The sequence below is a fragment of the Barbatula barbatula genome, assembly GCF_947034865.1.
Source record: "Barbatula barbatula genome assembly, chromosome: 20".
Lineage (NCBI taxonomy): Eukaryota > Metazoa > Chordata > Actinopteri > Cypriniformes > Nemacheilidae > Barbatula > Barbatula barbatula.
The window spans coordinates 11,139,064-11,427,421 of NC_136783.1; the positions used below are offsets into that span (position 1 = coordinate 11,139,064).

The 288,358-nt window shown below is 39.4% G+C and overlaps 11 protein-coding genes across 28 annotated transcripts in view; 4 read left to right on the top strand and 7 right to left on the bottom strand.

Moving 5' to 3' along the window:
* The first annotated feature begins 14,252 nt into the window (after positions 1-14,252).
* On the top strand, positions 14,253-126,301 carry tafa1b (TAFA chemokine like family member 1b). 3 transcript variants are annotated; one of them, XR_013788103.1, is made up of 6 exons: positions 14,253-14,883; positions 17,041-17,178; positions 107,839-107,979; positions 118,411-118,535; positions 120,727-120,809; positions 121,949-123,041. XR_013788103.1 is itself a non-coding variant. In XM_079483652.1 (5 exons), exons 2-5 carry the CDS (start codon positions 17,055-17,057, stop codon positions 124,795-124,797), a joined length of 408 nt encoding a protein of 135 aa, XP_079339778.1. In that variant the 5' UTR covers positions 14,318-14,883; positions 17,041-17,054; the 3' UTR covers positions 124,798-125,884. The 3 variants fall into 3 exon arrangements, 1 of the variants encoding a protein (XP_079339778.1); XR_013788104.1 differs by lacking the exon at positions 121,949-123,041 and adding an exon at positions 124,780-126,301 and having other exon boundaries at positions 14,283-14,883; XM_079483652.1 differs by lacking the exons at positions 120,727-120,809; positions 121,949-123,041 and adding an exon at positions 124,780-125,884 and having other exon boundaries at positions 14,318-14,883.
* A 22,737-nt stretch (positions 126,302-149,038) lies between these two features.
* Positions 149,039-186,812, bottom strand: tafa4b (TAFA chemokine like family member 4b). Of its 2 annotated transcripts, none has more exons than XM_079483359.1 (6): positions 176,476-176,642; positions 175,275-175,379; positions 175,028-175,142; positions 162,902-163,057; positions 152,694-152,818; positions 149,039-150,105 (listed from the first exon to the last, which is right to left on the bottom strand). In XM_079483359.1, the coding sequence occupies exons 3-6, from the start codon at positions 175,140-175,142 to the stop codon at positions 150,094-150,096; spliced, it is 408 nt and encodes a 135-aa protein (XP_079339485.1). In that variant the 5' UTR covers positions 175,275-175,379; positions 176,476-176,642; the 3' UTR covers positions 149,039-150,093. The 2 variants fall into 2 exon arrangements, with proteins under 2 accessions (XP_079339485.1, XP_079339484.1); XM_079483358.1 differs by lacking the exon at positions 176,476-176,642 and adding an exon at positions 186,486-186,812 and having other exon boundaries at positions 149,308-150,105.
* A 3,098-nt stretch (positions 186,813-189,910) lies between these two features.
* eogt (EGF domain-specific O-linked N-acetylglucosamine (GlcNAc) transferase) lies at positions 189,911-202,575 on the bottom strand. 3 transcript variants are annotated; one of them, XM_079483547.1, is made up of 16 exons: positions 202,401-202,575; positions 199,845-200,086; positions 199,560-199,660; positions 198,498-198,606; positions 198,142-198,236; positions 197,893-197,997; positions 197,258-197,364; positions 197,055-197,158; positions 196,410-196,502; positions 196,265-196,336; positions 195,371-195,457; positions 194,202-194,270; positions 193,955-194,016; positions 193,740-193,859; positions 191,825-191,927; positions 189,911-191,222 (listed from the first exon to the last, which is right to left on the bottom strand). In XM_079483547.1, the coding sequence occupies exons 2-16, from the start codon at positions 200,040-200,042 to the stop codon at positions 191,076-191,078; spliced, it is 1,572 nt and encodes a 523-aa protein (XP_079339673.1). In that variant the 5' UTR covers positions 200,043-200,086; positions 202,401-202,575; the 3' UTR covers positions 189,911-191,075. The 3 variants fall into 3 exon arrangements, with proteins under 3 accessions (XP_079339673.1, XP_079339674.1, XP_079339675.1); XM_079483548.1 differs by lacking the exon at positions 202,401-202,575 and adding an exon at positions 201,952-202,351; XM_079483549.1 differs by lacking the exon at positions 196,265-196,336 and having other exon boundaries at positions 202,401-202,534.
* Positions 202,576-202,627: 52 nt separating this feature from the next.
* tmf1 (TATA element modulatory factor 1) lies at positions 202,628-209,837 on the bottom strand. Of its 2 annotated transcripts, none has more exons than XM_079483520.1 (17): positions 208,955-209,837; positions 207,433-208,772; positions 207,239-207,342; positions 206,787-206,913; positions 206,554-206,659; positions 206,287-206,429; positions 205,990-206,156; positions 205,735-205,891; positions 205,469-205,561; positions 205,121-205,277; positions 204,808-205,000; positions 204,672-204,741; positions 204,442-204,534; positions 204,211-204,327; positions 203,837-203,983; positions 203,589-203,714; positions 202,628-203,447 (listed from the first exon to the last, which is right to left on the bottom strand). In XM_079483520.1, the coding sequence occupies exons 1-17, from the start codon at positions 209,088-209,090 to the stop codon at positions 203,304-203,306; spliced, it is 3,420 nt and encodes a 1,139-aa protein (XP_079339646.1). In that variant the 5' UTR covers positions 209,091-209,837; the 3' UTR covers positions 202,628-203,303. The 2 variants fall into 2 exon arrangements, with proteins under 2 accessions (XP_079339646.1, XP_079339645.1); XM_079483519.1 differs by having other exon boundaries at positions 203,837-203,986.
* A 3,271-nt stretch (positions 209,838-213,108) lies between these two features.
* On the bottom strand, positions 213,109-217,858 carry uba3 (ubiquitin-like modifier activating enzyme 3). 7 transcript variants are annotated; one of them, XM_079483287.1, is made up of 18 exons: positions 217,762-217,821; positions 217,551-217,630; positions 217,051-217,171; positions 216,884-216,964; positions 216,630-216,712; positions 216,450-216,530; positions 216,188-216,231; positions 216,012-216,076; positions 215,749-215,904; positions 215,542-215,644; positions 215,316-215,429; positions 214,983-215,036; positions 214,851-214,887; positions 214,677-214,758; positions 214,249-214,349; positions 213,939-214,002; positions 213,766-213,820; positions 213,109-213,679 (listed from the first exon to the last, which is right to left on the bottom strand). In XM_079483287.1, the coding sequence occupies exons 2-18, from the start codon at positions 217,580-217,582 to the stop codon at positions 213,591-213,593; spliced, it is 1,362 nt and encodes a 453-aa protein (XP_079339413.1). In that variant the 5' UTR covers positions 217,583-217,630; positions 217,762-217,821; the 3' UTR covers positions 213,109-213,590. The 7 variants fall into 7 exon arrangements, with proteins under 7 accessions (XP_079339413.1, XP_079339409.1, XP_079339411.1 ...); XM_079483283.1 differs by having other exon boundaries at positions 217,592-217,630; positions 217,762-217,818; XM_079483285.1 differs by having other exon boundaries at positions 217,542-217,630; positions 217,762-217,811.
* A 968-nt stretch (positions 217,859-218,826) lies between these two features.
* On the bottom strand, positions 218,827-223,664 carry cishb (cytokine inducible SH2-containing protein b). 2 transcript variants are annotated; one of them, XM_079483289.1, is made up of 3 exons: positions 223,137-223,664; positions 221,468-221,670; positions 218,827-220,161 (listed from the first exon to the last, which is right to left on the bottom strand). In XM_079483289.1, the coding sequence occupies exons 2-3, from the start codon at positions 221,565-221,567 to the stop codon at positions 219,680-219,682; spliced, it is 582 nt and encodes a 193-aa protein (XP_079339415.1). In that variant the 5' UTR covers positions 221,568-221,670; positions 223,137-223,664; the 3' UTR covers positions 218,827-219,679. The 2 variants fall into 2 exon arrangements, with proteins under 2 accessions (XP_079339415.1, XP_079339416.1); XM_079483290.1 differs by having other exon boundaries at positions 221,468-222,190; positions 222,238-223,586.
* Positions 223,665-233,390: 9,726 nt separating this feature from the next.
* twf2b (twinfilin actin-binding protein 2b) lies at positions 233,391-238,318 on the bottom strand (the record flags this gene model as incomplete). The annotated part of the gene is made up of 10 exons (XM_079483796.1): positions 233,391-233,814; positions 234,825-234,946; positions 235,081-235,231; positions 235,391-235,510; positions 235,976-236,017; positions 236,213-236,314; positions 236,485-236,580; positions 236,674-236,852; positions 237,187-237,264; positions 238,294-238,318. 10 exons carry the CDS (start codon positions 238,316-238,318, stop codon positions 233,650-233,652), a joined length of 1,080 nt encoding a protein of 359 aa, XP_079339922.1. The 3' UTR covers positions 233,391-233,649.
* Positions 238,319-244,332: 6,014 nt separating this feature from the next.
* rpusd4 (RNA pseudouridine synthase D4) lies at positions 244,333-247,254 on the top strand. Its single transcript, XM_079483134.1, has 7 exons — positions 244,333-244,678; positions 244,778-244,943; positions 245,025-245,229; positions 245,469-245,562; positions 245,836-245,986; positions 246,083-246,180; positions 246,406-247,254. The coding sequence occupies exons 1-7, from the start codon at positions 244,487-244,489 to the stop codon at positions 246,601-246,603; spliced, it is 1,104 nt and encodes a 367-aa protein (XP_079339260.1). The 5' UTR covers positions 244,333-244,486; the 3' UTR covers positions 246,604-247,254.
* On the bottom strand, positions 246,718-254,941 carry qrich1 (glutamine-rich 1). 5 transcript variants are annotated; one of them, XM_079483130.1, is made up of 13 exons: positions 254,653-254,941; positions 253,209-253,478; positions 253,041-253,121; positions 252,540-252,572; positions 251,864-252,001; positions 251,067-251,759; positions 250,563-250,716; positions 248,817-248,971; positions 248,589-248,703; positions 248,401-248,509; positions 248,162-248,313; positions 247,954-248,044; positions 246,718-247,794 (listed from the first exon to the last, which is right to left on the bottom strand). In XM_079483130.1, exons 2-13 carry the CDS (start codon positions 253,455-253,457, stop codon positions 247,605-247,607), a joined length of 2,160 nt encoding a protein of 719 aa, XP_079339256.1. In that variant the 5' UTR covers positions 253,458-253,478; positions 254,653-254,941; the 3' UTR covers positions 246,718-247,604. The 5 variants fall into 5 exon arrangements, with proteins under 5 accessions (XP_079339256.1, XP_079339255.1, XP_079339259.1 ...); XM_079483129.1 differs by having other exon boundaries at positions 253,041-253,124; positions 254,653-254,884; XM_079483133.1 differs by lacking the exon at positions 252,540-252,572 and having other exon boundaries at positions 254,759-254,936.
* A 22,156-nt stretch (positions 254,942-277,097) lies between these two features.
* Positions 277,098-282,072, top strand: LOC306909746 (uncharacterized protein). The gene is made up of 6 exons (XM_079483778.1): positions 277,098-277,419; positions 277,491-277,610; positions 277,682-277,800; positions 277,890-278,037; positions 278,107-278,225; positions 278,335-282,072. Exons 1-6 carry the CDS (start codon positions 277,200-277,202, stop codon positions 282,007-282,009), a joined length of 4,401 nt encoding a protein of 1,466 aa, XP_079339904.1. The 5' UTR covers positions 277,098-277,199; the 3' UTR covers positions 282,010-282,072.
* A 5,133-nt stretch (positions 282,073-287,205) lies between these two features.
* The window catches only part of LOC306909655 (uncharacterized protein), a 3,940-nt gene continuing 2,787 nt past the window's right edge, over positions 287,206-288,358 (top strand). Inside the window, exons 1-5 of the mRNA XM_079483612.1 lie at positions 287,206-287,527; positions 287,599-287,718; positions 287,790-287,908; positions 287,998-288,145; positions 288,214-288,332. Coding sequence (XP_079339738.1) covers positions 287,308-287,527; positions 287,599-287,718; positions 287,790-287,908; positions 287,998-288,145; positions 288,214-288,332 — 726 coding nt within the window. The 5' untranslated portion in view covers positions 287,206-287,307. The remainder of the gene's footprint in view (positions 287,528-287,598; positions 287,719-287,789; positions 287,909-287,997; positions 288,146-288,213; positions 288,333-288,358) is intronic.

A 288,358-nucleotide genomic window follows, 5' to 3' on the forward strand; every position in this document is an offset into this window, starting at 1 on the left:
TGAGACAAAATATTTAAAATAAATAAAAGCCAAACCAAAACTGGAATATATATCATGTTTTCATTGTGTTTTATTGTTTAAATTAACTTTATTTTTTATAGCTTAAATAAGTAATCTCAGTTATATCATTTTGCAACCAAACTCTACAGTATATACACTGTATATATAGCAATAAATAAATAAAGCACATAACAAAATAGGTAAAATACAAAATTAAATTAACATAATACTAACTTAACCAATAATAATAATAACATAAAAAATAATACAAAAACTGCAATGATGATAAATTAGGTGTATCACGTTTGAATTTTGTCTAAAGTCTTGGGGTCCCCCATTTTCCCCACTTCGTTATAAAATAAAATGACCGGGACCCCGTGCCAGACTGACATCTTACTTCATCATGTGCACTATAAAGCACTCTTTCATCAGTCAAGGTTTTCAGTTCCTACATGACAGGAGACCAAAAGGATTTCACCTCCGCGTTGTGTGTTCACGTGTACCTCACCAGTCTGTGAATCTGACAGGGTTGTTCGGGTTCACTTGAATTACACAAGATCCCTTGATTCGCCTTAGCTCTGTGAGCTCTCCAAGCATTCCCAGATCCATTGCCTCTGAACACATGTTGTGCATGGTTAAGTGCATGAGAGTTCTTAAAAGAATCCTTTAAGACTGAAAATTTGAGTCCTCACAGGATGTATTATCATAAAAGTTTACGCCAATGCTTCACAATATATATCTAATTGTATGGCAAATAGCAAATAATCATAAAGGCGTTTATAGTGGAGATAAAACATTTATAACTAACAGCACAGTGCTAAGTAAAATGTGTGGTGAATTCAAAATGCATTTCCAAATGGTCTGTTGGTTAATACCAACAATGTGTTATAAAAACATATTCATAGAGCGCCATGGGCTCCAGCTACGATCTATGCTAGACACATTAAATGTGCATTAAAGCGGGAAAAATATATTTTACCTAACACCTCATTTTTCCTGGAATGCAAAACCCCATATTAAACTCGCACAGGAAAAAAGTAAAATTAAAGAAAAATAGAAACACAAAGGTGGATGCAGCACAAGATGTTTTCTAAAGCTGCATTTAATCAGAACCCTGGTGAGTCGATAGTCGTGCGCTCGAACACGTCCCTGAAGAGCGCTATTTCAGGGACTTTGGAGGAGGACATCGGGTCGGAAAGCAAATGCAGGACCTTGGCTAGCTGGCCACATCTTTACATTTATTCTCTCTCTCAGACATCAGGGCAGGTTTTTATGCTTCCCCCAGTCACTCCATTACACAGACATTTGAACATTACATTACGACTGCAGTTTTCAGAAATGCTACCGGGCCTCAGTATTGACCGGGTTATGAACTGCACTTTAGACTTTTTAGGAAATCAGCTTTTAATGTCATACGTCTGGGTTTCCATTGTGTACCGTTGTCATTGAAATCTAGTTTCAAGTCTATTTGAAGTAGTTTGGACCATTTTAATTGAATTCTCCTCAAGGAAAATGTAGAAATCACATCAGGTCTCTGCTGATTTAGTAGTGTGGCATTTAAAAGGCCCTTTGTGCTGATTTAATTATGTTAAGGGGATGTTGTTATTTTCTTTGAAATATTGTCCTCATGATGTCTTCTACAGTAGGTTTGTTTGTAGATTGGTCAATGTGTTTTTGTTATATGTGACCCAGTCTGTGAATTTTTTTTTTGTGTCAAAATATTTTGTGATTTACATCTACATAATGTAAATGAACATTCTGTGAAAATATAACCTTGATATCTTTAATTCTGACTGAGTAATGTCAAAATTTGAAATCATAGTGAAATTAATGGTAGAAATCAAAACTTTAATGCCTGTTTTTCATAGACTGGGTCACATATGTAATAGAGCCATAAAAACCCAACTCTTGAATTAAAGGTTGACGTGGAAAAAATATATGCATTGTAGTTATTTAATCTGTTAACTGTCACAAATGTATGGAGAAATATATCTATATATATATATATATATGTGGTTTTGTATTAGAGACCTCTTGACTACCCCTAACTTTTTACAGATTAAGAATTTAGGAGCTTAAATGCTTTGTGTTATGATTTGGACAAACGTGTTAAATTCCCCCCAAGAAATCAAGTTATGAGATACTTTTAGCCTTAAGGTGTTTTGTGAATAGACGGATTTCACTCCGCCGCCATGATGAAATCAAAAGCGAGGCAGATGCTGGAAGAAATTTGGAAGGGTAGGTAGACTGCGATGGGTTGGACAACCAACCTGAAGAAATTAAAAGATTTATAATCTTAAATGTGAAAATATAAGCATAGAATGCATGTTTCACTTGACAACTTCAGCCATTCCATCAGATATATGTGACTGTTTAAGCTGTGCCATAAGCCGGTTTCACACACAGCTACTCTAATGTTGTTTTTAAACGCATCATTGTTTATTCATGTCACATACAACCCGATGGTTGTCCAAACCCTTGTAGTCTGACCTTCCGGTTTTCTTCCCACCTCTGCCTCGTTTTCCGGTTTCAACATGGCAGCGGATTGAAATTAGTCTATCTGGGTCAGAATTTATTTCTGTGAATGCAAAGGCATAGTACAATATTACAGCAAGACGCAGACTGTTGTATGTGTGTTTTCTCTTGGGTTCTTCTGCACTTAAAAGGGTGAATGAGAAAGTGAAGGCCATGCTGTGTTTTATTACATGAAAATCTGTTTCTGACTGAAGCCGACTGGTGTCCTCGAAATACACAAGCATATGATTTTTATGGCAAGCCCAAAAAAAGATAGATGCATAGGCTACTGTATTAAGCAAAGTAGGGCAAAGTAACTCCATGAATTTCACCCTAATTCTATTGGATCTATAATAGCATAACGCTCCTGTCAAATCAACAAGTGTCGATTAAAGATCAAGGCAATAATAGTAGTAGGTTTTTGTAACATTCACTGCTGAGTAAGTTGGCGGGAGGCTATCTTAAGACATTTTTCTGTTTTTACTGTTTACCTTCAGGTCAGATACACAGTGGCAGCTAAATGGCTTTATGTAATATCTGAATGTGAGAATGTGAGTGGCCTTGCCTCATCAGCTCTTCAATTGCAAAACAGTGAGATACTTTAATAGTGTCAAACCTATTAACACTTTGAATCCTACCCATCAATAGCTTACCTGTCTCTCGATATTAAACTGAGTAGTCAAAAATTTAGTATCTAAAAAATGACACATCACCTTTTAAAGTTTGAAAGACAGAGGCAAACTGATATAAAATTTATTAGGACAAAGATCTATGAGCGCCCTCGACCTCCGTGCACCGTGCAGCCATTTTGAAAGAAATAGTGAATTGCTTTTCCTGAATGGAAAAAGCCTTTAATAAAGGTCACAGTGAGGGCGTACTGAAGATATATAAGAGATAGAAGAAATGATTTGCATTAGAAATATGAGTTGCATTCTTACCCAAAGCTTTTACAAACACCTTAATGCCAATATTATTTACCTCAATCTAGCCCAGTGTGTTTCTGCTGTAAAATGCAAATGGGTTGCTTGATCAAACATATTTTCATGGAAGATGTTTGTTTTGCTATAGTTTATCTTTTTATAAAGGTTAATGTATTTCAGGAGACTTTAGCCTGCAGAAGACCTACCTTCCTCTCTGATAGACCTCATATACTTATCCACATTATTCTGATAAACTTGAAGCTATTTTTGATTGCTGATTTGTTGTTATTTATGAAATGTTTTGAAATGTCAGTCTGGGCACGCTCTTTCTAAGACCAGCCTAGTTAATGCTGGTGGGCTGCTGGTCTGCATACTGTAACCTTAAGAAACTGACAATGTTGGTCAATCAGTGTGTTTTTTCTGATGGAGATGTTTAACCAAATACATCTTGTTGCCCTCCAGATGATTGTGTTCAGCTAGTGAGCGTTGGTTTTTGGTCACTTTTTCTTGACGGTTGCCAGCTGTTGGAATGACCTGCATATCGCAACAAGAACAGATGAATCTTTAGCCATCTTCCAAAAATGTCATCAACACTTGACCCAGTAGTACTACCATTCTCGATTCTATTTTGGGCTGGTACGATATATATTAATCGTGATTAACTAATTGATAGTTAATAATAACTAAATATACCTGTCTAGGGCCATTCTGAAACCGCAAAGGCTTCGATTCTGAGTTTTATGCACTGCTCTTAGGTAAACCTTACGTGAACTATGGCTCTTTCATCAATAGGAAGTACTGCCTGATCTAAAATCTAAAATATGAGATTGAGTCATTAATAACGTACATTTGAAAAAGCAAAACTCGTCAAACATCATCATCTTGAATATACGTCATTATCATGAAAATACCTGAAAAGGTTTGAAGAACTTCGTTAGAATATAACCGTTGGCATTTCCTGAAACTACAGGTGCATTCCAAATAGGATATATCGCCCTATGAAGGGAAACAATCATGGCCGCCATATTGAAGGGTCGTTCCAAACCGAAGTGGCCACTTCAAAGGGGCCTTTGGAATGAAGGATTTCAAAGGGTACAACTGATGGACACTTAGCTCTCACGGGGCACGTGTGTAAATCGTTCTTCTTCTGAGTTTCTGTGCGAGAGAGCCCTCTGGCTTTCAGGCATTTAATCGTAATTCATTGGGAAACTGAGCATGAGAATTGCACGATATATCGTCCCCGCCCTAATTCTACTCTTTATACAGGATAAAACCCAATGTTGTGTAAACGAGCAGCCAAACCACATAAAAAGTTTGTTGTTTTAAACATCATCAAGTGAATCGACATTTCCAGTGTTATGGATGTGATATTTGGAATCAAAACTTGAAATATAAATTCTAAGGAAATTTAATTATTACCAATATATTGAATCGTCTGTTTATATTTTACTAAACCTCTGATGATAGAGCCCAGTCATAAGAATAATATCAGTCTTTATACATTTCTATTTTAAAAGGAAGTATAAATGCTTTATGGATATGACAAAAAACATGTAGGATTTCTCTGAATTAAAATGTGCAAACCCGAAGCAATAATACCCAACAAATAAATATGTGTCTGTTGAGAGTCATCAGGGGTCAGCGAGGGGTCATTGCTGCTTCTTCCATTTCTCCAAATGGGACGATTATGCAATCAATTGCTGGAAGCTTTTCAGAAATAGCTGAATCAGCTCAAAGGTATGTCTGTTTGTTTCATACACGTCATATTAAAATCCAATAATCACTTTTCCAATAATTGGTGCATGACTATCATATTAGCAAAGGTCATACAGTATCTTAGTAACATACACTCGCTTCCTGTTTTTGTGTACTTTAAAGACTCGAGTATGAGAGGACATCACCGAGGTCACAAGTAAGCTTCACTTGGAATAAGTGGATGTCTTTTTTCAGGGCTTTTAAATATTGAGGGGGAAGGTTGAGGCACTTTGATCAGCGGCGACGTAGTGCATGGCAATTAGGAGTGATGAATAGGTGAATCTCCGACATGAATCTCAGATCCTGAATAATTGATTTAAAGAAACATCAGATGTAAGAATCCAGAAGTCGGACCATCAGTGTCAGCCAGTGATGTATGGTGACTAGGCAAAGAGTCCATTTCCTTCAGATCCGCTGGGAGGCTGTGAGATGAACAGCCTGGAGAAAAATAGACGTAGAGTGGACATTGTCTAAGTTTGCTCTGCCATTGCTTTGGTTTGCTGCTTCTCTTTGGCATCACTTGGCAGAATGTTTAAATATGAAATGATTCTTATTTCAGTTAAAGAATAATGAACACATGCTCATTTGTAGCTTGCTAATCTTTATACGCAACACAAAAAGGGTGTAAGTCTGGTTTGTTTAGGAAATAAGGAATTCTTATCCCTTAAAAAGTCATTACAAACATGTATGCTTTTCTTGTGGAGTTTTGGGAGAAATTTGTATTCTATGTGTTCTATAAAAGGAAATAAATGATGACCGGGGCGGTCAACCCTACACAAACAAAAAGCTCCTTAAAAATGTTGTATGACTTGAACAAGAATACTGAAATGGGGAACAGACCAAGATTTAAGTCATTTGATCTTATTCACTGAATATCTTCTCCTCTGCTATAGCTTGACAGGCCATGGTTACCATTTACTTTCATCACTGAGAGAGTAGCATGAGCTTCTTCTTTTGTGTTCCCTGAAATAAAATCATCCAGGTTTTTATTGACTTGAGGGCAAGTAGCCTAAATGGTGTAAGAAGTTAAATATTTAGGCGAAGTATTTCTTAAAATCGTACCTCAGGGCTTGATATATTTCAATGTCTGAGTTCAAACAAGATTCAGGATTCAATTTGAACATTAATCTACGCAGATGCTAAATCTGGTATCTGTTGGATAACGTTAAAGGAACAGACACAAAAATACAGAATACATTCTGAAACATCAAACAAAGTCATTAAGGGTCGATGGAAATGTATACTTTGTTCTTTTTGGTGTTTGATGTGGCTGCATTGTTGGCTAACCATAGACAAATCACAATAGGTTTCTCTTTTATATCCCAGTTGTTTCTCCAAGACATCAATGAAAATTAGATAGAGATTTTCGCTTAGGTCCAATGCTTGTCGGAGTTTTCCTTTGTGAGAAATTTTATCTTACAGTTGTGTACACTCGTCTCTATAGATCTCATTCGATGGCTTAAACAATCCTGGTTCGACGATGGTCCAGAAGAACGTCCTGTTTCATTTCTTTAACGCTACACAAACATTTGAACAAATTACAACCATTATGATCCATTTAAAATGTTAAACATATATCGTTAAGATTTATTTATATATGTAAGATTTAAATATGTAAATAAAAATGTAAATATTACTTTTAATAAATAAATAAAAACTGAACCTGAATGTAGTTTTGGACCTGTGTTGATATCTCAAAGTGGTCTATAGTTTTGAATGCAATCTCAAGAAAGTTATTAAACAATAGAAACAAAACTTAATTTAGAAGTCAAACACTTCTCCTCCTAAAATCAAATCATCCGACCACAATGTTTTCAGTCACAGTCTCAGTTGTGTCTCTTTATTTATCATAAGGATTTGTAAGATAAACATTCCTTTCATTTAAGTTAATGCTTAAATAAAACAGCTGAGAACTCCATTAACCTCTCGCCTGTTTTGTTCTGGCTATTGTTGTCTCTATATTCAGGAAGAATCAGGGTTGCACAACCGAGGCTTTATAAACACAGCCATTCGCTGAATACAGGACAAACCTGGTACATCACAGCTATGTAGAAACAAGAAGAATCAAAAGCATTCTCTATCAGGCGACCTGTGTCGTGACACTCAGGCTAAAACAGGAGCATTAGTTACGCAATGCTTTGTCTTAGGACAACAATTTCCCATTCAGCTTTCACTTTGTTGCGGTTTGATTGACAGCCAACGTCTAGTGCCTTTCTGTATTATGACTGGACAGACAGCGGTCAGATCTCTTCATAATCACTTTATGAAGCGCTGCAGAAGGTCAGCTACTGTACAACATGCACAGTTCCATCACATATTCACTATAGACCCCAGATCAGACGCAATCTGAACTCCATTCACCAGTTACCTTGAACACAAAATAGTACTGCTCCAGAATTGGTCAGACACAAAGGACGCCCTGAAAAGAGCGACCGACGCTTCGAATGAGTGACCTTCAAAATGTCAATTAGAGGCTTTTTTGCACATTAGATATAGTTAAACTCTATTATAAATGTTGTTTTGTTGGATTACGTTTAGGATTCTGCTCATGTTAGGGCTATGACTTAGTGTTTAGTGTGCATTCAATCTGGCTTGCATCATTTCCCGGTCTTGTTTGCTGTTGTTCAACAAACGTGTTCACCATTTTCTCTTTTCTCTATTGTCGAGAAAATGCCAAAGTAGCACATGCTGTCAAGCCTTTCAGAAATGGAGAAACCATCACTTTTTTCATCAAATGGAAATGCTTGTTCTTGCAGCCTGTTTAAAGGATCTTAAGTTTTCTCTTTGAACCTTGGATCCCAGTGAACCAAATTAGTATCTTTTGTGTTTCATAATGAGGTTTAGACATACTATTTTAAAGGCTACACAATCCAAAATCTTTCAAAGATTCTTAGGAAGATTGAAATATACTGTATGTCTTTTACAGGTTGTTTTATAGGAAATAATTTGTATTTATTTTGGACATTCAGATATTTCGCTTACAATTGTTCACACCTATTCATAAATGTTCTGTATTATAACATTGAACAGTTTCCACACAAATGTACTGTAATGAAATACGTTGCATTGCAAGACAAGTCTGGCTACATGAGACTACCTTGCATGAATCTCCATTGTTGGCATGTACTGCACACTACCATATCTCATGCCTTCGATACGATACAAATCACAAATGTCTTCCTGTCGCACAGGGCTGAATATGAAGAGCTCTTAATGACCTAGACAGACTGTGTCTCATTGGCAACCTTGTAATTTATCTGTATATTGTGTTCCTTCACACCTGCTGAATGTAATAACACTCGTGTCATGACAAATCCTCCACCAATGGCTGATGACTAGAAGTGAATTCATTTACCTTATGCTTCTTTCCTTAGGCTGTAGGCCGTGTGAGTCACACACTTGTGGGCATTTATGAAAACCAAACACGACCAGATCTTTCTGATCAGTCGGTATACGTCTGCAAATTACTCTGACCCACGGTCTCAATTTAAATATCTACGCCCCGGGTCGAATCAGGTTTGATGTCTAAAAAAGCACAGATTTTGTATTTGTAAAGCTGTGATAAAATCAAGGCTATCACTTAAACAAAGAACTTTTGCTAAAAAACATGTAAAAATATCATTGTTGTTTTGAAAGTTTATATGAACTTGTTTTCTTTACAGTATTTGAGATCTAAAAAGATACTGAGCATCTTTTCTGTTATTTTGACCTGTTTCTCCAGTTTTCATTTTGTGCAAATAAATGCAGATTTGGTTTGAAATTCGGGAGAAATATTGTTAGTAGTTCACAGAATGAAACAAAAATTTTCATTTTACCTAAACACAAACCTATAAATACTTTTTAAAATCAGAAAAACTGACATTGACATGGTCTCTTATTTTTTCCCAAGGCACAGTTTGTCTGTATCACTTCATTATCTTTCTCCTTGCGAGAAGCTGGAAGAAATTTCCTCCGGAGGTCTCACAGGTCCTCACACTTTTGTGACAAAATATACGGTATCTGGCCTACTTCAAACATAGTGTGTGAGGGGCCGAAGAAAAAACTACAAAACATACACAAAACCTCCTCTCAGTATAGTCTCTAACCGGTAATAGATGGTTATTCCACGGGGATTGTGAGAAGCCACCAATCTGCTTTCACACACAAACACCTCTGAGACAAATAAGTCGTCTCAGTCTTTCTTATCCCACACGCTTCTTCAAACCAACCTCTTTGAAAAATGCACAAACACCCTGTTTTAAATCAGTTTCTGTGCCACGGCACCTAAGGGAGATTTTACACGGTGTCAATTAGAGTACACAGGCTTGCGTGTTGCTTCTGCTTTACCATGAGGGAATAATTAAAGACAAGCCTTCAACACGTTCAGTCCCTCAATAGGCAACGCTCCACATCACTCAAAGTCCTGAAGCTATCATAAATATTTACTCGAACTGAAGAAAAACAGCAACATTTCTTTCTCTCAAAATGCTGGAGGAGAACGCGGCGACAAGATTATTTGTGTATTACTTTAATTTATTTTCTTTAATTTGCATCTAATGAGCAAACTGAGAGATGCTGTAATTTCAAGACACTTTGTGAGGAGACGTCTGGTATTGTACTGTACGGTATGCACCGTGTTGAATTTATGAACTGTACTCAATGAACCAAGAACATAAGAGTTTATTTAATCAGGTCAATGCAATGTACAAAGATTTCTGTCGAGTTAATGAGTTTCGCAGGCAAATAGTGTCTTCTTTTTGAAAGAATCAGATGATATATTATTTAATAATTGTAAAAATATGTGCTTTATATTTTTGGTTTATCATGACCATTTTCTCCTTCTCTGACCCAGACCAGATACATTTGGACCCAGAAGCGGGGATGACAGTGTGATGTCAAACTTCCTGGAGTGACTACACTAGCTCCACTTAAAGTGAAATTTCATTGGTTAAAATGACTGTTTCACAGAACTGTACAGTTATAATTGAACATACATAAAAATAACTAGATGCATCTGTTTTTATGGGCCGCTACGTAGGACGTCCACCATAGTGGAACAGTGCGAGCCGGTCTGGGTTGCCTAGTTTCCTGTCAAACTGGGTTACTTTGCAACTGTTGCTCCGATTTGTTTTATCCATGGGTTAGAAGTGGAAGGATTTTGTCAATCTTAAAATGATTGTATTTATGAATGCTCATTTCTGTTATTTGGAGTAGGGATGTTTGTTTCACAGATCTGGCCACCCTGCCAAGCTGGTCTGTTAACACTCAAGAGCAAGCGGACTGTGTGCGGTTATGAAAACATATTTGTTGTTGTGTAAACTCAAACATTATATTTGCTACATTAACACATGACAAAAACGAAAGGTTATCACCTTTTTGGGCCATGGCTGCGCAATTGTGCCATTCTAGAAAAGTGTGTGCGACGCCAGTGGACCGTTTCAAGATGGCGGACACGTCTACGTACATGGAGCGCTTGAATGAGGCATCTTGTTATTTATATGTATGGACACGAATGTCACTATGTCATTATTATTTTTATTATGTGTTTTGTGTATAATTTTAATTGTTAAGATACATCACCTTAGACTTTGACATATCCAGCCTTCAGGGCAGAAGTTGGGTCTATCTCTTTCCCATGTCTGATGCTTGATAACTTGCATTTTAAAGAAAGGTCAATAAAGGACAGCTAACATCTCCTGTTAGAGAACAAGGGAACAGCATGTGTTGAACACTCTTTTTGGTGATCACACGCATTTTTCTTCTACTTTTGTTATTCATTTCCAGGCCCTTTTGGCCTTGAGGCACCTCCAAGCAAAGTGAGACTATTTCATACATGCTTCAGACACTGACATTACTGAGTTCGTGAATCATTGAGAGAATATCCCCTGGATTCTTTGGAGTCTTGAAAGACAAATCAACACCCTAGTAAGCCTCAACTTTCCAAGTCTGCATTATCAACTGGCTGTTCTGGTCTGGCTGTGATAACCTTGGTCAAATACTTCATCAAGAGATCTGGGAGAGTGTGTAGTGGTGGAGAAGAAATTGTAAAAATGTTTTATACAGGCTTGTGTGCAAACAAATGGCTCTTGGTGATTGGATTGCTTTGGTCCTTGGCATGGATGGTGGTGACAGATGCTTGGAAATATTAGGAGCCCAAGAGATGATGCTTAGAGAGTAAAGAGTGAAGGCTACAGTAGTGATAAAGTTACTGTCAAATCATCACATTGTCCCCAAACAAGCCCTACAATGTGCAAAATTGTTATAAGTAGTGAAAACTAAATCTCAGATGTCAAAACAATGAGATTGAGAACGGCGGTGTCGCCATAAACACGCATAATCGCCATGAGAAACAGCTAATTGGAAGATTTTTCTTTTAAGTCGTCCTTAGAGGCGCATAAAGATGTTTCCAGAAAGACTTTGTTTCAAGTTTTAGTGCTGCGCCATTGACGGAACACAAATGTGATTTTTGAGCGCCTAAAATAAACATTTGCCATATTCATAATGAAGTCGGCCAGCACAAAAAAAACATTTTTAAAAACACTGCTAGTCAAATGGTAATACGCTTATCTAAGCTTATTCAGATTTTTTTTACCTCAGTGCCTTAATTCTACCATCTCCCCTTCCATTGTGCCCTTGTGCTAATGCATTAGTTACAAATGATCCTCATGTTGTTGCACATTTTGTGCTACGAGTCCGTGCTATTAAGTCCTTCATCTTTAGCAGCTGTATTTTGCTGAGTCACAGCCATTACATTATGGCACTAGCGCTCTGATGAAAGCAGTGGTCAACATGACGGGCGTGATAAAATTCAAGGTCCGTACTTTAAGTTCACAGGGACTCGTAAACTCTTTTTCTGATATTACTCTTGGTTTTCTTTTTTCTCACGCTGGCCACGATGCGTCTAAACTAAATTGCTCCTATTATAATCCGTAGAGCTGTCTATACTGAAAGCACCCATTATGACATGAAGCAATACACCTTCTGTTGATAGACAACCTGGTTTTTATTTTGCTACTCTAGCTTTATGTATTATTAATATCTTATATATTTCATAGCAGTTAAAAGTTGTAGCTCGGCAATTGCATGAAAATGTCGGGCTTAAAGGGACAGTTCACTCATAAAATGAAAATTCTGATATTTCAGGTTTTTCTAAACCTGTATACATTTCCTTGTTCTGCTGAACGGAATGGAAGATATTTAAAAGAATTTCAATCTGAGGGTGAGTAAACCTTTTGTTTTTGTTTACTATTTGTTTGTGTGTTTTTTAAAGCATAGTTTCTCACAGTCAGGTAAGTAAAATTGTCATATCCGTAATGGCCCATATTCATCATAAATGGGCACATGAGAATTTAAATAAAATGACTATTTTATGGTCTATGAAGGACCATCCCTTCTCCATTTGTTGGGTATTTTTGCTTCTGGTTTGTACATTTATCACAAAAATCCTAAAAAGTATGTTGTCTCTCAAAAATGTGTCCTTTTTGTCTCATCCATCCTCCTCAAATTAAAAAACATGTGCATTGACTGATATTTTTCTGATGTCTGGACTCTACAAAATATAAACAGATACCAAAATACCATATCCATAAAGCTGGAATTGCACAGCTAACCAACTTTTTCAACAATTTAAAACCTACGTTTGTAGCACATACTTTATCATTTTTAATTTCATAATATAGCACTTGTAAAGTCAATTTTACAACAATGAAACAGTAAAATGAAATAAAATCCATGGCAAACAAATTTATTTTCATTGTGTTGTTTCTAAAGTGTAGCCTCGAGCACACAGCTGCTTACTCTGTGCTAGTGAACATTCTGAGATGATATACAGATTTGATGCTTTCAGAAGAGACAGCCCCAAGCCATTCTGGAACGTAGTATCCCGTGCATCATCGGTCAGTCACTTCTAGCGTACACGCGTGGTTGGATGAAAGCACCTTGTTAACAGCTACTCTCGCACAGGTTCCAATTACCTCAGCAGGTAACCAGTCACTTGGTCTCTTTAGAGCACCCATACTGTGGGAGTAATAAATATTTGCTTCTTTGTTACCATGTATTTTTCCCAGTTCCCCCACTGCTGATTCTAGTGTTGGGTACCTGCACTCCTGCCTGACGCGTGGGCGCCCCACAACAATAAGAGGACGAAAAACACCCTTTGGCTAGGCTCACTGTCTGTGCTCAGGCAGAACCGTGTTCAAACCATCAGAAATAAATCTGAGATTTAAGCATCAGTTGGGGAAGTGAACATCTTTACCTCTCCAGTCCTGATCTGCTCATCTACTTTAATACTCGCACGAGCATTTCCAGTCTTTAGATATTCAGATGACGGCAGTGCCCAGGTTCTCCGCTCCAGCTGCTTTGAGCAGCATTTGTCAGCCTTACTGTCACTTAAATGTCACGATCTAGTCAGTAGTGTCAAGAAAGGAGGAATTCATCTTGACACGCTGCCTCAGAAAGCGTCTGTAAAATTTGGTTTGCCCCGTATAGACAGCGGTTGCTCATGTTAATACAGTATACGTGCATGGTGTTAGAAACAAAGATCTTTCAAAATGTATGAATTCATAAATATCTGAATAAAATTATTGAAACCGTGAGCTCCAAAATGATGTCAAATCATAACAAACACCGAATTCCTACAACACCATCGAGCACGCATAAATGGGACAACTGTTTCTCTGTGCCAGCCGTGCCAGCTGCAACTTTTTTTCTGGCAACACTCAACAACCAGCAAGAGCCGAGCACGACACAGAGAGCCATTTAGATTGTACAAACAGGCAAAGAAACATAGCAGCAATCTTTGGATAATGAGATGATTACAAACGCAGCTGCGGATTCCCTTCTATTAAAAGCACACTGAGCAGATTTCCCTCTCTTTTTTCAAACCCTTCAAGATAATGTAGAATTGAGGAAGCATATTGCAAAATTAACTCTAGTCTTACTTCGCCTGCAGTCGCACACACACACAAGGCACAAGGATATATCAACACTATAGGTGCTGTTGTGTCCAGCTACAGTGGGCAGTCTTGCTTTAAGGCATGTGATGCCTCTCCTTTCCTCTCCCACTCGCGAGGCGTATTGTCATACACACAAACACGCCTGCACGCACATTGGCGCACGCACACCAGTCAGTGGGAAGAGGAGAGACTCGTACTGAGTGGCTTCTCAATGGGAGGAAAGAGAGGAGAGACGGAGAGAGCAAGCGCGTGTGAGAGAGAGAAAGAGAGAGAGAGAGAGAGTAAGTGAAAGCGTGCTACACAGAAGTGCCGTCGCGTGCGCTGGAGCCTCCATCTGTTTGCCAAAAGTGAAGAGGGAAATTAGCTTGTAATCTTTCAGAAGAAGCATTACCTTCAGAGAAGAGAGAGAGTGAGGGAGGCTGAGGAATAGGAGGAATGTTGCTTCTGTGCTGAATTACATGTGACATGTCAAGCTGCTCGTCTCTCCAATCCAAGCTAGTTTCTGACGTTTCACAGCTCCGAGGGGAGAATTTGGTGTTGGGTGCTTGACTGTGTTCAGAGGATTGCTGGAAGACTTACGACAAGCGGGAAACTAGGACTGGAGAAGGGCTCGTCGTCTTTTTAGTTTGATCCGAACAGGAACTTTGCTGGGGAGCTCTTTTCCGAGAGCATGGATGGATATGTGACAATGTTTGCCTGAGGATTGTTATAGGAACGGTTAACGCAAATTCCTTTGGCATTCTCCTGATCACATCGCACAGGTAAGACTAGGTGTGAGCATTTTATCACATTCAAATGAAAGGGAAAGCCAGTTTGACCAGATGTGACGGCGAGTGTCTCGGCACAGGTGTGCGCATTTTGGAGATGGCAAACTAATTCAAAGGTGACACATGCTTGCATTTGCAAAGATTCCGCATGTTACGATTTTGTACATATCTGTTTTGTTTGGGTTGATTATACAGATGCTCGCTTGCTGATCAATGATGTCGGGAGTTATCTGTAGGTTCAGTAAGGGGAGATTAGATATTGAATTTCCCGTCAATGCTTTCTTAGCTCAGTGGTGCTACTGTTACATCATAGGTGCAAATAAAACATTCAACATTTTACTTAAAATAATGTACAGTGTATTCTGTACAAATAACTAACAGTCTATCTATCGTACAGATGTTGAAACACATTAAAAGCATTATAAGACGATGGATTCTAAACCTACCTCACGTTTTAACTGAGCATATACTTGTTAACCCGCACAGTATTTATTATTATAACTGTTGTTAACAGTTTATCTTGTTATTAAATATCGCGGCTGCGTGCAGGGAACTGGGCATATTCTGTGGTGATGCGTGCAGGTGTGTCCGCGCGAGCGCGTGTGGAGCGCAATGGGACGGTCACGAGGACGCGGATCATAAAGTAAATATGTGTATGATTTATCGAGCAAGCGCGGATGATTTATTAAGTCAATGCAATAATTAGGCGATAGATCGCGCCATTAAGCAGCTGCTCTGTACAAACTCCCGGCATTTCAAACATCATCATCATGAAGGCGTGACAAGCGCGTTCAATATCTACATATGCCACAGTAAGCGTGGCATCAGTCATCAAAATGACCTCTTTAAATCCGACAGTGATTGTTTCCACGTGTCTTAAAACATCATCATTCTCTTCTGCGTATGACTCGCTTGAATGCGTAATATGTCTTTATACCTCACTGTGTTGAAGAGACAGTAAGTTTGCGCGACAGTAAGTTTCGCAGTCACAGAGAACAGTAGTCTGGTCCTCTGGGAACAGTTCACATTTCCACAAAACTGCAGATTAAGAAGGCTTTAGCGGGGGAATGGAGATTACAGTGTGCTGTTAATAATTATATGCTTAATTCTGAGCTCGATGAATATTCATTTGAAATTTCAATGTCATTTGAGGGTACGCTGAGTGATTCTCCTGTCAGCTTGAAGGGTGCAGGATAACTCCAATGTAACATCCATTACTTAAACACTGTTTGCCATTTAAAGTGATGGAGATGTTGGGAGTTTTGCCATTGAGGACGACGCTGCCGTCGAGTGGTTAATACTGTTACAGATTTCAGCTTTTTGCTTGTTTATGCAGATTTCAGCTTTTTGCAAGTTAAACTATTCATGTTCTGTGTTGTACCCCTTTTTTTCTCGTTTTTCCCCTGTAAAGCTGCTTTGGATCAATGCAAATTGTGAAAAGCGCTATATAAATAAAATTGAATTGTGATTTTAAATATGGAAAGTTGAGACAACTATGAACTAGAAGTTTGCATGTTTAATATGTAGCCTAAGTGAAAACAATTGCTTTGTTTATCTCAAGTCAAGTCAGATTTATTTATATAGCGCTTTTTACAATTTTCATTGTTACAAAGCAGCTGTACAGGAAAACATTGACTATAATCAAAACATATAAGGTTATGCAAGTCAAAACACAGACCAAATATCAGACATACTATAAATCCCTATATGCAGCGTTAATTAAATAAAACTATAAAATGCTTCAGATTAATGTATCTATTATCTATTATTAGAGGCATATTTTGCGTCATGCATGAAAGCATTTATGAGTTAGCTAGTTTAATTTGTGTTGCTGTTTCACAGTCATATACAGTACATACAGGTTATGCATTGGTTGTGAGGCATAAATCGTTAACTAATGCAAATAAGGCTTGTTCCCTGTGGATTCATTAGTTTGTTTTTAATAAGTGCTAGTGATCAGCCATAGACTGCCTGAAGTGGTTGACATCTCTAAAGCAATGATAAATCTTGTCATACTTTAATACTGCAGTGCAGTGCTATGTTTACATAAAAATAAACGTGCAAGAAAACATTATTGTAATAATTCTTGGTGATGGGTGTCAGATAGAATAAACATTTGCTTTTATCTTTTGTGTTGGTTTTGTTTTCTAGCCAGCGCTCCTGCCATGTCCTGGTTCCTCGGTCTGTGGATAAGTGTTAGCTGCCTACTGCTCTGCCACGCAACTTTGTACGAGACCATCCAACAGCATCATGTGACCCGGCCAGGCCGCAACGCCATACAGATTCTCGGTCAGTTTCTTGTTTACTTTGTGTCTGAGTATGGTTCTTTGTTCTCTTGGTTTGGAGTGTTTAATCTTGCTGTTTGGTTGATGGTGTTGTATAAAGCTCTTTATAAAACCCTGCTGGGTTTGTTGATCGACACCTCACACAACGTAAGGTCACATTTAAGTTGCTGAAGGTCATGTGGTTGTTTTTAGCTGCTCCAAATTTCATACAGTTCCGCGTCATCACAAGCGATGCTCAAAACTGCCTTTGAAACGCTTACAGAACTTTATGCTAGGTAAAGAGTCATAATATGCTTTATCCTCTTCTCCTGAAACCACGTGCCATTCTCTGTGGATGAATGCTTAGTTACGAGCCCCACCTTTAGTCATGTTGTTTCTGAAAAGAGATTTGTGTAAAAATCCCCCCTCTACCAGCCCAAAAACGCTTTGTTCTTGCTTTTCCACGAGTGACTTGTTAAGGGTTTTGGATCATGAGAATCCTTATCCAGACGGCAGCAACACAAGTCTGCCATTTGTGTGTGTGAGACAGGCTTGGGGCTAAACTCTCCTATCAGTATGCCGTGAATACGAACAGCTTTGATCACAGAAGCTCTGGTGGAAATGACAATTTACGTCTATCGCCCGTTCTATGGAAGTATTCAGCAATTAAGTACTGTTTCGCTGCAGGGGGCCAGAGGAAGAGAGACAGCAAGGTGGATTTCCCTTCAACACTAAGGATGCAAATGATAGCATTGTGGCATGCTTTCAAGTGATGCCGAAGCTAAGAAACTCGAAAGCGATTTAAAGTTGTGCAAGACAGATTACTGCCTGCTAAATATTTGCAGTGTTTTGTTTAAACTGTTCAAATGCCTTTATCTAGTGACTGACAGTAATATTATTGTACTGAGTACTGGTTCACTTAATAATAATAAAATTCACATGTTTACATCCATGCTGTTCCAACTCTGTCCTCTGTGAAGCATTAAAGGAGTTATTGTATAAGATGCTCTTTTTTGCATTGAATATGAATGGTGACCTCAGCTGTCAAGCTGGAATTTCAATATATGTTTTTTTTCCATGCTTTAATAATGCATTTACTGTATGATGCTGTTTGTGTGGAACAAATCTAATCTGTGATATAGGTTTGGATGCATAAATACTGTCTGGATTTTCAATTGAAGAAATGCATTTTATTATTTATAGCTGATCAGCAGTTAAAGGAAGTGAACTTATTTTTAATAAATGGGATGCAATATGGAGACAAGCTTCATATCTCACAAAGCACTTCAAACTCATTAATCCAATACAAGAGCGAGCAAGAAAAGTGCGAAGAACGTCAGAAAGACCCCACTGAATTTTTTACGTCGGGCTTCCAGGTTTTTATCTAGAGCATGGTGCCAAAAGATGTACAAGCAAGTGCTTGCCCCATAGTAAGTGTTTTGTGAATAATTTAAGTGGTCGGCTAACCAACAAAGAGTCAACACCCCGTTCACTGCATATGGAAAAGTTAGACACGTTGTGTGAGAAATCACATCTGTGGTTTTGGGAAGGTCAGAAGGTGTTTGGTAAGGGAGGTTTGTAGCTTTTAAACACACTTCCAAATACAGATGCATGCACACATGTATATTTCAGCTGTCGACACCTTTAACTCTTATTTAGATGAAGTGCTTGCTTAAACAGTAGTTTGGCAGATTTTCAGAAGTCCATGCAGAAGGTTAGAGACTTTTTCTTCTGGGAGATTTTTTTACATAATCACGAGTGTCTCTATGACCTATCTGTTGTTGTTGCGTTTTTTCCCCAATTTGGCTTTAGGGGCCACGATGTGGCAAATTTGGCTAATTCGTATGAATTTGTACGATCCCATTCATACATTTTACTGTAGTATGATTTGCTTTCGTGCAAGTGACATTAGGGTAAAGGGTGGGGTTAGAGGTGGGGCTTCAGTATTGTTTTTTTCTAGTAATCGTACGTTTTGTACGATTCACAACGCATGAATTCATACGAATCAGCCACCTTGTATTTTCTAACAAAAGCACCAAGATATGGTTTTATATAGCAAAGTGGTTCCCCTATGATTACGAGCCAAGAATCACTTTTAGTGCTATGTAACACCTTGAGATCAGGTTGAAATATATGGTCACCATTCACTTTTATTGTTTGTAAGAAAGACTCTCTTTTGGTAAACTTTGCCTTTAAGGCTTTGTGTATGGTTGTAATGGTTTGATAATTTTACACCTATTAGATGAACCAGACTTTTAATGGAGCCTTTAATACGATTCCTTTATAATGACGTAGGTGCAAAGGCATGGAGCAGGGTAATTAGATGTCACTGAGCTCACTGAGCCTTCCCATAATACCCTAGTTTTGTTGCTAACCGAGTCAACAAACTTTAGGAGCTGCTTGTATTGGCAGCATTGTTAATTGACTTTCCTAATGTCAGATCTGCAGGCAGCAATGGCTGCCCTTCAGTAACATCTAGCTGCGTGTGTACTTTAGAGAATGATGTCTAGATTAAACTGGTAGAGTAAAGTAAACTCGTATGATGAGGAGTTTTGATGAATGTGTCCTTATTGAAACGACAATAGCTTTTTAAATATTTTAGACCAAATATAAAGAGGATTTGAAGAGATTGAAGCTTCTGTGTCTTAGTATCTAAAGTCTGTTTTCACTTTCATACTGTATGTATTTATTTTTTCATATTCTTGTTTTATCTTTGAATTTTGATTACTTTGATTCTCTGTAACTAGTAAATGAAAAAAAACCCACATACTGTTTATCACTAATATCACATGAGGCCATCAATGTAATAATCACTTTTCGGAACCATTTTATGGAAACTATGATTAATCTTAAATTAAAATAGATTTTGTAATTCTGAAAGCATCCCCAGTTTGAGAAGGCCTTTTATTATAAATAGATTTCCCTTGCCTGGAGAGAGATCTAACATTTAAATTTTTTCTTCCTTGCCCCCTTTTTTCCACGGCGCTATTATCCAGCAATCAAAGCCTATTAAAACAAGTATCCGAGATTAAAAATGAGACTGGGTTAAGGAAAGCAGAGCATGATTCATTTTGAAAAGCTGTCATCATTTATTTAACTGTGAAACATCCCCTCCGATGATTTTTGAGGACAAACACTTTATATCAATGCCAAAAATGAGTCAAAACCCAGATATGAGAGGACAGCACGTATTGCTTTATGGTTTAGACGTAGGGGTTTCAGCTTAACCAGGAGCAATTGTATTTCCATAATCAAGGTGGAAGTTTAAGTGCCTGAGCCAAAATCTTTTGTAAACGGTGAGATGTGAACTGATGTCTTTGGCACTGAAAACATTTTCTAGGAAGGCAGTAATCTCTCTCCGTTCTCTGTAAATTACTAGTTATTATTTAAGACAAACTCAAGATGGAAATAATTCTATAAGTATTGTGCTGAACACTGGGTAATGCGTTGGGAGATCCTTCTCTTTTTATGATCAGGGAAGAATCTTGCTGTTGAGGAAACAGAAATTATTGAATTATTGTTTACCTTTAGGTGTGGTTAGTAATAAATTAAACTGATCAATTATTTTTTGCCAAACTGGTATAGTGGTAAGTGCATGTTCTCCTAAAACATTGTGTTGTGGTCCTAGTGCAGCTTTTAGTCCAGGTTGAGATCTATTTCTCTCCTTATTAATGTGCAAAAATAACCAAAATGTAAAGACGTAGTTTACTAACCCTCTTGTCATTTCGAACCTTTATGGCGGTACTCGTTGACTTCCATTGGTTTTGTGTCCGTGCATAAGTCAATGGGTACCGCCATTGTTCGATAACCACCCTTCTTCCAAACATCCTCTTTGTGTTCTGCAGAAGAAAGAAAGTCATACAGGTTTAAAGTGACAAGAGTGTGCATAAATGATCCCAGAATTTTCGGGGGTGAACTTTCCGGCTAAAGTGAAAAGTTTATCTGCTGATGCAATGAATCCATACCCTCTGTGGTCAGCTTTAGCAATACAGTTAGCTAGATCATTATACAGTTGTGGATGATGGATACAGAAGCTGTCAGGTCAGAGGTGTTCTCTGTACAAGTGTAATCCTCCGTGCATTTCAGGCATTTCACAATACTGCTGAAATCGGCTTACCTCCGATAACAGGAACTTGACTTGAATACTAAAATGAATTTGGTAGCTTTAGATTCCTCCTCCCATTTTTTGAGAAACGACCCAAAAACCCTTCCCCCGTCACAGCTGAGGCTTGTATTGAGTAACGAGTTGAGTCGCTCCACTGCTCCATCACCTGTTCAGGCACCGGCTCCAAGACGTCCGCATCCCATGAGCCCATGCGGGACGGGCCCCTGCTCCACTCTCAGTCAAGATTGATGGCGGTCCGATTCCGGGCAGCCAATTCTGGTCTCTCAAGAAATAATCCACTACATTGACAGATGAGCAGAATGTGACATGACACAATCCCAGGCTGCAGTGCTTCTCCCCCACCTCACTCCTTCTCGGCCTGGACCGATCTGGGTTTGGCCAGGTACACCGGCTGCAGGCATTCTGCTGAATTTTTCCCCGGTTTGCCAGAGCCGTAGCCCAGCAACAGAGAGAGAAACTTGCCTCATCTCTTTTCTCATTTATTTTCTATGCTTTCAAAAGCTCCCGGGAATGTGAATTACCAATATAAAAGAAGCAGGTCGGGTCGTGGTTGGGTTTTATTCACAGTTGTATGCTGGCGCAACAAATTGCAACGGCAGAATATAAGTCAGATTTGCTCCTGTTGTACTGGCATCACATTGTTAAACATCTGTTAACCACCCAAATGAAATTGAACCAGGTGCGGACGCATAAGTTATGCCGCTATCGTAGCACAGCATCATGTGTGTAATCTTTATTGGACCCTGTAGGTCTTGTGAAAGCTCTGTCTGGAAGTAAAACCTTGTCAAGGTCAGGAATCATGCAGACATCCGAGTCATAATGAAGAGACATTAACAGCCGATACTGGCATATTTCACTTCAATGCACATGCTTATCTTAACTTTTCTCTGTTTGTGCTCTAAGTGAAGCTTTGGTGTTAATGGTAAAAGGCGAGAAATTATATTCAAATAAATATTTGAAACATTTAATAACCCATGAGGTGGTGACTGCTCAGCCTTGAGATGAATATTTTAATTGAACATAATTGATCAAAGACAATAAATAAGCATGTCAAAAGAGGATTAAAATGCTCACTATAATGCTCAATAGATAAATATTGAGATTATTCTGTTAATTTGCATTTTATTGTAAATAATTTACCACCAGCTAAAATATTGTCTTTATAGCCACATTCGTTACAAAGTCTCAATCTGCCTTACAAATTTTTTATTTTTAATGTCATTCCTTGACCGAACACAACATAAACAAAATGAAAAATCACGTCTACTATAATATTGAAAACATAATATTTAGTAGTCTCAACACTTTACTGTAGTTACTGGGGAACATATTAAAAAAAAGAAATGCTTAGAATTTTAAATGACAAATTGAAAGGAAAAATAAGATTTTTGCACGTCTTGGTCATTAGTTAACCTTGCTAAATTGTTTGTAATAAATGTAAATTGTTTTGCTTTCATTGAAACAAGTTTTTTTCAAGTCAACATTTCACTAAATTTTCTGTTCTAAAAATATAATATGTAATAAAAAAGATATAATTTGGAGATGTACATGTAAATGAGTCATATATAATAATTTGTACTGTTTTATTTAGCTAAATCTCCATATCCATCATAAACATAGTTTTAACATAAAACTGCAGGTTACTTTACATCCTTAGTATCTTATGATGTCATCAATGATGTCACGAACTGACACTTCCCACTAAATCCGACCCAATAGCTCATTATTATAAGCAAACCGTTGTGAGTTTTAGTATAGAGACACTTTTAATCACTGGTTTTTACTTGCTTAATAGCATATTTGTCTCTTTTTATTTAAAAAAAGTTACAGGCTGTAGCTTTAAATTACGCATTTTCTTTAGTCAGATTAATAATGACAGACTGAACAAAGGCTTGCTTTGGAAAATAACAGAGTTGAAGTGTTTGTGTGTGGCTGTTTTATTGTGAATTAATCTGATTAATTTCACACCTACTTTTAATTGTGGCAAAATAATTAGAATGGGGAATTGATGATATAATGCCAAATTTAATTGAATGCAGTAATCTGATTTCTTAGCAAATTGGATGAAGGAGAGGCTGGAATGATCCACACTCAAACCGTCAGTTTTCGTCTGTTTCAAAATATACTCTGAATGATGTACACATTGTCTCGTTGTAACTAGTATGGTTGTCAAGGGTGGTATTAAACTGATTGTTTTGATAAAGTTGTTCATTCATTTGTTTCATGATGAAAGTATTTTTAAAAGAAAAAGTATTTTTTATTTAATAATCGGGCCGACAAAATTCAAGCTAATAGATTGTTTCTTTTCTCTTTACACCTTACGACTTACTGCTTTCCTTCCATCCTTCCATCCCTCCAGACTTCCTTCTGTGTCAGGGCTTCCCTTCAGACTTTCTGAAATCCGTCTCTCTTTCTCCCTGACGTCTTCCCCGATGCCCTTCCCCTTCCTCCTCCTCTTTCTCTGCTTCCTTTTTTTCTCTCAATTTCCTCATCTCTATCTGGCCTTCAGACGATTTGTCATGGATCAGATGAGACAATTTGTCATGGATTAGTGCTCTTAACTGTGTGTGTGATAGTAAAGTCAGTCAGTGGAAAAGCTGAAGAATCCCATTACAGTTCTTTTTATGGTAGTGTGTACTTGTGTGTGCACCTGCATTTACAGACGTGTTTGTCTGAACGATGGCCGAGGGGAAGCAGAACTGGCATGGTATACAGACCTTCACACAACTATTTCATACTATACAACTGCTGAATCAATCGGAACTGTACGGGCAGGGACGTTTTATCACTGTATCAGACACGAGAGACCATTGTTATGCTACATGGTTTGCATAGTTTTTGCGCCAGATTTTCCGAGCGGCTTTACTGAACCTCTGCATGGAGCATATGCTATGAGCGCATTGTTTGGATTTCTACTTCTAAATAATGGAAATATTCACAAATATAGATGACAAAAGATAGCGTGACGTGATATCCGTAATCTTTCTCCTGGTGAGCACATGCCGCTCAGCAACAGCGAGATACGGCGATTATTCATATTTACAAAGCAAAACTGTCATTCAGAAGGATGAAGCCCAGCGTGTGCATTTAAGGATTTCTTTACCAAGTGCAAGGAGACGGATCCGGATTAGAGACCTGTTCTCTTATCTCAGCCTCCGTCTGTACAGAAGGTGGGCATTGAGGCTCACTCCATCACCGCAGGCTTATTCAAACTATCTCGATATGTCTGCACATATCTTACAGGCGTCCAGCTCTTTCTCAGAAATGTACGAGCTTGCACACACACCCATATCATCATGGAAGAGCTTTGTCTGTGATTCGTGCCAGAGACTTGATAGCATTTGCATTTTAGCATTTAGATCTAATTACATGCGCTAATTACGGCTGAATCTGACTCACATCTTTGTTTGGCCCCGCGGTTGAATTCTTAGAAGCGCTTTCAGGAAAATAGAATGTTTGGAATGAGAAGTGGAGATATGGAACCGCAGTACAGTCTGACCACTTCCGTTAAAGTCAAGTGATCCCAAACACCGAATTAGAATACATGAGCCATGTGAAATGAATCTCAACCCACAAATCATAGCAGGTTAGAGTAAGACTGCTGAAAAGCTGCTATGAATTTAGATTTTAGTCTACCACTACAATCTACATTTTGTAATTTATATTTGAGTGCACAAGCATAAAGAACGTTCTGTTCAGAATTGTTCCAAATGTGGCGATCTGCTTCGCCACTGTATGTTCTCCCCTCTTTTATTTTGGAAATTCATAGGTGACCAGTGTCTCCACAATTGAAGTTGAATATGCATATTTTCATTGGCATATTGGTAACTGCATGATACTCTTAAGACACGTTTACACCCAGGAAGATAACCGTAGAGTTATTAATATTATTTTAAAATTTAAGGGAATAGCTGCAGTCTACAACACTAACTTTAAGAATAATGATAAAGAGAAACTAAATCATTATGATCACTTTCAGATTTTTTAATTCAAACATTGACAGTCAATCAAAATGCCAAATCCTCAAAGTTCATTTTGTATTTATCTTCTGTGTAGTTATTATTCTCAGTGAGAGCAGGTTTTAATAAGCAAACACTGTAAAAAATACATTTTTGACGAGACTAGCGAGTCACAAGTGAGGGCAACTGCGAGACGTATTCTTCCAGTGGAATCAGTAGTGGTCATACTGTGAAGCCTGTACTGATGGTAATCACGGACAGTGGCATTCGCCTCTAGTAGGGAAGAGCTGTCCGGAGCCGTAAAACTGGATAAACACTGCTCTCCTCGTTGAAGAGTGTGTTACGGAGGCTACATCCCACCACAAGGGGAGGTTACATGTGGAGACACTAACATGGTCACACCAGTGGGGAGAATAATATGTGAGAAAATGTGTCAGCCCGAATAGGTGGACAAAACCCAGGTGGGACAACCACCGGCGGGGAGGTCACAGATTCACCAATTTGGAAATCAGGAGTGAGGAATTCAACATACGGGACGACCCTGCAGGGGCGTCACTATGTATGGGGCAATAGCCCTAGTATCTGGGTCCACCTGAGCAGGGGTGACTCTACCAATACTGTACTCGGTTTCAACAGACCGCTCCGCCCGGTCTGTATACCAAAAATGCCAATGCTAGTAATGGATGGGATGCCTGCACTTCACCCTAAGGGGGGAAGTAGGGAAGCTATATAGCGCGATAGACTCTCCTGAATAGGGGACAAGGCGCTTTCGCAGATGTACGCCCAAGCCAGATGCCTGTCCTATACGCCATTGGCATTTAAGACACGGGCTGACACTGGTTCCACTCGGAGGTTGTTAAACCTTGCGAAGGTACTGGGCGTAGCCCAACCCGCAGCGCTACAATGTCTGACAGAGAGGCGCCCTGAACCTGGAAGGGATTGGTGGGAACCTTGGGCACGTAACAGGACGCTCAAGATAATGCGTGAGTTAGGAAGACATCACGGTTTGGAGGACGGGTTCGATTGCACCGTTCGCCAGAAGCGCGGCAACCTCCTCCCAAAGCACGGGGGCATTCTTTTCTCGCACCGAGGTGTAGAGGATGCCCGAAACTTGGGAGTGCGCCTGGTGAACTGGATCACATAACCGAGACGAATCGTCCTCTAACCAGCGTGACGGGCTGGTGCCCTGCCAAGCGCCCAAGAACCATGACAGTGGAACCAGAGGGACGATCTGCTTCACCGTGCCATGGGGGCTGGTTCGGTGGCTGACAGTGCGGTCCATGGGGAGGTTGATGGCTCTGTTGACTTACCTGCTTGTTGTCGCTGCCCGACGCAATGTCTGGTGGAGGTTGCGGCCGGCAGCTCGGTCCGTCCCAGACACCATTGAGTCGAGAGTGCTGTGGAGGAATGTGTGCACCGGGCCTTGAAAATCATCAGGCCGCGTCGCCTCTGAACCGGCATTGGGAAGGCCGGGTCGGGAAAAAAAATGTTATCTTCCCCGGGTTCCTCCCGTCAAGGCCGCTTAGAGGTCCTTTTAGCAGCCTGCCGACGGGGAACAGATGCCTTCCTCCGCGAGGGTCTGTGTCCCGGGTGAGCCATCCTCTGGGAGGGCCCTGAAACCACGAGTCCAGCCACAATGCCTTTCGGGGAGGGTGCGTGTAACAAACTCTTTAGGGTTTGCAGCTTGCTGCCGAATCGACCAGGGGAAGTCTGTTCAGAAGGGATAAGTCCGCTGCTCCACGTCGTCCACGTATTTCTTTGTTCTGTTAACACAAATAAATATATTTGTAAGAATGTTAGCAATTTTCAGTTCTGTGACATCATCCACTACCATAGCCATTTTATTTTTTGTTCTTTTGAACACAAAGTGAGATATTTTTAAGTATTTCGGAACATAAACAGTTCTGGGGCACCTTTGACAACCATTTCATTTTCCTATGGCAGTCAATGATGTCATAAAATTTAAAATTGCAAACATTCTTCCCAAAATCTTTCTCTGTGTTCAGCAGAACAAAGCAATTTATACAGGCATGAAATGAGGTGAGGGTGAGTAAATGATGAGATAATTTCCATTTTTGGGTGAACTAGCACTTTAAGGTCTGTTTAAGGTCGTGAGTGCAATTAGCGCTTTGTCTAAAAGTGTGAAATTCAAGACTTCTTTCACTGTTATTTTCATGCACCACACATGCAGACGATCACACACCTGATGCACATTCAAAATATCTAACCCCAACTCCAAACTTTAGTTAACTGTAAAGTCCATAGTAGAATGCGGTTGTCACACTCATAAATGAGTGAACTGTGCGTGTACAGAACAGGATTAAGCACTTAAAGGTGACAGCCAAATTTGCAACAGTTTGTACGTAGCTATAATGTTTTTAAATTCTACCAACATAGGCAACTCTCCACTGTTGGTCTTGAAACAGAGCAATAGAGTTTCTTTGGATGGATGCTGCCACGGATAGATTGGACCAGTTGATCTTCAATATCTAATTTGATCAGGAACTGTCAGAATTGATTATTTTAAATGTGACACCTAAGCTGTAAACAATCTGTACATCCCTCAGTATCACAAGATATGTGCTTCTCTTGTGTATCATGCACAAAATATACACCATAATTGTCAGTGATGGAGCGAACATTGACAGAGCAGCGTTGCAGGGTTACCATTTTCTTAGGTTTTATTCCTTCCTTTGTATTTTTGTTTTCTTTGCAGTGAACTCTATCCTTTAGGGGCATTAGTTTGACTAGAGAAACATTTATTGACTGGGGGTAGTTCAAAGTGGGATTCAGGTCCAGAACAATCCCCTCCATCTTGCCATGGGTCATGTTTTTTTCTCTGGAGCAAATTCTTTTTTTTCAACTGTATTGTTTTCCATTTTGAAAGAAAACCATGAGCCTGTCCAAATCTCGAAATCATTACTCATGTTCCAGCATTCAGCTTGGTTTAATATATATAAACACATTTCGCCAACGTATGCCTGGACTGGAGGAGAACATTCTACAAGCACTTGTGTAATCTTGTGTTTAAAAATGCAGTTGTTAAAGGAACGTTGGTGTTTCGTTTGTGTGACACGCTGTCTACATAAAAACATTAGATTTTTAGAATGTTTTAGTTGTCAGTACGTGCAGAAGTTCAAATGGATGACATTTATTTTTAGGTTTCTTTCTATACTGTATTTGTGTACAAACATTTACATTCACAGACAAAGCAAAACATTAAAGTGTCTGCTTGTTTTCAGGTTGCCTTTATTTGATTAAATAATGACAGATGCAAAAAAGGTGCTATTTTTGTCACACGCTAAAACAAATTGCAAACATAGCTGGCCAGCTGAAGCGTTTGTTATGCGTCTTCTAAGGACTTGCTTGATTGTGTTATGTCGTGTGCGGAAAAAACAAAGCGAGACTTGCTTACGGTCCTCTGCAAAATTACTTAGTCAACAAACACACACTTCACCCCGGGCCTTTCTGGTTATAATCTTCCATACAGCTTTTCTCATGGCTTTATTCCCATTGTTTTAGAGCCATGACTTACATGTATCACTGTCTATTTTTTTTGCTGCTGGATCAGAGAAACACAGCACTGAGATTTCTGTGGGTTTTCATGGCCAATTTAGCAAAGCTCACTGTGGGTATTTAAAAAAAGCATTATTTATTAGAGCTGGATTCAGACAGACACTGAGAGGCTTCTGTGCTCCTCTTTTCTTTTCTTTTCTTTTCTTTATTTCTCTTGGTACAATAGTGACCTTCTCTGGGAATCAGCGTGGCATGTTTCAGTTGAAGTGTGCCGCATGAATGTACCATTTTATCCAAAAACAACCAATGCAGATAAACTCATAATAGCTATCTGTAAACACAATTATTCATAAATTACTCATATAAAGCACAAACACCACAATTGCTATTACATATTTACTGCAAGCTACTACTTGCTTTTTGGTTTTGCTTTCCCATCAAAGTACATTTAAGGTGCTGTGTGTAATTTTTTGGACGATCTATTTAAAGAAATGCAATATAATATACATGACTATGTGTTCAGAGGTGTATAAATACCTTACCTAATGAAGCGTAATCTGTTTTTATTACCTTAGAATGAGCTATTTCTATTTACATACACCGCAGGTCCCCTTACATGGAATTTGCCATGTTGTTTCTACAAAACTGCTCTACAGAGCACAATTCGCAAATACCTTATCTCATTCGGCAAAGATGACAAAATCTTCTGTGTCAGCCACTTGATTTCATAGACTGGACATTTATGCATAAGTCTATTTCTTAACATTTCAAATAAAAGTCTTGTCTCTCACAAAATGTTCACTGTCCTCCCCTTTATTCTTTCAGTTTACCACCAGCTATATCCCAGAAGTCTGCAGGGCTCTGTGCTCTTGATGTTGGGGCACAAGCGGCATCTCGGTGTGTAATATCTCCTCTGCAGATAGAAAGAACCTGCAAAGCACTGATTACAGCACCAGCGAAAAACAGGCTCTGAAAATTTAAGGTGAAACTCTCGAATGGGTGCGTTACTGATATATGATATATATCATCCCCCTAACGCTTGTCATTTTCTTCGCATTGCTCGTCCGTTCTGGAGCAGGAATGAAGCAATTACGTTTTTCACTCTTCGCTGGTGAGGGCAAAACAAGATGGCATTTTGCGATCCCTCCAACTTTTGAATACATTTGAATTGTCACGCCACATCCAAAACCCACGAAGGCTGGAGAGGGTTCGGGGCCAGCCTTGACAGTCTGTTGTGATGTGTTTATGTGTGCGTGTGGGTTCTGCGCGGAGGTTGTGGAGAAGGCAGGGAGGAGTTCTCATTAAGGTGGTGTGTGTTTGTGTTGCGTGACAGGTCTTTGCCTCTTCCTGACATTGTGACACTTTCTGTGACATGGAGGAAGAGAGAGGATATAGAGAGAGAGAGAGAGAGAGAGAGAGTGTGAGGAGGAAATGAAAAAATGAAGAGAAACAGAGAGAGAGTGAAGGTAGCAGCTGTGGATGTTGGTAATGTGTCTTGAAGTGACGTTCTCTGAATTTTTTCACGCACAAAGGTGACATTTTCGCATCAAGCAACATACATAAAGATGGATGTCTGTGACTCATGTCTGTGCTTTAAAAACACCTGCAGGATTTAACTGAGTGTGCCATCTTGTGATGGTTCCCTCGAACATTTTGGATCGTTGAGTCCTCATAAAACGTTTTTATCCATGTCACACAATCAATGTAGATTATTGTGTTTTACAACAACAATGCAGTGTTCATATAAAAGTGATTTTCACGGTACATAAAATCAACTTTTTTCAAATAGAATCATAAAAATCTTTCTCAGTCCAACACCTCCCGTTTCAATTACATCCGCACCTTTGACAGGTTCTTCATTAGACTCAGAAATTCTCCTTTCGTCTTGATGCGTTGCTGAAGCACGAGAGATTTCTTAGATACAGATCTTCGCTCTCCACTGCACGCGTGCACGGATGTGAAGAATTACTGCTCTGCTGGAATTAGCCTGAGCACCACTTCAAGTCCGAATCAATGAAGGGGATTTAAATTACACTTAACAGATGAAAGCCCCTTCACCTGTGATAGACACTCTATCCAACCACCGCGTAATGAGCAAACGTGCTAAGAAGAGCCTCACTGGTCGTGTAAGAGCCAATTCCTCGGGTAACGTGCGCAGATTTTTCCTCTTGTCCCTATAGTCCGTCTGTAAAGGCACATAGATACGATTTATTTGGTTGATTGTTTTTAACATTAGACTTGCACGGAAGTGTACTTGCTGATAGAGCTGTTTTATTTGCATCGCACTGTCTGCATTGTTTTATCATCAGATTCACTAAAGGAATTATACAAAACAAGGCAGTGGCACAATCTTGTTGCTCAGTTACTCTTTATAATGACTGCATCCAGATGTTTAAATTGTAAAATTGAAAAAATACATTTTATTTGTTGCATACAGTTATATATGGTGCAGTATGCAGTGAAATTAAATCTGACCAACTCTACAGACTGTATAATAATAAAAAAAAGATGAAACTAAAATATGATGTAAATGATGTAAAAATTAAATATAGACGGTTTTAACGGCAAGATAAACAAAGATATGCATAATAAATGTAAATGCATTAATTTATGAAGTGGATACAAAAATATAAATACAAAAACTTAAAAATATATAAAATGTATTGACCACTTCATAGGACGTAAACAAAGCCGGTCCAATGCTGGTCCAGAAGAATTTCTTGTTTCAGCTTTTTAACACTATACAAATGTTTGAACAAAATTCAACTAACAGAACATTTACAGTATAACCGAATAAAAATGTTAAATTAATATCTTTAAGATTTAACTATATATTTAAGAGTTAAAAAATAAAATAAAGTGCTGCTGGAACCAGTGTGAACATCTTGCAAAGCGGTGTATCAAATCAAAAATGTGAAATGTAAAACTCAATTATTAAATATATATACACAAACTATACACAAAGAAAATATACACAAACAATCTCTTTTAAATTAGATTCTGCTTTCCATCTGCTTTCCGTGAGATAGAAAACCATAGTTGTCAGGCAAGTAGTTCAGAGCATTGGGAATGAGGTACAATCTATAATGAGCCTAATTTACATACTGAGGGGGCGTTTTTTAACTGAAAAGAATGACAGTGTCTTCATTTAAATACTCAAGACAAACACATTTAGCACCTGGTTCAACTAGATACAAATGGTTACACAGTAAAATATCTGGTGCAGCTGTTTAGTGATTTTTCCCCTATGTCAATGTGAGGACATAAATAGAGCCATTTTATGCATCATCCACCCTAGACACACGACGACATGCTCTGAGTATGTAGACCTTATCATGGTCATAATGGAAGTCGTTCTTTAAAGGCAAATGCATAAATCGGATCACGCGATGTAATGCGATACCACAGAGACAGACTCAGATTAATTGGTTTAAAAGCTGCTCTGACGCTCCCATCGCTTAATCCCGAAAAGGCCCAGATAAAACGATGCTCTGGTCCGTCTAGGATTACATCTTCTGTTCAATTTAGTTTTAGAGGAAACATAAGCTAGCATGAGTTGCAGTTTCGGGGTGAAACGCTAGCCGATATTTATTATTCAGGATTGAGCGCACCGTCCGAGAGACTAAGGAAAGAACGCGCAGGCGACACCGGCCAAGAGAAGATGCACAAGATCAATCCATGAGAAATGACTAGCATCTATCATTATTTGCAGATGCGGCTCTTGGGAGACGCACGGACTCATCATGGAGGGCCGTGCTGTTCAGGCATTTACATCATTGTGTGTGTAGGTGTGTAGACAGATGGTCTTTATTTGATCAGGGACGGTAGTAATGGCAGGGGAGATGGTCTAAACGAGTACCTGTCACCAGGACTCATGAGTTGGCCATCATCTCAGCATCCCCTGCATAAATATGTTAACATTGTTAAATGGGCCACGGTGTGCAGCTGCCCAGCTTAGGGTGGCACTGCCAGGCACGTTGGGCGCCAAACCATTGACGCTGTTTGGAGCGGGTGCGCGAGTGTGGTGATGTCAAAATCAAACACCTGAGAGTCTTTTAAAATGATTACATATGCAAATGATACGTCATATAGCTTGTTTGTCAAAGGTGGGTGATGAATCATCGGATAGTATTGAAAGAGTCAGTTCGTCTGTGCTTTCATGTTTGCGGAATGGCAAACATGTTTTCTCAAGCCCGGTTTTTGTCTTGTCCTCTTTTTCTCGGAATGTATAAATGTAGTTTAAACCAGTCGGAGCTTGCTGGTTTTAGCTGGTTTATGCTGGTCTGGCTAAGACCTGTTCTTAAGCAGTTTATTTGCAGCAGCATCACATTTGTTCCAAACGCATTTCTGTAATATGTAAACAAACACGCCAAACAATGGCAATGTATCAAAAGTATTTACATTATTATTGTACATTCAGGCTTTCATGTGATACGCCAGGGTTCGCATTCATGCCTTATCTAGTCACGCCCCCAAATCCATTGTGAAGGTTAGATTTTAAAGGCTAGAAAATTGGACTCTTATCGCCCTTTTTGGTTTTATGAGATGTTAGATTACACATCTTACCCTGAGCGATAGACAGAAACTAATCTGTAAGCTTTGTAAAAAATGCGGTCAGGCCAAAAAGATGACGGCTCTGTCGGTCTAAATCATGATATTAGTTCCTTAATGGCCCGATATAAAGCGGCGTATCAGAGCGCTGATTTCTGGCCCTGGTGACGGGCGGACAGGAGCGTGAACATTTCGAAACCATCATGAGACAGCTCACCCATGACACAATGAAGGAGACCTGTCAGTTCTAGAACCCTCTGCCATTTTTATCACTACGGATGAGTGTCATCTTTGCCCCATAACTGAGGCAATTTCAGGTAAACTGGAGGCTTAGTCGCGGACTGCATATTTATCAATATTGTGAAGACAAATAGGAAGCCGGAATTGCTGTCCATGGAGATACGCAATGGTTCTCCATTAATCGTATGGACTAAGGTTATCTTTTTGCTCCATATGTGTGATTTGTGTGTCTCTACACACGTGTGCGTGTCACAGAAAGCCATTGTCTTTTTGGCAGCGCTATTATACTCTATAAATAACTGTGTAATTAGCAATTGAATGGTAAAGAGAATTCATTTTCAATGCTTTTGAATCACACACTGACAAATTTGCCGTCATTATATGTCAGTGAATCCTAATTGACTGAATCCATTGACAATGGTGTGATATTTATAGGGCTGATCCGTGCGCATAACGCTTCGGCAAATTCTCTCTGGTTCCAAGGTCATGAACGATAACTTCAATCCAGCCAGGTGTGAGCACTAAAATGAAAGAACCATAAGATTGCACATGTGTTCAATAAAATAATGAGGCATAGAGAATCTTTCCATAGTGTTTGTTTGTATGAAGTGTATTTGTAATATGAAAGTGACAATGTACAGTCATTTGTCTACAGTCACGGCCCTTTTGAACATTTTGAAATATATTGTTATATATTTTTTATGTAATACAGTGTAACAAGAAAAAAAATCTTATTTCATTCATTTTCAAGAGTAAATATTTTGTGGTTTTCAGGGTCCGTCTTTGGTTTATGGAGTGTCCAACAACAGGTTTTGGTACATGAATGGTGTACATAATAATATGCAATTATTATTACTTTACCTCTTGACTGGCTCAAACGTGCAAGTAGCCCATTACACATAGTGACACAAACCTGACACGAAACCGAAATTAGAACGACAGATGACTCTGTTTTTCCCATGCCAATAACTTCGTTATTCGTCCACGTTCGGCTTTACAACTTGGCAGACTGCATACATTCACACACAGCAACATTACACACTGCATGAAATGTAAAGGACAATGTAATAGTTACTCTTTAAGCTTTATATAAATGTTAATGATTGCTTGTTAGACAGCTGTAATGTAACATACACAAAATATTGTTATATGGAGACATAAAACCAGCATTCGATTCGTTAAATATCACTTTGAGTTAGTTTTACAGTCATTATTAAAAAAGATGTCCCTGCAGAATGAAAATGATCAGAATTAAGAATTGCAAAAGATATTAAACATCATTGTTAAAGTGACAGTTCATCCAAAATGTTAATTCCTTCATTATTTATTCACGCTCATGTCCTTCCAAACCTGTGCGATTTTGTCTTCTGCAAAACACAGCGCTGTCGAAACGCTACAAGATATCGTACCAGATTAAATCACACTTGATAAACTCCATTGTCCATTTTACAAAACATTTCGATAAAAATAAATTGTGTTTGGTAGACTGAGTGAAATGATTTCATTTGTTCCGTTTTCCTTTCTCTCATTCTAACCCTCACTCCTGCCTGCTCGCGTTCTGTCTGAAAACTTGCATTGAGTTCTCACTTTCCACACAAGACCTCATGCGATGACAAACAGACACAGATGCATCATTCACCACAAAACAAAATAAGATCGGAAATGCTCAAAACAATGGCTCATTGAGACTCATCGCTGTCAAATGAGTGATTTCAAAAACCCTTTGTTAAACAGCACAATGCTTATTGTGTGTTTGTCAGCAGTCGTTGGCCAAACAAAACATTTCGATTCATTTTGCATTTGGCTCAGCCCTGCCAAACGAACTCTAATCACTGTCCAAACTGAGAAAAACGAAAAACTCCTGCACATACTGTTATTTGCTCTTAAAAAAGTAGAACCCTAGTCATGCTTCTGTTTATAGGCCTGAGAGAGGGCTCTGCCTCTCTCTGTATGATAATTGTGTCTTGCTGCTCTTGCAGCCAGTGCGAGCGTTTCTCAGCCAAGAGAATGTGTCAAGCATTGTATTTAGTCGCTCATTTGTGCCGGTCCTCTGGTCTAAATCCAATTTATCAGCCGTAATGGACTACAGAAATTGTCACTTTAAACAGCCGTCTGACGGCGGTCGGGCTAAAGCAGGGATGGTGCAGAATCATTCGCTTCTTAAAGAGTAGATGGGAAGATTCAGGGCATCTTGGAACACATGTTAGAAAGATTCATGGATCCAGTAGCAATACCATCATCTGCCACTTCGTTCGTCACTGTTTTCCTGTTGATACAGAAACATGTTTATTTTGGCAAAACCCCAAAAATTCATTGTTTGAGTGAAATGTTGCTTTAGAAACAACAAGCTTAACGTATAAGTCACATCAAAAAGATACACAGAGAGAGGAAGAGAAAGGCAAATAAGTTTCTACTTTTTAGAATGTGAGACATTTCCAGAGTCTAATTTATAAAAGATAAAGTAGAAAGGAACGGTTGGGCATTGCAGGCCAAAACCTTCCAACTGAATGTTGTAGTTTCTGCTGTATGACAGAAAGTGGCAAGTCTTTTAAAGGACCAGTCTATGAAATGTAGTGGCATCTAGGGTTAAGGTTACGAATTGCAACCCATGGCTCACTCCACCAATCACCCCTCCGTTTCAAAGCACTACTGTGGCTGACACAGAACTAAGATGTCATCACAGGTGTTCACAGACGACACAGATGTTTTCGCTTCTTTGCCAAAGGAGATGACGTATTTATGAAGCGCGCTCTATAGAGCATTTTGTCCCGTTAGGTCTGATGTAGAAACAACATGGTGAATTCCATATAAGGGGACCCGCGGTGTATGTAGATAGAAATGTATCATTCTAGTAATAAAAACACAACGCTTCATTATGTAAAGTCTTTATACACATCTGTAATGTATATTAAATTACATTTATGTCAATAGATCCTCCAAAAAGTTACAATAAATAATGACACAGTAGTATTAAACAGACCACCCTGAAGAGATTACTTGGAAATTTGTGTAGATTTATTAAAAATGTTGGTGTATCACGTGAGTATTTCCTCCTAGGAGGCATTTATTGTTTAATTGTAATAAGCACAGTATTCCAAGCAGACTGATAAAACCAGGGAACCCAGAATCACCAAAAATAAAGCCACATTTCCATTTACGGTTTTGAGAAAAGTCTTGGCATTTTTTGTGTACAATATGTTTCAGACGGTCCGTGGGCGTCACAAATAAAGCTGAGAATAGTGGCGCAGTGACCGCGAGGTTTCAGGCACAGTTTTACTGAGCAGTGTGCTGGAAAAAAGTAGACTGTTCCTTCTGTTTCACACTGCAACATTTTCTCTTCCAAATAACAGTTGAGCTGTTAAGCAGTGTGTGTGTGTGTGCGTGTGCGTGTGTGCGTGTGGGTGGTTTGTTTGCAGATGCGCACTGAGATGGTTATTGTCACATACTGAGGATACCTGCAGTCACGGAGGGCAATGCTGTGTCCGGGACAATTATGCGTGTGTGCATGTGTGTGTGTTATATGGAGGGATGCAGCTGTCAGTTGTCAGATTCTGTTGTGATGAAAAGGGAATGAAAGAGCAGCAGTTTCTCTTTCTCTCTCTCCCCGTCCTCACGATCTTCAGCGCCAAATGGATTTTTAAGGTTGACTTGCTCGCTTAGAAGACTTTTAATCTTTTCATTGTTGTTACGCTTAAGTCGAAAGTCTCAAATGAAAAAGAAGAGAGTCTTGAAAGTTCACTGAAAACATTCTGATGAAGAACTGCATGCGCTCACTCGCAGCACTCAAAGCATGTTTTGAATGTGCTACAGTTTTTAAAGGGACATGATGGACGTTTGCCCTCTGAATGTCCTTAATGTATTAGGTCTTGTTGGGCATTTCCAGTGTTCGTCTCTGGAATGCAGATGGCAGGTCAAGCCTTGTGAAGTCAGTCGATATATCTGCATAAGACAGGAAGAGATGTGCCACTGGAGTCAATGCTTTCAGCGGTAAAACACCTGCCAGTGTGTATGTGCATAAATGATGTTCACGAAAATGCGAGAATGTGAATAGAGAGTGTATATATTTTCTTAATGTGTTTGAAGTAGGGCTAAGTCAAGTAATGCATATTTATGATATATTTGTAATGAACGGTCCTATGGTGTGACAGCAAACATTTAGAAGAAAATAACAAGGACGATAAATCTCTCTTATGATGTTTTATAGATAATAATATATTATTAACAGTTTGTTTTCTAAATCTTTGCTATCACAGCATATTTATTAAATACATGAAGGAAAGTTGGCCCTCTCTTTCTCTCTCTCTTCCTTACTCTGTTTCTTTTGCTCTAGGGAATAATGTGCCATTATCTTTTAATCAGGTCCCGTGTCTCAGGACTCTGGATGATATGAAATGCATTCGGTGGATCAATGTTTTCAGACCTCACATCTTGTTTTAATCAGACTATCTTCTCTTCGCAGCCTCACCAGCAGACAGGGCAGTTTGAACCAAAGTGTTTTTCAGACGTATACACACATACACACACATCTGATGATAGATCTTGTTTTCAACTTGTGACTCTTTTGTGAATGAGACTTGCGGGCTCTTTGATATTGAAGTGTAATTCCACTGAGAGCCTGTTAACCGGGGGGTCGTGGGTAACAGGGGTAACCACACTTTTAAAAATAAAGGTACAATATTATGCCATAGAAGAACCATTTTTGGCTGAATGGGTTTTATAAAAAACCTTATTGTCTGGAGAACTTTTATGTTTCACCAAAGAAAAACGTTACTTCGTCTATAAAAAGGTAAGGGGTAAATGCGAAGGACCACCAAATAAGGTGAAACTTTTGTGAGGACCCCCTTGCTAAAATACATATCTGTATTTGTTGAAACCAGTAACTTGTATAGCACCTGTTGTTCGATTGCTCTTGTATATCACTTATGGCTCCCTGAATTCTTTGCAAGTCACTTTAGATAAAAGCGTCTGTTAAATGACTAAATGTAAATTTAAAGTATACGTGTACTGTAGCAATTTTCAATACAGCTGTGCAAAGACAAACCCCAGTGAGAAAAATAAATGAAACTGTAGCAAGAAAGATTAACACTTATAAATAAATATGAACACTTATAAATGAAGCAGTAATAATGTTCAGAAGAAAATGTTTCCATCGTCATTGTATTTCTCTGGGGACCCCAGTTTGAAACCCCCTATAAAAGGATGCAAAGACCACTTTAAAACTGCTTTTGTTATAGTATTCTTGAATAAATAAAGTATTTATATGATTCAAAAAGTTTAATGTTTAATATCTATTCTACAGTTTCCATTGTACGGTAGATTAAAATATTGTAAGTGCCATTATGAAACAAATATGTTTTATTGAACACCACATATTTCCCGCAAACTATTTCACTGTGTTCTGGAACAAAATATCCTCTGTGTAAGTGCATAAAGCACAATAAACAGATTAAAATGCTATGATAAATGTAGAAATGTGACCAGCATTCTGCCAGTCTAATAAACTCTTTCTCAACCTGCATCCTACTTAGTCAGTTTAAAAACTGTGCATAAGCCACAGCTCGCTGAAATAATTCAACCTATTCAACCAGCCTGTCATGTTTTGATGTCAATGATTCTTCCTTACAAAGGAATCCAGCAAAATAGAGAGCATTACGATGAGATTCCGTCCGATTGGATTGATCAAAGGAGTTCTAAGCTTGTTCTGAGTCCACAGTACAGATGAACTCTGGACAGAAAGGTCTGCCGATCCTTTACATTATTCATGATGAGGAGCGAGAGTACGCTGAGCCGCATCTCGAGGGGCTTCACCTCTGTTGCTCTTCTGGCCCACCGACACCTTGAAGTAAGTCTTTCTCCATAAGCCAACTGGATCCAAGCGTTCTTTTAATAGCAACAGAATCACTGCCTCTTGCGGGAATGCTGGCAGAACCTGGGAAGACCCCACTTTGCCCCCTCCAGGGCTTTAACACAACCTTGATCTTCGGTACAATGCCCATGTGAGATTCCCCTCCTTTCTCTGTGCCTTTGATTTGGTTCCAGGCTTTTAGCGGATGATTAGGAGACAGACACCATGGAAGGTTAAAGTGGCAGGAGCGGAAAACCTGAAGGTCTTGTTTAAATATCAGATTTATTACACATACATTATGGGTAAGCATGTATGTGTATAAATATGTTATTGTCCTGGAAGTGTGCCAGCGGGGGTTGGCACGCACCTCTGACACCGCACAGACATTTACAAACCTTCGTGAAGGAATGCATATGTGTATGTGAATGGATGTGTGTGCGCGTTCCCACATATGTTCCTTTCGCCGCGTGCGCATCTTGTTTATGGTATTTTCCCCAGCAATTGTTGTTGTAATAAGACTGATGAAATATTAATGTGGTCCTGGTTTAATGACTCATAAATTGCATTAAGATATTCCGCAATCTCTCGGTCTCATAACCGGCTCATGGACTTGTTAAATCACCTAATTTAAAGCTCGTAGAGGCGTTGAGATTGTGATGCTGAACGTAATATATTTTAGAACAGAACCCCAAGCTGATCGGCTGATATTTTCAGAGCTTTTCTCTCAACGCATTCATATATTTACAGAGAGAATTTTTTTATACTTGTATTAATAATTTACCCTCAAAAGAAAACAAATGTGTAATAGTGATCAGTACAAAACGCAATGTTAGGTTCCAAGCTACATGAATTGTGAAAGAGTATTTGTTTGAAGTTTTGTTTTAAATGCATAGCATGACATTGCAGAGGCTTGATTCAATGTTACGTTATTTGGATGCGCTAGCTATAATGCATTTAATTAGCTGCTAATGTTATGTGGACAAATAATGCATTTTCTCAGTGTGTGGGTGCTTACAGATAACATTCTTTTGTGAGTGATTTGGTTAAGCCAGTGTAATCTCTCTCATTAGCTCTGCTATGTTTGTGAAGCGTGCTGCTGTATCTGAGATGGGGATTGAACTGTCGCCTTCCCGAGACAATTTTAAATGTGGAGGGTAGGGTGATGCACAAACACGTACAAACACAGACATGCACACTTACAAAAAGCCTGACGTGATTCAGTCCTCAACCGAGGTGACATGTGAATCAATGAAACACCTTCGCTTCTCTTAGGTCCAATTTTTAACCAATTTTCTTCACAATGGTTAATACGAGCCTGTTCGTTTAGTCATTGCACTTACAAACAGTAAGTTTAGCCAGAACATGTTAATTAAGGGTGTACCAAAAATCACACATTTTTACATTTCATCTGGCCTGCTAGGGTCAAATTCGAATCCTAAAAAATAAGTTTGCAATTCTATTCGTCACAAAATATCACATTATTTTATTACAGTGAGCACATAAAAATGCTCTTAACATCCGTTAAAAGGCTTTCCTCCACATCATTAAAAGACATTTATGTAATCATGCCTCTATCACATACGTTTTTGACCGTTTGTTGTTTGACAAACTAAATTTGGACATCCAAAATTCTGTACTGTACTGTACTGTACTGTACTGTACTGTATGTTCGTTTGTGCAGACTTTTTTCGTTTTAAATTTACGCCTCAGCAAACATGACATTACAGTTCAAAAACACTCAAAGATTATATACTTTCAATGCGTTTGCTTCTTTTACGCTAAGGGTGCTAAAACACCTACTCACACATTAACACACACATTCATACTGTAGACTTACACATGCAGAGATGTCTTGAGTTTTGTCAGTGGGAACTTTTCTGTTCCTCAACCCACAAAATGACTACTGCTAATGAAACACATTTATTCTAAGATTTCACCTAATGGTGCCAAGTAAGGCCCGATTTATTGTTGCTATAGTGGACAAATGGAAAAATAAGCCATACCAAGAGAGTAAACTGAAAGCAAATGATGTTCAAATACTGACTGGTACATTAACACTCACATAGGTATCCGTACTCTTAGTTTATGGCCTCCACCATCATCCTTATTTAGGATGTTTTCCAAACCTGGATGTTTCACCTCAAACTGAATGTGATGAAAAATAAAGTCAGTATAAGTAGCATACCACAATGAAAGTCAAACATCCTGACATGCTTTAATACAAAGTACAACATTTTGGGAAAATATATTTTTATTTTAAAATGATAAAATTATTTTAATTCATTATTTCCCCATCATCACTTATTCATATGTATCCTTCACCGAGAGTCTGTGCAGCAAACAGTTCATGCTAATGAAGACTGTCACCCCTCATTTTCGCAGCTTTCATTTGAACAAAAGGTTAGCTGCCTGTAGTCCCTGGCACTTTAATAGACTTACATAAGCGTTGTTTCCCTTTTGCATCTCACTTTTTTATTTAGACATCTCACATCCCTCCCCTGTGCCACCTTTATGCACATATAGTCATCATGCCCACCTCCTGTCTCGTTCTCTATGTGTTGCACTGGGAATGCTGGTTTATGAGGAGAGACGCACTGCCGGGCCCCCGGGCTCCGACGCATCTGGAGCCTGCCATAAACAGTCCTGCTTCAGCAAAGAGACACATCAGGCACCCAGGCCTTTTCTGAAGCTCACATTCTCTCCGTGCTGTCTGCTGTGGATCTGTGAGCGAGCACACAAAAAAGTACTGTGGGTTTCTCTGCGTGCCGTTTCTGTCTCAATATAACTTCGAGGTCATGGAGTTTGAATATTTCCTCAGCTTCTACACTATATACTTCACTTATCGGAATATAGAGCGGTGGGATTGAAGTCCAGTTGGTTTCAGGGATAGCCCTTTCATTCAGAGTCAGAAGAAGCGTAAACAAGAGCATTTTGAGATAAAGAGAGGCAGCATGCTGAGTTCTGGTGGAGGTGTGTGAGGGAAGAATGAGAGTCCTAATGGGACATAGTGGGCAGTTTGATTGGCGACTCCGAGACACAGTGCTCCATCTCACTTATCCTCTGTTTGCTCAATTTCCTCAGTGGAAGACAACACACCTGGGGTCCCACGCTATCTTTCCCTCTTACCAAACCAATCGCTCTATCACATTATCAGTCTCTATCTGTCCAGCTGTATCTGTCCAGGAATATCTATTTGTCTGTCCACCATCCATCCGTCTATCTATTTATCTATGAATCTATGAATCTATGGATCCGTCCGTCCGTCTGTCTGTTTATTTATCTATGAATATATGCATCTTTGTATCTCTCTTTCTGTATGTCTGTCTGTGTGTCTGCAAGTCTGCCTGTCTGCCACCCATACATCTTTCTATTTATCTATGCATCTATGCATCTATGGATCTGACTGTCTGTCTGTCTGCCATCTATCTATCCATCGGTCTGTCTGTCTGTTTATTTATCTATGAATATAGGCATCTATGCATCTCTCTGTCTTTCTGTGTGTCTGCCTGTCTGCCATCCATACATCTGTCTATTTATCTATGTTTCTATGAATCTGTCTGCCATACATCTGTCTGTCTGCCTTTTTATCTCTGGATCTGTCTGTCTACAAGTCTGTATATCTGCCATCCGTTTATCTGTCTGTTTGTAAATCTTTCTGTCTGCCATCCGTCTATCTATCTGTCTATTTACTATGTATCTTTGGATCTGTCTGTCTGTCTGTCTGTCTGCAATCCGGCTGTCTGCATGTCTATTTATCGGTGTATCTATCTGTCGGCCATCCATCCATCTGTCTGTCTATTTATCCATGCATCTGAAGTAGGTATCTGTATCTATCTTTATGTCTGTTCCAGTTTTCGAGGTCTATAAATATTTAAAATGCATGCTAATGTTTGTTTTTATTGTTTGTAAATAAAGAAATGTTCTTATTAGGAATGTAGGAGAAATGTTGTCAATAGTTCACAGAATGGAAAGAAAATTTAAATAATTTTGGAGTGGTCTCTTAATTAAAAAAGTGTAAGTGTGGAAATATATATATTTTACTGCACGACCAACATCAGACTAAACAAAGCATCCACTTAACTAAATTGAGCTGGATTGATAAATCTGTCTGCTTTCTGAAGAGCTTTTACAGTTTTCGGTACACAGTAAACAAGTGAAATGGAACACAGAGTACTCTAGCACTTTAAATGTAACATCAGTCAGAGCATAGCAAGTCTGCTGTCTTTGAGCTGCCTCTTAAAGTTTGAAAAAAGACACTGTAAACCCATCCACCTCTTCAGAGATATCAGCGATAACGCTGTTTAATGAGTTATAGTTGTTTTAACAGGAATGATTGCGTACTGGTTTTATAAATAAACAGTGCTTGAAGTGAACCTTCAGTGCAGATTCGTTTTAGCCACGGTAAGAGAATCACACAATACAGTTGAAGATTAGACTCTGCTCTGAACGATGCGAAAATGATCCATTTGCACCCACCGGCAATTGGTTTGTTTCGACAGCAGCACATTTTGACTTAAGCGTTTGCATTGCCTTACGCCCAGTCGTCTCTGCCTCATGGCGGTGGGCTATTTCGGTGTGACGGGTGTGACATTGTTTTCACGCTCTCAGCCCAAACTGTGTGTGCGTTTGTTTCTGAGTAGCACGAGACTCTGCATATCCCAACGGCTTGGTCTTTCTGGTCAGCCAGGAAAGGAACCAGGGGAATCATTAGGTAAACCGAACCCTTAAACTTGAGCTTAAATCAATGAACAGCGCTGCCTGAGAGGAACAAGATGCACAGACTGCCTCAGGCCGGCGTGAGACTTCCTGGTCACGCCACTGCTGACACAACAGCTTGTTTTATTGCCATCAATCTTGAGAGATGCAAACAACTGCCAAACATACGCAGACTTTTAAGTATTACTTGTTAATAGGGATGTAACAGTATTATCGATATCGCGTTATCACCATAGAAAAATTGTCTCAATATTATCATGGTCACATGACTGTATGAAACAATAGGTCTTCTGGGCCAAACATAAAGAATGTTAGAAAAAATTTTTGAGGTCATTTGACCCATCTTATACTATAACTCATACCTAGGCGACAAATATGATTAGAGAATAAAGAAAAGAGGATGCTTATGCCACGTTTTCGTGTCATCTTTTATCATTTTAAACAATGCAATAAATACCGTACCGTGGACTTTATACCGAGATACTATTGTACTACAGTGAGATTTTGATATTGTTACATCCCTTCTCTTTAAATTCAGTCTTTCTCACCATCTTTCTTTTCTTCATACCTTGATAAAACAAGCACTAATATATTTTGCACTAATAGAGCTTTTACATTCTTTAGCCTCTTGGCTTTTACCGTAAGTGCAACATCAATGCTAACCATGTTCACCGTCCTCAGACAGAGCATGTTTTATCCTATTATGACACGCTATTGAAAGCATCCCTGATAAAGCTGCTCAGAAATGTGTTTAAAAAGGTAAGGTCGTAAGCTTACTAAAGCACATGTTCGAAACATAAAAAACATAAGATCATGCATGTTTAAAAATGTCGGTTGTCCTGAAAGACTTATTTGCATTGCACTGTGTGTGTTGGCATATCATCATATGGATTTATTGATTCTTCTAGAGGAGAAAAGCGCTACACCCTTTTGCGACCCCGTTGCGCTCATACATTAATTTAGGTTCACATTTTCTCTTATGCAGCTGTGGATTAGTGTTCACCATGAGTTATCACACCTCTTTTAAGTACTGTATGTAGAGTCATGTTTGTGTATCTGCTGTCTGTATATTAATGTGTGTGCGTGAGATTGGTCCCGTGGGAGAGATCATTACTGGTGTGAGGCTGGGGTTTGAGTAGCTCACTAAATCAGACATAAAAATCTACTTCTGGAACAGCTGTGCAGAGCATTGTTTACACAGCCCTCATTGTGGACGCATTAATCACAACGCTCGCATTACCCACACAACCACCAGCTGCGAGGTGTGTGCGCATTGTCACCGCGTGCTACGAAGGTTCGAGCAATGTCCGAGGAAAGTCACAGCAATGAGCTCACACTTTATAAATCACTGCTGTCAGTTTGATCCTCATTATCCATTCTCTCTCTCTCTCTCTCTCTCCTTCCTATCCATCTTTGGGTAAAAGGGTTTTGTCACAGACTGTATTTTGCATTTATAAACTTTGAGTGTGACAGTCGGTGGCACACTAGTGTCAGCAGACTCTTGACTTCACAGTCTTAACACTTGTCTGCAATTAGATGAAGCCGGTGAAACTTTACAGGCCAAAGATGTTCAGATAATATGTGTTCATTATCCCGTGCATATTCAACATCAGTGTGTGAGCTCAGTTTGGTACTATTTGTTGATATACTGTATATACTGTATATATCGGTTAAACACTGATTATTTTAAATTTTTACATTGTATATCACATGCTGCAACAGCCGTAATTGTATTGCTGAAAATTAAATTAGTTCATTGTAAAAACAACAGAAGTTAATAACAATAAATAAAGACATCCAAGCTTTGGAAGGACAGTGACAAAATGCTGATATTAAATAGATATCTTTTTGTAATATAATATTGAATTATAACATTAGAAATGTCAGCCAAAGCATGTTTTCCTCAGTTCTGATATTACGATCATGACCGTAATGACATGATCATGAAAACTTGACGGTAATTGAATAATGGAATAACACTTAAAGAGGCCAAGCATTAAATCAGCAAATGTACTCCAACAAAAATAGTAACGCTATTAAAAATTAACGTACTTGTAAATGTATTATAACTGTTACATTAGTTAATGCACCTTGAAATAACATGAACAATTGTATTGACATTAACCTACATTATACATGCTGGTAAACTAGATTGCTCATTGCTAGTTCATGACAGTTTATGTATTTACTAACAAATATAGCCTTATTGTAAAGCAGTGTTTTCTTTATAAATGTGTTCCTTTGTTGAAATCAGCACTTCATTTTGTGTTCTCAGAACTTTGGAGTCGAACATATTAAACCAACGGAATTTTTAATAAATTATAAGCAAAACTCTTGGAACAGTATCATCAACATCCTTGTTTTTAACATCCGCGTAGGCCACTTAAATTCATTGCAGGTGTATCATAAATCTTACCAGAAGAGCTTTAATGCATTATGATGGCTCGATCGCTCGAGCCAGAAATTGCATTAAGACTGCTTAAAAAGTTGACACACATACAAAACACTCGTGGAACTCTGCATGTGTACCTCCTCACGTGCAAATTTATCGGCAACGTTGCCTCTTGATTCCCACATGGCCATATCCTCTTTATCTGCAACCCAGCGAAAATTCATTTTCAGCACAGTGCAGTATAAATCCAGCAGAGGTTGGAGGTGGTGATTTTTCTCTCACGCTGACGTTTTAACAGGAGGGGGAAATGGTGGGAGCTCATTTGATAGCGATGCAATGATATAGCTGGCAGCCCTCAGTGGAGCAGAATGCTATAGTTTATAAGCGTGGATGTGGCTGTCGCTGGGACACGCCGCTGCTCGTAAACCAACTTTCCCATGATTAGACAGAGGTTGATGTTACCACAGGGGTAAAGGTCGGCCTCAGGAGAAGAGCAAGTTTAAGAATAGTCTCAGATGGCATGACGCACATTCTTGATCTGGCAAGCTTGAATCTGATTGGCTGATGTGCCTAAATGTTGTAATCACATAAATTTACTTAAAAAAGAGTGAGTTCATGACAAATATGCGTCTAAAACACGAAAGAATCATATTGAGTCGGTTAATTTCAGTGAATTGGAGAATCCTATTGAGACAACCAAATGATCTTTCACGATTGAAACTGATGTGAGTTCAGAAAATTGAGAAATTGAGTTATACAGGGCATATTTGTTTAAACCTAGAAACACATTTGTGTTTGCAATATAGAGGTTGATATGAAAAAAATAATTTTTAGAAAATCTTGCCACTAATATCAAGACCAGGTTGAGGAATTCTTCGGCTATGTCTCAAGTATCAGATAAAAACTGTAGAAAAAACAAATTTAGAAAGGGCAAGAGGCATTTAGGACTATGACAGCAGTCAAATTGAAATTTGTTTAGCTGTTATTTGTTAGGAAATTAGAAACACTGTTTCTCTGAGCTGAGCTGAAATAAAATCCATCACTTGGTTAAATCTTGTCCGAGCCAAATCAGTATAAACTACTGTGATATTTGTCCGATATTTATATCCGTGACAGGAAAATATCACTTTTGTTCACATGGATCGTTGAAAGAGAAAATTTGACCTGCTGTTATTGATTTGAGGAAAAATTCAAGACTTTGCAAAACTGATCAGATTTCATGATTTATTACAATCATTAAGATTTTATACAGAACATAGAGACGTAATGAAATGGTTACGACACTTTTACGAGCATTTTGCACACTTCTTTAGCTCTTGAATGTCATCATTCACATGATGAATGCTCTTTGATCCGACAGTATTAAAAGCTCATGTAACAGGACTGGCTCTCAAAAACTCTCTGAATATCAGTACGGGTTTCAATGTATTATTTACAACATCCATAATGGTATTTAAGGGAAAAAACTTTTATTCTAAGAGACACAGCCAAAAAAAGAACAAACAATGCTAGTTAGACCCATCAGGTCGGATATCCACACGTAACTCTCTGTTGTTCCCTCCGTCTCTCAGGCCTTCTCTGAAACGCACTAAAATGTCTAAAACACACTTGAAGAATACAAAGCATTGTCTACTGCTTGCTATTACATCACTTATTTATATAAAAAAAGAAAGTGAGGGAGAGTTGTCCGCCACAGAAGTGTTAAGAGGACTGGACGACTTCTGGGTACCATGGTTACAAGAAACGGCTGCTGTTGGCTGTAGCTCACCTTGCTCTTATGACAGTTTGTGTGACGGTAACTTTATCTGACATGGCAATGGATATTCATGTTCTGGTGCAGACACAGGGGCCCTTAAAGCAAGAATACGCAGTCAAACTGTTGTAGAGCTTCTCCTGTAGACGTGATGCAATGAACCACATATATACATGAATATGTCTCCTGTTTAAGTAAAAAAGCAGAAAGAATGGGTTTTCTGTGACCTTTCGATTTCACCTGCAGCCCCTAGTGCTCACATATGCTTTTTGCACAGAGCCATCACAAAGACACACATACATACGTGTTCCCTCTGGAGCTGCTCAACATGGCCTTTATTCCTGCTAAAAGCTGCTATGCCCGTATGCATGCGCTTGAATCTCAAAGAGTCTGCATAATAAAACCAGAACACATCAACTCTTACTGGGCAAACGGAGTGTTTATAAAGAACTAAATTGCTGTTCTCGCTAATGCTCTGAGCTTTGTCAATAGCAATAATAGTTGTAGTGTCATTTAAAAAGTTATTTTAACATGACTGACACAATGCTTTTTACAGCTTAAAATGGCAAAAAAGAAAGTGTGACCAACCACGGCTTATAGTTAGTAGCTTTTCGTTTTATTAAAGGGATAGTTCAACCAAAAATTTTAATTCTGTCATCATATAGGCTACCCACTCTCTTGTCATCCATAATGACTTGTGTTCTTCTTTAGAACACAAAAGAACATATTTTGAAGAACGTTGATAACCAAACAACATTGGCCCCATTGACATCCATTGAATGAACACAAAACCACTGAGACATTTCTCAAAATATCTTCTTTTGTGTTCCACAGACTACAGACATTAATAAATAATGATCATCATAAACAAATGATGTCATAACTTTTATTTTGGCATGACCTGTCCCTTTAAAGTTATTTGTAGTCTCTTGAAAAACATGATGAGTCATCCAAGATTTGGTTTATTATTTAGGAAGATTAAGAAATTTTATTTTGTCAACTTTTACACCAGCACAGAGATGGCCTTCAGTGGCCAGATAGGAATTCAAGAGATGCACATGGTCTTTACACAGCACGGGAACGGACTGTACAGGAAAGGATAGCTTTGGTGAACGTAAAAAACAAGCGAAACAGTGAGAGACAGTGAGAGATCTTTCAGCTCAATCTGTTCTCCCCATTGACTGATAGTGGATTCTGTTTGAGTGCTGTGTTGGAGTATTAAGTCATGTGCTCATTCCAAAGATCAGCGGTTTCTGTGATGAAAGCGCAGATAGAGAACTTGCCTCACAATTCCGACAACCTCTACACACACACACACACACACACACACACACACACATCAGAGACCTGCTTCCACGTTTCTTGGAGCAATGTCAATTCTTGTTTTAACATGCAAAACCGAGTGATCATTTGAACCTCCTGCTCTCTCTGGCAGCTATGTACCAATGACTGCTTTCAACACCAGACATCCTCTGATCTGATATTTTATCATTCTAGTGATGCCCTCTGTGCTTGAACCCACACCCTTACTAGAGAGAAAACATGACAAAGCAGGTAAACAAGGCTTCATCTTTGTGCCTCTTGCAGCACTAGAATTACTGCATTGATGCTCTTTATGCCGATCCTAGTCAGATCCCAAAATGTAATATTTGTATTATTTACTTAACAGATATATAGCACTACAGTCAGTTATTGTGCTAGAGTTCAGTTCATAAATGTGATACCCTTTTTTTAGATATCCCAACATGTGTTTTTCACAAGGGACGGCTGTGCTACGAGTGCCTGTGACATTGAAGCACGATTAGACGGGACAAGATTCTCTCTGAGGGAAATATGACCCCAACCGAGAAATAGGGGGTTATGGGGCCATTGCTTGGATGAACTAAACTCATCAGGAAAAAAGAGGAGGATGTGAAGGATGTGGGTCAAGGGCCAAAGAGTGCCAAGGGAATGGGTCAGTGGTTACAGTAAAAGACAATGTTCTTTATCGATCCACACACCACACACATATTTCCAAAATGCTTATAACATTCTCACTTTTTCAACAATAACTCCCGTTTCCTGTATGACGGACTGTGAAGGTGATTATTGACACATCAGTTAATATGCACTGACCGGGTGGCACGTTTTATTGTTAACTATTTATATATGAATTACAAAGAATTGACAGAGACCACTTGGAACTCACATCACTGCTGTCATTAAAATACCCTGATAGTGTTCAAGGTTAAGTTTGGTAAAACTAATGCAATGCATTGTGCATTATGGTGTTGTTTTAATAAACAGAGAGATGTCAGGTGGTTGAGATGTCTGGATTCAGTGTGATGTTCTTTTCACAGGGGTTATCACATTACTGGCAGCTTCGGAGGGGAATCGGATAACTATGGGAGCTGTTTTTACATCCCGTACTGTACACAAAATAAAAATGCTAGTCTATACTCTCACACTATTTTGTTACAGCGCTTGCAAGAGATCAATGTATCGACATTGCTCACACATTCTGGTTAGAGTTTTTTGACAACCATAAACCGAAGTATCAAACTTTTGCGAGTAGCTTTATCATCTTATACAAACTTCATTTAAACATTTGTAGATTATGTGTCCTGTGTCCAATTATTTACATTATCACATACTTATAATAAAGAATCCTCATCATCAATATGTCACCTTGAGCTGATGACCTTTATCCCAAACTGGTGAATGCCAGGTCTGTTCCTGCTGCTCCACAATCCATCCGTGGTCGTGTTTATCTGCAGCATAGATAGCAGTCGGTATTCCCAGACAGGGGGTTCACTGTTATTTCAGCACTGGCTGGAGGTGGACTAAATGCAGGATGGGTGAGCAGCAACACGCTGATCACAGGACGTTGTGTTAGTCGATGCAGTTCGGCCCTGACTGTGAACACGAGGATTCCCACTGGAAACCTGGGTAATATTGAAATCCCCCTGACTTGCTTGCGCGTACAATATTTTATATATTTTAGCAGGCTTCTGTTTTGTTAAGTGCTCAACGCTGGCGTGGACAGCATACGGTTCAGGTTTGTAATATTCACGGGATGGCAGCATATTACAGAATAAATCAAATTGTCCTCTTTTTTTCAAAGCATGAGCAATGAAAGCAAAAAGTTGAGGAGTTTTGTGTCTTTAGAGGTGTGTGTGTGCGTGCGTGTATCTGCATATGTGATTATGGGAGTTTCAAAGAGGGTTTGGAGAGACTAAAAATAGGATCTGCATGCTTCTGAGTTTCTTTTCATCAACACAGGTATATCTTCCTGGAATAACGTTTACCCATCATTCCAGTTGGCAGGAGGTTTGGTCTTCATCATTAGAGGTTTTTTTGTTGGACTGGATGCTCTTTACTGAGATGACAGAAGAGAGAGAGCCATACTGACGCAGAGAAAAAGAGAGATAGATTGAGGTCATAGGGTGGAATGAACTAGGTTGAGTCTTCATTTTAATCGTTTCCCTCCTACGCATAGCAACTGCGGATATTCACATTGACTTACTTCATAGTACAGTTAACATGTATGGATGGAGTGACTGATATGAGCTGATCCTCCAGATATTTTTTTACCATGTTAGGCAAATAAATATACTTAAGTATGTAATCATCTGAGTGGGTTAAATATGTCATAACTACAGCAAATGTCCCCGTGTATGACATAGTTATTCACATTATGAGAGATTTTTGGATGAGAAGAATGTCTCTTGTTATTTTCTGCAACCACGAGAAAGCATTAACATTTATTTATGCATATTTTTCTGCCAGAATTCTACCCAATAGAGACACCTACAGCCATGAGATGGTTGACACTAGTTTAATACTTTTAAAATTGAGCTAAAGAGAGAGAGAGAATGCGACTTATTATTCCAGTGACTAACCGCACCTGGGCTGTCACCGTCATTCCAAGTGACTTAAGAAAACACTCGCCTGATTCAGAGTCAAAACATTTGTCTTTTTTTCTCCCTTAATTGTCTTCTCTATACGCATGCAGGCACAGTCAGATTTCATTTCATTATCCATGTGAATGCAAACTAAAAAAACGTTTGTCCCAGTGTCACAAAACAGCCGATCACATTCAAGACTTGAATCAGTTGATAGCGGCCGAGCTCAAAGTAGTCATTGTGGGGATGATCAGTTTGCAGTTTTTACAGACATTTAACTGAAAAGCTGAAAGAGCAATTTCAGACCTCTTTAATGTATTTTGCCGTTGTTGTCAGATTTTATTTGTATTATTGCAACTGTCTTGACCAACCATATGTTGGAGAAAGACATGTCAGTCTTTCCCTACTCAATTCGATAAGAGCTGTTGTAAATAGCTACCGGGGACATCACAGATATGGCTGCTTACTGGACTGACTGGCCTTAAAGTGAATCTGGTCGCTAATTTCCATCAGGTCAGACTATGTTTGCAATAACTCACTGTGTTGCTCAAGGCACAGCAACATGAAACCTGGCACTAATAACTGCCTCCCATCATGATTATTTGTTGGATATTCCCTGCTGGTCGTTGACGTTGAAGCATCAGCTTAAGAGCAATTTCAGACCTCTTTAATGTATTTTGCCGTTGTTGTCAGATTTTATTTGTATTATTGCAACTGTCTTGACCAACCATATGTTGGAGAAAGACATGTCAGTCTTTCCCTACTCAATTCGATAAGAGCTGTTGTAAATAGCTACCGGGGACATCACAGATATGGCTGCTTACTGGACTGACTGGCCTTAAAGTGAATCTGGTCGCTAATTTCCATCAGGTCAGACTATGTTTGCAATAACTCACTGTGTTGCTCAAGGCACAGCAACATGAAACCTGGCACTAATAACTGCCTCCCATCATGATTATTTGTTGGATATTCCCTGCTGGTCGTTGACGTTGAAGCATCAGCTTATCTTACAGTTATTAACATTTATCAGACCTCTAATGTGTGAGTGCTGCCCAACATCATAGCTTTTCCATCTGACGGGTTAGTCTGTCTGTTATTTGTTTACTTTCTGTTTAGATGCATGCCAACTTTTTTGTTCTGGGTGCATGGAATGGGTACTATATTGAAAGTATGCAAACTCTGCATTATGATAGCTTGCATTATGTGTATTGTAAATACACAATAAAAATTAAATTCTCACAGTATTAGTAATGACATGCAATTTAAATCTGCAAGAAATCTGCAGTATGCTAGTTTTTTCTTTCTTTATGTTAATAGCGGTATTATGAATTCTAAAATGATGCCATGATTTGGGGACATTTGTGTAATTTGTCATTTGAAATAAAATCCATAAATACTGAAATGAGTGTAATTTAAAGAATACGCGAACTAATGTCATTATTTCATTTCTAATGTCATTTAATTTATGCATACTTTTTTGTCTTTCATTTTTGTATACCCAGTTTGTATACATAAAATGCATTGGAAAAGTGTTTTGGGCAGTCGTAATGTGACTTTCATATAACAAAAAGGGAAAAGTTTTAATTTGTTATTTTGAATAAAAATCCACCCCTGGGACATAAAAGTGCCTATAGTTTAAAAAACACCCTGCTATCTCCATTAACAAGAACATTTCCGTTTTCATTATGCAGATTGCTTTTTTCACAATAAAAACATTTTGCTCGCATTCTAAGACACATTGAAATTAACATAATCCATGTTAACGATTATACAAGCTTGCTTTTGAAATGATAGGATGAACAAGGATCCGAATAGAGCTTTCAGCTATTCCCATGCCTCACTTTTAATTTATGCCAGTGTTTAAACTATCTATTCCTAAACTATCTCTTTTTTAGCATAAAAAGAACTTTGCAACTGACAAGGTGACCGAGCTGTGGGTGTTTTGTTTTAGTTTTTTTACTGTGACAGGAGTAGATAAACATGTGTACTCCAGCGTAATTGTGTCTGCTTGACCATCACTTCCCTAGCTGTCCATCTTTTATGCACTGCTTTACATGCTCTCAGTTCACTTTCCTATTTATCAATTATGAGGACTACTTAAAAGGTCATATACATGTGCAGATAATGCAGACGATACATTTGATTTGTCAGCTCCCATAACATGAGGCAGGTTTGAGCTTTGTCAGCACGTGGATAGGAGACCTCCCACAGAAAACTGTAGCACTGAGTTTAAGTGAGCCTATCAGTGGGTGCTCACCTGTGTTATGTGTGGGTCCTTTTTCTCAAAAATGAATGATTGGTACACTACAGTATGCTGGTTAATCAAATATAGCATTTCAAAGTTGTGCAAACACACTTATTACTATTATTATTACTAAACAGCCAAAGCTGTGAAGTTTAAATTTAGAGGGGGGACCACTGGGTCTGAGGGTCCCATTTGGGACAGGGCCTATACAAACAAGCACGCAATACACTTTTTTTGTATAAGTTGGTTTGCGTCCCTGGAGTCTAGACCCGCAGTCTAGTCTGCATTCAGTCCAACTGGGGATCAGAGGTCTTCCAGAGCTCATGCATTTTCAACACTGGCACTCGGAAATGGATAATCATGCTAATTACGACTGGAACAAAAGAACTCTCGCTCTGATCTTCCACCGAAGACTGCTGACTGTCAGCCTTTTTAAAACCATAATTACCTCCACCAATTACAGGCACAAAAATAACAGATTCCATAATAAATTATTTAACTTTTTCTCGAATTTTTGCAACCTCAGGCATTCAGAATCTTTTGAACAGTTTTTTCACTTTCTGTGGTATTTTTGTAGCAGTGGGTAGAAATACTATTGGAAAATTACTGTTGTTAATGCACCTGTAATACCTACATTATACCTACATACTGTCACACTCCACTGTCTGCCCCCGTGTTATACACTGGACTACACTTCCTAAAATCCTTTGCAACCGTCTCACCTGATCCCCATTATTTGACATTATTAGTTATCCCCGTCATCTGTTTACCCCTCGATATCTGTGTTAAATAAGTTATCTTCTTTGTTTGATTGATTGTCCGGTATTGTGATTGTAAATACATGTTTTATGTATGTGGTGATGTGCTTCTGCCTGGTTTCCCTTGGAGTATATTAAAACCACTCTGGATTATCTGCGTTCCTCGAGACTTCCGTGCACATCCCCGTTACACATACAGACAACTGTGACCATATGCATAAGTGCCCAATATTCATCAACATCATCTTTGTTGTTTTTAACATTATTCATTCTATTTTAGTACATTTTAATTTTTATATATAGTTTAGATGTTCAAGTATTTTAATGCAGATGTTTCCTTTACACAGCAGCGGAAACAAAGAGGAGATCACTCCAAAATTATTTTCAGTTTTTCTGAACGTACTAAACTTCAGGTATGTGCTTAGGTAAAATGAAGATTTCGCTCAAATTCCAAATGAAATTATTGTTTTTATTTTCAGAAAATTGAACCAGGACAAATTGATCAAATTAACATAAAATATTCAATGTTTGCAGATCTAAAATACTGCAAAGAAAACAAGTTAATATTCATGTTTAAACAACACAATAGTAATTTGTTTACATGTATTTTAAGAGCAGTTCAAAAACATTATGGAATAAGCCTGATTTTCTTTACAACTGCTATGCGTCTTTGACTTTGTGTCATTCCTGACATGTGTTTCAGACACGGTCACAATACATGCAGAAATGCTGATTAAAGGCAAAACCTAAGTGGTCCCAAATGTTTTTCTGCAGCTGTATATTCATGAAAGTTATTATATTTGTGAATGTATGTATGAACTGTAAAATAGATTGTTGAATGTAACAATAAAGGGGTGTGATTTGGACAGACAGACGAAGACACGTATTGCAGATAGACATGGTTAGAAACTTTGTTTCATATCTGTTTTGTGCTTGTTTCTGTTAAAGTGAAGTGTTGGTTGAAAGACCAGCATGATTTTGAACAATTTCATTCAGAAATGGCCTCTAATTTCACTTTAACTGCCCAATTTAACCCAATGATCAAACAATTATGCCTTATTAAGGAAACTGTTCCGATTCACTGGAGTGAGAATGGACCTATTGCCTTCACACTTTTTCTACAATTCTCAGCATTATATGAAATGGACATTCTTCTTCTTATGTCAATAAGAGACACTAAATTAGAGCTAAAGAAAACAAGACAATTACAGTCGTACCTTTTTTCTGTTAGAGAGGGCTCACAGGATTGGGCCTCGGATTGATCTCCACTGATAGAAAGTGAATTGACTTTGAAAGTGCATTGTGTGGAACAGAATGAAAAATTAATATCACATCCAATTGAAATTCAGTCTAACTGAGGCCATTCAGATCTGAGAAAAACTTTCAACATAATTCTAGTTTTGCATGAGTGGATATGAAGATTAAAAAGGGAAGCACCATTCATTCAGAAAGGGCACCATGCAAAACATCAGCACACTTGACTATTTATGAAGTAGGTCATCTTGAATTCAATAAAGATTTCATTTCTAACTCTAACATTCATGTTAATTGTTTAGTCGCTCTTTATTTCTTTTCTTTGAGTCCTTTGATGCCAGCAAAATAACGTGTATTACATGAGACTCTATTGTAAGAAGAGCTTTTGGCTGAGAAAAAGAGAAATTCAAGTCAGTTTTAAAAAACGTCAAATAAACCATCAGACTCCCAACACATGAAATGTAATCCAGCGTCACAAGAGACGTGTGGGCTTTACATTTTTTTGTTGTTCGCCGTCAGTGGCCCCTGAAGATGTACACATATTTTATGTGTATTATTCGTTTCAATTCTGCGGCAGCAGCATGATTCCATTCGGGGCATTTATGATGGGATGAGAAGCCTTTCCTACCATACCATTTCTTAAGCTAATCCAATTCGCCATGGTCAGACAGAAGCACAAACTTACCACAACATTATCTATGGGGTCCAGAACTTCAATTATACTCTGTCGGTCAGGAAATGTGAAATTCTTTCATCTTGCCTGCTATTGCTTTACTTTATTGAGGACATGGATTATCCCCTGATAATTTCCAAAGAGTATTATGTATCCCAAATGTTTAACAGCCAACTTCAAGCTTTTCCGGAAGGACTTTTTTACACACTGCTGCCAAGGGGTGTAGAGTAAAAAGTATTGAGGCTGCTACAAAGACAGATTTTCTAAGAGCTAAAAGCTAAAAACGGCTGTGGTTCTCCCAGACTGTGCTTGGGGACTCAACTTACCAGTAATTATTTGTAAATTTCCCTTCTAATACTTTATTTATTTGATAACGTTACTTTACCCGGTCTTGGACATCATGTAGTGCGTGGCAGGTGATGACATGCGCCTGGTGTGATAATGTGTCTTTACGTATGGCCATGAAAACAAGAGCTATCCGTCTATAGCAGAAAATAAGACTAACACCGCTAAGCAGAAGAACAAGAAGGTGTATGTAACGAGTTTTAGTAAAAGGAGGGAAGGAGACAGGGTCGGCATGGTGAAAACACACATTTTATTCCCAAAGCAAAAGTAAATAATAGGTAAATGACAGCAATCCTGGCACGTCTCGGTCTGGGGTTGCCGTATAGCCTTCCCTCTCTCTCTCTCAGCCCGGCACCTCCTTAGCATCCATGTGTTTCGCCAGTTTCTCTCTCCTTCTGTGTCGCCTCCTGCTCGCTTTTACCGTCATCCCGCCAATCACTGGAACGAGACACAGGTGTTTACAATCTGCACTTGACCTACTTACATCCCGCCGGTCTCCTGTCTCGGTCACTTCCATCGCAGACCTCGCTAAACCACGCCCCCCTCGCCACAAAGTGTTTTGTAGTATTTTAATAATAATTGTAATATGTCTTATTTAGTTTTGCCAAATTATGCAAGTGAAGATTTACAAATTCAGTATTAGTACAGGGCTCCATACTGCGACTAAAACGGTCACATTTGCGACCAAAAATATAAATTTGCGAGTGATATTTTTGCAGAGATCGCCACTGGCGACATTTTTAAATAGTTTCCAACCTGTTAGTAGTTGGTTTGACGTTGGACATTGGATAGTCTGAATTTAGGGACCATCCCCAAAGTTACATAGGCTACACATTAATATACACATTTCTAACTTAAATTGCATTTAAAGGGAATTACTTACAGTCACAAAACCAACTGTACGGTGTTCATGTGAGCCTCAGCTATAATGCACACCACTGCAATATAACAACTAAATAATACACACAGCAGCCTTAACTGGTCGACTTTTTAGTTTATAATTGTATACTTTTAAATATGGTTTAAGTGTAACTACAACAATGTTTTCATTTACTTTTTCAAGTTAACTAATAGGTATAGTTTACTAGTTCAATACTTGAAGCACATTTTTTAAGTTGTTGAAAGTACACTTTGAAGTATACTCTCAGAAAACTGCGTGTTTAGTCGTTTTTAGACTGCAACTGAACTTGTTTTCTTGTATTGAACTTAACATCATTCCTGTAGTTTACTATTTCTGTGCAATAGGATTTTCAATCGAAAGAGTAAACACACCACAGTACAAGCCAAGTACTGTTACTTTTAGATTTTTGTGCCACAACAAAACATGCACTCGCCCAAATGCTCCCAAATATTTTGCACATGCGACTAAAATGATGCCAATTTTGAGCCCTGCACTGCATCATGCCAATAGCGTGAGGATAACATGTTCTCGCGAGACCAGTCGGATCTCGGCACACCCCTATCAGTAATTAACCTGACCTGGTTTGCTAAGCTTCAATTCAGCTAAAAAACACCATTTTCAAGGGGCCATATTGAGCGTTCCATTCCTCCCCATTTATTGTAATGGCAGTGGTGCATCTTGTTCATATCTATTATCTTTGATTTAAAAAGGTGATTTAATATTTGCCTAGTGGCTTAATATGCCGACAGTTAGCCTGTGTAGGCACTACCCAGAATTCGATTTGCATTTACTTTACTTCTGCTTGGTCCAAAAGTGTACACAGCTAGCTACATGTTCCTTGTTCTGCAGCCAAGCAAAATGAAAATCTTAAAATATAATGATCATTTCTCTGAAGTGGAGACAGTTCTCAAACTGTTATAAATGTTGCCATGTTATGTTAATAGTTGCCCACAGGAACTGAATCTCCTTTGGGCAAGTGATTCAAAGCCGAACTTTGGGTAGTCTAGAGACTCTCTGCAGACATGCACAAAACACGAACGCTTTGCCCAGTTTCAATGGACGAGCAGAGGCATACAAAGGTTAATGAGTGATAATCGGACTCTATTAATTAGTTCAGGATAATATCTTCAGTCTTGATAATGGAGTGAACGTTTGTGTGTGTGCATCCGTGTGCATACTGTTGGTGTGTGCAGGGTTGTAGCAAAAGATAATGAAGGTGTATTTCATTGCACAAGCAGACGCATCAGCACAGCCCGTTATAGCCGCTAATACCATCCCTAGCGTACACTTCAACACAGTTTTTAGTTTTTCTCCAAGCTGGCATTTTCGGGATAGATTTCACCGCGCACATTTAGTCTAAAAAGCCTCTTTCTGTCATACAAAGTCAGTTGATTGGTAGATGGGTGTTTTGATAAGATCAGTCAGAGCCTTGTGTGTGTTACAAGGTAAAAGCCTCTCTGCTGAAACAAACTTCCCAAAGACAGGCTTCAAAACAAACAGGCTTTCCCCTGGAGAAGAAGGAAATGAATGTTGTGCTAATGAATGTGTTATATAAGCCACAGCCGGACGGTGTGGTGCATCTTCACCTTTCGCTTATGAACAGACCAAATATGTGATATATTCCTCCACAGCAAGCAGTGTGTCTGCCCGGGGCATATCCATCAAGCGCAGATGGATAAACAACGTAGATCAAAGGTCAATGATTGTGCAAAGCGCATCACAGGAAACAATGGCCTCTGAATTATTGAGTGCTTCCTTTTAGAAGATTCTTATCCCCTGGCCCTAATGGACGCCACGCTAAAAGGCTGAATGAAAGAGACGTGAAAGCGTGAATTATTTCTGAGTTAAAGAAGGAAGGATCCCCCTGTCAACTTTCAAAACAGATTTTAGGAGCTTGAATTATGTGTGGATGTTTCCCATGAAGTCAGCGCCGCGTGCTCATACACATACGAGCAGAAACACACATCTGACAGGGGTCGATTTTTGGGAACCAGGAGACAGGGTTCACATATGTATCTGACAAAAAATAAATAAGACAGTATGTAAAGACCCTATGTAATGTAGAGATAATTTGATAAATTGTTGCTGTTACAGTTTTGATGTGTCGGAGTAAAGGGAACATCAACACATAGGTTATTTACGCTTTAAATATTTATGAACTGTAAACGGTGTGGTAAACTAACAAGGCTTGGATCATGAATAATAATGAGACGATTCCAGAGTCATGGATGTGATATTTTTAGTAAAAGCTTGAAATATAAATCGTTAGAGAGTGTGTTTACAACCAATATATCGAACCATCTGTTTATATTTTACTAAACCCCTGATGATAGAGTCCAGACATCAGAAAAATTGATATAAAAGATATAAAAAATATTCATGCGTTATGGTTTAAAGTTTTTGACAGACAACACACATTGTAGAAATTCTATGAATTCAAATGTGCAAACCAGAAGCAATAAAACCCCAAAAATTGAGATTTTTTATAGAAAATAAAATAGTCCTTTTATTTTAATTTTCATCTGCCCATTTATGAGGAATATGGACCGTCACTGATGTGACAATTGCATTATGTATGTGACAATTCACTTAATGAAACTATGCTAAGAAACTTTAAGAGGGACTTCACACCAAATATTGAAATAAAAAAATGTTTTCTTCATCTTAAGGTTGACATTGGCATGGAATTACCCAATTAGCTCACAGGGTTTGCCAATCCTAAACGTTTACATAACCACAGCACAACCTGATGAATATTTATGAGGTAAGCTTCTTCCACTTAGAGTCTTGTTTCTGTATCACTAAACTGCCCTTGACTCGCTGTTTCCACGACGAACAAAGACTCTTACGCCATCCACAAAACAGACAGGTGTGCCAATCAATCAACTCCCTCCCGCAGACTCCATTCACTCTCAGGCAGTCAACCCTCCCTGCGCCTTTCTTTCTGAATATGTTTTCCTTCAAACCTTCTCCTCTCGTCTCCGGTAAGGGTTTTTATAGACGTCCCACCATGTAGCCATTTGTGCATGTTGTTGTGTTGCTTATGTGTTGTTTCTACTCTGCCAGGTGGCAGTTAGTGGCCTGTCAGGGGTCCTTTAACTTACTATAGAGCAAAGAAACAGTAAACAAGACCTCCGGGAGGTAAATCAATACGCGTGTCACGTCAGTCACGGCTGAAAATAAAGTCGCCTTCAGTGGACCCATTTTTTTACGCTGAATTAAATACATTACAAAGAAATGCGGTGGAATCTGTCACACATTGAGTTTGTGAGTTGAAGTATGCGTGTAGTAATGTGTATTATTTTCTCCTTGTAAAGCCACCTTGACATGTCGTAGGCAATACAGAATGGGCCTTTTCCATTTTTGTAGCCCTTTGAAGACTGAAAAAGGTTATTTGCTATTCTCTGCAGGATAATATCTACTGTCTAAGTATCTGTTTGGGACAAAAATGTCAAGATGACATCAGAGACTGTAATCCTCTAAGGCAGAATATGCAGCTTGGATTACCAAAGAGGGAATCAGACCTATGCCTGAAACTTCTCATTACTGTCAGTATTGGGGCACAGAAGAGCACTGAGACCTCTTACCTTGCTCACTGGCCCTATACTGTCAGCTCCATGTCTTTTACCCATAATTCCCTATGCTCGTATCTGTGGTTAAAGTCGTCCTCTGACTCTTGGAGGGTTTGAGATGGTGGTTGAGATTCAGAAGCTACTCCATCAGTAAAAATAATTTATATGTAAAGTATCTTTTGTGTGTAAGAATTGGTATTATCCATTTATCCAAAGTGACAGTGTAGATTCTTCTTTCAAAACAGAAGAAATGGCAAGAAGTAATTGTAATGTTATTACATTGTAATAATTTGGATTCTTCACTGGCTCAAAAATGTGAATTTATTATATTTGTGAGCAAGATATTTGTGAACTTATGGTTTGTGCATGATAGCCATACAGCATTTGAAGCTATTAATTGAAGTGTTGAAGGCACATTAAAAGAACTGGAAGAGTGTAAATGTGTGGCTGTGTTCGGTGGTAGTTTAGGTAAAGTTGGTACATTTGTTCATAAAATAACAATAAACATGAACAGTATTTCCACATAATTTACTGTATTAAAGGAGCAATGTAGAGACTACAGAAATAGGTGTTGCAGTATATATAGATTTTCACAAATCCATATTCATCTGCTCTTAGACCTTGAAGACTCTTCTCAAAGCTCACTCATACTGAATCTTGAACTTTAAAGCATAACGCCTGAATACCAAAATCAGAGGTGCAGACTCTACCAATGTCAGACATATATGTTTGATCTCTTGGTCTCCATCTGGTCCAAGTCTGCAGATTTGAACAGAACAATAAAACACCATTGAAATGATTATGCAAATCATTTTACGTAAAACAACCATGGCTTAATAAGCTTAAATGTGTTTGATTGACAGGCTGGTTAGATTACGGCATCTGTGATTTAAAGGGATAGTTCACCCAAAAATGTCATCATTTACTCACCACCTTTTCTTTCAAACCTGTATGACTTTCTTTCTTCTGCAGAACACAAAAGAAGATATTTAGAAAAATGTTATTAACTGAACCATTAACTTCTATTGTACGGACACAAAACCAATGCAAGTCACTGGGTGCCACCGTGTTTCAGATTTTTCTAAACTATATCTTAAACGTACTTGCTGTACATGCTCAGCAGTGAATAAAACTACCTGGCTGCAGTGGTCCATAGAAAAGTGCTTATAATGTTGTGTTTCCGCTAGTTAAGGAAAACCACTAGAAAGAGCAATAAACCAAGCAAATAAAGTGCACACCAACTTTTGGATGCATTATTTACACATCGCTAAACTGTGAAATTGTGTTTCTTTTAAACATATCTCTACAACATTAGTGAGGAATTACACCGCCTATTGAGTCTGCAAGGCGCCAGTATTTCGCTTTTTATTAGCGGGGCTGTGATCCACTGAAGCCCAAATAATTAAGCCACCCATGTGGATAGGCGTCACATTAAATGTAGCGCTAGAGGAAGTTTTGTGTATAAATGCAAAAGTGCTCCGCCAGCGTCTTTGTAAAACTTCTAACACGCATTTTCTGCCCCGTGGAATAATTTTGACCTGACAAACGGACTAAAACAGCGCACATTTAGCTTGGGGCTGAACACTTACAAATTCACAGATGTGCTCATCAGCGCCCTATAGTCACATCTCCCATACAGCTTTCCACACACGTATGGGTTTAACACCAACACTTCAGCACACTTTTTACTTGGTGACTCTACATACTGTGAGAGAGAGAGAGAGAGAGAGTGAGAGAGAGAGAGAGAAAACTAAATCATTTCCAAAAAAATTTGGAAAATTTCCTTTGTCTCCTTCATAAATCTGAGTAGTGGTGGTACTCGTGTTATTGTGATTCGGACGCAATGGTACAATGAAAAAAAATTATCTCTGAGGTGGAATTTAAATCTGGTTTGGACAAAGCAATCGAACCATGTGTGAAAACAGCCGTAAAAAGGTGGGAGGTTCAGCATAAATTTGTAATCTGATATTGTGACCTTTAAATGAGCAAAATAATTGCAGGCGGTTTGATGGCACTTCATGAACACACTACTGCTCACCTCGCTGGAAAAACAGACGATGCGCTAGAGAGAGAGTAGGTATTTTTCTCATTTTCTCTAATCTCATATTTGCATTGCTGAGAGATCGGCGAGAAGACACGGTATCAACTTGGCCAGTGCTAATCTTACAGTAATGCCGCATGCAAGTGAACCACATTCAGTCAATTTTAATGTCATTAGTTCGAGCTACAGAGGATGAGCTTGTCAACGGGAGAGTAATTGCATCCTTGCGCTTCTACCCTGCTTGTTCTGAAGATGTGATTAGATTCCAGCATGCTATTAAACACTTTGGCTGAGGAAAATGCGTGCATATTGACTTGTGTACACATGTAGACGTTGTTTTACTGATCTTCATTCTGTGTCTGTGTCCGTCTCACATATCTAAATGGCCACATTCACTGCACCTAAATCCAGCTGTCCTTTTTTTCCAAGCTGAATCATGCAGGGTTCACACTGAGTTTGTTAGTTGCTTTGGTTATTACGGTCTTTGCTGATTCAGGAGTGACTCCTGTTTTCTGTACACATGGAACACTAAATCCAGTTGTCACTCCCATATCTTTGCTGTGTATACATGGCTCTCCAAATCGTGTTGGTCATCCTTACCTGTTTACTTCACTGTTTTTTTCTATTTTGTAATCGGTGTCCTTCCCATTTTGCAGATATGAAAGTCCGGTTTTAAAGCTGCAATTTGAAACTTTCAGGGTTGAAAACTGTCTCCATACCTCATGTATTACATGAGTGCTCGAGTCAGATTTCGTAGAAAATGTAACGTGCTGTTTTATGTTTAAACACATATTACGATAGCGAGGTAAAACGTACGAAATGTCACTATAAGCCGGAGGTTTTACATGTACTTGTTTACATAAGATGGAACAGCGCAACAATGCAATCAGACTGATCTCGGGCGTGTTGAGCTCTCTTTTAAAAGTCATTGATAGATAAGAGATACTATAGCTGAAAGAGGTCTATAAACAGAACCTCATGTTTCTGCTCTCGCTGACCAGACACATGCGATCTTTCCTTAGTACATTTTTCTCTCTCTCCATCAGCCCTGCTTGGCATTTCACCTTCAGTTTGAATTCTAGAGCAGGAAAAAATAAAGAGAATAGTCACATTCACTTAAAACAATACTGTGCCAGGCAGCACATATGCAGGTGGGCACCATTTTTGAGAGTGGGTTTTTTGTCATGTGCCAGAGCAATGTGGTAGAAGGTGTGAAAACATTCACTCTACACCTGCACTGTCCTTTTATTCACATTTATGTAATGCAGATCAGCAGTGTTTGACTTCTAAATTTACGCTCAAATTCCATCACCTCCAAAGTGACACCGTGTCAAACTGTGCTGGAGTGTTGAATTGTGGACTACTATAGACTATGAAGACATCTCTTTCCTGTTGATACAGTTGCTAGATGTAGTCAGAGAAAAAAATGAGACGAGGAAATCAACAAACATCCTTTTCAGTCTGACAAAATATGTTGTTGCCAAGCAAAAGGAAGATAAAGATGTTTGCTTTCCAGAGGGCCCGACAAGTTTGGTGCCTCTCTCTCTCCCTCTCAAAACTGAAGGACAGTGCAAATAATGGATATTAGCACAACTTTTTCTTTAAGCTCATCTCAACCCTATTCCATAATTTTCATTATAAGGGTTAAGATTAGAATGAGGGTGAGAGGAGTAAATCCTGGATTGGCGTCTAGCCTGAAGAGCTAAATGGATAAATAATGAAGGTGAGTGTATGGTTGAAGATAATGCGTGGGGGCCTCAGGCGGCCTGTAGGCCAGTGTCATGCTGAAGTGTGTAGTTCTCTAACCCCTCAGACTTTAGACTGCCATCTACTTCAGATCTGTACACACACCAGAAGTGTCTCATTTATAATGCAGTGTTGTTTAACAAGTAATGAGGGTTCCAAGGATAGTTTCAAGAGTGCACATTCTGCGGTAGACAAAACAAAAAAACACATTTTAAAAGTTGTGAATAATTACAGATTGAATATATGATTTTGTTTTGGAAAGTGTGTTTGTCATTGAGAAGGTCGGTTGAAAGTTTTGAACACGCTTCTCGGATGTTCAATATGTGAGTGTTTCAAACTTCATGATTTATATGTGCCTGAAACTTTTACTGTTTATACTGTGTCTTATAGAATCTCTATTTTTAGTGTTTGCGACACTTGCCCGTTCTTTTATTATACTTATCCTTCAATGTTATCATTGTGTTTCTTGTCTCTCGTACACATTGTTAGTGATGGGTGGTATCACTTGGTTTCTTTTCAACGCAATACCAAGCATTATCATGGCCAGTATTACTGTATATCGAGACCAACAAACATGAATAATTGTTGTGGCTCCTGGAAGACTTGAATCTGATTGGTTGATGTCAGCATTTTTTGTTCACATATTGTCATGTAGTGGCTGCTAAACTCTAAAACTGACTATTGTCACTGGCGACTGTCTACACTATTTCTTATCTCTTGTAGCACTATATGGCCCTTTTCTTCTCTCATATTAAAACAATTCTGCTTAAATCTTATTTTCATGTCATTTTATTCATTCAGCAAAAAGCTTCCATACCATAATCCCCTTTTATGATAAGACAATCATGGTCCAGATCACACGGTTTTATTTTGCAATTATGATAAATACTTTGACCCTTATCTTGTATTATATTGAGAAAAAAAGTAATTTTGAGCATTAGGATTGAAAATGAAATATATTTTGGTCTAGAACTTAAATATTCAGCCCTCAGTTTTGTTTACAATTTATCATTCTTTTAACATCCTTTATTTGAATGTCAAACACTACCACCACTAGAAAAAGTCATACAAATCTGTTTAAATAAATGTCACATTTGTTTTTTTTCATTATTTAGTCTGAAATATCTTGAGATGCAAGCACTTCACTCACTCGAATATGTGCTTGAATATGTGCTATGATGAACTTTCACTTTTCAGCCTTTCTGCTTATATTGTGATTTAAAAACTATTTCCAGTCCTACATTTTCTTCACTTTAAAGCCTTTCATATGCATACATTTTTATGCTGAATACATAATACATTTACTGGTTAAAAAAGAAACATTGAGGATCTAATAAAAGCATATTTTAAACCTCGAATCGCTATATTTTATTTCTCACGATAACTTTCTCCAAAAGCTTGTCCCTCTGTTTGGCCTTCCCAAGTAAGCTCTTTTTCAGTTTGTCACAGTCGCTGATTCTCTGGTAGTTCATGCAGACACTTCAGAGCAACATTGACTTGCGTGCTAGACCAGCGGTCACTGGACAGACTCCTTGTAAACTTGTAAGAAGGCATCTGTGCTCCACTTTTACTTTTCCGTTCCTCAGCGAGCATTGCACTTCTAATCCCTCTCCCCTGCTGACCGCACAGAATCTGAGTTTCCATCTCTCAGCGGAGCTCATTTTCATCCTGTCAGTCACAGATGCCACCTGCTTTTGCCACCTTTAGAAAATATGAATCATTCGTAAATTCGAGTAGACATTGTGTGAGCAACATGAATTGCGGCATAATGTCTCACAAGTAGAGCTATGGTTGTACAGTATTGAAATAGCAGATCCTAAATAAATAAGTGAATAAAATAAGTAAACAAAATAAACATTCAGGACCGCTCAGATGTTTAGAATCACTTGAGGAAAATGTTTGTCCTGACTTTAAAAAGCATTTGACCTGAAGGCATATGTCCAAATGTCTGCAATTAGTTTTGTACGCAGAAATAATACATTTATTATATAATAATTTTGCAAATCAAATTTTGTTTTTCATTGCAAAAACTAAAATTGGATTATAAAAATATTTTTTAAATGATTTTTTTAATAAATGCAAATTAGCCAATTAGAGCCCAGCATACAGTAGATGGGAACTTTTCAGAATAAGACATAAAATGAGTACATTTTTGATAATTCAAGTCAATAGGTGATTAAATAACAGAATGGATGCATTAATAGTATTAACATAAAAGATCACTTTGAATTATTTTAAATGTAGTGACAGCTCGAGACCTTGACGTGTTTATTTACTGTTAATAACAATGTATTGATTCTTGATGAATTCCAATGGTAGACGTGCCCTTTTAAAGGACACAATTTAACTTTACACAAACTCAGCCCACCACCTCCATCGTGCAGCTCATCAGCATTCTTGATGGAATTTGAAGAGCGTAAATGTCACTTGCTGATGGGGGAATTTTTTTCCTCTCAAAATTACAACAGCGTTCTCCCTGTTTAGGAGACAACATTCTGCGTGAGGCCCAAATCTGGACCAGCGGAAGAGATTAGGGTGCCAAATCACGTCTCAACCGCAGACATCCAGCCAGCCTGCACATTTATAATTGATCTGAAGGGTTTGATTCCGTCATAAAGGAACACTCGGGCTGTTGGAATTCATCTCGCGTTACTGAGGCTTGTCACATGGGGAACCAACCTTCAGACAAGAAGATTCTGTCATTGCATCATAGAGACTACAGTGCTGTTGTAGCCATCATCTGTCAATCTGAATCTCAAGGGCATATGTCTAACATTAACAGGTCATTCCTATTACTGATGAGGACTCTGGCTTTGTTCAAACTGGATGTAAATCTGAATAGTGTAACTGCTGTGTCTGTGATGCTGACCTGAATGATGAAATAGTGACACGAAATGCGACGTGAATCAGGTTATGTCAGTTTCTTAAAGGGATAGTTCACCCAAAAATTTAAAAAAAGTTTTCCTTTATTCACCCCAACCTGTATATGACTGTTTCTTCTGTGGGTCACGAAAGAAGATATTTTGTGAAATATCGCAATGGTTTTGTGACCATACAGTGGACGTCAATGGGGTCCCATTGTTGTTTGCTTACCAAGACTATTCAAAATCTCTTATTTTGTGGGTCATACAGGTGTTAAATGACATATGACTAAATAAATAACGTAATACTTTTTATTTTGGGAGAACTATCCCTTTAAAAGCTTCTGTGTTTTGAATCAAAACTAATACACTGAACTTCATGCTTGTCACTACCTAAATGCCTGCTGTCCTACCTTATTATATACTTCAAGTGATGTATGCAAAACTGAATGTTGTTTTTGTAATATGTCCTCTAGAATCAATCAAATACTGAATCGAATTTGTTTAATGTTTGATAAAATCCACAGATGTCAGACTATCATTTAAGAGTCTCTTTAATTGCATACTACTTCAAAGGGATTGTTTTCAATGATTCATCAGTGTCCTTAATAAAAGGTTATGAAAATCATTAGAGAGCGCCAGAGGGTACGTTACACTGTCCCTTTCAGGTGTTTCTAACAGACATAAGACATAAACACTGCGCCTGCTAAGATACAAATGGATGAATATTTCAATTTCCCCCTAAACGGCCGTGACCCATAGAGCTGAAGTCCATTGTTGTACAGGGCTGAAAAGCCACAGGAAGAGCACTTTATTAATAACCAAGATATCGACATGGACGGGATCTCAAGGTGCTGATGGAGAGTGGGTACAGTGTACTTTCAGCACTCCAAGTTTTTTTGCATAGAGAATGTTCGGCTTTTAACAAGCCAGATGGAGCCTGAGAAGCCACAGATTTAATGGACCTGCTTGTAGTGTATGCAGTGGAGGTCACACTCAAACAGCCAGAGGAATGAATGGACACCAGTGCATTCAGGAATTCCCACAGTTGCACATGTTCTTCAACACCCACTCGCATATACACAATGAATGAGTCTTGTATCATTTATAGCAGTCCTGTTCCTCCAACATCTTGAATACATACATTTATTTACACAGCTATTCACTCATACGACTTGTGCGGAGGGCTTTTTGATTGACATCCCAATATTTTTTTCGGTGCACTTCACCCCAGAGCTAACAAGTTCAACATATACAAATACAAAATCACAGAGCATCTTTTCTGTTGTTTTGACCTGTTTCTACAGTCTTCATTTTCTTTAAATAATGCAAACAGAAACAGTATTTTAATTTGTAATTTTGGAGAAATGTTGTTAGTAGTAATTTTACCTAAACACATACACTGAAAAAAATAGTTTTGCTGCTTGTCTAATTTACTTAACTTACTTCAAACAAAATCAACATTAAATCAAAACAACCTTTGGAAAATTTGGTGACAACATGAATTTTTCTATGGTTAGTCATATAACATGAAGGAGTTGTGTTGTGTTGACATACAATTGTTACTATTGGGCAGAGGACTTATATTTCCCAGCATGCTTTGCGTATGACTGCATTTTAAGAGTTATTGTCTTAAATAAGTGTTATGTTATGCAGTTTTTAGCAAAAAGAAACATGTGTTTAATGTCCATTTATCTTTAAGATTTTGAAGAGTTGAAAACGTTACCATTAGTTAGGTAGTGGGCTGTTACATTTTTTTTATTTGAATATCTGTTGAGTTCTCTTAACTCCATATATTCTTATTGAAGACAAATGAAAGTTTTGTCTGATTATTGTTAAAAATGTATAATATTTGAAATATTCTTGAATGCCTTTATTTAATAAACGAATCGATAAAATTGTGATTTTGAATTGGGTTAATGTAATATATACATTTTAGCATAGTTGAACTTGATCAAGCTAATGATTTAAAACAAAAACAAGACTCTAAATCTGATCCAACTAAACAACTATGCATTAACCTAATGTAAGTATCTAAAGTTTACTGAAATAGATAATGTTACTTAAATTGGAACCTGTTGACATAAAAAAGTTAATTTAATTGAACATGTTATTTTTTTGAGTGTATACCTATAAATAGTAAATTCAGATCTCTAGTTTCAACAGAACACTACTCATTGTACATTAAACATAAACTTTTAAAACATACCAAAATTATATGGTTGCTCTACTACATATCGAAGCTCATAATTAGGTGGGCATGAGCCAGAGTGCTATGCTGAAATAGGCTGGCAATTCCCCTACCCATTCTGACAGTTGTTTGGCACAGACTCAGAGGTGGATTAGTGGTCAGCCACGTCTGGCCCAGTAATTCCACCAGTCTCAGTGATTACCCAGCGGGGTCATCCTACAGTAAATGTGTGCATGAAACCCCATCTGTGTTCTCTGGGCAACACATGCCCCATAAGTTACTTACATCTGTCCGCTTCAACATGAAATGAACAACCGTATTCATCAGATACTTCGTGATATGTTTTATGTCCATTTCATTCAAGGTGACCTGATGATGGATATTTAGATCCATTTTAGCGGCGAAACGGCTATATTTGCTCTCAACGCGGCATTCTGGGTAATGAGAGAGCGTGATTGATCAGATGTCTGTTGACTGGCTAACTGCCATACCTGTGCCGCCCGTTTCTGTAATGTCCAATCTCTGACTTTCGACAAGCTCCAAATGCAGACTCATGGTGCTGCTCAGTTCAAAAGTGAGAAAGTGATTAACCCTTTAGGTGCTGTTTATGATTTCTTAATGAAACCAAAAGAACATTCTTCTGATTCTTTGTGTACTTTATTGTATTAGTAACGTAAGGTGTACAACTTTTTATTTATTCGTTCTCTAGATTAGGAAAGAGATTGAACTAATGCTAATACTTTACAATTCAAAGCAATAAATAAAACGTGAGTATGTCTTATTTTGCTGCATATTACTAGCATTTTTATCAATCAGCCACTACAAAAATATATTTACTCACAATGTTAAATGTACATTTAATTATTTAAAAAATATTATTGCTTTAGTTCTTCTTAATTCTCATCTCGTATGCAGTTTCATTTCAACTCACATCTACCAATTTGAGGAAAAATCATTAATTTCTGTATATTATTTATCCAAATAATTTTCATTTTTTAATATTTGCAATGCACCAACATGTATTATCTGCATCAGTTTCATAAGACACATTTAAAAGACACATTTACCTTTACGTGTAACATTTAAAAATGACCTGCTTTTCTCATGTGCATCTCTCAATCTCTCTGTTCCTCCTTTCAAATAAGCTTTCAATTGTCCACTGAATTTTTAGTTTCTTGGAACTGTTCCAGCCCTTTTATCGGCACACTCATACCGAAATGCTTTTCCAGGCAATCTTTAGGGTGTGGATAAAAGGTAGTCAGAGTGGCGTCATCTTGGTTTAGGCACTCACTCTCTTGCCAGATCCTAAAGCCTGAAATGCAGGCTCCGCGGGTTGGTGTAGTTATTTGTGCATAAAAAGGTGGACTTTTTGAAAAATATTGCAGTGGCTGGACGAGTAGAACAGAAACGTTCAGTCAGAAACGTTGTGTGCCACCCTGAAGTTGGCGCCAGTACATCACAGGTCCTGGGTGTATGGATTGACCCCTGATCAGACACAAATTTCAGGCTGTGTGAATGTGACTGCTTAAAATATTACATTACAACAAATATTGAAAATAAAAGCAGGTTTGCTGGTCCTAGCTGGTTTGAGCTGGTCTTACTGGTTGACACACTCCTTTAAAACCAGCTTGGGCGGTGTTTGTATTAGCAGGATTAACATACAGTGAAGATTACCGGAGCATTGACTCCCTATATACACTTCCAATAATGCCAAAAGTAATTTGCTTGGGTTTATTTATGTAATACTTCAGCAGATTGCCTTGTGACCTCGATTAAACATTGTAAAACTAACACCAACAATATTTTCCTTTGCTCTCAATAAACTGTTTTATTAAATATGACCGCACTGTAATGTTAAGTGCTGAATATTAGCATCATTTTTAGTAGACCCACACCACTAGATTATAGGAGACATAGAGCAATAGCAGAAATGATTATTTATTGCCAAATATTCTTTACTGTCAATTAAAAAAGCGTCTAAGGAAGAAAGAAATGTTACAGCTTTCTGACCTGAAAGATGAATGAATGCGTTTGTATAATGCTGGCGTGAATAGCTGAGTGTGTTGGTGCGATAAAAGTGTGGAATAATATCCAATTGCTTGTGGTTTGTGGTCTCAACCTCACAAAAGCCTCGCTGAGCTTTTTTGAATCCCATCAAACCCCTTCAATTGGGATGCACGTTTCTCCATCTTCTGCTACGAACAGCATCTCTTAGAAATAAGAGCATCAACAAAGCTCAATTTACCGTTGTGATCTGCAGGGTTTATTTTTCCTTTCATTTCCTCCCACAATACACTTTTCCTCTCTTCTTTGGGGGTTAATTGAGTCTTTTGACCCCATTGTCAACAGAGTCTGTTTGTGGTTGCTGGGAAATGAGTTTGTTTCTATTCTGACTGAACACAATGGAAAGAATGGAACTTGATCGGTTATTAGGAAGATGATGTGTCATCCATTTCCCAGAATGCCCTTTCCCCTGTGCTTTATGACCGTATTGGGATGCCAAAACAGGCCATCTCGATAAAGACAGGCTTCTTTTTTTCTGAGCTTGGCAAAGTGCTCCAGTGCATATATTAGAAGACTTACACAGTAAAAAAACAAGTTGATTTCTTGTCAGGAAATGCAGGGTTTAGATCATTACAGTTAAATGTTCCCATGTTTATCTTCCCACATCAATCAGATTGTCAGAGCAGATATCACAATTTGTCACAGATGTGGCAGTCCAATATGGTTAAACGTATTGTTTTGAGCTTTATGTAACCTGGATGATGTGTTTAGTCTGTATGATAAATTAGTCTGGGTGTTTGGAGGCTATAAACTGAGTCATGTGATTATAATAAACTTCTGAGTCTTCTGAGGTGGTACTGATGCAGTTCTATACTTTATTGTTATTTCAAAAGTGTTAGAGGTACAAAAACATATTTTTTGTAAGAATGCTTGTCTGTTCTAAGTTAAAAAGAATAAAGGAGAGTTTTATCATTTTGACACAGCCTACTCTGTTGAATTGATACTCATCATAAACAACTTTACTTTGAAACATATTTTCATATCTGGTCACCTTGTAATATAAGGGTCTGCCTGAGCAGTTTTGAGATATTGTGCTTCAAATTATTTGAATTCAATTTTACTTTTTAGATAACACCTTTTTTCTTTCCAATATTGTCAACAGCGTTAAGAAAAATCATCACATAATGGAAATAAGTCGTCACAGAATACGAATATGTGAATAACTTTTGACAAATTTTGACAAAAAGGTCAGGTAGGACTTTATAATTCAAAGGCGAAGATTTGCATAAATATGAACTATTCTGGAATATTTTGTATAAATATTTGATGGTTATATATTTTAATATAATACAATATAATTTAATTATTGAATAATATATAAATGTTGAACAATACAAATCAGACTTAAAATTAGCTAAAAGGGTTGCTCAAATTGAAAACCTCACAAAAAAATTGATAGAAAATAAAACAGGCGCTTATTTAAAAAACAAGTGTGTATTGTATTTAAGGGACAGTTCTTCCAAAAGTCTTCATTTACTCACCCTCGAGTTCTTCCAAATCTGTATAAAAAAAATTCTGATGAACACAGAGAAAGATATTTGGAAGAATGCTTGCAACCAAACAGTTCTTGGCCATCATTGACCATTCTTTTATGTAACATAGCATCAAGAGATACACAGGACCAAAGGACAGACACCTGAGCTAATACGCCCATGCCTTACAAACTGGGGAAGGTGCACGGCTGTGCTTTGACAGTTTACAAGCAGTGCTTTTGCCTGTACACATTCACACACCTGTGGGGAACGCGAATGGGGGTCCGATCTTTTATTAACAGCTGTGCAGCTTTTAGATTTGCATTCTTCTTTTATGTTTGTATTTGATAACCATTATATCCTCAGGCTGTATTCTAACAAGTAACACTCTACCGTGTCAATCAGTCATCTGTGTCCTTCTCTAGCCCTAGGAGCTTAACTTCTACCTCTAAATTAATTCCCCAGAGGCAAAGTGAAGACAGTACTAGCCTGAGGAGTGCTCAGCTGGTGCGGACCGCAGCTGTACCATGATTCACTGATGCCACTGGCTATCTTTTCTCACTTTACACATATACTGTACATTAAACCGATATGCATTTGATGATATTTTGAAGAATGTCGGTAACCGAACAATGGCAGTACCCATTGAACAGACACAAAACCAATGCAAGTAAAAGCGTACCGCCGTTGTTTGGTTACCAACATTTTATGGACAAAATGAAAAAATTATGAATGATTATAAATGTCTTTAAACATATATCCGAGGCTTGTCAAATTGTTTATTCTGTGAAATATCAATGGTCTACATGCACAAATGTACATCTTCCGGTTCCTGTCACATTAATAATGCACAGGCAGCGCAGTTTTTATATTTTTCATAGCTCACCAAAGAATAAAATGGATGATCCTTTGCTCTGTCCATTTGAAGAAAAAGAAGGACGTTAGAGTCCCACCATTTGTTTGTTTGAGGCCAACTGAATCGAAGTCAATTCACAGTGGCTGTTCCAAAACATAATGTCCATACAGCCGTGGTGACCTTTTGGGGCCCCGGCAGTGGGTAGAAAGACAGAGTGCTGAAAAATGTCCCCTTGTCCTCGAGCAAGTGGCGGCTCGACATCACAACGATTCAGTCATGCTTTTTCAAGAGGACAGCTTTACAGTTACGTTTTGGTTCACATAGATTTTATGGGTGCTCATCGTCTAGACCCATCAAAGGTCTGTGAGCTGTGCCTGCAGCGTGCACATTTCGCTGAGAAGGATTGTGCACTTATTCCTGGGGAAATTAAAGACGACAGAAAATGGAAGAAGGATGTAGTTGCACATGTATCTGCCATGGTTTCACTTGCGAAACCATGTTTGCTTAATCTGCTCTGATAGGTTATGTTTGAGTTTGTGCTTGAAACTGAAAGGAACATTTTGCACAAAGATTAAAATGATGTCGTTCATTTACTACAGTAAAAGTCTTTGAGAAACAGAGTGAAAGTTAACAAACCAAACGTCATTATTCACTGATAAAAATAACCTTTGACCCAACAGGGCGATAGCACCTTAATTTTTTATGACTCTTATTTACATGTCACCTTGTTTACATTGTTCTTTCTCACATTACTTTTCATTCACTCAAATTTCACCACCACGTCACTTTTTTTGTCACTTTTACACCTGCGAAACACACACTTGTCAAACAAACGCACCCAAAACCCGCTAAATATTTTTAACAACTTAGTCCCTCTTTATTTCTGAAATCATTTCATTTGTCGTGTGTCTTGAAGTTGTGTATTATCTATGAGCTGTGCATTATACAGACTGCAGGCTAATGTACTAAAACAAGCCTGGTGCATTTTGCATGAGATTGTTTGTTTTAATAAGAATCACAAGATCAAGAATCATCTTCTTGTGGCCTTAATTTCCCCATAGCCGGATTGTGGTGTGAATACATTACCGTGTGATCCCTGAGAAATATAAATTGCTAAGACATTGCTCTTTCGGGGCTGGGGAGATTTAATGGTGTCCTTATTTTTCACATTTTTGTTATAACAGCTTTCATATGTCGGTCCTTAAATTACTAAGGGAAAAACACAGACAATAGAGTACAAGTACAGAGATACTAGGACTACAGTACTCATGCAAAAGAAGTAGAAAAGTAAAAGGTACGGTTTTACACATAGAAAATATGGGTTTACTATGGGATCAGTTACCCGCCACAAGTATTGTGGTCATGGTTTGAAAAATAATGAGCGTAAATAAAAAAATTGAAAACACGTGTAAAATAATAGCGCAAAAAACTAAAAAACAAATGCAAACAACAAACAATGCGGTCACGGATCGAAAAGTAATAAGCGTGAATCCAAAATGTTAACACGTTTACAATAGTTCTGCATAAAACTTGAAACATGAATTCAACATTTTCCAAATCACAAACAAAATCAGGTTTCGCTCATATTTCTTTTTTTGTCCGTGCTTACGGTCTTTTCCCCTTTGCTCTCGTTTCCACTTTCTGCGCTTGGTTTTCTAAATGCTGCAGTTCAAGTTTCATGGTAATTAGGGCGGGCTTCGGCGTCACCATTGGTCCACTAGTTCTAGATTGACAGCTCCTCCTCTAGCCAATCAGTCAACGAGGGTGTTGACGTCACCATCTAGCCAATCAGTCAACGAGGGTGTTGACGTCACCACAAACGCGACTCGCTCGCGGCATACCTCTCTGAAGGTGGATTATATCCATCAGCTGCAAATCGCGGACAACCACAGGTAATTAAACATCATTATATCATTACTGAGTGTCAGATACACTTCTTATATCTGTAATGAGTTCGCTCTGCCAGGCTTGTTGTGTCCAGTTAGCTGGGTTTAGTCAGCGGTACTATAGTTTACAGTTACTCTTATTAAATTATTTAAGATTGTTGTGTATTTAGAAATAATGACTGTATTGTTGTAAATGTGTGATGTCGTAGCTCATGAGAATGATAATACCATGTATATCTTAATTTAGACGAGCACATCATGCAGCGTCTTTGTATTAGCACCTATTTTATTATTGCTCCTGTATGACATATTGTTAATTGCTCCCTGAAACTCTTTGTAAGTCACTTTGGATAAAAGCGTCTCCTAAATGTAAATGTCTTTTCTCACAGTAGTGCATTAATTCAGTAATAAGTGCTAATTGAACGTATTGTTACCAGGGAACAGATTTGTTTTGGTAATTTTTTCGGATGCAAGGAATTACATAAAACAGCATGATATTACACTTGTGTGTACCTAGGAAACAGTTACAACATTTAAAACATGTATTTCTTTTATCCTAGGACCTTTAGGAGCAAGACAGCGCTTGAGGACTCATTGGGGAGCAAAACACTGGAGTAACAGTCCATCATGTGGATGAGTGTATGCCGTCAGCTCAGTTCAGAACTAATAAGCAAATCTCAGATATTTATTTAGTGTTCAATTTTGTGACACAGCCTGTTGATACTTGAATCTTAAAGCCCCAGACTATAACTGTTATAATTTCTGTCATTTAACGCCATTATAAATGTGATTATGCTTAGCACAAAGAAAATAAAAACTGTATATACAAATTTTTGTATACTCAATAATATATTAGGAAGTGATGTATAAATTAACACCTTTTGCCTGAAAATAAAATAAAAGCAAGTCACTTTCAGAATGCTTTATTAAATTAATGCAAAAGACTTACAGTATTGGTTAACAAAGAGTGACCAATAATAATGGAAAATACAATTTTAGGAAATTTCCACACGACAGCAATGATATCTATATTAAATCAAAAGTAACTCAAATTTTAAATAAAATGGAAAAAATAATATAATGCAAATATAACAGTCTTTAAGAGAGTGAGGTGAGACAACCAAGTCTACTACTTAAAAAAAAAAGCAAACAGTGTATAATTTAGCAAACATTTAGTATATAATACAATATAGAAACATTAATAAATGAAAGACAAGTATTAAATCGGCAAGATAATTGTCTTTTGGTGGTTCTAAATTTCACATTTGTCCAATAAATGCTTGTAAAAAGCTTTCAACTTTATCGGTTAGCTTTCTGAAACTCTTGGTCATGACATAACATTGATCGGAGTTCAAGTTTAGTTAGCAGCTTGTTCTTACTGAAATTTATAGATTCGCTTTAGATGAAATTCACAGATCCACTGCACTCAATAAATGCTAAAATAGCGTTTGAGTTAGCGAATTTTAAATATAGTATACAATGCAAAGCCCAGCTCTACGTTTCTTAATGTTAATATAATTAAAAGTAGCTCATGATCTTCCTCTTTACCAAAGTTGTGGAACTCTCTCTTGCACTGATTTCAGGAGAAATGTGGCTGAGGATGTTGTCAACATCTTCTGGAAAAAATGCAAGTCGACAGAATTATAAACTGCTGTTAAAAAAACATTGCTTGTAAAGAAATGTAACTTACTGTGTTGTTTCTTGCAGAGATCCTTTCCATAATCGTGTCCAGCAATCCATACAGGCCACGCACTGATGCAACTCAGAATGTTGCATAGGGAATAACTGCTTTGTAAACAATTTTAGCACAAGGTTGCAACGTAAAATAAAATGGGTCTATTTATGAAAGCATTGCAATAACATTTATTTAGTATTTAAAGGACAGTTAACCTGGATAATGTTTATTAATGATAGATGGTTACCAGACAGAATTTCTCAACAGTAGTCAACTAATGTAAACTTCACCCGTTAGAAAAGATGCTAATGTTACATGACGTGCAAATCTAAATTAGTTAAGATATGCATGGTATTATCATTCTCATGAGCTAGCAACATCACGCATTTACACCAATTCAGTCTTTTTCTAAATATACAGCCAATAATCTTAAATAACTCAATAGAATAACTAAACGATAGCACCGCTGACTAAACCCAGCTGGGCACATGTCAATTTAACGGACATATGGTCGAATCGGACAACAAGCCTGGCAGAGCGAACTCATTACAGATATAAGAAGTGTATCTGACACTCAGTAATGATATAATGATGTTTAATTACCTGTGGTTGTCCGCGATTTGCAGCTGATGGATATAATCCACCTTCAGAGAGGTATGCCGCGAGCGAGTCGCGTTTGGGGTGACGTCAACACCCTCGTTGACTGATTGGCTAGAGGAGGAGCTGTCAATCTAGAACTAGTGGACCAATGGTGACGCCGAAGCCCGCCCTAATTACCATGAAACTTGAACTGCAGCATTTAGAAAACCAAGCGCAGAAAGTGGAAACGAGAGCAAAGGGGAAAAGACCGTAAGCACGGACAAAAAAAGAAATATGAGCGAAACCTGATTTTGTTTGTGATTTGGAAAATGTTGAATTCATGTTTCAAGTTTTATGCAGAACTATTGTAAACGTGTTAACATTTTGGATTCACGCTTATTACTTTTCGATCCGTGACCGTGTTGTTTGTTGTTTGCATTTGTTTTTTAGTTTTTTGCGCTATTATTTTACACGTGTTTTCAATTTTTTTATTTACGCTCATTATTTTTCAAACCATGACCACAATACTTGTGGCGGGTAACTGATCCCATAGTTTACACGTGAAGAAGAATGTTGTCGCTATACCAATCTGACTTACTCTGAACACTGACGTTAACTTCAAGTCGGTCAGTATCCCAGGCAATGTGCTGTGTGTCCCTCGTGGCTCCTGTTCAAGTCCATTAAGCAGTCAGTGAAATTCAGTTCTCCACAAACTCAAGATGTCTACTGTATATTACCGAGCTGAAATTGTGAAGTAGTCATGCATCGCTCTCTGTAATGTCTTAAAGGGATAGGTTGTTCAAAAATGAAAATTCTGGCTTCATTTACACATCATTTAACTACCACAGTAGGAAAACAATTGTAGCCTATATATATATATATATATATATATATATATATATTGTTTTTGTTCTGTTTAACACAAAATTAGATATATTAAGGAATTAAGGAAAGCAAAATGATGAAAGGTAAGTAAGCCGGAGTCCATGCACAAACACTTTCTCTCTTCATTTCCATTTTTCTTTTTTCTGTTCTGCTGTCCCTCCTTTTTTTACTATTCACAGTCCAGTGGACACCGGGACACCTCCATGTGCCTGTCCCAGAATTCCCCACTCACCCGGCCTGAGCTGTGGGACCTTTAAAGCTTGTCAGGCAACAGCACTTCACATGTTATATTGATAAATCTCTCCTCCCGTGAACAGAATGAGAGGCGCTGTCACAGCATCTCAGTATTCCCCATGTACATGGCATCAATACGATGGATTTGTTTGGTTTGTCCATTAGTGAAAGCTTTTCCCAAGGAAAGTTTGGCAGGGATGGCTGAGGTGAAAGATTAAGAAGAGAAAGACGTAACGCAGTTAGTAATATTTTGCTGTTTTATTAAGCCCCTTGACCACCGTCTGGTATTCTACGCTAGAATCCTCCCTTTGGACTTCCCCCCTAAATACATAATATTAAACTCATACCTGCCCAGCCCCCATTTCAATTTATGGCAATTCTTACTTACTTAATTAATTAATTAATTTCACATTTCACATGCAACATTCATAACTCAGGTATGCGGTCTTTAAAACAATGCACACTTGGATGGGAGCGTTTGCATCAATCATGACACAACAGAAGCTGCGGGCGAGATGAAAACAGTACCCTTGAAAAAGCGGTGCACATCAGAAGCGCACATGGGAGAGTCTGTATAGTGCACTCAGCACATACTTTACAATCTTAGATGCCACTTCTGGTTTGTGTCATCGCTGAGTTGCTATGGACAGACTGTTTTGCTGGAAATTAATTCAGGACATGGAGTCTATTTACTGACCTGTAACAAAGAAAGTGGCTTTTATAATGACTTTCAGATGTAGGTTTGAAAAACCAAAGGACACAGAATTGTCATTGCTGGATGGAAAAGGGTGTTCTTTCAGGTCTTTTCTGGATAGGGGCATTTATGTAATCAGTTTACCTTGAGACACATGGATTCTTTGTACATTTACATGTATTCACCTTGCAGGTGCTTTTATCTCACTTACAGTGGAATTCAAAATAAACATTTGATCTTAAGGATCTGTTAAGGTATTCGGACAATCAAATCTGTACAAAAAATAGTTGTCGGCTGTAACCCTTTTAAGGTGAGCTGTTGAAGATAAACTAAAATGTTAAGATCCCAAATGGACCATGGGATTCAATTTGATGTAATAAAATTGTCTTTCTATAACGTTTGAAACAATATTTAAGTCCTGATTTTACTGAGGTTCCTATGTAGACATCTTTTGTCAGTCTTGGAAGTACAATCTTGTTAAAGAAATCTTGCAACTAGGCTAACCCAAACAGTTCCTCAAAAACGAACACAACAATTCGATTGCCCGTCAGGAATGTTGTTCTTCGACCAATAAGGATGTTGGCACACGAACTGTAAAATGAAGTTTACAGTAAACAATCTAGTTCTTGTTTTAGAACTGAATCATACTGCTATGTCAAGGCTCTTGACTAACTTTTTTTACTAGGAACTCTGTAGCCCCTGACTGAAATTTTTAGGAGCGCAAGCAATACATTTAGGGGAACACCTTAAATTTGCCTGCGATGCAGTTCTTCAATTATTTCCCCCAAAATAACTATATTACTGATACTGACAAGTTACTTGATGTTTCTGCTTATTTAAAAAGAGGCAGATTCTACAGAGAAGCTTTGTTATTGATTGGTGCTAAATGGTAATCAACAGATAAATGACGTGTCCTGCACTCCTCCACGGTTAGTTTAGTTTTAAATGTGTGTGTTTAAACTTGTCAATGACCACCTGGAGTGTGCACGTCCGCGCCAGCCGGAAACATCAGTGACGCGAGTGACCCGCGCAGTTGATCATCACACACAGCCTGCAGTGGTGGCTGGTCGCGTTCTACTTGTCTTTCCACATGAAATAACAACTAGAAGAAATTCCAAATTTGCAGGTGGCACATGATGCAAGTACTTGTATGTCTCAAATGTAGTCGAAGTCTAATGCCCTGTATGCTGGTTATTGTTTTGAAAAGTATCACGAGTACTTTATCAAGATTTTCATTTTAATGATAGTTTTTTATGACAAAAATCAAAGTGGCTTGGGTTGTTCGGTGATGTCCATGATCTTAGTGTAAGACACCAGCCCTCGGTAGAAAAAGACTGAAACAGCAGATCTTCATTTGAACATTTTTCCAGAGGTCATGTCTGGCAGAAGGTCTCTAAAATATTTACAACATCTACCACACAGATGCTCAGAAATGAGCAACAATGAAGCATCGGTCACTAGCCTTAGGGAACAGCTCCAATTTATTTGTGTTCTTTTTTTCATAAACAACATAAAGGTCTCAATAAAGAGGCACTTGTAACAGCTTTCACAGGGTCTATATATTTCTAAAACCAGCGAATTACAAGTCAGGACTAATTCCATATGTTAGGGATATCAGGATTGCGCTGTTAAATCTAATACAAGACTAAAATGACACAGAGCTGCGTATGTGATCTGTGTCACGCCTGCAAAAGTAAAAAGGAAAAGCTGCATTTTTGTCAGCCTTTGATGTAACACATTAAGAAGGTGCTTCACGATGCCATCGAAGAACCGCGCTTGGTTATAGTGATCCTTTAACATTCGAAGAACCTTTCTTTTTCTTTAGACTATTAAAAATAAATAACAGTTATTTTAAGACATTTTGATTAAATTGTGCTTTTGTAGAGATGTAGATACTCAACATAACGCTGTTTTAATAATAATAATATTTTTTTGTATATGGCACCTTTGCAGAGCTCAAGGACACTTTACAATAAAGGCAAACACTAGTACAAAGAAATACAGACATCAGAGAAACAGAAAACACCAAGCGCGGCTTATGAGAAATAATCAGAAGATATGTGAGTATGAGTAATGTTTCGAATTCAGACAAGTTATTTGCACAGAAAATAACTTTATAATGTTCATAGTGCATAGTGATCTGCGGGATTTTCAGGTTCTTGGCAGGACTGTCATGACAGGCAGCACAGGAGCGACACAGAAGTGTCATTGTGGCACTGATCAGTGTCACATCTTCCACACTAGTGATAGGTTGAGAAGAGAGTGATTTTTTTGCTCTCTCTTTCTCACACTCTTCCTCTCACTTCCTGTCTCTCTCTATCTCTCATTTTCCCTCATGACAGGGGTTTGTAAATAAGGTTGAAATAAATTCAGTATGGGCAAAATAACAATATCATTTCTACACCTCTCTGCCTTTTCTCTCCTCCACTTTTTCTATGACACTATAAGCAGGGCCAGATTAACACTTCACTGTACCATGGGCAACAATATTCAAGGGCCCCATCATCACAACCCCAGGATCACCATAATCTGGCAAAATACAGAATAAATTACAGTAATACAGTCAATATACAAAATATTTCAATAACTAACTGACATCAAATGCATTTTGATGTAAAGATGTGCAAATGTTCTTCGAACTACAAATGCACCACTCTTTACATTGCAATGTTCTCTTGTCAAGACCCCTCAGTCATTATGTTATGAAATCAAAACACATCGGCATCAGTATAATCTGGCAAAATTGACCCACTACATATTCACAAAAAATAAATAAGCAACGACTTTCAAAGCATCCAATATTTATTTAACAACACCTACTCCAAACACAAATGCATAGAATTTATAGCGCCATCACAGAGGAAGTTCACAGACAAGACAAAAACAAAAATCCATTGAATCCATCTCCTAGAATCAAGTAGCATTTTGGTCCTCAGCTCATTTTAAACAGAAACCACCCTGTCACCTCAGAATGCAATAGGACTATCAAGTTATAGCGCAATATGAATATTTTGAAATCTGCTGTTTTCTCGCAACAACAATAAACAAACAAAATTAACAGCATTTTCATGGCTCCACCACAAGGAAAAAATGTATCAAATGCAGTATCATCTGCTCCTAAACTCTTTTGAACTTGTTTTAAAACAGAAAACAACCTGTCACATCACAGTTCAACAAGACAGGCAAGGGTTAAACATTTCAGTGCAATATAATTGCAAAATAATCTGGCAAAATACACAATTTGAATCCTAAATAATGGGGAAGAGCATGTTTAAATTTGAAATGCTTGATTTCATTTGGCAAACACATTTTACACGAGCATTTTGTAGAGCATTCGACGAGCGGTTCAGAGGGTGGTTAGACTCGAGACCCATCACCGCTTTCCTCACTGATCGCACTCGCAGCAGAATCCGGGTCGTAGGTTGAAGATGCTGCTGGGGGCTCTTCGCTCTCGGGGCTGTGAACGTTAGCTCGAGCCGGCAGTGAAGAAATGTTCTGGCTAGCTGAGCTGTCCTCGTTGACGGATGGTGCCTTAGCAGACTAGTTGCTAACGTTCCTGATATCCTTCTCCCTTTTAAATTTCCGATTAGCGCTCCCACTTAGCTACTCCATGTTTGCATTTTTTGAGTTGCGTTGTAGCGCTTGCCGTCACGCGACCGGCTCAGTGCACATTGATTGGTGTTACCGCCCGCGGGGCCCTTTAGAGGTCAGGGGCCCCTGGGCAATTGCCCACTTGCCCATATGGTTAATCCGGCCCTGACTATATGTCATGTAATTATGAATTATTACAACATTTTGATCCTGGGTAGAACAGTGGCATGTTGTTTTCATGAATCACATCAGACGGCAACTTCACATTACATTCTCAGTGTTGCCACCAGGGTTGCTATAGCGGAAATTAATGGTAACTTTGCTTCTATGGTCAGTTTCCTTATTCAAGATATGTAAATGCAGAGAAGTACTGTATGTTGAAGAGGAGTTCATGTCGACATGTTTACTCCAACCGTCCAATAACAGCACAGTTATATGGAAAAATTCGAATAGAAGAAAATGGCCTTTGTTCAATAGTTCTGTAACAATGTCTCAATTCTAAGGTGGCCAATGTAGAGCCATATATCCCATGAAGAAGAGGAAATGACTGGGAGCAAATGGAAGGCTCCAGAATGGCTTGGACCCTGAAGGTTTTAAAGTGTGTATTAGGGACAAGCAGAGTGAATGAAAGTAAGACAAATTTAAAGGATGGTAGTGAGCCCATTTCATGGCCCAGAGGGAGTGAAAGACTATCCTGCTGCTCGGACTCAGCAGCTTCAAACCGGCTGATGGAAAACAGCCCAACAGGCCCCCGGTGTCCCTCTGTGAACATTCATGTGGATAAGAATATACTATTTACATAATTTCATTACATATGCTCAAGGTGAACTCAACACCTGGTGTTTGAAGGTCAATGGCTGCTCCTTACGAAAGGCTGTGATAGCTTTTGCTATGATTTACAGTGTCAAGGGACATGTTCAGCATCATTCAAAGACATCAAAACAGAACATATGAATCTGTGTGTGTGTGTGTGTGTGTGTTTATGTCCCTCATTGTAAGACCACCATTAACCATTCTGTCATTGGTAGTGGGCATCAGGGGGTGGCATTGAAGACATTTTAGTTTGCTGACCAGCAATGGCATAATTGCACATCAGCCATTACGGAACTACTCAAAATTAGTCTGTGTAAACTTTTTTTTCAACCCACGGGCTGAAATGTTTCTAAGCAGCCGACGATGCCCACGAACAATGTATTTGAAATATGGAAGAGGGAGAGAGTTCCTACTTCCTCTCAATAAACCCGTCCTCCATATGTCCTTTCCTGAGACGGGCTCCCCTGTGGCATCATAATTGAAAATTAAGAATGTTCTGGGCAATAATTAATCTGAGACCTTTGACCCCTGCGGAAGCCAAACCTGCATATCAACTTATGTAGGGGTCAAGAGATACATCTGAGGGAAGACACACACGAGCACACACACATTTTCACCTCGACCTGATAATGTAATGCACCCTGACAGCTTTTTAATTATCGCCCTATCCCAGGTCGTTAAATGATGCTTCCAATATCCTGGTCATGTTTCTGCAGCAGTTAAGTCAGAGGAGTTTCTCATTTGTTTTTAATTAATTATCAGATGAAGTCATAAGGAGCGGGTGGCAGGCTCCACCACGACTCCTTTAAACGTTCATTTGTGAACTTTGTTCTTCATGCAAAAATAATTAAGCGAGTTATTACTCCCGGTTTAATGGGGGAGCACGGAGGGGCTAGAAAAAATTAGTTAAGCGTGTTTGATACAGCAGGATAGGGGTTTCAGAATGAAAAATTTAGTCAATTAGTTATTTATATGAATTCAATCCCAAGGAATCCACTAACAGTAATCATGGACTACAGAAAGAATTAAAACCTATTGATATGTACTGTATGTAGTGTATGACTTAACATTCTTTAAGACTTTACATTCTTTTACTGCAGTTAGAGTATACATAAGTTTATTTAACATGACATCCAGGCTGCAGAAATGAAGAACCGCCTACTATGCGTTCAGGCTCTTTAAGACTTCCCTCCAGTAACCATAGTTTTTGGTGTAATTTTAGAGACATCTACAACATTTTGCTTGGAAAATAAGAAAACTGTGGGTATTATTCAATAAATAAGTACATACAAATAAATGTAAAAAAACTCATATTGATTAAATAATTTATACTGTATATACATACAGCCGTGGAAACATTTTTAAGACGATAACAACATTATATTTAATTTTTCGGAATATTTATAATTATGTGTTAACTAATAACAATATTTCTCCCAAATTTTCAATAAAACTTTTTTGTCTATTTGCCTTTATTTGCAGAAAATGAACACTGGAGAAACAGGTCAAAATAATAGAAAAGATGCTTTCAGACCTAAAATACTGCAAAGAATTTACTTTTTATATTCACTTTTAAGCTATACAACTGTAATATTTGTACATTTATTTAGGATTCTAGATTTAGCATTAACAAACAATTGGACAAAAAATATGTTACCCCATACATTAATGTTTCTTTTCTGTATGCAGACAATTGAAAGAAAATTAATTTGAGTGGATTAAATATAATGGCAGTACATTATGACATACTGTAAATAATTTTATAGTAAAAAAATATGCATGAAAATGCACAGCAAGCTTCAATTTAAATGTCGAAAAATGCACAACTGACGCTAAAGCATTAAAGACCCTTACATGTCTCATACTCCACATGGCCTGTGTAACACAACTTCATCACTGTATTCTGTGGCTCGGTATCTCTGAAATGCAATTTAAAAATTAGCCACTGAAGCGTGCAGTGTATTACAGTTCTGTTCCACCGCACCATATCGCATTTCTGTCTGTGATCATTACTTTTTGCATGTGAGCGAAGCGGTCTTCTCTTGGTCTGAGCATATACCTCCAAATAAAAGGATTTATCATCAAGACAGTAAGCCGCAGCATTGTATTGGTAGTAGTGATTTATCAGCAAGCGTTAATTGATTCATTAGCAGGGACATTATGTTGCTTTTCTTTGGACAGAGCAAAGAGCAGAGTGTAAGGGAGAGACATGGCCACTCGCTGCAGCTCATTAGCTGCCAAATGTATTAGCTTGAAGCTAATTCCCTGTGGCTGAGAACATAGAGATCTTAATGAGAACATACATATGCCTGTATCCCTTACAACCCAAATGAATTATGGTAGAGAGCAGAGGGCCACAATGCACCCAAAACTTCTGACTAGACACACAGTGCTCACACAAGCTTTGATTTAAGCCCCTGTCTGTTAGTCTTAAGGGTTTTAGTATAGCCTTCTTTAAATGCGACACTTGAAAACGCTCCTTCAAATCCGAGGGTTTTCGCGGATCAAAAGTCCGATCAAAAAGGTGCTTAGTACAGAATCTTTGTCATGCATTTACAAAACTATCGATTGTTGCTTGTTTTACCTTTAATAGTAGGGGTTAAGTTATGCTATGATTTATTGTTTTACACCTTAAATGTAATAAGGTTATGTAGTTACTAATTATTCACATGTGTGGACCGAGTTAATGAAAGTTATTATGGATGGTTGTTAACCTGTGTGTATGTTTTATTATGCAAACGAAAGTTGTAAAACAATTATGAAATGTTTAATGTGAAATGTGGTGAAGCAAATTAAGTATATATTTCAGACAAAAAAAAGACGAGCACAGCGCAGACAACCCACGCAAAGAGCAAACAGGAGATGCATATCTCATCGCAGAGGACTTTAAAAGACTGTGGAAACCTTAGCAAAGTTCCAACTGATGACATCAGACTGAATCCATAGACTGCTTGGCTATAAAAGACCAAAGAGAGAAATGCCTAATAGATAATGTTTGACCAGTGTACCTAACCTAAGAATAATAAAAAGAAATGTGAAATATGTACAGGTTAAATAGACACTTTTTAAACAGTCAATATATGCTTGTACATGAGTCTACAACAGTAAACCACATCTTTACGATTCTGATAAATGTGTGTGCCTCTTCACAGCTACAGTAGGCGCCACATTGCATAGCCAGATAGAGACCACATAGTTTCACGTAACCTTCATACTGAAGGTCTGGGAGGTTTGTATATTTCATTGGCCAAGGCCCGCCCAAGAGACCATATGACTGAAGGGAAGCAACCAATCACGTTTCATTTTGTGCCGCATCGTGTTAAGAGTTGTGAAAATGTCCCCGCAGTTACAGACTGCTGTACATTCACGAACGTGTCAAAAGTTAACTGCAACATCATATATCAGTTTACGCTGTGAACCTCACATACTTTTTAGAATAGAATTTAGCCTTTGAATTCTTATTGCAATCGATGTAAACACGGCAGCTTACTTCGATCAGACGGCTTTTACAAGTGGACCATTAATGCGACACGCATGTCTCCCAGATGACGCCTTCAAACTTGCTGAAGTCTTGCCTTATGCATCAGATGTTTACTACATATATTATGGTTAAAATATGGTCGCTGTAGTGAAATAATTTACAATATGACAGACCACGGTTAAACCATGTAACTATATAAGCTTGAAAGATTTTTTCAGTCCAATCCTAAATTAAAAAGTAGTAGCTCTGTGAACTGAATAACTTTTTCAGAGTCCTTTCATGCAGTTTAATTAATAGTTGTCCAGATGAGCTGGACTACGAGCTTTTTCAGTTTCAACCCTAATGTAAATTTTATATATATGGCTATACAGCTTAAGACTCTCTTTACAGTTTAGTCTAGTTTGAGGCACCCTGCTGCATCAGTATAACAGATTCCCCGCTGTTTTATTTTAGCGTAGTCTCAGACGCCCTGCAGTTTCAGTATAGCATAATATCAGTTCGGGTTGCTAAATTGCAGAGAATGACAGGATCATTCCTCTGTCAACCTGTTGAGGGCTTTGCCAGATCTCATTTTGTTGCCGTAAACTCTGTGGCATTGTCTATTTGGGAATTTAAAGGTAAGACATTCTTACAGTAAACAAGAGCGTGATACTTTGGGCTGTGTGTGTCCGCCAAGCAGTTCGATCTCAACTATATGCTTGCCATAAGTACTGTGATGATACAGTAGCTTCTCCTGGATGGGGTCACTTTAGGCCAATTTCCCACCCTCCCTTCCATAAACATAGTTTTTCACACAACAATCTCCCTCAGAGCGTCAAGAGCGGTGTAGAAAGGGATGTTGGTTGAGACTGAGAAGTGTGTAGCTAAGAGAGAGAGGAATAAAAGCCAAGGCAGGGACACCCAGTGAGAGCACGCTGCGTTTTGAAAGAAAGGACAGGAGGTTGATTAATTAATTTTCTGAAAGGCCCGACATTTGGGCTGCAAAAGGCTCAGCCGCCTGTTGTTGCGCGAGCAAGGACAACTATGACAACAACAGCAGTCTGAATCTGAGTGATATGAGGCCATTTGCCAAATTGTTTAGAAACGTTTGAAACCAGGAGAAATTGAGTTGTCTCTAGAATCATTACTCTCTTTTTCTCCGCCCCAACGTCCCAGAAAATAAAAGAACAGTTGCAAATATGCGTATAAAAATGTACACGTTGAGTGGCAAGCGCTTAAACTACTCAGAATGCCATCTGTCCTGAATACGCCTGTTTTGAGAGTGCAAGTCTTAATGAAATTACACATCCCTTACAGCTGGCAAGTTAATAACATTAGTATATTTTCTGCTAATTAGTTCATATAGATGTTGACAAATCAGTGCAATGATGAAAATATTAATATACAAATTGCTCCATAATTCTATAAATTGTGTGATTCTCTGAAGATGGCAGGGAAAGACAATTATCTTTTTCATGGTCTGAAATGAAGTGAATCGTAACTATCGATTTATTACAGTTGGTTGCTTGTAGTTCATTTGTAAGCATAATAATTGTCTGAGTGTGCCTTTCACTGAAACATTATTATGTAGTCTATTTGTGATATATAATTTTTTTTACTGAAGGCCCTATATCACATGCTTTGACAATGTTGTGGTTACATAAGGTGGTGATTGCCATAGCAATATTTTCAAATGGGTGTCTAAAAAGTAAATATAGCAAGTATCCTTGAGTGTAGATTTGGGTATGGATGGTACAGGCATGTTAGGATATTACTGAATAATCCTTTCCAATATTTCTAATAATCATTGCTTTAAATATTTAATGTTTCTAAGCCATTTCTTTTATTTGTGAACAAAAATGTAAAAACATTTCCCATTATAAATGTAGTTAACACGAGGGAGTGCTTGTCGCCCTGACTGCCATCTCTGAAGCAATGTAGTCGGGGGCTTTTTCTCCATCCTCAGACCAGTGGTGCCCTGACCTTGAGTAATGAGAACCATCTCTAGAATGATCCGGCCCACTTGGACATGACAGTGTTCAATCCGGTCACTCGTTCCCCGGACCCCTATCAGCTCTGGTCGCTCTAATGAGAAAGAAGAGAGGGTTCTACTAACAAGCCATTTCATCAATGTGAGCAATGAGCTGACAGAGTGGATCTCTCTTTTGACCTACCTACAAAAAAAGAGAGTGACCAAGAGAGAACAATCAAATGAAGACCCACTGCGGGAAGAGTGTTGGATGGTAACACAGACTGCCCAAAATCCTGTATCAATATGATTCTGTACTTTCTGATTAGAACCATAAAAAATTATTAGGAATAATTTTATTTTGCTTCATATTATCAGAGATAGACTTTTTAACATACTATATAAAAATCATAAATTATATTAGTCTAAAAACCATAAAATGTCAGATTATGGTTTAATTAGTTGCCCTAATGTGAAACACAAAAAAGTATATATATATATATATATATATATATATATTGAGAAAACATGTTCTCATACATTGGAAGTCAATGGGGGCCAGTGTTGTTTGGTTACCAACATTCTTTAAAATATTTTCTTTTGTGTTCTACAGACGAAAGACATTTTTTTCATTGGTATGAGGGTGAATACGTGATGAAGAAGTTTGAATCATGTGTGAACTATACCTTTAAGCTTTCTAAGATATAGATTTTTCTGTATTTGTTATTTTATAATACATTGTACTGCTTTATTTCATCTAATCTGTCTCTTTTTTGTTATTGCCGAAGTGAAACGAAATTGGAATTGCTTTGCAGAGGAAAAAGTGCTTTAAAAAGTCACCTTCCTTAAAACAAAGGACACACACCTGCTTAACATTATCATGCTGGCCAAATCCAGTCACACTCTGATGTGTAGCCGCATGATTTCACGGTCTGCATTGATAGCACAAATCAAATTTAAAGGCGTGTTGCCCAGACAGATTAGAAAAGCGCAGTCCACATTTAATCTCAGCCGAGGCGTCTGTGTTGCCATTAAAATGGCCGAAAATGAAACGCCTCAGGTTGACTTCTGGGAATCACAATTATGTGACAGCAGTAAACAAAGTTTTTTTTTTTTCGCTTTCCTTTATCGCTCTGTACCGTTTTCTTTTTACATTCATCAATCCTCCTGTCTAAATTACATGAAATGTTTTATTTATGCAAACAATATTTAAATAGCTGAGTAATCATATTTTTATAATATTTGAATGTTGCTAAATACTCATCATATTCAGCGGTCAGTCGAAACGAGCATGACTGTCCTTTCTTTTGGGTCTATTTGTAGGACTTCAGATGGCTGTAGAGGCCAATCCTTGATCCGCATATTTTGGTGCAATGTGAACAGGAGAGAGTGGTCATTTTTTATAATGGTTGAGCCTTATTATATTGCGACGCCGTCAATTTATCTCTGCGGCACGGCAAAGTTCTATTTCATGATTTCCTGCACCATTCTGAACGGATTTCTTCCAGGAACTTCTGTCCAGTGCAAAGTGTTCCCAGTAGCTCAAAGTAATATGGGATTTCTTCAGAATGGCCTTAATATTGTACTTATAACATTTATTTTGTCCAGCAGTTGCTCGACTACCTTCCTTCGGCTGGGAGTACAGTATTTGTTTGGGGATACATGTATTGGGAATGTGCATGACATGGCCCGTCCATGTCGATACTGCATCATAGTAATGGTGATTCTGTTCATGTTGGCTTACTCCAAGATGCTGATGTTAGATTGTCTGTCCTTCCAGCTTATCCTCAGAATCTTTCGTAAAGATCTTTGATGGTATTGTTCCATGGCTCTTAGATGCCTGCTGTATGTGGTCCACGACTTGGCTCCATACAGCAGGGTGGGAAGGACAACAGCTCTGTAGACCAGAAGTTTTGTTTAGGCAGAGAAGTCTCGATTTTCAAAGACTGTTCTCCTGAGCCTGGCATAGGCCCCATGACACAACTCGGATGATGGTTAACCTCAGAGTCTATGTCAGCTTTTGAGGAAAGAATGCTGCCGAGGTAGGGTAAGTGGTCCACGTATTCAAGAGTGGTGTTGTCCACTTTTATGTTTGGTTGATGGCCAGCTGGTTAGGTGGAGATTGATGTAGGACCTGGGTGTTCCTTATGTTAAATTTTAGACCCTGGGCTCTGTACGCTTTGGCAAAAGCATTCAGAATGCCCTGAAGGTCTTCTGCAGACTGTGCAGCGATAACATTGTCATCCGCGTACTGTAACCCTGTTATTGTGGTGCAGTTGACTTTGCTCTTGGCCTTAAACCTGTTAATGTTGAAGAGTCTGCCCTCGGTTCTTTACATGATTAGAATCCCCTGTGGTAGCTCTTCGCCAATGAGGTGGAGTATGGCTCCAATGAAAATTGAAATGAAAACAGTGTGGGTGCAATGACACATCCCTGTTTGACCCCTGTTTCTATAGTAAAAGGCTCAGACTTGGAGCCGCCATTGCTAAGCACTGTGACTGCCATGCCATCATATAAAAGCCTCATTATTCCGATATGCTTGTCATGACAGCCGTCCCTTGATAGTACTCCACAGGGCCTGGCAGTCTACCATGTCAAAAGCCTTTTTCAGGTCAATAAGAGCCATACATAAAGGCTGCCTTTGTTTACAGAATTTTTCTTGGAGTTGCCGTGCTGTGAATATCATGTCCGCTGTACCTCTGGATGGGCGGAAGTCACATTGTGATTTTGGGAGTACTTCATCGGACAGTGGTAGTAGTGGGTTTGCAAGAATACGAGCAAAAACGTTGCCTGTTGTTGACAGGAGAGAGATGCCCCTGTAATTTCCACATTCAGCCTTGTCCCCCTTCTTTTATATGGTCACTATTAGAGCATCTATGAGCTCTGAGGGAAGTTCTTCTTTTTCCCAAACTTTGAGGAGTAGGGCATAGATGTGGTACAAGAGCTCTGATCCACCTAGGATCTCGGCTGGAAGCACATCCGGACCGGCAGCCTTGTTGTTCTTAAGACTCCTGATGGCGTCTTGAACCTCTATTATAGTTGAAGGTTCCCCCATGTCTTCTCTGATGGGACCCTGGGGGATATGTTTGGTAATGTCAATTTCAGTTGAGCTGTCATTATTAAGGAGATCTCGGAAATACTCTTTACATCGTGGATTAACGGATTCATTGTCCTTCAACAATTCCTGACCGTCCTTTGAGCGCAGAGGGTGTAGGCCACGATAGCTTGGACCATAGACGCCCTTAGTAGGACTGAAAAATCCCCTGCTATCACCAGAGTCTGCCAGTCTCTGGATTTCAAGAGCCCTTTCTGTCCACCAAGAATTTATCAGCTCCCTTATCCATCTTAGGACATCTGACTTGGCTCTGGAGTGTGCCAGCCTTTTGGCCTTGCAAGTTACATCATTTTGCCAGGCACAGAAGGCTTTCTTTTTCTTGGTTATGATTTGCTCTATTTCGGTGTCATTCTCATCAAACCAGTCCTGGTGTTTTCTGGACTTGTTCCCAAGAGTGGTTTTGCAGGTTGCAAGGATGCTAGATTTTAACCCGCTCTAGTGCCCTTCGATGTCATCAGGGTACTCTTGTTGGAGGCTATCGCTAAGAGAGGCCTGAAGTTGCTGCAGGGGGCAGTTTCATCAAGGCAGTCAAGGTTCAGTTTTGGTAGTTACTTTTTTTTGGGATTCTCCTCTTCCTCTTGAGTTGGATTGACATTGTGGAGCGGATGAGGCAATGATCTGTCCAGCAGTCATCTGCACCAACTATGGCCCTTGTGATATTCACGTCACAGCCATCCCTGGCTCGTACAATGACATAGTCAATGAGATGCCACTGTTTGGAGCGCGGATGTCTCCAAGATGCATTATATTAGTTTTTCTGACGAAAATGTCATAGTGATGGTGAGATCATGTTTAACACAATTGTTGAGAAGCTTTTCTTTCCTATAGTGCCCTTCCAGAGGTGTCGATCCCTGCCAACCCTGGCATCGAAGTCTCCATGGAGAATAATCATATCTTCCTTGGGGGTTCTCGACAGTGTCTCGTCCAAGCAGGCATAGAGGTTCTCTTTTCCTATTCAGAGACTATGGTGGGGTGTAGGCGCTCACAACCGTTGCTATCTGGTTGTTGTCAAGCTCCAGACGGATGATCATGAGACGATTTCTAATCCCCAGTTCAGTTGCCCTTTGTCTGCTAGCTGGGTTTCAGAGAGGGCAGCTAGGTCAATCGGGTATCTTCTCAGTTCTCTAGCGATGATTGCGGCTCTCCTCTCCAGTCTATCACTGGTTACACTATCCATCAGGGTGCGTACATTCCAGGCTCCATGTTCATAATTTTGTGTTTCTGACCGCAAATGGTGATCCCACCAGACACGGTAATCCAGTCAGGAGATTTGAGGCAGATTTTTTTAGGGCACCTTTTCTAGCCCCTTCCCCATGTGGGGTGAGCAGGGTGGATCCTAAAGAGGGCTGCTCAGTCGTGGGTGGAGCTGCCGAAGGACTCTTTCTGCCTCATGCCAAGAGCCCAGCGAGTCCAACACTCACCGCCTAGTGTGTCAGTTTATGACTAGGGCTCCCAGACTCACTAATACTGTATAATGTATTTGATCTATTTCATTTAAGATTCTGCACGTCCCATTTAATTTGATACTATATTCAGGGGTACGATTAACTTAGGGCAATATAGCTCGAGAGTGCAATTTAAAAAAAGCGCAGATGAGACATTTCCGCAGGTGATCCACTAACAAGGCACATATTAAAAAACACAGGCGCAATATCTCATTCCCATAATTACCAATGCTATCTACCAAGAGCAGCACATATTAGCACAGCGTTTAAGACCAGCTTTTTGGCTTTAAATAAAGCCACAAATACCAATACAATGACAAGCGCCAAACCTCGCTTTTAGGTGTATCTATTTAGCTTACAGCTAATCAGACAGAATGAGATGTATTTTCCAGCATTTTTCAGCACAAACAGCAGATCGATCCAAAGTGATGTGTGCAAGACTCCATGGCAAATAAAGAAAGGTTAAAATAAGCCATGTACGGATGGTTTCAGTAATATGATAAACCCATGCTTGGCAAAGTAGCTCCACTCCCCCAGTAAGGAACACAAGTACAAATGTCACAAGCAATTACACACAAAGCATGACAAAAGAGTATTATCATGCATAGCTGTGTAATGACACTAGCATTGATGCCTGCCGGGCAGACAGAAGAGGATTTGAGAGACTGCACAATGTATCGCCCTGTGGAGTGAAGCCAGTCTTGTTAAAATGCTTAAAAAATGCTTAAAAAACAGGCAACATGCAAAAACAAGTGGCAGAATAAATTGGAGCTACGGACGTCACTGGGAAATGGAAGTCTGTTATGCAAACTCATGCATGACCCCAATGTGCCATTGCAATAGAATAGAATTATTTTTACACCGCACTGTGTGTCTCTCTCTCTCTCTCTTTCTCTTTTGCTTGCACTCTGTATCTGTCTATATACTGTATTTCACTCGCCAGACACATATGATTTTAGCATGCATGCATAATTTGGAGCAGATAAGTGGCAGCTGAAGCATCATGCCCATTAATAAATGAACAGCATGTGTGATGCCAGAGCTCTGATTGTTACATATTGCACAGGCTGGAGGAGACAATGAAAAACTGTAGAGCTGATAGGAGTTTAGTACTGTGTTCTGTTATTTTTTTAGACTGAAACTCTTTGGCCTGGTTTGACATTTAAAGGGTGATGTAGTTTTTGATGTAGCATTTGCATATCAAATCATGCTGTTGTTTTCTGTGGAACAGAACATTTAAATGTTTTAATAATCATGACTTGGCTTGTGCCATATGATACTTCAAAGTGATCACATCTGTCAAGCTCCAAAAAAGAAAAAAAACTGCATAAATACAGTCTAACCGACTCCAAGACTTCTGAAGCCATATTAAAGCTCTGTGTGAGGAAAAGGTTATCAATAAATAATGACTTACATTTTGGTTGGATTCTCAGACAAACCACTAGACTAAAAAAACATATAGACCACTTTGCAAGATGTACACAATGGTCCGGCAGCACTCCCCTTTCTTATTTAATTAAAATAATTCTCACAAAGATATGATAAAATCTTAAAGATATTTGTCTAATATTTTAATTTGGTTGTTCTGTGCAGTGTTAAAAAACTGAAACTGAAAAAAGTTATTTTGAACCAGCTGACTAGATTATTGTGTTGTAAAATAGATCTCTGCAGAACATGTAAGGGGCGTTTTCATGGGTGTTTCTCAACCACGCAATCAAAAAGGGCAGAAGCCCCTTTTTTAACTATTAGGTGTTTCTAAACGGGACAGGCATTTTATCATCAATCCAATAACAGTTGGGAATTGTGAATCATCCATTTGATTTTCCGAAGCGAATTAAAGAGATTGAGAAGTTCCGGTTTGAAAACACCCCATAATTGAGAAACTCCCATTTTTACTCTGCAGAGCACCCAGTCTAATTTTTTGGTGAAGTGCTCCTTTAAATTCACACATTTGTTTTCTTTTATTGCTGGCTACGAAACGACATGCTCAGTATTGACCAGCCCATTAACACATTATCCCTCCATACATGCTCTGGAGTTCATGCTTACAGTCATTACAGTATGAGTTTACCATCTCCATTGACTTCTTCTCATCCCATAATGTACCACCAATTACTCACCTCTACGTGACCTCACACAAGCTGCCGTATATATATATATATATATATATATACGTTTTGGTGTGCGCCTCTCTCTTTACAGGCAAGCGATATCAGTCTTGTTCCTTTTTCTGCAGTTTTCTTAATAAGTCCTGTTGTGAAACTCCCAGCAGGCGGAGGTAATTTCATGCTACTGTTAGTATTGATAGTAACTTTGGGTGCTGGGGGCGCAGTGTGACAGCAGGGCTCGTGTCACGTGCCCATGTACAGCTATTTTGTGACACTCATTAAGGATTGATAGAGCCCATTTATTTTGGTGTAATTACCACTTCCATTACTTTTTACGACTAGTCGGGACACAGCAGGGACTGTGTGTACACACAAGCCATTTTTTAGAGTTCAATAAGCAGGTGCAAAAGGCCGCTGGCAAGGTAATGCATGTGTTTCAAAGGATGTAATGTGTTATTTGTCTTGCTTTAGTGCAACCGTGCAAAGCTTTCATACATAAGCGGCAGATATGTTAAGCTTTTGACGTCTAACTCAGAAATGGAATCTTTTGTCAAGAGTACAGGTCTCAGATCCCTAAGGTTATACTTTTCTATAAGGTGCAGGTTACAGTTTTACTGACCCTGTTGCTGGACAGTTTATTCCCTGCTTTTTTCTACTAAATACTATTTCTAGGATTTTACCAAAATAATCACAAATTACGTCACAATTAAGCAAATTGTAAATTTTTCTTATACATTCTGTCATGAAATACATTTAGTCCTTCTGTCAGGAAAAGTAGTTTCAAGCTGAAAAAATCAAGAGCCCGTCTCAAAACGCGGAAAAAATTAAGAGCCCGTCTCAAAACGCGGAAAAGATTAAGATCCCGTCTCAAAACGTGGAAAAATCAAGAGCCCGTCTCAAAACAAGAAAAAATTAAGGGACAGTCTCAAAACGTGGAAAAAATTAAGAGACCGTTTCAAAATGCGGAAAAAATTAAGAGCCCGTCTCAAAACACGGAAAAAATTAAGAGCCCGTCTCAAAACACGGAAAAAATTAAGAGCCCGTCTCAAAACGAGGACAAAATTAAGAGCCCGTCTCAAAACGCGGACAAAATTAAGAGCCTGTCTCAAAACGCGAAAAAAATGAGAGCCTGTCTCAAAACGCGAAAAAAATGAGAGCCCGTCTCAAAACGCGGAAAAAATTAAAAGCCGTCTCAAAAAGCAGAAAAAATTAAGAGCCCGTCTAACCACAATGCTATCGACTCCGACACAACAGACATTTTTTATTAAAATCTATTTATTTACTTTTAGGAAAAATCCTAAAATAATTTTGACCTCAATTTTTTTCAAAGTTTTCGTGTCTTGTCATGCTGTCGGCCCTTTACATTGCTGTTGGATGACTTTATGTCACTCCAGGTTTGATTTTGTTAAAATTCACTGGACTGGAATGGCCACAATATATCTCGAAATGCTGATTAAATTAAAATGTGAAATTCACCTTAATTTTTTCTCCACGGCTGTATATGTAAATAAACAGGCATGACTTCTGTTGCTCAGTTACTCAGCTGTGGCGAGGTCACCGCACCATCTGAAATACATCCAAGCTCTCTGCGATCTGTTCTTCTATTTGCCGCAGGCTATGTTTGTACGTGTGCGTGCAATTTCTCTGATCCAAGCACCCACTGGTACATGTGTCCACTAGCTTGTGTGTTTATTTGTATGTATTTGCACGGTTTGCCTCTCTGGGGACGCAGACTCCAGCTGCGGGGGGGTTGTGGGTATATATAGGGTTTATATACCGAAACGAGGTCAGAGATGTGTAGAGAAATTTTTCATAAGAGGCCACGAGTGGGCGTGTAGTCTAAAAACATGTATGCTATACAGCTGTCAGGAAAATCCAAGAAAGAGCCGCATGTCATGTTCGTTTGCACGTTGCTTGAAGCGATCCATAATGAAAGTGCTATGAGACAGGCGGTAAATTCGCAGCAGGCTGTTCGGTTGATACTATGGACTCTATTTAGCCTCAAACAGCCTCTGTAATGTTGTTATCAATGAACCCTTTGGCTGTTCATACATGTTGTGTTGACTCAGAATCAATGCTGATTCACTCTCGTGGCCCTGGGCTCTTAAGAGCTACTTGAGATTATCCAGCGTGTGAATTTGGGCAGTGTGGCACCATATTTCACGAATGCCCAAATGGGCAGGAGGCACATTCCACAAATAAAGTATAATTTGGTTTGCCATTACATTTTAGAGTCTCAAGGCATGGTGTTACAGACACAAACCATTTGAGAACCATTATATGTGTGCAATTATTAAACAAACATGAAAAGAAGGTTTACACACTACATTTCTTAAATATTTTGACCTCTCCCATGGCAACCTGACTAATGTGGGCTAAATTTATAACTCTGGTAAAAGCTGTTTTGTCTTAAATGTTTTATATTTTATGTATGGTTTATTGCTAGAAGCTCAAAAAGTCTTCTGAGGCTTTAAAGGTCCATGGTTTGAGATTTAGCTGCATCTAGCGGTGAGGTTGCGAATTGCAACCAATGGCTCACTTCACCCCTCCGTTTCGAAGCACTACGGTGGCTGACACAGATCTAAGATATCGTTTTATTTTCACTTTCTTGCTGAAGGAGATCAAGTATTTATGAAACGCATTCTGTAGGGCAAATAACATGGTGAACTGGACCAGCTGTGTATATAGATGGATATCGTTCTTAGGTAATAAAAACATAACACTTCATTATGTCACACCTCTGCAGACATAGTTATATTCAAATTCAGATAACCCATCCATGAAATATTATGTTTGACCTCATGAGGCTGACTGTCAACCCTTTCTTATAGGACTAGTTCACCCAAAAATGATTTGAGAATTTACTCACCTTCATGTCATTCCAAACTTTCGATTTGTATATATTTTGAAGAATGTTGGTAACCAAACAACATTGGCCCTATTGACTATTATTGTATTGACACAAAACAACCAAGACATCTCTCAAAATATCATCTCTTGTGTTTCACAGAAGAAAGACTCATATACAGGTGTTGAACGACATGAGGGTGCTTGGGAACACAACTTTTAGGTTCTGCATCCTTTTTGTGGAAAGTGTCAAGAAGTGCCCCGACCACTTATTTTTTCACAATGTCCATGATACAGGCCTACACAAGCAAAGTGTCAGGAAACTTTTTGCAGCCACAGACCAGACGGGTATGGTGTCAAACCACACCTGTGTATGAACTGGACACAGTAGGGCACACAGTGTTCCCGATCGTGACTGCTATGACAGGCTCTTATAGTGAGAGACCAAGTCTAAGTTTGCTTTTAAATACAAGACGACACACAATAATGCATAATCAACAAAAAGCAACAGTACATATATAACATGTAACATATTTAAGACATGGCATTATGAATGATGGCGGAATGAGAAAAAGCACCCATACGGCAAGCAAAATGCCCCTTAGAGCCCTCAGATTGAACGATCAGAGTTTATCTCGGCGGCCAATACGAGCTGCTAGATGGTTGCAGACGACCGCACGCTCCGTCTTTGTACCGTTCATGCTTCATTTCCCTGCACATTTTTTAGAAATATGTCATGTGAGCAAAATTAATGTCAGCCCAGAGGGAGCAACATGTCTGGAGTTATCTGATGATCCCACAGAGATCAGGAAAAGACTCTTGGCTCCATTTTAAGCGGTGAGAAATGCTTTTGTACTTCTTTTAAACATCAAATGGGCGTCCTCCCTGATTTAAAGATGAGAAGCTTGAATTTTTTTTGCCAGCCCTGAAAGCTGGTGCTATTAAACATAAATGCATCATAACAGCTGCTTCTCATTCTCCTTGATGCCACGTGTTGTTGGGAGAAACATCTGAAGGAGCATCGCTGAAGAAAGACGCCGTTGGATTTATCACAAATTATATTCACAGGCTTGATTTTGAGATTTGTGTTGGTTGATATGAAAAGTCTTCTAGCTGACTCGAGAACAGCCTTTGTTTTAAAATGTTAATGTGATGGAAGAGTGCCTTAAAATCAACAACAATTTCCGTATAAATTATGCCTGTGTGTTGTATAGATTTGCATTAATACGGTAAATATTAATATCTGGTTATTATATCATATTATATCAATCCGCTCTATTTATTTTACACATTTTGTGTTTGTCTGTGGGGATTAATTATCATTTTTTCTAATCTTCTTATCTTAATTTCAATAGCTTCTCTTCAATGAACCATGAGGAGCTGTTATTTACATTCCATCCTCTGGATTTTAACTGAAACGCTTCCAATTGTCTTGTTCTTTTTTCATTTGTTTACTTTTGTTGGAGTTCCTTACCAATTAAGATTGAAATTTTGGAAAACTTCAGAAGAGATGAACGGTTAAAGCATCAGGGGTCTCAAGGCTGCAGTGTACAAGTCATGTTTGATATTACATAGGTATGGTTATAGGCAGATTGATACTTTTTGACTTTGCAATATATTACAGTTTAATGGTTGCCGTTTGAGGACAAGTATTTCTCCATCCCATGGTTTCTCTATATTCTGAAACATGTCATATACAGTATAAAGGCCTTATCACTTTATGAATACCTGTTATTAACCCTGTGATAGATCTGAGACTTGGCTAATTGTCTTTGTTAAAAACCACAGATGCGATTACATAGAATTGCGGGTACAGTATATGACACATTGTGTTATTGACACTTCAATGTGAAAAGAGAGAAAGCAGAATAATCACACATCTCTTTCTGTTATCATAGTCTTGTCTTCTTGTCATATCCTATGGCTCATTATCACTGAACTGTACTGGCTTACAAATGAGCAAATATTTTAGTATCTGTAAGTATCATATAGAAAAATCTAAACGGGGCAATCGTGGAATGATATGGACTGTTTTGTGCTTCATTGTTTTACTGCTTCAATTCGACTAAAAGGGGTATACTAGCTTTTCAATGAAAGGCTCCATTAAAAAGACCCTGTGACCAGTGGGTGATGTTATGTATAAATGAACATGTGTAAATATATACACATGTTCATTTATACATAACAAGAAAAAATAAGTATAAAGTACAACACACAAACAGTAACAGGAAGTGGTTTGTTTGGAGGTAATACTGTATGTGTGAGGGTTATTTGAATTAGTCTGATCTCCTCGCCTGGCTGCTCGTGCTCTGTTCCACGCTCCTTCATTACTGTGCTTTTAATCAGCCTTTAACTCACCAAAAACAGCAGGCATCGATTGCCTTAAAGGTAATCTCTATGTGCATTACTGTAATGACCTCAGGTCCACAAAAGCCTGATGGGACGAATGACCAGTGTTCCTTTGATTGATGCAACCCACCTCCAAAATAACCTCTGGGGTATAAGAGAGAGAAACAATGTCTGAAGTTAACACTGTGTGACAATGGTGGGTAAAAACTTTCTTATGGTCATGATGCTGTAGATACAGTACAGTACTTGCATTGTGTTATTCAAGTATATTTCATTAAAAAATGCTACTGTTTGTCCCTGTAATAGTTTTGTAGAGTGTTATTGTGGTTTTATTAATTATTAAAATAAATAATAATTAATTATAATAATCGCTTTTATTTTTAATATTTTTATTTTTTATGTTATATTTATTAGATTAGATTAAAACTAGTTTAATTTGATTGCCTCAATTTAAACATATTTCAATCTATTCATGAGGCAACACAGTTTTAAATAGTTTAAAAGTATATATATATATATATATATATATATATTAGTGTTAAGTAATATAATATTTAGGTCAATGTTTTATTTGTCAATAAACAGACATTTTTTCATAGTTTTATTAAACTTTTGAACCTTGGTAATAATGAGAGCACATTATATTACGTTCTGTGACCTGAATCATCATACAAGATTTGTGTAAACCTGCACCTGTCACAAAAACTTGAAAAAGCCCCATTGTAATTTTGACAATGAAAAACTAAACTTTGGGTATTGTTGATAAACTCATGCCATGGTAAATGGCACAGATGACCAATCCGGTGAGTAACTGTGTTTAATTTGCCTGCTTAATTAAATTGCCTGTTGTACTTGGCCAGTGTTAATTTTGGACTCTGGACAAGAAGCAGAACATCAGAGAACTTTACTGGTATGGGGCATCCTTATATTATTTAAATAAATCTTGCTCAACACCCAGTCACTCTATTATGAAAGCGAACAGATGTACCTGATGTACCCCCCCACACACACACACAGGTAATGAAGCGATGATTACCTTCAGCTAACAGAAACATGGTGTGCATAAGTTTGGCCTCAGCAGCAGAGCTGAAGTGGCCATTTGTCCTCTAAGAAATTCTGCATTAGACTCAACTCACAGTCCTGAGGTGTTTGTCATTACTCCTCTCATTCCGGGCACAGATGGTGCCAGTGCAGGATGGTTTAACGTCCACCTGTCTGATGGCCACATAAAGAGCTGCTTCCCCAGCCTCTCTCTCTCCCTCACCGGCACACAAAACATATCAAGCCAGTAGCCGATAAACCACACACACAGGCCTGCTTATGTTGCCATGAGATGTAAAAAGCTTTAAATCCCAATGAAATACTTTTTGCGGTAGGTTAACTTATTATTAGCTTCCATTAGGCTCACCACAAGTCATTACTGTCAAACTCAATAAGATACCTTGGAAGGAAACCTTTCCGTGTCACAGTGTTTGCGATTTGAGCCAACAGCTTGCACATAAAACAGATATACCGCATCAGTGTTTATTGTTGTCAGATAAATGTGTTCTGTAAGTGGCCTGATTTATATTTGATCGAACACAACATAAATAACAAAAATGAGCAAAGAGTGATTTCAGCGCCACAATGTTACAATACCTTAAACATACAGTCAATGCATCAGTCAGTCTCATAGAAAAGAAAATGGTGAGGTCTCTTTATTAGCTTCGTTGTTTTTCTTAGACAGAACAATGAGAAATAAGTTAAAGCCATAATGACCCTCTTACTCCGGACAAGCCATTCCCATCTTTATGGAAATCCACTTTCCTCAATAATGACCAGGATCTAAGACCGGCTTCCTCAAAGAACACAACTGGGAGAATCATTTACACCGACTGAAAAAGCGTGTGAATCTTATCCCGTCTGCCTCAAACAACGACCTTAGAAAGCAGGAAATAGTCAAATGGTCGATAAGGCATTTAAAGCAGTTTAAAGAGGTTAAATATATGGACTCCTGAGGGATTTGTCATGGCATTTTGTGGTTTCAGGCACAGATATATCATCGAGTCAGCTTACGGAGAGTATAGCAGCCAGCTGTCAGGAAGGGCAGGGACAGGGAGTATTTTTGTGTAATACTGTCAGCTGGTTGTTGGGATGGATGTTTTAATGGGTCATCAGAACTGTAAAGAAACAGAATTGCCAGACGTGTTCAGACAAATGAACGTCGGAACACGAGACGGATGACAGCGCAGAGACGGCAATCATGTTCTCCGATCGCTTAAGCCTGCTCGTTTCTCCTTTGCTCACTCTTGCATAACGCTGAAGCGGGAAGAGTTCGAAAGAAGACCTGAAGTGTAATGAGAAACTAACTTCTTCGCTGACACTTACAATGTCCAGAAGTGAAATTGTCTTGCACGGCTTCTCTGTTCTGTGTATGAAAATAAACGCTGCGAACTTCATAAGGATGGGTAGTTTTGGAATGCAAACTTAGAATTTAATATCACAAATAAACAAAATAATACAGTTCAACTATCATATAAGTGATCAGAATTTATTGATTGTATTTACATTATTAAGTGCATTAGCATGCAGTACATGAACAATCAATAAGCAATACAGTTGTTCATGTTAGTTTAAGATGCATAAAAAAATGACTTTTGATTTTAAAGATGTATTTGAAAATTAAAAGAGTAAAAATGCTGCATTTATTATTGTTAGTTCATGAATAGCTAACGTATTAAAGGAATAGTTGACCTTCAATATGAAATTTCTTTTATCATTTACTCACCCTCTTGTACTTTCGAACGTGTATGACTTCCTTCGAGAAGACATTTTGAAGAATGTTGTTAACAGCCCACTATTCAATTGCATTGGCTACAATAGAATTGAATGGGGGGCTGGTGCTGTTCTGTTACCAACAGTTTTCAAAATATCTTCTTTTGTGTTTTGCAGAAAAAAGAAAGTCATACAGGTTTGTCATATCATTGTTCTTTCTAACAAAACAATGAAGCTATTAAAGAGAACTCACCATTTGGGATATTTCTTTTCTATCAGACTCACTGATGCATTTACTGTATGTTTAAGGTATTGTCACATTTTTGTATCTTGATCAAAATAGCATGCGCTGAAATCACTCTTAGATCATTTTTGTTATTTATCTTACATTAGATCAAATATAAATCAGGCCCCAACACATTAACAGAACACATTGAGTGAAGGTGAACTACTCCTTTAATGTTAACAAATACAACCATGTAGTGTTACGCAATAACTTTATATGTATCAAGATTTACTGAGATTAAACAAAAAGGTAGGTACATTATTTTCGAATTTGGTGTCAAAAGCCTTTCTGTATATAAACAATAAAGGTTTAGAACACATTGGCAGATGTGTACAATAAAACATGTATAAATTAGTATCCGCACACATCCAGTAGAACAGTTTGTGAGAATGCGTTGCCTGTTAAATTGGTTAGAAATGGGGTGTACAATCTAGACTTATATATTCTCGCTCCAGTCAGTATGGTGCGCCTTTCTCCCTGATGTCCTCGCACGAGTTCTGCTGTAATTGTGGGAAGTGGGAGCGGGCGGGCGGATAGCTGTCAGTGGAAGATAAAGAGGGTTTCCGCGGGTGTTGGGGAAAGGGGGGCATCTGATGAAGGGCCTCTCCACAGCAACCCCACTGGCTGAATTACCTGGCCGCTTTATAATTGTGTGAGAGGAGCGTTTCCAACAGCCCTGTCATTACTCAACCGGCCCAGCCTGACCCAGCGAGGGAGCTGCCTGCCGCCTTCCCTCCTCTCTCTTCCTTTCTTTTCCTCTTCTTCCCTTCTGTCCACCTCTTCCCCTTTCCTTTGCCAGGGTTGGTGCTGTGTGCTTAGAGGGGTACACCATTACCTATCATCAACCCCCTGACTCCCCCCAAGCTCTCACTTGGGGGCTTCTATTGTTACGGTGACCTGCTAGTTGCTTTGTGCATTCTGAACCTTTTTTTATATCATCATTTTGTCACAATGGGGTCCGTTTTGCCGCAGTGCACATTGTATAACGGTATATATATATATATACAGTATATATATATATATATGTATATATATATATATATATTGTTAATGTGTGAAGGACAAGTAGTGTGTTAATGACAATAAGGACTTAATATAACACATCATTTCTTATTACCTAGTTATATGAACGATTGTCACCCCCTCAGTGGTGACAAGACCGTAGCCTATATGTCTACATTTGCCTACCATTTTACTTACACAATAATTCACAACACTGCCATCGTCTGTCAGGGCTCCACATAAAAGGCCCTGCTACATCCATCCAGGGTAAAAGGCTCGGCATTGAGATAAGATAATCAACATGCTTCAAGGGCAATTTGCGGCGTGGAGAAAAGAAAGAATACATGGTAATTACATGGAAAAGCAGGCAGAAAGAGTCTGTGGAAGAGCCTATAATTTTCTCTTTAGAGATTTTTTACAAGGGCCATTTGCTCTAATGCTGTTTTAAGCGATGACTGTGGAAGTTAATCTAATTAAAGAGCAGACGCTTCGCATCTGTTTTTTTTTTTTTGATTGGCTTTATCAGCTTCTTGGATATAAAGATATTCAGAAGTTCAGTGTTTTTCTTGTGGAAACTGCGTGTTTTGCGAGTTTTAAGATGTGCATTTAAGATTTACATTTAGAATCACTCATCATTGTTAAAAGTGGCCAAAGGTTTCATACATTAATAACCAGTAATTAATTCAATAATAAATCAAATATCTGTATTTTACAATAGCATAACATCGGACTAAACATTGCAGTATACCCATAAGATACACCAATGTTACTTTTGTTTTTTCATTTTAGGGTTGACGTATCTTACACAGTGTTAAAATGAAACATGGACGAATTATTTGTAAATTGTGTTTCCAAGCTATTCATTATTCTATCACTGAAGTTAGTTAGATATGTAGGATTTTTTTAGCTTGTTACATGTCGCTACCTTGGATGCCGTTGAACAAACTGAAATATGTGCACCTTCATTGTATGCCAAAGTGAATATCTGTGTAACATGCCAGTGATATGATATGCGTGTGTGTTTTTTTATAGAGGGAGGAACATGTGAGGTCATCGCTGCACACAGATGTTGCAACAAGAACCGCATTGAGGAACGCTCGCAGACGGTCAAGTGCTCATGTTTACCAGGGAAAGTGGCCGGCACTACACGGAACAAACCATCTTGTGTAGACGGTAGGAATCCAGAGTCCACTTTCACACCCAAACATGAGGTAGAGGGATGACGCTTCAGATTTTTGTAATGCTAAAACTGATTCAGTTCACACTGGGAATGAATAAATCCAGCTGATGGCGTTGTGTATCTGCACGGGTTTTCTGCATTATTTTGGCACTTGAAGGATTTGTCACTTTTTTCAAATAGGGTAATGAGCAAACATGCCTTAAAGCCCAATGAACCTAATTCTCTGTCTCCATCAGGCTGTTTTTAGATGCTACAGTAGGTTATGGGAATGCAGCAGGCTGATACCGTCTGGCATACTTTACTCCAGACACCATAATCGGGCCTTTAAAATGCCAAAAGTACACGTGTCTGGATATATTGCCATTTACACTCGTCCGATAACACTCTTCTTAATGGTCAATCTGTAGGAAGCCTAATTTACACAGAAAGGAAGAATGTTTGCACTTGAGAAGACTGACAGTGAATTAATGACAACAGATTGTGCCCTGTTGAACTGAATGGTTACTTAATAAGACAGGTGTTTGCATTTGAAATGATGTGCACAAAAATGGGATCTTATTGTCGTCATTTTATCTTTAAGAGTCTTTGGTACTGTGTGTGTAAATATTGAATTAGCAGAAATTCTTTGTTAGCCGCAGCAAAACCAAATAGCCATTATAAATATGGACAAGGATAATGGAGGATAACAGACCTTTAAAGAGTTCCTCGGGTGACATTTCGCTTCAGATTTCACTTTGATCTGATTTATTCAAATGCGATACAAATGCCAAAGGCAAATATGACCTCTCTGCTAAATCAAGATAGTCGTATAACTAAACAAATATTTAGAAGAAATATGTTTACATACTTTGTGTGAATCACGATTAAAGTTCAATGCAATCTTTAAGCCTGAGGTGAAAAACTTTCATAGTGGAAGCAACATTTAAAAAGAGAGAGACACACACATATTCATAAGATTTTGTAAATTAGCATCGCACTTGAGTCTCATCCCCTATCCACAGAACACAGAACACTTCAAATCATTTCCTCATTCCCTTTTTTGTGTGACTTTCCCCTTTTGTCTTTTTTGTATACTCTGATTTCACCCGCCCAGGTCCAAAACATATTGCACTGAATGTCAAACTTTCAGAGGTGCGAGCGCCATCCGTCTCTTCGCAGCATACTGATGTGATCTGTGTTTGCTAGCAGAAAGAAACTTTCACACTTCATGCTTCTGTGCATGTGTCCTGCAGGGATGGCCAAATCCCGCACATCTGCTAGTTTATCGATCAAGCCAGGCAGCTTATTGTGTGGGCAGGTGAGATAAAGAATGAAGATGACAGATGATGGGCAGGGATGTGTGTGTGGTTGACTGTCTGGATGTGCAAGCCCTCTCCATATGTTTTAACGTGTGTCCCGCTGTTCAAGGAATAGTTCACCCAAAAATGTTAATCCTTGTGCCGTCCCAGATAAACCCTTTCTTTAAAGGTCCAAGCTTTATTCTTTACAGTTCGGACAAAACCAATACAAGGATTTTAACACAATACAGTAATAATTATTCCTTATAGAACTCTGCAACTGCATCAATGTTTCCAACTGCTTTGCTTTGTATAAAAAACATCTGCTTTTTGTAAACACACACACACAATGCTGTTGTTCATCAGAGTGCTACATGCATATAGCTGCAGGTGTGTTTGCATATGTGTGTAATGATTTATGAAGCTGTGCTGTTTCTTGTCTATTAACTTAAGACAAGGGATTATACAGTTGTGGAGAAAGTTCCTACTCCCTTCACGTGTTCTCTGGCCTGGATACACACTCATCTTCTGCTTGATAGTAATACTGTTGTCATGAGTAATGACTCTGTCAGGTGAGCCTGACTGAGACCTGAGGGAAAACCTGCGGGAACGGCCTCGAACACACTGCTGCTGTCACACAAGAGCAAGCTTTTGCTCACACAGTCACGCCCCACACACGCACACAGCAGACACACACTTCATAACACCATTTTCCTGTCTAGTACACGCGCACAATGTCACACGATTTGTGTCGCCCTACTAATATCCGTCAGAACTTGCTGAAAGGGTTCACATCCTTCACACATGGTGGCTAAAATTGGGCCCTCTTGTCGATATACTTTTTAAATGGCATTAGGATTAAGTTATTAGGGCATTCACATAAAAAAAACATTCCCTATCTCTCCACCCGAAGGGTAAACAAACAAAATATAAAACTTCTCTGCGGCGAAAAGCCTTTAATATAATTCAATGGCATAGGAATTTAAACAGAAAGATAATTTTGTGTTTTGTATGCTCTGCCTGCTCAGATTAGGATTAGGATTAAAACAACAAGATGTTTTAATACCTTTTTGTTTAAAGAATCTTCTAGGCTTTGACTACGATGCAACATTACAGCCTTACGAAAATAAGAAGATCACATCAAACATTATTTTTTAGTAAACTCAATTGGCCAAATTTAGTCATGTGAGCGGGTGACTCCTGCAGCATCGTTTTATACAATCATTTTATTCACAACAATTATCGTTCAATTTAATTATTAAAAATGCTAATTTGCTTTCAAAATTCACGGGGACACTTCTGAACATTCAAGAAAAATCAGCCCCTCTTTTCACCTGAATGATAAACAAACAAAATTATGAATCTCTTCCCTGAAAAGCCTTAAATATATGTGTAAATGATCCGCTTCAAACAGGCGGTGCACACATGAATTGCTCATTTTGTGTTAGATTGGAGAATTGTTGGTTTGGGAGATACGAGGGTGGGTGGTTGGTTGTTTATTGGTGCGTGTTTACGCAGTGGCAGTTACTGGAACTCTGCTGTCAGATTATCCCAGCATGGCAATTGATTATTACCTTTGACAAGAAGAACTCTGTCCCAGTTATGTCAGACCCAACAAGATTGTTACTAGAGAACATCCTTTTAAACATGTCAAATGTGGGGTTTAATTCACCAGGTACACATACGAGACCCATCACACACTAAGGGTTGAAATATCTCAGCTTTAAACACATTTTAGTGCAGGGAGGTCAAAAGAACAAATAACACACAAATGTTCCATCAATATTAGAACAAGTTATCTCTAGGTTTTCATGCTTTTTGTCCTTTTATACTGTCAAATTCTCTCTAACGCTCTCTGTTACATACACACCCTCAAATATACATAAACACGTCTTCTATCATTCTAAGCAACAACATAAACAAGTGTTAATGCATGAACACTTTGTTGCCCCAACTTAACTTCCGGTACACATCCGCAAAGAATAGAGTCCCTGTAGATTATTTCTGATAACAATCTAAAGAGATAACAAGTAAATTACATTAGCCAGCTGGTTAAAAGTGTGTCAAGACAGTATTATTTTCCCAGGAGAAGAATCGTTACTTGGCTAAACTTAAATGCAACTAAGGTACACAACCCATTTAACGAAAACTATTATTATTATTATAAAAATAATGTGGAAAGAGCATTTTATTGAGGCCTGCTGGAATACGTGCTCATAAACACAATGCACTCAAGATTATATGTGCTGTATTCTTACAGACATATGGCATGTGATTGCACATCTTCATACACAGAACCAGTCGGGAGGGGTGTCATACGGCATATGTAAAACCACCAAGGGCGCTGTGTCAAATACAAGCATTTTAATTACCGTTACGTGTAACTTCATAATTACACCTGCAACTCGTGTTTCCTCATTTGCATATTCTGTCTGTTTATTTATTAGCAATTAAACTTTGCCCCGGTTTAGATTTATTGCAGACTTGTGGTGTCATTCATTGCTCACCTTAATAACAATTATATTTTTAAGCGCTTAATCTAAGGAAAAGCCACATTGCCCTTGCCAGTCAACCATTGATGTTCCATTGATACAAAAAAAAAACATTGATAAAAAAAACATCAGTGGTGTCCTGCAGGTTTAGGGCGACTCTTCACCAATAAACGTCCTCTGCTCCATCACTTTGGCACATGCTCTCCTAGTCTAGAATGCCTGCTCATATACAGAGAGTATTATATAAGAGAATATTTCGAAGACCATTTTCAGTTTTTCTGAATTTACTAGATACTGTTGTGTTTTTGTTTCATTCTGTGAACTCCTTGCAATATTTATCCTACATTTCAAACAAAAACATAGTTTCTATTTGCATTTATTTGCAGAAAATGAAAACTGGAGAAGCAGGTCAAAAGAACAAAAAAGATCCTAACCAAATTTTGCAAAGAAAACAAGTTCATGTTCACTTTTAAGCAATACAACAGAAATTCATGTATGTATTCAGTGTATTCAGGAAAAGTTCAAATGCTGTCACTGTCAGTCTTTCACATTGCTGTTGGGTCACTCTTGAGATTTGATTTTGTCGAAATTCAACAGACACTCAATGCTGATGAAACTTGGAATGGTCTTTTAATTTTTACTGTCTTCATTTATATAGTATTTTATTATTATCTTTTACACACATTTCTAAAATTAACCTAGCCCTAACACATTTAATCAAACTTTGTTTTATACAGCAGATTATTCACATCTTACTGCGTCCTTCCTAGACATGATGTGACAAGCTATTTGTCCTTCAATTCTCAGCACAAATCCACGCCATAAAAGTTTGTGGGGAAAGTTTCACTGAATATAAATCACCTCTTTTATTAAAATGTTTAACCTTACTGTACGGTACACCCCCACAGTACAAAAATAAACCTAGGAATCCAGCATATTGCGCCTGAGACCAGACAAAAATGCTTGAACCTAAATAGATAAGCAGCCGGCATCGGGATAATTAAAGTGTGTTTCAGTTTAGCATAGGATCATTTATGTGTTGAGAATGTTCCAAACCTATAAATATTCAACGATTGTGTTATGTGTTTGCTTAAAGCTGTGGACGCTTTGTCATCACAATCAGCCAGACAATGGTCTTGTCATTACAGCCGACTGAGACCGTGCTCTGTTAGGAGCACACACACACAGATGAGATCTTTGCAGCACATGCTGAGGACTCTTAAGTCAGTAAGAGACATTCAGTAAGAGTAAAGAGCACGATGGAGTCATGATTGAGAGACCTCACATCTCTCTGAATGTCCAATCTTCCTCTATAGAAAAACACTGACTTGATGCCCTATCTTTTCTACGGTCTTCTAGCTCTGACCCACAGAAAGAATCCTGATCCCAGTTCTCTGTTAATGACATCCTAGGTTCATTAGAGCTCCTTGACTCGCCATCTGACCTTATCCAGCTTTACTGCAGCCTACAGTGGAGCCTTCCACGCCACCAAAGACCTTATTTAATCAATCCAGTCATTAACGGACCGTTAGAAAGAAAGCGTTGCTGTTTGAGTAAAGAGCGAGACCAAAATTAGATAAGAAACTGGAGTGGATTTAAACAGCAAGTTCATTCTTCATTTTGATGACGAGCGGGACAGCAGGTGGAGGGACCGAAGGGGTTCGCCATTATCTCCTGTGATGTATCGATCCAGACCCCGGCGCCGTGAATTAACACCTGCAAGGAAAGCATGAGAATTTAAAGTGTAATTGCTTAACGCTCTTAATCTCTGCTGGGAGAGATCGATTGAGTGACGTCGGGAGAAACGTGGTGTGCTTCAGAATGCATCAAGCAGTCCCTCGTGTTATATAAAATTCTAATCTTGATAGGTGCTTGAACATTCTTTGCAGGAACGCTTTCAGGTGCTGTAGCTGTAGTGCTTGTCGGGCAGAAATGTCCTTTTAATGTTTCGGTTAAGGGTTTGTAAGCACTGTCTCCAAATATTACATTTCTGCAGTTCATTCAGCCATAATCACTAAATGTTTGAACATCATACATTTTGTTTTGTAGACATTTAAAGGCTTAGGACCGTTTTCAGAGAGTTTGAAATTCCCTTAACTGAAATAAAAAATTTGTAATTGGATGATGCAATGCAATATAATGCAATGTAGATTTAATGCAATGTATAGTTGCACACAAATATAACTTTTTGAATATAAAAAAGTGTAATTATAGTTATAAAAAAATGCTACATTTTGTTATTAATGATATATACACTTATTATTTAATAGATAAATATATGAAATAATTTAAAACGCTGTAATGATTTATACTTTATAATAACACTATAACTACAGAAATAAGTTGTTAGAGGTGCACTAAAAGATAAAATTGTTTTTTACCTGAAGGTTCTTATATGAGCCACATTTTCTTACTTTTTTTTATAATATGATTAACCTTTTTTCACTACAAATGACCTTTTATGAAACAGAAACAGAAGGATTCTTCGAACAATCGACCAAAACTAAAGTTCCTCTATATCTCATTAGTAAGTTTTCAAAAATTATTAAATATTATTTATTTATAATTGTGTCATGAAATCAAAAGTTAGGTAAACATTACATCACAAGCTATGTTTTTTTTAAACTGCCTTTTTACTAAAACCACAATCATGCCATATGAATATCTCATCCTTTTTTCAGGATGTTCCCTAGCTGACAGACAATTTGTCAATCCGTTTTTTTATGTGATGACCCTGTGTATGTGCTTGTGAGGGTCACCTCTGTATCATCCTTAGTGACAGACAACATAGCGAAATGTTAATGACGGACAGCTTGATTTATCTAAAGGCAAGCGACGGCCAGAATTGTGTGACACCTGACAGTTCTGCTAACCTGCGTGCTGTTCAGGGTCACAGACCTACAAGCGTACCACACCTGCTCTCAGTCACACTGATGCTGATCTAACCCTTATCCACACTCCAACTGACAAGCTAGATAAACTGATCTCAAATCAGGTAAAGTCAACCTCAAACCTTAGTCTACTTTAAGTCTACCTTGAACTTTGTGAGTGGCAGTGTGTCCCTAAGAAGTCCAATGAGCAGTGAACCTGTGCCCCTGGGGTCCTGTGGTAATCCAATAATCCACTTTTATTACACCCTCGTGGGAGGAAACAAAACCATGCTGAGGCTAGGATGGCAAAAAGTTGCTGAAGCTGTGACTTTGTGTTGGCTGGGAAGATCCGTAAGAGGTCCAGTGGCTAGGGACCGTAAAAGGATCAAGACCCAGTGGGAAAGGCCTGTCTTCAGGCCGGGAAGGTCACCTGAACAGGGTCTGGCGTGAATCCAGGCAGATAAAAGTCTGGGAGCATAAGCGCCGACCCCGTGTCCTTTCTCGTGAGCTCTCTCCCGCTTGCCAAGTTTGAGATTGAAAGTGAGAGCAGCCCATCTGTCAGAGGGGTCAAACGCTGCTGAGGCATGCGCCTCACCATTTGTATCACTTTGCTGTATCCACGTTCAGAGACTACCAATAAAGGCTAAAAGTGATTGGAGGAAAATGTAATGTGTTTAATTCAGTCAGTGTTAAAAATGTGGTTTGCATTAACAAATATATTTTCAGTAGGTTTTCGCTTTTATACAGAGTAAGTCATTTTAAAATCATTGAACTTAAACTGTACAATTGATTCATATAAAGAAATTTGGGTTTATTGTAAACTCATTTAAATTAGTTAAAAAACTACTCGTCATTGGTTTGTTTTCCATTTTTTATTATTTATTCAATTTATCATAATGACAGCTACTTTGTCAGTTACTATTTTTATCCAAAAAACGTGGGTTTGAATTGTACAGTATATGCAAATCTAACTCCATTCCTCCATTGCAAGTAAATATGATGCACTTTAAGTGTTGAATTCAAGTCTCACATTTCATATTCCCCATTACAGTTTTAATCTAGGCTTCTGTTTCCATCATCCCTCTGTACAATGGTTTTTATGGGGGGGGGCTTTTTTGCTTTTTAGAGGTATTAGCTCACTATTTTCGGTTTCGAATTGCTTCAACGTTTAGAGGATATGAATATAAATCTTTCCCAGAATTGTAATGAAAAAGTCTTGTGGGTTCCGCTTACTCTCGGTGCTCAGGAACATTTTATCCGAGAACCTGTGCACTTCTGTAATATCAGCTCTCCAAAGAAATCACACTTTTTCAGAGCTGAGAAAGTTATTTAGCATTTCTGATATATTTTTTACAATGTTATCATTTCAGAAGATTGAACATTCAGGCGGCCAGTTGCATTTGTGCTTCAATTTCAACAGATCTCACTTCCAGGCCTTTAGCAAAAGTTCACTGCGGGCGTTGAACTCCAACTCCTAAGCCACACACCATGTTTCTTAAATGTAGAAATAGTGCGGAAACCTCACCACCAGCTCCCGCCGACCGCTAATTGCTTTGTGATTAAGAAGGTACACAGTAAAACTGAGCTGTACAGAAGTGGCAGATAAAGGAAAAGAAAGACCTTCATGAGATAATCATTCTCCATGCCGTCCAGGCTAAAGGGACTTTAGTGTTTAATGAACCTTGGGCTAGTGTGTGCACTGCACATAAGACTGAGGAATTATGGGATGACTAACACTGCCGTGTCGAGGTCTCTTCTGTGGCATTTAGACAAGTGTCTATGTAGTGTAGCTGTGTTTGAGAAGTGTGTGTGTGATTGGTGGTTGTGTGCAACAAAGAGAGGAAGTTAAAGTATAAAAGGAATTTTGCAAAGAGTAAAAGTGTAAAAGTCTGCTGTTTAAATTGAGATGATGTAAAGCAGTGAGCCGAGACTGTAAATTTGAGTGGGATTTAGAGGAAAGTGGTGAGCTAGGATTTCTTTTTTTATTATTAATACATCTTTACCTTTTCACACAAAGACAGTTTACAGAATAGTTAAATCTAGATTTGAACTAAAATAGTCATCATAAAATAATCAGTTCATATCAGTTAAAGGTTTAAATATGTAGGGCTTGTTGGTAGACGGATTTAATTTCACATACAGTCTTATAATTTCACTTTTCTAAATTAATAGATGTCTGCATATGTGGCTTGAGAATTGAAATCTTCAGATTTCTTCAACATGTAGTGAAGCAGAAGTAACCCTTTGAAACTCTTGGCTTTGAAAAATCACGTTTCACACTTTTACGTATATTGCATTTAATGTGGTCATTGAAATGATATCCCACTGTGTATTTGGAATGCAAGCTACGTTGCAACTAAGAGAAGAAATATTTTTAGAGCACAGGATGCGTCAGGGGAAAACACACAGCGACTTGAGGCATCCTCCATTTCTGACTCCGTGTTTTCTCCTCTGTTTCTCCTCCCTCTGTCGTGTGTGTAGTAGTGAATACACGCTGACATTCACATACACACTCATATCATATGCTGAGAAGAGGTGGGTATTGCTTGTTTGTCTTAGAGAAAATACTCCTATAAATGTTACATTGTAAATAATTGTAAACATAAAGTTAAATTTGACATTAGCTACTTTATTAATATGCGTTTCTAGTCTTGTTGTGAATGATTCATCGGTGCTTGGTATTCCAAATGATTGCATACCCTCCCTCTGAAAATATTTTATCAAACTGCATTTAGGTCTGGCTCTATCCATTTTTCACAATCCAGTCAATACCTACACAATAAAACAAAGAAATGTCACATTTGGGTCGTATTCATGTTAAGGAAATATTTTTTTATTTAGTGTAATACAACAGTAAAATGTGGTTAACTTGGTTTTAAACCAGAACATTCTTATAATAATGTGACAGAAGCCCTTGTCATAGTTTAATTTAGATAAACATAACTTTAAATTATAAGAAATACAAATAATAAACCAATTAAAACAGTTAAATTAATAAAAACCGAAAGGCCAAAAACATTAAACTGATGGAACAATTAAGTAATGGGTAGCTCTGGAACCATCTAAAACATGATAAATATAGTGTACTCAAGAAAGCTAAGCAATAGGACAACAAATCAATAATTCTCTAAATGTGTGATGACACAAAAATGACATATTAACGTGGGCAAACAAAATACAGTGGATTGCAGTGGTGACACCCACTTTGTGCCTTTGGAGACAGTGCCTAAATTCAGAGTATCAAACATCCGTCGTCAAACCAATTTTATGCTAGTGGATAAATACTAGATTTGAAAATCTGTACTTGCATACTTGCATCAATACTCTAATTAAATAAATGAAGTATTAAATAGGACATTTCCAAATGATTCCTGTAAAGTTGAATCCGCAAGTAAAATAGCGTATGGTGTTTTTGATTCGGTACTCAAGGGGCAGCCCTGGTGGTGCAGAGGGCCTAAACAGCCAGCAAAGTCTATGTTTAGGGAAGATCGGCTCTCAGCATGCCTATTATGGGCATATTGGCTGTTTATAAGTACTTAAAGCACATATTCTGCATGACCATACTTTCATTCCTAATCCTACCCAATACCTAAACCTAACAACTAACCTTAATAACTATTAACAAGCAACAAATGAAGAGTTTATTGGGGAAAAGTCATAGTTAGGTTTGTTAATAGCGAGAATTGCCTCCTATACTGAAGTGTGACCCGGTTATTTAATATACACAAATTATTTTTCCATGTTTTTGAAACATGTATTTGTTTGTGTGTTTGTGCTGTGTGTAGCTTCTATCGTGATTGGGAAATGGTGGTGTGAGATGGAGCCGTGTTTGGAGGGGGAGGAGTGTAAGACTCTACCTGATAACTCCGGCTGGATGTGTTCTTCAGGGAACAAGATCAAGACCACAAGGGTGAGGACTCACAACACAGTGAACATCACGTTTTGCTTGATTGGTTAAAACAACACATGCGGTTACATGTGTACAGAACATTTGAGTGTGAATTTGAGTAAATTCCTTGGTGAATTTCTGAAAAGTGAGTTCAAACTTGAATCAAGGTGGTAAATAAATGTAAATTCAACCTTTAAGACATCTGTGAAGGTTTTCAAGAAGCTTAAATGGTTGTATGAGCTACATGTTTACGGTCTCAGAGACGAGAGAGAAATTGTGTGAAAATGAATCTCACTAACCTGTTTATTCCTTACAAATGGAAGCTCTTGCTCAGAGGACACATCTTCATTTATCCTAATGCTGAGTTATAAAGAGGAGCGCTAACAAAACAGGAAAATAACAAACAAGTTCTAGACGACACGTCCTGAGTCAGACAAAAATAAACTAACAATTTCAAAGTTAAAGTACATGTGTACGTCAACAAATCTAATAAGGGTTGTGTGACAGCAGGGTTGTGATTATGGGGCGCACGCCAGCCTCTAGTATAGGCTACTGTAGCCTGATTTTTTAGCGATGGCTTTTTGTGACAGTGAATACAAGTAGAGATGTGTAAGGGAGAGGAGACAGCACTGGAGGGGGGTAGGTCCCTTCTTGGCATCTTCACGCCTCCCTCCCGTGTTTAAACTATCTCAAGCCCTGCTTAAGGGAATCCGATGGTGCCTGGATGAATTTCGTGATTTCCAAGGTAAGACCATGCATACAAATCTACTGAAGCACAGAAAGCATCTCTGGAAAATGCAAACGCATAAATAGAGTTATTAAAACCCTATGGCGGCTAATGTCACGCTAAACTCTCAGTGAAAATAATCAAAAGAAACAATTGTTAAAAAATAACCTTATTTAAGGTGATGAAAGAAACATCAATTAGGCCCCTTCTCCACCAACAGAGTGCTGGTGCCCAGTTTAGAAGCACACCATGAATTTCTGCTGGCCTTAAAATAAAGAGATAATTCACCCAAAAATAAAACGTTTTTCAGCATTTATTCACCTTCATCTCATGCAAAATACGCCCAGGCCTATGACTTTCCTCTGCAGAACACATAAGAAGATATGTAAAAAAATATTTTGGTGGTTTTGTCTCCATAGCTTTGTCTCCATTTGGGGTCCATTGTTGTTTTTGTTACTGTCATGGATCTGATACTTCTTGTCAGGTCTTGGGGCAGGATCATGACATTACCACGTGTTTTGTGTGAAGAGAAACACATTATTGTCGGTCAAGACATAATGTGCGTTCTCTCCGGTCTCGTCTATGTCCCCGCCCTCTCGTTACCTCGTTCATTATCTTGTTATGGTTTCATGCCCCTCCTCTGTTCCCTGCTTGAATTAGTTCCTTATTTAATGCCCTTGTTTTTTCTGTCCTGTGCTTGTTTGTTTTGTATTACTCGCCTGTGTTTATGCCTTGCCAAACCATTGTAGAGTGTTCCTGGTCTGGTCTTCCTGTTAAGCCTGTAATTATTTCTGTTGTTGCTATTTTTCCCCCTCGTGAGTCTTGTTTTGTGTTTGCTTAATAAAGCCTTTGTTTTTCCATAACTGCTGCCTGCGTTTGTGTTCTCTTCTTCCCTGATCTTGACAGTTACCACCATTCTTCAAAATATCTTTTGTGTGCTGCAGAAGAAAGTCATACATATTTGGAACGACAAGAGGGTGAATAAATGATAACAGAATTTTCATTGTTGGGTGAGCTACCCTTTTAACGTCTTAAAGTCTGAAATGCCAGAAGTCAGGGGTCAAAACAATGTCTACACAACTTTTCAAAAACAACAGCAACTCAATATGACAAGAACAAATTGAATTTGCAACTGTCCGTTGCTGTAAAAGCAGGTTGTGACCTTATGAAGACACTGAATCCAATTACTTTGGATGTTAACATTAAAACCAAGATAAAATTAAAATCTAAAATAAAGACGGACGTTATTGCATTGGCAAGTTTGTGGACAGGTTATGTAGTAACGTATTCAGTTGTCATCATTCCGTTCTCAAATCTTCATAAACATGGGTCCGATTTGAAAGCAGATGGGACAACACCCATACAAACGCCAACTCAAAAATTCCCAGCATTATTTTGGTGGATAAGGAGTATTAAAACAAGTAAACACAAACGAAAAACTTCATTCTGATCACGCATTTCTTTTTCTCATATCTTCCTTCTCAGAACACGCAGCCATACTCAACATTTTAGCTCCGAGGGCCAAAGAGGCTCAACAGAAGCACAGCGGCGTCCGTCTACTCATCAAGGTTTGCCTTCCATTTTCTTTTAACATCTTGAGCCATATGATTAGGCTTGCACATTTTAATCACTGCTCATCAACATCATTACACTCCAAAACATAATTATTGCTGAGTCTGTGTTTGCGAGTGTGTTTGTACGCTGTGCGTGATTAAGAAGCCACAAATATATTCCTCCTACAGTGTCTATTCTCCTGTCAAAGTAATTTATAAACACACGCACACACAAACAAAATGAAAAATGTGAACTCGGCAGTCGGCGCGGTAATTACCGAATACAGACCGATGCAGTTATGAAGTAACAGATGCATGAGCGAACCGTCTTTGGCGTGTGCAGTCCTACACTCCAAAACATACTGTGCCATTGTACTAATGCAGCATAATTGCCGCCACGCAGATACACAGCCACACACACGAGGGACGAGCTCAAATTAATAACCATACACACACACATACACACACGGAGAAAGACTCATGACCATGTGGTCTGTAATACGTGCGTAACGCTGGAATGCATTTTTTTTTCTCCTTTTAGCCTTACATTGTTTTGTAAGCTCCTGGGTGTGGAAAGGATTTGATTACAGTGTTTGTGGGTTCCCCGACATTATCCTCTTTTATTTGAGTTGTGCAAGGCTTGTCTGTGCATGTGCGTGTGTGTGTGTGTGTGTGTGTGTGTGTGTGTGTGTGTGTGTGTGTGTGTGTGTGTGTGTGTGTGTGTGTGTGTGTGTGTGTGTGTGTTAGATCAGCATAGCTGTGTGTTTTGTGTGTTGTGTAACCCGCATATACAGTAGTCTGGGTTGATGTATGGCTGATCCGCCCCACTGGAGAGTAAGTAGATACACACACACTGGCTTTCTATTAAGACCTTTGACCATCTCACTGGTTTCTAATCTGTCACCCTCCATCGCCCAGCCCCACACCCCCTCCACGATGCTTTCCAAGCAGTCTGCCCCATTGAGGGACTATAAGCAAACAAAACAAAATGCTAACTCCTAGCAGTATTTTAAATTCTTAAAAATGCACTACACACAAACGCCGCTGCGGCATCCATTCTTTTTCTTTTTTTATTTCAAATTGGCATGTAAGAGAGAGCCAAAGCCTGTGCCTGACACCCTTGTTTCTTCTCTTTTTTCCTTTATGTTTTACAGAGAGGGACCCCTCCTTGCCTTTAGCTCCAGACAAGGCAGGCCTCTTTTGAGGAAGGCACACAATGCAAGAGGCTGAGAGAGACCCTCACACTCGCCCTGCATAGACCTTCTTTTACCGGTTCCTAATGGCTATAGCATTCGGTTCCTTTATATACAACTAAAATCAATGCTTTAAAAAGAAGACAAGGCATACAGCTTTCCCCAATTCATAAACCTCCATCCATGTGTCTCGGGTGAGAGGAGACATGGACTGCCGTGGCGATGGGTCTTATTTGCTCAACAGTGTGCACCTAAATAGGCAACATGCACTTATTTCATGCGATTATTTGTGAATAAAAGTCCTTAAAGTGAAATTTCTCCCAAAAAGGAAAAGTCAGCCGCTTGTCATTTCAAATCTGTATGAATTTATTTCTTCTGCAAAACAAAAAAATATATATTCAGAAGAATGTTGGTAACAAAACAAGGGCGGTACCCATTCACTTCTGTCGTCAAAGTCAATGGGTCCTTGTTGGCCTCATTGTTTAGTCAAAATCTATTTTATGTTTGGCTGAAGAAAAAAAGTCATAAAGGTTTGAAATGACAAGCCGCTGACTTTTCATTTTTGGGTGAACTGTTCCTTTAGGAGCATTTAAATAATATGGTCACATATATTGTAACTTAATGTTAGAAACCTGGGAATTTTAACCTAAAAATATTTGTTTTGTTTTTATTCAATGTCATAAATCATGCAATCATTAGTCTGCATGTTCCACACAGAAATAAACTCCAATGGGAAACATTGCGTTCAGATTTCAACATGTTCTGGTCATATTTTCCCATTTCCTTCCCGATTTAGTGGGCAGTTATGTCTTTGAAACACATGTTCCAAACAGAAGGTGTTTTACAAGATACCTGCGCTTTGTGAAAAACAAAACCCCATCTGGGTGGATTTTCAGAGCAGAAGTAATATGCCAAGTGTTGAAGCCGAAGATTATATGTGGTAAAATTGCATGATTATCAAGTCAGTTCCCAAGGGTCCTGTTGAACCCGGTGCCTTGCTGTATCTGTATCTCTTTGCCGCTGTCAATGTCACATTAAATTAATTCTAACACATTCATGCTGTCTGGAGTCTTGCTGTATGTAATCCTCACTTAAAAGTCTCATTCGACGACAGGGCAAATCTACACGAGATTACAGTTTTTAATGCATGGGGCAATTGTGATGCAAAACGGATTTAAATGTCATTTGTGAATTAGAATGCAAATAAGGCACGTGACAACAATATCTTATGTGATGTGGATCCGCACCGATCGCTGATGCGGTAGAGACAGCAGGGGTCACCTGAGCTGAGATGCAGAGAAATATGACAACATTTGCATATCGCCTCAATCCATTGCAACAAACCGCATAGGGAGAAACAGAGCCGTGCATGCTAGCAGACAGCTGAAGACAAATTGCATCAGGGTCACTATGGTACTTTTTTGTAAAATATGCGCATGCTGGGAAATGCGAAATCACATGCATGGCATGGAAGGCTTATGGAAAAATGAGGAATGTTCAGCATAGCTGTAGCAAAAAATGGTTTAGCACAAAATGGATTTCTGGGACAGAGCTGTCAGCCAAAGTTTACATGCTGTCAGTGGACGTAAGGATTTGAGTCCGGCAAAACGGATTATTTAAAACAAAGAGATTACTGCCTTCTTTGTCAAAGAAGCATCCGTCTTCCCTTGTCCCGTGTTAATTTAGCTGGAACGCCATGGAAGTTCAGTTCATTATTGAGGTTAGTCACGCAGCGTTCGCTAGGATTTCATTGGCTAGCTGAGTGATGCCCAATTTCTTCACGGAAGCCATCCGAGCTGCAATGACTGCTGTGAACTGGTTCCTCTCCAGGGAATCCGATATGATGGACAGCTCCTCTGCCTCTACCAGGCCGTGCCTATAATGATGAGAACACGTGGGGCGTAACATTGCCGCATGATAGCTGTCTGTCTGTTGGGTTACAAGGGGCCTCAAGGGGTGCTTCTAATTTTTGTCCCCAGTCTCTTTCTCTCTCTGTCTGTGCGTCTCTCTCTCAATCTGTATCTTACACCTGGAACACTTAGTTTGGGAAATGTCAGCGTATGCTTTATGTGCTGGGGGCGAAGCCACAGGCTTGAGCTTTTAATTAGCTTCAATGTACTGATGACATCACAACTTGTCGATACAGAACCCACAATAAGCGCTTGTGTTATGTGCATGAGAGAGAGACTCAGACTGAGAAGAACATTTTAAACATTCATTATATGAGGATTGGTGGATGTTTGCTTTCTGAGAAGCAGGTCTGCACTGACGAAAGTTGTTTAATTGTTAGTGACTGGGTTTGTAATGATGCATTTCCTCCAGTGTGAGCAAAGTCTGGGTAAAAATGCTGCATGGAGAGCGAGACGCACTCCTCAGACACACTAAATAGGGGTCTTGTGAACTCATCGAGAGAGAAAACGAGAGCAACAGAGGAAGAAACTTATTTCCCTCTTGGCATTGCTGCTGAGTTTTTTTCATTGCAAAGTAAACAGGGATGATGCTGAGATGTGATTGGCTGGCGCCATGATGTGCAAGAGGCCACAGTGATGGATACGCATTCAAACACTCAACTCATTTTACAGCACGGAGACAGTCAGATATCAATCTGGCATCTTACAGATGTGTATACAGTGTCATTCGTACACAAACAATGGCTTCACAATTCGAGTGTGTGCTCCTTGTGGTTTTGAAAATGTAAAATTCAGTCATCCCCATTGAGAATCGCCCAAGCATTTGACCTTTGTTCTAAGCATGCATTTGTGTGTTTTCCCCTCCCTTTTTCTCTGTTTTAGATTCATCCCCGGACCTAACAAAGAGCTCCTTCACAGGCAGTGAATGTGGATTTTCTGTCAGAACGGAAGAAACCATTACATTAAAGGGGTATTTGACTGGATTACCTGTGACTAAACAATAAAGGAGAACATTTCATGGAGAGAAAGATAGGATTTGCATATCCGGTGCCAAGGATTATTAATAAAAATCATATAAATAAAGCAGTGTTTTTCAATCTTCTTGGACACCGACAGCTTTGTCCTGTTGTCTCAGTCTTTTTCTTTTCTCTCGATCAACGTCCTCTGGTTCTGAAATCAAACGGCTTATTGGGGACGTTTACTGGATTTCTGGACAATCCCAATTTAAGCTGTGAATGACTATTTGGAGGATCACTGATGATAAGCGGCGGTCTGAGAAAATGAGGTGGAAATCAATAGGAGATGTCTTTATTCTTTCATTGTTTTGTCTTCACTGTCTCCGCTGGCTTTGGTAATAGACTGGAAGCTTGCGAAATCCCCGCTATTTCATTTCTGAGTTTACTGCTCACCACCGAGTCCACACACTGTTCAATTGGAATCCTCCCTCATCGCGGGTCAGAGGTCACCACACTGTCTACACCAACAAGATATCTCTTTATTTGTCGGCATGCTCTGTGTATTACGTTGGAGCTTTGTTTTGAAAGTACCTGTATATATTTCTGTATATATACATATAGATGCATATTTAAAGATGTCATACGAAGACCTAACATGACCTTAAGACCTGTTGAATAGGTTTGAGACAATGTAATTCCTGACTGTATTCATGGTTCTGGTCCTTAAACAAGAAGTACATTTAATCCACTGTCTGTGAAAAATACATATTCTTTTGTCATAATGGACATTCTGCATTTTTTCTTTCGAATGAGAGTTTAAGAATGATAGAGAAACAAATATTTGATGTACACTGGCTAAACAAAAAAAGCCCACAGATGCTTATTGGAACTCAGATTTCCATTCGTACATATCTACCTTAGTTCATGTTCCGATTTGTTCCATGCTGTTATGAGAATAGGCATCATCTTGCTTGTGTAGATGTCATGAATACAACACAATAAAAGACATTAGAGTTGTAAAAGATATACATGATAAAACATTGGATCTGTGTCAATGGACCGAGACGTGATTCAGTTCAGATAAAAGAAGCCCTTTCCCACATAGTTCTCGAGATTTTAGTTTGTCAAACCTTGGGGCAGCTGGGTTAAATTTTTGAGTAAAATACCATCTTGATAATGCTTGGCAACGTGTAAATTTCAATGATCTACCGTAACTCCACATTCATTCAGAGGGAAATGGCCGTTTGTTAAGCACTGCAATTCGCAATAAAAGTGTTTCTGCTTTGCTGTGTAATGTGTTTTTCAAGGTGAAAGAGACTATGGGGAAGTGATGGGCTTCATTTCTCTTTACTGGAATCAGTCTAGATTTGCAACTACAGTAGCCCTGGTCCCTGATAGAAAAACATGCAGCCTTATCAGAAGCAAATCAATATTAAAAGGTTTTCTATACACACTGTCTACCTTTGATTTATCTGCCAGCAATGCTGTCCCTTGTTGATTTGAATGTTTTGACATTTTTATCATCCATGCATTTGGGCAACAGTAAGGCTGTGTGTTTCATATTCTTTTTAAGTGGAGAAACAGAAAGGCAAGACTGATTCTCAGGTAAGTTTGGCCCACTCACTCTGAAAAAATTTGAAAATTTGAAAGAAAGCTGGAGAAACAGGTGCGCTGTATTTTTTCAGAACTCAAATACTGTTCATATTTTAAGCAACAAAATAGTCATAATTGTACATGTGTTTAGGAAAAGTTCTTTTTATATGTGATAATCTTGGTTTTTATCACAGTTTTCATGTGTCTTGTCTTTTGCTTAATCTCAGTCGTGAGGTTTAATTTTGTAGAAATTCTACAGAAACTGGTCTGGAATGGCCACAATACATCTTTATATGCTGATTACAATTTTGGAATGGGCTCTTAATTTTTCCCACAGCTATACAATAGTGTTACAATAACATAGTAGTTGGAAAGTTGCAAATAGCAACTGAGAAAAGCAAGACTACAAAAACTATACATTGTAAAGAATACACTTGTTTGACAATGTGGGAACAAAAAAGATACTCCGTTGCAAAATTTCTAAACAGTCATCAATTGTGCTTTAAAACTCAAAAAATATATTAGAGAGACAAAACTGTAAAATTACAAAGCCTGAAAAGTTTGTAATTGTGACTCTACCTCTGAAAATCCAGCGAAAACCATTTTTATGCATAATGTAAAGAACATTCTGACAAATATAACCATGATATCTTTAATACTGACTGAGGAAGACCATGTCAAAAATTGAAGTCATAGTGAATTTTTTTTTATCTCATAGATTTGGATTTCACAGACAGAGTCAACAATTTGTTACATTTGAACAGTTTCATGTTTATTTTCAAGTGACCACACTGTAAATTATATAATCGAGCTGTTGAGCATTTCTCTATTGTAATGTATCATATATACACCAGCTTACAGATAAGATTCACATGTTTTGACCACTAAGAGTTACCATGTTTGTTAATATAACCTCTAATGAAGAAGAAAGGTAGAAGGGAACTCATATTGACTACTATGACAGCATTGCCTACAGGACAATGTACACATTCTGTATACAGACATCCATAACTGAATCTTTGAATTATACAATTCCCTGTGGCCCTCTGCATTTATCAACACTGCCCATGTGGTTAACTTATTCAATTAGGATACAGCTTTTCAGGTCCAAGCCAAAACTATTCCCATCTGACTCTCATAATGAATCTTCCGGGCTGCCATACTTCTTCAGGTTTCTTGTCTCTCCTCAACAAGTACGAGATTGTTAATCATCCAATATGGAAAAATCTGCTTCATTATGTTTCAAGTCATTTTTTATCAGCAAAGTCACAGAGGGTCCAAGATTGACAGCTACATCGATCTCCCAGCAGTTTTCCTAGATTGTCAAGTGGGGAACAGCAAACAAAAAGCTGTGTTTTCTGCTCTTCAATGAGGCTTTCCCTCATTTTGCTTTTGTTTATCCAGCTAAAAGGGTACAGAGCTGCTCAGAGTCTCAGTGTGTGTTGGGCATGTTGGAGGAATCGGAGCTACAGAGGCAGACCTTTAACAACATGCTGTGGCTGAGACAGAAGGGTGAGATTATCCTGAAAAATTCATGTATATTAGGGGATTTTGTTCACTGTGTATTCATGGTTTTAATGGGGATGGGCCTTAAAAGGTGCTTTGGGGTGGATGCTTAAGGAAGAGCTTTAAATTCTCTTTCATGCATCTGTTTCTTGAATAAGAATGATGGTGTCTCGCTGTGGAGAGAGTCCTGAATCGTTTTAGAGGGCTATGCCTTTGCATAGATAACCAGATGCATTTACCGCCCCTGACATCTGTCTTGCATAGGTCGAGTTTAATGATACACGCAGAACAGAATTTTGCTTTCGGGTTACCCCCAAATTTGTATAAGCATGAAAACATTCTTGTGCAGTAAAGGCGCTGTGTGTATTTTTCCTCTGAATCTATTGACAGAAATGCAATGTAATATACATAACTATGTCTTCAGACCTTACATAATGAAGCGTTCTGTTTTCTTACCTTAGAATGACCCATTTCTATCTACATACACCACGGGTCCCCTCACATGGAATTCATCATGTTTTTTCTACAGTAGGACTATACAAACAAACTGCTCTACAGAGGATTTCGTAAATACTTCATTTAAGTATTAAGGAAGCGAAAAGTCTACGTATGCTTCGAAAGAGAGGGTGGAGTGGGGGTGTGAGCCTTCGGTTGCAATTCGCAACCACACCACTAGATTTCATAGACTGGACCTTTAAGACATCACAAGTTATGTTTACTCTGACTGCAACAATCCGACTGACTTCTTGGAAAATGCATATTAAAATGTAAACAACATTTTCAGATATCCCCTATAACATAAAGTTGTATTGAGATTTGGCGTAATTCAGTTATAGTATTCTGATGAATGTTCACTATGGTATGTTTAACAATGGTTTTCACATTCACAGTGATTAAAGTTCAGGACTGTCAAATGCTATGGTCATAATAAGACGTCTTCTCTCAGGTTAATTCTCCCACCTGCGTTCCCTCAAAACAAACTAAATTTGAAATTCACAGGCATGAGACGGACCAAACTGAGAAATCCATCATTTTCTTGCTGAGTGGCTCTCTGTTATACACGACAACTTCTGTCTCTTGTGGGACGCACAGAAAATTGCTGTCGCTGTCTCTTGCTAGATTTCAACCTTCCTCCATCCTATTAAGCCCTGAGGTCCACAGGTTTCACAGAGAATCAGTGATATGCAATTTTTAAGATGGAAAATGTACAGCATTCTTCATATATGAATGTCTGGTCAGATTATTTAGTGTTGGCTAGCAGCTGTCCACAGATGATATATACAATATATTTTAAATGCAAGTTTATATTCACGTACCACATAACCAGCCTTACTAACATATTGTAGGATTTAAAGTAGTCTGGTTGTCTATAATGTAAATGAGATTTGTTTACACATTGTGTGTTTGTTATTAAATAAATTGGCAAATCTGACAGCTACTGATTGCTTTCATCTTTTAATAAGATTAACTTGTTAGCTCAGAATATCAACAGTTCCAGTGGCAACAACATAAACAAATGTTATGTGGCCAAAACTTAATCCCCGGTAGACGTCCACAATGAATCAATAACTGTTGAGTAGTTTTAATTGAATTCTATTTACATACCATAAAACGTTAATGTAAATTTATTTTAATTAAAAAATTAATAAATATCTATATTATAACCAAACACAGAACGGAAGACTATTTCGATTTTCTTTCAGAATCAGTGCATAAAATGCGTCCACACATATGAGAAAAAACACTGAAGTCTGAAATATGGAGACTTTGAAATACTACAGTCTTTGTATTGCTCCTTATTGTTTTGACAGGGTAAATATGTTTCCACAGGTCTTCTTGAAGTATTTTAATCAAAAGCTTCACCAATGGGAAAACTTTAATGGATTTCATTAGAATATTCTTTTCATGTTACATCATGACATTTCTTTGTTCACCCATCATTTATTCTCATGCTCTCTAGAACCTTTCATCACATCTACTGATGTTTTTCTCTAGCACTTGACAGGTTTAACATTCACACAATACTCATTTCTTGTTTTCATTCTGCTTATTTATTTATTTATTAATATTTTTATTTGACATTGACTTAACATTATTTATTTATTTCAACATCTCCTATTATACTTTGAGCCACAACAACACACAACTAAATATTAATATAAATTTAAAAAAGACTTTTGCAGGTACTATAGCATTGTGAAATGTTGAAAATTCTGCAGGAACGATAAACAAACTGGATATATATCATAAATAAATTTCAGATGGACATGCAGACTTGGTGGTTTGATTGCAGATTTAGGGAGCAGGTGCAGAACAAACAAATAAACCTTAAGCTTCAATTTCTTTAGCATCTGTCATCTTTAATGCCGACCAGGCTGAATATGTACCAGCAAATGTCTTTATTTCACCGGACCGCCTGAAAGCAATAAAAACGTCCAAACCCCTGTTTAAACTGTCTTTACACCATGTGCGGCTGTCATCATACAATCCCACAATGCAAGATCATTAAAATGCAGGTCAACACTGGACTGCTGCCTCATCAGATTGAGCCTTGACAGTCGGCCAAACACTGTTATTGACCTTTTCTAACATTCACTGTATTCAGCTATTCAACTCAAAGGAAGAAACGTTTCATGCTCCAAGCAAAGGCAATTGATTCCCATTCAGTATACTATATTTAAACTAGTGGCAGAGCTAGAGTTTTATATACTGTATGGGGTGGCCAGGGGGTGGCCAAGGCTACTTCAGGGGATCCACTGACCATAAAATAAAATGTGTGTGTAACCCTGACCTGGCATTGAGTTAAAAATAAGTAAATCCTAGGATTGCTGATTAGAGGTACAAGTGAAAACTAACTTACCAGAAATGTATAAAAAAACAATTGCACAGCGTAATGACATTCATGTAATTTTTAAATGTATGTAGATGAAAAAATTATACAATTTAAATAATGCAAATGTTGAAAACATAGTTTAACCCTGATAACTTGTTTGATTTAAACAGAAACAAAGCAGCACCAGAGGTGTCTTTAAACTAATGTGGATCAGAGCAGCATATATCTGATAAAACATATACACATTCCATATTGCAAGATTATAACAAAATAATTAATGCTGATTATTGACCTCGATTATTACTTTCAGATATTGGAATACATGAAAACCTTTTACACGCTACAAAACAAGCTTTAATGAAAAGAGTCTGACTACTCTAATGAATGTCTTTCTTACATTGTATCTGTACGTGATTTTTAATGATAAACTTTGCACTTCAGCACAGCTCTTCTTCATCTGTGAATCATTTAAACGCCTCTGATTGGCCAGTTTATTCATACCATGAACTTGATTGGCTGTAATGCTCAAAGGATTAGCAGAGTAAAAGTGCTGTCATCCACATTTGTTCATTTTCGCCAAATCTTTCATAGCTACTTTTTTATTATGCAGGGACTGTTCCTCTTTTATCTTGAACGGAGAGCAGTTTTGTTCACCTTATTGTCAAGGCTCTGTTAACCCCAAAACCCACTAAACCCATAAAAGTGAATGGGAAAGCTTTTTCGGAATAAAAAACAACATCGTGTTTACATTTCTTAACAAATTTTAATGGATTATGCTTTACATAGAGTACAAATTTACCATGTCCGTAGTTGTTTCGATAGTTCAACTTTGGAACGAAGTAAAGATTGCGACAATCGATTAACTTTCGTGTGCGGTGACGTCACTTGCAAGCACCATCGCCGAACAAAAAAAAGATTTTATTAAGCGAGAGGTGAAATCTACGGAGCCCGTCTGGTCACCCGTTGGAGAAAAAAAAAACAAGACCCGCAAATCCGTGGCCACAGTTTTGTATTCGTTCATTCAGTTTAAAAAGCTATATGCACCGATTCTTAAACCGTACCCACGAGTTTCCAATCCGTGCTCTCGGTTTTGTAAACCATCCCCTCAGTTTTTGAAATCTGTACCCACAAATTCATAATCTGTGCTCACATTGCCTTTCGCAATCCATTTGAAAAGTCTTGCAAACTGTAGCCTACTCACGGAATCGAAGCCTCTGTCTATCATTAGAAAAGAACAAGCTCTAACAGGAACATTAACGAATGTTGTATACTGTCTTGTTTTAGATTATATTATAAATTGTCTTAATATGTTTACACACACGCGCATGGCGCAAATAAAGCAAGCGTTCATTGCCGCCTTTCACTGGCATGTTGACATTAAATTTTCAATATTTGTGAATGTAGGGACCATCTCTAAAGTTACATAAACATTAAAATACCTTTTTACCAACTTCAAAAGCATTTAAAGGGAATGACTTATAGCCACTAAACCAGTGTTCTTAACCTGGGTTCGATCGAACCCCAGGGGTTCGGTGAGTCAGTCTCAGGGGTTCGGTGGAGGTCAAGACACACACCCCGATTGGCCATCATTGGCTGCAGGTGATCACGCAACATCGCTTGGCCTATCTGAGCTGCAGGGAATTTGGTGCGCCCAGTAGTCGACTTGTGACTGTCGTGATGGTATGTCGTGTGATTTCTTTCTTAATATTTTAATCCTTTCATACTAACTATGTCGAGCAAAAAAAGAATTTGGTCGGACGAATATGTACAATATGGATTCACGTGTATAATGGAACATGATGGGAGTCAGCGTCCTAACTGCATGATTTGCAATTCTAGTCTAGCACCGGCAAAACTAAGAGAACACTTCATTAAGCTGCATGAAGATGGAAAAATGTTTTAATGGTTTTGTTCTTTAAAACACAGTGATGTTGATGCACGGTTCATTTTGTAAACCAGTAAAATATATACCTATGTTTTGAATTTGAAAAAAATCATATTTTATTTTTCCAATTAAGAAGGGTTCGGTGAATGCGCATATGAAACTTGTGGGGTTCAGTACCTCCAACAAGGTTAAGAACCACTGCACTAAACTAACTGTACCGTGTTCATGTGTCAGCTATTATGCACAACTTTTAGATTTTTCAGTATTAAAATTAACAATAAAATCATATGCACACATCCCTATATGTATTGCTATTGAGCTTTAAATAATGGTATATGTGTGTACGAGACCATACAATAGTTATACACACAGGTTTGCATGGGATTTGACGGTTTATTTTAATGCATTCTAGCTGACACACACATGAACACATTACAGTTATTCGACGTGTTGATGGAAGAGATGCGTTTTTAGGCGTTTTTTAAAAATGGCAACCGAGTCTGCTGATCTTGTAGCAGCTGGTAGATCATTCCACCAATGTGGAACAGATCCAGAGAAGGTACGGGAGAGTGACTTTTTTCCTTTTTGGGATGGTACCACTAGTCGTTGTTCCTTTGCAGACCGCGGTGATCTGGCAGGAACATAGATCTGCATTAGCGAGTGGAGATACGATAGTGCAGATCCGGTGTTGGTCTTGTAGGCCAGGAACTCTTTTGTTGCTCCCCGAACTCTTTGTAAATCGCTTTGGACTAAAGCGTCTGCTAAATGACTAAATGTAAATGTAAATAATGGTATATTTGTGTATGAGCCCATAAACGCAGCTTTTATGCGCCGCGCGTGTGTGTGTAAAGTCAATTCCTTAGGACAATTTATAATACAATCAGAAATAAAACGGTACACAACATTGGTTAATCTTCCTGCAGGAGCTTAATCTGTTCCTATGACAGAGGTTTCAATTTTTGCGAGTAGGCTACGGTTTACAAAACTGTGCAAACAGATTGCGAAAGCGTTGGCACGGATTATGAATTTTAGGGTACAGATTTCAAAAACTGAGAGCATGGATTGGAAACTCGTGGGTACAGTTTATTAATCCGAGAGCATGTTTTTGTAAACTGTGGGAACAGTTTTAAAATCTGTGAGTACATTTTTTTAAACTGAGGGAATGAATTACAAATCTGTGGCCACGGATTTGCGGGTCTTGTTTTTTTTTCTCCGACGACCAGACGGGCTCTGCAGAAATCAGATGTCAATCTACATTAGTAGCGAATCAAATTTTGGGGTGGCAAAAACTGATTTGAACCCTTCTGAATTTTACGTTTAACTTATTTATGTTCTCTGTAACTTTATTCATTATAATGTCAATTTTATGGAATTTGTAAATGTGAAATCTACACTTTAAAAAGCTGTGTTTCAACAAATAGCGCATTTCTCTGGGGTCGTTGCTGGGAGATGTTACTTTATACATAAATACAGCACATATATTAATTAACTTCAAAATTTAGGTTTATATTCTGGTTTGAAGGACTTTCTTACACCCTGGAGAAATGCATGAGAGTGTGTATGGTTCATTTGAGAAAAACTCTTGTTTTGATAAACTTTTTCTTTTTCTTTCATAAATGTGTATACGTGCTATAATAGCAATCACACATAGTTGTTTTTAATGACACGTTATTGTGTCCAATAAACACTATGCAAAAACTATTTGGTAATTGTTTTTATTTAGGTTTTTTGGCACAATACCTTATTACACTGCAATAATAAAAACTTCCAAAAACAGAACACTACTAATAATAAATGCCAATAAAGGTATTAAAAGCTAACACAAAAGAGATACAAATGTGATCTAAATGGTTGAAAAAGTATTTTTATTTATTAAGGTACATATCATGGCTGTCCATTCGATCCCCAGATGTCCAATTTTTGTGTGCTGTTTTTACATTTCTACAATTAATAAATACTGTGTTGACAAGCACTTTAATACTTTTTATTGCTTAGATCTTAAAACAGAGATTTTCTTAACCTAAAACCAACACAAAGAGACACAAAACAAATATTAATAAAAATAAAAAAAACATATTGATTTCAATTGAAGCAAATATATTTTAAGTAGTTTCTTGTTTTTAAATATCACAAAAAAACTATGCTAATCTACACTTTGTCTCTGTTTTTGTATTTGTACTGCACATTGAAATTCAACAGCCTCTATGTCCACGTCCATAGCTAAATCACTGTCCCATATCATTCTAATGCAACTTGTGCATCACAACATTAATCCAATTCATCAGCCCGTACATTGCACAAACAGTTTGCATAGCTGACTTAAAAGTGCAAGAGTCAAAGAAAGCTGTAATTAACAAGGACCACTGTGACGCCTAATAAGAGATCTAATTAAGAAAATGAATAAGGTGTCAGCCTCCTTTCAAAGAGTGTTGGACAGGAAGATTAATCGCTCGCTGGCCTAATTTGATTTGTGAAAACGAACAGGATGACCTGGTGAGTTGTTTTAAAAGATCTCATTCCCAAGAGCATATGACATTAATAAAACATGTACATGTATAGGGTGGGAAGGACCTCATTGAGGTTTTAAGTCCCAAATGGATCATCTTATCCATTTTAGCCATTGAAAGAACAATAAATTGACAAAAAGCAGGGCAATGGGAAATATGTCTGCAAGAAGTAAACCGGCATCAAATACATGAAGAAATTAACTGAAGTAAAAACAAAATCTGGTTTTATTTTGATATTATAGTTCTTCTTTAAAATTTTGTTATATCAAAATTGTCTAATATTTACTTAATTTTTATACCTTTGTTGCAATTCGATTTTGAAGAAAATCAATCATAAAAATATAATTTCACTTCAAAGACTTTGTTGAAATAAACGTTGTTTTCTCTGTATATATCGTGGTGGAGATTCAAATAAAAAAATGAATGAAGATACATTTTACGAACATCTTCATTGTGGGTTATATCCAGTCAAATTTTAATTTTGTCAAGCTTGACTCAACACATTTTGGAATATAATGCAAATTAAATACAGATTACAAAGATATAAAATGGTAAATGGAAGTATAAACACTGATAAACTAGTGAGGGTGTTTTCAGTTCACAGGGCATCATTAACATTGTCTTGTGTGTTCTACTAAATGTGTGATAACAAATGCATGTATAAGAATTTGCCTGTGGAGACATCCTAATGCTCTGTGGAAGTCTACATAAATGCACAGGAGTCAGCCTGATAAAATTATGGCTGACATTAATAAGCATGTGATTAATGTGAACTACACAAGACTAGCCATGTGTGGGTGGTGCCTTTGCTTATACTGTGTGTGCACATCCTCCGCTCAGTTTCAGTGCGTTGTGTGTCTGTGGATCAGGGATTTTGAAAGCAGATCATTGTTTCTGAAACTCATCAATCACAACGGATTCTCCCTCAGAATGAGCAACAAGCAGAAAGATCATATTCAGAATGTTCATCTGGGTGGAAACATGACGTGCCCGGGTAAACATGGCAGATTTCAATTCATTTTAGGCAAATTTTAATTTAAATAACTCACTGTGAAGGTGCAAGACAGGCTGCCTAGATGAACAAGCATGTACGCCTTATAGATTTGCATATATCTCTGCCAAACATCTTAAAGTAAAATATTGCTCTCTACACTTTTAAACATGAGAGGCAATCTGCCCCATCTGTTAAGTCAGAAAATATAGTGAACACCGGGCCATGTAGGGGAATGAAAATGTTGCTTCTTCAAGATAAACTAAAACGAAACAAATGCTATTAAAATAAAAAAAACAATGCATGAACTGTTTTAAAAGTAACTGTCTAACACATCGACGTCATCAAAAAAATGGTATATAGATAGGTTGCATCTCTGCCTATATGCTTGTCAACTTTTGTATCATGTATCATGTTCATTTAAATGAATTTACGTTTACAACACTATACTTTGTACAGTCACAGTAAATTTGACATCATTCTCTCTTTTGTTATCAGACGCTCTGAATTGTTTTATTGTGTTGAAAGTAGTGAAAACTGTTTTGAGTTTTTCTTTTGCTATTTGAGCAAATGAGAATGCAAAAATATATTTGTGATAGTATCCCGTTCACCACTATAGAGGTTTACCTAACTATGATGACTTCCGCTGCTGAGAAACCCAGAAACGTGAAAAGGGTCCATTGAAATTAAATTTCAATTTATAAAGCTTCTCTGTACAGTTTCACTGTAAATGCATACTACTACAGACAGTGGAGATATTAGAAAACAAAAGAAAGAAATTGTGATCAGACATTTAAATACATATTGCCATTAAACAAGTATCTGTATCAAGTTTTTATAAGATGGATATTACTGATACTTTAGGTGTCTGATCTGATCTAAAAAAACAAGTGACTTTTATATCAGCTATTTCAAGAAATGTTTCATTAGAAGGCTCATACTGTACCAACTGTACAATGATGTTCAATCAACAACCTACATTAGTATATTCTTTTTTGAGAGACTAATAGACATTAAGTAATCAGATGTTGTTACGAGGCTACACTGAGACACACAGGATGAGGATCCAAGAGCACTCTTTTATTGATAGGGTAATTGAAAATCGTAAACTTAAACAGGCAAAAGTCCATTCACATGTAATAAGTCCAACTGGGGCAAAAACTGGGTAATCCAAATAACAAGAACCAGATAAACAGACAACAGTAGAAATGCTCAGAGATGTAGCTGTAACCCTGACAAGACTTGAAATGACTGATTGAATGAACCCGGTATATATAGATAGAGGTGAAAGGGATTACCAGACACAGTTGAACGTATGCATTCCGGGTGATGAGGGGAGCTGGCGGACCTTTTGCGAGCCGGCTCTGGGCTGGTGGCTCTCTTCCGAGCGGGATGGCCACCATCAGCGTGGGAATTGTTTAGGGGGCAGCCTCCACCTCACCCACGATGAAGGGAGACCCACAAGACAAAAGAGCATGGTCAATAAAAACAATTCAGTACTATATACTTCTTTATAGTCTTTATAACTTGTTTCAGCAATATATTTCTGACATTTATGGTGTGTTTAGAAAAAATTATCTGATTTCTCTTTACCCGGTCTTTAAAATATATAACCCTTAACCTAATGCCTCCAAGTGAGCAAGCCAAAGGTGTCAGGAGCAAGTACCAAACATTTCAGCTTTAATCTTTATATTTAATTGGTCGCTGTAATTTTGTTCCACTGGCAGCACACACAAATTTGCTGTATATGACAACCAATAAAGTGAGTGGAGGCAAGACAAATGAAAGCAGTTTTAAAACTAGTTTGAAATTAATGTAATGTATTTTTGCAACCCGGTTATCTGTTTTATTTTGCTAATGGAGCAGAACTAGTCCATTCTGAATTCATAACAGAAAGCAAATAAAGGTTTATGACCAAGCTCAACTGCTTAGATTCCAGCATTTCATTGGACTTTTATATTCAGAACAAATTATTGAATTAAAGGATTAGTAAAGTGTGAAATGTAGAACAATGCAAATACATTATAGTTTGCAGTGCAAGTTTGTTGCTAATAACACAGCTAATAGCTAATACTGATGTGAAATCATCAGAAATTTTATAATATAAGATTGTTCTCAGTCAGCACTGCTTTTGCAATAAAGTCAATTCATTATTGTCAATGTAATTATCAAAGTATTGTTCCTAATGTTATTAAAGTGTCACTAATGAACCTCGAGACCTATCTGATCCCTGTAAGTCTCCCTAACCGCTTTATCTGATACTTATTTGATTCAGTGGTGGCTCTTCATGCACATAACAATTCATGTCAGCCAGGGATTCCCCTGGAGACGCTTCATTTAGTTTTCTCTATGGTCTGATAATCTGAAGGAATCATTTTAATTGGCTGCCTATGTGAAGTATGTGTAAAAGGTCTAATGTTTGATTGGAAGGTGTGTGTGTAGATGTTATGTGCATCACAGAGTTGTTGTGATGGTCTCTGGGGTTCAGTGACTGTGGGGACTGTCAGGCTGTAGAGAGACTGTGACACAGACATATTGGCGAGATTGGAATACTGCAGCCTGCTGCGGGACATGTCATTTCCTGCAAAGCGTGACAGGACAGTAGATGCAGATTGCAAAAAACAAGACCGTTGTGTATGGCAAACAGTATAGAAGATATCGTGAGGGTAATTTAATGTGAATCCTTTATTTATGCTTAGTATTCATGCTCACATAATTTTTTTCTATTTGTTATTTTCATCAAAATGTAATTAATACCAAACTCTCTTATTTTATATCCCATCCCCCAAAGCTGCCACGTCATTTTAACATCAAATGTCATTTTATTCAAACACTGTCCTTTCTAAACATAAAATGGGTTTTAGATGCCATTTCATGTTTACTGAGAAATAGAAATGACTTGTGTTATGTGTCATGTTTCACAGTTTTGTAGTTGATATGCATGGCAAATTTGGTACAGGTTTTTTGTTGTCAGTCAAAACAATATTTAAGTGCACTCAGAAATGTGTTTGTTAAGGGTTCACTGGGTTTCATCTAGAATAATACTGACATTTAAAAAAAACAATAAATGTGTGCAGTCATATGTCGTAATTCATGGTTTGTTAATAGCAAGAATTGCCCCCATACTGAAAGTGTTCATGGCTTAAATCAAAACAAACCAACTCCAGTTTGATAATAATAGTAATAATAATAATAATAATTTTTAAGATACCATTTAATTCACGCCTCTAACACGACTCCCCTGACCCTCTGTAGACCATCACACCAACACGGTACCGGTGACCCACCCTTCCGCTGTCACATTGCCTCTAACACCCCAGGCCCCTGACAGAGCAAAGACTGACCCTTACTTGCTGCCCTTGCCTTTTAACTCCTGGAGACAGTCAAAGGTCACAACAGGTTGGCAGCATACGGTAGTCCACAGATGGAAAGAGACCAGAGTTGTGCTCCTGTCACATCGACATGCGGTGGTCTCCTCCTGAGGGAGGTGAGACGAGAGAGGGATAGAGAGAAAGTGAGAGAGAAAGAGAGAGAGAGAGAGAGAGAGAGAGAGAGAAAGGGAGAAAGAGACCCCTTCCCAAATCCTACCTCGGTTGTAATGAAAGGACACAGAGTCAGGATGGGAAACATGTGAATCAGTGGTGTGCCTGCAAATGCCCCGAGGCACCTTGGCATTCACAGGCAGCTAGCAGGTGGCAGAGTCAGGCAGAGTCTGTGTACTGCACACAGGCACGTTCCCTCTATTCCTGTCTGAATGTCACAAACTGGGAACACAGCCAACAGAAATCCTGGTATTTGTGGGATTTTGTCAGCTGAACGTGTTTGTGTAAGCATGAGGGAAATGGAAATAACTTATTACAGTTCTGGGAAAGAATGCAAAAGCCAGAGGTACACTCAGGACAAACGTCTGTTTGCTCAGCAGGGTCATTTCAATGTGATTTATTGAGGACTTTTGAAGAAAGAGTCATTTGAAGATTTTTTATAAATATGATGACAGCTTTTGTTATATTTGACGGTGAACTAGTAAATTAAAGTTTACTGATTATGTATCCTTTTAGGCACTGATTTAGGCATCTTTACAGTATTGTACAAACTGACAAACACCAATCAATATTCAATATTCACAAATGTCATGGAACTAAACAAACTGACAAGTCAATGGCCTGTGAAAAATTAAAAACACACATATTAAGTCGGATAAAATAGAGTAAAAAACATGACAAATCACAATACACAAACACAATGCATTATGTGGGTATGGTCATAGCAATGACGACACTTTCAGCTGTTGTTGTTTACACTTTATCAATCTATTGAATCTATTGTTAAAAATAAAGTACATCTATTTCCTTTAAAATACAAAAAAAAGGTGTGGCATACATATACAAAGCTTTTTAAAGGGTATAAGAGTTTGATAAAAAGCTGACACATGCACACACAAATAAACAACATCCTTTTTTGGCAAATTTTACTTTTAAACCTCCTTAGGACTTTTCAGATATAATAATAATAAAACATTTTCAGGAGTTTCAGCCTCTCTTGCGTATTTTGATGAAAGCTTGGTTAGTATTGAGCAGAGCATTTTTTCTGATTCACTGGAAGACATCACTAAACCACCTCCTAACCCCCAAACCGTTGTGACCTCTGAATAAAACATGACACGTGGTCATGTTTTCTCAGTCCATCAGTTGCTCAGGGATGTAAGCACAGAGTCCAACCTCAGGACTTCACTCGCGTGCACTCTGACACTGCAGCCGGTTCAAGATCTTTATCTTGATCACCCTGTAAACTTAAATACACTTCTTCTTCTGAGAGACATTAAACGTGATAGGCCTGTCAACACATCGGAAGAGGATAGAGAAAGAGATACAAAATAAAAGAAAGCGAGATACACACACAGAATCCCTCTCTGGAGAAATGAAAACTGGGACAGAAAATCTCATGAACAATTAGTGTGAGACACATTTACAAGATAAACACAAACATCCAAGAGAATTAAATGCATGGATTTATTAAAATAGCGCAACAGATGTAAAAAAATAGTTTCGCTTGTGTTCTGTTTATTCCTATTCCAAGAGGAATACGGTATGACAATGAGAAAAAAACTACTTTGGGATTAAAATCAGCCAGGCAAATAATATAAACATCTGAAACGCAGTCCTCTTTCTCTCATTCACTCTCTATTTTGAATATCTAGTTTATTCTTAATATGAGCAAGAAAGAAATTAAGACATTTAAAGCAGTTTAAATACTCAGGAAACTTGTTATTAATTTTTTCACACTTCGGACAAAAACATGTTCATCTAATGCTCCAAATAATTTTTAAGCTTTTCCCCTCTCACACCCATGAAATCAGACACAATTTGTCAAGTAAACAAGCCATTAATCTTTTAAACGGTTACAAATCCTGGGCATTCTGGGCATGAATGATGAATTATGTATGATAGATATGGAAAAAAACCCTCTGCTAACAACAAACATTTTAACACTTGTTCCGTGCCAGAGACGTTTTTTTCCAGGCAGTTGTTTAGCTCTGTACCCAAATGTTGCCACGGGTGATTTGCTAACTGCAGTTTCTAAATCTTATCCTGCGTGCTGCCTTCTTGACAGTAATTAATAAAGGCTGTAAATCATATTTCCATGATTTTTGGGGGGTAAAGTTCTTTAAATAGCTTTTTAGAAGACATACGCCTAAGGCTGTGTTGGCCAACATGTCTTTCAAATCAAATCATATCACATTACATCACCTTGCAAAGTTTTTGCGAAATGTGGTTAGAAGTCTTTGAGCATATTGGTTTCTGTTTGTGTGATTTATGCAGTGTTGTTTGCTAGTCTATCTTTATGCCAGATGCGACAGTGAGAAATGTGCTCTCTTTGTGCACGCTGTCGTCAATCCAAAGATTTAAAGAGACATGTATACATACTGTTTCCAAAGCATATGGTTTCCAATGGACCTTTTTTTAAATGCCATCGCAACATTTGCATTTACACTTATACAGATTGAATTAATCCAGATTAATTTCAGAATGCAATGAAAAGAAATCCCAAATTTACGTTAACATTTCTTATGTTTTTATGCAAAGTGTTTTTTTTGCATTGATCAAAAAGATGAGAATGTTGATTATAAATACACTTTCAATATTAATTTGATTTCTTATTTTATCCAATATTAGTGTGAGAATCTGGAGTTAGGATACTGTCTCAAAAAAGAATTGCCTATTTAAATAGTTTGCTAAGTTTAGAAAGTGATAGTATATACCGCAACTTGCTATCAAACCCTAACCTTTATCAGTGACACACAAAAAACACTTCGATCCATTCACACACACTATCCTCTTGACAGTATCCTGATCTTCAGACACACATGACATGAAAAATAAACATTTGGTTAGATATAACATTAAAAATGACCGCATGCTCAGAGATTCACATTTGCACTTACAGCAACTGTTTGTCTCTCTTCGGTTCATCCATAAAGCTCTTCTTCAAAGCACTCGAATGTAACAAACGTGGCAACATCTTGTGCTTCAATCCCATCCGACACACTTCTCGTGCCATGACAATGTGTCTGCAGCTCTAGCACCCTGGCTAAGAGAGAGAGTGGGTGCCCACAGGCGTGTATGTTATCAGGCTTGGTCACATTGGCACCTCCCTTGGCACACTTTAGTGAAAGGTGGGATTGTATCTGAGGAGAATGAATCAATTGTGTTCCTGGACCCATGATCATCAGGTCAACACAGGGGACAACTGTGCCTAATTGGTGTGAGGAGATAACCGATTTGGATTATTGTTACACGAAGAGATGAACACTGACAAAATGTGTTAAATTTTGGTGGTCAAACAAACATGGATTTTATATATTAACATTTACAGATATCCATTTGCCAGACACTTTTATGAGAAACGACTTACATTGCATACTATACATTTGTTTCTGATTATGTGCAATTGCTGGGATCAAACCCATGATCTTGGCGTTGCTAGTGCCATACTCAAATCACAGAGCAACAGGAAAACTACAAAACCTTTAAATGTTCATATTTTTTATTAAGATCTTAATTCTGACATTTTTGGTATTGTTATTAAAAATGGTAATCTATCTTTTCGCTCTATTCAGGTTCTAAAGGAATTCATAGTTCTTTACTTTCTGAATATTATTAATTAAGTTAATGACTATTAATATTGAAAAATCAAACTGGTGATGTTTCCTATCATTTTCTATATACAGAGCTCAAATTCACTGCATTTTCCCGTCCTCTTTTGATTGACAGGATATAAACGCCCTGATCATCGACTGCAGCCGTTAGTGTAAAAATTGCCTTTTTTGACCAATTGGACGATTATTGGTCGATGCATCCCTTAAGAAACATAAACTCTTCTCCATCTTAAAGATAAAATAACATTGAATAGCAAGTGTTCCTGTTTATTGAAAAACACATAAAATAACACAATTAAGAAAATTACGCTACAAATGCAGTCTTACACAAAGCATGCTGGGAACTAGAAATCCTCTGCCCAGTTTTAACGATTGTATTTTAACAAAACAAAAATTATTCATGTAGTCCCAACTTGAATAAATGTATTTAGATGACTAAAGAATTTCATATTGTGACAATTTTTCTCTAACGTGTTGAAACAAAATTTCATTTTTTCAGTAAAAGCTAATCGTTTCAGAGTCACAGGCTTTTCCCCAATTAGAAGAATTCAACAAGACATAATTATGTTTTAATATTGAAAATGTATGCTGTACAAAGAGCCCATGTGTGGCTTTAGTTGAAATAAGATATCTTATGTTATGATTATCAACGTTAGCATTCAAACTCATAAAAAAGCAATGTCATTTGTATTTGAAACTTTTCCCATGTGTCCTTAAAGTCCAATTTATAAGTTTCATAGCAAATGCCTTAAAGAGAAATGGTACTTTCTAAGTGGATTGTAGCTGGTAGTCATGTTCTGTAATCATTTCAGCTGTCAACCCAGGCAGCACATCACTTGAATTCAAAGACTCGCTGAGATGTCATTTGCTCTTCATTCTTACTTTTCATTATTTCATAGTCTAGTATAAATTATTCAATCCCAGCATTTTATGTCCAAGATTATTTGTGCTTTGTAGCACTTTTTGGATTTGTATAGTGACAGTCATGCTAATAGAGAATTCACAAACTAGATGTCATTCAAATTCAGCCCATCTGAGTTTGAACGTAGTGCCTGTAATACACATTTCCCAGCTCCATTGTTTACAACAGCACATGATAATCAATTGTTTATATCAAGGATTTAACTCACATTCTGAGCAAACAGCCGTGAGAAACTTTCATTTGAATATGAATTAAACTCGACAGGCAAGTAGATCCAGCGCTGCTTATGTTTGCCTTTGCTTTATGTTTGGTTTATTTTCATTACAGAGAAACTCTACGTGCCACCCCGTAGAGTTTAAGTGGACTCTTGGGACAAAGATAGATTTGAGGAACAAACAGATTCTTAGTCTCTTATGAAATCTGCCTGCAATGACTTTGCACACTTTTTGTCTCTTTTCAGAAAGATTCATGTTTCCTGGAAGAGCAGGACATTGATCCACGAACAAAAGTTGTAGGTCAAGCATTCAAGCTGCCTTCAAGCATGGCATGTTTCCTCCCAGTTTGTATAAAGTCAGGACTTATGCAATGGACTGTACGTATAATGGATGTATGTATATTTTACCAGCCAATGCAACTCGGAAACATTATTAGAAAACATGGAATTAGCTTCCATTGCTATGCAGATGATACTCAGCTATATATCTCATCAAGACCAGATGATTCCTCCCAGCTATCCAAATTGGCAAAGTGCATTGAAGATAATGTAATTTCCTTCTTTTAAATTCTGATACAACAGAAATATTACTTATTGGACCAAAGACACGCAAACCAAATATTTCTGATTATAAACTGCAAGTTGAAGGATGTACTGTTACTCCAACAAATACAGTAAAAGATCTAGGCGTTATATTAGACAGCAACCTGTCATTTCGAAATCACATCTCAAATGTCACAAAAACAGCCTTTTTCCAGCTAAGAAATGTTGCCAAGTTACAAAATATTCTGTGTTGCTGACGCGGAGAAGCTTATTCATGCATTTATGACCTCAAGACTTGACTACTGTAATGCGCTACTTAGTGGTTGTCCTGCATCAACGCAGCTGCAAGAGTTCTAACCAGGTCCAGAAAATACGATCACATAACCCCAATCTTATCAACCCTTCACTGGCTACCCATTAAGTATCGTATTGACTTTAAAGTTCTTTTAATCACTTATAAAGCCTTAAAGGGTTTAGCCCCTACCTACCTAACAGAGCTTCTATCACACTACAACCCATCACGCTCTCTAAGATCTCAAAACGCAGGACTTTTGATAATACCTAGAATAACTAAATCCACCAAAGGGGGTCGAGCTTTCTCATACGTAGCACCTAAACTCTGGAATGGCCTTCCTGACATTATTCGAGGATGAGACACACTCGCCCAATTTAAATCTAGATTAAAAACGCATCTTTTCAGCCAAGCATTCACTTAATTGCAAAATATGCTAAATAAACCACCGGGAGAAGCTGACATTAGATATTATTTGCTAGAATAATTGGATTTATTATATAAAACACCATGTAGTGTGTTTTACCCTTTCTTGGGTTTTTCGTTTTTCCCCTGTAAAGCTGCTTTGGAACAATGCAAATTGTGTAAAGCGCTATATATATAAAAATTGAATTGAACTCAAACAGTCCTTTTAACATGTCTTGTTCCATTCTGTAGCTGTCCCTTTAAAGGCAGAGTAGATCATTTGGAAAATGCTAACGTTTGCCTGCTAGCAGTGCAGTTATACGATCCCTCCCTCTCGTGAATCACCATCCAAAGCCACGCCTCCTCCAAAAAACATGAGCGCGTGCACAAACCAGAAGCTGTTGGATCAGTTCCAGTGAAGTCATTTCACATTCACCGGTGAGAAAACATTATAGTACAAAGTCAATAACATTACTACAATAATGAACATCTCCAGGTACCTGCTCTCTGTCCACCATTGTCCCACTGCCTGCACAAATCGCACATGAGCGCGCGGATGACGTATGATGTCTGCGTGAACAGGGTGCGCAAGGGGATGCAAAATAGGCTGACTGAAAATGTACACAACGTATCATTGCCCTTGGACCGAGGGCAGTAATTGGTCCAACATTTTTTGACCCTACGCCTTTCACAAGACGTCTATAATTTTAAAAATACCAATGTTTCGCTTTACTTATTGATTGCTATCAGGATGTTACGAGACTTCAAACCAGCATGACAAACAACTTTTCTGCACAGGAATTGCCTACACTGCCTTTAAATATCAGTGACCTATTGGTGATTCTCATTTTGCTTCTCTCTGAGAATGGACAGATATGCAGAGGCAGACCATTGCCACTAAAGGGAATGAGGGAATTGTCCTCAAATATTGTGTTTTAACCAAAAGGGAGCCCATGTTTCAGGTTCAACTTCAGAGCACAGCGCCCTCTAAGGACAAGGGCTGACAAGCCAATAAACTTCATTGTGTTTAGGCATCAGGATTTATAGTGCCGTTCTGCATCCCAGGAGAACGTCATTACACAACGAAACCTTTTTAACAGCGGACATGGATGTGGAGATAAGCATACCCAGAGGATACTGTATGGCTCGCCTCTTTCATAGCTTTAATGGAGTTTTTAGCTACAAACCTCATCTTACATATCAACGAAAATTCCTTGGGAGACATGAAAATGGAAACAAATGAGAGCACATATTGGTCTAAGAAATCATATGATTTGACATATTTAAGCTTACTTGAAAATGTCTACATTTGTGAGTGAGCCATGTAGACATTCTTGAGATCTGTTTTATATTAAATGAATAAAAGGAAAAAGAGGGAGTCCTCTTTTAAGATAACAGAAATCATTCAGACACACACGTGCATGTCTGCTTTTGTCTTCTGACCAAACTTTCGTCACACTTCTCGTCATGTGTGTACCTCCAGCTGACCCTTTGAAAAGAGAACTGGATGTTGAGCCTCTCCCAATAGCAACAGACCTAAAAATACACCCATACCATCCTAGGAGAATTCTGGAAGTATCCTGGGCTTCAGTAATGAGAATTCAAGATGGCTCTCGACCCCATCTCCCAAGGCTCAACACTGGAATCACAGTGGTTCTGATACATTCATCACAGCTCACAAAGCAGACGGCTGGAGTCAGAAGGGGCTTTGAAACCTGGAAGATGTCTGGGCAGGCCCAGGGCAAGCCTTCCATACAGAGCTGTCTTATAGACAGAAAACCTCATTTAACACTTCACAAGCCATCGCAGCCCGGAGAGAGACATTAAGAGATAAAGAGACAATGGTCCCATCCTTTCTGGCACGCTCAATCTAACACGTTTTCCGCTGGAAAAGGTAAAGCTGGGCAAGAGTGAATAAAAGGACAATTAAGAGTTCAGAATTAAAGTTGAGGTTGAGTTGGAGTGTGCGGACAAAGTCTGTTAGATTAGAAAATCTTACAAAGATGAATGTCGGAGCTGAATCTATTTCAAACTTTATTACACTGCAGTAATGGGCATGACAAATGCCTCTTCACATTGGATCTTAAGAGATGTTCAACAAATTGTTAGCCTGTTTTCTGAACATGACAGATTTCTTTGAGAGCTTCACAGTATAACCAGGCAACAAAACAACAGATGTACTTGTTTAAAGGTGCACTTAATACATTTTTGGTTATGTTTCGCTGGTGGATAAGACAATGGCATTGAACTGACACGTCAGCATGATGCAGCATCACAAAAGCAAAAGTTTGCTATTATCAATACCATTAGAAATAAAATTTGTGGTATTTAGCTGGTCATGTGATTGCAACAGGATGACCCCCATCAGGCAACTTGCCCTTGGTTGAATAAATAAGATTCATGCACATTTGAATCTCATGTAAGTGTTAGGGGCCTTGACTTTACAAGGATTTTACAGTTTCCTTTTAGAAAAGCTTGCGTCAAACACACGACTAAACTCGATGGTCTTTGCGATGACCAGCCAAAATAAAAGTCTGGTTAACTTGACTCATCAACCCGATCAACAAGAAAAAAGTAAACTGTACTATACTACAGTATGTTAAAAATAACTATACGTTACTATAGTATTCTGTACAGTAAATTTACAAATCAAAACTGTAGTATACTTTAATTTTACACTGCATTCTGGAATGCTAGATTCCGATCCCCCGCCATTGGTGTTCACAGATATCACATCCGTTTACAGCGAGTCATCTTAACCAGCAGAGTTTAATTTTACTCATAAATTAAATATGAATGTGCATAATTCATGACATACTTTATGTGATATGAATGTATGATGAAACCAAATTGCAAGTTCATCTTGTTTGAACTTTGCGTCTTGCTTTAAAACCGTCAGGAAACGGGTTTTCCTCAAGGAAGTTCTGAGCTAATAAAATATTTCAAAGAAATACGTCATGTCCAATACATTTCTCTTGAGGTAAATTGTCGTGTTAGTATATAGTTTAACTGTCTGAGGGAAATAAACATCTTCTGTCCGTTTCACATGGGGTCCTGATCACACTATAGTGTCTATGGAATTGTATTACAGTTTACTATAGTAAATACTATTATAATATTACTGTATTTTTCATGTGGGCAAATATATTACTATTGTCGGGTAAAAAATGGACAACACATACAACGGACAAATGAAAATGGAAAAAAGACAGAATTTAGAAATAATAAAAGGATTTCGTATGGCCCAGAGCAATAAAGAAGGGAAGTCAAAGCCTTCAGATAAGTCCCAGGAAATTGTGTTTTTTCTTTTAATTATTTAGTTCTTTCATTTTTTTATTAATTTAACGACTTAAGAATTTAAATGTGTTAAAAGTTTCATCTCAATGGCTCTGGTAGGGCCCTATAGTGTGCACTATATTACCATATTACCCAAAAGTACCAAATGTTTTTATTTAGGTGTAAAACCACTTATTACAGTTTATAACCACTTATAAAAAGTGCACCTTTAAGTTATGGAACTTTTAACAGATGTTGTTGACTGTTTGTTTTGAAGGGGGTTTGCATTTATATAGCTCACATTATAAAAAATGGACAGCAAGGTAGTGCTGTATTCAAAAAGTATTTTTACTGCTGACTACATCACTTACAAACTGCCTTTCTACTTTTGTATTTGTGGATGAAAGCTTTGTAAATGTCCCTCGCTCTTAATGTCAACTAAAAAAACTCAAAACAGCTCCATGTTATCTAGTGCAACAAAATAGTACATGAATTTTTAACTTGTTGTTATGATTCTATTCAGAAACTCTAATTAGCACTGCAAAATGAAATATTTTTATAGTTATGACGTGACCCAGAAGAGCAAATTGTCAATAAATTGTAGACCACACATTAAGAGCAATCCCATTCCTTACTCATAAATAAAAAGTTTACTGTGTTGGCAAGCGGATAAACGTTACGCTACTGTGTCAGCATTTTCAACCTAACACGCATGTTCTACTAACATACATCTATAAATGCTCCCAGCCAACTCTGAACCGTCCAAGGGAAGTTTGTCCTTCAAGCCCAGCCCGTTATGATTACCTCTCTCCTATTCACAAGTGTGGAAATCCAAAAAGCCCCTTTCAGCTGACACATGCAGTCTTTCCCATGAGCACCTGTGGTGTCTAGCATCCGCAGTGCGCCAAGCATCGCACCACAGGTATATACAGAGATCCTTGTCCATCCTCATCTTCTGACAGAGCAATGCAGTCATCTATAGTTTACGATAAGAATGTCCATCTATCACATTGACAGAATCCTCTGTGATATCAGTGTCTTAAACAAGAGGGTCTCCTTTTTCATCAGGGGGTTGGTGAAAAGTCAGAGTCCTCTTGGCAGGGTAGTGATGTTCTTGCTATCGTGTGACCTAGGAATGACAAAAGACAGAGAATAGGATACATATGATACAGATTGATCTTTGTATTATCGTTTGAGTGAAAAAACCTCAAGCAAAGAGAGTACATTTTCCTGTGTATTTACTTTCAATACAGACCACTTCTTCTCTTCATTTTTTTACAGATATAGTTTAATCGTTATTTCGGTATAAATGTTCTGTAGGCTGTATTTTGTTTAAATGTTTGTGAAGTGTAATTTTTGGGTGAAGTATCCCTTTAAATCATTTAACATGCATTTAAAAATATATAGAATAATACACAGCTAATATATTACAATATATTGAATTCTACATAAGGAATTGCCTCCTTTCATATCTTGCAAAATATAAGCACTTAGTTCCAATATATGGAAATGTACTATATTTTCCCGTATTTTCCAATGTGGTCTTGTTCTAAGCAAAAAGCTTAGAAAAAAAAAACAATTGCAAGTAAAAGCATCTTGTTTTAAGAATAATGCTGTAAAACATTTCCTGTAAAACAACAAAAGATACAGATTTTTAAAAAGCATATTTTTTTACTGTGCTGTGATAAATCTCAGTGCCAGAGGTATATTGGTCTCACAAATGGATGATTTGAGCTGAGCGCACTAAGATGCTTTAGTGTCCGAAAGGGACACATTGCTGTGCCTCAAACAGGAGATTATGAAAGGCTCACAGCGAGGAAGGATAATAAACACATAAAGAAAATATATTGAATAAGAGGATGGTAAAGTTAGAAGACATTAAAAAAGCAGACTGATGGAAAGACACACTCATGTGCTGGAGCCTGCCGGTAACTGTTCCAATTCCGCTGCTATTAAATACAGATTTAATGCTCACTGGAGTAGTAAGATACACCCTGTCGCCTCCCGTATTACATGTGAGTCGCTTCATTGGTTTCCGAAAAAGCAGAAGGCGGGGCATGGCCAAATGACAGTCATATTAGCCAATCACAAGCTAAATATATATGAAAGACCTAAAGCCGTCATTCGTTGTTTTGTCTCCCCCTCTACTACCAATTTAATTAGAACTCTTAATTTGAAGGCCTCAGTGGAGCCCGTAGCCATAATGCATATTAATGAACACAACAGATGTTCTACTGTTACTCTGAGCAATTATTCTTATGGCAGTTGCGTGTGCCACTGTTATTTTTTTAATACGTCACCTGTATGTCACACCTGCAGAGAAACAGCAGTCGTCTTAAGATTTCACACTTAAAAGAGAAGCTTTCTTTCACATTGAAGCTGTCATCTATAAATTCATAACCTGCTTCTTTATTTATTTATATAGCAAAATCCTAACTAAATTTCATCAACCTCAACCATCAAATGATGTCATTATTTACTCACCCTCGTGTCGTTTTGTCGTTAACTCAACCTGTATGACTTTCTTCTGCAGAACACAAAACAAGATACAGTATTTTGATGAATGTTGGTAACCAAACAAGGGTGGTACACATTGATTGCACGGGCAGAAGATGTGTGCCGTCATTGTTCGGTTACCAACATTCTTAAAAATAATTTATTATCTGTTTTGCAAAAGTAAGTCATACTGGTTTGAATGGACAAGAGAGCGAGTAAATGATGACAGAATCTTCATTTTTGGGTGAACTTTCCCTTTAACCTCAATATAGACATATTGATTCATGTTGAGCTATTCAGGCTAAACCGATGCACAAAAGGTGCATCTTTAAAACTAGACAAAACATTTAAAAATTGAGTCAAAGCTAGTGTGGAGGAACAATGTTGTCTATGCTTGGTCTTTGAATCTCTGTTGGCCTTTGAAAATTCTCTCTGAAGACTCCTCAGGTCCTCTGGGATTTGTTCACGCGCTCTATTGAGACGATCTGAAATGTTTATTTATCTTCAAGCCTTGCTCCATTTTTTTAATAAGTCTCTTTTAGAAAATTTGAGCAATGCATCAGCCTGTTATGTTGGGGTGCAGGAATGATTGACAAGTGGCCTTTGAGAAACACTTATTACGCTCAAAAAGTGAATCTTACGGGGAGGATGGTGTCTACACCCCTGCTGTAACGTCTATAAACAGGTAAACATTTTAGCTGTTAGTTGAAATGTAAATATATCACTTTAGCCTTAGAACAAATCGAGTTTTAGAACATATTGTTCCTTGTACTCTCAGGGGCTTCAGAGAAACCTCTTATCCAAGTAGAGCCTTAACAAAACGCTTCTTTGAACAATGGTTTGCCTGAGAAAAGGCCTGGGGAGGGAGGTTTCTCTAAAAGCAACACCCTTCTGAGAATACTCCAAGGGTGTGTTTTGATGACATCTATAGTAGCTATATAGTAGCTCTTAGACAGGTTTGTTTAAAGGGTCTTTTTTGGTAACAAAGAAGGTCTCACGTCCCCTTTTCCGTCAGTGCACCATGGGCATTAGACACTTTTTGTGCTTACCTGGGTCTTTTGGACTTAAAAAGTAGGATCAGAAGCCTTCAGGCTTTGACCAGCCTTTAATCAGGATGGTGTATAAGTGAGGTTATATGTCCATAAGCCCCCCCAGAATCATCAGCTGTAATTTGAGTTCAGAGACCACACCTTGGGGCATGCAGATACCTGATCGACTCACCTTGGTGGTTTTGACTTTGTTGCCAGTGCTGCAGGACCAGCCGGTGAGATCTGGAAGAACTTTACACTCCTCGCCGTCCAAACACGGGTGCATTTGGCACCACCATTTCTGCAGCACGATAGAAGCTGGAGAGGAAATATAAAATGAATGAATACACCATTATTAAATTTAATGCACTATGAATTCTCTGTATATATAAATAATCGTTCACACAATCTCTCTCACAATTGTAACGAGACAGAATCTAATAAACAAACATGTTTATCTTTAAAATCGACATGCCATTACTATATATGCGACACCTTTGGAATAAACTACACTGTTTGACCAGTAACAAAATGCAAATATACAATTTTGGAGGGTCCTTCAAAGTAAAGAGGGAGGAGAAGATGGATGGAGGATGACATGACGAATGAGGAAAGGCACAAAAAAAAAGTGGAAGTGAAATGGAAATAAAATGAGAAACAGAAGACACAAGTAAAAAAAATACATTCAATAAGAAAGATGTTACATTCCTTATAACTAAGCATATTCCAAACATCAATTCAGGGACACACTTCAGAATCCCCAAAATTATTTGGACACTTAAGCCAAACTTAAAATGCATGAATGTCATAAATGCACGAAAGAGCAAAATGTGAAACCATCTGGCATCGCCAAACAATGCTTTGTTTTTGGAAATGTTGGCAGACAACAAAAGCATACAAACTAACCAGCCAGCTTTAGCCTGAAATGAATCGATATTCATGTATTGTTTTATCATCTGTTGAATAAAAAGCAATATCACACTACTAATAAATTGACACATCGTGTTACCATCCAATGAGGCTTATAAGAATATTGCTTTAAACTAATTCAATAACATACATTTTAGGCATCCAAATACTTTTTTGGGGCCATCACTAATGCATTTACATTTACATTTACATTTATTCATTTGGCAGACGCTTTTATCCAAAGCGACTTACAAGTAGTTTTATACAGTGGCACATTACTGCAGAGCAATCAGGGGTAAGGTGCCTTGCTCAAGGGCCCTTCAGTCATGACCTGCTGGCACTGAGATTAGAACCAGCAACCTTCTGATCACAAGCCCAACGCTCTAACCATTAGGCCACAGCTGACCTCATGTATTCCCAACTAAGAACTACATACAGCAAAATACTTGGAGAACAAATGAATAAATAATAAGACAAATAATAAGAATTATCTGTCAAACACACACCTGTTGATACAGATATTAAATAAACACCAGTGTTTACACCATTTCATAAGATCACAGTGTTAAAAAAACCTTATTTATCATTACCACCCTGATGTGTTACAGCATAGGAAGATGAGAAACTATGTTGTTCATTTATTTTGACTATAAAGTACACCTTGAATGTCTACAAAGAATGAATGTCTACTCTAAATCGTCTCGCTTCCAAACATAAAGAGACAGTTCAAAACAAATCCAGTCCTGCAAGTCAAATGAGGCTTAATGGGATGAAGAAGCCTATATATATATGTGTGTTACTTACAAGCCTATTGTCCTCATAATAGGAGAGAATAAACATAATAAACAACAGAATGAAATGAGCTTTGAACTGAATTATGCAAAATAACATTGTGTATAAATGCCATATAGAAAGAACATGAAAACACTGTGCTGTTCATACGGCAAATATCTTGACCCTTGCTGAGATGTGGAAGATTACGGAGGATCTATTGACAAAAATGCAATATAATATACATAAATATGTCTTCACAGGTGTATAATGACCATACATGATAAAGCGTTATTTTTTTATTACCTTGGAATTTCAATCTACTCACACAAAGGGTCCTCTTGCATGGAATTCTCCATAATGTTTCTACAGTAGCCCTAAATGGACAAACTGCCCTACAGAGCAAGTTTCGTAAATACGCTATCTCCTTCGACAAAGAAGCAAAAACATGTTCATCCTAGTTCTGTGTCAGCCACCGTAGTGCTTTTAATAAGGGAAGCCCACGGTTAAAATGTCCGATTTATATGTCTCACTAATGGTTTGGACATTTATTATTATTCATCAATAATGTGTCTATTATTTAAATGAATGATAACCACGAGAAGAGATGTTTTAATAACAGATTTTTATCAGTTGAGCATACATTCAACAAAAACACAGATTATTTCTGAAAAATGGAACTGTTGTTAAAAAACTGAAATGAAAGTGATCTCAGGGCATCAGTTACAGTGATTCATAATTCACATCTCGTATCAAACACACCCCTCCTTTTTAACAGCAATGATAACTTTGCCTGCTAATGTTAACACCCAGGTGCTAATGCTAAATTTTTTGTCATTATGTACAGTCACACAGACTGTACATATGCTATGTCTCCTCGGTTTCAATTGTGAAGCACACGCAAACAGAGAATCAATTAAACACCAATAATTGTTTTTTATTACCAATAAGCAAGTGTTTTATAGTATGCACGGCTACAGACTACAAAAATGTTTTACTGTACACAGTTGGCTCTTAGAAGCTTAGCAGCTCAGATGTTAAATGGCTTTTGGTGGATACCTTTGTCTGAATTGTTTGTAGGCTTTTCTTCACCAAATCTTCCCTTCCACAGTTTAAGCATTTAACTGGATAGTGTTTGGCCAAAGCTCACAGACTCTGCCACTTCAGCACTAAAAGCAGGTGAAATCTGTCAAGAGTACAGCCACAAAACATATCTCTCCTTCTCTGATGGTGCTATTTTCAGTTAAGAAAAGCCCCAACGGAGGCCATGAAGGCCAATAATTTAAGCTCTAATGCTGTCTAGATCCATTGAGGATTAATGCAGTAAATCATTGCTGATGTGAAAGACTATGAGGTGTATAGGAACATTTCCGTGCTACCCGTGCCCCCGTTTCCTAAGGTGTGAACGGCACCTGTAACCGTGTGAAAGCATAGCGATGAGGAAGAGTGGAGGATGGGAAAAACTGGCGAGAGGGAAAAGCAAGATTGAATAAAACAGCCTGTCTGACATCTTGAGGAACTGTCTCACTGTCTGTCTCTTCGTGTTTGTGTCTGTAATTGTTGGCACTGTGGTTTGTGGCATGTTGTAGTGGGCCTGGTGGGGAAACACAGCATGTGGCAATCACAAGTATTATAAATCGTGCAAAAACTTTATCTCAAACGCACGCACACATATCCACGGTTTTTAATATGATGATTCTGTGACACAGAGGGTAGTGCTTGGTGGTATGACCATAAATTGACATAAATGATGTTTTTCAGATTTATACCCGTTTCTGGAACATGACGGAATTTCACATTATATACTTGAGGAAATACTGCAGTTGATTAACTTAAAATGCCTTAAGTAAATATTGTAGAAACATCCCACACTAGTAATATAGGTTAGCAAATCCCACAAAATGATTTTGTGTATAAAGAGGTGGCACTCGTGATGAAGTGAAGGAATCAGGATGCATGACAGTTGCAGTCAAAATATAGAACCTCTTAACTGTGCAAACGTCGTAAACAACTTGTAACTACAGAATGTAAACAATCCCCTTCCCCTATAAAGTTTAGACTTCTTTAAAAACTGAATAACATGCCAAGGTAACTTCCATACATAATATTTAAGCAAATAAATAGAGAAAAAAGCTTGAAATTAACCTTTTCCTTGGTAGCACCATATCTATGGGTAGCATTGGTACTCCCAACTTTGAGAGAATGTGCACCCACCCGAAAATGTATACAAAAAAAATATATATATAAAACAGATATAAAAAAATTATGATACAGTAGTGCAGTGGCATAGAAAGACGCTGGTCACAGTGCTAAATTGAATGGCCGGTCACACTGCAACATTGAAAAGGGAACCCATTGAAACCCGCGCTGCGCCGCGTTCCGCACATTGTTTAAGCTACATACACCGGTAATGCGGTATATTTCATATAATAATAAAAATACACACCGGTGTTCTGTGTGAACCGGTATACCACCCAGCACTAACAGAGGGAATAAAAGGAAAAAATATCTTCTTTGGAGTCAACGCATGTGTGTGTCCACTCAACAGAGGATGCTTATCTTATAATTATGTTAATCCCTATATTGCATACTTGAGAGGTTGAATATATGAATTCAAAGGTCCAGTGTACAAAATGTAGCGGCATGTAGCGGTGATATTGCGAATTGCAACCAATGGCTCACGCCACCCTTCCATTCGAGGCACTATGGTGGCTGACACATGGCTAAGATGTCATCCCGTTTTTGCTTCTTTGCTGAAGGATATAACGTATTTGTGAAATGCGCTCTGTAGAGCAGTTTGTCCGTTTAGGGCTACTTTAAAACAACATCATTCTAAGGTATTAAAAACATAATGCTCCATTATTTAAGGTCTTTATACACCTGTGAAGACATAGTTATGTAATTTATATTGCATTTCTGTCAATAGATACTCCTTAATCTTTCACGTTGCAATTTAAGAGAACCCAACAATACAACCCTTACTATGGAAATTTTACTTAAGTTATATGTAATTTAATTTAAATTTACGTTCATAGAATTGTGCATCGTTGATTTAAATATACTTTTTAATTTTAAGTACATAACATTGGTATATATTATTAGTACAGACATAAGAAAACAAAAAACAAGAAATAGAAAAAGAAATCACAAAAAACAGCAAATAATATGAAATATATTAATATTAATACAACTGAAACATCTTTTTAAAGAATACATGGTATAATTGTTCAATAGCTGTACATAAGCAATACTAACAATGCAAACAATAGTCCGTGGCATATTTCTTTTTTGAGTAGAGTGAACAATATTTGTACACTTATTTTTATTTTAGGTGTTATGTTTATAACTGACATACACAGACAAGTGTGCACTTTATCACACTAATGACAGTGAGGGGTTTGCATGCGTGTTTGTGCTCGAATCAAAGTTATATGCAACACCTCGCAACGCGGTTTATGCAGCAGAGACTCAAATCTCCCCAGTATCAATCTAATTCCATTTATACCCGTCTATTAGATTACCCAGCACTCAGTCTCAGCACCAGAAAGCTTGAAATGACCTCATTTACAACACTATCAGTTTAGCTACAGATTTGCCTGTTGACAGCCTTTGACACACATTAATGCAGTGTATTAATTCAGCATCAGTCTTTTGTCTCCTTAAGGAAATGCACGGAAAACACACCTGACCCCAATGACCTTTTCATTACACATCAGGCATTCCAGCTCACGAATCCAACGCACAACTTGTTGTGTACAAGAAAGTCACAGCAGGTTCTCTTGACATCTGCCGCCGCATACATGTACCCTCAGGTGGATTTTGGCATAATATTTTGATGAGAGAAACATGAAACAAAATTTATAAAGTCTACCAAAGGTTAAAGGTCCGGTGTATGAAATTTAGTGGCATCTAATTCATGTAGACTAATGGTGAAATAACTATGTAAGTGTTGTACTTGTAGACAGGACCTTGATGTCCTCAGTTGTGAGGCTGAGCACTGAGATTCATATCTCAGATGGCAGAGGCTCAGACGGTGTCTGTCTCAAGCCCTAATGCAGAGTTCATGGGCACACAGAGCAGGAGTAAAGCACAACTGCCCACCGAGACTCAAAACACAAAGTCTCTCCACTTTTCATTCCCTTTTAATGACATTTTAATGGGCAGGTCCGCTGAGGCCTACAGAGACTCAAAAGCTCAGGCAGAAGTGACTAGAGACACCGTCCCAGCCACTACTAAATAACCTATGAATCAGACAACAGACATACGCATGTAATCCTTATTCATAACATTTTCATTGAATGAGGTTTAGTGAGAGTCTTCTTATTGATCAAATTTTAATCCTACAGTAGTTGATTTGTCTTAAGAAGTTTTAGGTCTGGCTCAAGTCTCATCCTCTGAAAATGTATTTCTAAGGCTCTGCTGTGGGTTTACACTGAGGTTTTAATGACATGTGAATGGGTAAAGTGCCCTCCAATGGCCAAACAGAGAAACAACACCGTATAATTGCCTGGAATAGAAGAAACGCTGGTTTAAAGCATAAAAGCTACACTTTACAACAAGGTTGTATTTGTGAACATTTGTTAATGCATTAGCTAACAATGAAAATATAGTTTTCCAGAATGTACAGTAATGATATTTTTTTTAATGTTAGGTCATGTCAATAAAACTGTTCATGTTGGTTCACGGTGTGTTAAGTTATATTAATATTTACATCATTTGATTGTAAGTCGCTTTGGATAAAAGCGTCTGCTAAATGAGTAAATCTAAATGTAAATGTAAAATGTATTAGTTAATGCTGAAAATTACACATTACCGATTTTCACCATTTTGATGGCTCTTATAAGAATTGGATGATATGACTTAAGTGTTTTTTTGCAGACGGGGTCATATATGGGAACAGTAACACTACATCGATGTCATTTTGTCATGCTACACCAATCTTTAACCGGTAGAGCTACTGACATGCTATTGAAAAATGCACTTGATAGTTTTACTAGTGTGCTACTTGTAGGTGCTGTAGATCCTTCTTAACACTGCCATGAGTATTAGATATTTATGAAGCACCAGAAGCTGAGACTATATGTGTAGTCCTGAGGGACAGTGTGAAACTGATGACCTGAGGGATCTAGAGATTCAACAGTGTTGATGAGAGGTCAGAACAATGACCCTCAGCTTTCTCTCCTTCACTGGAAAAAACATAGGTCAATCAGTGTCTCTATTATACCGGCACAAAACCAACTTGACCTCAGATGTGTGCTTTCTCATACCTAGCCTCGTTTTTATGCTTTCATGCTTTGTTGTGGGTTTGTCTTAGGTCATGTGTTTGTGTATGCGAAATGTCTGAGGAAATATTGAAAGGGCAGTTCATTTTTGGGTGCAATAAAAAATTAAGATATAAAAAAACGCAGCGAACCATATATAGTAAGGTAATTTAAATACTGATAACAGAGCCTGAATGCATTGCAAGTGGCTTTGGATAAAAGTGTCTTATGTTTAAACAAACTGTATTTATAATTATAATTAACATATATATATATATATATATATATATATTAGAGATGCGCGGATGAGCTAAAATGTCACCCGCATCCGCTGCTTCAAATCAATTATCCACCCCCCATCCGCCCGCACGTATAATTTTCTATGATATAGATATCCGCACCCGACCCGCAACCGATCGTCACTTTAATTCATCTAATAATTTTCTTTATATGTTATCAGATTCAGTGACGTTAGAACTAGTCTGTCAATATCCGATATTAAAATGAATCGTAAAATGCTTTTAAATGAACATTTATTTGTATAACAAAAAGTTTGGCTTCGGCCACACAAACACTGCTCAAATAATTTGAAATATTATACTGGAACATTCCTAAAACAGATATTCAAAGTAACAATAAAGAACTTTTTTCTTTCCAGAAAACAGAACAAAGTCCGATAGCAAAACGGTGCCAATTCAGCATTAGCTACTTGGCCTTTTCTTTTGCACTGTGCAAACACAGAATAGCATCTACTGTGCCTGGATTCAGATGATTCCGCCTCGCCTCTAAAACCCGCACTAAATGAGACTTTGATGTTCCAGCCATGCTGCTTTGCTTCTGCTTCTAGCTCTGTGTAACGCAGCTTCTTACACTCATAGGCCTCTTCAATCGGATTCCCCCATGGAACTGTGAGCTCTATGAGGTAAGCAACCTTTATTGAAGCGGACCAGACTACCAAGTCTGGCCTGAGGTTGGTGGAGGCGATGACAGGTGGGAAAATTGCCTTCTGGCCGATGTCTGCACGCATCTTATAGTCTTTGGCCATACTTAGGTGTCCTACTTCCAGCCTGGTGGAAGGATGTGTTGGTATTTTCTGTCCTTCTATGACAAACATTGTTGTTGCCTTCCTTGGTGGCAAGGACTTTGTCTCGCTTCACTTGCTTTCCCTGGTTGTGCCACCTGGTGTATCTCCCTTGCGTAAGACAGGTCTTGCAGCCTGTCATGATGTGTTTAAGGGTTGCTGGATTTGGGCAGATGGCACATGATGGAGATTCTTTGGTGATGGAAGTACGTCATATGTCGATAAAACTGGTCTTGCTCCAGCTGATCTTTCTACTCTCCACACCTTTCCACTGCATCCATTGCCCCTGTCTAGCTAGAGAGACAGTCTTTGCACTTCTAAAAAAACATTTCCTGATGATGCACCTCCTCGACCACTAGTTTCCTCCTCTGCGATGTTGTAGCCTCAGGGCTGATGTAGCTTTCTGCACTGCAACCATCCAGTTGCTAGTGCCAGTGCAGCAGAACTGACGATCTTATCCCTAAAGTCCTTCTGTGTCATCTGGGGTCTAACTTTGGAACACTTGTATTACTCAATTAGGCTAGTAAGAGGCAACTCCAGGACTCCTTTGCCATAGAGGGCGATATCACTTAGCCATCGTGGGACGCCAAGCCATCTTTTAGCATATGAAGTAATGGTTCGTTCCATCTTTTCCACTGTTGTTGGCCACATTGTTCGGGGGAGGAAATTCAAACTGTAGGCACCAGAGTTTCAGTTTCCCAGGCAATAGTGCCTTGTTGATGTTCTTCAGGCCGTTGACAATCTCTTGCCTTAGTTGTTGCACTTGCTCTTTGTCCTTGAGGCTTGCATTGTACCATCTGCCCCGGTTTTTAATCGGCTGCTCAGACACTGTTGGAATTGGGTCATCATCAATGAAGAACCTTGTCACTCAGCACCCCCTTAACTAAGAAGATGCTTCAAGCGTTGCTTGGTTTGATCTTCATTCGGGAAAACTTGATGTTTTCCTGTAGCTTTCAAAGTAGCCGCTTGGTACATGCTACAGTAGTGGTCAATGTTGTCATGTCATCCAAATATGCTCTAATAAGTGGAACACTTAGCCCATCCGTGGTTGCTTCACCGCCCACCACCCATTTTGTGGCCCTAAATACAACTTCCATGGCCATCGTGAAAGCCAAGGGTGAGACTGTGCAACCTGCCACGATGTCTCCAAGCGCTGCAATGTTGTTGTGATATCTGCCGTTGTGAAGCACAGTTGCAGGTCTTGGAAGTATACCTTTTCCAAGTACCATGGCTCATTACCACACTGGTCAAGATAAAGGGTTCACAGGCAACTGAACCAAAAGAGTTGGCTAGATCACATAGGTCCCGCTTGTCCTTCTTGGCTGCGTGGATCTGGTGCCAGATCATGCTTGTATGCTCCAAGCAACCAGAGAATCCTGGAATTCTGGCTTTCTGTACAGATGTATCAATGTACTTATTTCTTTCCAGGTAGAGGAACAGCCTCTGTTCTAGAATACTGAAAAAGCTATAAGACAACATTACTTGTGACCACCAGCATTTGGTTTGATTGTTTTGTTTGAAATGTATTGGCTTCTAAGAGCATGAGATCGTTAAAATGTATTTTTAGTCTCCATCACATTTATATTTATGCTTTTATCAATTATTTTATGCGCAGCAACTTAAAATACATTCAAAGAACTTTTATTTCTCGGTTCTTTTAAAACACAGCCCCTCACATCTGTGGAAAAAAGAAAACGTGCCTTATGTAGGAACTCTTTTTAGTCATGATATGAACTATACTTAAAGGGAACCATGAAAGTCATGACATGGAATAAATCCCCTGATAGAAGCTCCCTACTTCCGGGGTCTTTTGTCTCGGGTGTCAAAGACAAAGTAGAAAAATGGCTGGCAGCGTTCTCCATCCTGCCCTCATGACTAAAGATTGTATAGCACAACCGTAGGGACACATTTAGACCTACTTCATCACCCAAACTACACTCTCTAGTCCTAAACCTTTAGGCCATAAAGACATCACAACATTTTCTGACACGGAGTCACAACATTTGTCATACTAACAACAGTTGTGACATCAGAAAATATGAATACAATTTAGGCTCTTTTAAAGAAGTATTTACTCTAAGGGAATCCTTACATTTAATATTTGTTTCTTTATTAACTCATTTGAACAGTAGTTTAGACCACACTGAATTATTTACAGCAATAAATAAAAGCAGAAATAAATAATAAAAATAATAATAATAATAATAATAATGAAAACAGCTGTATCAAATTAAAATGGTCAAGCCCCACTGTGGCACATGCTTATTTAAACTAGTAGAAAAAGCATTTAAGCACCAGAACATTTAAATTCACAGCATGTTTATCTGAAAGTACATCTGTATAGAAACACATGTACATTGACAGGTAATGAGAGCTTACCCTCCACACAGGATGGCTGTGCACGAGTTGTCCCAGCTACCTGCCCAGGAAAACAGGAGCATTTGACTGTTTGTGAACGTTCCTCGATTTTGTTCTTGTTGCAGCATCTGTGGTTGGCCACTACCTCACAGGTTCCCTGCTTCACCTGGTACGAAGCTGCAGGAAAGAACAGGGAGATGAAATTGTAATGTTTGTTTCTGTTTGATCTGTGCATGAAGGGTAATGATAACACATCTCTCACACTGTGCTGCTTAAGAAAAGCGAATGTTTTGGTATGTTACCAGATTTATGGTGGTGTTTTGTTTATTTTAGAGCAGGGGTCTGCAACACGTGGCTCTGGAGCCGCATGTGGCTCTTCTGCCCCCCTGATGCAGCTCCCTGCCGTCTTTATAAGGCCCTGTTTATGCCTGGTATTAAGATGCTTTTTTGGTCGATCAAATCAAAAAGGGACCAAAGAGGCACATACCCTTTTACACCTGCTGCTGTAATCCGTCTATTTTGTCAACTTTTGTCCAGATTCCTTCAGGAATATCTGAAAAAGCATACACATTTACCCAGACATACACCCTGGCTGGGTAAATCTATTGGCTTTCTCAGATATTTCAGTTGAATAGGTGTTGAATAAGTGCATGCAATGTACTTATGAGCTCGATCGGAGATGACAGAAGAAACATACGGAGAGCAGTGGTTTTATTTCTGCTTCGACAGATGTAAGACACCAACGAACACTGTAAGTGTGTGTCAAAATGGAATGATGTTTTTGGTCTTTAGACGGCATAGTTTAAATCCTGTCTGGCTACCGCAGCGCACTTCTCGTAATGTTTATGCATGATATACGTATGCGGAGAGTAGGCGGTCTCTTCTGGCTGTTACTACGAACTGGCTAACTACTACCTTACGCCTGTGTTATAGTTATTTAGACAAATTGTATTTGCTGGGAAAGGACCCAAAATGGCTCTTTTAAACACAAAGGTGGTTGACTCCTGCTTTAGGGAATGCATTACCTATTACAATACCTGCATCAAAATTGTGTTCCTGTAGCACAGTGGTAAGAGCATTGGGTTAACAACGCAAGGTTAAGGAGGTTGAATCCCGGGGGATTTCAGATACCTTTGTAAAATGTCTAGGATAATGCTTTGGATAAAAGCGTCTGCCAAATGCCTAAATGTAAATGTAGTATAATACAACTTCCTGAGATAGACATGCAATTGAAATCAAGTGAAAAAAAATGGCAACTTTATTTACATGTAAATGATCACAAAGTTAATTTGCTCTTTAATTTAACCCTACTTATCTTCATAAAGCAACCAATACTTATAATAAAGCATCTATATTTAATGAGAATGGCAGCATGTAAAAGCCGCTAAAGGGCTGCTTGTACAAAGTCTCCACTCTCTCTCTTTTCCTCCCCTTGGCAGAGTACATACACAATGAACACAGAGCTGTATTCTGCTGTTTAGAGTGTAAATAAGACGCTTGAGCATTGGTTTTTTTTACAACCAGCCTTACAAAAGTGCTGAATCACAGCCAAGATTTGTCTCAAAGAGACAAGAGGAGAGAGAGAGAGAGAGAGAGAGAGAGAGAGAGAGAGAGAGAGAGAGAGAGAGAGAGAGAGAGAGAGAGAGAGAGAGAGAGAGAGCAACGCAAAACCCCAAACAACGCCTGCAGAGCAGAATTTGGACTATATCCTCTAATAATTAAAATACAAAAAAAGAGCGATAACCACCTTAAGAACAGCAATACAGAATCACAAAGCCTTACGTCATCAGGAGCTGAACCCAGAGAAAAGTTGTCTCATCCAACTGATCTCAGAACTAACTCTAAAACCCCAAACGTGTCCAACTGAACCCCAAACTCTAGCCAGAATTAACCAAATGATAAAAACACAAAAAGAAAAATCTCAAACACTGGACAGAAGCAACAGCTCAGCAAAGTAAGCTTGAATGCTATCGGTCATTAAACAGAGAATATAAAGCGGCAGAATACCTCAAAAGCGTATCAGACCCTAAACTAAGAAAAGTTTTGACCATGTACAGACTCAGTGAACACAAGCTCACTGTGGAGACGGGCCGACACAGACAGACATGGACTCCAAGAGAAGAGCGACTGTGTTCAAACTGCACACAGAGACAAGTGGAAACAGACCTGCACTTCTTAACCTCGTGTCCAAACTATACGGACATCAGAGAAACATTCTTCCCCCAGTTCACAAACTTCCACAAAGACTTCAACCAGTTTCAACAACAGGACAAGATCTCATACATGTCAGATCAGTATCATTCCAAGGCGACAATACGGAGTCTGATTTTTTTTAAATGACAGCACTTTCCAGTCTTTTTTCATAAAAAGATCTATTTACAACTATTTAACATTTACAACTACTTAGGATTTACCTAAGTATTTCCCACCATTTAGGGTTGTGCAATATTCAGAAATTATTTTAAATAATACATTTAGAAAAGCATTTTAATATGTATAATCCCTTTCCCGCTCATTCTCCTTTGCAATTCCTTCCTGGTGGAACATTCTTCCCAATGTTCAACCACATCTCTCACAACCTTCAAAAAACTACTTAAAACACACCTCCTCGGTGAACACTTGACAGACAAATGAAGAAAAAAAAACGTACACTAACCCTCTTCTCTCAACAGGTAGTGGTCTAGCTTTTGTTGAAACTAGTAACTTTGTATTAGCACCTATTGTTGTTTGCTCTTTGTATGACATATCGTTTATTGCTCCCCGAACTCTTTCTAAGTCGCTTTGGATAAAAGAGTCTGCTAAATGACTCAATGTAAATGTAAATGTGTAAGAATTCAATGGACATTCATTTTCTGATTAACTTATAATAAGAAAAATGCGGTTACAATAAATAATATAATTACATTACAGTATACATTACAATATATTCAAATTTACTCAAAAATGCCACAACTTTTCAAAGGTATGTTTGTAATTGCGTAAAATTAAACAAACGTAGCGATTTCCAGCTTCACAAATACTATATTAGAATTCCACTTGACTATGTAATGTGGCAAAAAAAAACTTGACAATACATCTGTATCAGTTGTTCCATTATAAAAATTACTTTGTACGTACCCTGACATAGCAGCCATATATTTTCTAGATCTGCGCACATACACACGCAACTACATGTTGGTTTCCATTTCATCAGGCCGTCCTCCCCGTCCACCACTGTGATGTAGAGTTTGTTTGACAAGCGTCCTCCTGGGAAAGGTGGTGCTCCTCGGCTTAGAGAGGTCTCATTCTTTCTACTCTTCCTTGTCTTTTCATTTCCTTCACTACTCACCTCTGTGCCTTCTTCCCCTAAGGCTCCAAGTGTAGCCCTATTACCCAATCCCATCTCCCAAACGCAGACCTCCCGACTGGGCTTCAATTAGAGAAAGCGTGTAAAGTCCAGGGGGCGACTGCTTACATGCAGAAAGCCCACATACGTGCCGCTCGAGGGCCCAAATCGCTCCATCTCTGTCAGTCTCGACATCACTGGATAAACAACAGATAAGGGGATATCTCTAACTGTGACTATGACGGACATCACAGGGCCTCACCTGCGATTCCACAAGGGCATCGGTGAGATAATGCATGATGGAAGGAGAGGCACACATATTCATTTTATTGAGTTTGTGGTAATATCTAAATGGATATATATAAGAGGCATACAGTATGATTTTGCAACCAAAACCAATCTTTGGTTGATATGGGTCTTGAATTTGAACAGACAAATTCTCTAAGCTTTTGTGTTCCACATTGTTTCTCATCAAAAACATTTAGCTGTACTGCTAATTTCCTGCTTTTTGTAGTTTATTGGATTATATTTATTTTGTGCCATATCCTGACAACACACAATGTTTGAGTTAGTTGCATTGTTCTCAAGAATCATAAGTAAAAAGTTATTCCTTAAAAACTAAGAAATTATCCTATATAGAATCATCAAGGAAACCCCTTTTTGGTTCCAACTAGAACTTAGAATTCAGTCAACATTGTTTCTAACCATTTTTAAAAAAAAATATATGAATAATACAAAATATAAAACATTTGGAGTTTTTACAAACCCTTCGTAGCCATTGTCATAGGATACTTTCTTGTTAACCTGACTACATTTCCTCGAAGCACATCACGAGTCTCAGTCTGTGCATGCATGGGTCTTGTGTGCCTTGTTAGTGTGCAGAGAAGCAAGAGTTTGGAGCTCAGTGCTCAGGGGAAACGGCCCATCACCACCAAACCCCAAGAAAAAAGCGCACACTGCCTCCTACTGGCATAATGAGGTCACAGGAAAGAAATGAGCACCCCCTACAACCTTCCTTCACCCACATCCACACAAAAAGCTTTGACACGCATTACAAGATTGCATGTTGGTGATGTGTGTATAAACAATATAATGCTAATATACCAATGTACTGTACAAATACTTACAGTTGTTTAATATTTAAACATATAATCACAACCTGATACATTTTAAAGGTGTTAAAACAGAAAGCCACGTAATGGCTTTAAATTGATGAAAATTGGCCTTTCCATGCCTATTTGACAACATATAAACAATTATAAAAACAAAAGATGGTGTGAAGCACTATGCAGGGAAGTAGTCAGTAGCGAACCCTCCCAGCCCTCTGTAATGACCTAAACTATCATACCTTTTTTTTACTTTCAAATATTATTTTCAGTAAAAGTTGGAGGCTTTCCACTATTAGCTATGTATATTTGACTCCCTGGATCGATGCAGACTTTATCCACGTGAGATTTCCAGGGCTGCGTCAGAAATCGCCTACTTCCATACCAAATAGTAGGAAAAAATAAGTATGAGTCATGAATAGTATGTCCGACACCTCATTATGCAAAAAACAGTAGGCGAGAAATACCAGGATGCTCTACTACTTCCGCCAAGATTCGTGAGTGTGGATACTTTTCAAATTTAAAAAGTATATCAAATAAATATAGCGGAAAACTTTAACGCAGACGTCCGTGCCAATAAATTTATTTCTCATGACTAAATAATGTTTTTATCAACGCTCGCGTGTAGGTTGTTTTTACTACATCATACGTCAAAATCATACCGGTCACATGACCATAAACATGGTCGGACGCAGTATGTCCGAAATGTATTCATAATACTCACACTCATACTATATAGAACGTACTGCTGGTTGTTCACCAGCAGTCTCGTAAAGCGGGAGAAGCAATGTGAAGTTGGTTTGTCAACCCCCATAAAACGTCAAAAGAAGAAGAAATGCGGAAAACGTCATTCAAAACAGCATGTGGATGAACTCTGTTATCAAGTGTCAGAAAAAGAGAGAAAAGCTGATAAACGTTGTTAGATCAAAACAACAGGAGGAAGACTTTGTTATCAAGCAATTTGATCATCAAATTCTAAGTTATTTATGATTTATTAGGACGCCGTGCCTCATTTAATTCTAGTTGCTGATGTGCACAGTTGTGCATGCTGTTAAGCTTTACTCTTAAATTAATCGTATTGTGCATATTTGCTGTTATTCTGCATAACAGAGACATCTTATCAGATAAATGGTCAATTTACTACGGTCAGTTCCATACGTTTAGTTGACTGTACCAGTTTAATTTGAAGATTTATAATAAACAGTTTATTTGATGGCCAATCTCGGTTTACTGTCTGCTAGTGTAGTCGGTTTTCTTTGCTGAGAGCGCTCTCAAGAGGTGTCGCTTTTTAAACTGGTTTTGTGTACGTTAGTCTGTGTTGGTTTTATGATAAGACTGGGAGCAGCGTCTTAATTAGAAGAACTTGATTTGATGCTTAAGTAAAATAGCTTAACTAACTTAAGTCTTTACAGTACCTTTCATTCTTATTCCATTAAAATAACATACAGTAGTATAACTAAGGCTGGTCAATGATTAATCATGAATATGCACAGACATATATTATGTGAACACAAACTAATATTCTAGTTTGTGTTCACATAATACATGTCTGTGCATATTCATTTTCTATTTATAAAAACATACATATACATGTATATATTAAAAAACATTAAAAAAAGAATATTCTATATATATATATATCATTGAAATTATACATTATTATGAATATGGCCATGCAAATATTTACTAAATACACATGTGACATGTATGTGTTTATAAATACAAAATAAATATGCTCAGGGCAAAGACATAAATTATCATTGTAAACATAAACTTTAATTCTGGATGTGATTAATCGTTGAACAGCCCTACTTTTTACCATTAAAAGTTATTTATATTAAAAAACATATGGAATACCCATAATTTAACAACTTAGAGATATCATTCAGCTAATCACAGAACAAAGCTCTCACGTCTGATCTCACACAATCACTCATGTCTGACTCGCACATCTGTCTCACACAGGCTGGCATCACTTCACTACTCAAGAAGATTGAGGTCTGATACATCTTCTGCCCAGGGGACTACAGCCACTCATAAGCCACTAAATTAAGTTCTCAAGGTTTCACATACAGTAGCTTTGTTACGGAGTAATATGTTGTTTTCTTTTGCTAATAATCACTAAACATGCAAAAACTGTATCTTGATGAAAAACTAGAAATGTCAATGAGCCTCATCTGTATCTGTCCCTTTTGACACACCAGAGTCGTTTGTATTCACCTCTGCACTATTAAGCACAGTCGACTGTGGATAATCGCAAGATTTTTGTGCGCCGACTCCTCCAGAACCGAAACGCTGGAATTAACCGCTCGGTATTTCACCTTAGCTATCTTGTTCTGGAATTTAAAGCACCGTTATGGTGGTCTCACAGTTATAAATCTCAGATCGGCCTGAAATCAAAGAAGATTTCAAGCATGGCTAACTGTCTCTATCCCTGTGGCAGGCGCATCTGGGTGTTGAGCTAAACGCCATTACCTTGAGCTGATGGGGCAGCCAGGCGACTGATATATTCTGACAGTGCGAGGCGGGTTCGCCTTTGTCTGATTTATCAAGAAGCATGTCTTTCTGCTGTCAACACCGGACTGGCGTGTCGCCACCAAAAGGGCAGATATTCTGTGGCTCTGTTTGAAATGCACTCGGCTGATTGTGGTGTCAGTAAACAGCGAAAGGAAGCATTAAGATACACAGTGTTAAAGTGTTGTTTACAGTGAGTTTACAGAGCATTGTGTTTCCATCACAAAGGTGGTGTGTTTGATTTCAAGTTGACTCACATGCAGTATTGATATAATAAATGTATGCACTGAATGCAATATAAGTACTTTGGATAAAAAAATATTCAAAATGCATAAATGTAGGCCTAATTGTACATGCATGTTTCCATGTTTACTCTCTGTAATATTCCCTGTCAACTAAACAACATTTTGTTTCACTGTACACTTTTATGTGGCTAGAATGGAATTTGACTTGAGGAAAATCCGATTTTATCTTGATATTAGCAGCCCCCAATACAAACACATCAGAAACTCGCTATGCTAATCTAACAGGTGCAGTGCACAACAACAGGGATAGTCCAATGGCCTGAAGCCAGTGTCAGTGACCAAACCATTTCTCGTCCAAGCACATATGGATGCAAGCAGTGGCAGAAGAGAGCAGAGTACACAAGAAATATTATTGTGATTAAAACAACTTAACACGCAAGAACACATTTTGACATGCTATGCTAAATCACTAGGCAATCTTTCAGTTGGCATGACAACAAACACAAGTCGTGTCTTGCTCTCAACTGCAAACAAGATTCAGCACAAAAAGCAAAGTTTCCCTAAAATGCTACTATATTTGTTTTTTTTCCGTAATTGTTAAGAATACGTACATATATTTATGCTACCTCTGTGCCACATTATATTTTATGATTGTGCTTTGGATCTTTTTGAAAGTTTTGAAATGCAACTCTTAAAGGAACAGTTTATTCGAATATGAAAATTTTTTCATCATTTACTCGCCCTCAAGTTGTTCCAAATCTGTATAAATTTCTTTGTTAAACACAGAGAAAGATATTTGGAAGAATGCTCATTACCAAACAGTTCTTGGCCTCCATTGACTACCATAGTATCTATGGTTCTCTATCATTTCCCAATATGCGCTCTTGTCGGTACTTGTGTTCTCGCAGCCCAAGTAGGCCTACTGTTCCAATTCAAAGTTCACATCTAAACAAGAACTAATGAAATCCCTGGATGTGTCCTTGATCCTTGATTCATCGAGGATTCATTGTTTTTTGTTGTTTTTTTAACAAGGATGCATTAGGGGTGACTTGTGTGAACTTATGACGCAAAATGCCCCGACATGCATTGCGCAGCAACGGCAGTGGAGCAGTAAAACAGCTAAATGTTTATAATATTATTGGTTTCTTTTCACAAAAATGTAGTTTTAAGAATTGTTTAGGCGAGAATGTGTGTTTTTAAAGTCCAAATCTGAAGTTGGTTAATAAAGATTGCATCTATTTTAAAATTTGCTGGGAGGATTTCAGAGACGCGTGCTCAAGGCAATCACCAGACGCTAAGCGCTCATGTACCGCCCCATGCAGCCTCACATCGGCAAGTGCTTCTGAATCTCAAGGCTGGCTCTGATGTCTTTGTAGCGTTTAAATATAAGACATGATAAATTTGGGGTATATCTAACATGCAATCTTTGGTATTATAAATCTATTATTTGCTAATTGTTTTGACTGAAGCCAACTTTAAGTTTCACTTTCTATTTTTGACAAAATTATTTACTTTTTTATTGTAATTTTCTATTGTAAAAACAACATTTAATTCTAAACAAAGATGCCAGGAACACATATGAATATTGTTTAAATAAAAACAAACCTAAGCACTGTTGTGTCATAATATTTATTTCAATCTAGCTTTAGGTTTAAAGGAATTTAAATGACATAATATGAACTAGATTTTTTTGTTACTCTTTCTCTACCACACTTCTATGGTAGTCAATAGTGGCCATGAATTGTTTGATTATAAGCATTCCCTGCAAATATCTTTCTCTGTGTTCAACCAAACAGAGATATGTTATACAACTGTCTCTTTAACATCACTGTTGTAATGTAAATGCTGCTATCAGAAAATCATTTTGTGAGAAAAACTTTTTTCCTTTGCCTAAGGGCTACTGAAGATATGGCAAGGACACGTGGGAATGTGAACTACTGACTTGACCAGGCCAGCAGAGAAAGACTTCACTGTTGAGCCCTGAGGTGATTTTTACACTTGAGCTGCCCTGTGCAGACACCTCATTTATCCAGAGATCTGTGTCTCAAAACTCACTCACTCACTATGACCCACAAAACCTTCCTGTCAGATAGAGAAAGAGACAGTAAGAAAGAGGAAAGATGGGCTTTTAAAATCTCTTCCTCCATCTTCACTAATAAGCACTTTAGTGAAGAAATTAGTGAATTTGCGAGACAAAACAAGACAACCAGACACATCTACTCATGGTTAAGTCTAATAAAAACCCAAAATAGGAATTGGTTCATTGGCTTTTATCCAAAAACCAGGCAAACAAAATACTGATTATCTGCATGAGATTCCAGAAATGTGTATAAATGATTTAATCTAATATTCATGTATGATTATCCTTGCATCTTGCATGGTTTTCGATACGCCGGTCATTTCTAGTGAAGTATGAGCTGTCAATATATACTTGCTGCCTTTAACATATGTCTCGGGTCAACATCAATAAATTTTGTGACCCTTAAGAGGAACAGAAGACATAACCATGCTCGGCTCTTGTCCTCACATGACCCAGAGACGTTTTTTCATCTTACGCAACTAAATTCATGTTAAGCCTAAATGTTTAATTGAGTATATTCTGGTTATAAATACACTATTGATGCGGTCAAAGCTAACTCAGAAAATTTAAGATTGCAGCACACCAGAAAGTGACATTTCACCAGAAGTTTTCCAGATGCCGTATATTATTGCATTCTGAAGAATGTTCCTAGTATATATCAAATCGTTTCCACATTGAAAGAAAGATATTCAGTATTCAACACCTTGGGTGACAATTGGATAATTGTTCTAGAACTAACACCCATTAACAGAAGAACATCTATTTCCATTGATGCTCAGCATAATACATTTTAAAACAAGAACACCATAAGAGTAATCGGTTTCAGTTCCTCGGTTTTAATTGGATGTGTTCAATGTCATTCCAGGTTTAGACAACAACAAACCGACATCTTAACTTGTGTGTTTAATCTATTCATCTCAAAAAGACTGACACAGACCAATACCCGGCTCACACAACCCAAATGGGGTCTACAAGCGGGTGGCCTTTGGCTCCGGGTGACTCACTTTGACACACTGCATGAAACTTGAAGTAATGTGTCGAAAATGGCGACAAACAGCTCACAGAGGCAAGCATTAAAGTTGTGTGTGCTCATTAAATGAAACGCGCAAGGAGACGTCTGTCGACAGTATTGCCTATAAGGACCCTATTACAGCAGACAGAAACAAAAGCAGCCGCTTGCATGGTATTGTCTTTATTTACCCGCAAGCATAGACAAGCATGGCAGGATACGCAAGACAAGAAAAAGTGGTTGTTAGTTGTAGTGTCTGGTTTTTGTGTCAACCATCAGTCAATGGCCCTTGCCTCGTTTTGGAGGGATTCAGACCATCCATTCCCATTAGTGTCTATGTTTCCGCTGGAGAACTTTACAAATGACCCATTACTGCTTCTCATTCAGACTGTGAGGGGTGATTCCTGTATAGGCTTTTATGGAGCTTCAGAGTCACCATGTGGCCGCAAATGGAACTGCAGTGCAACGATGAACTCTTTCATAGGCTGCAGGTGAACGACTAAGAAATGAAACCAAGGCTAAACATGCCAGCAAAGCTATTTAATACATTTTTTTGCATATTATTATATTTCCTATTATTCCATATAGGAGTGTATAGATCTCATTTACCTGTAAATGTGTATTTACCAGAAAATGTAAAGCTGTTCTTTCATAGCTCAGGACTAGGGAAAGTCCCAAGATGGATTTTTGTAAAATCCCAAGCAGAAAAACACACCTTGGAAAACATACACACTTTTTGCTACACAACAAGATGTGTGTAAAACAAAAGTTTGTTAAACATAATTACGATCTCGTTTGAAACTCTTAAGGCGACACATTTTACTGGGATCTTTCTCTCACCAAAAAAATGGTGAATTCTCCATTTGCTCCTCATTTAATGTCATCGCTGTCTAGAAGAACCAATTCAGCTATCAAAAAGATCTCATTTGTGAGTTTTCCCTCCAATGGGAAAAATAATCCGACTTGGAAAAGCGCAGAGCCAAAGGCAATGATGGCATACTACTTTGGTGGCATGTGAAAACTTTGCTGACCTTCACAACACACTGCTGCTGTAATTAGCACCGAACACTGATTAAAAACACCTTGGTGAGAAGCATAACCTCTTCTCCCCGTCAAAATGAGAAGTACCATCATCCGTCAGGCCGGCTCGAGATGCTGGTGGCATTTCTGTGCCAGCAAAAAGGTCACCTTGCATTAGCAACAACTAAACAAAGAGAAGTCGTAATTAAAGAAAGTGTGATAATTAGCCAGAGCGACGCTGACTTTGGGGAGGACTTTGCATAATATGAATGATTCAGCGAAAGAACCCGAGTCTGACCTTTTGGCATGCTAAAATATTTATGTACTGCTGGTCACTTCGTCGCCATGAGGGAAGCTTTCATGAATTATGCAAATCAGAATTAGTTAGCTCGTGGGTGTCAATTAGCGTGGGGAAGTGGACATCATTTTTAGTTTTTGCTCAGTCTTTTTTTTTGATGACGTGCGTGTGTGTGTGTGTGTGTGTGTAGTCATTACTGAATTGACCCTCTATTAAAAACGCCATACCTTGGAAATGTGAACTCTAATAAAAAGAGTGACCTTTGTCCCGCCCGCTTTAATGTTGCCATAGGACGATGGTGCTTTTGTTTTAAATACGATACGGATATGATGCAAACATCTTGCATTTCAGTTTCTGAACAAAACGGCACTTGACAATAGCAGTGTTAAGGTCAAGTTTTGTTAAACTAATCGATAGGCTACTGAATGGCTCATTGACATTACCTGTAGCTCAATCACAGATTAAACGCATTGTTGTTGTCATTCGTGTAATGACAGAATTTATTGGTTATGCATTCATAAACAGATTTTCAAACAGGGCTTTGGCATACCTGTATGTCCCCGCAGGGTCCTTGTACCCGCAGAAACTGGATGGCAAGACCATATTACCAAGGTGACCAAGACTACAAGCTTCAACGGCCACAATGACTGCTCCCAAAGCTTCATCTAGAGAGAGAAAGAGAGCGAGAGTTACAGAGAGAATACTGAAAATGAGTCAAATTCTGTTTCAGCATTTCTTTGACAAATGTTCAGGGTTGTATGGAAACCCTATGGCTTCCACTATCTCCACCATGTTACCTTTCTGTCCCGTATTCTGGCCTTCGAGATCACTCTCTTCCCTGTGAGACGGCCATGTCCCCTCCCTTATCCGCCTCACTTGCTTCTTCAAAAACTGTTCAGAATCTGAAGAGACAGAAGAGGCATGAGGTCAAATGAACCTGGGTGTTTTTTCAGCTATGGGAGTTGACACTACAGGGCAATTACATGCAAATGTCAACCTAACCATGACAAAATAAGAGTTTTAACTATGCTAACAGAACAGATGTTAAAATTTTGTATTTTAAATAGCCATGTGATGTCTCTCTTAAAGCATCATTTTTATTTTTAGTGCATGATTTTCCATAGTCTGGAAAGTGCCATTTACAGGATTGAAATAATACACATGAAACATGACATGAAAAATAAAATAAAGTAACTATTTCATGTTCTATGAAGAGACAACCCTTCTTCATTTGTCAGGGAATTTTTGCTTGATCTTACATTTTAATTCACAAAAATCCTACAGAGTATGTTGTCTCTATAAACTGTGTCCATTTTTGTCAAGTCTATAACGCAGGTTTATTTTCCTTTTTTAAGACGGAAAACTCATGCATAGATTGTTTCCTGATGTTTAGACTATCAGCAATGGTTGAATACATTTTAAACTGGTGTTCAATATATTGGTAAATAAAAACATACTCCGTGTGTTTATAGCCTGTCACATCCATAACGCTGAAATTGCCCTACACACTGTAATATTTGTTGGATTCATGTTTTTTCCTTGTTATTTTCACCATATTGTAAGGAATGAAATGTCAGAGTCAGATAATTTCGGAGTCTTGTGTAATTCCATAACTTGTGCATTAAACATTTTAAGGTGACCTTTATATAACAAAACTAAAAAGATCATCTCCTAGCCCATCAAAGGATCATCTGTAGCTGAGGAAACACAAAAACAGACAAGCACCGCTGAAATGTGAAATTGCATGAAAAACAAAAAGAACTGAGATAAGATAGAAGGTCTGGGGATTGAGAGAAAAAGAAATGAAAGGTTTGCCGTAGAGGTGGACAGAAACAGAGGTGGTGTGTAGAGAAGAAGGGCAGCTTCAGAGAGGAATATACATCCTCAGGGCCCGATGCAACCTGTGTTCTTCAAAAGCACCCGCGCGCACACACGTACGCACACAGGCAGCAGGGCCACAAAGATAGGACTGATACTTGTTTACAGTAGTTCACCTACCCCCGGGCTCCATGCGATCACACACTCAGAGAGACCACCGACCGACATCTCACAAGTTCAATAGCGTCCACGCACAAGTGCGCTCTTTTTCGCCGTTTGCTTCTATTTCACTCTGAACGCGTTTAAACACGCGCTTATACACATACACGCATGCGCATTGAAAACGTGAAAATAAACAGCCGCAGGTTGTCAGATGTGTGCAAAAGCAGAAACAGGTCAAATTCCTGCTTGACTTTTTACCTTGACAAAGAGAAGAGGAATACGAAATGAAAACCAAGAAGCCCAACAGTAGCCCCTGGCATAAAATGACATCATGAAAAATGTAACGTCATTAACATCTGTATTGTCTGCAACCATGGTATAAAGACAATACGTCAAACATACGCGCTGCCCATTTATAGATGTTTATAAATCAGTCATACGGTGAACTCACAGAAACATCTCAAGAAAATGTGTCGGTCGTATTTCACTCCAAAATCCTAGAGAAACATTAAAAGTGGTATGTGAACTTTTAGAAATGAGAATGAGAATATATAGGGTTGTGCTTACTCATAAGACGCTCAAGCATACCTCATATCTTAAATAGCCTATATCGTTTAAAAAATGTATAGGCCTATTTATATTATTTTGATGTTTTTATAGATTATGTATTTATTATATTTTTTTTATACAGCCTAAAATTGATGACAAACTAAATAAATATGTTATAGCAATGGGAAACATAATTAAAATCAATAAAATATTATTTTAGTATCATTATTCTTAAGTACAAATCTGGCAAGTTTCGTTATATTCACTTTAGTGGGAATACTCGGATCTACACAATCACTTCAGACCCACTAAAGTTTAGTGGGTCTGAAGTCATTGTGTAGATCCGAGTGTCATTCTGCCCCCTTGTGGTAATACACTGCTTTTAAGGGAAAATGACTAGAAAAACCAAGGGATCTTAGACCAAGGGTTCTTAGGAAAATTATGTGCTTTGTTATTTTAAATGTCATTAGTATTTTTTCAGTAATTTACTTTTACTAGGCCTGAGTTGGTCAATCTCAGCAGGTAGGTACAAATAATTCATTTTATTTTAAAACACGGCTCATGCACCTGCACATCCGTTATCTTCCGTGCGTGATGATCAGACATACTGAGCCACAGAAAGGCAGCACATTTTCCTCATTCTTTATCCATTGGCAAACTCACGATACCCATTGCTAACAGCTGTTTGTTGGAACACATTCATTAGATCGCTACAGTGCTGTGTGTTTATTGCTTGCTCCTGTTTACACACACACACACACACACACACAACATGCTGTCCACAGTCATGGCACAGTAAATCATCCGATTATCTCTTGTATTTCACATCATTCTTCCTCAGATACACAACATTTCCACTTCTTTAGAGTCATGAACATACACCTGTGTCTGCTCATTGGGTAATTCTTTCTCTGTGTGTGCGTGTTAATGTGTGTGTGTGTGGTATTTATCAGTGTATTAACTGAAGAACTCTTGAACAGAGTAGACCGAGATGTGGAGTGGGACGGTCTGTGCAGGAAAGTCTGTCTGGAAATTGCTTTGATTTGCATTTGGCTTAACCTCAATCACAAACACACAACAATGTGCACACACACACACACACACACACACTTCATTGACATGCAACAGCCAAAGGCCACCTCTGACTAAGATAAGTAAACCGTGCCCTGCATTTGTTTTCATCATCTCATGCTCGGAACTCGCTACAGAATCATTAAATAAAAACACACATGCAGGTGAGGCAACACGTCGCGTGTACATGCTATCGTGGAATACTTGTCCCATTTTCCTGTGGAAAATAACGGGTAGCCTCAACTGTACATTACCTGCTAGCTAGAGTCATTTAAATTGACCAGTGAATTGTGAATTGAATTTCTTAGGAACGGGGAACCAGAATGAAATGGTCTCCAGTATTACATGCCTGGCTGGCTGATGATAATGAAAACACTTCATGATGAATTAGACTTGCATCAAAATCCTAGAAATAACCTAAACTTAAGTGAAAATCTACTGATGGATTAATTACTGGTTATATATACAATTATATATGTCGACCAAATTGAAAGGAATCATCACAGTTGATGTTAAAGTGAAATTATACTGAAATTATGTTGTAACAATAATTTTTAGCTGGAGGGAATATTATGATCAGGTATCATCAACTTGCAGCTGCGTATGCACATAGGCTTGGATCGGAGAAGGTGTCTTAACATGAAACAAATTACACACTTCAACTTCGTGCCACTGTAAGCAGACATCATCAATACTGAACATTACTATTCTCGTTCATATTTAAGATACTAGTCTTTATATTATAATGTTAGTGTCAGTATACAGTATGTCAGGTGTGTGTGTGTCAGGTTAATTGAATCTGCAGCCCATGGTTTTGTCGGCCTCATGCAGCTGTGGACAAAAAAAAAAATTTTCCAGTCCATTTTCTCAGTCACTCATTTTCATTCACTTTCTCGAACACACAAAAGCCATTTGCAAACATTCCTGAGCCTTAATACACCATTTCATGCTCCGGGTCTCAAACAGAGCAGAAAAATGACTCCGTAAAACAACTCTATCTCTCCGACGAGAGGCTTAACCAAAAGTGAGGATAAAATGTGCGGGGGCCAAACGAAGTTCTTAAAAGACACAATATTGTAATGCGGCGGGAGGCCGGGGCCTCCTGTGCATCTATCTGGCTTTTCAATGAAACGTTTCCAGCCTGCTGCATTTACGTCCACAAGCATCTGGGGGCGAGCTCGCCGTAAAGCTCCAACAGCCAATCCGAATGGAAGCAGGGTGTTTCCGCACCGCTGGTCTTGCCGTATCTGTGTGTTTGCAGATGAGTACATCAGCTCTCGCTCAGCCGAAGATAAGCGGGCAATTTCACCACCCGGCACTGTACGGCGACTCATTTCAATATGTATTTATGGTCTTGAGTGCGGTGCGCACGTGATTATTTTAGAGACTATTGGAGCTGTACACGATTTCCTGCCCAAATTTAATCTTCAAGATTGATAAAGAATAGATAGAATAGATAAATACTGGTAAAAATAGATGTTGCTGTATTATGCAAAAAAAGCACAACCACATATCATGTCCTGGCTTTATAAGAAATACGAATTGAACTTGAATGACTGCAGGTCGGTACAAATGGAAAACCCAGTACACTTGGTGACAAATCTATCCATCAAAGGTTTTAAAAAAGATACATTTTTAACAAAACTAACTATAAGAAACTGCATATATAATGTTTTCTACAGGCAGCTCTTACACAGGTCTGAACTTACTAGTGTTTTTATATCTGGCCGAGGGTAACACAATGACAAGGGTCATAACAGAGTTAACGTCACAGAAGAATTGATCTTCGTTGCACTTAAGTTCCATTCACAGCCTGTTGCTCAAACCAGAGTCATGGTCCCCAAGATCTAATGACTGCAGGCTTTTTGTCCATTACCTAACCAACCTACTGAGAAAAACTATCTGTCTTTTATTTCATTGCTTTGTGTGAGTATGTGTGTGTGCTTGTGTTTCACAATGTGAAAATGTACCTGTGTTTCTTCCGTTTAGATTGAACCGTATCACATTTAAACTCCTAGAATAAGGTGAATTCAGTGGTAAGCTGCCTTTCATGAGAGCCAGCACCTCAGCAAATGAGAGAGTGTATTGAGACTGTCCAGGAGCTGTTAACGGTCCAACTAGCTTTGCTCTGACTTCAAACTCTATGAAGTCTACAATGATGACCTAATTTTTGCAGAACAAGACGCCTCATTGGTTAATTTCTTCATGTACAAGCTGTGTCTTTTGTATTCTGTCGTAACCATTTGTAATCTTTCTTAGTTTGTGTTTGCGTATTTGTTTGTGACTGGTTAGGTATACTTAGCGACAAAACTACTGAGAAATGTTCTCAAAATGTAAACATTTCAGAAAATTCACTTTGAGAAGGCCTTTAAAACGGAAAATGAGTGTCTTTATGCACTTTTAAACATGTAATTTTATGTTAAGGTTAGTTTGAGTCTATAATAATTACTGTAATTAGTACAATCCTCTATTGCAAAAGAAATATATTGTTGCTGGGCATCTGAAACCTTTGTACAAGTTTGCTGTTTTTAGGAAACGGTAAAAACACTGTACCTTTGAAATGATCCCCTGGGATCAAACCCATGACCTTGGCTTTCCTATGGCCATGCTCTAACCACTGAGCTACAGGAAAGTGAAGCCACACAATCAATTTAAACAATCAAAAACTATGCTATTTTGAGTTAGTGATAGTGAATTCCCTATGGAGAAAATCACTTGCTGCCCTCCATCTGCACTTTGTTCACTTCATGCAAAACATCCATTATTTCATCCATATATCATATCCATAGTGCTTAACCGTATGTAAACGCAGTAAATGGGATTCAAATCAAAAGCACTTACCCCATGTTGTGTCCCCCCCACTTCTCAAACCAAAGTTACACACTTGGGTGAATTAATCAAAACTCATAACTTCACCACTTTGTTCTGTTGAAGTCAAGTCACACAAGCTAAACTTAAGTAAAATTTGTCAAAATAGAATCAAATTATGACAAAAGCAAAAAAGAAATCATGGATCTATAAAAATAGAGAATAAGCACATCTATGAAACAAGCCGTAAAAGAGAGCCTGCAAGCCTACAGTTCTTATCTAAAATATTTTTTGACAGCCAGTTAAATGGTCACATGGTAAGGGAAATAAATGTCATTAATTGTGCAGCAAATTGTGATTAATTAAAAGCAAATAGCCAATCACCCTTCTGCCTGTAAAGTTTGTACCCTCCCCCACTCTCTCTCTCACTCTCTGATAAATGCATTGCCCTTTTTTGTTGTCCTAGTGTTCTGTGACTTTATGTACGGTTTCAATGTAGATTTGAACAATCAATGAGAGTGCTCCTCCACTGCCAGAGTCAGGGTCTCTCTCCTTGCCCTCTTCCCTGCAAAGATGTGCTGAGCCCGGCCACTGTCCCGATTATCTCACACCCCCCTATCACTAATGACCAGACTCCTGCAGGCTGCTGCGTAATTATAATAATGACCGAACGTGCTGGGCGTGCAAACACAGGGGCTGAAAGAGACTGGGGAAAAGTCAGGCATGGGTAAAGAGAAGAGGAGGAAGGAAAAAAAGAAATTTAGAGCAAGTGTGATCAATTGTTAATTTTACAAAGTCACTGAGATGTGTCAACGGTATCAATAAGTTAATTAATTTGTCTGTGGGGCTGTGGAGTGTGACACCATACTGCCGTGTTCCCTCAGGATCACTGGTTCCTAACCTTTTCCCTTTCACTCACAACACATTCACACACATTGCAAAAAGCAAAAGCACACACATATAAGTTCTTAGTGAAATGATCATTGGTGACAGTGTTTGAATATCAGTGGTCTGGATAGGATATACATACTGTATGCTCATACACGGACATGGACATTCATGGAAAACCCAAAGCTAGTTTTGCAGCTTAACAACCAAAGTGTCCTGAAAAAAACTTAAACCGTTGTGCCTCACAGGATGTATAAATCTCTGCATATTTAGGCGACTTTACAAAGCTAGGTTAATGCCACTCCGTTCATGACACAATGACGCAATGTCCTATAAAAGCTATTCAATGTTCAATTATGCCTGCTCTGAACCGCCTAGTGTCACAGCCAAGGCACCTCTGATTCTGCATTGTGTAATATTAAAAATACAAACTTGTATTTTACTATTTTGTAATTCAAAATACAAACTTTAAAGATAAAAAACATTTGATAAATGAAATCAAAATAATGGACACACCAACAAAACACACCAACAAAATCAAGAACTGGCCAAAAACTTAACTTAAGCGTCGGCAACATCCAAACTCAGAATCCTGTTGTTTTCTGTTTTGTACAGTAAATAGGATGACCATGTACTGTTTGCCACCCATTTAGACCATTACATTTGTCAGATCTAAACTTGACTAAAGATGGATTGTTTTGTAAGAAGGCCCCAGGAGTATATATATATATATATATGAAGAGTTAAGATGAAAAAACCCTCTAAAAGCCACATTCGTCAAAAATTTGATTACAATATTGAGGTGAATGCCCTCTACACATAGTATGGCCTGGTATTGCTAAAAGTAAAGAATATTTAATGAACATGGAACACAAGAAACTATGACACAATGGTTATGTGTCAAAAATGCAAATGAAATTCAAACATTATTGTTGTCATGATAGTGTATATTTTCCAAATTGAGGTTCCCATTTAAAATACATATTCACATTTTCATAATTTCATAATTTCATATTCACATATTGCAGATTTTCTAATTAAAACACCCTCAAACTACCTCAAACTATTACTTGTGCAATACTGCACTTACTATGCGGACATACTGCATCTGCTATGTTTTATTGTCATGTGACATATGCTCTTTGACCTATTATGTATTAACAACAACCTGTATACGGGTGTTGGTAAAAACATAACTTAGTCACTAGAAATTAATTTATCGGTACTTATATTTGAAAAGCAGACATCCGACTTAAAGTTTCCATTATTTTAAATTTATTTACTTATGAAATTGGACCGTTGCTCAGCTCCTGTGGCATCATGGGAAAGAGTAGTGTCCATCCAATGCACACTTACAAATCTCGCCAGAAGCAATAGACCATCCAGCTATTTCTTGTCTCATGTTCATGACTGATTTTAGCCTACTGCATAGTATGGAAGTAGGCTATTTGTGATTGTATAAACTGTATCAACACTGCAAAAACAAACATGTGGCCACACATTGCTAAATTGTAACAGGCTACAGTTATAAAAATGAACTATACAACAAAAAAATTGCTTATCTGACTATTAGTCCTAATAATTTTAGCTGTTTATTGAGCATGGTGTCTTTTGTCAAATTTTACCAAGGTTAACGGGATTTTAAACACTCTACTTCACGTTGTGCCGAATGTGCATGGCCTCGAGTGGTTTATTGCTATAATAAATCAGACTTAATGTCTTAAACTCAACGCTTTACACACTCCACTGCTCAGAGATGCACTACATTGCTGTGAACAAAATTAGAAAAGCAAGCAAATGTGTGTATTTTTTATGCATTTGAGCTTTGGTTAATCACACACAAGACTGTTTATTTATTCAAATATAACAACCCTGACAAAGATCTGTCAGCTGACAGAGAAAGAGTTGCAAAGTCTCTCTTAAACATACACACAAAACATATTACCTGTATCTATTTTACAGACTCCCAATCTCTTGAGCTTTCCAATCTCGCATTAGGTTTGAAAGCTCATACGAGCCAGTGAAAAGACAAAACAGGTTTATTGATAGAGATTGTTGTCAGTTGATTGAGAATCTCCACAACTGCAAAGCAACATTTGGGTTCCATTTGCGCAGACCACAAAAGCACTTAATGCCGCCCACAAAACTGATGCTCATTTAAAAGGCTTATTTTTTCCTTCAGAGCTGTAACCTGAATACTGAAGCCAGTGCTCCACCTTATGCCAGAGCAACCCAATCCACTAAGGGGAGTAAACCTCTGGTTTGGGGTCATAACATTCTGTCTGAATTATAAGTGTCGTTGTCTGTGTGTGTGCTTAACACGCTTGATTCTGGTGTGGTAACGGCTCAAGATATTTTCATCTACATTTTACATCTCTTATTGACACACTCTGATCAGACAGAAGTGCTTGTGTATTCCACATATCCTGTGCTAAAGCCCAAGAGATTTTCTTTTAGCCTGTTATTTAAACCAAATCCCATTGAAATGGATGTCATCGATTGTGAGTGGAATTAACCGATCCAAACCACCACTCATTGCAGAAAAGATGGCTCATATGCTGTTTAATATCATTGGAACAGTAAAAAAAGGTACGGCTAAGTCAAAAGAAAATTAAAAGAGAGTAAGGAAGAGAGGTTATGGTTAAAAAAAAGTTATGTGGCAGTCTCAAGTACCAACAAAAAAGTGATCATTGCTAAAAACGATCTCAATGTATCTCATGTGTTTCTACATACGCTGCTTAAAGAAAATTCAATCAAATGGTCTTGGCAGTATTCCTTTAGCATGTGTGGTATGAACAAACACATGCCTGCATTAACATTTTCTTGCTTGATGTATTTCTCCCTGACGTTTTGAGCTTTCAACTCTATTTCCTTCAAACTTTCTTATTGACTAATGTGCCCTCTCATGCCTCCCTTGTTTTTAAGGTTTCAGGGCCAACTGACATGACTTGCGTGCGTGAGAAGGATAGAGAGAATAGTAGAGAGTCTCCCGAGGGCCGACTCCCTCCGGCATCTCTGTTTTTCACTGTCAGCACTCGCAGCGGCCCGTATTGAGACCTGCGTCCAGTGGAGCATTGAGATTTGTAAGAGGAAGAAGAATGAGCGAACTGGGAGAGAAAACGGCCATCAGGGACAATCTCATTTACAGATGAGAGACTTTCCCATCACTGCCTTCTGCTCCTTGTGAATCTCTCACTCCATCATTAATTTCTCTCGCACTACTTTCGATTTATATCCCTGCCTCCTTGTCTCTTTAATAGCTCCTCCCCACTCTCACACACACACACTTGTTCACACGTAAGCTCTCTCTCTCTCTCTGGTCCTTGTCCGTTCTAAGAGCATCCATCCATCACGGCAGCACAGACTGGATGGCTAATGCCAGCTCAGAGCTCAGAGAGCAGATCTGTCCAGCTGAGCTGCTCACAATCCGTGCCTTATCTATCAGAGATCCTCCCGAGCATCCCCCACACCCCATCCCGCCCTCCTTTTGTGACTCCAAAAGTGTGCTAGGCCTCCCATGAAGAGGAGAAGGATGGGTTAGAAGTTAATGCTAAAACAGAACTGACATCAATAGAGCAGAAACCAATCGACTGCAGGTAGGCAGCCCTGCAGATGGGCTCTTCTAGAATGCACATGCCCTCTGTCACCCTCTCTCTCTCTCTCAAAGGGAAAACTGTGATGCAAGGCCCAATTGTAAGGGATGGCAGCGTGTGGTAGAAAGACAGGATAAAATATAGACGGAAAGTAAGACATATCCATACCCCTTGGTAAGCACAGGTTTCATTGAGTAATCTCCTTGGGCTCAGCTGCGCTGCTTGGATCTTAATGCGAGTGTCGATGACAATTAAGTCGCTTTACATTGTCGCCCAACCTCTGCCTCTCTCCGCTGAACTAATGACACAATTGTCTCTGCGAGGCACCACGAAGGACGCGATACAAAGGGGAAATAATTACTCCCTCTCAATACTATTTGGAGAGAACAAATGGCCAAACGGCTCGTCGGTAGAAGGGATAGAGACGGAGATGAAGAGCTTTTACATGATGTGTGGAGGCTCTCATTACCGCGCCAATTAAAATGCGTCAAGGCACGAGAGAGTGCATTCAAGCGATCAGCACTTGACTAAACGGTTCCTGTCTTTAATATACTGGTATACACCAACTATGGACTTTAAGACTAACGCACATCAAGCTGTTTGCAATGAAATTTGGTTTCCTGCACCTGGTGCATCTGGTTCGGCGGTACGCGCTACGAGTGCACTGCGCTTCAGCCGCGCACTTTTTTACGTGGAGATGTAACGACAGGCATTTAAAGCGCCAGATCAATGGATCGGGCTTGATGATCGTTCAGTCGTTATTAAGTGGCATGGAAACGCCAGCTGATCGCTTATTTAACCCCGTAGAACACCGGTGTACTCGCGCGCTAAACCATTTCATTTACCAACTGCTACAGTTGAGTGAATGGTCAAGACCGAGCAGCACCAACAACATAAGCGCCAGTTGCTTAAAATCAGTTTAATATAGTACAGCCATATTTACACATTTGTCAAAATCATTTTGCAAATTATTTTCACTGTCGCACATTACGCACGACCTCGTATGTAAAGTTTTTATCGTTAGTTTCAATTGCGTTTATACGCCTACCAACCACATCGTTTGCATTTAAAACAAGTCATTGTTTGAGCTCAAAACAGAGAGAAAGATAATCAGTTTACCTGCGTTTATGAAAGCGAGTGCATTCTTCTTCAAAGTGTGACAGAAGTCCAGGCGAATGCATTAAAAGAGATTACTTTCTACTCACTCCAGCGAAGCTCGACTTCAAACTGCAGGTCGAGCTCACCAGCCGCCTGTCCATCACACGGACCCTGAGCGGGCGAGAGCGAAACGGAGACGAAGAGTTCATAAACCGAATTTGCCAATTATTTTGCGCATTTGTCCGCAACCGATCAACGGCAGGATAAATGAGAGGGAAAGAAGGTAAACGAAACGCAGCGTTTGAATTTCACGTAAATCCATATGGAGGTTAGTAGACTAATGACCTTATAATGCTCCAGACATGCTTGTCAGGTTATTAACAGCTGTGTCCCCGCGAGGCGAGGTGCGCGTCACACGCGTCCCGGAACCGCTGGGACTGTGAGTGATGGGGAAGTCTGCGATGATAACCGCGCGTCGCACACTCCTCCAGAGCCGCGATCGATTTGACAAGAGAATTGCGAACTTGCCTTGGCTATTCCGCGCACGTGCGTCGGCTGCACCCCCGCCCCGTGTGCGATTTTTCAAGTAGCCACGCTAACTGATGTCATAGCTTACAAGTGTTGAAGTGAGAGGCTTTACTATAATGACAGCCTCGTCAAAAGCGAGTGAATTTTTTTATATTCGGGCGCCATATTTTTATTAAAGCTCCCATATGCCTGCAACTAAGAACAGTTAAGCTTTAAACTGTCCTCAAACAGGTACATTTTTTGGAGATCGATTTTTGCCCATTTATTTCAGACTCCCTGCGCGGGCGTCTTTGAATTCAATAAAACATTTCTATCATGGGGCAAATTGTGTTATCAATCGCCAATCACTGTCTGTCACGAGCCTGGTGGGTGAAATGTAATCTCTGTTGTGAATTGCTAGGATGTTCCAAACCAGATAGCAGATTTGGGATGTCTGCTACATTGCGTGTAAACGTGTAGTTCAGGGGTTTAACATCTAATGCCCCTGAATGAGGGTAATTTCTCATTGTTACGCGCACGTCTGTGGCTGTGACTTGAGAAATGAAAAGTCTTTGTCACGCCACCTACACACCAAAGACTTTCTAAACTATGATATGCCGGGAGACTCGATCTTGAATGCTGCATAGAAGTGGTCTCCACTATATGAAATTGTATTCTTTTGCTCTTTTAGGTATAAAAAGTAGATGAAAGGTACTCAGTACAAGATGAAATATAACCCCACAGAATCTTTAAGAGTACCGCCATTGCACTCAATATCCCATGCTATTTATTTTCACCATTGAACATCCTCTTTGGCCCGGACATTAACCTAATAAAATATTAACCGCAAACAACCTTGTGACGCTCTCCTAGATCTTCACTTGTTTTCATGGGCAATAATGCTGCCCTATTGCACTTTTCAGACGGAATGTATCGAGTCGTATCACATATTGCGGCGCAGTGCGCAAAATATTTAGACACTGAGCACGAGACGAGTGTGCAAGCGATGGAGTCACCCGTTGACCTGCGAAAGAGGAGCTGGCGGAACCAAACCGGCATAAACTTGCCTGTTGACGCCAGAGCATTACCAATGGCAATCAATGCGGACAACGCAATATAAAATAATATAAGTTTTGCAATTATTATCTGTTTCTTGTCAAACATAAGATATTTGAATGCAGAGCGAGGGAATGATAAATAAAGTTTACACCGCAGTTCACGACAGGGGTTCGTTTCAGCACCACGGACAGCACACCTTACTCACGCGAGCTCATTTATTCTTGAAAGTCACCCTTTAACTTTTTGCCTTGGGACAGGAATGACTAAAGCGCTTCAGATTTATTTGACGGCCTACATGGCACCGTTGACTTCAGTCCCACGATCATCCCGCGTATGCCCTGAAGAGTTGTAATAATGCTGATGGTGTAGAATCGGGGCACAAATGTCTTTTATCAGAAGACCTGTGTCATAGGATCCCCGTTGAGACTCATTCTTTCTGCGTTCTCTCTGAGGAGTGAGCATTATGGAAATGTCTGATCATAACATGAGGAATATTTCTCCCAACACAATCAATATTTCCAGATTTATCCTCTGAAAGAGAGCGTTTTCTTGCATTGTGGGACGCACGTTGAAGCGGGTATGTAAGATGAGCCGTTGGTAATTGATTTATTTTTTTGTTGGTTGGTTGGTTGGTGAGAATTTTTTTGTTCTTCGTGAGATGAATTAGATTAAGCCGCGTTGGTACACGCAGGATAATGAACATTATGCATGAAGACAATGGGTGATGGATGATGGAAAACAAACCTAATCTGCATTTCACAACACGAAGTGGAGAATTGTAGCACTTTGTCGAATGTCGGAAGGAAAATTAATTTCCTGAAATATCGACACTCAGGGAAGACGGATAAAAGAGCCTCCAAAAGACGCGGAAGTTGGGGCCACGAACAAGCAAGTTATAAACATAGTTTTTTTTCCCTCACGAAAATCTATACTGGAAGTGGTTTATTTACACGATGTAAATAACTAGTGAGTAGTGAGATGGGGCTCGAGGAGCGCATTCCTCCAGCACGAGTACTGGCGAGGTAATAATTGCTCACTCCCAACAATTCCACCAGTGACATCCCATTACTTTAAACACGACAAAATAAGGCCACCCGCGCACGAGAAAGAATTCACTGAATAAGACATGAAGGGGAAAGGCTTCCGTTATTAGCTGCGTGAGGTTCATCATTAGAAAGCAGCGAGACGGAGGATAATCCTTCACGAGAGCCGCTATAGCTCGCAGTAATTACAGCGCGCGCGGTGCATGTAATAAACTGTCTGTGTGCTCGAGGCTCTAGCACGCACTCATTTAGCCTTAATCTTACAACGGAGAGACAATTGTTCATCATTTAAGTGTGTACGGGGTGTGGGTCGTGAAAAGAAAAAGAATGACATATCGTGTCTAATGTTGTCCACTTTATGCGTTTGAGTGTTAGACTAACTTTGGCCTAATTGTTACTGGCCAAGTTAAGCAAGTAAACGGCAAAGCATGACACCGACTAACTGTATGTAAGTGGGCGCGTCATCAGTCGTCTGGTGGGTACTCGATTCAGACAATTTATTAAGCGATGCTTAATCATTAGTGGTGTGGTACTGCCATCTAGCGGTCATAAAACACTTGTGACAGAGTGTAGGTGGGGTGATGGCGAGTATATAGAGAGACACCCGAAAAGGACAGTTACTTCATCATTTAGTCACCTTCATGTCACTCCAAACCTGTATGACTGCACCAAACAACTCTGGCTTACATTGATTTCCATTGTAAAGACACAAGTCCACGGAAACTCAAAAGATCTAGTTTTGTTTCACAGAGGAAAGTCATGTACAGGTTTAAAACAACATGAGGTTGAATAAATGTCGCAGAATTTTAATGTAAGGGTCCCTTTAATAAACTAAACACACTGCTTTGAGGGTCACACTGCTTTATTTTTAAATCACTGTCATCATTTAATAAAACAAATTTAGTTTAGATGTTTCTGTGGCCGACCAACAAAAATTTGAATAAGGTACAAGTTTCAATTAAACCTTGTAGGTAAAAATTGTATGTACAATAAACATGTTACTGAAAATGCTCGTTTTGGAAATCATTTCAATTTCATGTTATTATTTGAACATTTTGTTCAAAATATGTGATGTGTGTTATTACAGCCAGTGTGTCATCATTTTTGCAAGTCTGTGAGAATGGTGCAGTAACAAAAGACAAGATATGTTTCAAACAGTTTCATATCAACCTTTAACATGGATGTAAATATAAACATATTCACAAAAAAACAGTGTGTCCATATTAAATAACATTGTTTAAAAACGCGTAACATCAGTTCATAAATAGTTTTACTTATGTAATATTGGAAGTGAAAATTCTGAAAACAATTCAAGACACTTGATCAGCAAAAACAGCCATTTCATGTAACTTTTTGGAGAGCCTAAAATACTGATAAAAATACTTAAAAACAATACTGGACCAATAGTTCAAATGGCTTAACCAATAGTACTGAAATGATAAATCCCTTAACGGTGCTAATATTACAAGAGCTAAAAATGACATTGCCTTGCTACAGATAAAACATTAACTATGTAATAAATACGAACCGGAGGTCATATCCTCAGCATTAATACATTAAAAAGCGAAATAAAAATACTCACAATATAACAATGACACGAAAACTTGAGTTACTAAAAGTCCTTGATTATTTTTAGGCAGTGTCACACAAAAGTATCTTGAAAAATACAGAAAGTGCAAACCCAAGCCTGACATCAGATTACTTCAAGCTTAAATTCCCGTCAAGAATGTGTGCTTGAAATGTTGTGTAGAAACTGCTTCCTGAATTAAAACCTTTAGCTGTTCTGAAATAAGTTACAAATCAACACTTGGATCTAAAAGTGTAACGTCTGCACAAAAATATCTGCAAGTGCCTGCAACAGCCAGAAAATCAGTAACGGCACATGTTAAATAAATAAAACATATTTTTTTTGTTAATGTTGTTTGTGTTTCACGTTTGAGACATTTGTCTTTGTAGGTAATGCCTACAGTTTTAGGAGTATGGACAGTTAATAGGAGTGTAACTACAGTTCATCCCGGGCTTGTTTCGCTCGCCACTTTGGGTGCTGGGTTACGTGTTCAGCCGCTAACAGGACTAACCGCATAAACTCCTCAATGTCAAAAGAGTAGTTTGTAAACTTAGGATGTTCCCCAAGAGTTGGGTGATGACCCTGAGACAAAAACAAAACAAGCACATTAACAGTAAATCATAAGTAAAATCTTAGAACTTGCATATAAATTAAAAATTGATATGAAATGCCATTATTTGCAGTACAGCGGCCCTCAAAAGTATTAAGAAACGATTAAAAATGTATGAATGTCACTGCATTAGACAAAATATACAACACCATGTGGCATCCTAAAAAAAATACGTTACACCAACTGGTCCCAAGGTCATTTTTAGTGGATGTATGAAGTCAGTTCCCCTTCCACATCATTGAATTTACTCTGGATATGTTCCAATAAATTTAGCAGAAAGTGTTGATATTTTGTATTGGTTTGAACAGAACAAATACCGTTTTATCATTTATCAAAATGTTTTGCTTGTGCTGCTTTTTTAATAAATGCCACTTGGTTTGATGTTTATTGCCTTGACATTCGTGCATTTAATTCTGACAAAATAAAAAATTTTTAGGGGGCAAGTCTACTGTAAAACTTCCCATCATCTCTCATACAGAACAGGATTTGTGTGCTATATAGGAACGCTGAAATTAAACACAGTACATTGGAGTGTTTCCAGGCCCCAGTCTGTGTGTGTGTGTGCTCTCTTCACCTTATCCTGAGGGAACACTTTGTTCCTTTTTTGCCAAGTCACGTAATGGACCCCTCTCAGTCGGGCCAGATCGCGGTAGCAGCTCTCATCTTGACAGTTGTACCTGTGGAATAAAGGAAGAAGAATGCTTTACGTCCCACACTTAGCAGGAAGCACCCCACAAAGCCTCTGCAGACTCACTTTGATGGATAACTATTTAATTAGGCTGTATTTTACTGTCACACAGACACTCCGCTGAGTTAGAGATACTTTCCATCCCTCCTCCCCAATACGTACACGCAATACATTAGACAGTATATTGTACGGCACAGAAGGCTGGTTTCACCCACGTGAAAGCTGAAGTTGATTAATGTGCCGGTTAGATGCATACCATCACACGCTTTTTCAAAACCAGCATAGGGTGCCAGATGAACAGACACATACTAGAGAACGATGTCTTACACAACGAAATTTTAATTAATTAGCTGTGAAACTAAAAGAAACTTTGAAAAGAAACAAGCAAGCAAGCAGCATTCAAGAAATGTGTAAATTATATGGTGTTTTAAATGGCGCTCGCAACACTTAAAGAGATACTTCACCCAAAAATGAGAATTCTGTCATCATTTACTCCCTGAAGTTATTCCAAACATGTATAATTTTTTCTTCTTCTGATGAACACAAAGAAAGATTGGATTTGGAAAAATGTTAGCAACTGACATTTCTGGGACATCATTGACTATCATAGTTTTATTCTGTTGAAAACAAAATGAGATATTTTTAAGAAAGTAGCAAAGCAAACAGTTCTATGGCACCTTTGACTTCTATTTCAATCTTTCCTACTATGATGTCCCAGAAATGTCAGTTACTAACATTCTTCTAAATATCTTTCTTTGTGTGCATCGGAACAAAGACATTTAAAGATTTGGAACACTTCAGGGTAGTAAATGATGACAGAATTGTCCTTTTTGGGTGAAGTATCTCTTTACATTGAAGGTTTGATTTCCAGGCAACACACAAACTGATAAAACTTATTCTGAATACACAGAATTTGTTTTAAATAAAAGTATCAAATGCCTCAATGCACTGCAATTCATGCAACAATACACTCCCTATTTAGTAGTTTGTTTTCCAGTACAAAACAAAGAACGAATGATGTACTTAATAAAGAGGAAATAGTTCATTCAAGTTGGTTTTCTATATCTCCTTAACATATATTATTAGCATAAACTTGACTTAAAAGGATCCTTCAGCCAAACATGAAAATTCTGTCATTGTTTACACATCTTCGAGATGTTTCAAATCTGTATACATTTCTTTGCTCTGATGAACACAATAGAAAGATATTTGGAAGAATGTTTATAACCAGACAGATCTTGATAGTAGGAAAAATAAGTTTATAATTTTTTTTGTTCTGTTGAAAACAAAAGAAGACATTTTGAAGAATGTAGGACAGCAAACAGTTCTGGGGCACTTTTGACTATCAATGTATTTTTATACTATGGTAGTCAATTTGGGGGCAAGATCTGTCTGATTATAAGCATTATTCCAAATATATTTCTCTGTGTTCATCAGAACAATGACATTTATAGAGATTTGGAATAAGTAAATTATTTTTGGCTGAAGTACCACTTTAATATCTTCAGTAATTTTGTCTCTGGGAACATGTATTGTGATTTAAGAATTTGTATATGTTCTGCAAAACAAAAATAAAATACAAAGTAAGAAATTTGTGTTTTTATGCAGTGTGCAGTCAACTTTTATCCTTTTTCTATGTCTACAATCACTATCAAAGTATGATGTCAGAAAAAGTGTTAATACTCTCACTAAAACACTTGAGTGCATATTCTGAAACTCTACGAAAGTTGAAACCAAGCTGGTTTGACTGAACTGAAGACATAGTTCACTTAGTGAGCAGAGAGGTACACACGCCACATACAATTCAAATATGACGGCCCAGTCGGGAAGGAAGAGAAGGTGAGTCAGTCCGGCTCCGTGCATCCCAATGAAGACATCAGTGTTGTGTGTGATGTGGATCTGCTCGAGGAACGGCATCTCTCTACAAATACACATCACCTTTCAATCGCTGCTGTGGTCCACGCCAACATTAAACCAAATCAATATTTTAAATACAATAAAGTCGAAATCACTTACTTGTATTTATAATCCACGACTCTGACCTCAAAAGAAGGCACAGTCTTCAGAGCATTTATAAACTGCACACACACACAGAAGGGATTCAGAGGGTGATTAACGAGACCTCACACTCATGTGGACAGAGGCCAAGTAAATCAAGAATTTTTTACCAAGCAGGGGTCTCCGGCAGAGTTTAAATGGGCAGTTGAGGAAGCGGAGTGATAAATCAATGATGAGCAAAGAGAGGGAGAGATGGAGCACTCACCTCCTGCTGGTTTATTATCCTACGATACTCAGTGCTTCTTGCCAACAGTGTGACACGGACTTGGCCCTCCTGACACAGTGAAAAACATCATATTCAGTGCCTAAATATATATATGTATATTGTAATATATATAATCCATTGACAATATGAAGTCAGCCATATCAAAGCTTAAACTGTTATTTATGTAGGTGGTTGAAAACAAAGCAAATGTGCATAATGTCGGTGACACAAACAATGTGGAGTAATAAATTATACAACAGTGCCATCTACTGACAGATGAACATACATTTCAAAGTATCTCTTAAACTTCCAAACCTGTTCACGCTATGGCCTTCGAGTCAAAACGTTATTGCAACTTCACAAGAGCCTGTGGCAGATTACGGAGTCTATGGCCTTTACTAGAAACGATTTTATGACAGATGGTTTTCTATAAAGCAACATTTATATTTGTGTGTGTGCGCGTGAGTCTGTCAGGAAGACAAAGAAGTGAGTCTGAGTGATTTAACGAGCAGATGAGAAAGGGTCAAGGCCAGGTGCACATAACAACTGTCACAGATTTATGCCTGTTGTGTGGTGTGGCTTGTTAAACAGAATACAACAGATCCAAAGTGTGACTTATAAACTGCGAAAAGTGCTTGCCATGCAGTGCAAAAGTAGCTGGTGTTGTGTGTGATTGGCAGTGTGTTGTAGATGGTTGCGAGGTTGTTGTTGTTGTTGTTGTTAAGTCTTCCGAGTGGTTGTTAGGTGGTTATATAAAGGCCCATTAAAACATATGCGAACTCAAATTATAAAACGGTCATATCTGGTCCGTTGTTTTAGGCAATCCGCTTTCACGTCAGGCCACAACACCCTTTGCTGTTATAAAATGCACTGTAACACACTGCTTCTAGGGGCTTGTTGCTTTCTTATTTATAATTAGAAAATGTGGTTTGTATATATTAATAAAAAAATTTGAGTATATTATAATTTACAAGTGATGTTATATTAATTATTATTATAATTACTATTTTATTCATTATTATATTAATTAATATTAGAATTTAGCATTCGTATATAATATGTAAATTAGTGTCGTACATATTTCATTTAAGGACTGACTTCCTTTACTGACTACTTTAAGCAGACAAGATTTAAAGCATCATTAGTACGGTGTTGCTGCATTTGTTTACCTTCGGCCCCTCTTGTGGGACACCGAGTCGATAAAGCAAATGCTGGGAAAACGCCCGGAACATCCCTTCACTGTGACAGTCAGAGATCTTTCACATGACACAAATATATGACAAAACAGTCAAACACACAGTGAAATCGCTTACTAACATAAGTCTTCCTCACATTTGAATGGCATACGCTAAACACATTTTGCACACATACGCAAGGCGATGGAATAGAATCAAGACTCTTAAGCGACAGCAAAAGATGTGTTCAGTATGATACAAAGCAAACATTCTATATAACTCGCACACTCTCTCTCTCTCTCTGTCTCTCTCACACAAACACTCACCTCAGGCAATATCAAACAAAGATGCATTAAATCCACACTATTGATCCTTTGCTTAGGCTCCCCATGTGGTTGATAAGCACAATTTTCTGTTACCTAGTTTTCTGTCATTAGTAGTGTCACTATATAAGCTCCCCCTAGGCAGCACAATACATGTGAATTCGTTGACTAAACTGATGAAACCAGTGAATGCAGAAAATTTGTTTGGAAACCATGTGGCAACCTTTCCACAGGCAGGGGAAAGGGGGCTGTGTGTGCCGACCCGAACTTACAGAATGTGGTTGTAGTCGCTACGACTCTGCTCAGATAGCAGCATGAGTAGAATTCCTCTAGTTAAGAGTTGTTTTACCACTGAAATAATTTAAGAGGACGAAAAAACTACAAAGTGTTGCTTTAACACAATAGCAGACATATGAGAGCAGATGCAGAGCCGAGATGAACAAATGCAAAGTGAGAAAACAGAAAGAATAGAACAGTCACTCAAGAAAACACCAAATTCGTAGGATAAGATAAGATAACACTGAAATCAAGAGAAATATTTTGTGTGGATGATTAGGATACGCACAAGAGGGGTGTTGTAGAACAGACCGTAGCGCATTCTTGGAAGGAGAGAGAAAAACGCATCTTTTAAACACACCTGTGAAAAACAAACATTTAGAAAAAGCCCAAAGAAAGTAGGAATTTGTGAGAAGGTAAAAAAACGAATTTACCCTTTTGGAGTCAAAGTTTTTCAGGTGAATGATATCATGATCTGAGAAAGCCCGCCAGGTCTCACTGAACAGGTCGCCATATCCATACACACTCTGAGTAACAAGGCACAAATAAACATTTTATTTCTACTGTTTGGATTGATTTAGTTAATTTTTAGATTCTTGGCAACAATGTTAAACACGCATTTCTATATCTTTCTTTGTCATGTTTTATTTGGCACCTTCAGTAATATTGTTTGATATAAAAAAAGTCTTCCCTCTTCATTCTGCTCTTTCTTCCTTGGCCTTGAAACACTAACATCTGAACAATAGACAGGATAAGCTCGCTTTGTAAATCACAAAATTTTCTGCCCACTATTTCCTTTATATTTTTCAGCAAAACACCACCCGAACTAATTTCTCTCCAAACCATGGCTGACAATGGTCTGAGAAAAAGTAAAAATGCTTTTATTTAGCAATCTATTGAGCATGTTGCATAATAAAAAAAATGTATTTGCTAATAGAATCAATGAGATCCAAAGTCCAAAGACAAAATCCCAAACTTTTTAAAATAAAATTATATTTTTAATCACACTGTACGCCCGACAGCACTGGAAAATATTAGGAATAAAAAACGTTTATTTGACTATAAAAGGGAACGCTTACTGTGTCCCACATGACAATGTTTATGTCACGGCTGAAGGAATTGTTGAGGTGTTGGGAGATGTAGAGGTTAACAAAGTCACAGAAATGATGGTACATGTTTACACCTGCAAAATACACGGACCAAAATCTTAGTTATTATTTTACTAAGTTTGTTATCCGTAGACCGACAAGTCTATTATCCACAAACATAAAAAGATCTCCACCTGCATCCAGCTTCATAAATACAGTCGGTCTATCTATGATGACATCACAATGCCCATCATCTACAGGGAGGAATTCAAGCTCCGAGTATGTCTGCAATTCTGCAAACCTGAAAGTGTAAAAAAAAGAGACCTCGAAGTGCTGGAATTCTTAGTGTATAAAATCAAGTTTTATACCAAGGTTATAATAATAATTGACAAGTATATAAAGTGGTTTTAGGGCTGTCAAATGATTAGTCACGATTAATCGCATCCAGAATAAAAGTTTGTGTTTACATAATACTGTATATTTCTATGTACTGTGCAAATTAATTTGTTTTTATAAACACGTAAACATATTTAGGAAACACTTACATTCTATTAACCAATAATTTAAATTATATTATATATAAATGTTTATTAACTTTTATATTTTATAAATGTTTTAAATATATTCATGTACAGCATGTGTATGGTTTTATAAATACTAAATTAATATGCACAGGACACAGACATATATTATGTAAACACAAACTTTTTTTATTATTCATAATTTTTTATTATTATTATTTATTGAATTTTATTCTGGATACGATTATTCAGGATTAATCATTTGTCAGCCCTTGTTTTGCTACTTCTATTTTGAAAAATGTCCTTACCAGGACTGAAGAGGACTTTTGTGTGTCCCTTCTGAGGCCAGTGCTTTACTATTAAGTCTGCAGTGACCACCAGTCTCGCCCTTTTTCAGGAAATCCTCTTTATACCTGCAGCGACATGAGGAAGAAGTATGAAGTATGAGAGAAACAGCAGGGACTCATTCAGACAGGAAGTTCTCACAGCTTTGCCAGACACAAAACAACAGATTAAAATTGTCCTTGACCTCCAGCAACAAGAATGGCATCACTGACCTTTCATGACCTCTGCGGGGACTCCGCAGATCAAGGTACAAGTTTGTGGCCCTGCAAAACTGCATGTGACTTGAGCACTTTAAAGAAGAATCTCCCTTGGAAAAGATTGAAAGATGTCAGTAAAAATCACATTCCAGAGGATTTGAGTTATAAACATGTATTTGCATGTTTGTGCTCAATATTGTTTGAACATGCTGAGGTAATAAAACAGGCCGCAATCCTTATAAACCCTTGTAAACCCTGTTTTGACAGATTCTGTGCATCAACAGTCGTGTACAGGTAGGATGGGAGCTTTGGTCATACAGAGAAACAGAGAGAAAATATAGAAGATAAGATGGAAAGAGAGGGAAGCTTACAGGAGCCAACGGTTTGCACAATGTCTTCATCTCATTGAGTCTCTCCTTCACATAGCCAAAATCTGCCTGCTTCCAGAACAATTCCTGTGCAGCTTCAGTAGAGCTCGCCCTAAAGAAAGAGAACAGAAAGAGGCAGCTGTTATCCATATTACAAGCCAAACAATAAAAAAAACTTATTGCTTACAAAATCTTAAAGGAATGTTCAGGGATAAGGTCTATTGAGAGCATTCGAAAGAAAATATGGTTAACTACACTTACGTCGGGTGATTTATCAAATATTAGATTTTTGAGACTGAATTAAAGAAAATAATTCTACATTTTGTTATGTTATTACTATTGGTCATTGTTGGGTTTAACTAGTTACTAAGTAATTAGTTACTGTGATTTAATAACTTTTCCTTAAGAAAAGTAAAGTAAGGGATTACTGTAATTTAATTACAGTTACTTTGGATGTAATTGAACTAAATACTGTGTAATGTATACAATACCAGAAATTACTTTAAAATGCTTGTATTAATGTATGCTTCACACATTTGTAATACTTTAGTCGGTTAATAAGAGTACTTTTTGTAGCTTTATAAGAGTCGTTTCATGCCTATCCTTGAATCACTTAACCAATCAAGGTTAGGTAGAAAGTAATTCAATACTTTTTCAGAGTACCTTACCCAACACTGCTATTGGTCACCCTTCATGTTGTCTGTGGGTTTTGTAAATTTTCAATCAATAAAAAGTCATTTAAAAAAAGTTTTCCAACTTTTACAACACAGTGTTTAATTATTGAATTAATAATTTAGCATTTTTCTATAAAGTTGGAGTTTTGAACACACAAGCTTTCAGTCCAACAGTGATGCTATGTCAATTTACTATAAAGAAGTAAGTGATGACTAGGTTTACATTTTTCCCCTGTTTTTGCAATAAACATGTTAAGCGTCTTTTTTAATCCTGCTCTTAAAAAGTTATTTATTCTACAGCAATCGCAAAAAGTATCATCAAAATTTGGAAAGTATGTCCTCATATTATCATGTGTCACTTCTTGGATAGGTCAGAGAAAAAAAGGCATACCATCCAGAATCGAGCCTAGTACACACAGGATAACTGAAGCGGTGTTCTGGTATGCAGTTCTTTTCGTAACCCCAGCAGGCCTTCCTCTGCAATAGAGCATCCTGCCACAACAAACACATCATCTCATCATACACAAGAATCACCTTATGACGCTACATCCAATTTCAAATACTTGTTTGCAGTGTAATATTTGCAGTACAGGCAAAACAAGCAGCATCTACTTACAATGAATAACATTTCTGTTACCACTTTTTAAGACAATTATGATAATACAATCTAACTTACTTTAAAAGCGCAAAGCAGATCCTCTTTGCAAAGCTTGGTCACACGTTTGTTGTTGTTCAGGAAGTACGGGATATGCTGCCGGGGTAGATCCAGGCTGCTGTAGTCGAGCTGTGGTTTGTGGCTGGTGTCCCGGCCACTGTCTGTGGCGGAGATGGTTTTATAAGTACAGATCAGGCACAGGGCTACCAGCAGAAGCATAGTCCCTCAAGCCACATGGAAGGAACCACATTGGCTCTCAGCACCTACAATCATTTGTAAGAAGAGAGAGAGAGAGAGAGAGAGAGAGAGAGAGAGAGAGAGAGAGACAAAGAGGAAGAGGAAGAGGAAGTGAAAGAGAGAGAGAGAGAGAGAGAGAGAGAGAGAGAGAACATATGTGCAAAGAAGTGACTACTAAGAGGAGGACAAACAACTTCAGAAGTACCAGTGTGGGAACCTGCATCTTACTCCATGTGGAACACTTACCGCAGGAAATATTAGTGACCTTTTTCCTTCAATTGTCTAAGCAATACGGCCAGGAATGAGGGAAAAGAATATCAAAACAAGTACGCATTCTGCACATAGCTTGTGCAATAAATGTGGGCTACACAACCACAGACATAAAATCCATAACAGAATTGATGAATGTCCTGAGGTTGTTGTCATAGGACTAACTTTGAAGTCCAGCAGTGAGGATCACTCTATAAATTAATTGAATAAATTCAAACTTTTACATAATTGGCATAGAAACAAACCAATAAAAAAACAATAGTTTAATAGTAATAATGGCTGGCTATTTGTAATTTATTTAGGTTTATTCGGGCTTTTGGGCCCATAAGGTTATTAATCATAATAATGATAGATCTTTATTATCTTTTAATGTTCTTGTGAACATAAGCTCTAATACTGTGTGCCCATCACACCATTCCAAAACATCCTGTAGCACTCACACCCAATTTGCCTAGTGGTTAGAGCGTTGGGCTTGTGATCAGAAGGTTGCAGGTTCAAATCTCAGTGCCAGCAGGTAATGACTGAAGTGGCCTTGAGCAAGGCACCTTACCCCTGATTCTGCAGTAATGTGCAACTGTAAAAAACTACTTGTAAGTCGCTTTAGCGTCTGCCAAATGAATAAATGTAAATGTAATACACTCTGGTTATTTATACAGCAAACGCAGGCTTTATTTGAAATGTACAGGCAGCTGCAGAGAAGGTGAAGGTCATATATACAAGCACCATAGAAAGCTGCAGAGCTTTCCCTTACCCAGCTGACCCTGCCTTACAAGGAAAAGCGTCAAGGGCACCTGTCAGGAGCAAATGTTCACCTTAAAATAATAGTGGTTTACCTAGTGTCTTACAACCTCCATTTTTGTGACAACCATGATTCAATAATAATATTAATATGTAATATTTTACTAAACTAAACACAAAACGAAACTTACATGATTGCTACGGCTTGGATTATTATAGTTTAAAAAGTTTTACTAAAGCTAAAACGAAATATTTCCCTTAATTGAAATTGAATTATATATTGGTTTACATTTTATTTGAAAAACCAAGGGATTATAAATGTTGTCCCAGAAATAAACTGAAATTAAAGGTTTGAACTGTTAAAATGATTTAGTGAAAATAAATGAAAAATAAACTAACATATCAAAGCTTTTAAACCGTGTAAGAAAAAGGTTTTCCATTTAAATGTATTTTTAGACCATACTGGCTGTTGAATAAAAATACAATTATTGTAACTACAATAAAACTTAACTTTAGTTTTAGTATTAACATTTTAAAACCAAGAAAGACTTTCTTAAAGGAGATGCTCATTTTGTCATGAACGCAGTAACCGGACTAACGTCGTGGACGTGACATAAAAATGCTCAGAGAATGAATTTGTTACGAATATATTGAACCATCTGTGTATGTTTTACTAAATCCTTGTTGATAGAGTCTGAACATCAAAACATGTCAGTCTAAGAACACATATTCTATTATAAAAAGGGGAAATGAACATGCGTTATTGATATGAAAAAGAAGCGGTTTTTGCGACACGACAAATAGATGCACTCTACACAAAGGGGACCTCACAACAAAAAGGTTTCAGAACTGCATAAAAGAACTACAGCTTTAAGATGCATACTTTCTTTCTGAATGAGTCTGAGATCCCGATCCACATCATTCACAGAGCAGCTCAGTTTAAACCCCACAGCAGGAAACGCACAATGATGGACGTAAGAAACTTTTGATAAGCTTGTCTACACTTCATTATAACATTCAGAATAGAGATTTATCAATGCTGCAATGAAAGTAAAACACTGAATCCCATGTTCCTGGACACACAACAAATGTCACTGAATGGGTTTTAAAAACAATAATACAATGTTGGATAGAGACCGCAGAAGCCACGACGGCTTGACACGTTCCCAGAGTAAAGAGAATATCAGATGTCCAACCTTAAATTATAACAACGGCTTACTGACAAAGAAAACGTCAACAGACCGCAACTCTGTACTCTGTTCTGACTATTCATACTTCAGAGCCAATTTAAGTAAAACTAGTTAAGGTGCTTGTGAAAAAGTGTGTGCCTACCTCCTTGGAGAAGCTTCTTATAAGAAGCAGTGAGTGCATTGAGGGATGCAAGTCGCCATACTACCGGAAACTATCAGCCGGCATGTGTTATCACTATTGACCGCAAGACGGAGCTGTCGGTCCTAATTTTACACAGTTGACAAGATTCAGATGTGAATCTCTTCTACAATGAAGCAAGCATGAAATAACTATTAAACTGTTAAATGAGCGATTAATGAATTAGTCTGTATAATACTTGTCTCTTACTTTATTTACACATGTGCATAAACCATAGATACACTAAAAGGCCTGACCTTGTTTCACTTGTAATTTTTGTGTAGATACCATGTCCTACATTATGACAGTGAAACTTTTTCCTGTATACCCTTCTTACATAGACTTACCAACACGAGGAGAAAGACAAACGAGTGCAAAATCAAGTCATTAAAATATGTTGGAAATGACGCAATCTCAATAACATATTTGTTTTTACAATGTAAAGAGAACAGCAGTTTAACTTTGATTATTGGAGAGATGTACAGTTTAGAGGATAAAAAACACAAATATTCGTTTTGATTACAAACTTAACACAATAATTCCCACTTCATTGTGCAAATTCAAGTGTTGTTAAATCACCAAATCTAAACACCTATACACTGGTAGATATATAGTCATCTCTGTTATTTTACCCAATATGGTTATTAATTCAGAAAACCAACATTTAAAATAAAACCCCATAGCTGTAAAGGGAATCCGATTTTAAATACCTTTATCAATAACTCTTCAAACACGTTGAACAAACTCTTTTCTCAGAAAAAATCACTAAGTTACTTGGTCTTTTATCACTGAAGCTCTGGGATGCGTAACTGTAAAAGCACAATTACTCCTTCTACTGTAAATCTCTGTTTACAGCCTGTAAGTCCATTATTTTTTATGTTTTTTTAATAGTTCATCGATTTGTGTTTTGTACATGTTCTTCACATCCTCCAGGTCCAGACGTAGTTCCTCTGCTTCTTCTGCCTTCTCTCCATACATCTGCAGGATGGTGTTGTGCCTCTGCTCCAAGTCCTACAATACAATGTCAAACATTTGGTAGGATGTGATACTGTGTACTTATCATTGTGTTCAATGATTCAAATAAGACATAGTTAAACAGCCTTAAACAGAACGAAGAGTGTTTTTACTGTGCTTTTTATTCAAGCTGTTCACCTTAAGCTGTACTTTCAGTTTGGGAATTTCCTTCACTTTACCCTCCAAATCATCATTCTGATTGGTCAGTCTCACAAGCTCCTCCGACATCACGGTGCGGCTTCTCTCTAGACTGGCAATCTCTAACTGAGCATTAAGAATTATAAAGGAAAGCGGCAGTGTCAATGACAATCTAAAATGCGTTATTTTCTAGATTATAGCTTGTAAACACTGTCGTCATACTACAAAGATTAATTCAAGACCCACACCTGCAGCTGGGCTATCTCGCCCTCTCTGAGTTTTAACTGAGACTGGAGGCTCTCAATTACACTGGACCCACCACCCAGCCGAGCCGCCTCATATAGGTTCGTCCCGCTGATGGTGATTGTGCTGAAAGAATTGTCCAGAGAATCCTCCTGCTAATAAAGCAGTATACAATCTGTATTTACATACAGTGTATCAATACTTACATTTTTATGGCAAAAGCCAGTACAAGTATGGAGATTCGTCAATGGATGACATGAGTATAAAGTAAACATGAATTGACAATAACAGACTATTAGATACTTGGGAGGATGAAAAAATTACTGCTAGATGTTTCCCTTGAATAAGCTAAGTGCATGAATGTATGAGATGAGCTTGCCTCAGGGAATAGGGAGGAATGCAAGCCAGCATGTTCGGTCCCACTGATGGAACTGGAACGGGACAGTGAAGGAGTGGAACATGCCGGAGCTTCACTTTCAGACAGAGATTTCCTCTCCTGAAGACACAGAAACACACATATACATCTCCGCTAAAGTCTGACTGAAGTCAAGTCTCTAAACACTTTATGCGGAAATTCATGTCTCGTCTTTATGTAGAATAAAGGACAAACCTTTTCTTTGAGGGCCTCTTGTGCGAGGTAGCATTTTTTCTTCTCTTGTTCCACCTTCATTTTTTCCATTTCCAGCTGGTTGGTGAGTAGCAACTAACAGGACCAAATAATGTAGACATTGAAAAGGAGTGTGTGCTTGTGTGTGTGTATGGCTATACTTACAAAGCTTGAAAACTGATGTTTTATGTAGTACTTACTATGAAGTACTAAAGTATGATAAGGAGCAGTACCTTCTCCTTCTTGGCATCCTCCACAACTCGAGTGTGATCCGCTTTAAGATTATCCAGCTCCACACGCTCCCTACACATACAGAAATCAGTTTTACTTTGTTTAATAGAACTTTACCAGTGCTGAAGACCTTCTTACCTGCTGAAGTCATCCTCCAGTTTTTCTCGCCTCATCCTCTCTGCATCCAGTTGACCCTGCAGACGCCCCCTCTCCTGTCTCAACAGAGATGTCTGGGATTCTAAAGATGCAATCTGCGCTCTAATAGCTAGCAGCTCCTCTGTAGCTGAGCGTTCTTTCTCCACAGAAACTGCAAGCTGGGCTTGAGAATCAGCTGAGAAAGATAAAGAAGTGTAACTCTGTCTTAAATCACAGATAACAAACATCACACCTGGTGAATGTCACATATGGTTTATTGTTTGGATCAATGGAGGGATGACATGACAAGTCTCACCTAAGCGTTCAGAGATGTTTTTCTCCAGTTTTTCCCATGATGCTGTCTGGGCCCCCAGCGTAGCCTGAAGGTTCTCTATCTGCCGAAGGAGGGGCCGTGTTGCTGAAGTAACACTCTGGCTGAGCTCCTGGTTCCTGGTCTCTGCCTCTTGCAACCTCTGGACAGGAACAAAAAGGAAGAATAAACACAACACCAGATACACATATTATGAATCACTCTGCACATGTGCATCAATTGTAAGCTATAGGGGTGTATGATTCTTGAGAAAGAAGACAGTCGCTAAAAACCCATAAAGCTAAGCTGAGAGCAATTTGAAGAGAAAGCCTGGAAGCCTGGTGCTCTGGTTACCTGCTGCAGCTCACTGATCTCCTCTCTCAGGTAATCTTCTTTCTTGGCCTGCTGCTGCTCAGCCCGCTGCAGAGCTAGCCTCAGATCTGCCACCTGTATAAGTCAAAGTGAATCATGACATGAATGCCAGCATCTGTCAATCAGCAAATTAAATGAGGTTTTGTGCTAACTAGATGAGCAACCAAAGTGTTTGGATTAAGTATTAAACCTCCATTAGTACCAAACATTCAAATTCTGCTGTACAGTAACAGTAGAAACTGAATTACCTGATTGGCCAGAGCCTCTTGTTGGAAGCGGGACTCTTCCTGCGCTTTCTCTAATGCCAGACTCAGCTCATCTTTCGCCTGCACCTCTCTGCTCAATGCCATTTCCTGAGCCTCACTATCTTTGGTGGCATTGGCTTTGTGCAGCTCTGCTAACTCCCTAAACAATGAAAAAATCTAGTATTCGCCAACTGGAAGAACAAAGATAAACAACTTAAATATTGTGACAGAGTGTCTATATAAGTTTGGTAGATTTACTTGTAGGAACTATCCAGGGCTGCTTCTGAACTGCGGTTCTTCTCCTGAAGCTCCTCATTGCTGGTCTGCAGTCTGCTTAATTCCTTCTCCTGGTGCTCGACCACAGTGTTCAGCTTCTTGATGTTTTCTCTGTGCTGCTTTTCTACTTCCTCCTTACCGTCCAGAACCTACAATCACCGCACAGCACACACAAAACTCTGCATTCTCTTCTTAGTCTGCTGACATTTGATATGGCCTTACCATTTGGGAAACCAAATTTTCCCGCAAAGCTTTTGGGATAAAGGTTGTCTCTCTCACCTGCTGAAAATGTTTCAGTTCCTCTTCCTGCTCTTTAAGTTTTCTGGTCTGTTTGTTGATCTGTGAATCACTTTCCTTCTCTTTAACACGCAGTTTCTTTATAATGTTGGAGTGCTGCAACTGTTGTTTGGACAGTTTCTCGCCTTATCAAACAAGGAAAAGCCAAAAGGGTAAATTGACATCATGACCCAGACCTCCAGGATCATACAAGAAGTGACATTATATGATCTGTGTCAAAAAGGTAGTTACATGGCTAAAAAGTATCACCTTCTTCAAGAAGCTCTCGAATCTGCTCCTCCTTCTCTTTTATAAGTTCCAAAGTCTCATTTGAGTTTAATCTGCTCGCCAATTCTTCTCTGAGCCCCTTAATTTCCTGGTGGCGTGAAATTTGAGTGGTATAAATATAAACAATGTCATGTTCATGAAACTTTTCATTTAAAATCTCAAAACAACAACTAGAAATTTTGAGAACTATAATGTTGATATAAAAAGAATAAAACCTTTTTGGCGATGTCTCTTTCTTTGCATGCGAGTTGAGCTTTCCTCTCAGTTTCTGCAATGCGCTGAGTAAACTCGTCTTTTAAAGACTGAACAGAGGAGCTTTCTTCCTTTAAGTTGATCATCTCACTGTGGAAATAGTGAAACGGTTTAATTCACTTAAAATAGAATGAGATTCCAGTCTCATAACACGCAATAATAACCCATGATCTTGCAAACATGTATAAAATATGGATGACATAAGATAAGGCATAGTCTGTGATCATTTTTACAGTAAAGCATGGGCATATTGGATGTAAAAATTACACGTTCCATACTATTAGAAACTGGTATCACAATTTCTGGGTTTCCTCAAACTGGGTAAATATTATTGCTGCCTCCTTCAGTTTCTATGGCCTAGTTAGTTAAACATTTGAGAATGAGTGTTTTCTGGAGTGTTGTTTCCTCAACTTACTCTTTGAGATTGTCATAGTCCTCCTCAAGTCTGGCCTTGTCTTTACTGACTGCAAGTAACTGTGATTCTCTCTTCTCTAGACGGCTTGAGAGCTCCTCAATAATCTGGGGAGATTACAAAAACAAAACAAATAATTCTGTGTATAAAATTCTGTGCCTTCTATAATTCCCATCCCACTAAAAATATTTGGCTACCCTTTGAAGCTCTGAAATTCGAAAGCCTGAAGGTCCCTCTTCTTCATTGGTCGGTGATGTCACAGTTTCACTCGTATCAGTTTTTTGGTTGATCAGTGTGAGGTCAGTCTCAGGCTCCTGGTCATCTTCCTGAAGCTCGTCGGTCTGTTCACAGTTCACCGGTGTTGCACTGCGCCCGCTCTCCTCCATCTCATTGTCATCCAGTGATTGGTCATTCATCAACTCTGTCATTCCCTCCTCCTCCCCCTGTTTGGTCTCAGGGGCTGACTGAACAGGAGCAGGCATGCTCCCAGCCGTGATGGAGGCTAAAGTGCGGTTACCGGGTATATCATCATCAGAATTTACTTCACTGACGCTACGGCTGTCCAACGACTGCATGCTGAATGAGTCGATGCGCTCAAAGGCATCTGAGGAGGAGCCGCAGCTTTCCGTGAGCTTTGGGTATTCATCCGAAGGTGGAAAGTCGGTACACGTTGAAGCGGAGAGCAGCTGGAAGGAGCCCTGCATCAGGTGGAGCCCTGCTTTACCCTCAGCTGTCTCCTGTCTGGAGCTTGCAGAGCTCTCGCTGAGCACACTCTCATGGTCCAAAACCTCGATGTCGCTAGTAGTGGAAGTCCCAGAGGAAAAGGCACTAACAGGAGGTGAAGGGGTATCGCTTTGTCGGTCCTCTGATTTAGCGTCTTTGGAATCTGGCAGGATTTCTTTAGTCTCGACTGGCAAGCTTTTAACTCGATTTTTGCTCTCAATGGTCAAAGGTGGTTCAGAGCCATCAAAAACACTGGCAGATTCAGTCTCCGAGGAGGACAAAGGTACATTTGTGAGCATGTCATCACTAGTTATAGCAAAGCCATCACACTCTGTCCTGTCCACGCTGGTTTCCGTTTCCAAAGGTTGCTCCTCGGCAACGACCGAAGCTGGAACAACCAATTCTGCTTGTGATAGCACATTTGCTAAAGAGGATGTTTGCTCCAAAAGCTCAGTCCCTTGTGTGGTCTCTGTAGTTTCTTGACTGGTGCATCTTTCGAGGACCACCTGACCATGTGAATAAGTGTTAAAGGAATTTTGGATTTCCAGCTCTTTGTCCTTTCTTTCCGTTTTTTCTTGCAAACTGCGGTTTGTCTTGGCAGGTGGCACAGACACCACCTTAGTGCTGCTCACGGTTTGTACATCCCCATGGGGCAGAAAGGCACTGAAGAAATCCTCAGATTCATCAAGCACAGTCCATGTGACAGGCTTAGTGATGGCTTCTGATGATGGGGGGAGAGTATTAGTATGTTCCTCTGTGGGAGAGTTCCACTGGTTCATACCCCATCCTGTTGAAACAGGCTTGCCAGCTGCATCTGAAAAAGCATTAAGGGACACTTTAACAAAATGGTTTAGTTGTAAAGCTGTAGTGTAGTTTATCGTTAAGTGAAAGGTCTTCCATGCCTGTGACTTCAAAGTAGATCGTCTTGTATTGGTATGGCAGTGTGTCGTCTATCAATCTTTTTATACACTCGAAATCATTAAACACTGAACCTACCTGCAAAGGTCTGGTCGGTCGTGTCACCCCACTGGTCCTCTTCTTTGATGTCCAAAACCCTATCGATTGATTTCTGAGCAGTTGTCAGAGCTTGTTTAGCAAAACTAGACAGATGTGATGCGTTGAACCAACTCATATTGCTGTAATTTGCCCTGGTTGTGTACCAATGACGCTAAACGTCTACATAAAACAAATCATCATTAAAAAGGTCCCAAATATAAGCTGGTTTATTCCCGAGCAGGTCGGTGTGTAGCGTTATGTTTCTCTTAGGCCGTTGTCCACATTAGCTTAGCAGCTAATTCTGCTGCCAGAAACACTAACACTGCGCTGACAGTCCCCAGAAACCCATGTTACAATTAAAATCAATAACGCCGATTAACAAACGCATCATTTTCGGCTTTGTTTACGCTTCTCTCTGCCTCTATGTTGAATTTCTTAGCATTGTTTTGTTTAGTTCCTCTCTGGCTGCTCGACTATCCACGTAGCACCAACATATCCCACATGCGACGTCAGAGCTACGTCACTCCCAGCGTAAACAATAAAATAAATAAAAACTGTAGTTTTTTATCACTGTAGATTTTACAATAACAACATAAAATACAATTATATTATATTAAAATTATATTATACAGTAACCGGAGACGTTCCCTTTCGATAGAGGTATCTCAACATTGCGTGAAACGGCAGGGGAACCGTATAAAACAACCCCGTGAGAGCAGCAAAGAGCGGAACCCAGCGCTCTCCCTAAATAATCACAAGGCAAGTGTAAGGACCCCCAGCCAATCAGCGTAGCCGCAAGAACGAGCATTACCCCCAGTTCACACTGCATGCGTGAGCAGAGCGTGCTGCGCCCTCAACGTAACTACATCATCACTGCACCTGCAGACTCGCGAGGGTTTTCACACCGGAAGCTTTTGTACAGCGTGACAGGAGCTGCATTAAATGTGCAAGGTGAGCAAACCAACCATACAGCATGCATTTGTTCTCTAAGTTTAAACATTTGTAATACACTTAAACTTATACGTTACTAAGGGCCCAAGGGTGCAAAACATAAACAGCCCGAATCATGTTGTTTCAGACATACTTCAAAATAGGACTGACCTAGACAGAATACAGACTACAGAAACATTTAAAACAAGTAAGTCCTCTTAGCGGTTTTGTTTGTAGAATATTTGTCATGAAATCAGCATACAATTCTGAGATTGTCACAACCTACTTTGGTGCAGTAATTTCATATTTTGTTTTCATTACTTTTTAGTGCGGGATGTACAAAGAAGAGTCATTGCACTGTACCTTTAGCTAAGAAGTGTGCGTTGAAGGATGCGACTAAGAATATGCGTTCATCCCATTTAGTTGCTTTCCTGTAGCTCAGTGGTAAGAACCTTGCGTTAACAACGCAAGGTTGTGGGTTCAAGCCCAGGGGATTGCAGGTTACCATGTAAAATATATAGGATAATGCTTTGGATAACAGCGTCTGGTAAATGTCATCCGATCAACTTGCGCAGGAGACAGTTTGGTGCTGTAAATTTAATTTAAATTAGTCGAATGACTGCGAGCAAATGGAAAAGCTTCTTTGTGTTGTTGGCCCCGAGCTCACAAGACAGTAACAAATTATCGAGCAGCAATAGAACCCAAACACATACAATAGCACTGAAAACCTAATGTGTATCAGCATACAGCAGGATGCTTCCATCCTGAACTTCACGGCATACAGTATATAAACAAGGCAAACCCTAAGTGAGGGCCTGTTCCTTGTGTGAAAAATGGCTGAATTACACGGCATATATATACAAGGCAAAACCTAGGGGAGGGTTCACTCATTGTGTGAGAAAATGGCTGAATTACACAGCATATATACAAGGCAAAACCTAAGGGAGGATTGTGTGAGAAAACATCTCGGGTACGTATGTAACCTCGGTTCCCTGAAAGGAGGGAACGAGACATTGTGTATAGCTTACACTATGGGGGGGTTTTCCCTCGAATACTGAAGCTTGATTGCATTGTACCGGGAGCCATCCACTATATAAGTCGGCGCCAAATGGCATCTTTTGACTCTTTCTTAGAAGTGTATGCCAACTCAATCGCTTCTACAATCCAATGTGATAGCCGCTGCTTCTATATCGGCAGCCCTTTAGAGCGCCCCCGAAACAGATAAACAGCTGTTCCGCCAGTCTGAAATGGCTAGTCCTGTCCAGATAAATCCGTAGAGCACGGATTGGGCAAAGTGGAGGCGGCCATGGTTCTGAATTCTGAGGAGCAAATGCCTGCAGCATAATGACCATTCATGAAGTAGAAAGCACCTTAGGCACATATCCTCATCTAGGCTGCAGCCTTACCATGCAGTCATCCTCACTAAACTCCAAACAAGCAGTTTTTATAGACAGTGCATGTAAGTCGCTCAATCCCTTACCACATGCTAACGCAAGTAAAAGTGCCATCTTAAATGAGAGCAAATGAGTGCCGTATGCAGCGGCTCAAAGGGCGGTCCGGAAAGGGCGGTCCGGAAAGCATTTACATTAATTAATTTGGCAGACGCTTTTATCCAAAGCGACTTACAAGTAGTTTTATTTTTACAGTGACATTACTGCAGAGCAATCAGGGGTAAGGTGCCTTGCTCAAGGACACTTCAGACAAGCCCAACGCTCTAACCCCCAGACCACAACTGACCCCATTAAGCACCATGCTCCTCTTAGGAATCCAGCGACGAGATGATGTTTCCAACTGCATGGCCATCGATAGGTAGATGAAAGGCAGAAATAGCAGCCACATGGATGGCATGTACCCTGAATCTAGATAAAACTACAGAAACTACAGAAACGACAGGATGACCGATACGTCACAGCTAGCTGCATCTTTGTTTCTCGTCTTACACCATGCAACAAAACCTACCATTTCAAACTGTACAAACGTCTGGTCAATGGGGCTCTCACTTCCGCAATCGAATCCAAAAATCGTTGTGGAACGTTCAGAAGATGCTCCTCGCGCTGTCCTGCCAAACATGCATGTTCCATAACTCCGGTCTGGGGTGCCACATCGAGTCCTCTTAAATGATGAGCATCCAGGACTGAGGTCGACATGCATCCATCAGAGGGGCCCACAGTACGTGGCTGCACCGGCCTGTCCCCCACGGCTTGGCGACAACAGGTTTTTTAAAATAATTTTTTTACGAACTCCTAGCTACGTTCTGCCTTAAGACCAATGGTGCAACCGACTTTCAGAGTTAGTTACAAACTAGCATGTAGTTACTAAGCCTCTAGTGTGAACTCTACGTTCACATTTAAAAAAGAACTGACGAATCGCTGGTGCAACCTTACCCAGAAGTCTGCTTGTGAGCGCCTCCTGTGTGCCCTCGATGCAGTCTTCAGCAAAGCCTGCATTAATGCATTGCCTACCGAGGAATACTTGCGAACGTCCAATCACAGAACGGATGATAGGAGTGTCGTGGAAGTCAGACATATAAGAAAACATGACAGATACATCTAATTCTAATTTTCTGAGATACTGAATTTGGGATTTTCCTTAGTTGTCAGTTATAATCATAAAAATAAAAAGAAATAAACGTTTGAAATACATCAGTCTGCATGTAATGAATTAGTGAAATAAATCAACTTTTCGATGATTTTCTAATTATATGACCAGCACCTGTATATGTGTGTATGAAATTTTTAACCAGATTATTTCATAATTTACTGTCATTTATGTCATTCAAAACATGTATGATTTTCTTCTGAAAAAGACAAAATAAATGTTTAAGTACGTTGGTAACCGGACAACATGGTATCCTATACTTCCATGATATGGACACAAAACCACAAAGACATTTCTCAATGTCTGTTCCACAGAAGGAAGTCATATAGGTTTTGAAAAACATGTTAAAGGGATACGTCACCCATGAAAATTCTGTCATCATTCAGACAGATTTTGCCCCCATTGACTACGATAGTAGGAAAAAATACAATGGTAGTCAAAAGTGCCCAAGAACTGTTTGCTTTCCTACATTCTTCAAGTAATTTATCCTACTATGGGAGTCAATGGGGGCAAAATCGATTGGGTTACAAGCATTCTTCCAAATATCTTTCTCGGTGTTCATCAGAACAAATACATTAATACAGATTTTGAACAACTCGAAGGTGAGTAAATGATGACAGAGATTTCAGTTTTGAATGAAGTATGCCTTTAATAAAACACAGGTGTTTTATTTTTGGTGAACTAATAGTGATGAATAAAGAGTGGACATTAAAATATGATTTAATACTTGTTTAAAATAACATGCCATTTTTAATTCAAACAGTATACACTGAATCAAGAAACTGTCAAAGGGCATTTGCACACAGCAAAATAAATACATAAACAATATGCAGTTAATAAAAAAGGACACAAAATCCACCGAAATGCTCTTATCCAGGACTATAGCAGTGCAAAAACAATAAAACGAGAGTCTGAGTGCCTATAACAGACGGACAGGATTGACCAAAAAACACTAAATAACATCCATAACTAAGCCAAGCATGTGCTTGCCCGGTCACCAAGGCCATACAGCAACATGACATTTACAGAGCACATATCTAAGGTTGCGTAATTTTGATAACTACTGCAATAATCACTTCTAATTGTCCATGTTAATTAAGCTTTTGTATTATGCAACGAAGTTTAGCTTGAAGAGCACTGTCTGGGGAGTGGTAACATCAGCCACTGCTAGCTCTTGGCCATCCACTAGTCCAAGCTCTATAAATGCAGAAAATATATATTTTTTTAATCAACATGCTAAATAGTTCAATCTTGTGGTATTATAACAGAAGTCTTCCATTTACCTTTAAGTGTTTTGGTTAGATTTGGTCGCGTTCTCTCTTCAATGGATGCTACAGTCTGAAAAATAAATTATATGCAATAAATGTTGAATTCTATGTTCATCCAAGAAAACGAGAACCAAAGCATAATCATTTATGACCACACTTGTAAGTAAATGTTGGAAAACACTTTTAACCTGTAAATAAAGAGTTTTGTTTTTTCCATCCAAAGTTGTAGTGATAGCAGGTGATTTCATTTGGCTAGAATAAGCAAAAATATTAATTCAGAGTTAAAAACATAACGAATACAGATATTGCAATAATAAACACAAATGAATACAATTACATCCACAGTTCACCATATTTTCTATTTTCACAAGCAATATTATCTAATTAAGGGAATATGGTAGAAAATGTCGACATTAATGTTTAAATAATGTTTCATAGATAATATCAATCATTATGTTTTGGAAACAAATTTGAAGATGGCAGAACATTGTGACTTACAGCGATGCGCTCTCAGTTAAGTATTCCAGAACCTCCTGTAGTTTAGCAGAAGGTGAAAACTGCAGGTCCTGTGGCACCTGACTGCAGGCTAAACAATTCTCCTACACATGAAACATGTGGAAACATTTAAAACAAACAGAATATTCAGAAATAAAAAAGCTAATTATTTAATTCAATAAGCTATTATCATGCCATTTTAGCCATTTGCCTTCAACAGAACACAAAGAAGGATATTGTTTGTCCATTACAGTCAATAACCCAGTTTTGTTTGGAACCCCTTAACCTTTCATTGTATTTTATGGTACCCCGAGACAGGCATACCCCTTTTCAAACTACATGAAGATGACAAAATAATGCAAAAATGCATAGTTTTGGGTAATCTTTCCTTACCAGTATCTAGCTGAACAGATGGGTTCAAAGTCACTGACCTTTCTCTCAGCCTCAAAGGTGTAAGTGTACAGCCCGTCAACATCATTGAACACCAGGTAGTTGTTCAAGGGAACGTAGGCGCTATTTAGCAGCAATAAGTAGTATATAAATCACAGGAATTATAGACCATAAATTATATGTTATTTTCTTTGAAACATGGCATATAGACTTACCTTGTGGCAATTTTGAAAACTTCTGTGGCGCAAGCAGCTGTATAGTGCAAGACATTTCCTGTTATATCTCAAATGTCAAAATTTAAAACAAAGGCTTGTTAAGATCAGTGAGCATTTTGCTTGGCAGCTTACCAGCAATAACAGCATTTGTAGAAGCCACAGCAGGAATTATTCTCTTTACAACCCCTAAAATACAGATTCAGTAATCATGAAACAAGTTTATGAAAATAACAAGCCAAACTATTATCTGGTTTGCAGAGTGCTCTAGTATTAGCAACAGTAAGTTAGACTTGTAGCAAAGACCATTTAGTAAACCAACATTTGGTTTATTGTTCATATACCTACACTTTCTGTTTTAGTTCCTAGTCACCTCTACACAACTTAGATCACAACTGTTTGAGACATGTACTGTCATGTAATAAGACATGTGTTGAAATAACCAATGTTCAGGCCTCTCTCACTTACCCTGGGTGAGTCTGTAAGTCACCCCTGTGATGTTGAACCCTGCCGCTCTCTCTCGAGATTTCTGATACACCCACTGAATGTGCTGCGGATCGTCGCCGTCAAGGGCTACACCATCTTGAAGATAACATTTAAAAAAAAAATAAAACACCCTAAGAGCCAATCACATCGATAATGTGATCGGTAACGATAAATGTTGTAGATTCAGTGCGATGCAGGCACATTGTACCTCCAAAAGGCTTGTCTTTGGGCCATAGCAGCATGCGGACGTACTCAACACAATGTTCAGGTAACCGTGGCATAGATGCTATAGTGCACATTGGAAAGTTGATCTAATCAGGACACAAAAATAACTTTGTTTAACATATAGAATGCACATTTTTATTTAAAATAAAAAATACATTTCAAACATAAAAGCCCAGAATGTTCTTCAGACCTGCGGGGGGTACAGCTCCAGGGTGCAGTCTATACAAGCACTCATTCCTGGAAGAATGACTCGTGCATTGCCCTTAAAACCTTCTGTACCACCATCTATTAGAGGAATGATGGAGCTGGGGTCCAGAACACCATCATCATAGACCAGCAGAGATAGCTGACAAACAAAAGAACAACATGCTTAAACTATAGAAACCCTTATGACATATGCAGAACTCCAATATATTTTAGAGGTTGTTGATATACAAGACACTAGTCACATACCAGCATGCCATTCATCCATCTTCTGGCAACAACAGAATCCAGACCACAGACTACTATGTGAAATTCTGAGCAGCAATAAGAAACAATCTGTTACATGTTATACAAGGAGATTAGCATAAACTATTTACATATGTGTCCATATTTTATAAAAAAGTAAGATTGTAGGTTGTAATTACGCTTATAAAATCTCTCATCCAAGTCTTGAATTTTCTTAAAATGTCTGTCATGCTAATTAAGGAAACATTATTTTGGCATGAATAGAACACAATACTAAAATATTAGATATTATACAAAAAATCAAAAATATAGTACATTTTAACATGGAATTTCATCCATAAAATGTAAAATGCCCTGGCAAAGTTATAACAGTAACATTACTGAGTTAAGACTAGAAGATTAGCACAAGTTCAGTTCAGCTGAATTACTATGGTGGGATACGGGACAACATTGCATCCTATAATTCTGCTGTTTATGAAGTCTGCTGCAACCTCTGCCTTTGGTCGACCCACATCTTTAGGTCTGCAGAAACAACAGGGAGCAGATTACAGTAGTAAAACAAAAACAATGGAAGTCAACCAGCTTCTCCCATCATCCTTTTTCGATTAATGACTAACTAACCTAAAGAGAAACTGTCTGTTGAGGTTGGAAACATCGATGGTGTCCATATCCACAACATGAATGTGTCGAAAACCTGACAAGGCCTTGGGGATAAAATTGGACCATACATGAGTTTAACAGAAAAATTAATCCCTAGCATTAGATGTGAAATTTCTAAAGTCAACACAAAAGCCCATTTTAGTCAACAGCCTTGTTGACACTACAGAGGCATACGATGATTAGAAATGGAAGTTACAGAGCAACAAGTACCGTACCAGATCTTTAAGCAGCTCACATCCAAGTCCACCAGCTCCAATAACCAGAATTTTGCACGTGTCCAGTAAAAACTGAAGTGACTGAAAAGGTTGAGAACAGTTTATGAAAACAGCAACAGATGAAAAACAACTGAAGAGTTCATATGTTTTAACAGTGTTTTTCATACCTCTGTGCTGGGTTCAAAATCAGGGTGAGTAAATGGTCCAGTCCTCTCTAAGAACTTTTTGACGTGGTCCCATCTTCCCTGCCAGTCGCCTTGATCCACACTTCCTCCATCCACAACCATACTGTGTATAAACAAATACAAATATATACTTATTGCACAATTACACCTTACTTATCAGTTACATAAACATGTACATATACAATTTCTCATGCACAATATCATACAAAAAACCTTATGTGCTTTGAATGAGTGTGGTAAAATCAGTAACGCTAACTAATCTTTGCTGATTTTAAGTTGACTTAATAATGACAAAACAAATAAGAAAATTTTATTTTACATTGCTATAAAAGAACATGGTCCTGGGAGTGTTAGGGGGTTTCGCAAGCGTTCACCTTCTTTTAGCTACTGGATTATTTTGTATGTGTGAGGTGAGCTGTTCATAATTCATATCTGAACAGCATTTGCATCAAAAATCAAGCGGATTTAAACACCTCCCAAACCTGCTCGCTGCGTTTAAATTATCATCTTTCATTTCACTAACTTCTCATTCAGCTCCTCTATTCGCCTTCTTTTCTTCTCCCTAAAGAGAGAATAAAAGAAGGTTCATTCATACTCGTCTAGCCGCAAGTTAAAGTCCTTGCGTCCTGTTGATTGAACTACAAGCACTGTTACGGGGGATTTCTGATTCAGTTTGTATAAAATATCACTTACGGCTCCTCTGTTTCCGCCATATTGTCATAAACATGCAACGTGAAATGCGCAACCTTATGCAAAACAAACTGCAGTTCACTTCCATTTTCAAAATAAAAGTCACTTCCATTTATATTCAAAGACATACTCATTGTTTGTTAAGAGAGAGTTGTATTTTAGATGGGGTAGTTTAATATGGTTGTTGATATTTTATATGGTATTTTAATTTGCAGGATATTTTGGGTTTTTATTATATTCATTGGCACCTGATAAACATTTTGGGCAACTTTATGCATAGGGCCTGGAAGCTATGAGGCAATCTAAAAAACAAGTTCAGCAAATAAGATTCAACTTACCCCATAGACAATTCCAAGTAAATGTAGGCCTATGTAGACAAAAATATACTTGTAACTTGTCATATGCACACTTGTACACTTGTAATATATTATGCACTAACAAATGTGTGTCACATACAAAGGGATTGTGTATTTATAAATGAACTGATCCGTATGGAATTTTTGTAAAAACAAATGTCTAAATGCAAAATAATAGTACATTTTAGCCATCTAATTTTTGGTCTATAAAAAGCTCAAATGCTTTATAGCCCACAAACTGTTATTGTTTTGGTGTGGGAAACTCTTAGTGCAAGATATCTTAGAGACAAAATGTTTCCACTGCGCCAAGCCTTGATATGCCATTATTGATAACATATCAAGATCTTGCCTATTCTCTTTCTGTCTTCGCTGTTAATAGTGATCATGTCATAAAATATTGACCTCATATAGTACATAGTAGATACAATTATTTCCTTAGGAACTATGTTTATTTGACGTTTAGTGGTAAACCTTAAATGGCTTAATTTAGTTTTATATAAAATATTTTTAAGTCGACTAAAGGTATATGTTGAATCTAGTATTACTGTAAGTGTATATTTGGAAAAAACAAATAAAGACTCACTAAGTTAATGAAACTAAACAAAAGGTTAAGAAATGTACAGGTACAACATGGTAAAGGTAAGTGAATATGTTTGTACAGTAATGTTTTTTATAATAATTGCATTTCTATTTAACATGTGTTTTTATATTCATAGTTTATTAAAAACAGCATTGTAAAGGCAAACGGATAATAATATAATAAACGATTACAACGGACATAAACATAAGTTCTAAAAAGTACTTTTTATCTTGAAGTCAATGGGCACGTAAGAAATTGAAGCAATGTACTTCACTATTAAACCTTTTAAAGATAAAGTTTCAGCATAATTCTGTTGACTAATTATTTTATTTTATTATATAAGTCTATAATTGCATTAGTGAGTGCTCAGAGAGTTTTCTTTGTGTTGTGCATTAGTCATTGTCACAACAAAGGTTTGTCTTGTGTATGAATGTCTGTCAATGTATAATTAGTGAAATCAAAAAGAAATGAATAAATTAAAAAGTAATCCTGTTTGTCATTATGTGCTGAAGCAGATTATGTGCATGTTTGTGAATTGTCTGAAGGAGAAATTGCATAACTTGTTACATGTATATTACTGACCCAGCCCATATTTTCTTGCTCAATGCAAGTGCTTCTCTGTAGCATGTCTAGCAAACATGTATCGTAAATTTACTTTTCACTCTGTATGATAAAGTTTTACAAAATAAGAAGCAACTACGAAATGCAACACATTTTTTGTAATGAGTTTTATAGTTAATATTTATATTTAAGCCAAACTCAAAAGAGTGCAAAAATTTACAAAAAAGCAATTATGTATTTCGAATGGTCTTTGATTCGTTGGAAATGTTATAAGCTGGAATGCAGATTTTCATCTGACAATTATAACACAATTTACAATTCTGCAGGGCAAGAAACATTTACATTATTCCAAAAATGGGCAAATCATCCAACATTTTGCAAAGAATGATGCTGTTTAATGGCACAAAGTCCTCCTCAAGTGTCTTCAGACCTGAAAGGGATACTCTTGCAAATAAAGCAACAGTGGACGTGGCAATGGCAGCTGTGTGTGGCAATGAGTGCATCTGTTTATTGTAAGACGTATGAGGTGCTGTAACGTTGGGAAGGCCTGAGGCCTGTGGAGAGGTTTTCTGAGTTTAAGCAAAACGGCATTGTCCTTTGAAACCACGTGAGGTTCTTCTGCTTTTCTCTCCTCCTTTTCCACTTGACTGGTGCACACATAATGCTCCAGAAGACTAGGAATAGAAGGAAAGGACAGTAAGCAGGGTCGAGCTTTGAAGCTGGAATCAAGGCGAAAATGACCACTGTCATATTCTATTCGGACATTGGTTGGGCCTCTAAAAGTCTTTAGTGAGAGGGTGAAGAGAAAGAGTGGATGGCTACTGTCACGCACAAGAAAAGTCCCTTCTGACGCACCACTGAGGGCATCTCTCGCCTCACCGGCTGTAATGCCACCCCAGTACCATCCTACGAAATAAAAGATCTATTTATTAAAATGACATTTATAAAGATTATTTTATTGGTACATAATAATATAAAGACACTCAGAGTTTCGCATGGCATTGCATAAGCTACACAAGCAACATTATTTATTTATAAGTGACTATGTAAAACGATAATTTTAGTTGCGTTCTGTAAACAACTAAAAATGTTTCTCCCAAGTCAATTAAATACAATTTTATTTTATTTGCATTTATTTGCAGAGAATTTAAACTGAAAATAAATCTTAAAATGACAAAAGATTATGTAAACTTTTGGAGCTTGAATACAAGCTAATTAAAAAAACTACATCATAGCTTTCATGTGTGCTCTGTTTTATGAGAGTTTATGCCACTCCTACTGTGTGCTTTTGTTGGAAATCAGCAGACACTGGATTGGGATGGCTGCCATAAAATTAGAAATGATGAGTAAAGGCAAAAGTTGGTGCTTATTATTTCTTTCCAGAGCTGAATATGTAAGCACTAAACCTACAGTGTAAAAACATTACTAGCACATAGCATAATCTTGGACATTTCTATAACCCAGAATGTTACTTCATGTTGTCACAAAAAAGGTTCATGATGTCCTGAGACTATGAATATGATTTGTTCATAGCAGGAAATCTCAAAAGCTCTAACCATTGTTCAAATGAAAAGGGAGTTGTTGATGACAATTACCTAATTATACATCCTGAAGTGACTCCATTGTGTGTAACAGACTAAATAGACTGTTCTTTGACATGTCATTGTCTGTCTATAAACCCGAGTAAAAACTGAACTGTGCCAGCTCAAAAATTCTGTGTAGTGCTGCATAGACTCCTTAATTTCTACTCTAATCCACATCCACCTATAGTCTGAAAAAGCATTTCTGAAGCAGCTTTAGTTTTGTGTAAATGAAATGCAACATCACAGCAGACTTAATCTTTGTATCTTGTCATGATAGAGCATATGTTACTGTTAAGTTTCACATTATAGGTACAATATTACTTTAGTTTTAAAATTATTTATAAAAAATATTTAACTATTGTCTTAAATATTAGTTGTGCACATGGTTAAATTGTAGATAAATGTAGCAGAGCACAAATTAAATGTGTTTTTTTAAGCACATTTTGAAATTGATATATGTAAATCCAAGATTGCATTACCAGGTTCGTGTATGAGAAGTTTTACAAAAAAACATGATTTAATTTACAGGTTAAAGTTGAATATTATTAATATCTTTCATGTGTTTTCATTATTAACAAAGTAGACCTTTTTAAGGGCTCTCAGTCTACAAGACTAGTCAAAAGGTATACCTGAGTTGTGTAGGTGCTGAAACGTAGTGGTGATGAAGCACAAATCCTCAGCAGTAGCCCATGGTAGAGACATGTTGGAGGAATTGTGTGAAGGGGTCATTGGCTTTGAACTTCTTATTCATCCCTCTCATTCTGGGCTTCTTCTTTGCGTCATTGTCTTCTTGGCAACCCTGCCTGATGGTGGCCCTGGCAACAGAGCCATGCTAAAGAAGAAAGAGCTTCTTGAGAATATTTTTTTGCAATTATTTGTAATTAAGCAACATGTTCAACATGTTATTCGCTCCGTGAGGTGAGACAGTCCAGCTTAAAGTTCAAAGGTTAACAAAACACTGCTGTGCTTTGTCTATCTAGCATTTGTAAATTTAGAATGGTCAAACCAGATAGTGAAGGGTCTGAACCATACTCTCTAAAACTTTAAGAAGTGCTGGGTAATAAAAAGAAGGCCTAATAGAGATATTATTCTGATTAAGCACATTGTAAAAACATAACCCTAACTCAAAAACTTAAATCAAAGTTAAATCAAGTTAAGTCAAATTGACTTTACAAGTCACTTGAATTTAAATTAAATTAAAAAACAATGTGTCAAACTTAAAAAGAAAGTTGCATTTATTTATGATTTAAAGTAATGGGAAACGTGATTTATTGAGCATGTCATTCTTTACAGTTTAAAAGTAGTTTGCCATGTTTAGAACAAGCATTTAGATTTTAATTGACTTAAATAATCTAAACATTTAATAATAATTTAAATTATAATTTAAAATAATTTAAACATAATCTATTTAAAAGTATAAGAGAAAAACTCCTCAAAAGGCCTTGTACTATAAGGTAACATGTTCTGAGTTACTTGCAATTTGTTTGGTTAAGTGAATTTAGATTATTACATTCATTAAAATTATTATAATAAAATGTAATATGCATATAGCCGCCAAACAGTCTTGTGCAATGAATGGGACATTTTGGAGCATTTATATAAGCATGATGTAAAATAATTTACTCAATTTAATTTGGTTCTATTTATTTGTTTTATTTTTAGCCCAAAACAGTAAATGTCCAAACTATTTAACAGGTTTGAAACCAAATAATGAATGTTAAACGGTAAACTCAATAATTACAGTTCGTATAAGAATTCCATTTAGTTGTAGCCTACTGCTGATGTTTCAGTTGGCATCGGTGTTGAAAACCCGTGTAAACAGTTTAACAATACATTTAGGTCTAAAATAAACTAAAAGTAAAAATAAAATTAGAGAATGGCGACTTCTCGGCCTGACAATTATTAAGATTTTAAAACTATCCTAATGTATGTTTGGCAGTGAAGCATGTTTTCAGAAAGTAAATAAACACACACGTTTCTTGTTGAACGTTGCATCCTTAAAACACACACACATAGAATGTAGGCCTATTTGGACACATCAGCAGCAATAATTGGGAGTGGATTATTTTAGCGGATTAAACCAAAGTATCTGGCTGTGTTAAACGAGAGCAAATAAGGAATTAACTTTTAACATGTAAGATAGTCATTTTTTACAACTAATCAGACGGTGAACGGACCCATCAAACACGTCTGGCGACTTTTGGATCCACGCAGTTTCAGAGAAACTAAAAAACGTTGATTTAGCCAATAGACTAAAGAATGAACGCTTATTGCGTCTATAAATATGATATGTCTTACCTTACATAGCATAAATTCGTCACCTTCCCTTCAACAACAGATATCTCATTGTGCACTGACAGTTTGAAAATCTCGAACAGGTTATATTCACACGATTGTAAATCCAGTTTAGTCAAAGCAAAGTTGTGTCAAAGTAATTCTTCCAGCAATGGCGACAAACCGACCGCAAACAGTGAATGTCTCGTCAATACTTAAACATTTTGAATTTGCAGCCTAATCCCTCATATGCTGTCTAACCCGCAAGAAACCTTCTTTTAAAACATTCTCGAGGAAAACGTGGGGTGAAATTGACGCGACACAGGAAAGAAAACGGCTCAGTATACATGTAATCTAACAAAGAGTAAATCGTATATGGTTGTTTGGCTCGCCGGACTATATTATTCTACTGAAACAAGAGCACCGAGAAACGCCTTTGCTGCACGTCTGGGTTTCATAAATTGACGAGCATTCTAGGAATCTCATTCCAAGAAGTGCGCTACATCTCAGTGCTCGCGGTCTCATTCGCAGAACTGCGCTCTCTGCGCTTCCATTGGCTGCCTGTCGTATCCCGTATGACAAAGCGCCCCGGCCGGTTTCAGCTGCGGATGAATTTCCAAGTAAGAGGTTTCCAGGAATGCTGAAACAGTCGCTGAAATTGACCTCTGCGCCAGCTAAATGCACTAAATGAGAGAGGGAGAGAGAGAGAGGGGCATTGGGCGGAAAAGAATTTGTGAGGTGTCTTCGAGGAAATCCAATACTATAATCCAATGGTGAGGCTAATTGTTGAAATGAACAAGAACAGTAAATAAAATAACGTTCTTTTCTAACTCATCGACCTGTTCCGTTCTTTCACAAAGTTCGACAAAATGGAAACTTAAAAGGTAGATTGTGGTATTTTATTTAAACGATTACAAAACAATCATGTGTGGCTTTTGAAAACCACACTGTAAAAAATGAATCATGGGTCTTGTAAATTCCATTAAAAAAAATGATGTGATGATTAAAAATATTGTGTATATTTCATTAATGAAACTGTGGTTTAGTGTTTGATAAATAATATTGAGGAGATTTCACTAAGAAAACCAAGATATTATTTTCTCTTTTTAATTTAAGGAAATGTCCTCAATTTTGTAGCTTGTTTTGAGGAACAAAATAAAGCTGAAATAAGTTACATATTTATTTTAAGAGAATTGGTTCAATTACTAATTTATTTGGACACCTTTTGAAATTGAACGGCATCGCAGGTTGAGGAGCCCAGTGTGAAGTGTTTTGAAGTACCATCCTAACATCAAAACTACTGATACAATATCAATAGTTTGTTCTTTTCAGTTATTGTGTTTAGTCCTGAAAAGGTTTATAATTGTATTTCTGTGTTGTCCCACACTTAATTCAAAGTCTTGTTTTTTAATCTGGATACACCATGGAAGTTCAAGATGTTCAGTTGTTCATTTATACATAGGTATCTGCAATCCCCTGGGATCGAACCCACAACCTTCTGTTGTTAACGCAATGCTCTTAACACTGAGCTACAGAAAAGCTAAATCTTAATTAAATATTTGGTGTTTCAATTCTTATGAAACCTTTACCCTAACCCCAACCTTACTCTAACCATCTAAACTACCTATGATTGTCAAAATGACGAAAAAAACACGTTTGGGTGATGACGTCATACTCGAAACACCAAGGATTTAGCGAGAGCCCACCGGGGGCATACGCACTGCACACGGAGGGCGTGATCATTTGGGGTGGGTGGGGCAGAAAAAAATAAACAACGGATCCATCACCCATGGGAGCAAGCTATACAGTAGGTGGCAGTACTAAGGACTGAACGGTACTAAGGACATTAAACAAGACAAGATGAAGAAGATGTGAATTGCATGTGAGCAGTGGCGTTTTGTCAGAGCGGTGGATAATCACATAAAGAGGTAAGCCATTTTTAGGTTTTAACTTTATTATTATTCCTTAAATTAACTATTTCAGAATATAACAGTTAGTTCAGGAGCGTCGCCTTGAGCTCAATTTTACATATAACTTGTTTAGATTTGTGGTTGTCTTTTGGTTATTAAAACTTAGTGAACAATTTCATGGAAAACCAAAACATGAAACGTTCTAAACTATGTTTTCATTATGATTGTGATTACTTCAAACTGAAGCAGTCAGAGTTGTTTTAAATGACACAACACAACAATTAGGATACTAGTCGGAAGGCACAATCAACTATATCTATTTTAATTTGGTATTGCTTGGGTTTGTGTTTACAATCAAGTGCAGGTATACAGATTCATCTTTTGATGTCTGTGGTTCAAATACCTTAATTAACTGAAATTATAACTATTAAAAGGCTTTAATTAAATATGCTTATAATTGTACAAAAACGTTAAAATTGTGACATCTTTATATTTAAGAGGTGTGTCTACCTCTTCAAGCTATGTTGTACAATTTCTAATATATAACTTTTTTTGTTTACAGATCATTGTGAGGCTCCTTGTTGCAGCATCTCTGTAAGAATTAATGCAGGCTTCTTAAGGCCTATTGTCAGTCTAAATACCCTGCATTTAGGACTTTGACAATGTAGCATGAAATCATGGTGTGGAAGTGCAAAGTTTGCCAGTTGACCTCATCTTCAAAGGGAGCTCTTTTGGTGCACTACAGACTAAAACATGGACCATTTACACATAGCCATACTATACCTTGCCCACATTACAACTGTCCATGCTTTTTCAAAACACACGGTGCCCTTCGCACACATTTGACTAGATATCATATAAATGAGGACACTTTGGAGCCAGAGGCAGTGCTTTCCTTTTACTGTAACATTTGTAATACACAACATTCTTCTGAAAAGGACTATTTTCAACATTTGTATAAACACCTCAGAGGTCACGAAACTGTAGAATGTGTATTTTCTGGGTGTGATTTTCAGACAAACGTTTATGGGACTTTTGTGACGCACAAAAGCAGAAAACACAATCCTCATTCTCCTAATGATTTCAAGGCTGATGTGATGAGCAAGACCATGCAGCATTCAGCTGCTGTTGATCCACACTGTGAGGTTTCAGAAAGTATCGCTGGAGAAAGTGATGATCAGGTTCCAGATGATGAGATTCCTAATGTGTCACAAACAGTTCTGAATAAATTAGCCCTGCTCCTGTTGAAGCTGGAGAGTGTTTATAATGTTTCTGCTAGATGTATTGATGACTTAGTAAGCGAACTGCAGTTTATATCTTCTCTGACAGCTGAACAAGATGTGCGAAACATTGTTGATTCAAATTTAAAGAAGAATGACTGTATTCTCAGTGAAGACAGTATTTGTGAATTTGTTGATGAACTTTGTAAGGTCAATCCCATAGAAACAGCACTAGATGTAAAGGGTCCACTTGGCACTTCTTTCAAGAGAAGACACTATTTTAAGGACAATCTTAAGGTTGTAGAACCTGTGGAATATATTTTGGATACTGCTGAAAGTAGATACTATCAGTATGTACCTATTCTCCAGACATTGCAACATGTGTTAAATGGGATGCACATGAGCTTGGAAAGGTCTCCACAGTTTTCAAGTGTCTCATCAACATTAGAGTCTTTTGCTCATGGCAAACATTTCACTGAAAACAAATTTCTTGCCGAGGATGAAACTAAAATCCTTCTGATATTATATGTTGATGATTTCGAGGTGTGCAATCCACTTGGAACTTCAAAGAAAAAGCACAAAATCACAGCGGTATATTGGGTTTTGGCAAATATGCCACCAGAATTGCGATCTGCTCTTGCATCAATACAGTTGGCTGTTCTCAGCAAAGCTGATGATGTGAAAAGATTTGGATATGATGTCATTTTAGAACCTCTTTTGAATGATCTTTGTATATTGGAGCAAGACGGGGTTTTCATTGATAGATACGGAAAATGTATCAAAGGGACTGTGCTCAATGTCGTTGCTGATAACCTTGGTGCACATGCAATTGGTGGTTTAGTTGAAAGTTTTAATGGACATTATATCTGTCGATTTTGCCTTGGCCACCATGCTGAATTCCAAAAAAAGGAAGTGAGATCAGGTGCTTTTCCTCCAAGAACTAGAGAGGGTTATGCAAGCCATGTTCAGACTTTGAAGGATAATCCTAAACTGACCCATTGCTATGGTGTCAAAAAGGTTTGTCCGTTGACTGAGAAACTGAAACATTTTCACTTTACTACTGGCTATCCCCCAGACATAGCCCATGACTTATTTGAAGGTATCATTCCTGTGGAGCTAGCACTGTGCCTCTCTGTTCTTATAAAGAAGAAATATTTCACTTTAAGTGAACTCAATAAGGCAATTGCTTGCTTTCCTTACAAATGGACAGACAAAACAAACAGTCCTCAAGCAATACCTGAGCATTTTGCTAGGCGTCGAAGTGTAGGGGGTAATATGCACGAGAACTGGGCTCTTATCCGACTCCTGCCATTCTTTATTGGATCCAAGATACCTTTAGGTGAACCTGCTTGGCAAATACTTATGACTTTAAAAGATATTGTTGAACTGGTTGTGTCACCTGTTCACACTGCAGAAACGATTGGTTATCTGGACTCTAAAATATCAGAACATCGGCATCATTTTCTTGAACTATTCCCACATGAAAGACTGCTCCCAAAACACCACTTCTTGGAGCATTATCCACATCTAATTGAATCATTTGGTCCAGTAGTTGGACTTTGGACCATACGCTTTGAATCTAAGCACAGCTTTTTCAAGCGTGTAGTGAGACATACATCAAATTTCAAAAATCTGTTGCTGTCACTTGCTACAAGACATCAACTAATGATGGCTTACCACTTACATGCCAGGCCTGATACGACCTCATTGTATGTGAGTAAAGTTTCCAATATGCAGTTGGAGCTTCTGCATGTAGAGGTACAGCAGGCGATAAGAAAAATTTCAGATCAAGCAAGTGTCCCTTTAACCACTTCAGTAACTTACTGTGGAACAGTATACAAAGTGGGGATGATTCTGCCTTATGGTTGCACTGGAGGTTTATCTGATTTTGCTGAAATTATGCAAATTGTTATTTTGAACAAAAGTATTAGTTTCATTGTCAAGACTTTCAGTGGTTGGTATGATGAGCATCTGAGATCTTACTATCTTCAGTCAAGTGGTGATGTGCGCCTTGTTGAGCTTAAGGAACTTGGTGATTGGTATCCTCTGGCAGCTTATTGTTTGGGTAAAAAACTTGTAGTCACACTGAAGCATCATATCTGCTGTTCTTATTAAATGACAGCATGACTGCTGTGAAGATATGTTTTGTGCTAACATTTTCTGACCTTTCTGGTCATTACAAACCTAAAATGCACCTCAAAGAACCGACTAAGCAAAAAGTGTACAACTGTACAAGAGGCAGTAAAAGAGACAGTCAGGAATTTAACATTCCGTGTAAGATCCCTGAATGCAAGTATTGACAATAAAGGTTAATGATGACTTTGAATATTTCGGTGATCAACAGATGTCCCTATAAAGGTTTTTTATTTGTGGTTTATGACTAGCTTAATCGTGCTTTGTTTAACTTAGGTCAGTATCAGGCTTTTATCAAATATCACTTTTCTTATGGTCTTTACACTTTCAGATGACAGCATGGACCCTGCAGCACTTAGAGTACTTATTGCACTGGAAATCAGGAAGTTAATTCTTACCTCAGGAATTCCAAATACGTTGGATGAACTTAAGAAGGCTGTTAAGGAGGCATATAATATCACAGAAGATTTCTCTCTTCAGTATAAAGATTCTGACTTTAACGACTTCTTTACCCTTACATCCACTGACCAAATTCAGCACAAGGATACTATCAAAGTTGTATTCCCTGCTCCTATCATTCTAACACTGTTTGCTGAAAATGAAGAAAATATCACTGCCAGTACATCTTTTGCAACAGATGAAGTATCCTCTATTTCCTCTACTGCATGTTCAGTTGATGACGCTGTCCCACGTGAATCCACATCCTATGGAGAAACAGTCATCCTTTCCCCACAAACTACCTCAGAGAGGATGCCATGGCCTCAAGAGTTCCCTATTCCAAGTTTTTCTCCGGAAGTAGAGATTCTGGTCAAAAAGGCTATGGAGGATTACAACAGACATGGCAGCCTTCTAAATGTCCAAATTGTGAAGAAGGATGTAATGGACCATTTAGTTAAGGCTATTTACATGTACACGTCATATCCTTCTGGAAAGCAGATAGAAGGTGTGGCTGAAGCACTTATCCGAAAATACCCATGTTTGAAGGAACCAGGCTCTTTCACAGGGTTTCAAGGCTGGCAAATGAGCCTGAAGTACAAGATGGCTGATTACAGAAGACGGCTCAGCAAATTAGGTTTTCCTGAAGTTTTATGTAACACATTTAAGAAGAAGAACCCTGAGGACAGAAAGTCAGCGAAAAATGTCAAAAAACCTCGTAAGGCAGAAGTTAATTATCTACCGCAATACCCACCAGGTGAAAACCAGGACAGTTTGGAGCAAGAGAGAGTTCTGCTGCTGACTGAAGTGAAAAAAAAGAATAATACTATTGTGGTGAAAGACAAAATGTCAAGAACTTTTGCTCTACGAAGACATGAGGTGATTGAACTGAGTCCTAGTGTTGCAGAAATCAAAGATCGCTGGCCTGCTCTGTTTGATGTTCTCCAGGTTAAACATAGCTATTTTCTGTTTTGTCATTAAACGCCATCACAGACAATAATGTGGTTATCATAGCCCAATATTTGCCTCTTTTGTTTTTCAGATTAATGAAGAATTTAGGAGAATCACCACTCTGCACCTAGAATCAATATTTATGAAAATGTTGGACCTTTACACTCCTAAACTTTTGGCTATATTTACTAGCAGAGGGGGAGCACTAGGCTGGAATTTGAAGCAGAAAATGGATGCCCTGCTAATGGTACTTTTATAACATATCAATTTTTAATTGTTAATTGTTTTTGGTTGATGCGTAATTGACAAACTTTTGTCACATCAGAATCCTGAAAGAAACATCGATATGACAAGAGATATTGTCCTCCGTTGCCTGATCTGTTATCTGGGTGAAAAAGAGGATAACCTCATCCAAGAGTACAATGTAAGTGTTTAGAATTGTCCTAAATACTCTTGGGATTTTAAGAAAAAAACTATAGTACCTGCAGTTTTTGTGTACAAATATAGAAATGCAACTTAAACAATAGTTTTTTTAACAACTAAATTGTCTAAAGCTACTGTGAATATATTTAACACAAATGAGATTTCAGTGAAAAACTAACTAAGGTAACACGTTATTTTGGTGGTCCACTTTCCACATTCTACTGACTATAAGTAACTTTATAGTAACTTTGCAACTACGTGTTAACTTAATGTATTAACTTGAATACAATCCTCTACAAGTGGAACAAATGCACTACAATGTACACTATTGTTCAAAAGTTTAGGGACACTTCTGCGTTCATATGTTTTCATGTTTTTCCACATTTTAGAATAATTATGAAATCAAACAAAGGGAAATATGGAAATTATGTTGTAATTAAAAGAAAAAGACAGACAAATTAAAATGTGTTATATTTTATTGTCTGCAGTGTAGTCACCTTTCGAAAAGAACTTCCAGAAATGTTTTCATGTAATTTTATCAAGCAGCTTTTTGAGGTCTCACCCTGAGATTTGTTTTGAATATAATTTTTTTTAATATAATATTTTTTAATCTTAATCTTTTTTTAATAAGTTTCCATCTATTCTGAGCTCTTACTGGCTGTTCTTTCTTCATTAGTCAGTCAAAGTTATCCGTTTAAAAAACATTTTTTATTAAATACAATGTTTGTTTTGTCATGAAATGTATGTTTGTAAAATTATATTTGTGTCTACTTAACTAATTTCAGATATTTAAGCAAACACCTCATATCAAAAGTTTTCTTTAAATAATGCGAACAATTTCACACAAGTGTCCCAAAACCTTTGGCCACAAGTGTACTGTCACTCTGATGAGAGTTAGTTGGCATGTATACTTATAGTTAGTAGAATGTCTAAAGTGGACCATTGAAATATTGTAAAAAAAATGAAGGTTATCATACCCAAAAAGTGTGATGTATAGAAGGATATTATGTCATTTACATACAGAGAGCAGCTAGTAAGAACTGTGTATGTAAACCTCACTCCACCGGGCATCAAGAGATGCAACCACCTCCAAAGGCGGCGAAGCTAGTTGAATCACACTTGGAATGGTGCGAGTTGGTTCGGAATAAACATTTTAATAAGTGAACTGAACATTATTGACATCATCCCTCCACACAAGTATCATCAATTTTTTTTAACCTTTTTTATTCTCTGAATACACCCTCTTTCATTGTTGAAACTGTACTTGAGCTATGTTATTGTGACTATTTGTGTCCACTAAAACATCATATTATTATTTTTCAATGTTAAAGTTAAACTAAGATGGTTAACTTAGTTACCATAGCATTTTAAACTGTTATAATAAAATGTTTTACATTTACATTTACATTTAGTCATTTAGCAGACGCTTTTATCCAAAGCGACTTACAGATGAGGAAACATTGGAAGCAATTATAACAACATAGGCAACGAAAATACATAAGTGCATCAAACTAGTCCATTAAAGCCTAGCACAGTATAAAAGCTAAGAATAGTGAGGTTAGTAATTTTGTTTACAACCATACACAAATCAATTAAAAAAATGACATCCAACGCAGTATAGAGATAGACTGTATAAAACGACTCATGTAATGTTTGTTTTACAGTGTGACAACGGAGATGTGCAGCAAGATATACTGCAGCAGATAATGAAAATTGCCATCTGCAAAGGAGATCATCAGGAGGACATCAGCATCATCTTGGAGGGGGTGCAAGTAATGGCTGGCTTGGGCAATTTGGCTAGAGCCTGTGCTGTTCTTCTTGGCCTCACGTATGCACTAAACCTCACCTACCCGAAGAAACTGAAGAACACATTTGAGGCCTTTCAAAAGCTGCTCTTGGAACTCGATGTGTGCAAGTTGTCCGGCAAATTACTATCACTTAAAAACAAACTCCTCATGACTTAGATTGAGAGACAACGCATTGTACTAAATTCTGTTGAAAACGGGATTAAGCGTTTGAGATTGGTCTACATGGTTTTGTTACATCACGTTTTGCTATAAATTGTTATAAAAAATCCGGAATGTGAAACTTTCCCACACGTTTGTGGAACAAACAGACCATTTTCACTTATCTTGAAAATGGAAGTTTTTTTGTTTAAGTCTTGTTTAACTGCTTTGACGACTTGGCAGTACATTTTATTTTCAAGTCATTTTCATCAATACAAATGAGGAAATATTACTAACCTTATTTGTGAGACAACTTAAATAAATAAAGCACATTGCTAAAATGATAGAAAGTCATTATGTGCCGTTGATTGAAAAGTTAAGTCAATTTTACTAAAAATGTTTGTGAGACAACTTAAATAAATAAAGCACATTGCTTAAATGATAGAAAGTCATCATGTGCCGTTGATTGAAAAGTTAAGGGAATTTTACCTCAAAATTTTGTGAGACAACTTAAATAAATAAAGCACATTGCTTAAATGATAGAAAGTCATCATGTGCCGTTGATTGAAAAGTTAAGTGAATTTTACTAAAAATGTTTGTGAGACAACTTAAATAAATAAAGCACATTGCTTAAATGATAGAAAGTCATCATGTGCCGTTGATTGAAAAGTTAAGGGAATTTTACCTCAAAATTTTGTGAGACAACTTAAATAAATAAAGCACATTGCTTAAATGATAGAAAGTCATCATGTGCTGTTGATTGAAAAGTTAAGGGAATTTTACCTCAAAATTTTGTGAGACAACTTCAATAAATAAAGCACATTGCTTAAATGATAGAAAGTCATCATGTGCCGTTGATTGAAAAGTTAAGTGAATTTTACTAAAAATGTTTGTGAGACAACTTAAATAAATAAAGCACATTGCTTAAATGATAGAAAGTCATCATGTGCCGTTGATTGAAAAGTTAAGGGAATTTTACCTCAAAATTTTGTGAGACAACTTAAATAAATAAAGCACATTGCTTAAATGATAGAAAGTCATCATGTGCCGTTGATTGAAAAGTTAAGTCAATTTTACCTCAAAATTTTGTGAGACAACTTAAATAAATAAAGCACATTGCTTAAATGATAGAAAGTCATCATGTGCCGTTGATTGAAAAGTTAAGGGAATTTTACCTCAAAATTTTGTGAGACAACTTAAATAAATAAAGCACATTGCTTAAATGATAGAAAGTCATCATGTGCCGTTGATTGAAAAGTTAAGGGAATTTTACTTTATTTATTAAGGTAAATTCCACAAAAAAAGAAATACTTAAAAAATACTTAAAAAAAATAAGTGTAATAATGTTACCTACATTTTTTTAAGTAAATAGCATGTTTTAATTTTTACAGTGCATGTTTCTAGGGAATAAAAGAGAAACTACTTGAAATCAAAAGTAAAAAACAACAAAAAATGGAGAGATCAGATATTCTAGTGAAAGTGAAATTAAACATTATGAATCAGATGTCATTTTGTCATTCTAGCTGTCATCGTTGTCTCCTGCCCCTCTGATCAGACGTTTATTCCCCCGCTTCCCTGTAGGGCCCTTTGGCTTGGTGAAGGCTTGTTTGAGCGCATGCTGCTTCGGGTACACCTCTTCATACAGGAAATCATCTGTCAGACCCTCTCCGCTATCAATCTCCATCTGCACACATATCAACAACAGAAGTGAAATCACATTCCACAAATAGAAGGCCTGAAACTCTTAAACTTTGTTTCTAAAATATGGTGTGTTGTTTAAGATCATGGTTGGGTAAATTAGGAAACTGTAAGGTTCATTTATATTAGTTTTTTCACATTTTCCCAACCATGAGTTGAAACAACCAAGCATTTTAAGAGTGTAAAAGACGTCAGTAAAAGGAGATGATTGACCTTCAGAGAGGTTTATTAATTCCTTATCGACTAAATATTAATATTTTCTGTTTATCTACACAGGTGGCTGTAAGTTGTAATTTTGGTTTACTGTTTAAACTATTTAATATTTTTATGAATGAAAAAATAATAAAAATGTATACCACAATGGTAACAAGGGTTGCAAATTAGCTTAAATGTCATTGACACTGGAGGGTGCTCCCTCCCTATGAACAGAACCAAACATTTTATTTAAATTTTCTTTTAATAAATCAAAGTTAAAGGTTGACCTTGACAAATGTAGTCAACATTTTAAGTCTAAAAAAATTATAATATATTTTCTATATTTTCTGCCATGCTCTAGATAGGGTGTCAACATTGTAAAGATGTTTAATGATTTTTTACGATGGCAAAAAGTAAACTTTTAAGATATTCACTTTGATTACACACAGCTACATTTAAAACTTTCATATATTTTAGCTTAATTTTATGTAAAAGGGACAGTTCACCAAAAAAAAAGATTCTGTCTTCATTTATTCACCCTGGAGTTATTCCAAATTTGAACACAGAGAAAGATATTTGTAAGAAAGCTTGTAACCAAACAGTTCCTGGCCACCATAGTATGAAAAATGACAATGGTATAGTCAAAAGTGCCCAAGAACTGTTTGGTTAGAAGCATTCTTCCAAATATTTTTCTCGGTATTCATCAGAACAAATACGTTTATACAGATTTGGAACAACTCAAGGGTGAGTAAATGATGACAGAATATTCATTTTTGCATGAATGTATTTCATTGTTATTACCTTTTTGGCGATCTCTATGTGATAGTCTCTCTCTACCTCATCCAGCAGTCGATTCTTACAGCTCGAGTACAACATCCTTTCTTTGATGCTGCAGCTATACCCAGGCATGGAGTAGATGAAAACTGCTCCATTTATTCAAACACAAACAACAAAAACAACACACATTAGCTTTATGGAGAAAAGATGTCTACAGTGTCATCTAGAGGACTCGGATAAAACTACAATCAGCATCTCCTTAATGGGATATGGTACTGACCTATAGCTTCCATTGACTGTCCTTGATGTGCCTGTTTGTACACAAAGAAGTGGTATCGTGGGCAATCAGTGGGGATTCTACTTGGCAGCTCTCTTGTTTCTGTTGGAGTAGTGTGGACTAGCTCAATCGTCTCTCTTTCAGTGTCCAGCCTCTAAAGGCCACACAGTAAAAAAAATGAATGTTTGAATTAATACAGTCATACTGGTAATAGTATGTGGCAATCTAAAAATGTACCTTATTAACTCTAAAAGTAAATAATCAAAACTTTTTTTTTATTAAACCTTTGTCTGCTCATCTTTTTGTGACTTACTAGTTGAATGTAATTGATGCGTTTGTGTTTAAGTTGTTGTAAAGCATGTTTAGCCTCCTCTTGTAATGGAAATGCCAAACCCTGCAAAGTCGGATTTTTACCCTTCACGCTGATCTCTGTCTGAATTAGAAACACATTTAACAGAAAAGCAATGTTATGATTGTAAGCAAAGCAAACAGTCTACGGTCAAATACACTGAAATCAATAGATAAATAGAATATGAAGAACAGACATCTGTAATAATAATCACAATTACATCAATCTTTGTAGTTTAGAAAATGTAATGTAAAATAAAATGTTGTACTATAAATGTAAGAAATGAGTTCAAACTTTACATCAATAACTTATTGAACATAAATATTTATTTGTGTTTTTAAAAGTTTACATAAAATATACTTTACTATATTAAAATACCCTTTAATCAGGCCTTTATTTGTTTTTGGGACAGCTTAAATCAGGTAACAAAGTCTATGAAACCACTCAGTTTACAATGCTGTTAATTAATTCGATTTTTAGACACTTTGTTTTCCAAGAAAATTTGCATTAATATTTATAATTTCTTTGTCAGGAGAGAGTTGACGCTACCTTTGCTCGTCCACTTGCGGGGGCAACTTGTCTTCGCTCATCCTTAACAGAAATTTACAAATGAGTTTAAAATAAAATCCCCTTTCATTACACATTAAAAATCAAATAGAAACTCATGCGACTTTACCCTTTCTGGTGTATCATCAGAAAAAAACTACTCATTGACATTTTATTCTATTAAATATGACATTTTTTATGAATGATTGCACATAAAATCAAATTTTTGATCTTGCTCACCCCTTTAATTTTAATCTGATGGAGCTGTTGCCCTGCAGTAGTGAGAGGGGCGGGGCTGGAGGAGGATAGGTGTTGTAAGTAACCTTGGAAACAGATGTCTTCCTGCAGGTCAGAATAGGGGAAAAGTGCATCATACCCCTTTAGCAAGGCTTTTTTAATGACTTAAATATGAATTTGGATATAATAAAAATGCATGTAAAACAGGTAAGATTGTGGGGCAAATGTCAGAAACACACATTATTACGTATGATGAAATCCTGTCAAACTCCTACCTTGACTGTTCCAAACAGTTCATCTTTAAGGTAATTTCCACCAAACTCTTTCTTAAGCGTGGCTCGGGTAGCAGCATACATCATCTTTAACCTCACCTGTGTGATTCAGAAGTATGTGTATCAGTGAAAGTGTGAGTGCGAGTGCGAGAGTTTGTACACAATTGAATTTATCTCGTGTTTTCTACTTACTAGCGACTGGTCTGGTGACCAGGAGATAAAGAGCCACTCGTAGCCCTGCTGGTTCTGCGAGTCGAGACGGTAAAGTATATAACAGGGTTCTAGAGTGTCCAACATGGGCAAGACACATGCGTCATAGTCCTGATCCCAGCTCTGAGACACCTCTCTGTATGCCTCCAACATCAACTGCTCTGAAACACACACATACACCTCATAACACATACCTTGACCCCAGATAAATGCTGCGAATATCAGTGTGTGTCCAAAAACAGCACAGAGCCGTGAAGCTGCTATCACACACTGCATATATAACATACCACGTGGGATTTATCTTCACCGTTCACTTTATTTAAAAATTTATGAATTTCATTGTAGGACAGCAAGTGGCAATAAAAGATAGCACAAACACTCTGTCAAAGCAATTTGACAACAAGTATTTTCAGGTTGTCAAAGCCACCATGTAGGTATTGAAATACTGTATGTAATATACCTCAATAAACGATAAAGTTTACACACAGAACTCACCGCTCCTGATAACTATCTTCATTAGTCTGACAGCTCCCTTTCTTGCATTGACAAGAAAATCCTTCAAATCTGCAGTTGCTGTTAGCAACAGAGAGGTGTACATCAGAAATACAGAATCATAATCATAAAGAAATACTAAATTATCTATAATGTTAGCCTTTCTTGTATAAACAGAGAGACATTTTCATATGTAACCCTTTTCATTTCTATAACTTTTACTATGACTACATCTGTATTTATTGACATATGTTTTTCCTTACAGCTGTCTTGCAATGCAAACTGTAAAAAGCCCTATAGAAATAAACTTGACCTGATAAGGCATATAGATACTAGAATATTACAGATGATAAATTCAGAAAGCATAAGCATGTGCACGAATGAAACGAAGATTATTTTACACGACTTCCAACATGTGGCCTGTGCCCTGTTCTTGGCTTCACCATGGTAACCAAGCACCAGGACTCATAAATGATGTAGGTGCAGGTGAGATGGATGAGGAGTGGGGCTTCCGCCGGTAGGCTTAAATTACCTCCCATCATCATTCACATAAAACATTTTTTTTATCTATTATCTTTCAAAAAACTATTATATTTCGATTATATGCCTCTCCGATGAACCATAACCAACATTTAAAAACCTTAAAACCACAAATCGTCCATAGCTAGAATATACCTGCAGAAAAATACAATTTAATTTAATGGACTCTGTGGGTCTTTACTATTGTTGTGATCTGATGGAAGGGAACCAAAAGAAAATCCTACTTGAATAAGGGCTAAAACACACCGACATAGGATTTTATTATAATAAAATTTATGGTAAACAGCTGATGGATCAAAAACTTACTTTTAATGGAAACCATTAGAATTTGTATCATTTGTTTCAACAGTGATACTTTCCGAAAATATTATTATTATTATATTATTTTTTAATAGTTAATTAATTTGTCTTTAGATTTGTATACATGAAACAAATATTGTTTAATGTTACAAGCTATAAACTAAACATTTGTATCCAAGCCAGATGTGTATTAATATAAAAGTATCAATTAAACATTTTCAAACTTTCTATTAATACACTCGAATGAGTTCATTGGCAAATTTTACTTACCATGAATACCCGTCTGATGAGACATCCCAAACAGCTCCAGTAGTGATCCAGTTCAGCCAGAATTCCAAGTTGAAACTCCTTGATTGTCTTCCAATTATCTTTAGTAGCGCTGGTTGCTGGTGTCACCACTGAGCCCATCAGTGTGCTCCAACTCACTTCTGTGCAATGACATCAACGCTACTTAAGCATCTTTACCTAGGGAATCCTATTTGAAACTCGATCTGCGGAACTGTGAAAGATGTGTAGCCTAATAGTACACCGCTCAGGAGATGGGTTCCAGTAAACTATCTAGAATTATTCGCCTATCAGTGGGGCCCCTTGAGGAGTAGATCATGTGGATGGGAGAACCTTTTATAGTCGTTTTTAGAAAGAAAAAAGAAAATAGCCCAGTTTATCTGAGAGTCTGTACATTATGTTTCTCAGTCCTCTTCAAATGGTGTTGTAAGGCTCCATTTGTGAATAGGAATGGCACATTATCTCTTACACACATTGCAGACCTGATAGGAGCATATAAACCAGCCTCCGGCCTTTGACAGCTCAAATTCCACCAGCCTGACATAAGATACCGTGCAGGTGACCAACCAGCAGGAGGTTGTTCATTTAGATTCGAAACAGCTTCTGAAAACAAGCAAATAGTCAATTTAAACTATCACTATTTGAGAGTTTGCGTGTAGTGCGTGTCATTTGAATAAAGGAAATGTGTTGTATTAGTTGTAAAAGGTGATCTGCATTGGCCTTTGATTTTAATGTGCAGGTGTATGAAGAACATCATGGTTTACCTCAGAATGATTTTATTGATATATAAAATACAGGGAAAGAGAGAACACACTTGTGGGTTTGTAAGTGATGGCTTCATGTTTAATTCATTCAGCAGTGAGCACACACACCCAGCCATTATTTATTATTCACACACAGCCCTCCCTCCAAAGACACTATACTTAACAAACATATATTCTCCCTCCCCAGCACACATTTTGTCATTTCTTTTTTTTTTCATTCTAAACACATTAACATTTGCAGACCACCATATTTATATAAAGAAATGTTGTATGTGACAATTTTTTCGGTTGCAATCCTGAAACTCATACTTTCCTAACGGAACAGTTAAGGTCCCAGTGAAATTAAAAATAACAATTATTATCTTATTTTTTCATGAAATATTGCAGCGTTTATAGTACAAATCTTATCAATGTGGGTCGTTTTATTTTTTTCCATTCATGTACCCTCATAATCTTAAAGTCTGAAATCTGAAAATCGACTTCCGCCCTGAAATGACTATACATCTCAAATGACGTAAATTAGATGGCTTGGCCGGAACATCCGTTAACTCCTCCCCTTCAACTGTCACACTGCTGCCAGTTTCATTTCAAAATCCATGCAACAGCTGTTTCTACGAATCCAATCAATTTACAGTGAAAAACGAGAATGCCATGCTCACTAATTTTCTCCATTGAAATTCCTTTTCACTCAGGTGGCTGTGAAGATGGCGCCAACGACGCACGTGTCGTAAGTTTCTCTGTATAGGTTATGGCCATTTCTCCTTCAACACGCTTATTGACTTATGTGCTTATCCACTAGAATGCTTGATGGTTTTGTAGCGGTTTTAGCTGCATTTTAAGATAAGGATGAGCTTTACTCAACCAATAAGATGTTCCACCAGATCTATCAAGATCAAATCCATTAACTGAATTATTTAAAACATCAGTTTCAGTCAAGGAATTAGTTTAGCTCAAAGTAAAGTATGTATAATAATCTTTATTAAATATACATATTCTACAGTTTCTGATTAGTAATATACAGAATAACAATATTGGTATTTATTCGTCCAGCGAATGCATCAATGATTAATACACTTTCCGTTATCTCATGGCCATAAGTAACGTGACTTTACCAAACAGAATTTAGAGCAAAGGTAGCAAAGGTTGTCTTTGTCTTCCAGCACTTGTTTTGCATATTACTATAGGCATGTGAAACTGTTCGAGATTAAATAAATGATCTCTGAAGATTCCGGCCGTGCTAGCTACCTTTGCCGGCTCTTTTTCTGCCCTGCCTGGGGGAGCCTACCATTCCATTCGACAGTGGTTACAAAGGTTTAAGAAATATTTGCTGGTAATCAACGCAGTGGGATCCCTTTTGCCTGTTGATTGTAAGAGGGCTGCGCTACTTCATTGTTTAGACACCAAGGGCCAATGCATATTTTATGCTCATCTGGACACTGGCGATAGTTACCACACTGCTGTTTCTGCTTTAAAAAAGCACTTCATCCCCAAGGTAAACGTTGTCGTGGAGCATCATACATTCAGGAGAAGAGTACAAGCACCACACTTAAGCATTCAGCAGTACGTTTCTGCTTTACATTCACTCGATATGATTCACGACCAGCTGATGGAACATTTGCAAAGCAATGATATTAGACAGAGACTGTTACTGTAGCTGGACCTGACATTACAGAAAGCAACTGCACTTGCAACACAATTAGAAGCCGCGACTGAGCACGCTAAGAGGATGACGGCCGACAGGGATGCTCCGCTGCGAGCTGTACAAATTCAAACACATCAGGGAAAAGGGCAGCACCGTACGTGTCCACCTGTTGCCTCCACCCGTTCTGCCCGTAAGTCATGTTTCAGATGCGGTTCAGATAAACATCTAGCTAACTCGGCACAGTGCCCCGCTGCAAAAGTTATTTGTAAATTATGCAACAGAAAGGGACATTTCACTTGTGTGTGCCGTTCAGCTTCAGCGAGTGAGGTGCAAGTGTATGACGAAACTGTGCTGTACTTAGAGAACTCTGTCGATGTAACAAAGAAACTGCATTGCGAAGTGACTGTTCATACTCCTGCTTCACCTGGCACCACAGTGCAGTTTGTGGTGAATACAGGTTCTTCTGTGTCAATCTTGCCCCTTCATATGTATGGATGTCACTTCAGTGCCACATATTAACTCTCAGGTTCAGTCTATGATCTCCACGTGCATTCCCTGCCAGTCCAATGACAAATCTACTGTGACACATCCAGCACCCCTGCAGCCAGTTTCCAGAGGGCCCATGGAAAAAACTTGGTCTGGATTTAGTTATGACATTATGATGACATTAAATCAGTAATAAAAGGTCATATTCATCTTAGCTATTAATAATGGTCTTTTTGGTAAACAATGGGATTATTTGAAATTTGAGATAGTATGTGCTGCTAGGTCATATGGTAAAAGATTAGCTATCATTTAGCTGAAATTTCAACTGAAATTAACCATTTAATTAAATTTCATTGGAGGAAGTAAAGAAGGCCATTAATAACTTAAATTAATAATACAGCACAAGTAGTGACAGGCTGACTTCAGAACTATATAATACTTTTTGTGACCCTTTTTCAAAATTTTTGTTTCCGGTTTATGGAGAAGCATTTGGTAATGTAATTAATTATGTAGTGCCTTAGACAGGTCAGACACGCAATAATTAGTCCGATTTCTTAAAAATAACAAGTTCAGGGGAACACCAGGGGGTCTACCCCAATCTGCAACTAATACCATAGCAACCCACACCAAACCATCAAGATAAGACTATTTTATGACCCAATGGAATCTATGGAGATGCACTCTCTTTAATCACTTTGGGGACAGACTTACAGTCCTGTATACATTTATATAGAAATGTACATATATCCATTCATAACCTTACGATGTATTGAGTCTGTCTTAAACATTAACCCAAAGTAGTTTGAATGAATGTGCATAACTACTAGAATTATTAGATTTGTAGTATCTCATTTAACCAAGATGATATGTAGATCATGTTTGGGGTCTATGAGCTGCATTTGAGATTTCCTTAATGTTAATGTTTGTTGTGTTTTGATAACTCTTTACATATTAGTTGTATTAAACCCTTTTTAAACTGAACATCCAATCTGCTACCACATGTAAAACAAATTCTGGAAGACAAAGACAATTAACTTTCTCTCCAAAGATGCCAACTCCTGTTTGGGTCAGTCACATCTGCAGGCTGCGGCCCTGTCTTTCCAGATACACACCCTCTGCATCAACTGGTTCTCTCTGATCACATCCAGCCAAGATCAACTGGAGCCTCAACAAACTGCATCAGGACACTTTCTTTCTTTTGATCGGCAAGACATGCAAGAATCATACTTCGTCTCATTAATGAACGCATTAAGCACCATTACTCCTTTTAAAAAAGGTTTTATACCATTAAGAAAGTGATGTTTTGTTCAGGATTTTGATCTTCTGAATATCAAATACTGCAATAAATCCATGCTCTGTTCTTCTCTCTGCTTAAACTTCAACCTTCTTCAAATGCTAAACTGTATGTGTGTGTATGTTTGATTAGTATGTGTCTGGTCTAGGTAATAAAGTCCTATTTTATGTCACAATTGACGTTGTTTGTAGTTCATGCTCATAATCATGCTGATTCTTGCTACCTGCTCGTAATGCTAAGTGATTTCCCCACATCATGAATTTAATCCAGATAAGTATAATTGATCATCATCAATTAAATTAATCCAAATTTGGGCTGATATTTGTTTCCCTTACAAAGGGTGGTGGAGAATATTTTACTTACAATTGTGATAAAACCTCATGATAATTCTTACAAATTTGGTGGAGAATAGTGTTTAAGAAATACTGTTCCTTATTGAATCTCCTACAATTATTTGTGTGTAAAAGTATCTTTAAATTCAGATATGATTCCGACAGAACTTTATATGAATCACATAAATGTTAAATTCATGGCAAGCAAGAGACTTGTCTTTCACTGATCGAGTCTTGTTGTCAAAAGCAGAGGGTCTATCAAGAGTTTAGTATCTCTTCTCTGTAATAGATTGTCCTAAGTCCTTGTGTCGCATTAGATAAATTAATTTATTTATAAATGTTTATGGAAAAATAAATTGCACAAATAAAATCAGTGATGGTGGTCTGGGAAAGCTGTTGACTTTAATCTCTTTAACAATGTGATGAAAGTAAATTGGTTGAAAGATTCATTAAAAAATCTGACTCTATATGAATGTATTCCCTAACTGAAGTTTTGTTACAGTGTCCCTTCTCACATTGTAAATCACCAATTAAATTAGCACAATTCCACCAACAGGTTGTATTATCATCTATAAACATGATTTCTCACCTCACCGTTGCTTTATTTTGAATAACCAGAGTATTGTTTAAAGAAATAAATCATCATTTTTTGAAAGATGGTATTTGGATAACATTTTTCTTGTTAATCAGCCGATGATAATGGTCAATTTGATTGCTTTTCAGAATTTTCTAAGAAATTGGATTTTGGATTTTGGATTTTCGTCAAAAGAATATAACACTGTATTTAATGCCATTCCTAGTGGTTTATCAATTATTCTAAAATGCAAGAAATCCTTTAATTCTGTGTCTTTCTATAAAAACTCTATTTCAGTAGAAGGGATGTTGATTGTTAAGGACAAATTCAATATCTTCACATGTATATTAACAAACAAAGATAAGGGAAATCACATTTAAAATATTACATAGATGTTAGCACTGTAATACCATACTTAATAAGTATATGCTAAATATTGAAAACAAATGTACATTCTGTAATATGGAAGAAACAATTAATCATCTTGTTTGTGAATGTGTTTAAGCTTTTTGGAATGAATTGTGTTCCTATCTCTCAGAAACCAATGTTAGAATACATTTTAATGCTTTTGGTATTTTTTTCTTTTATCATCTCTGCTCAGCCTATCTCTAGTATTGATTATATTGTTAATCTTTTTATTATAATTGGTAAAAGCATTATTCCTAAATGCAATTTGGGATTTAAAATCTACTATTGTCAATGTTTTTGGTTGATTTTAATGCCTATATTTTGTATGAAAAACAAACAAAAAAATCATTAAAGAACTGCTCTCAATGTTTAATCTTATAAAACCTCCCCTCTGTCTCATGTTATTTTTTTTCATTTGTTCCTTTTGTTCATTCGTTCCTTTATGATTATGTTTTTTTAAGTCCGGTTCATGGGGACTTTAAACTAAACGCTAGTTTTAAGAGTCTCAAAGACCTTTATTTTGAAGTGTATTTGTATTTTGCGTTCTTTTTCGTTCTACAAATGTGTTTTCGGGGTTTCTGATATTTCCATTTCGTTTTGTGTCTTTTAATCTGACGTGTATGCCTTTGAGTAATATAAGATCTTGCGTGTTTTGGTGTAAAGGTTTTTGGAAGGGGAATGACGTTTGAACAGTTTTTGCAAAAAATGCGACACCCATGTGAGATGTCTTTCATGATGTTCAGGAGAGCGTATGTCACAGTGTCAACTTCAAAAACAGCGAATTATGACCAAAAAATAGGATTGAAAGCAGCAGACATCGCGAGAAAACTTCGCAGTGAGAAACAGAATTCGACAGCTGTCAATAAAGAGGTCGGCCGAGTCTGTTTTTCAATCTTTTGCCTTTTTTAACAGAAATTATTTAATGTGCAACACGTTCAATGTTCCGTCTTTCTGGTTTCTATTTCAAAGGTTCCGGTGTCCCCTTTACAGGCGAGAGTAAAAGAACTTAAACAGTTCACTCAACAACTACAGTCTGTGCACCCTAGTGTATTTGCTAAGGCACTTTACAGGAGCATCCTTTATCAAGACAAAAACATAATTGTTGTAAATAAACCATATGGCGTGCCTGTTTATAGTAGGTTTGACAGCTCATAGTTTTATATATAATAATATGAATCTTAAATACATACAACATTTACTATGCATTCGCTCACAGGTGTAGATGGTATCAGGAACAGCATTACGGAGTGTCTGCCTTTACTTGCTAAAGTAACCGATGATATGCAAGCAGGATCACATTTTCACATCTGTCACAATCTGGAGAAAGAAAGTACCGGAGTTTTGATTTTGGCCAAAACAAAGGAAGCTGCTGAACATGTACAAACACTCATCAGATCACACCAAATTCAAAGAAAATACTTGTAAGTTAAACCTTTAATCATCAATGACTGTATTGCATGTATGGGTAATTGCATTTCTATTTTGTAAACTGATCTAGAAGAATGTAGTGGGTCACAGTATATATATAAAATGAGCCATGTTCAGCCTCAGATGTCACTACAGCACAATCGCATGAACATTTACAAATGAAATCTTATTGTGAAAAAATTCCCAGACGTTAACCCACAATTTCAAGCCAGTTTCTATTTTTCTCACTCAGAGCTATAACTGTGGGTGTGCCTGTCCCATCTGAGGGTGTGATTGATATTCCCATAAAAGAGACGGGAATTATGGGACCTCAGCCGCACTTTAAGGTACTAGAACATTTTATATACAGTGATGAGGGTCACCTATGGAGGACCAAACCTGCTGAAGTTAAACATAAAAATAGGAAAATAGATAAAGGAAAAAATTATGTAATGAAATACATACCTTTTTTACCTTAAATTTTGTCCTGAATTTATTTTTGTTAGCCAATTAATTTGGTCTCTTTATTTCTTACCCTTATATATTTTTGTATAGTCGAAAAGTAAATGCAGTGGGGAAAAAAGTTTTGTTTTTATGAAATATTTTTAAAACATTTTTAGATGGGTCTAAGCCCATTGTTCAGAGTTTGTGAAGATGGAGTTGGAGTGACCAGGTTAAGAGCGCATCGGCAAGCAGAGAGTGCAGTCACACAGTATCGAGTTGTAGACAGCACCAATGGCTGCAGCTTGGTGGAACTGCAGCCTCTCACAGGTACTAAACAATATGATCGTAAAACCACACCAGAGTTGAATCCAAGAATATTGTTATTCAAAACTGTGACCCGATCCATGATCAAATGTGTTTCAGGAGTAAAACACCAACTTCGAGTGCACATGGCTCTTGCCTTGGCCTGTCCCATTCTGGGAGATCATAAATATGCTAACTGGACTAAACTAGCTCCTCAGGTATGATAAATATAACACAACCTCATATCAAGTATTACAGAAATATATTTTAAAGGTTACAAATATCTACCCTAGGTTCATAATTCAAGATATTCAGATTTTTACCAAAACCATTTCTTTGGTCTTAAACAAAATACCTTGCTTTATGGTGTAGTGTTTTCCTGAGACATGACTCATTGTCATGTTTGAAGACTGAGCACACACGTCTCACATTTCTGATTACAGAAGCTGCCAGAGGGTGTGCTGCGACTGCTAGATCTGGTACAGAGTAAAACCAGATACCTCCCGCTTCACCTCCACTCCCGAAGGATTGTCCTGCCAGCGGTCAAAGGTCATTGTGAAATAACGGTGTCCTGTCCCCTTACAAAATACTTCACAGACGCTTTGAAGAAACTACAGATCCCACTACCAGGAAAGAAATGAGACTGATCACTCCACCAAAGAATATTTTAAATGTTCAAGATCGGTTGGATTGAGGTTAAGAGGAACTGCTTTAATGTTGCAGATAAAGGATATTTATGGATGTTTTTGATGGCATTGTGTAAAATGTTTCCACTTTAATTAAATGGTAAAATTGGAAATATTTTATAGAGGACAATTATTTTTTTTGTGACAAGCTGACAGATGTTTTGCCAATTGTTGACTGCAACCCTACAATTAACAAAATGGTTTTATAAACGATTTACCTAGAAATGTATTATACCAACAAGGCTCTGTGTGTGTTTGAATGCTTTAAGATCTGTGTACTGGAACTGTCCTGAAAGGAGTAAAGGAAAACAAAAATGCCAGTGCAGAATTTTCACTGTACAAAAAGGCATGTTTGAAAACACAGGCTTCGATTCTCCACACCACTATAATATCAATACATATCAGATTACCATAGATGCATGTATGGTTTTATATAGAAAAATAAAAACAGAACCAAAACGTCCTCATGTATAATACACTCCGGTATGTGGGCTACCACAAGCTCCTGGGGGTGAGCAAGGGTTGTTACACATGTTTGTTGAAGTTTGTACAAGTGACAATCAAGTGGTTTTCAAGCCCAATGCCAATAAATGAGCTTGAGACCTTAAAACCATCAGATCATTTTAGTTCATGACTAATAAAAAATAAAACAAAAAGAGCATGAACAAGAGAGACAGCATCAGTAAGTGGGATGGAGCGTAACACATAGCAAAAAGAGAAAATGCACACAACAGGAGATCTGGGCCAATACGTTTCCATGGACATTAGGTGAACATAGAAATAGGCTTCTGTATCTAAAAAAAGGCTTGAGTGTCCAGTTCATTGAAAACCTCTTTGTTCCCCTGGTAATAATTATAAGGAGACACTGCAGAGGCAACATGATTTAGTCTCTTTGAGAAGAGAAATGAAAAGGTGCTTTCTCTCATTTTATCTTGCTTTGTTTTCTCCATCTTCTCTCAGTGTATGCTGGCCTGCGTAATGGAGATTATCTCCTGGATTTCCCGCACCACCATGATGCGTGTGAGCATGTGCTCCAGTTGCTCACTAGTGATTGGCTGAGTGGAGTACCAAATAGGGCTGTTAGGTGCCACGACAGGCTCTGGTGTTAGGTAATACGTGTCATTACGACCCTTGGCAGTCTGAGGGCTAAAAAGCAGAAACAAAAATCAGAGAGAGGCTAAACAAAAGCGCTATATATTATTTAATCTATTAATTAAATTAATATATATGTGTGTATATATGCGTGTATATACACATACATATAAGGCTAAATGTACTAGCATGTGATAACATTTTGTGGCTTGCCATTTAAAGAGGTAAAAGTCATAGAGTTTAATAGGGCATCTGAGTGGGTTCTCTGGGTCCTCAGCTTGCTCTGCATACATGTCATCTGTGACTATAAAACAAATCAGTCAAATCAAATGTTTTTAATGTTTATATCTAACGGTTTAATTGTGATCAGCAAACCGTGTCAAGTATAATATGAAGGCATTACTTAATGTTGCCTCCTTACCTTTCTGTCCAACATGGTGGGGCCCAACTCCTTTCAGGTATCTGATGGTGGTGCTCTTGTCTTTTGGGTTGGTGGGGTTCTTCTTGGTGTGTCTGAGCACTTTGGAGAAGGCCACTTTCATATGCTGCTCTACTGTTGTCAGGTGAAAATACCTATATGGAGAAAACGATTAACCACTCAGCAATCACTGCATTATCTTTGGACAACAGGTGATAAGAAAAAGACACGTGGAGACTCACTTGGTGTTGAAGTACATGAGTGTAGTAAGTAGAGTGGACGGAGAATGAGCTCCAAGCTGCTTACACTCCCACAGCATCTCTTCAGTCACATGACTTGGGATAATGTAGCCTGCAGGACATAAAAAACAATTAGCCTACAATTCCAAGATTACTTAGTATATACATTTCAAAACACAAATCTTCTTTACCAAGAGGATGAACACTAGGTCTCCACTCCTCCAGGATTTTGTGTAAACACTGACAAAACCGGCCGTAGTACTGATCTGAGAAGATGTCGTCTACCCTGTTGTTCTCAAACAAGTACTAACCGAAACAGAAAATATAAAAAAATTGCCATTTCAATCTATTTATGCAGAATTGATTTTTTACAGAATTAGTGATTATAAACGACAGTGTGCATATGACACAGGACATACTTTCTGTATACATAAAAACACGTAGTAGAGCGAGTCAGGTTCAAATGGCTCCCCCTCCAGGCCCCGAGCCTCTTGGGTCATCAGGGACAGAGCCAAGTTGAGCTCACCCACTGAACTCGACACCAAATCGTCTTGAAACCGCAGCGGCTGCCGACCTGCAAAAACAGATTGAATTCGATGTACTTAAAGCCGCAAGAAGCCGTTTTTCGGCCTTAAAATAATCTCTCAAATTATTTTAGTGGTAGGACTGGACGAATTTTATTGTTGCTACCCAAGCAGCCCTCTATCGGCTGAAATCACACTTGTAACTTTGGTTCACAAGCACCCTCTATCACCTGCTTTACAGCATGAGTCTCTTTTTCAAAACAAAAAGGCTCTGTTATTTTACTTTTTTATGGTAACACAGGCTATTTTACCTGATGTACAGATAAACATAGTTTAGTTTTACATAGTTTTATGCCAGTTTATGCCAACCATACACCAAAACGTCTCGTTGTTGCTTTAAACATCTGAAACCAGGGGCGTCGCTAGACCTTTTTTACTATAAATTTTGCTGTGCCGCAGTATAAATTTCAAGTTTAAGTTTTAACAATTTACTTTATTTGACGGTTTTACCATTTACATTGATAATAGCTGCAAAAACTGATCTATATGCAACACACTTTAACCGGTCCGAAAACATGAACTAGTGTTGTTTTTTCAAGCACAAATCTATGTCCATGCACATCTGTTGGTTTCCTTGTATCAACTGCAGCATGACTGATGTAGCCAATGAAAACTTGACGAAACTAAAAAAAAATTCTAAATAATATCAATCATCTTATTTTGACTCGATCATTAATGTCCCCTGTAGATGGACATCAGGATTTGTTTGTGCCAGGCAGCGAAATGGAAATAGTAAGGAGATGATTAGTTTGGGGAGGTAAGATTTACAAATAAACTACTGGATATCCCCCAGCAAGTCAGGTCTCAGACATCAGAGGAAAATGTCTCAGCAAAACCTTTTTCAAGTCTGTAAAACTGTATTGTTGCTTAGAAAAACATGTGTTCTGTACTTGCAGAAATGAAATTAATATTTACTTTACTAGCTGTAGTTTAGGTCATTACATAAAATGTTGGCAGTGGCTATATAAATATATATATATAAATAACTATGTGCTATTATAGGCAGTACAGTTAGTTAACTTTGTTTGAACTTGGCTGTGAAACCAGAAAATATATATATTTTTAAACTTAAACGTTGCTTATATCATATTATAATATATTAGTCGGAGCCATACAATTACTAGTTTCTTGAAATACTGTAATTGTAAATTCTTGAAAAGATGTAATTATTGATTGTTATCATTGTGTAATGAATGCAGATCTGCAAGAAAAAACTATTCTCTGCAGTAATTATTTCCATACATGCAACCACGTTAATAAAGTCTTTATTTTAAAAAAACAATATTAAAAATTTAATATTTTTAAATACATACTGTTTACCATGCCCAGTATCGATGCACTGTAGGAATAGTGGTTTAAGAAAGGGACGTTTGTATAGTGCATTGTGTTGCATACTTCTTGCACACAGCAGGTTAAGAAAAAAAGTGATAGAAAAAGTAATGGGGGCCTGTGCCCCAGTACAGCTTAGGTCTAGCAACGGCCCTGCTGGACACTAAGATTCTCAATAATTATTTGAAAATTATTAGAACAAATAAAAAGACACATCATGGTTAACAAAGCATTTATAGAACACAAACTCACGTCCAATAGGTGCCAGTTTAGTTTGTTCATTTTTATCCAGCTCTGCATTTTTGCGCTGAACCCACAGCCTCCAGACCTCCAGCCCCTCCTCAGGCTTCAGTGTGTTGGGCAGAACCAGCTCAGGGGGAGGTTCCAACTGTGGCTCCGCCTCTGTCTGAGCAACAGAACATAATTTGCAACATAAATTACAACAACAACATACTTGACCTTCAAATACACCTGTTCACCTGTATCACCTGTTGAGAAAGAAAATGTATAAATAAAAAAATATTATTTACATCACATTCTTCAAAACCCATATGCCAACCTCTGTGCAACACAAGTCTTAGAATGAATAACAAAAGTCAATGAAAAATCTTGCCATCAAGCCACAACACAGCTTTATAAATATATAAATCACATATTTCTACTGAAATCATAATGGTTAATAAATGCTGACATAATTTCATAAGTATTATTTTCCATCCAAGCATGCAGGCTTCTCCAGTACATGTTCATGCTAACCTGCAGGTGGAGCTGTTGTGCCTGACCCTCTCCATCCTGTATGTGCTGCTGTGGATCCCATATGTGCAGGGCCTGCGTAGTCCCCGAGTAAGCACCCCCCACAGTCTGCACTGCTACAGGGATGTGAATGTTTCCATTCATAAACTGTGCAGGGAACAGCGAATGTACAACCTCCTCCTGCGTGGTCACTCCTGAGCCAGACATAGGGACAGCCACCGCCCCAGCCTGAGATATACCTGCTATCATCTTATCTTTGTCTTTATCCTGTGCGGTATGTGAGGCCTGCATTTGCAGGGTGCTATAGGCCTCCTGAGGGATGGCAATGTGGGCCACGCCTTGCTGCTGTGGAGCAGAGTACACGGGTATGGTCCATGTCTCACCCGCTGGCCCTGTGATGGTACCCGTGGTGCTGTACAGGTGTGTGCTATCGACAGTTAGCAGGTCTGGTCGAAGTGACAGATAGCCTTGCTGTTGGCCCTGTGGGATGGCCAGTACAGTAGCGAGCTGTTGCCCTTGAGGCAGAGAGTAGGAGACGACCGTAGGTACATCCACCTTGCGTTTCTTAGCAGGCTGAAGAACAGCAGGTGATGCCCCAGATCTTCTGTCTGCCTCTCTCGGAGAGCCCTGCTGCTGAGGAGGTGACAGGGCCTCAACTGTCTGGATCTGAATCTGCTGAACCAGCTGGGTCTGGATCTGTGAAAACAAAAAAATCCTTTAAGAGATTTCTGTTAGCGGATCTAGAGCTCATCATCTGTAGAGGATGATTAGTTTTGCATATAAGGCTGCATGAACATTACCTGCTGCTGCTGTTCCTCTGTAAGATCGGCCTGCTGTACCAGCTGTGTTGCAGCAACCCCTTGTAGGAGCTGTTGCGTAGGGGAGGCTACCTGAAGTACCTGGCCAACTGTTTGACCCTGTTCCCCCTGAATCTGAACCTGCCGGGAGGAGATGGAGAGCTATTTAAAGCATCTTTCCAGAAGTAACTTTTTTAATTTTCACATGGTCAAACACAGCCACTATCTCTGTGGGAAAAGGGTTTTACAGTTTACCAAAATGTTAACCTTACACAACATATCTGTTAATTTGAATAAAAAAAAATAAAAAAAATACTAAATATAAATTTGAAATGTCGCCTCAGTTATTTTTTAACTAAAATAAATTAAGGCACTTAAGTTGCAAAAAGTTGTTAACTGCAAATAAATCAAAACTAAATCTAAAATAAAAATTATATTTATATAGTAAAATACAAATACAAACATAATATTTCTGTTAACTTTTTAATGAACAAACTAAAAATTAAAAAAGCAAATTCAAACTATAAATACAACTACAATAAAACTGAAGATAAAACTATAACTCTGCTGTTGCATTGTAATTGGATAAAAAGAAATTGCATCCAAAAACACCTTAAAAATGTTTTTACTATAAATGTAATTTATACATAAAAAATATTAAGTGTCACTATTAACTAACTTGCTTGCTTGCTTGTTCTGTGGAGAAAAGATACTGAAAAACATACAAAAGACAAATCATTCAGTCTAATATGGCTGGAAGATCATCATCAGAGAAAACACCAGACACCATGCCTGAAACATGATCTACTTTCTAACAAAATAAGAGAGGATTACATTCGATTAAAAAAAATGTCCTCCCCTTGGCTTTAAGCATCGATTTGTTTTGTTTTCTTCATTATTCCAAATAAGTCTTTCAAGGACGAAGATGGGAGACATGACTGCTACAAAAAGCCTGTCTTGATTAATCTGCAAGAGCAGGTGATCTACTGTAAATGCCCATGGCAGAGATCAGCTCACATGACATACATTTTGTAAAAAATAATTAAATCCATTAAATAGCTCAAACAAAAACCACGTTATATAAGTTTCATCTGTACTAAAGGTGGTCAGGAAGTGCTGTTAATGTTATACAACTGGCCTGTACATCAGAGACACCTAAATAGAATAGCAAGAGTCAGACCTGTACTTGGATCTGCTGTTCAGATGCTTGGTGTACAGCTGCAGCCAGCTGGGGCGAGATCTGTGTAGATGTCACCTGTACCTGCTCAAAGATCAAACAGAAGATATTGTTAGTGGCTTCCAAAAAATAAAAGGAAAAAGAAAACTAGAAAGTGACTCTCTGCCCTACCGGACATGCCAACTCCAGCAATGACCCTGCCACCTCAGTGCTGTCTGTATAGATACAGTTGGCACCCTGCTGGTAGACCATAGTTGTTGTGGTGCCACTGGTATGCTGACTAAACTCCTGCAGAACCTCAGGGCCTTTGGTAGCCAGCGACTCCAAAAACTCTTTCATGCGGTGCTGAGGTACAGTGCGTGCTTTTTGCCGCACATACTCGTCGAACGAGATCGCACCGCCTTCAATGGGCTCATTCATGACAGGTCAGTCAACCCTGTACTGGAGCCAGGAACACAGGAATATTACACTATTAACATATACCACACAACTGTGACACAAAATTAACTGATGTTTCACGTGATCATAAAGATGTTCTGTTTTAATGGCTTATGCAAAAAATTGTTTTGCAGATAAATATGTATTTAGCCAACATAGAAATCAGAGTAAGTACAGATCTGTCCAACATTTTGACTGCCATTGTATATAGCATATCAACAACAGACTCAAACAACTAGACTAAACAATCAGTCTAGTATCTATATATGCAAGTTTAAATGTATAAAAAAGCCACGTAGTGCATCTCTGCATAATGCAGAAGATCTGATTTCACATCAGGTAGTGCACCAGTAAACAATACAAGATAACGTGCTGAAAAGGGTGGATACAGGTTTTATAGTTAAGAATGGTATAAACTTGGCTTTTCGCGTGCTTTGGTTTTCTCGTGTGATTTAGTACACATCCATCGAAATGTGTGTATGTGCAAAGAGAATTCACTGAGATACAGCCTCTCTAACCCTGTTGGACTTTGGACCCCTCAAGCAAAGCTAACGTTCCTGTCTGAAATGCAATGATGGTCCCAAACACAAAGCAAACCGCACGATGAGTAATCAAACAGTACACAGATGAACTACACCGACTAACAAATATATAACAAAGATCTGAATACTTTTGCCAATAGTGAACAACACACTCAATGCATTGCCACGACAAAATACATTAGCATCAAAGCTAACGCGCTAACCTTTATCAAACGCATATCCCATTTCATAAAATGCAGGCTCAACACTTGCATTGAGCCCTAAAATATATTTATATTCTACTACTGAACTGAATAAATCATTGTTCAAGGAATTAACGTGAATCAGTGCGAGCAGTTTTGTAGCTAATGTGAGCTCGCATGCTAACATAGCCGCGCATCTTTCCATGCTACCTTAAATAAAAGCCGAACCGATTTCCGCCAAAACACGCCGTTCAAAAACAAAAAACCCACTTAATTTCGCCGTGCACACGTAAACCCTGTTTGCTCGTCGACGAGTCGTTATTTTTGCGCTCAAACGCCTGTTACAAATTTAAGTATGATTTATGCCGTGACGTGTGCTTATCCTACCACACACATAAACCAAACAGATAAAATGCAGCCGCGATCTCCCAGTCGCGTGCAAACATATCCTACCGTATTGGGTAAACCACGAACACGCTGATTGAACGGTTCTGATGGCTGTAAAATATTGTTTTTTTAATAACTGTGTTTTCGATAGAGCTGACGACAGTAGGCCTACTGTGGCAATGCTAGACCCCGGGCTGTCCTGTAGCGTGAGCGCCGTGTCGGGTGAAGGCGGGGACGGAATCGCAGCTCCCCCTTCCGGCTTAACTCCTGCCGCGAGCACATTCACAATGCCATGAACACGGGCACGCGCACCCACTACGCACTTAATGAAAACGATTTTACTGTTGCATATGACACCCAATAGGCGTCCCAATTATATTACTAAACGTTTCGTTTTGATGTATTGAAATGTATATATAGTGATTTTAAGAGGTGTTTGTCATTTTTACATTTATTTATGTTATTTATTTAGAATCCGTTGTTTCTATACTCTTTGTGGCTCATTTTGTTGTAGATCGTTTAATTTTGGACTTATTAATAGGCTATACACAGATATTTTATTTTATACATTTATATACATTTTTAAATACGACAGACTAGTAAATTAGTGCAAGAATTTCGGCAGCGATTAACGTATAACAATTCATATAACTGATTCAGCGTTGGTCATTTCAACGTGCTTGTGCCTTTAAGCAGAGCTTCATTCACCCCAGTCCGCCTTAAAGCGCCAAGCATGTGTCTGTGAGGGCCTCCCCCTGATCGCTCTGCAAAAGACTGACTGACTGAGCTCTTAAGGTGGACCGGGCGAGATATGCTGTACATCTGTTAATTGTGTAACTGTTTTGAGAACATAAAGAGTTAATTCCCACGGTCTGTCTCTTAACCCCAAAATGACCCGGTCTTGTAATTTGGATAAATGTAACATTATTTATGAGCTATTAATTATTTTACATAACATGACACCACTAACGGCAGTTGTATTGGCAGTACATATTTAAAATAGCATATTTTTCTTCTTTAAACACGATCAACTGTTTTAAGAATTGAACAATGCTTACTGTAGCCCTATATAAAAAACTGATAAAACATTTTAAACAAAACTATGTACAACAAAATAAAATGAGATTTTTACTGGGATCAACTTGACAAACATTCAAATTTATTTTTTGCAGTCGTGCCTTAATGCAGAGGTACAGGACATCAAACAGATGGCAGAAAGATTACAAAGCAACGTCAGGTGCATTTCATTCTAAGCATCAGCTTGGGGATGCAGTAGTTTTAGGGAAGGCAACAATCATTGATCACAGACACACCAGTGATAAACTAAGAATGAATCACATTTGAGAAACACTAATGAATTGCCATTTTCTATTTCTGACCTGAGAAACAGGTAATTGGTATTCTGTTAAATTCTATTACTGAGATGAAACTAATATTGACTATATTTTACTCATTGTTACGCTGCATGTCATGTCTGTTTTTGTAATAATCATACACATGTCCAAACGATTGTATATTAGTTTCCTAAAGGAATAGTTCATTATCTATTCACTCTTTTGTCTTTTTAAACCTGCGTGATTTTCTTTCTTTTGCAAAAAACAAAACGTTTAGAGAAAGGTTGGTAACAAAAAAATTGGTCCCCAATGACTTTTATTGTACAGACACAAAACCAATGAAAGGCAATGTGGACCAACGGATTTCTGTTACCAACTATTTTTTTAAATATCTTCTCTGTTTTCTTCAAAAGAAAGTCACACAGGTTTGAAATAAATAATGACATAATTCACTTAGAAAAACATGGTTTTTATAGTAGGTTTAATAATCTATATATATTCTGTTTTGCAGGTCATGACACCCTTTTTCTCAACAGCCTGTGGAAATTAAAAGAACATGTTGGCTTGGCTCCTCACTGTAGTGTATGTCCGGAAAACTATGAATTTAACCACAGTAAAATACGTATAATTAATGGTGATTAACCATACCTATCTTATACACTTGACCTGATGCAGCAGAATCAATAACAGCAATAAACTAAATGCACTCGTCCAGCGGGTGATCAGCATTAACTCTAAGAAATATTACCTTCCTGGCCTTGGAAAACAATACTCTTACTGTAGTGCAGTGCCACTTCAGAAATCGTAACGAAATCAAGCAGTTTTAGTGATGTTAAGATGTGATCAATAAACAGAAACAATTTGAGCGTGAATACAAATGCGGGTTTATTGACTACTTCCAGCCGGCGACTTAGCCTAAGACTGCTGCTGTTCAGTGGTCATGGTGCGGGGGCATGCCATAACTCCTAAGTGATGACTCACACTAGGATGCAGGTTGTGCAAGAAATTAGTTCTAAAGTTTAAGTCCTCCTCCATTACTGGCTCATTTCTGGCCCAAAAGTAGGTTTGTCTCAGTCTGTTATAATAGGCCTGTGGGGTTTCCAAAAGACAGGGTTTCATTACTTGGCTCAGCTGGTTGGCAACACGATGTAAGAACCCCGATCACAACCCCCAGATCATCGCCCCCTGCTGGTTACAAACGATCTTCATCTCCGGACTTTTAAAGGACTGCAATTCCCAACATGAACCGCACACTCACCCACCAGTTTGTTTATGCACCACACCTGTTGTTCATTTGATACACACTATTTAAGCCTGAGTTTTCCTCTGAGTTTTGTTGAGCGTTGTTGTCATCAGTTTCGTTTTGTACTGTACTGTGGATTATATGGAAGTAAAGACCTGGTATTATTATTATATCTGAAATATTGTTTTGGATTACCTACCTGTTACCTGCTTTTAATGTTGTATCCGAGATTCCTGGTTTGGAAATACTTACCTGTGGATTATTTACCTGGTGCTTGTTTTGAAATTTACCTGCAAAGTACTTTTGAAGGGATTGTAAATCCTGATGATCTGAACTGAATTATTAAAGTACCCGATTCCCGTTACCCCGGCTGGTGTCCTCATCTCTCCTCAGTCCCCGCTGTGACACACTAGGGTTATGACAGGGCCTGAGTTAATGACATAGCTGGAAATAAACAGGAAGGGGCAAATTAAGAGGTACAAAAGAAAAACCTTAACATTTTGCCAGCCAATTGAATTAGTTAAAAATCTAATTGAATTAACTATGTTCCTATATAGGGAGCAGTATAGGGAATAATGAATCAGGCAAAACTGCAATAATGAAACAACTGAAAACTAAAATTTAAAGCAAGAAACCTGAAAACTAATTATTAAACTGAAAATAAAAAAATCAAAATAAGCAAATGAATAAAATATACTGAGAAGTCAAAACAATAAACTGGGAATGAGGGAATTCAAAGACTGAAAGGACTGACTGAGAGTGCCCACAAGGAGGCGTGGTCGAGCGGAGGAGGCGGTAGGGGTGGAGTTAGGAAAGTTTTAGACACTTACAACACTGTAGTGTATCTCGAGAAACTATGAAGTTAACCCCAGTAAGATATGTATAATTAACAGTGATTAACTATACCTATATTTTACACTTCACCTGATGCAGCAGAATCAATAGTAGCGACAACTAAATACACTCATCCAGCGGGTGATTAGCAGACTCTTAAGAAATATCACCACTACAGTACCACTTCAGATTCGTAACGAAATCAAGCAGTTTCAAGGGACGTTAAGATGTGATCAATAAACACAGAAACAATTCTAGCGTGGCATACAAATTGGGGCTTATTGACTAAATAAAAGGGGAAACAAACCAACTAACTAAACAATGACGAACACTAAAATAAACACACGTGAACGTAAAAGCAGTAAAGAATGAAAGTAATAGACAAAGTAAGAGTGGCAGTATTACATCAGCATTTGACATCTGCATAAACCATCACAGACAATCTCCTTAAAAGGGGCAAAGCTTACGTGCAGCTATTTAGAAATAGATCAGATACTTGCAGTGGCTTTTAGATGTGCTGGGACAAATTCTGGTTTGCACTGATGGACGTCCTGTTGCTTTTAAAGCGAGCGGTGAGTCCGTTGGATTCTCCCTGAGAACCGGATTGGCTGACGAAGGATTGAATTTAGCCGAAGCAAACTGCTGGAAAAAGGTCGTCTCCAGGGAGGAGACAGGTCTCGAGAGATTGAAGGAACAGCAACGAGCGACGTTTCTACCGTGCACAGATGTTTTAACTCTAAGGGCGTCACATCCCTCCAGAGTGGGGGATCCAATGTAGTGAGCTGATTTTGAGCGGGAAACATGTTTCTTTGTCAGGCTCAATAGCTCATTTGCATTTATGGTCCCCTGTAAGTTTTGGCGCTGTAATATTGTTAGACGAAGATAAAATGAGTATGGTATAAAACACAATACTGTGCTATACGCCATCATTTAAAGAAGGAAAAGGGGAACATTTATATATGAAACATGATATGGTTATTAGTACATTGACCTATAGTTTGTACAAGAACACAATTATGAGCCTAGCTACGCCGAAACACCTATGCCTTTGAGATTATGGTTAGGGTAGCATACCATGGGAACACACATGCACGGTAGAGATACATTTATTTACACTTTAAGCCTTTCTTAGGTGGAGAGAGCGGATAAAGAGACATTCTTTGGTAGAATTTGAATCTCTCTCGTGACTTTACAACACACTGCCCTTTGGTGTTGGTGAGATATAACACCCTAACCTAGACTTCAACGTGATTACGTCTTACGTTTATCTCTTGTCTTAAACAAAGACTTCAACAATCACTTTAACTTGAACACTCCAGCGGCAATTGCTTGTTGAAAAGAATGTACATCAAAAATAGCAAAAATAATGAAATCCAAACTGGGCCTACGAGAAGATGATGTTACAGCATTTGACGTCAACTTGATATCAATTAAAATCAAATTGCCCGTGGGGGAGCGTCACCACTATATGCCCTGACACGTGGCAGGATCTCTTCGCTGCCAAAACATTGAGTTAAAACACACAGTAATACACAAACACAACAGGATTTCTTCGCAGTCGTACAATTAACTTGATCAAGATTTTTATAACAGTCCCTTTTAAACGGTCATAATCTACTGTTTTACTATACAAGAGACAATGAAGTACATATACAGTGAGAACAATATCCTTCCGCCTCGTCTACTCAAAAAGAAAATAAGAAATGATGACCATCATTAACAGTGACTGGGGCTTCCTGGAACGGAACTCAGAGGCTGTTTCAGTGCAGTAACTTCACCATTCATTCATACAAAAGAACAAATTTGGGTTTCACCAAATAAGCTGGACTGCGCGGGGGTGGAGTCACCAATCTCCATGGGGCATCGACTGACGAGAGAGCACGTCGGCTATCTGGTTCAGGTCACCCGGTATGTATGTGGCACGCAGAGACTTTGTCACCTGCTGACTCCACAAGAGGAGGCGCCTGCCAACCTGGCTGTTGATATACGCTACGGCAGCCACGCTGTCTGAGCGGACCAGGACATGCTGGCTCTGCTTGAGGGACCGTAGCCTCCTCAGTGCAAGCAGAACAGCTAGCAACTCTAGGCAGTTAATATGCCAGTGCAGGCAGGGCCCTGTCCAGCAACCCGATCCAGTGCCCGTTACACACCGCACCCCAACCCTGTAGATAGGGGTCGGTTGTCACAACGACCCGTCTCGAAACCTGTCTGAGAGGGACGCCGGTCCGTAAAAAGGTAATTGAAGACCATGGGGTTAGGATACGATGGATCAACCCGAAGGGGCTACTTCGGTTTTCGGCATGTCAAAATAAAGTATGTGCGTAACTGTCTGATAGGGACCTTTCCTAATTTGCTTTCGTTGTGTGAACTTGTGCTCTTTTGATTTCTGGGTCGTCCTCATTGAGTTCTCTCACTTTAAACTCTTCTTCCTTTTGCCACAAGAAACTAGGTCCCGTGAACCAGTTAGACTCTACAAGCTCCTTTGCTATGAGTCCACGAGAGGCATGGTCAGCCGGGTTATTTTCTGAGCCAACATATTGCCACTGACTTGGTTCTGTGCTCGATTTGATCTGCTGGATCCGATTGGCTACGAATACATAAAATAACTTTTCATCATTATTAATGCATACAAGGACGACCTTAGAGTCGGTCCAAAAGTATTCCTGTAGATTTTCAATCTCCATTTCTCTCCTTAGCAGGTCACTCAACCTTGTGGCCACAACTGCAGCTGAGAGCTCCAGCCTTGGGATTATTGTTACATTTGTCGGTGCAACCCTCACCTTCCCCATAACAAGAGCACACTGGACTTCTCCAGACTTTGAAACAACCCTAAGGTAAAAAGACCTGGTGCAACAAGAAATTGATGGAACATCCGCTCTACATCACACATGATGGCTACTTGTCCTTTGCGGAAGTGACACAAGACCCCTACAAGGGAATTTGTAAGGTCCTGCCCGGTGAGTAGATGCTCATTCAGTGAAGTATTCTGAAGCTGAGCCATCAAATATCATGCTAATCTTTCCTGGCATTTGGGGATGGTAAGCCCCATGGTGAGGGATATACCACGTGGTCTGATTGATTACCTCTGACTCTGGAACCTTTTCAGCATCACCTCTTGCTATGATGTTCTCCATAAAAGCCACATAATCCTTGTGATATTGATTGTTTTAAGACGTTTTTCCAGACATCTGAGTCTATGTTCTGCACACACTTTGTTGTTTGGCAGGCTTGGTCTCTCTTCCTTGAAAAGCAATGGCATTTCGTAATGTCCATTTGGGTTTTGCTTGATTCCTTCTATCAGCTTCACCAAGAACTTAATATCTTCTTGTGATATTAGAACTTCTTCACTGAACTTCTCAGTAAAATCTGCCTCAAAGACCTTGAGTATATCTGCTGGAGTGATCATTTCCTTGACTTGAGTTCTATAAACAAAATGGACCTCAGACTTGAGCTCAATAAAGGGCTTGGTAGCTGGCTGAACTTTCTTTATGATGATACGGTGGCTCACACAGATTTCATCCTCATGATCATAATCAACTTCAGTGCTGCTGTAGCCGATAATGCTCCAACCCACTTTTGTGCCTATGGCTGGTTTTCATTGCCCGGGATGACATCTCTGGGAAGTAAGGCTTCTGGACAGTTATAGCCGATGAACAATCCCACTTCACAATCGAGCTCAGGAGACATTTCATCTGCCAAATGTTCTAAGTGAAGCCAGGATTTTGCGGTTGTTCTTGTGGGTATATGGGATCTGTTTGCTGGTATGTAATCTCTGGTATAGGTTGTTGACATGGGCCTGGTTGCATGGTCTGCAGGGTTTAGCTTTGTTGGTAAATAGTGCCACTGGTTAGGGTGTGTAGATCTTCTAATCCGAGTTACTCGGTTGGAGACGTACATGTAAAACCGTCTTGTGGAGTTGTGAATATAACCAAGTACAATCTTACTGTCAGTGAAGAACTTTACGGCGCCTCATCTCTAATCAGCTCATTTAGTTCAACAGCCACCAAAGCTGCACATAGTTCAAGGCGTGGAATTGTGTGGGCAGGTCAAGGGGCCAATTTTGACTTCCCCAAGACAAATCCAACATGGAATTGACCCTTGGTGTCAGAAGCTCTTAAGTAGGCCACAGCTCCTATTGCTACTGTAGAAGCATCTGAAAACATGCACAGCTCTTTTCTCTGTGTTGAAGACAGCAAGACTGGAATGTAGCACTTTTGTATTTGAAGATCTTCAAGAGCCTTTAAAGATCCTTTCCATAGGTTCCACTCTGCTTCCTTTTCTGGGAGCAGGGGAGCATCCCACTCACTTTGTTCAGATGACAGTTCTCGGACTAGTGCTTTCCCTTGAATTGTTATGGGAGCTACAAAGCCCAAGGGTCGTACAAACTATTGACGGTCGACACAACACCTCTTTGTGTGAATGGCTTCCCTTCACTGGACACCAGGTAGGTAAAACTGTCTGTTCCTAAATTCCAGGAGAGCCCCAGGCGCCTCTGAAGAGTGAGGGGGTCCACTCCAAGGTCCAGATCCTTCAGATCTTTAGCACGATCCTGGATTCCATTACCTGGATGCTGTTTGATGCCACTTTGTGTAGTCGTAGGTTGGAATCTGCTAACATCTTCCTGGTACATGTAAGGAGATCAACTGCCTCTTCTGGTGTGGTGACTGAAGTGAGACCATCATCAACATAACTCGTACCAGAGGTAGAACATCGACAAAGCAATAGAACATCTGCTGTAAGGGCCACAGGTTCCTTCCGGAATCTCAACAGAACTCCTAACAGAGTATTGTTCAAGTCTGGTCCGCTGAGGAGCACATCAATGAGGGATGTTCCATCAGATTCAGCGCTTGAGTCGAACACAACCCGTATCTGGTCTGGCTTTTTTTGGGTGATACACTCCAAATGTAGGAAGGTACCAGTGTTCTTTTTCTTTATCTAAAGGTGGAGCGAGTTCAGCCTGGTCTTCGTCCAGCATCTTCTGCATGAACTTGATATAATGATCTTTCATTTCTAGCTTGCTTGCTCCCTGTTGCTCGGAAGGTGTCGTCTTGGAGAGCGGAATTGACTTTGACTTTGATGCTGTGCCATGTCACCATAGTTTTCTTTCAAATGGATACTGTACCGCTGCAGCTCGTTGGCACTGGAGAAGATGGAGACTAGCATCGCAGTCAGCCTCTTGCTTTAGCATGCTCGCTTCGATGTCTGCTCTCTGCTTTATCATGTCAGCTTCTTTTTCAGCATAGGCTGGTTGAGCAAGAGCAGCTTTTGCTTTAGCATGGGCTTTCGCAGCTGACAAGGCTGTAGATCGCTGAGAGTGTCTAGTGGATGACCTAGATGACTGTGATTTAACTTCCGATGCTCTTTGTTTCCGGATGTACAGCCTCTGCTCGCAGTTCTTCGCTAGCTTCATTTTGTTACCTAGCAGTCTCCTTTAATGTATATTCTTCCTGAGCGTAGACTCATGTTTGCTGACTATTGTTTTCTAGTGCTTAAGAACGCTGCGTTCTCGTCTTTTTACTGTACTGCCCTCGCAGCGCGTATTCTTGTGCGAAGCTAGACAGGCAGTTAACATTCAAAAGTCGTTCAATAAACACACAAGGCTTGACTTTTCAAGTGTTGTTTCCGGATTTTTCCCTTTTAATTTGGTTATTGTAAAACTGAAACATTACAGAAAGAACAATCATACACCATCCATCCATCCATTTTCTACCGCTTATCCGGGGCCGGGTCGCGGGGGCAGCAGTCTAAGCAGAGATGCCCAGACATCCCTCACCCTAGACACTTCCTCCAGCTCTTCCGGGGGGACACCGAGTCGTTCCCAGGCCAGCCGGGAGACATAGTCCCACCAGCGTGTCCTAGGTCTTCCCCGGGGTCTCCTCCCGGTCAGATGGGCCCGGAGCACCTTCCGGGGAAGGCGTCCAGTAGGCATCCGTAACAGATGCCCAAGCCACCTCAGCTGACCGCTCTCGATGTGGAGGAGCAGCGGCTCTACTCCGAGCTCCTCCCGGGTGACCGAGCTTCTCACCTTATCTCTAAGGGATCGCCCAGCCACCCTGCGGAGGAAGCTCATTTCAGCCGCCTGTATCCGGGATCTTGTCCTTTCGGTCATGACCCAAAGCTCATGACCATAGGTGAGAGTAGGGACGTAGATTGACCGGTAAATTGAGAGCTTCGCCTTGCGGCTCAGCTCTTTCTTCACCACGACGGACCGGTACATCGACCGCATTACTGCAGAAGCTGCACCGATCCGTCTGTCAATCTCCCGTTCCATCCTTCCCTCACTCGTGAACAAGACCCCGAGATACTTAAACTCCTCCACTTGAGGAAGGAACTCTCCACCAACCTGAAGTGGGCAAGCCACCCTTTTCCGACTGAGGACCATGGCCTCGGATTTGGAGGTACTGATTTTCATTCCAGCCGCTTCACACTCTGCTGTAAACCGTCCCAGTGCATGCTGAAGGTCCTGGTTTGAAGGGGCCAACACGACAACATCATCCGCAAATAGCAGAGACGAGATCGTGTCGTCCCCAAACCTGACACCCTCCGGCCCCTGGCTGCGCCTAGAAATTCTGTCCATAAAAATTACGAACAGAACCGGTGACAAAGGGCAGCCCTGCCGGAGTCCGACATGCACTGGGAACAAGTCCGACTTACTGCCGGCAATGCGAACCAAGCTCCTGCTTCGGCCGTACATGGACCTGACAGCCCTTAGCAAAGGACCACAGACCCCATACTCCCGAAGCACTCTCCACAGGATTCCACGAGGGACACAGTCGAATGCCTTCTCCAAATCCACAAAACACATATGGATTGGTTGAGCAAACTCCCATGAACCCTCCAGCACCCTATAGAGGGTGTAGAGCTGGTCCAGCGTTCCACGGCCTGGACGAAAACCACACTGTTCCTCCTGAATCCGAGGTTCTACTATCGGCCGTATTCTCCTCTCCAGTACCCTGGCATAGACTTTCCCGGGAAGGCTGAGAAGTGTGATCCCCCTGTAGTTGGAACACACCCTCCGGTCCCCCTTCTTAAAAAGAGGGACCACCACCCCGGTCTGCCATCCCAGAGGCACTGTCCCCGACCGCCACAATCATCCACAATTTTCTAAATTCAAATGTTCATGGAAGCTTAAAGCAGCACAGTACGGGGTAGAAAATAGAGCTTACTATAACAGCTACACAGCAAAAAGTTAATCACTAAACGGAGCGAGCTACAGTTGAATGATAACTAGCGGAGCACTTAAGAACTAATCGAAACAAATGAAACGTTTTTAATGTTTTACCTAATTAAACTCACTTTTTAACTTAAAACTTTTAATAACTTTATTATTAATTACATTAAACGCAGCACACCCTCCATTATGCTCGTTTGCTAGGAGTAGGTACCATTTTTGCCCCATCACAACCCTCTTGGGACCAAAATGAGGGAGCATTTGAAAGTACCACACATCACCCTGCCCAACTAACAGAGTCTAAAGGTGGACTTTAGATTCTTGCTCAAGCCCCAGCCCCGCACATCATTTTGGGACTGTTGTTCAACAGGCTCATGTGTCTATGGTGGAACCCCTGGCATTATTGACTCCAGAGACCATTAGAAAAGTGTGGGAGAGAGATAAACCTATTCCAAAAATCATTGGCGAAGACAACTGGGCTAGCAAAATTGGGCTAGTGGGGAGTTAATTATTAATAAATAATTTTTTTGAGAACTAAGATTCATATTCTGGACTGTGTATGAATTGAAAATGACACGACATGATATACAATTAAATCTATTTAATGTATGTATTGTGAAGCAACATTGTTTTGAAAAAATGGAAAACAAAACAAAATATCCAATATAACCGCATTGGAAATCATTAAAACGAGAATAAAAAAGAACGTCTCAACATTTTCTAGATATTTGCATCCTTTGTGTTAACTCGCTACGTAATGAGACACAGGTGAAAAAAATAAGTGAAGTGGTGATTGATTAAACAGATGACAGATTTGATTGGTCAGCCATGTAAATTAGCAAGTGATTGAGTACAAAAGTTGAGTACAAATAGTACACTCTGACTCAAAGAGATTGTCAACTTTTGCAGTTAGAGGTTTTAAACTCAAACGAGCTGGTCTAGTGGCACACAGAAGTGGAGAAGAATAGAGTATTGCCCTTGCGATGCTGGGGCTTAGGGATCTTTTACTTTTTGGCTTGACTGTGGCGACAGCAAGCTGTTTAAGAATTGGTCATGCTGCTTTTTCAGGAATGGGTTTTTCTAATGATGCCATTGCCAACAGAACATTTAACTTTGGCAAGCTTATTATTGGCAGTGGCGCATCCAATGATTCTGTTGAGAGACCAGGAGAACAATCAAATGGATACTGGTCTGGTGAACATGGTATGTAAAATGTGTAAATTGCAGGTTTATTTAAATGGGCAACTTGTTGACTTGTCTTGAACTAAATTAAGCACAATTCCAACTTGCTGAGGCAAAGCTGAAACGCTTGGGTCCTTCTGTGCACTGTGGTGATGATGCTATGACCCTGCATGTTCCTGGACCAAGAATGCCCCACTTCCTGGTTGATAGAGGTAAGCCTATACAACATTTTGGTTTCCTTTCCATATTTTAGGTCGGTTATGGTATGGGTTCTTTTAAATAGGAGTGGGGTCTCCAGTGCCTATGTCCGAAATCTCAGCCAGTTGTGGTATCTCTGTAAAGAGGGTTCGTCGGGATGTTTCGTTTTCTGTTCCTTTCCATGGCTGTCCTGTCCGGCAACAGGTCAGTGCATAAGCCTTCAGTATGCTTGCAATGCTAGAAATTACTTCTACGGTTTTGTACAAATGGGTCTTAATCTTTTCTCTCTGACAGAGAGGAAGTTATATTCTTTCTCTGATTTTAATGGGGGCACCAGTGCAGGTGTCCTGCCCTGCGAGATCTCACCTTCCTACAGTTTCTTGCTTCCCAACGGCAATGGTTTTCTCACTTGGACTCAGGGCTGATGCTGTTACGCTCAAAGGTAGTATTTGTTATAAATTGAGTGAATTTAACCTTGACTGGTTCTTGAGGATCTCTTCTCCCCCCCCCCCAGTTGATGGATCATGGCAGCCTCTGCTGTTAGAGTACTCTAAATGTGGCTTCACATTGGATACTGTTCATAGCGCTCTGGTGGTTACAGCGCCATTTACTGGAAGCTGTTGGGTAATAAAGGTAAGATGTTACAGTCCTATAAAATAAGCAATTTTCTTTGCACTTAACGAGCAGGAGCATTGCTAAATCAGTTTCATATTACGAATGTCTTTCTCAGGAAACTGAAAGGCATCTCCCTTTAAAATACCTTGACCGTGAAGTGATTCTTTCCTGCCCATTGAAACTGCCAATAGCGGCCCCCACCAGGCCGCACGGTCCCACCCGACCCGGACCCACCAGGCCCACCCGGCCCGGTCCCACCCGGCCCGGTCCCACCCGGCCCGGTCCCACCCGACCCGGACCCACCAGGCCCACCCGACCCAGGCCCACCCGACCCGGACCCACCAGGCCGCACGGTCCCACCAGGCCCACCCTAACCACCAGGCCCACCAGGCCACACGGTCCCACCCGACCCGGACCCACCCGACCCGGACCCACCAGGCCCACCCGACCCGGACCCACCAGGCCGCACGTTACCACCCGGCCCGGACCCACCAGGCCCACCCGGCCCGGTCCCACCCTGCCCGGTCCCACCCGGCCCGGACCCACCAGGCCCACCAGGCCCACCCGACCCGGACCCACCAGGCCCACCCGACCCGGACCCACCAGGGCCACCCGACCCGGACCCACCAGGCCCACCCGACCCGGACCCACCAGGCCCACCAGGCCGCACGGTCCCACCCGACCCGGACCCACCAGGCCGCACGGTCCCACCCGACCCGGACCCACCAGGCCGCACGGTCCCACCCGGCCCGGACCCACCAGGCCCACCCGGCCCGGACCCACCAGGCCCACCCGGCCCGGACCCACCAGGCCCACCCGGCCCGGACCCACCAGGCCCACCCGGCCCGGACCCACCAGGCCCACCCGGCCCGGTCCCACCCGGCCCGGTCCCACCCGGCCCACCAGGCCCGGACCCACCAGGCCCACCCGACCCGGACCCACCAGGCCCACCCGACCCGGACCCACCAGGCCCACCCGACCCGGACCCACCAGGCCCACCCGACCCGGACCCACCAGGCCCACCCGACCCGGACCCACCAGGCCCACCAGGCCGCACGGTCCCACCCGACCCGGACCCACCAGGCCCACCCGACCCGGACCCACCAGGCCCACCCGACCCGGACCCACCAGGCCCACCCGACCCGGACCCACCAGGCCCACCCGACCCGGACCCACCAGGCCCACCCGACCCGGACCCACCAGGCCCACCAGGCCGCACGGTCCCACCCGACCCGGACCCACCAGGCCCACCCGACCCGGACCCACCAGGCCCACCCGACCCGGACCCACCAGGCCCACCCGACCCGGACCCACCAGGCCCACCCGACCCGGACCCACCAGGCCGCACGGTCCCACCAGGCCCACCCTAACCACCAGGCCCACCAGGCCACACGGTCCCACCCGACCCGGACCCACCAGGCCCACCCGACCCGGACCCACCAGGCCGCACGGTCCCACCCGACCCGGACCCACCAGGCCACACGGTCCCACCCGACCCGGACCCACCAGGCCCACCCGACCCGGACCCACCAGGCCGCACGGTCCCACCCGACCCGGACCCACCAGGCCGCACGGTCCCACCCGACCCGGACCCACCAGGCCGCACGGTCCCACCCGACCCGGACCCACCAGGCCGCACGGTCCCACCCGACCCGGACCCACCAGGCCCACCCGGCCCGGACCCACCAGGCCCACCCGGCCCGGTCCCACCCGGCCCGGTCCCACCCGGCCCACCAGGCCCGGACCCACCAGGCCCACCCGACCCGGACCCACCAGGCCCACCCGACCCGGACCCACCAGGCCCACCCGACCCGGACCCACCAGGCCCACCCGACCCGGACCCACCAGGCCCACCAGGCCGCACGGTCCCACCCGACCCGGACCCACCAGGCCCACCCGACCCGGACCCACCAGGCCCACCCGACCCGGACCCACCAGGCCCACCCGACCCGGACCCACCAGGCCCACCCGACCCGGACCCACCAGGCCGCACGGTCCCACCAGGCCCACCCTAACCACCAGGCCCACCAGGCCACACGGTCCCACCCGACCCGGACCCACCAGGCCCACCCGACCCGGACCCACCAGGCCGCACGGTCCCACCCGACCCGGACCCACCAGGCCACACGGTCCCACCCGACCCGGACCCACCAGGCCCACCCGACCCGGACCCACCAGGCCGCACGGTCCCACCCGACCCGGACCCACCAGGCCGCACGGTCCCACCCGACCCGGACCCACCAGGCCGCACGGTCCCACCCGACCCGGACCCACCAGGCCGCACGGTCCCACCCGACCCGGACCCACCAGGCCCACCCGGCCCGGACCCACCAGGCCCACCCGGCCCGGACCCACCAGGCCCACCCGGCCCGGACCCACCAGGCCCACCCGGCCCGGACCCACCAGGCCCACCCGGCCCGCACCCACCAGGCCCACCCGGCCCGGACCCACCAGGCCCACCCGGCCCGGACCCACCAGGCCCGGTCCCACCCGGCCCACCAGGCCCGGACCCACCAGGCCCACCCGACCCGGACCCACCAGGCCCACCCGACCCGGACCCACCGGTCCCACCCGACCCGGACCCACCAGGCCCACCAGGCCGCACGGTCCCACCCGACCCGGACCCACCAGGCCCACCCGACCCGGACCCACCAGGCCGCACGGTCCCACCCGACCCGGACCCACCAGGCCCACCCGACCCGGACCCACCAGGCCCACCCGACCCGGACCCACCAGGCCCACCCGACCCGGACCCACCAGGCCCACCCGACCCGGACCCACCAGGCCGCACGGTCCCACCAGGCCCACCCGGCCCGGACCCACCAGGCCCACCCGGCCCGGTCCCACCCGGCCCGGTCCCACCCGGCCCACCAGGCCCGGACCCACCAGGCCCACCCGACCCGGACCCACCAGGCCCACCCGACCCGGACCCACCAGGCCCACCCGACCCGGACCCACCAGGCCCACCAGGCCCACCCGACCCGGACCCACCAGGCCCACCCGACCCGGACCCACCAGGCCCACCCGACCCGGACCCACCAGGCCCACCCGACCCGGACCCACCAGGCCCACCCGACCCGGACCCACCAGGCCGCACGGTCCCACCAGGCCCACCCTAACCACCAGGCCCACCAGGCCACACGGTCCCACCCGGCCCGGACCCACCAGGCCCACCCGGCCCGGTCCCACCCGGCCCGGACCCACCAGGCCCACCCGGCCCGGTCCCACCCGACCCGGACCCACCAGGCCGCACGGTCCCACCCGGCCCGGACCCACCAGGCCCACCCGGCCCGGACCCACCAGGCCCACCCGGCCCGGACCCACCAGGCCCACCCGGCCCGGTCCCACCCGGCCCGGACCCACCAGGCCCACCCGGCCCGGTCCCACCCGACCCGGACCCACCAGGCCCACCCGACCCGGACCCACCAGGCCCACCCGACCCGGACCCACCAGGCCACACGGTCCCACCCGACCCGGACCCACCAGGCCCACCAGGCCCACCCGACCCGGACCCACCAGGCCCACCCGACCCGGACCCACCAGGCCCACCCGACCCGGGCCCACCCGACCCGGACCCACCAGGCCGCACGGTCCCACCCGGCCCGGACCCACCCGGCCCGGACCCACCAGGCCCACCCGGCCCGGACCCACCAGGCCCACCCGACCCGGACCCACCAGGCCCACCCGACCCGGACCCACCAGGCCCAACCGACCCGGACCCACCCGACCCGGACCCACCCGACCCGGACCCACCCGACCCGGACCCACCCGGCCGCACGGTCCCACCAGGCCCACCCTAACCACCAGGCCCACCAGGCCACACGGTCCCACCCGACCCGGACCCACCAGGCCCACCCGACCCGGGCCAACCCGACCCGGACCCACCAGGCCGCACGGTCCCACCAGGCCCACCCGGCCCGGACCCACCCAATGTCTATTGTCATGTTCTATCTTAGGTTCTTGAACAAACCTAATAAAGCTTGACTGACTAGTTGTGTCTCAGTGATTGTGTAAGGTTTGAGTCGAGGCAGGTTGTTGGTCTGAAGTCTCTTTAAATGTGTCTTTAGGCCCAAGTAAAAACGTCCTGAATTGCACCACAGAGCTGCTACAAACCTACAACACTCGCATGTGACTCCTTCGTTTTCCCAGAATGTGTGTCAACTTAATTCTGCCTGCCAGAAACGCAAACCAACAACAGCTTCTTACCTAGAACTTTTATGGTTTTGACCACACCATCTTCATTCATAACTACTGGTTGCGCCCGCTACATACTTTACAACTTTGGCTTGGATTTGGCAGTAATGACTGTTACAACACTCCTCTCTGGACTAGTGGTGTAGAATGGCAAGAACACGGGTGCTTTCATTTGCTATAGATTACTTCACCCATAAAAGAAGATTCTGTTAGCATTTACTCACCATCGAGTTTACTCACAAATCTGTAATACAATGGTGATTAAAAGTGCCCCAGAACCGTTTGTTGTCCTACATTCTTCAAAATGTAATCTCTTGATCAGAAGAAAAATATAAAGACATTTTTCCTACTATGGGAGTCAATGTAGGTTAAAATCTGTTTGGTTATAAGTGTAGCCCTTTAAGAAGTTTTCAATGTTGAAGTTTGGTTTAGGTGCACTTGGGAAAAACGTGTTTCTGCCATGTTTTATTTTCCTTGGTTGATTGGGTGAATAAGGTCAAGACCCGCCTGTGTAAGACAAAAAATGGAATTATATATCATAATGGAATTATGCTTAGGGCACCAAAATGGCTAGCAGCGGCCCTGTGTGAGTGGGCCCACTTTAATTGTATTATTTACACAGGTAACAAGTGTTCATGCATTGAGGACTTATGACTTTGTTCTTTACATTTCTTAGCACAAGGGTGTACCTCTCATTGTGTGTTTTATCCGCATGTTTGGGTGCGTGTGTAAACTACCGGCTAAGTGAAAAAAACGTATATATATATATATACTCATCTTCCTTTTATTTGATTTCTATTCTATAAATAAACCTCTTTACTTTAAGTCTATTTTATTTAGTATCCAATTAAACAGAGAATGGGATTTAATTTGTCGAGAGGCAATAACAGCAAGAATCCGGTGCTCCACCATATAGAGTTTAGGGCAGGCAAGCCTAGGAGGGTAGGGGGCGCTACATAAAATGGGGGATTGTCCGGGATGTATCCCCTTCCTGTTTATCTTAATAGAAGAGACTAAGCAAACCTGTAAAGTAAGTGGATAAAAAACCTACCGTTTACGACACTTAACTGTTTCCTGTAGAAAGATGGCTTTCGGCATGTAATCCTTTCCCACAGAATGAACTTGCTGACTGGTGTAGAGGGGCCAGAATCGACCCAGCGCATGCTTTGTTGCTGACAGGAGTACCAGAACTTACCGGGGTTACACACATCAAAGAAGTTGCCGAAAGGGTTAAAGTCTTGGAAGGGTGCGCGTTCGAGATACTAAAAAGGGAGCCCCACCTACCTCATTGCTGGTGTTGTGTGAATCTAAAGTGGCTATAGATCCAACCCGCTGCCATACCGAACTGAGACCAAACCCTGATGATGAGGAGGAGGTCTGAATGGTGATTGCTGCCACTGACCGAGCATCTGCTACTGCGACACCTGCCGGATTCGAAGACAAGCTCTCCAAGTTGCTAAGGGATGAAGGAAAGTCTACAATGGATCTACAGGCTCTGTTCCCTCCACTTAGTTCCCCTGAGTCAATCATCCGTGCAGTCGGAGAAATACTAGAAAAAACTGCCAGACCACCAAGTGAAAGTACATTCGGATCATTCAAGTCTAGGGAGGACTTGTATTTTGCATTTAGGCTGCTTCGACAGTGTCCTGGCGAGTCATTATCTGATTTTTTGAGAAGGATGGAGAAATCTCTCACTGAAGTCGTGCAAAGAGGTGGGATGAGTCTAGCAAATGTTCACAAAGCGAGAGTGGAACCACTGCCTTCTTCTGCTGTTCGGCCTTTGCTAGCCGAAAGCTGAGTGCTTCCGAGCAACACTATCCCATACACCAGCTGGAATTTCTGGCTCTAAAGTGGTCTGTCGTGGACAAGTTTCATGATTACTTGTACGGTGCTCAGTTTGTGGTGTGAGGACCGACAACAATCCTCTTACTTATGTATTGTCGAGTGCCAAGCTGAACGCGACGGGTGATTGGCCGCTTTGGCCACATACAGTTTCAGCCTGCAGTATAAGCCTGGAAAACATAACATTGATGCTGATTTCCTATCTCTTGACCCTACCAACATCAATGTATCTTTTTCTTGGAGTGAAATCCCACAAGCTGGAGTCAAAGCCATCTGTCAGTTGGCCAGTCTTCCTGGCAGTTCTGAATCAACCCGACTTGGGGTCAGTTGTGGCCTAATGGTTAGAGCGTTGGGCTTGTTATCAGAAGGTTGCCGGTTCTAATCTCAGTGCCAGCAGGTCATGACTGAAGGGCCCTTGAGCAAGGCACCTTACCCCTGATTGCTCTGCAGTAATGTGCCACTGTATAAAAAACTACTTGTAAGTCGCTTTGGATAAAAGCGTCTGCCAAATGAATAAATGTAAATGTAAATGGTAGACCAGCTAGGTGTTTCCCCAAATAGCATCCCCTCTGCCTACTCCTGCCCTACATGGGTGGAAGTGGGTAGTATGGCACAGTTGACCAATGCAGACCTGAAGATGAAGCAGACCCCGTTATTAGAGCAGTGAAACAAGTCATTGAACTTGGCCAAGGACATAAACCTGTAAAGAGTTCCGACCCTGTGCTGACTCTCCTAAAACGTCAGTGTTCAAAACTGGTGGTCCGTAACAACTTGCTGCACTGGGTCACTAAAACCCAAGATGGAAAAGAGAAAGTCCAATTAGTTCTGCCTGAGAAGCATCGATCAACCGTTTTGCATTCTTTACATGATGATTCTGGCCATCTGGGAGTGGAACGGACAACTGAACTTATCAGAGACCGGTTTTACTGGCCACGTATGGTTAGTGACATTGAGCAATACATTAAAGATTGTGGGCCTTGCATTACCCGAAAGACCATCCCTCAGATGTGCGCTCCGTTGAACCACATTACCAACAGTGGTCCTTTGGACCTGGTATGCATTGACTTCTTGTCACTGGAACCGGATTCTAAGGGCATTGCCAATGTGCTAGTAATAACAGACCACTTCATGAGACTTCGCTATGCTCAGGCCTTCCCTACCAAAGACCAGCGAGCGGTGACTGTTGCTAAAGTTTTGGTAGAGAAGTTCTTCGTCCACTATGGGTTGCCTTCCCGCATTCTTTGAAGAGACTTTGAAAGCCGGCTGATACGAGAGCTTCTAGGGATGCTGGGAATCCGTAATTCACGAACAACACCCTACCACCCCCAGGGTGACCCACAGCCAGAACGCTTTAACCGGACTCTTCTCTCCATGCTTGGTACTCTGGATCTTGCCCAAAAGAGTAAGTGGAGTCAACACGTCAGTCAACTGGTACATGCCTATAATTGTACAAGGAACGACGCGACCGGTTACTCCCCCTATTACCTCCTTTTCGGAAGAGAAGCCCGTCTACCAGTTGATGTGTGTTTTGGCATATCTCCTGAGGGAACGAAAGGAGTAAATCATCAGCAATATGTTGAGAGAATGAAAACGGAACTGCAACAGGCCTACCAACTAGCGTCAGAGACTGCTTTAAAGGTCCATCAAAGAAACAAACGGCTCTACGACCGAAAAAGTGAAAAACCAAATGTTACTGGTGGAAGACCGTGTGCTCATCAGAAACCTTGCCTTCACAGGAAAGCACATATTGCAAGATGAAATGGATGAAATGGAATTCCTTACCTTTCATTGTCACTGAGAAGTTGAAGGGCTAAGCGGTTTACCGCTTGCGGCCTGAGAGTGGAATGGGAGGAATACGGACGATGGCCACGATTAAGCCTTTGACTTTGGTCCATCAAAGAATGGTGGTTCACATTGAAAAGACCTCCCAGAAGAAAGTCTGCAACACTGCATGGTGTCACCCCATAGCGCTGTGCCCCCAGTGTGTGCAGCGGTACCCCTGCCCTACCATCAAAACTGTAATTCAAACTTCGTAACTTAAGTCTCATGAGGGCATGATCCTTTTAGAAGGGGGAAGATGTAGCCCCCATAAGGGAAGCTGTAGCTCCCTCTAGTAGTCAACACGAAGCACGAGGTCTTGATTAAAAAACGGGGTTTTATTTCTACAGCATATCATGTCCACCCGTGAGAACTGGGTCAAAAAAGAGCAAAAATAAAAAGATACTATAAATAAAATGCATGTATGTCTTGAATTCAGATTATGCCACCATAGTTACACATTTCATTAACACAAGCTATGCACATGAAATATATCACAGAAACCGGATACAAAAGAAACACACCTCGTAGGCTGCTTTCTACTTAAGAGGGGCTAAACTTAAAGTCTTCCTTCTTCTTAGATGACATATGTCCAGATATGTTTATACTCTTAATATTTACTTTACGTGAGGAGCTCTTACCATGCTATGTTTTTAGCGCTTCACTTCAGGGATTGTGTTGCTTCTAATTACGAGCAGAGAATTTATAAAAAAGAAAAACAGTAACAAATTTAACTAAAATATGTGAGGCAGTTACAGAAGCGTTTGGTCTGTTTAATTTGTTTTATAAATTTTACCAATTAATGTTCTAGTGCGGTATTTCTACAGGTAATATAACACTGTTTTTGTGGTTCGCGGGTATATGCCAAAAGTATATATTTATACGCGTGTCCCCTTTAAGAAGTTTTCAATGTAGGAGTTTGGTTTAGGTGCACTTGGGAAAAACGTGTGTTTCTGACATCATGTTTTATTTTGTTTTATTTTGGTAACAGTCCCTAGGGGATATATGCTTTATTTTTCGGCTGATTGGTTATTTCCAGCTGTACAGCTCACTATTTGAGTTTAAGTTGTGTTGTATTTTTCTGGGGATTATTCATACCTGATATATATACATATATATATACCCATCTTCCTTTTATTTGATTTCTATTTTATAAATAAACCGCTTTACTTTAAATTCGTCTAGTTCATTTAGTATCCAATTAAACAGAGAAGGGGATTTAATTAATTTGACGAGAGGCAATAACAGCAAGAATCCGGTGCTCCACCCTATAGCGTTTAGGTCAGGCAAGCCTAGGAGGGTAGGGGCGCTACATAAGCATTCTTCCAAATATCTTTCTGAACTCGACGGTGATTAAATTATTACAGAATAAAACAATTTTTTTGAATTATACATTTGAGTTCGACCATTGGCCCCCTAACATTTTAACGTACCATTTTTTCCCCATCACAACCCTCTTGGGATCAAAATGAGGGAGCATTTGAAAGGATCATCACATCACCCTGCCCAACTAACAGTCTACAGATGGATTTTAGATTCCAGCCCCGCATATTATTTTGGGACTGTCGTTTAACAGGCTCATGTGTCTATGGTGGAACCCCTGGCATCATTGACTCCAGAAACCATTAGAAAAGTGTGGGAGAGAGATAAACCTATTCCGAAAGTCATTAGTGATCACGACTGGGCTAGTGGGGAGTTCACATTATTTTTTAGAGAACTAAGATTCATATTCTGGAATGTATGAATTGAAAATGACATGACCTGATATATAATACGATTAAATCTATTTAATGTATGTATTGTGAAGCAACATTGTTTTGACAAACTGGAAAACAAAACAAAAAATCCAATATTACCGCATTGGAAATCATTAAAACGAGAATAAAAAAGAACGTCTATCAATACAGGCTTAACATTTTCTTGATATTTGCATACCTTGCGTTAACTCGCTACATAATGAGACACAGGTGAAAACAATAAGCGAAGTGGTGATTGATTAAACAGGTGACAGATTTGATTGGTCCGCCATGTAAATTAGCAAGTGATTGAGTACAAAAGCTGAGTACAAAAAGTACACTCTGACTCAAAGAGATTGTCAACTTTTGCAGTTAGAGGTTTTAAACTCAAATGAGCTGGTCTAGTGGCAGGCAGAAGTGGAGAAGAATAGAGTATTGCCCTTGCGATGCTGGGGCTTAGGGATCTTTTACTTTTTGGCTTGACTGTGGCGACAGCAAGCTGTTTAAGGATTGGTCATGCTGCTTTTTCAGGAATGGGTTTTTCTCATAACACCAATGCCAACAGAACACTTAACTTTGGCAAGCTTATTATCGGCAGTTTCGTATCCAATGATTCTGTAGAGAGACCAGGAGAACAATCAAATGGATCCTGGTCTGGTGAACATGGTATGTAAAATGTGTAAATCAGAGGTTTATTATAATGGGCAACTTGTTAACTTGTCTTGAACTAAATTAAGCACAATTCCAACTTGCTGAGGCAAAGCTGAAACGCTTGGGTCCTTCTGTGCACTGTGGTAATGATGCAATGACCCTGCGTGTTCCTGGACCAAGAATGCCCCACTTCCTGGTTGATAGAGGTAAGCCTATACAACATTTTGGTTTCCTTTCCATATTTTAGGTCTGTTATGGTATGGGTTCTTTTAAATAGGAGTGGGGTCTCCAGTGCCTATGTCCGAAATCTCAGCCAGCTGTGGTATCTCTGTGAAAAGGGTTCGTCGGGATCTTTCGTTTTCTGTTCCTTTCCACGGCTGTCCTGTCCGACAACAGGTCAGTGCATAAGCCTCCAGTGTGCTTGCAGTGCTAGAAATTACTTTTCAACGGTCTTTTACAAATGGTCTTAATCTTTTCTCTGACAGAGTGGAAGTTATATTCTTTCTCTGGTTCTAATGGGGGCACCAGTGCAGGCGTCATGCCCTGCGCGATCTCCCCTTCCTACAGTTTCTTGCTTCCCAACTGCATTGGTTTTCTCACTTGAACTCAGGGCAGATGCTGTTAAACTCAAAGGTAGTTTTTGTTATAAATTGAGTGAATTTTACCTTGACTGGTACTTGAGGATCTCTTCCCCCCCCCCAGTTGATGGATCATGGCAGCCTCTGCTGTTAGAGTACTCTAAATGTGGGTTCACATTGGATACTGTTCATGGTGCTCTAGTGGTTACAGCACCATTTTCTGAAAGTTGTTGGGTAATAAAGGTAAGATGTGACAGTCCTGTAAAATGTGCCATTTTCGTTGATTAAAAAAACGTTTTTAAGTGCAGTTTAACATTATGAAAGCCTATATTAATGAGATTGTCTTTCTCAGGAAACTGGAAGGCATCTCCTTTTAAATTACCTTGACCGTGAAGTGATTCTTTCCTGCCCGTTGACATTGCCAACAGCGGCCCCCACTGTACCTTCTGCTGATCCTCAAGTACCCCTAACTATTGGACCCACCAGACCCGGTCCCACCAGGCCGCACGGTCCCACCCGACCTGGACTCACCAGGCCCACCCGGCCCGGTCCCACCCGACCTGGACCCACCCGAACCGGACCCACCGGGCCCACCCGGCCCGGACCCACCAGGCCGACCCGGCCCGGACCCACCCGACCCGGACCCACCAGGCCGCACGGTCCCACCCGACCCGGACCCACCAGGCCAACCCGACCCGGACCCACCAGGCCAACCCGACCCGGACCCACCATGCCACACGGTCCCACCCGACCCGGACCCACCAGTCCCACCCGACCCGGACCCACCAGGCCCACCCGGCCCGGTCCCACCCGACCCGGACCCACCAGGCCCACCCGACCCGGACCCACCAGGCCAACCCGACCCGGACCCACCAGGCCGCACGGTCCCACCCGACCCAGGCCCACCCGGCCCGGTCCCACCAGGCCCACCCGGCCCGGACCCACCAGGCCGCACGGTCCCACCCGACCCGGTCCCACCAGGCCCGGACCCACCAGGCCCACCCGACCCGGACCAACCAGGCCCACCCGACCCGGACCAACCAGTCCCACCCGACCCGGACCAACCAGTCCCACCCGACCCGGACCAACCAGTCCCACCCGACCCGGACCCACCCGGCCCGGTCCCACCAGGCCCACCCGGCCCGGACCCACCAGGCCGCACGGTCCCACCCGACCCGGAGCCACCAGGCCCACCCGACCCGGACCCACCAGGCCGCACGTTCCCACCCGACCCGGACCCACCAGGCCCACCCGACCCGGACCGACCAGGCCCACCCGACCCAAACCCACCAGGCCGCACGGTCCCACCCGACCCGGACCCACCAGGCCAACCCGACCCGGACCCACCAGGCCGCACGGTCCCACCAGGCCCGGACCCACCAGGCCCACCGGACCCACCAGGCCCACCCGACCCGGACCCACCAGGCCGCACGGTCCCACCCGACCCAAACCCACCAGGCCAACCCGACCCGGACCCACCAGGCCGCACGGTCCCACCCGACCCGGTCCCACCAGGCCCGGACCCACCAGGCCCACCCGGCCCGGACCCACCAGGCCAACCCGACCCGGACCCACCAGGCCACACGGTCCCACCCGACCCGGACCCACCAGGCCAACTAGACCCGGTCCCACCAGGCCCACCAGGCCCGGAACCACCAGGCCCACCCGGCCCGGACCCACCAGGCCAACCCGACCCGGACCCACCAGGCCACACGGTCCCACCCGACCCGGACCCACCAGGCCAACTAGACCCGGACCCACCAGGCCCACCCGACCCGGACCCACCAGGCCGCACGGTCCCACCCGACCCGGACCCACCAGGCCGCACGGTCCCACCCGACCCAGACCCACCAGGCCAACCCGACCCGGACCCACCAGGCCGCACGGTCCCACCCGACCCGGACCCACCAGGCCCACCCGACCCGGACCCACCAGGCCGCACGGTCCCACCCGACCCGGACCCACCAGGCCCACCCGACCCGGACCCACCAGGCCCACCCGACCCGGACCCACCAGACCCACCAGGCCCACCCGACCCGGACCCACCAGGCCCACCCGACCCGGACCCACCAGGCCCACCCGACCCGGACCCACCAGGCCCACCCGACCCGGACCCACCAGGCCCACCCGACCCGGACCAACCAGGCCCACCCGACCCGGACCCACCAGGCCACACGGTCCCACCCGACCCGGACCCACCAGGCCAACTAGACCCAGGCCCACCAGGCCCACCCGGCCCGTTCCCACCTGGCCCGGACCCACCAGGCCCACCCGGCCCGGACCCACCAGGCCCACCCGACCCGGACCCACCAGGCCCACCCGACCCGGACCCACCAGGCCGCACGGTCCCACCCGACCCGGACCCACCAGGCCCACCCGACCCGGACCCACCAGGCCCACCCGACCCGGACCCACCAGACCCACCAGGCCCACCCGACCCGGACCCACCAGGCCCACCCGGCCCGGACCCACCAGGCCCACCCGGCCCGGACCCACCAGGCCGCACGGTCCCACCCGACCCGGACCCACCAGGCCGCACGGTCCCACCCGACCCGGACCCACCAGGCCGACCAGACCCGGACCCACCAGGCCCACCCGGCCCGGTCCCACCCGACCCGGACCCACCAGGCCCACCCGGCCCGGTCCCACCCGACCCGGACCCACCAGGCCCACTCGGCCCGGACCCACCAGGCCTCACGGTCCCACCCGACCCGGACCCACCAGGCCAACTAGACCCGGACCCACCAGGCCCACCCGGCACGGTCCCATCAGGCCCACCCGGCCCGGTCCCACCCGACCCGGACCCACCAGGCCCACCCGGCCCGGTCCCACCAGGCCCACCCGGCCCGGACCCACCAGGCCTCACGGTCCCACCCGACCCGGACCCACCAGGCCAACTAGACCCGGACCCACCAGGCCCACCCGGCCCGGTCCCACCAGGCCGCACGGTCCCACCCGACCTGGTCCCACCAGGCCCGGACCCACCGGGCCCACCCGGCCCGGACCCACCAGGCCAACCCGACCCGGACCCACCAGGCCACACGGTCCCACCCGACCCGGACCCACCAGGCCCACCCGACCCGGACCCACCAGGCCGCACGGTCCCACCCGACCCGGACCCACCAGGCCGCACGGTCCCACCCGACCCAGACCCACCAGGCCAACCCGACCCGGACCCACCAGGCCGCACGGTCCCACCCGACCCGGTCCCACCAGGCCCGGACCCACCAGGCCCACCCGACCCGGACCCACCAGGCCGCACGGTCCCACCCGACCCGGACCCACCAGGCCCACCCGACCCGGACCAACCAGGCACACCCGACCCGGACCCGGACCAACCAGGCACACCCGACCCGGACCCGGACCCACCAGGCCGCACGGTCCCACCAGGCCCGGACCCACCAGGCCCACCCGACCCGGACCCACCAGGCCACACGGTCCCACCGGACCCACCAGGCCAACTAGACCCGGACCCACCAGGCCCACCCGGCCCGTTCCCACCTGGCCCGGACCCACCAGACCCACCAGGCCCACCCGACCCGGACCCACCAGGCCCACCCGACCCGGACCCACCAGGCCGCACGGTCCCACCCGACCCGGACCCACCAGGCCCACCCGGCCCGGACCCACCAGGCCGCACGGGCCCACCAGGCCGCACGGTCCCACCCGACCCGGACCCACCAGGCCGACCAGACCCGGACCCACCAGGCCGCACGGTCCCACCCGACCCGGACCCACCAGGCCGCACGGTCCCACCCGACCCGGACCCACCAGGCCAACCCGACCCGGACCCACCAGGCCGCACGGACCCACCCGACCCGGTCCCACCAGGCCGCACGGTCCCACCCGACCCGGACCCACCAGGCCCACCCGACCCATACCCACCAGGCCCACCCGACCCGGACCCACCAGGCCCACCCGACCCGGTCCCACCAGGCCGCACGGACCCACCAGACCAGGTCCCACCAGGCCGCACAGACCCACGACAATTAGGATCAAGCGGGTGCATGAAGGAATAAGTTCTTAAACTTGTTTTCTATTGTCATGTTTTATCTTTCAGGTTCTTGAACAAACCTAATAAAGCTTGAATGACTAGTTTTGTTTCTCTTAGTGATTGTGTAAGGTGTGACTCTTGGCAGGTTGTTGGTCTGAAGTCTCTTTAACTGTATCTTTAGGCCTACAAAGCTGCTCCAAACATACAACTCGCATGTGTCTCCTTCGCATTCCCATAATTTGTCAACTTAATTCTGCCTGCCAGAAACGCAACCCAACAACGGCTTCTATTGTGTAATGTCTGGGTCATTTTCAGTACTTTAGTATTCTACACTGTTATTAACCACATATATTAAAGGTTGTGTTCACTAGTTTTAATAGTACACATGTATGCTTTCTCAGTATTCATACAAACTTCAATAACTATGTTGTAGTGATCTGAAACCACATTTAACCGAAGATGTGCACGGGTGCTTTTTTTTTTTAAAGAGTACTTGACCGATAAAAGAATATTCTGTTAGCATTTACTCACCATCGAGTTGTTCCAAATCTGTAATACAATGGTGGTTAAAAGTGCCCCAGAAACATTTGCCGTCCTACATTCTTCAAAATGGAATCTCGATCAGAAGAAAAATATAAAGACGTTTTTCCTACTATGGGAGTCAATGTAGGTTAAAATCTGTTTGGTTCTAAGCATTTTTCCAAATATCTTTCTGAACTCTAAGGTGAGTAAATCATTACAGAATTTGTGTGAATTATACATTTGAGTCCTACAATTGGCCCCCTAACTGTAACTGCCTTTAAGAAGTTTTCAATGTAGGAGTTTGGTTTAGGTGCACTTGGGAAAAACGTGTGTTTCTGACATGTTTTATTTTGTTTTATTTTGGTAACAGTCCCTAGGGGATATATGCTTTATTTTTCGGCTGATTGGTTATTTCCAGCTGTACAGCTCACTATTTGAGTTTACGTTGTGTTGTATTTTTCTGGGGATTATTCTGCCTGATATATATACATATATATATACCCATCTTCCTTTTATTTGATTTCTATTTTATAAATAAACCGCTTTACTTTAAATTCGTCTAGTTCATTTAGTATCCAATTAAACAGAGAAGGGGATTTAATTAATTTGACGAGAGGCAATAACAGCAAGAATCCGGTGCTCCACCCTATAGCGTTTAGGTCAGGCAAGTGTAGGGACTCTTTTATTTTTGTTATATATGCCTTATTTTGGGGAATTTCAGAGAATTTTAAATACATTTGATATTTTGTTTTTGTTTGCATTGTGATGTAACTAAATGTACCAAAATATTTTGTTTCTTTATTATTCTTACTGTTTTCCTTTACTCAAATAAGGTGTTCTGTTGAACTGAAGAGTACTAATGTTAACCAATCAGCATTGAGCTTGTTTGAAGTTTGCGTACGCAAGTTGCGTTAAGTTACGTTGTGGAGAGAAGGAAGGAGATCGCACATGGCGAAAAGAGTTCAGCACATGTCCTCGGTCTCCAGAAAGTGAGCGTCATTCTTGGAGACTTCGCTACTTAGTACAGGCCCAAAGTGACAGATAGAACATTCATCCTCTCGATTAGTTTTTTGTTTGTTTAAAGTGTTGTTTTACTTATATAATTTCAACCCATTCTGCCGTTGGTTTGCGTCATCGGTGTCAAAAGAAGCACTTCCAGACCACTCGTAACCAGGGCCGTTTGAAGGAATTTGGGGGCCCCAAGCAAAATGGACATGGAGGCCCCCCCATCCCCCCGCCCCGCCCGCACACACGCAAAGCCTACAGGAACCCCAGCATAGCCATAAAGTTTAAGTTCAACCACACTTTATATAAATAAAAAAGGTTTACAGTGCATAAACTGCTGTTGCATAAACAGTGCATAAATAAAATAAAATTACAGTGCAAATACTGCTGTTGCATATAATGTGCATAACATTTTAACATTTTCAACAATTGACCATTTGCAAAAAACACCACTGTACCATAAAATCAAATATACATTAAAAAAGTGCACAATAACTAAATCCAACATACTTAAAAACACACACACACTAACATTTTTCAGTTCTCACAAACGTGCAAATTATCTAAAACTGCTGTTTGCGAGCCTTGTTTTCTGCAAAGGCAATGACAATGTCCTCCATGTCCAAAGACTGGCGAACATCGCGCTCAATTGACGTAAGTGCCAGTCCTGTGAGCCTTTCTTGGCCTTTCTCTATTTACACAGTTTGGTGGGAATTCAATAGTGATTTGCACTGTTGTTTTTCTAACAATATGACAGCACACACTTATCAGTTTAAACTCTGGGCTGTGCAGGATATCAGCTGTAATTCTAGAGCTTGTGGTGGTACCTTGTGCTATAGAGGAAACATCAGCACTGAGAAGTGATGCATCTGATGTTGAGGATGAAGTTGATGGTGTAGCTGGGAAAATAATTGAAAAAAAAAATCTGAAATTACCTGTGAAGTACGTTTTACCATTTCACTGTTAGCATATTGAAAGAGGTCACTATTAACAGCTCAGCTCAGTGAGAGAAATTCACTCTACCTTCATCAGTGGAGGTCTCCTTAGGAAGAGCCTGAGGGCTGAGAAATTTAAGCAAAGCACCTTGAGGGAGAAAGAAAAGATGGTAACACTTAATAATAACAATCATTAATAGATGGTAAATTGATAGTTAATTAATCTTTAGTTTACTGTCATTTAACTGTTAGCAAACAGTTAACAAACAATGAAATTATAATTATATGTTTACTAATTATTAGTAGTGCTGTAAATTAACAGTTTATTGTAACACACATTATATCTATCATATAATATATTAGGTATCGGGTAATGATTAAACATTTTTTGTAAACCTTTAAGAAACCATTTTAAAATATCTATAAACATTACATAGATAGACGACCAGATATTCCTAACACTTTGTTAAGGGTTACTAATGCTTAAAAACATCCCAAGCTAATGTTTGATGCACGGAATTTATTGTGTGGTTTTCCTAACACCCGCATTTGGTAAATAGATCATCACGGTGGAATAGTTAGTATAGCATGCTAACGTTATGCCACTTTCATCAAAACCTATTACAAAGCTATAGCAATGTCATGTCATTAAATACGATAAACAGTGATTCTGGAACAGATCTGCATCTTCCTTATCCCGTTAAAAAACATATTACAGTAGTATGTAACCATATTCCGTCCGAAGTTGCACTAACTGTTCGTTACAAGCAGCATTTGCCGTCAGGCAGGTTACAGGTAACGTTAGCTAACATATTTTTGCAAGCCTACCTGCTGCAAAATGACACCAAGACAAGAAGAGCTATTTTATCCAGTGTAATTTATCACTTACCACTATCTTGTTTATTCTTATCCTCCTCTTCCTTTCTCTTCTTTCTTTTTTGGGATCCTGAAGCATAATTCCGCTTCATGACTGCCGACGGAGGTTTTGTTTTTGCCGGCAGCAGAGATCACGAAAGGGGCCCCTTGAGGGGGATCCCAATAAAAGTGTCATTGCACTTTACTGCATTGACTGTCAAAGGGGCGCTCAGTTTGTCGTTGCATTTTATTCTTAACCAGTTGTTGTCTTTGGGCCCCAGGCCAGCTCGGGGCCCCCGGCCAGCTCGGGGCCCCAAGCAATTGCTTGGTTTGCTTGCCTTGTCGCGACGGGCCTGCTCGTAACGGTGGTGGAGGGGGACGAGATTCATCGGAACCTGCCTTGTTGAGCATTTAGATTGGACTTTCGCTCCGTTGCGCGGCAGCGGGACTGTTCTTTTAGCGGCTCGTGCTGTAAGTGATCACTTCATTGCTTCGTCATTTCCTTGGATGGAACGTAAGTGAATTCGTCTCAACAAACGCTCTTGATGTACTGAGTTACCTTGAGTCTATTCCCTTGACAGTGCACCAACGATTGGGCCCCAACGGCTAGCCAAAAGAGTGTGTTTTGTTCATGAAAGACTGCGATCGAACTCATTGTGTTGATACTGAGTGTATTTTGAAAAATTGTGTAAATTGAGATATTGTGAGTTTTCAATAATCATCCGCTGTATGTTCTTTTTTTCACTTGAAATAAGAAAGGAGTGTGTATGTATATATATATTATTTTTTGAGGGTGATAAATATTGAATGCTTAGAGATTGTTTAGGCTATTGCATACTTGATTGTTAAAGGAGGGGGCAGCTATTATTTTTGGTTTTATTTATTTTTTTCAACAACAAAAAAAGGGGTTTATATTAGTGTCAAATTAATAAATCTTTAGAATTTTTCCCCTTATTTGGAATATTTTGTATTGATTTATTTAAAAAAAAAAACGAATTAATTGATAAAAGAGAAAAAAACAAACCTCCGGACAATTCAACATTCAATTTCCGGGAATCCAGGTTTTCTGGTTTGGGAAAACATTTAAATTAACCACTAAGGTTGAGAAAAGGGTTACACAAGCCTAGGAGGGTAGGGGGCGCTACATAAGCATTCTTCCAAATATCTTTCTGAACTCGACGGTGATTAAATTATTACAGAATAAAAAAAATTGTTTGAATTATACATTTGAGTTCGACCATTGGCCCCCTAACATTTTAACGTACCATTTTTTCCCCATCACAACCCTCTTGGGATCAAAATGAGGGAGCATTTGAAAGGATCATCACATCACCCTGCCCAACTAACAGTCTACAGATGGATTTTAGATTCCAGCCCCGCATATTATTTTGGGACTGTCGTTTAACAGGCTCATGTGACTATGGTGAAACCCCTGGCATCATTGACTCCAGAGACCATTAGAAAAGTGTGGGAGAGAGATAAACCTATTCCGAAAGTCATTAGTGATCACGACTGGGCTAGTGGGGAGTTCACATTATTTTTTAGAGAACTAAGATTCATATTCTGGAATGTATGAATTGAAAATTACATGACCTGATATATAATACGATTAAATCTATTTAATGTATGTATTGTGAAGCAACATTGTTTTGACAAACTGGAAAACAAAACAAAAAATCCAATATTACCGCATTGGAAATCATTAAAACGAGAATAAAAAAGAACGTCTATCAATACAGGCTTAACATTTTCTTGATATTTGCATACCTTGCGTTAACTCGCTACATAATGAGACACAGGTGAAAACAATAAGCGAAGTGGTGATTGATTAAACAGGTAACAGATTTGATTGGTCCGCCATGTAAATTAGCAAGTGATTGAGTACAAAAGCTGAGTACAAAAAGTACACTCTGACTCAAAGAGATTGTCAACTTTTGCAGTTAGAGGTTTTAAACTCAAACGAGCTGGTCTAGTGGCACGCAGAAGTGGAGAAGAATAGAGTATTGCCCTTGCGATGCTGGGGCTTAGGGATCTTTTACTTTTTGGCTTGACTGTGGCGACAGCAAGCTGTTTAAGGATTGGTCATGCTGCTTTTTCAGGAATGGGTTTTTCTCATAACACCAATGCCAACAGAACACTTAACTTTGGCAAGCTTATTATCGGCAGTTTCGTATCCAATGATTCTGTAGAGCGACCAGGAGAACAATCAAATGGATCCTGGTCTGGTGAACATGGTATGTAAAATGTGTAAATCAGAGGTTTATTATAATGGGCAACTTGTTAACTTGTCTTGAACTAAATTAAGCACAATTCCAACTTGCTGAGGCAAAGCTGAAACGCTTGGGTCCTTCTGTGCACTGTGGTAATGATGCAATGACCCTGCGTGTTCCTGGACCAAGAATGCCCCACTTCCTGGTTGATAGAGGTAAGCCTATACAACATTTTGGTTTCCTTTCCATATTTTAGGTCTGTTATGGTATGGGTTCTTTTAAATAGGAGTGGGGTCTCCAGTGCCTATGTCCGAAATCTCAGCCAGCTGTGGTATCTCTGTGAAAAGGGTTCGTCGGGATCTTTCGTTTTCTGTTCCTTTCCACGGCTGTCCTGTCCGACAACAGGTCAGTGCATAAGCCTCCAGTGTGCTTGCAATGCTAGAAATTACTTTTCAACGGTCTTTTACAAATGGTCTTAATCTTTTCTCTGACAGAGTGGAAGTTATATTCTTTCTCTGGTTCTCATGGGGGCACCAGTGCAGGCGTCATGCCCTGCGCGATCTCCCCTTCCTACAGTTTCTTGCTTCCCAACTGCAATGGTTTTCTCACTTGAACTCCGGGCAGATGCTGTTAAACTCAAAGGTAGTTTTTGTTATAAATTGAGTGAATTTTACCTTGACTGGTACTTGAGGATCTCTTCCCCCCCCCAGTTGATGGATCATGGCAGCCTCTGCTGTTAGAGTACTCTAAATGTGGGTTCACATTGGATACTGTTCATGGTGCTCTAGTGGTTACAGCACCATTTTCTGGAAGTTGTTGGGTAATAAAGGTAAGATGTGACAGTCCTGTAAAATG

Bases quoted from the DNA above. Each gene is read 5' to 3' on its own strand.
- tafa1b (XM_079483652.1), top strand. From the start codon at position 17,055: ATGTCCTGGTTCCTCGGTCTGTGGATAAGTGTTAGCTGCCTACTGCTC. The intron at 17,179-107,838 runs GTCAGTTTCTTG...GTTTTTTTATAG, and splicing joins CAACGCCATACAGATTCTCG to AGGGAGGAACATGTGAGGTC. The intron at 107,980-118,410 runs GTAGGAATCCAG...TGCTGTGTGTAG, and splicing joins CAAACCATCTTGTGTAGACG to CTTCTATCGTGATTGGGAAA.
- eogt (XM_079483547.1), bottom strand. From the start codon at position 200,042: ATGCTTCTGCTGGTAGCCCTGTGCCTGATCTGTACTTATAAAACCATC. The intron at 195,458-196,264 runs GTGCGTATCCTA...GTCATGTGAAAG, and splicing joins TGTTCTACAACACCCCTCTT to ATCTCTGACTGTCACAGTGA. The intron at 191,928-193,739 runs GTATGTGGCGTG...TTTATTCCACAG, and splicing joins TGGGCCGTCATATTTGAATT to GTACAACTGTCAAGATGAGA.
- rpusd4 (XM_079483134.1), top strand. From the start codon at position 244,487: ATGACGTTTGAACAGTTTTTGCAAAAAATGCGACACCCATGTGAGATG. The intron at 244,944-245,024 runs GTAGGTTTGACA...ATTCGCTCACAG, and splicing joins ATATGGCGTGCCTGTTTATA to GTGTAGATGGTATCAGGAAC. The intron at 245,230-245,468 runs GTAAGTTAAACC...TTTCTCACTCAG, and splicing joins CAAATTCAAAGAAAATACTT to AGCTATAACTGTGGGTGTGC.
- cishb (XM_079483289.1), bottom strand. From the start codon at position 221,567: ATGACCCCTTCACACAATTCCTCCAACATGTCTCTACCATGGGCTACT. The intron at 220,162-221,467 runs GTATACCTTTTG...TTTATTTCGTAG, and splicing joins TCAGCACCTACACAACTCAG to GATGGTACTGGGGTGGCATT.
- tmf1 (XM_079483519.1), bottom strand. From the start codon at position 209,090: ATGAGTTGGTTCAACGCATCACATCTGTCTAGTTTTGCTAAACAAGCT. The intron at 207,343-207,432 runs GTAGCCAAATAT...TAATCTCCCCAG, and splicing joins GAATTTCAGAGCTTCAAAGG to ATTATTGAGGAGCTCTCAAG. The intron at 205,001-205,120 runs GTGAGACTTGTC...TATCTTTCTCAG, and splicing joins AAACATCTCTGAACGCTTAG to CTGATTCTCAAGCCCAGCTT.
- tafa4b (XM_079483359.1), bottom strand. From the start codon at position 175,142: ATGAAGCTTTGGGAGCAGTCATTGTGGCCGTTGAAGCTTGTAGTCTTG. The intron at 163,058-175,027 runs GTATGCCAAAGC...TCTTTCCTGCAG, and splicing joins GACCCTGCGGGGACATACAG to CTTCGTACCAGGTGAAGCAG. The intron at 152,819-162,901 runs GTAAGCTCTCAT...TTTCCTCTCCAG, and splicing joins ACAGCCATCCTGTGTGGAGG to CTTCTATCGTGCTGCAGAAA.
- LOC306909746 (XM_079483778.1), top strand. From the start codon at position 277,200: ATGCTGGGGCTTAGGGATCTTTTACTTTTTGGCTTGACTGTGGCGACA. The intron at 277,801-277,889 runs GTCAGTGCATAA...TTTCTCTGACAG, and splicing joins GCTGTCCTGTCCGACAACAG to AGTGGAAGTTATATTCTTTC. The intron at 278,226-278,334 runs GTAAGATGTGAC...TGTCTTTCTCAG, and splicing joins AAAGTTGTTGGGTAATAAAG to GAAACTGGAAGGCATCTCCT.
- qrich1 (XM_079483129.1), bottom strand. From the start codon at position 253,457: ATGAATGAGCCCATTGAAGGCGGTGCGATCTCGTTCGACGAGTATGTG. The intron at 248,045-248,161 runs GTAAGGAGGCAA...TTTGTTTTATAG, and splicing joins CCACCATGTTGGACAGAAAG to TCACAGATGACATGTATGCA. The intron at 247,795-247,953 runs GCAAGCCACAAA...TCTGCTTTTTAG, and splicing joins GACTTTTACCTCTTTAAATG to CCCTCAGACTGCCAAGGGTC.
- uba3 (XM_079483282.1), bottom strand. From the start codon at position 217,781: ATGGCGGAAACAGAGGAGCC. The intron at 216,965-217,050 runs GTATGAAAAACA...CAACCTTTTCAG, and splicing joins ATTTTGAACCCAGCACAGAG to TCACTTCAGTTTTTACTGGA. The intron at 215,905-216,011 runs GTATGTGACTAG...TTTGTTTGTCAG, and splicing joins GATGGATGAATGGCATGCTG to CTATCTCTGCTGGTCTATGA.